Source organism: Microtus pennsylvanicus, chromosome 2, assembly GCF_037038515.1.
Source record: "Microtus pennsylvanicus isolate mMicPen1 chromosome 2, mMicPen1.hap1, whole genome shotgun sequence".
NCBI classification, from domain to species: Eukaryota; Metazoa; Chordata; class Mammalia; order Rodentia; family Cricetidae; genus Microtus; species Microtus pennsylvanicus.
Window position 1 is genome coordinate 104,774,499 of NC_134580.1, and position 288,358 is coordinate 105,062,856.

Genomic DNA, 288,358 nt, shown 5'->3' on the forward strand with positions numbered 1-288,358 from the left:
TTTTGTTTTCTAGAAGAGGTGTTTGTTTTGTTTTGTTTTGGAGGGTTTGGCAGTGGCCAAGCCATGTTCCCAGCACTGATATTTTGAAATGAATCTTTGTTTTAAGTGGTCCCAACAATCAGCTTAAACTTTTTAGTAAACTATGTTATAAACAAATGTGCTAATATCTGCAATTTGTTGCTTTATTTATAAAACAGAACAATTAAATTTCTCCAAGGCTCTCTGTATTGGTTACTTTCTTATTGTGATAAAACACCATAATGAAGACAGCTTCTAGAAAGAAGGGTTTATTTAGACTTAGGTGACAATCACAGTGGGGAAGCATAGCAGCAGGCAGGCCTGATTCCTGGAGCAGCAAATCTAGAGCTTCCATCTTAAACCACAAGCAGGAAGCAGAGAGCATGAACTGGCAATGTCACGTGGCTTGAAATGTCAAAACAACCCCAAGGATATACTTCCTCTAGCAAGGCCACACCTCCAACCTACCCAAACAGTTCCATCAACTGGGGACGAAGTATTCAAATATCTGAGCCTACGGGGGGGGGGGGACATTCTCATTCAAACCACCACACCTAGCATTTTCAAACTAGTAAGCACTGATTTAATCATGAAGTCATTATGATGGTTTGTTGCAAGAGGCCGTTTGTTGTTAGAGGAGGGAGCTTGTTGGTTCCCTGGCCACCCAGCTAGCCCCAAAATAATCACACAGAAACTGTATTAATTAAACTACTGCTTGGCCCATTAGCTCTAGCTTCTTATTGGCTAACTCTTACAAATGAATTTAACTTATTTTTATTAATCTATGTATTGTCACATGGCAGCAGCTTACTGGCAAAGTTTTGTCATGTCTGACTCTGGCGGTGGCTCCATGGCTTCTTCTGACTCTATCATTCTTCTCTCAACATTCAGTTTAGTTTTCCCTGCCTACTTCTGTTCCCAAGAACAGAAGGCCCAAGACAGTTCTTTTTATTAACCAATGGTATTCACACCATAGAGAGGGAAATCCCACATCACTTCCCTTTTCTGTTTAAATAAAAAAGGGAGGTTTTAACTTTAACCTAGTAAAATTACATATAACAAGACAGGTATCAAGTAAGAATTACAGTTACAATATTTATATCTATTTTTATCATAACTAAGGAAAACTATAATTTTAATTATAAATTCTTCAGCTCCATCAAAGATTCCAGAAGGATATACTATTACCTTAGTAAACGGGAAGTGCATTGTAAAGCAACTTCTAAAACTCTAGAATTGACAGAAACATCTTGTTGCCTGAACAGTCACCAAAAGTTCTTCTGTAACATTGGGGCATACATCTTCAGCCTACAGGCCCATAGTATCCAGCAGATTTTTTTCATGACACAGGAAATTTCAAAGACAGGTCTGCCTATATTGGCAGTTTGTCAGTCACTTTCTTCTGTATCCTGCAGAACGTCTAGCTGACTCTTTCATGTAGCAAGGAACCCTGAAGGATTGTCTCATTTAGGCAAGTTTAGCAGACATTTCTCTGTGGGCCCTGCATGTCCAGTTAAGCAGTCCAGGCAAGAGCAGTTTCTTGCCCAAACAGCTAGCAAACTCCATAAAGAGCCTCTTCAATGCCCATCTTCCTCTTGAAGTAATTGGTGCTGCCAGGAGCAGATGTTTCTCTGTCATGAAAAGTCCTAACTTCTTAAAACATGTTAAATGCCATATTCTGTAGTCTTTGAAAGAGTTGAGGAATGCCTATCCATCTGAAATACATCTCTATCCATCTAGAAAATCTAACTAACATGACTACAAGCTTGATAATTATCTATTAGCCTATATTTTTAATTATAAATTATATTTTAATAAACTGAACAATTACGATACCTTAATCAAGAGAAGAAATATACATATAACAAAATTGACCTTAAATTCGTTTCAATAAACCAAGATCCATACCAATGGGGGCTGGAGAGATGGCTCAGTGGTTAAGAGCACTGCCTGCTCTTCCAAAGGTCCTGAGTTCAGTTCCCAGCAACCACATGGTGGCTCACAACCATCTGTGGTGAGGTCTGGTGCCCTCTTCTGGCCTGCAGGCATACATGCAGACAGAATATTGTATACATAATAAATAAATAAATAAATATTTAAAAAAAAAAAAGATCCATACCAATGCAAAGTATCCATCTCTATAGCATATCCCCCTTTAAATGTAAACAAACATTTATAAACAATATTTGGGAATATGGGCATAGTTCTGTCCAAACTTCTTCCTGCTGCTTATTGGGTGAAGTATTTTCTTTTGGGGGTATTCACAGTAACCTTTCAGAGGGTCTTGGTCCATCAAACCATATTAGTCTGGAAGCAATCCACAGGTTCTCATCCTCTGTGGAAACAAAAGAAGAATCTCTTTTCCAAAGCAACATATCCTTATACTCAAATTTTGAATTCAAGATACCTTTGAAATATATGTGTCGGCTTAACTTAGCAGTCCCCAGAATCAAATGTCTCTCTGCAGTCAAAAAAATTAAAGATAACACAATAATATACATAATCCAGACTCTCTGTGAATTTTCCATCTTTATGTGGCTTGTTTTTACTTTATTACTTTTTCTACAAGTTTTAAAAAAAACATTTACTTCTTTTTATAACTCTCTGTACTCTTTTTCTTCTCTCTCCCAAGCCTATGTACATTTATCCAACACTGTGACCCATTTAAAGGTCTTTTCCATCTGAATTTGTCTTTATTGCATATCTGTAATTCTTTGCTGACCAGGACAGCTTCTTAAAATGCTAAGTACTTCTTAAAACCTTAAGCTGACCTATTACTAGGGTATATATGGTACTCGGTGCTTGCTCTGCACAATCTAACATGGTGGACATCCGTTCCCTGCCTCTGCAAGCCCTGCACATTGCCCCAGTTTCAGGCACACAGCAGGTCTATGTTGTCACTATGCAAGTTGTAGTACATTCCTCACAAATCCCATTTAAATGTTCCATTACCAAACCTCCAGAAAAAGTCAGAGTTAGCACTGGCAGCAAAGCCCAGAAAGCTGGCATGTCAAAATGGCGTGACTTTTTTCTTTTACTACCACTGAATCAGGAAAACCTCTCTTAAAGGAGCTACTGCATGCCACCACCAAAATGCTAGCTACCAAGAAGCCATGCTTAACTTTGCTCTCTTGTGTCTAGGTTTTTTTTCCAAGCTTTCTCAGGTTTTAGGTAGATTTGAGTCCACCACGTTAGCATGCCAATTTGTAGGAGGTCTTGCAACAATGGTTAATCTTGGGTATCAGCTTCATTGGCTTGGGAATCAACTGAGAGATGAGCTTGATAAGGGTATTTCCTGGAAACATTAATTAGGTTTGGGGGTGCTGGCTAATTTTATGTCAACTTGACACAAACCAGAGTCATCTGGGAGAACAGAACATCAACTGAGAAAAATCCTTAAAATCCAGCAGTAGGCAGGCTGTAGGCAGTATCTTAATTCATGATTGATGGGAGCAAGCCCAGCCCACTGTGGGTGGTGTTATCCCTGGCTGGTGGTTCAGGTGCTCTAAGAAAGTTGATTGATCAAGACATGGACTTGGGGGGCTGGAGAGATGGCACAGAGGTTAAGAGCACTGACTGCTCTTCCAAAGGTCCTGAGTTCAATTTTCAGCAGCCACATGGTGGCTCACAGCCATCTATAATGAGATCTGGTGCCCTCTTCTGGCAAGCATACATGGAAGGAATGTTGTATACATAATAATAATTTTAAAAAAAGATATGGACTTGATGGATCAAGACTCCATCGCCTTTGCATCAGCTCCTGCTTCTAGGTGCCTGACCTGACTGCTTTCTTAGTTTCTGGAGCTCCTGCCATGACTGCTTTCAATGAGGAGCTATTATATTGAAGTGTGATTAAAATTAACCCTTTCCTCTCCAGCTTGCTTTTGGTCTTTGTGTTCCATCACATCAATAGAACCTAACTAAAATGGGGCAAAACCCTCCACCATAATGGTGACAAGATTACATACATGATAAGCTATAAAATAAACAGTATATAAAATGCAGAAATGACTCGCAGTTTTTGTTGAGACCAAGACAAGTATTGCAATAAAGGGACAGTAAAACCTATCTTATCTAACATGTAAGACCATTCCCTACTGATTCCTTGGCAAGTGGGGAAAAACAGGAGGGGGCTTGCTAGGCTTTATAAACTGTCTCTTGTAAGCAGCCATGGTGACTGGCTACATCAGTGTGTCTACCATTCTAGGATGATGCCTGGCTTAGCAAGGCAACAAAATAATCTGCCTCACTTTCACTGCTATGAGCCTCCAGTGCTTATGTTATAAATCAGGAGCTTTGTTTCTCACAGTTATGTACATTTGATGTTTGGTCCTGGGGGGTTATGCTCCCCACACGGCTCAAGAGGGTCTCCAGCTGTTTCTGCAGAAACTCGAGTGTGTTAGAGATGAGGAGGAAAGAGCTCACGCTTGAGAATCTCACAGACTGCTTTCAAGCCTTGATTCTGTTACAACTCCACCCATGTTACTGAATAACTAACATCCTCCTTTTCTACAAAGCAGTTTACAAAGCGATGAAGAAATAAGTGAAGAGCTCTCCTGAGCAGCAGTACTTATTAGGAGAACCCTAATTACTAGTGTCTGGGAACAGGCGAAAAGCAGGTATTTTAGCTGCCTTCTTGGGCCTGTCTCAAGCACTCTAGCTTTGAAACATTGTGCTCTTGAGACGTGACAGTTTGACCTGATGAAAAGCCACAACTAGTATGCCGATGCTGTAGGGAGCCTATGGAAGGACCTTCCTATTAGCCCACACGAGATTTTATCTATAGCTTTTCAATGGTTGTCATCTGTTATGATTTGAGTGTATCTTCCCAGAGTTCCATGCTGGACCTTAGAACCCAGTGTGGCAATGTTGAGAAGTACTTTGAAGGGGCAGGGCTCCTTAAAAGGTGACGAGGTAAGAAGTACTGTCCACAGAAGGAAATTACGTAGTTCTTCCAGGACCCTGAGTAGTTCCTCAGAGAGACAGTGATTACAGATTGAGGCTACCCTCACCTGTGCCCCTTCCCATATGCAGCTGTTTGCCTTACTCTTGCTCTGCCCACATTACAGCTCAGGAAGGATCCCACTGGAGACCAAACATAGGTTTCTTGATTTGGGGCTTTCAGGCTCCAAAGCTGTAAAATAAATAAACATCTTTTCTTTATAAACTACTCAACTTCAGATATTTTGTTATCAGTAGAATGGATGAATACACTGACCAAAAATAATGTAAGGTATTTCTATAAACTGGGCATGTTGGAACATGCCTGTAATTCCCACATCTGGGAGGTGAGGGAAGAAAAATCAAAGAATTCAGGTCATTCTCTGTTTCACAGTTGGTTTGGGGGCTAGCCTAGGCTACTTGCACTCAGTAGATTATAAATATCTCTTTGTAAGATATTATGATAAACTAACTTTTCAAGGATTTAAATTATTTTATGCTTGTTTTTGAGACTAAGAATATATTAGGGAAGAAAGTCCCAGAAAATATGTTTGTTTATTACTAGTAATAAACAATTAGTAATAAATACTGGTAATAAATAATTGGGTTATAATGGTATCTTCAGTATGTTTTGAAAGCAGTGATTAACAGAGCACTAGTCTAGCAAAGCCCTGGATTTGACCCCCAGCACCACCACTGCAAAGTAAAATAAAAAAGACAAAAATTATAAAAAAGAGAAAGACAAAAATGAATACATGTTACAGACATGAGTGCATCGTTATTGATAACCCGAGTATCTCAACAGAAATAAGAAATGGGAAAAAAAGGTTTGGGAGGAGTGGGAAAAATCAATTTGGACATGCTGGTTCTGGGGAGCATTAAAAGCATAGTTTTTATACACTGGTAGAGATGAGAGAGAAATAAGATCACGGGCTGACTTTTTGGCCAGTTTGCTAAGAGCAAATGTGCAATAAACAACCGGGCCAGTTAAGTAGAAATGAGAAAGCTGGGGCACCAATGTGATTGTTCTTCATGGACTTCGGCAGTGAAGGAAGAATGCATGAGTTCGGTGGCTGAGGCTTTCCGGCGTCAAATGGATTGGAGAGATTTGCTTACAGGTTGGAATGGAAGCTGCCAAGCAGTAGAAGAGTAGAAGTAGTGGTAGAAGAGGAGAAGCTAAACCAGCAGGGAAAGCTCACGGTATCAAGTTATTGAGGTAGGAATGTCATTACAGACTTCCATTGTTGATGGGACCAAGCAGCCGACAAGAAGCAAACTAAGAGAGCAAAGATTTTCAATTTACAGCCTGGATCCATTACGGCAGGTAGAGTGTGGTTACAGTACCCTGTGGTGGATGGTCACATCAAGATCTCAGTCAGGAAACAGGTAGACAGGAAGTTGGGGGCAGCTATACTACTCCATACCCTGCCCCCCTAGGAACCCATTTCCTTCAGCAAGTCCCCCACTTCCCAAAGGTTCCACAACATACTAACCCACTGTCATCAGCCGAGGATCAGTTCAAACACGTGGGCCTATAGACAACATTTCACATCTAAACCACAAGAAGAGACTGCTTCTGTGATGGGAGATAAAGGATCTCACATCCTAATTTAGATCGTCTCAGGGTTTTCCTGCAAGTTATTATTTATAGGCACAGTGTCCTAGGCTGGCCTCCAGCTCACTAGGAACCCCCCGAGTGGTAGGATTACAGAGGTGAAGCACATATGTTTTGTGCAGTGCTCAGGATGAAGCCAGGGCTTTGTGCATGCCAGGCAGGCACTCTGCCAGCTGAGCTGTAGCCCTAGCCCTGCATTTTACTTTTTTATGGTCTCTTAGTTATTGAATCAAAAAGCTAATTTCTGAGAAGCTTGCTGCATGACCCTTTTTAGTTGGGAGGACTTCACTGAGGTAGAATTGTGTAATCACTCTCCCTGCTATTTTGGCTGTGGCAAGCTGCTTGTTTGACTCCTTCAGAATTCCTATCACAGATTACAATACTCCCCTTCTTAAAAAATTAAGTCAGGGAGGGGGAGAGGCGAGGCCAGCCCGTTCTACAGAGCAAGTTTCAGGACAACCCAGACCACAGAGAGAGACCCTGTCTCAACAAAAGGTAAGTTTCTAAGCTGGATAGAAACTGACTTTTACAACTTCTCACTCAGGCATTTTACAGCGTCACAAGTAAAACAATAAAGTCTTTAGAAAAAAAGTGTAAAGATATTTCTTCATGATTTGAAATAGGCAATGATTTCTTAAGTAGACAACACACACAAACATTAAGGGGGGAAAAGATATGTGATAATTGAAATTATTAAGTAACTAAATTTTTGTTCATGAATTTTTTCCAGTTCATCTAGAAACACCGTATTAGTCCCTTCTCTGTTGCTGGGAGAACTAAGTTGCAGCAGCAACTTAGGAAAGAAAAGTGGATCTTTGTTTTGTTTCGTTTTTGTTTTCTTGACCACAGTTCTGGAGAGACAGCGTTCATCATGAGGAGGAAGCCATGACAGCAGGAGCAGGAAGCAGCCCTGACAGTCAAGAAGCAGAGAGCACATTTCACCGCCCCCCACAGGAAGCAGAGAACAGGAAGTGGGACCAAGATGTAAAGGTCACCTTCACTGGCAGACTTCCTCCAGAAAGGTTCCATCTTCTGAAGGTTCCATCACTTCCCCAGACAGTGCCACCATCTGGGGGCCAAGTGTTCCAATACAAGAGCCTTTTTTGGGGGGGGGACGGGGGGGCGGGCACGGGGGACACAGCAGGGGGTAAACTCCTTACTCATAAATCACTCACCATTTAGAAGAAATAGTCTCTCTCTCTCTCTCTCTCTCTCTCTCTCTCTCTCTCTCTCTCACACACACACACACACACACACACACACATACACACACACACACAAAACAAAAACAAGTAAACCCCACCACCTTTAATACAGACCTCTGAGTGATAGATGGGGAAAGCCCTGATAAACTAACTTTTAAAGAGTAAAAGTATGCTTCATATCAAAGATTTATTTTGTTGTTGTTTGTTCGATCTGTTTTGAGACAGCGTCATATTATATAGCCCAGGCTGGGCTTGAACTTGTGGTCTTTATGCCTCAGGAGTGCAGCTTTTGGGAATAGAATCAATCACTATGTCTGGGTATTAGAAATTCTTGATTTTAAAAATAATACATTATGGTTCAAGATGGCGAAACAAGGACATATGTGGTAGGTCCTCTGGAGCAAAATTCCTGGTTTCCCTGGGTCTTCTGGGAGGAGCCATGACCAAATGTGCTGACAATACAGGGGCCAAAACCATCTCTGTGAAGGGAACCAAGGGATGACTGAACAGACTTCCTGCTGCTGATATGGACAACATGGTAATGGTCACAGTTAAGAAAGGCAAACCAGAACTAAGAAAAAAGGCCCAACCAGCAGTGGTAAATCAACAACAAAATTCATATTGAACAAAAGATGGGGTGTTTCTTTATTTTGAAGACGGTAAACAATAAAGGTGAGATGAAAGGTTCCACTATCACAAGTCCAGTTGCGAAGGAGTGTATAGACTTGTGGCCCAGGATTGCATCTAATGCAGTGCATGACTCTCCAATGCATTTGTAAAATATATCCATTAAAAAGTAAAAAAAAAAAACCATTATTTTCTCAGAGAATTACAATTTGGTTTTTTTTTGGGGGGGGGGTTCTTTTGGTTTTTCGAGACAGGGTTTCTCTGTGGTTTTGGAGCCTGTCCTGGAACTAGCTCTTGTAGACCAGGCTGGTCTTGAACTCACAGAGATCTGCCTGCCTCTGCCTCCGGAGTGCTGGGATTAAAGGCGTGCGCCACCACCGCCCGGCCTTGGGCAAATTTTTTAATTGGCAAAGGAAAGATGAGGATCACAAGGTTGTATTTCACTATTTTCTGACCTGAGTAAAAATTTTAATATGTATGATTACCCAGCAAGTTTTCTCATTAGCTTTAGCCTTCTATAGCTTTGTCATATGGCCTAGGAAAGGTCTTCATACCAGATACTATGCTGTAGAGGGCATGGTATATAGCATGCACGCACACACACACACACACACACACACACACACACACACACACCTCTTTTAAATGTGTGGTCACTCATCCTATAATCCTAACATTAGGGAAACGGAGGTAGGAGTTTGAAGCCTACTTGAGCTTCATAGTGAGTGCCAGGCAGCTTAGACAATATAGCATGTGTCTATTTGGCCTTAAAATCCTGGAGGTAAATACAAGTGTCTCACTGTGTAACTTAGGATGGCCTTGAACTCACAATTCTTCTGCCTCACCCTCTCAAGTGTTGAGGCACCAGCAAGCCTAGGGTAGAACATTCTTAACACAAGAGTGCTTCTGATGCTCGGCTTAAACAACCACTCCCATAGCTAAGTACATCCAGCTCCCAGGAAGTACTTCTGTCCCCACAACTCTTCATCTGTCTTGAAACAAAAAACCCGTTTCAATGACTCAAAGCAAAGATGCTTAAACTTTTCAAATAAGACTCTTATACTCTTAAAAACTGAGAGTCCACAATAGAAAGAAAACAGGCACAGGCTAGGACAAAACGTTTGTTAAAGGCTTGGGTATTAAAGAGCACTATCCAAAATATACAAAGAACTTTATGATTTTCTTTTTCTTTCTTTTTTTTAAATTTATTTATTATGTATACAACTTTCTGCCTCCACACGCCAGAGGAGGGCTCAAGATCTCTTTACAGATGGTTTGGAGCCACCATGTTGTTGCTGGAAATTGAACTCAGGACCTCCGGAAGAGCAGACAGTGCTCTTAACCTCTGAGCCATCTCTCCAGCCCTTCTTTTTCTTTCTTTCTTTCTTTCTTTCTTTCTTTCTTTCTTCCTTTCTTTTTTTTTTTTTTTTTTTGGTTTTTTGAGACAGGGTTTCTCTGTGACTTTGGAGACTAGCTCTTGTAAACCAGGCTGGCCTTGAACTCACAGAGATCCACCTGCCTCTGCCTCCCAAGTACTAGGATTAAAGGTGTTCACCACCATCGCCCGGCAAACTTTATGATTTTCAAAACCTGATTTTAAAAGTCAGCTAGGCCTAGTTGATGTAGACCTATAGTCCCAGCAACTCAGGAAACCCAGGCAGGAAGGTCACAAGTTCAAGGCCTGCCTGCCTGCCTGCCTGCCTGTCTGCCTGCCAGAGTTACAGAATGATCTCAGCACTGCCAGTGTCTCAGATTTAAAAAGGGGGGCGGGGGGCTGGAGAGATGGCTCAGAGGTTAAGAGCACTGGTTGTTCTTCCAGAAGTCCTGAGTTCAATTCCCAGCAACCACCTGGTGGCTCACAACCATCTGTAATGAAATCTGGTGTCCTCTTCTGGCCTGCAGGCACACATGCAGACAGGACACTGTAAACAAAATAAATAAATAAATCTTTTTTTAAAAAAAAGGCTAGCCGGGCAGTGGTGACACACACCTTTAATCCCAACACTCAGGAGACAGAGACAGGCAGAACTCTGAGAGTTCGAGACCCGCCTGATCTACAAGAGTTGATTCCAGGACAGGCTCCAAAGCTACAGAGAAACCCTGTCTCAGAAAAAAAAAAAAAAGGCCTAAGAAGAGGTCTACAGCTTAGCGGCAGAGAGGACTTGCCTTGCATGTACAAGGCTCTGGGTTCAATCCTCAGTACTGTAGTTAACCAAAGACCTCAACAGATACCTCATTCTGCTGATTAGAATTTTGTCAACTTGATACAAACTGAAGTCATATGAAAAGAGTGAGACTCAGTTGAGAAAATGCCTCCACTTGATTGGCAGCCTGTGGGACATTTTCTTGATTAATGATTGATGTGGGAAGGCCTGGTCCACTATAGACAGTGCCATCCCTGGGCAGAGGTGGTGGGTCATATAAGAACGCAAGCTGGAGATCAAGCCAATAAGCTGCATTCCAAGGCCCTTGCTTCAGTTCCTGTCTTGAGTTCCTGCCCTGATTTCCCTCTGTGACAGACTGTCATCAGAATGTGCAAGCCTCTCCTCCCCGGGTTGTTTTTGAGCAGTGTGTTCACATAGCAATAGAAAGTAAGCTAGGCCACCCTCTAAGGAAGACACACAACCAGCAAATGAATGTATAAAAAGATGTTCCACATCATATGTTGTGATGGCCGAACTTAGTTGTCGACTTGACTGAGTTGAGAGACTGTAAACTTGGTGGAAGTACACTTGTAGGTATGTCCCTGAGAATATTTCTTCCATAAATGTTTGATGTGTGGGTCCGTGAAGTGAGTAAGAAAGTCATCCTCAAGGGGAACAGCATGCCTGGCAGGCTGAGACTTGCCGAGGATGGACAGGAGAGACAGCTGTTCTCATGCTTGGCTCTGCTTGGGCAGGTTTGTGGTTTGTGGCTGCCCTTGCCCTTGGATGCCACATTCTTTAGCCTTTGAATGCAGACTTGTACTTTCCAGGGCTTCAGGTTTAGACTGGGACTTCATAATCCTTCCCTGTTGTTTTGAGTCATCTAACTTCTTGGACGGAGAAGCTACTGGTTCCAACTGGCAGACTGCCATAGTGTGACTATGCTTTCTCTGCTAGCCAGTCACTCTGAAACCCATTTCTACACACCACGGCTTCTATTCCTTTAGCCGTGGGTTCTGTTCCTGGAGCTAACATTCTAGCTTGTCCTGCCTTTAAAACCAGTACCATGAAGAAGACTCTGATGCATTTCCAAGTTTGGCTGCCATCTTGAGATACAGCTTTGGTGACCCTCTGTACCACAACCTCTTCATGCTGACCCAGAGGAAATCCTTCAGTGCTGCTCTCTTGTTCATCACAGCCGTAGCTGACCGTGTGAACTCCATATTCTCAATTCAGGATCGTACAGGGACGGCCTCAATAGAGTCACTGCTTAGCTCTAAAATGTCCTAGGAAAAGAAAGTGCGGGAATGTAGACATGTATTGATTGATTCCTTTTCCATCACTTGCTAAGTCTGTCTTGTTTAGCTGGAAGGGAACTTCCCTTTCCATCTTGACCCTGTGCACTGAAGAGCAGACAAGACAGATTTTACCTTAAACTCCGGGACTGAGTACCCAGTCCCCGCCCCATAATGAGATCTACTTGAGGGCCGCCTCCACTGCCCACATCTGAAAGGCCCAGCACTGAATCCTCTCCTCTCTGCATTCACATCTTCCTCTTCTGGTGTTCTTCCTAATGAATGGCCCCATCAGTAACTAAAGGCTCCAGTGGCTAATGCCACTAGGTATTTTCCCTCTACTTATATTTCACATACTCCCTCCCCACAAATTATCAAAGTCTTTGACCTTGTACAGTTCACTTTCTTCTACTGCCAACCTGACCCAAGACTGTAAATTACCCACCCCCATCAAGTGTACTTTCTGGCTCCCTGGCTTTCCCAACCTTTCTCTGTCTACCTTCAAGCTATTCTCTCCCATAGCAACAGATGTTATTTTTAGAAAAGAAAATTGGGTTTTTGTTTAAAACCCTTCACACGATTTCTCCTAGTTTTCACAATTAAAATAAAACCCTCTATAATATATAGTCTATAAGGCCCCTAATAATTTGGTCCCAGGCTATCTCACTAGACACCATTGGTTTCTATATGCTTCTCCTAATACTCTTTTTTCTTGTCTTGTGAACTTCAAATAAGATATTTATCTAGAAAGTTTTTTCTTCCCACCATCCATTGTTCTCCTACTTAACTTCCGTTAGACATCAAAAAATTAAGTAACAGATTCTAGTTAATATTTTAGATGATAGAGTATATGCCGAGAACTTCCTGTGTACTAGATATTCTAACCCTCACACCACCCTATGAAATAGATGCTCTCTCTTATTGTCATCTCTGCTTTACAAAACTGAAGTGCAAGAACATTTGGTCAGGATCACAAGACTGTTCCTAGCATCCCAGTAATTCAGAGAGGGTCAATTTCGAGATAGGCACAGGCCACCCTGTGGATCATCACCAAAGGGGAGTTCCAAGGGCTCTGAGCCTGAGAGAAACACAAGAAGAAGAGGAGAGAACTGTGCTCCAGAAAGGAAGTTTCACATCCAGTGGAATGGTCAGAGGTGGGTAGCCCTGCCGGAGACCCAACTGCCAATACTGAACGGAAGGCAAAGCCACCAGTGAAGGAGAAAGCGGATCTGCTGAGGGTGGAGCAGGTGGGTAGGGTCCTAGCATTAAGTGATTACCTTTCGGTGAGCTCTGCCACTGAGCAAACATGCCATATGCAACAGAGTTAGTGTAAGGTTTACGGGGGGGGGGGGGGAGCAGAAGAGTGAACGGATGAAGGGGTGATAGATACCTCCTTCCATCTATCAGGATCGCTGGCAGAATGTTGCAGAGGTCCGGTAAAATATCAGGTTAAAGAGTGCTTGGAAGTGGATTTTTGATAGGCTTATTCCCCATGAGTGAGGCAGAACAAGATCTAAGATGACTTTTTATGAAGCGAGGATCGTGAGAATGGTACCAGTCGCCCTGGAGAGTCAGCAAAGTGCGGGGTGGGGAGGGCGCATAGGGCAAAGCCCAAAGGACCCAAGCATCTGAGAACGGCACAGGCCACCCAGTGAGTCGTCAAGCAAAGGGTGGGGGCCGAGGGCTCTGAGCCCGAGAGAGAGCTGTGGTTGCCTGGTTCCAGGACTGAACATAAGTCAAAAGGTGAGAAATCACACTTGAGAGACAAGTCCTCACTCGTACGAGATAGCCAGTGCAGGTTTTGGATGACGGGACCCATTGAATGAAGGCTATTGTATGTGGACTGGGTCCCAGGATCCTGACATGCCACAAAACCGCCTGCAGGCAGGAGAGCCTTTCCTGGTCATGGAACCAATGTTGTAACTTAGAAAAAAGATAGCATGAGAAAGAAAGATGCCATGCAACAGACCTCTTGTGGAGGGGGGGTTTATTGGGGGGGGGAAATAAATGGAAAAGGGGGGAGGAGAGAGGGAAGACTGGCCTCTGGAGACAGGAGCAGCAGAAGAGAGAGGCAGAGAGAGAAGGGGAAGAGACAGAAGATAGGCAGAGAAGTGGGGAGAGAGAGAAAGAGAGAGAGAGAGAGAGAGAGAGAGAGAGAGAGAGAGAGAGAGATGGAGATGGGAGGTGGGCAGGGTCCTTTTAACAGGGAATGTAGAGAATGGGCACAGGAGGTGCTCTTAGAGGCTGCTGCTCAGGACATAGCCTATCAGAACCCCAAGAGCAGGCCAGTAGAGATGCCTGAACAGTAACAATAAGTACAAGGACCTGAGCCAATCCCAGCACCTACAGAAAACCCATTAGAAAGTACACAAGTATGTAGTAAGGAGGGGGCTAGTTTGTTCCCAGCCGCTTAGCCCCGAAATAATCACACAGAAGCTGTATTAATTAAATCATTGCTTGGCCCATTAGCTCTAGCTTCTTATTGGCTAACTCTTACATATGAATTTAACCCATTTTTATTAATTTGTATATCGCCACGTGGCTGTGGCTTACTGGCTAAAGTTCTGGTGTCTGTTTCTGGCAGGGCTACATGGCTTCTCTCTGACTCCGTCTCCTTTCTCCTAGCATTTAGTTTAGTTTTCCCCACCTAGCTCTGTTCCCCTATAGCTCTGCTATAGGCTCAAAGCAGTTCCTTTATTAACCAATGATATTCACAGCATACAGAGGGAAATCCTACATCAAAGGTATATATTCCACTCAGGGGAGGGCCCCTTAAAATCACTATTTAGCCATCCTAGCCAAAACAATGAGCTATGAGTTAGATGAAAGACCTTATCTCAAAACATAAGGTAGAAATTGAGTGCGGAAGACACCCGATATCAACCTCTGACCTACACACACACACACACCATGGACATGGGCTAAAAAAAAAATTCCTGCATTTGTGCTCTTTGGTATTACACTCTGCGGCCTCACCATTTCAGCTGCGCTACAAAGTATTTGATAAATAGATAGAAGAAACAGAGAAAGAAGAAAGAGTAAAGTTAAAAGGATTCTTGGACTGTATGTCTCAAATTCTTTTTTTTTTTTTTTTTGGTTTTTCGAGACAGGGTTTCTCTGCAGCTTTGGAGCCTGTCCTGGCACTAGCTCTTGTAGACCAGGCTGGCCTCGAACTCACAGAGATCTGCCTGCCTCTGCCTCCCGAGTGCTGGGATTAAAGGCGTGGGCCACCACCGCCCGGCTCAAATTCTGATCTTAATTTGAGGCTTCGTTGGCTCATAATTGGTCAAAGGTTTAACTTCTTCACTCTGACATCATTTGTACAGGAAAGCTGGTTCCTGATAAGCCTTTCAATCAGACAAAACAACGGGGCAAACAGAGGGCTTAGAGGGCTCAGAGGTTAGTAGCACTTATGGTTCTTGCAGAGAACCCACGGTCTGGTTCCCAGGACCTGCATGGTGGCTCACGATCAGTTACTCTACTTCCAGAATCCAACACCTTCTTCTGACCTCATACACATAAAACAAAACAAACAAATAAATCTTTTAAAAGCTTTAAAAAACAGACAATGCAGGAAGCACCAAGTATATGAGGTCAGTAGCAGTGCACATAAACCGTGAAGATGTGTTCATCGATGTGAGACTTCAGCTGAGCATCCGCATCACTTTGTGTCCCAACAACAGAGGCAAACTGGTAATAGAAGAGTCTGGTGAAAAACAATGGTTTAACAGGGTATAGGGGAGCATACACACAACACAGCACACTTGGGGAGGTCAGAAAATAATTTGTAGAAGTCTTTTCTCTACTATCACCACGTGGGTCCCAGGGATCAACCCAAGTCTTCAGGCTTAGCTGCAGGCACTTATATCAGCTAAGCCATCTGGCTGGTATGGGTGCAGCGACAATGTCTATGAAGATTCCTGGAAGGCCATTCACAAAGATCAGATAAGATAGCCTGACTTGCAGACTGGTATTAGCCAGTAGAATAGAATGAGACACAGAAATAATTCTGATAGACAATATAAATCCCTAAAGGTCTTTAAAGGGGAAATACCAGTCTTGGAAGTAAGGGTTGGTGCCCTAGTTGAGGGCTACAAGCGACAGCGTGATGGCAAGAAGATTGTTGAGAGGCGGGTTCTGTAGAGAGACACACAATTAAAAGGGAATAACTTTAGTTCCATCGTTGCTCCCAAGCTCAACTTTGGAATCACGAGTTTCTTAAAGACAACTCATGATTATTAGTTTTGAGACAGGGTCTCTCTACATAACCATGAATGGCATGAAACTAATTATGTAGACCAGGCTTGTTTCAAATTCACAGAGATCCGCCTGCTTCTGCTTCCAAGCTTAAGGGATTGAAGGCATGTGCCACCATGCCCTACTGACATTTCATGACTCTAAAAAATCTTTCCATCTGTTGTTACTCGGGTTTCAGCATAAAATGGTTTCAAAATTCCGAGGGTTACGAAACCTTGCTGGATCACTGTGAGATAATTGCACTGTTGGGAAATAATATTTGCTGAGTACTTCTTAAGTCAAACCTCGCCTTTGTAGAGTACTGGCTAGGAAGCTATAGTTGGGCCAATTGACTTATTTTCAGCAGAGCCTTCCAGTGTGATTCCTCCTTCCGCCCTTGCTGACCCCATATCCCCCAATTCCAGTCAAACACTCAGAATCCACTGGCAGAAGTGAGGCTACACAAAGCTGAGGAATAGGAGGGGGAGGTAGATTGATTTACACTCTGCAGTGAACAAACAAATTAAGTACACAATACTCAGGGGATATAGAGAAGATAACAACGAAAAGAAATGGGGATCAAAGGAGAGAGAGAGAATCTCTTTCAGAGATGAATGTAGTTCAATGGTAGATTGATTCCCTATCATGCATGAACCCTGGGTTTGATTACCCAGTGATACAAACACATAAAAATATAAATCCCAACTCAACATATTAAATATAAATTTTATTTATATATAAAATATATATGATAAATATAAAAGGTATAGCATATGCAAACTTCTATTTGGAAGGGGGAGAGATTTTTTTTAAATTGGGTTATGCAGTTATTAGAGCTGGCAAGTTCAGATCACATAGAACAAGCCAGAATGCTGAAAATTCAGGGGAGAGGTGACAGGGCTGGAGAGAAGGCTTGGCGGCAGTTAAGAGCACTTGCTGCTCTTGCAGAGAACTCAGGTTAACCGCGGGAATGAATCTCCAGCTAACGTGCAGTCTCGGAGTCCTGAAGGCTGGATCAGGTGAGCTCCCTGTCCAGGGCAGAAGCCTCGGGTACAAGGTTCTCTGTGAGCTTTCTCCAGGGTGTTTTGAGGGTGTTTTCCTTGTCAGTGCAGGAGTCAACTGGAGCTGAGCTCCAAAGTCTCCTTCCGGGCACTTTCCCCCAAAGACAGCAGGAGCATCAGAGCTGATCATGCAGTCAGAGTCGGGAGATGGGTTCAGAAGTCTTTCTCCTCTCCTGCCTCCTGCAGCAGTTCTGCTACCATCTGTGCTCTGAAGCACAAATTTTAGGGTGCCTCTTATGCCTAGTTGTCCCTGATGGGTTGAATATAGCTATGCAAACAAAGTGAAAAATTAGGCCCACTCAGGGAAGAGCCCTCAAACCAGTAGGGGTCAAGAGACTCCAAGTCCACGGAAAGTTAGTAAAAGTTTATAATCGAGTCCCTTTCTCTCTGCGGAGGGAGGAAAACTGAAAGTTTTTCTTTGTGTTTTGGTTGCTACAGCTGCCTTTGTAGGCCGCTTGCTCCTTCTCTGCTTCCTGACTTTCTTTTGGCTTTTCTTTGCATGTGTATATGAGCCTGTTGTGTAAGAGGCAACACACACACACATACACACACACACACCTACTTATCCCCAAAATAGACCGAAGTAATGATTGCCCAGTGAACAAAAGCTCCTGGAAAGACGAGGTTGATTGGCATGTCCACTTTATCTTTCAGCTCTATGACCTCAACTGGTGCAGACCCATGCAGATCCCGTGTGCGTGTGTGTTGACTCAGTCTCTATGAGTTCATACGTGCATATATCTTAGTGATTTAGAGGGCCTTGTTTTCTTAGTTGTCCTTCACCCACTCTGGATCTTATACTTTTCCCACCTCTTCCATGGGGTTCCCTGAGCCCTAAAGGTGGGGAGGGGGAGGTTGATGGAGAAATCCCATAAAGCACTGAGTGTTCCAAGGTCTCTCACTGTCTGCATGGTGTCTGGTGGTGGGTCTTAGTATTTGTTCCCACTGCTGTAGGAGGAAGCTTCTCTGATGATACCCAAGGAAGGCACTGATCTATGACTGTAACTGAATATTACTAGGAGTCATGTTATTGCTATTTCTTAAGAACAGTAAAAACAAACGAAAAAATCAGTAGCATTTAGTTTTACCCTAGGTCCCTATGCTATCTAGTCTCAAGTTCTTGGTCTCCCAAACAATGTTGGGTATAGATTCGATTTTGTGCAGTGGGCCCTAAGACAAACCTAGCATATCTCGCAGGCAGGACATGATTGCAGATCAAAGCGTTTGTGGCTGGGTTGGTGTTTAAATTTCTACCTTGATAGCATGCAGAGTAACTTCTTGTACCAAAGACACTGGCATGTAAGGGTGAAGGCTCTATGGAGGCACTAACTTGATTTCTCCATGTTATCTTCAGTTATGGTGTTTTATCACAACAATAGAAATTCTAACTAAGACAGACGTCTATACCAGGTTTGTGGGTTTACTGCAATAGTACCTGCACACACCCAACAAAGTTTTCAGGAGAACTTGTGAACAGACTTTGGAACTTTGAATCAGAGAAGCCATTGAGTGTTCAGAGCTTAATGAGCAATTGTGGAAACTAAGAAGATAATGCTGAGACCAGAGTAGATGACGGAGGCCTGGCTTTGGAAGTTTCAGAGGCAGTTTGAGATTCCGTTAATGACTCTATTAAGGCCATTTGATATTTCATATTAAGAATCTCTGGTTCTGGTTGGACGGGGTTGAATAATTTGCTGTCATTAGGAGGCCAGAACCACTAAAATAAAATCTTACCTATGCTCAAACAGCTGGGGCTGAAGTATACACTATGATTAAGAGACCAGCAGTATCAGCAAAGCAGATTCTTCTAGGAAATGCTTCCTCAGAGTCAGTACACAGATCTGGTCCTACGGGAACCAAGGCTGTACCCTGTGCTGGCAGGTGAATTTGGAATGTGTAAGAGTCTCCTAGGGAATACTGTTTTTTGTTTGTTTGTTTGTTTGTGTTGTTTTCTTTTTGAGACTGGGTTTCTCTGTAACTTTGGTGCCTGTCCTGGAACTAACTCTTGTAGACCAGGCTGTCCTCCAACTCACACAGATTCGGCTCCCTCTGCCTCCCGAGTGCACCACCACTGCCTGGCTGGTAGTACTGATTTTGAAGGCATAAAGGAGACATGGAGGGTACCTGAGGCCAGGAGAGGCCATTGGTGAAAGTGCAACTCAGTTCTGAAGGGGTCATAGACAGAAGTTGAGGCTCGACACTGTGTGGCAGTGTTTAGAATCCCTGAAGAGAAGCCAGAAGAGGCTACTGGTATAGGTGCAGTCCTGTTGCAATAGAAACCCCAGCATTTTAGAGATGCTAGTACCATGGAAGGACCACCAAGGTCAGCAGCAAGTGTGGTCAGGAAGAGGGCTGCCCTAAGCCTGTGAGGAAAGCTGTGCATACTGTGGCTAGTAGAGTCACTCAAACACATTGGAGCCCATAAGAGTGTCATAGCAGTAGAAAAATGACTAATACAAGTCATACAAGTGGGATTAAATTCTGGAGATATCATAGTAATATATATTACAAATCTTTTTTTTTTTTTTTGAGACAGGTTTTCTCTGTGTGGCACTGGCTGTCCTGGAACTTACTCTATAGACCAGGCTGGCCTCGAACTCAGAGATCTGCCTGCTGCCTCTGCCTTCTGAGTGTTGGGATTAAAGGAGTGCACCATTACTGACCACCTACAATTTTTCTTTTTTTTAAAGATTTATTTATTTATTTATTTATTTATTTATTATGTATACAACATTCTGCCTCCGTGTATGCCCACATGCCAGAAGAGGGCACCAGATCTCATTACAGATGGTTGTGAGCCACCATGTGGTTGCTGGGAATTGAACTTACGACCTCTGGAAGAGCAGCCAGTGCTTTTAACTACTGAGCCATCTCTCCAGCCCCGCTACAGTTTTTCTTAAGGAAGGATTGTATCCAAGCATACACATCATATACATGTATAAATATTAAATAAAATATTTAATTAAAATATCTTCTTTAGATGTTTCCTTAAAGTATCATTATAGGTAAAACTTAATACCCACCCAACTGTAAAAAACAGCATATCTCTTATCTGAAACGGTCAGGACAACAGGAACGTCTAGGCTTCAATTTTTATTTAAAATGTTTGCATATAGGGCTGGAGAGATGGCTCAGTGGTTAAGAGCATTGCCTGCTCTTCCAAAGGTCCTGAGTTCAATTCCCGGCAACCACATGGTGGCTCACAACCATCTGTAATGAGGTCTGGTGCCCTCTTCTGGCCTGCAGACATATACACAGACAGAATATTGTATGCATAATAAATAAATAAATATTTTTTTAAAAAATGTTTGCATATATAATTAAGTATCTTGGAGAGGAAATCCCAAGTCTAAATCTAAAGTTTGTATTGTATTCATATATAGATAACTTTTTTAGCTTTTTTGTTTTTATAGAACTATATATTTTTTCTCTGTTCCCCTCCCTGCCTCTCCCCTCCCCTTCTACCCTCTCCCATGACTCCCATACTCCCAATTTACTCAGGAGATCTTGTCTTTTTCTACTTCCCATGTAGATTAGATCCATGTAAGTCTCTCTTAGGGTCCTCATTGTTCTCTGGGATTGTGGTTTGTAGGCTGGTTTTCTTTGCTTTATGTTTAAAAACCACTATAGGTGAGTACATATAATAGTTGTCTTTCTGGGTTTGGGTTACCTCACTCAATCTGATGTTTTCTCTCTCCATCCATTTGGGAATTGGCTCTTGTAGACCACGCTGGCCTTGAGTATCACTTTTCCAGAGATCCCTCTCTTGTCAATCCCATCAGAGAGACTGCTGTTCTTCCTGACCCTTTAGTATTTTTATTCTTATAATTTAAGAAAGTTAAAATACATACATAGAATGAATATATGTATGCATTATGTCTCTCCCACTAGAACCCAAATCAACTCTTTATTGACCATGGACTTTACTTCCTGAATTTAAGATGATGAGTGGCACAAGAGAGATGGCTCAGTGGCTAAGAGCATTGCCTGCTCTTCCAAAGGTCCTGAGTTCAATTCCCAGCAACCACATGGTGGCTCACAACCATCTGTAATGAGATCTGGTGCCCTCTTCTGGCCTCTAGGAATGCATACAGGCAGAACACTGTATACTTAATAAATAAATAAATCTTTTAAAAAAAAAAAGAATGTGCATTCAGTAAATGCATAGTTTTCAAAATACTGTTTTGCCTTGCTTTTTTGAGATAGGGTTTCATGTAGCCCAAAATGACTTCAAACTTGCTGTGTAGCAGAGGCTGCTCTTGAACTCCTGATCTTCCTGCCTCTATTCCCTCCCTCCAAGTGTTAGAATTATAAGTGTGTCACTGATGTTTTTAACTAAGTCTCTATGGCTCTATGTTGTCGGGGTTTCTGTCCTACCCGGTTCCTGCAATTGTTATGTTCCAAAGAAATCACACAGAGGTCTACATTAGTTATAAACTGATTGGCCCATTAGCTCAGGCTTCTTATTAACTATTATAATATTAGCCCATTATTCTTGCCTATGTTAGCCACATGACTCAGTACCTTTTTCAGCGAGGCGGTCACATCTTGCTTGCTCTGTGGTTGCGCCAGAACTGCAGACCAAGCTTTCCTCTTCCCAGAATTCTCCTGTTCTCACTGACCCACCTCTGCTTCCTGTCTGGTTGTCCTGCCTATACTTTCTGCCTAGCTAAGGGCCAATCAGCATTATTAAAATATAATTGACAGAATACAGACCATTGTCCCACACCAGCTTTATTTTATCAACAAAGGCTCAGGAGCCAAATGCTAGAGTGAAAAATCTGATAACTCAGGGAGGCAGAGAAAGTATTCTGCTGCTTCCTTCTCTGCTGTCATCCCAGAAAGAGACTTTTTCCTGGTCACTTCAAACAAAACCTCTCTTCCACTCTCCCGCCCCTCCATCCTCCTGATTTCTTACTCTATGATGTTTTCTTGACAACTGGTTACTTGCTCTTGACCTATGGTTGATTTTATTTGATCCTGATCACAATATTCAAGCAGAAAACTCTTGGATTAAAGGTGTGTGCTAGGATTGAGCCACAACATAGCTAGAAGCAGGTTTTTTCAGTAAATAATGCAATCTTGGGGTTCACAGTGTGATCAAATGTCCTGCAACATGTCATCTTGATCAGCTACCAGTAAATGGATGTTTAATAAATGGTAAGTGAACCAGGTATTGAATTATGTGAGAACTGAAGCTATGATTCAATATGGGCCATGACTTTTGAATATGTATTGAAGGCGTAAGTCACAAACAATGCCACACCGGTTTGGAATTATGATTAATAGGGTGGTATTTATTTAAAGGGGAAAAAACTTACAGATCACTGTCAGCCCTCTGCGTAACCAGGAAGGAAGTCAAGTCACCGGCGGAGCAGGAAGTGAAGAGCGAGAGGAGAGGGAAGTGGCCGCTTTTTTAAAAGGAGAGAGACCACGCCCCAAGGGGCTGGTATCTCAGCGGCGATAGGCTGGAGGAGTGGGAGGACCTCCCGTAACACCTCCCCCTTTTGTTTAAATAAGAGAGTTCTAAACCTACTATGAAATTATATACAATAAGTACAAATATCCTATTCTAACTAGCTTAGGTCTTGTATAATAAATAAATTGGCCAAGTCATGAGAGAAAAGTAACTACATCTATATAGTCTTCAACCCCATCGAAGATCTGAGAAGGGAAATAATGTTACCTGGTTAATTAGGAAGTTCAGTAAAACAACTTCCAAAACATGCAACAAATCACAGAGACAACTAGCTACCTAGGCAATCACCCAAAGTCACATTAGCAGTGTTGAAGCAACCAACTTTGGCTAAGGCCTAACATAACTGACACACCATTTTCAAAGGCAAGCAACTTTTCAAAACTATCTTACCCTGTCTTGGCAGGATAAGACAGCCCTGTTTTATCCATTGATGCATGCTCTGTATCTTTGTCAGTGGTTGAGGTATGGGCATTTCTTTGCCCCAAGGCCAGTTCTGCCAAAAGGAAAGGCTCCAGGTGGAGTGTCTTTGGTGCTCAACATTCTCTCGGGAATAGAGTGGTGTTGCCAGGAGCAATTGTGTCTCACTACCACAAAACTCTGAGTTAGATTAAAGGCCATTTTCTACAGCTCTTTGAAGAAGTTGAAGACTATCTATACTGAGTATAATCTCTATATATCTAAAGAACCTGATTAGTCTAATTATAAATGACAAACTTAGATGACTATTAGTCTATATAATTCTCAATATCTATCTAACTTAAAGATTAAGACAATAAACAACTGTGAAACAAATGAGGACAATGACCTCCAAATATAAACAATGTACAAATATACATTGCAGTAGGTAAATATATATCAATACACAAACATTATATAAGTATCTTAATCAGAGGTAGAAATGTACACAGCAATATGGTAAATATATACAATACAATATATGTCAATACATAAAAATGTTTTAAACAAGGTAGAAACATGCATGCATACAATAGTCAATATAATTTAACTTTGTATCAATATACAAGAATCTATACCAATATATTTGTCTAAAAACAGTAACTCACAATTACAAATCTATTATTCCATCATCCCTCTTTTTTTTTTTTTTTTTTTTCAAAATGATCCCTGAGCTTATAAAATTCCTCCCCCAACCCTCAATCGTATACTAATTATAATCAACCCCTAAATGATGTCCCTAAACCCAAGGGCAAACTTTACTGGGAGAGGGGACGTCGTCCTCTAGAATTACTTCCAGCTGTCATGGGGGTGACGTTCTTTCTGGGGGATCCTGTGAAAGTAAAATGATGGTTAAATTTCAAGATCAAGTCTTTTAATATTGCCAATAGTCTCTGAGTATTTTGTGCAGGTCTGGCCAAAATGTTGTATAAGATGTGCACCATTTCAGCTAACCAAGTTGGAACTGTCTTGTGCAGCTGGTACCCAAAGCAGGTCTTGTTGTAGCGCTATCAGTATCATGACGTCATATCAACCAGGTGGAGTTGTTGTTATGGGGCCCCATCTTCTTCCTGGAAACTTCAAATGTCACTTCAGGAAAAACTCATTGTTCATTATGAAAAACTTAAGCATTAATCATATAGACATATATATATATTCAATGAAAGACATGATAGATATATTCAATGAAAAGTATGATAGATATGAAGAAAAGCAAAGATGTTTTCTAAACTCATATTTCTTTCTGTCCCACATCATGGCTCTTGACATGAGACAGAAACTCCAGAAACTCTGGGTTTTTCTCTTACTAACAGGCTTGGAATTGGAGAGGGACTGAGCCAGAGTCCAACTTCAAAACCAGCTTTATAAATTTAGAAATATGGTTTAATATTACTTACACAGCCCATTCAGTTTTCTTGATATTTCCTATCGGGCAGGTATTTTTCCATCTGTCAGTATCCAAACATCCAGGGTCCCTTGAATTTCTCAAAGATGAGTGTTTTCCTGTGGAGATAAGAACAGAACCCTGCCCCCATTCTATATGTTTTTCTTACCACCTGTATGAATATAATCATTGTGGATGAGTTGTCATTTCTCCTTTCCAAGAGGTTTCTCTTCTTCAAATCGAAACTTTATTAATTTTGATGGTATCCACAATTTTTCTTCTCCTGTGGAAACAAGAGCAAAACCCCTTCCCCAACGTAGCACATCTCCTGGCTTCCACTGAGAGGTCAGCACATCTTTGAAATAAATCGGTTGATTTAGTTCAGCAGACTTTTCCATTATCCAATGTCTCTCTGCTGCTGTCGTTCCTTTCTCATTAGCGTTAAGAAAATTCAAGGTTAATAAAGCATTATGTAATCTATTTCTGGGGGTATTTTCGGTCCCTTTCTGTTTGTTCAGCATATCCTTTATAGTACGATTTGATCTTTCTATAACTGCCTGACCTGTAGGATTATTTGGTATACCTGTAATGTGTTTTATATTATAATAATCAAAAAAGCGTTTCATTTTCTTAGATACATATGCTGGACCATTATCTGTCTTTATTTGCGCAGGTATACCCATGATGGCCATAACTTCCAATAAATGTGTGATTACTGAATCAGCCTTTTCTGAGCTCAGGGCAGTAGCCCATTGAAAACCTGAATACGTGTCTATGGTGTGGTGTACATATTTTAATTTACCAAATTCTATAAAGTGGAACACATCCATCTGCCAGATTTCATTTCTCTTAGTGCCCTTTGGGTTACTCCCTGCAGGCAACGGTGTTTGATTATAGAAAGAACAAGTAGGACATCTCTTTATAATGTCCTTAGCTTGTTGCCAAGTAATGGAAAATTCTTTCTTTAGGCCTTTACTATTGACATGATGCTTCTTATGAAATTCTGAGGCCTGCAACACACTTCCAATCAATAATTGATCAATCTCAGCGTTGCCTTGGGCTAGAGGACCAGGCAGACCTGTATGGGACCGGATGTGTGTTATGTACATCGGACAAAGCCTGTTCCTGATTATGTCTTGTACCTGGATAAACAATGAAGTCAACTCTGTGTCATCTGGTATAAATTCAGCGGTTTCAATATGCAAGATAACTCTTTCTGCATATTGTGAATCTGTAACTATATTAAGAGGTTCTTTAAAATCCCTTAGCACCATAAGAATGGCATATAATTCTGCCTTCTGGACAGAATTATAAGGGCTTTGTTCCACCTTACTCAATTCATCTGACTTGTAACCTGCTTTCCCTGATTTATTTGCATCAGTATAGAACGTACGGGCTCCAGTTATTGGAGCATCACGTACAATTCTAGGAAGAATCCAAGAAGTTCTTTTTATGAGGTTAAGTCTACCACTTTTGGGATAGTTGCTATTAATTTCTCCCAAAAAATTAGCACAAGCTCTTTGCCACGGTTCATTGTCTTCCCATAACTTTTTTATTTCTTCAGTAGTAAAAGGCACTATAATTTCTGCTGGGTCTATACCTGCTAGTTGACGAAGTCTCAGCTTACCTTTTATAATTAATTCAGAGACTTTTTCCACATAAGTTTTTAATTTTTTACTTGGTTTATTAGGTATAAATATCCACTCCAAAATAATATCTTCCCTCTGCATTAGAATCCCTGTAGGAGAAATTCTGGAAGGCAATATGACTAGGATGCAGCTAAGATTTGGGTTCACCCTATCCACATGTGCCTCCTGTAATTTTTCCTCAATCATTGTCAGTTCCTTTTCTGCTTCAGCTGTCAGTTCTCTTGGACTATTCAAATCTTTATCACCATCTAAGGTTTTGTTTAAATGAACTATTAGATCAGGTGTTATCCCAACAGCTGGTCGTAGACTGGAAATGTCTCCTAACAATCTTTGGAAGTCATTAAGAGTCTTTAAGCGGTCTCTCCTAATTTGTGCCTTTTGCGTTTTAATTTTCTCTAACCCTATTCTGTAACCTAGGTAATTAATAGAATTTCCTCTTTGAATCTTTTCAGGGGCAATTTGTAATCCCCACCTAGGCAAGACTTTCTTTACTTCTTCAAACATCCTTTCTAAAGTATCTTTATTTGAATCAGATAACAAGATGTCATCCATGTAATGATAAATAATGGACTTGGGGAATTGTTTACGAATTATTTCCAATGGCTTACTTACAAAATATTGGCACAGTGTAGGACTATTGAGCATACCCTGTGGGAGGACAGTCCATTGATATCTCCTATTGGGCTGAGAATTATTATAAGTAGGCACTGTGAAGGCAAATTTTTCTCTATCCTTTTCTTGTAACGGTATAGTGAAAAAACAATCTTTCAAATCAATAACTATAAGAGGCCATCCTTTTGGTAACAGAGAAGGCAAAGGAATTCCAGATTGTAGTGAGCCCATAGGTTGAATTACTTTGTTGACAGCTCTTAGATCTGTCACCATTCTCCATTTACCAGATTTCTTTTTTACAACAAACACAGGAGAATTCCAAGGGCTGGTTGATTCTTCAATGTGGTGAGCATCTAGTTGCTCCTGCACCAGCTGTTCCAATGCCTGTAGTTTATCTTCAGCTAGAGGCCACTGTTTGATCCATATTGGCTTCTCAGTTAGCCATTTTAAAGGTAGGGCTGTTGGTACCTCTAAAGGTTTGGTATTTGCTGTATGTTCTTGTACAGCCTGAATGGCTAGTGACCTTTTTCCATAATACCTCATCATATACTTCCCAGAATTATGAGTTCCTGGAACTACAGGAATGTTAATCTGGGTATTCCATTGCTGTAGCAGGTCACGGCCCCATAAATTTATGGCAATATTGGCTATATATGGCCTTAGTCTTCCTATTTGCCCTTCGGGCCCTATGCATTCAACCCATCTTGTGCTTTGTTTTACACGAGATAGGGTTCCAATTCCCAGGAACTGAACATCAACCTCTTGAAGAGGCCAATTCGGATGCCAAGATTCTGGGGTAATGATACTTACATCCGCACCTGTGTCTAATAAGCCTTCAATAAAAGTGCCATTTATACAGACTCTTAGCTTTGGTCTTTGATCATTAATAGAAGTCTGCCAAAATATACGTTTACTCTGTCCAACTGGGTTTTTTGACTCATCCTCCACATGGATTTCATCATTTAGACCAGTATTACTTTTTACAGCAGAAATTGGAGCTTTTAATTTTCTTGGTGAGGCACGTTCTCCACTGTGACTGGGAATGACTGGGCCACTGTTGGCTTGGGGGCCTGCGAGAGGCCCCTCAAGGAGTTTCCCGACGGTATCGGGTTGCCTTGTTTGTCTGTTGTTGACCTGCATTCATTGGACCAATGTCGGCCTTTACCGCATCTCCTACATATACCTGAAGGCCTAGGTCTCCTATCTTTGTCATTCCCAGAGGAGATAATATTCCTAGAAATTCTGTGCCTGCAATCCCTTTTCAGATGTCCTAATTTACCACAATTAAAACACCTGGCAGTTTGATGTCTCCTCATTGCTGTGGAAATCGCTTCTCCTACCCAAGATTCATCGTTATAGCTAAACGTCTCAACATTCATCGTATGCTGAATCCATTCATCCATAGGTGCTGATCTAGACTTTAAAGGCCCAATTATCTTTTTGCATTCTATGTTTGCATTCTCAAAAGCTAGAGATTCAAGAAGTATTCGTCTAGCTTCTGGGTCTGTTACCCCTATGTCCAGAGCCTTAATTAATCTTTGCAAAAAGTCAATAAAGGGTTCTCTCTGTCCCTGCCTAATTCTGGTATATGATTCAACCCTTTTTGCTGGATCTTGTATCCTATTCCAAGCATTTAAAGCTGCTTGGTGACATAGACACAGTACTTCATCATCATAAAGAGCTTGGACCTGTGGATCAGCATATTCTCCTGCACCAAGAATTTGGTCTTGGGAAACCTCAATACCTTTTGCTCTTCCTTGCTGTTCCATATGTTTGGATTCTTCTCTAAAATAAATTCCAAACATCAAGGAAGGTCCATTATCTAAAACTGCAGACACTAACTGATGGAAATCATGGGGGGTAGCTCTAGCATTAGAAGCCCAAGTCCTTATCATTTCCTTTACGTATGCAGAGTGCAAGCCAAAATTAACAATAGCTTGCTTAATTTCTTTTAGATCATTCATTGCTATTGGCGTCCATCTAGCTTCTCTGACTCCCTTTGAGCCTTTAGAAGTTGACGCTTTGTCAGAATTAAGTATAGGGTATGCTGCTAAAACCTTTGGTAAGCCAGTTCTAATAGCTGGTGTTGGCATTGTATCCTGTCCTTGTGCCTTATTACTCTGTTCACCAGCTCCAATCATTTCTTCAATCATTTCAAGTCTTTTTATTATTGTCTCTTTTGAATCCTTAATCTCCTGACCTGCATGAGTTTCTAGTAAAGATTGTATGGTTCTTAGGAGTGCCATGATCTTCCTAAATGATAGAATATGCAAAAGAATACTAAAACCTAGTAACCAGTAAATTAAGTTATCCCCATAGTCATATAAACCTTGCATGATATAACCCATTGTATTGGTAACCAGAACAGTAAAATTCGCGTTGGAAACGGGAACTGCCATATTACCTATTATCCAGCAGGTGGCGCTGTTGCCAAGTCTCGACGAAAACACGGTCCTGTTTCAGAGTCCGCCTAGTATTTGTTAAAAACTGGAAAATGTAAGTTGCTCAACAAAGTAAATGTAATTAAATCAATTCCAGAGATGGAACCAGAAACCAGAATCCAGGGGTAGAGAAGAGCAACCTGGAAGCCGCTTATGCCTCCACGTGACAGAGTCACCCTGAGGGGTTGCAGCTTTCAGCAACCGCGTGCTCTGGTTCGCGCCACTTAAGAGCTGTGCTTGCAAGGGGGATTTAAAAACGACTCAGAAAAGAGCAAACCAGGCGGGCAGAGACTACGTGGGCCTGTGGAGTTTAAATCCACAGGCAGCGGCTGAGGAAGCAAGGGCTCCCGCCAAGCTGAACAAGCGCCCGCCAAGCCGAACTTGCGGCCGCCAAGCCGAACTTCCGGCCGCCAAGCCGAACTCGCGGCTGCGAGCCGGGAGAGGTTCTAAAACCAAACGTTGGGCGCCAAATGAAGGCGTAAGTCACAAACAATGCCACACCGGTTTGGAATTATGATTAATAGGGTGGTATTTATTTAAAGGGGAAAAAACTTACAGATCACTGTCAGCCCTCTGCGTAACCAGGAAGGAAGTCAAGTCACCGGCGGAGCAGGAAGTGAAGAGCGAGAGGAGAGGGAAGTGGCCGCTTTTTTAAAAGGAGAGAGACCACGCCCCAAGGGGCTGGTATCTCAGCGGCGATAGGCTGGAGGAGTGGGAGGACCTCCCGTAACAATGTATCAACTCTAGGCACCACAGGTACTCCTGCCTGTTTTGTTAGAATATATATCTGAAAAAGAGCTATGTCTTACAGTACAATTGAATGAATGCAGTTTCATCCTGGTACTCCCTGCTAAGCTCTCTCATGGCACAAGTTCTGGAAAACTCAATGCTCATCCCAAGATTTTTATAAATTATCTGTAAACATTTTCTCCCTTTCTTCTTTTCCATACGGCTCAGATTGGGAATTATCTTGCCATTTCTTGGACCTGATGTTTTGCACCTATTGTCTCACAAGTTCTAACTTTTCCTCCATTTACACAAAAACTCATACAAATAATTTGTGCTTTAGCAAACCTGACTGAAATGTCCATGACGTAAGGAGAATTGTTTGCTGGAAGTGGAAGGTGATACAAGAAGAATTACATCAGTGCAACTCAAAGAACTGAAAGCGAGGGCTGGGGAGATGGTGCAACAGTTCAGAGCTCTTGCTGCTCTCCAGAGGAGTTCAGTTCCTAGCACCCATGTCGGGCTGAGGCAGCTCATAACTGCCTGTAACTCTAACTCTAGGCTAGGACACCCACCCTCTTTTGGCCCCCGAAGGCACCCATATGCATACATACATAAAAAAATTAAAAAAATAATGACTATAGGTAAATATTAAAAAATAGTACTTGTTAAAATCTTTCTGGAACCTCATCTTCAGAGATTTTTTTTTTTAAAAAAAATGATGTTTCTGGGGTAGGGGAAGCACATGGAGATCAGAGGACTTTTAGGATACCAGGTGGGTGGGTGTGCACGTGTGTGTGCATGCATGCATGTGCGCAAATGTGAATGCATGCATTGTGTGCATGTGTGAGTGTGTGCACGTGTATGTGAGCATGTGTATGCATGTGCGTGCATGCATGTGTGTGCGTGTTTTCCAGGGATCAAACTCAGATTGTCAAATTTGCCTGGTAAAGCTTTCACCCATCTTGTTGGGCCCAGAGAGATTTTTCACTGACTCACAATGTCTCTCTTCCTCTTTCAATTCCCATTACTGCCTCTTTCATTTCCCACTACTGCCTCTTTCAATTTGCAGAGCGCCCAAAGTCCTCTTCATGTTGTTAATACTCATTCTCAAATTCAGCTCTAGGTTTTTCTTTGCTTATTCAATTCCACAGATGCTCAGCAGAAAAAAATTTTTTTTCCCTAAAATCCATCCTCAAAAAACAATTTCTTCCTTAAGTATGAAAAACTATTTCTTTATTTTTATTTCATGCATATTTGGTGGTTTTGCCTGCATGTATGTTTATATGACGGTGTTGGATCCCCTGGAACTGGAGTTACAGACAGTTATGAGCTACCTGGGAATTGAACCCAGGTCCTCCAGAAGAGCTCTTAACCACTGAGTCATCTCCCCAGCCCTATGGGGCGGGGGAGGGAAACAACTATTAAGGCTTTATATTCACTAGTTGGGGGAAAGCAGATAGTATGTAATATAGGGTTGATTTTTTTTTTCTTTTTAAAGTATTCTTTGCGTGAATGCCCATGCCATTGGTGTGGGGGCACATACATTCACGCCAGTGTGGATATGGGCATGCCATACTGTACTCATGGAAGTCAGGGGCTACAACCTCAGGGAGCAGTTCCCACCTTCCACCTTGTTTAAGACAAGTCTCTTGTCAGTCAGTGTGTGCTAGGCTAACTGGCCCACTAGTTTCTGGGGGTCACCTGTCTCTAACTCATAACTTGCCAGAAGTGCAGAGATTACACATGGGTGCTATGGTGTCTGGCTTTAAATGAGTTCTGGGGATTTGAACTCAGTTCTTCAGGTTTGCATGGCCCACTGAGCCATCTCCCCAGACCTATTGATTTTTAAGTAGGAATACAAGAATATTATTTTTTTGCAGGTACCTAATTGTAATGGAAAGGAAAATTTGCATTTATCATAAAGGCTGTATGTGAAGCACCGTTCGGAGACTGGACACTTACTACACTTTATGATTAATAACTATCTATCTAGTAAGCGTCTTCACTTTATACACCGAGTAGACATGTGCTTCCACGTGAGCCATGCATCAAACAGTAAGACTGTCCCTAGGAATTTAATGACCAGGGCCAACAACTCCACCGTCACCAACTTTTATATATACAGATAATCAGAATAACTCACCCTTTCTCCACAAGAGTGCATAAGTAGACTCTCCAAAATGTCCAGAGCCCTGCTTTGTAAGACTGGGCCTTTAGCTGTGCGGTGGTGGCGCCCGCCTTTAATCCCAGCACTCGGGAGGCAGAGACGGGCGCATCTCTGTGAGTTCGAGGCCAGCCTGGTCTACAAGAGCTAGTTCCAGGACAGGAACCAAAACTACAGAGAAACCCTGTCTCGGAAAAAAAAAAAAAAAGGCTGGGCCTTTAGGAGATGATGACGGTGTCTAAGCAAAGTGTTTTCCGAATACGTCAGTTCTTTGGTTAACCAGAGACTTGGATTTGGAGAACGCTCATTTCCAACTTTTTGAGGTTATCAATTCCCTTCTCGTCTTTTTTTTTCCTAATTTCTGATCTGAGAAAAAAAGATACACAGTTGAGAGGCGCTAGAAAATCCTTGCTTATTCCGCGGGAAGGTCCTACACACTCAGTGACACAGATCGAACATGCTACAACACGGAAATAAGAAGCTTGAGAACCCCGGAAGCACCAGACGCGCGCGCTTCCGTCCCGCACAGGCGCAAACCGCCCCACGGACGCCTGCGCAGACGGCTCGGCGCGCGCCCTTCCGGAGCAGGCCATCCGCTGCCCCTCCCAGCGGGACAGTGGGAGGAGTTACGGGGGCTCACTGGAAGACCCGCCTCTGCCGTGACGTCTAGAGACGCGACGCGTCGCCACGCAAAGCAAATCGGGAAGAGGGGATGAGCTGCGCTGGCCTGCGTCCGAGAGCGGAGGCTCGTTCTCCCTCGGGTGGTGGGCGATGGGCGTCAGTCGAGGAGGCCGGCGTTAGCGGAGTGCGGGCGCTGCGGTGAGTGCGTCCTGGCTCCGGCCCCGGTTCTCGGGGGAGGCGTCCGCCTGCTGCTGGTCATCTGGGAGACGAGCCCTGTCCGCGGAGGGGTGGGACAACCCCAGACAACTGGCTGGTCCAGCAAGGGCCCGGACTCCCGGTGTCTGCGTTGCCCTCCTACGGTTGCCCGTCTCAGAGGGTGGCCTTGACCAGTTCTCCCTTCTCTTGGACACTCGACCCTACTTTGGTCTCCTTCCTTTTGCTTCCGTTTTTTGGTTTTGTGCCACCTACCATCCCAGGCCTTATTATAATCACTTGTCCAGCTTCCTCTAGTAACTGCCCTAGTCACGCATGTTTTTAGTGAAGTACAAGAAGTGAATTAAACAAACTCCTCACACCTAAGACGTATTCAAATAGGGAGTTTTCTTTTCCTAAAATGTTCCTTCTATTGTAGACTTGGGGCCCCGACAGGTTAATTTCAACTCGGGTGGACTGAGGGGATTGCCAGAACCGCAAATTGCAGTGATATTCATTAACTCACAAAGCTGCGGACCCGTTCCTAGCTTTAGTTCTTGCTTCCAGCTTACTCTGTGACCTTGACTAAGCCAGTCATTGAAGAAATATTTACTTGACTCACAGAGGTGTTGCAGAGTCTAAGAAGTTTAATATTTATTAACAGCTCTGGGTGTTCGGATCAGAACGTTGCCTATCTAACAGAAGGATGTAATTCTTGTTTGTTAGTTTTTGGGTTTCTTCTTGTTGTGGTTTGTTTGTGTTTCCCGAGGCAGGGTTTCTCTGTGTGGCACCACCATCGCTCAGCGCAATTATTTTTCCTTTAGACGGAGGCTTACTATTTGAACCAAACTGGTCTCACACTCACAGACACCCTCTTGCTCTGCCTGGAGAGTTGGATAAAAGCGTGCAGCAAGCACTACACCCAGCAGGGGTTTTCTTTTTTAATCTATAGACTATGCTTAGTTGGTTATATGTCATGCAGCATTAAAAATGACAGGGTGTGGGGTTGTTTGTTTGTAACAGCCCTGCCAGCCCTGGAAGTTGCTTTGTCGGCCAGGCTGACCTTGAACTCACAGAGGTAAACCTGCCTTTGCCTCCTTGTTAGGCTCCCTTTTGTTATTTTTCAAAGTTCTCCGACACTTAGCCTTGTGAGTAGGTTTTGCCGCATTTCAACTCTTCCTGTTTAAGACTCCCTGCTGAATGTCAGTCCTGTTGGATTTAGGTAGGTAGTTTCTCATCTATAGAGTATTGTGTCAATATGATGATATTGGCTGTAGTTATGCTTCTTTAATTATACTTAATTATAACTAATAATTAGAATATATCTTAATTATGCCATAACACTGTAGATACTTAAAATGTATCTTCCTGATCTTTCGACTATATTTTAAGCACATCTTTGAAGTTGAATTGCAGGGATCTTGCTGTAGTAATATAAACCTGTCAGTAATGAATAATTGCTCATAGACTTATATTTTTTGAGACAACAATGAATAAGAAATAACAAAAATATTTAAAGATGTCTTTTCATTAGCTAGTTGGTTTATTTACTTGTAGTTTATTAATCATTATGATCTTTTGTTTAATGGTAATATAAATAGGATAGAATCCAGGTAGCTTTGTAAATAAAACAGTTGTAAAATAAAGCCATTATATCAAACTTTAGTCAAAAATGCTTAGCATCCTAACTTTTTGAAGGGAAGATTATTTTCTCTCACAGTTTCAGATGCTCCTGCCCTAGGTTGGTTTTGTGTCTGAGATGTTTCGTGTCTGAGATGAAGCAGATCTCATGGTGGTAAGAGTATGTCATAGAAATTGTTCACCTCATGGCAGTCAAGAAGCAAAGAGGACTCTTGCATTTATTTTGTTATAAAAATAACCAGCTGAGTTTAGAGTTATCAGAATGCTTAACTTGTGCTGAACTTAAGGATTGTTCTTTCTTTTGGATAGTTTTTGGTGTTGATTGTGGCCGGAAATGATAACTGGAGTGCCTATACACAGCCTCTTTGTGTGACTTTCACTTCTTGCATCACGTGGGTTGGGGTCCATGACCATACACCGGAGAGGCAGGAAATGAAAGCTGTCAGTTTCTGAAAAGCCTGTACCAGGAAATTGGTACATTACTTTAAAAAATATTTTATTGGTTAGATCAATCAAAGATGATAGATCAGTCATCACATGATAGACTTATACATTTTTGTGTTTATATATGTTTGGTGCTAGAGCCCCCAGGGCATGGCATATGCATATCAAAGCCCTGCTGTGACCTGTTATACCTATAGCCTGACTCCTACCTTTTAAACAAAAAACTCTCAAAACTACTTTATAGGCACCTGATGTGTGTGCATCACTGCAAGCCCATATACAACACACAAAGCTGTATTTTGTATATATCAAATATTCTAAATACTTATTATAACCTGAATATATATAATCCCTCCTAGAAACTAGGGATATTTCCTTCTATCTCTCCTTACTTTTCCTTAGCATTCTAATACTTTTATTTAGATGCCTTAGAATTCTTCTTTTGCTTGTTTAGGATTATCCCTTTCTTCATTGCAGTGATGTCTGTTCTTTTCGTGAGTCTTTCTCTTCTTAGAATGCCCAGTTTGGGACCTTAAGTAAAATAATTAGCAATAGAAAAACAAGGTTTCAATTCCTTTATGATTTATTTTCTTGATTTTAATTATTAGTATATAATGTCAATGGGTTTTTATTGTGTGTGTTTATTTATATATAGTGTGAAAATATCTTACTGTGACCAAGGCTGGCCTCTAACTGCTAGGCTTAAGAGATCCTCCTGCTTTACGTAGCTGGAATTACAGATGCATGCCACTGTACCCAATGGCTGATGTCTGCATTTTAAAAGAGTATTATTTTTATATGTTTTAAAACACACTACATAAAAACAAGGAAAATATAATTATTATAAAATGCTTTTCCCAGGCTTAAATTTGGGGTGCTTGGACCCCAGGTTCAGACCCAATTTTGAAGTGTATGGAGTCTGTAGGGTCTGACTGGTGGAAGTTTGTTGCTGGAGGTAGCCTGCTGAAGGTTGTTCCAGCCCATGGTTCCCCCAGCGTTGTCTGCTTCTGGTCTTCCAGATTATAGGCACCTCCTCAGCATACTCCTGCTGCCAGTAACACTGTCGTCACTGTCCCTGCTCTGACAGGCTGTGAAATTCCTCCAAAATAGTGAGCCAAAATACCTTGTTACTTCAGGTATTTTGTCACAGAATAAAGTGATATATTGTAATCTCCCAAACTATAGGGGTTTTATAGAAAGGTGTATTTTTTTATTTGTATGGGTGTTTTGCTTGCTTGTATGTCTGCACCATGTGCATGCCTGGTACCTGGGAAGGCCAGAAGAGAGTTTGGGATTCCCTGGACCTTGAGTGAGCTGCCATGTAGTTTCTGGGACCTGAACCTGGGTTCTCAGCAAAAGCAGTGAGTGCTCTTAACTAGAGAGTCACCTTTCCAGCCCTGAAATTGGATTTTTTTTTGATGTGGGAGTGTCATATATCAATCTGTTGATTTCATTGGTTAAGTAATAAACAAACTGCTTGGGCTCATAGCTTAGAACATAGGTGGGTGGAGTAAACAGAACAGAATGCTGGGAGGAAGAGGAAGTGAGGTAAGACGCCTCAGACAGAGACGCCATGCTCCGCTCTCCTGGGCAGCCGCGATTCAGCTCTGACCCAGGATGGACGTAGGCTAGAATCTTCCCGGTAAGCGCACCTTGGGGTGCAACACAGATGATTAGAAATGCGCTAAATTAATATGTGAGAATTAGCCTAGAAGAGGCTAGATAGAAATGGGCCAAGCAGTGTTTAAATGAATACAGTTTGTGTGTTGTTATTTCGGGCATAAGCTAGCAGGCGGCCAGGGTGCTGGGGATGCAGCCCCGCCACTCTTATTACTACATTTTTTAATTAACATGATATTTCTGTTTAGGCACATTGTGTAGGTAATGTTCTCTTACTATATACCTAACGTGTTCAGAGCTGAGCTACTTATTGTCCTGGAAATTGGCAGTTCGCATCTGGGAGCATTTTCCTTACTAGAACACTGAGCAGTGTCCAGAGCATTTTGTTTAGCAGGGCTAGAGAAAGGAAGATGAATGTTATTAACATCTTGAAGGCTAGAGGTACTGCCAGGTGTGCTACGCGGTGTAGAGCAAGCTCCCACAAGAAAGTTCATTCTGGTCTGAAATGGGAGAATGCCAAGGCTGAAACGTGCTTTTCATGATCATGATGATCAGTTTTTAAATTACAGTATTTTTGTTTGTTTGTTTTCCCCCCACATTTTTGTTGTTGGTTTTGAGACAGATCTTTTTTTGTGAACCTGGGGTAGCTTTGAGCTCACCACCCTTCTAGCTTCAGCCTCCTGAGTAGGCATGTACCACAGTGCAACGGTCATAATGAATGCTTGTTATTGTTATTGTTATTTAGTTAATAACAATTAGTGTTCTTCGCTTTTCACAGAGGGAGAATGGGGTAATGTAAGCAAGTGAAAACACTCAGTTTTTACTATCATTGAATCACCAAAGCAGTGTGCCTAATTTGTTCTTCCCTGTAGTGGCTTTCTAATTGTTCTTTTTTGTAGGATATTTTCCTTATTCCTGTCTTTTTCACATGCATCTTTATATACCCATTTTGGCCATCCTGAGGTAATATTGACCCTACTTCTTGCTAAGTCAAATGTAAACTCTTCTGGGTGGCTTCACAGATCCTCCATTCTGTGACTATATTTCCTTAACTAACAGACTGTTAGCTAGCAACTATTAAGTGTTGACTGAAGATTATTAAAGTCGATATCAGGATATAACATACTATCAGTGGACTCATTTGATCCCAGAGATTATTGTTTAGTGATTCAATAGTTTGCCTTACTTTTCTTCATTGTTTTCCCATACTAAGTTCTCACTCTCTGTCTCTATGGTGCTTCCCTTCTGAAATGGTTCCTTTCTCACCTCAGCTGTCATCATTTCAGCCAAATTGTTATTTGGGCCAAAAAACTGTACTGAATGAGCAGTATGGTCAACAAGCACTGTAGGACTCAGACTAAGAAGTAAACTCCAAGAACTGGAACCATCAGAGACAGAAGGGAAGCTTAAGCTGGCCTCTGAAAGAGGATGGGGCCAACATTGAAAAAGACACTGTGGGGCTGGCTAAAGCTTCTTCTTTCTCTTTCTAGCTAAACTGGATTTCCCTTTCCTTGAGTCTTGCTAGTGACCAGAGTCATATCAATATACAGTGGAGCAATTGGTATTAGACTTTTGTGACTGATCCTGTTCTCTGTGTCCTGTAGAACAGTGCTCTTCAGAGTCTGAATCATTGATGGTTCCACCTTACCTTCAGTGATGAGACATGGCTGCAATATGTAGCCCTGCCTAGTGTCCGTGTTTCTCAGGATGTAAAACTTGCCTGAGAGTGGAAGTCTGATTACTATAGAAGTCAGTATGATTAATTGGTTTACCTTTGTCACAAGCTTATTTTGCTGTAGACCGGAGAGAAGTAGTTCCCCAACCGGTATTGGTCTTTGGACTGCATTTGAGTAGCACTTCTGTCATGTGAGCCATCAAGTTCTTGTTTTGTTTTGAGACATTGCTTTGCTCTCTAGCTTAGGCTGGCTTGAATCTCAGTTCTCCTGCCTCAGCTTCAGAGGTGCTGGGATTTCAGGGAAGCGCCACATCTGGCTACTTTGTTGACTTTAGTTTATAATCCTTTTTTGAAGTATAGCAGAGTTTTACTGGGTTATATGTTCAAGGCCAGCCTGGCCTTCATAGTAAGGCCTAGTCTCAAATACACACACACACACACACATACACATGTGCACATTCTCATTTGTTCAAAAACCATTGCTAATGACTTTAGTGACATCATTCCATGCTGTGTCTGATCATTTGGCAAGTCTTGTCATTGTCTTTGCAGTGTTCTTGTATATACTTCCTCTATTCCATTTCTGTTGCCCTAGTTCTAACCTTCATCCTCCTTTCTTAACTGTAGTTACAAATCATACAATAGACAACTAAGATTTTCTCTCTTCAGTCTGAAAGCCCATCTTTGCTCTTATTTGTTGGGACTACATAACTTTCTTCAGAGCCCTGCTGTGACTCTGTCATTACCTTTAGAGAAAAAGGTAAATACTTAGGTGCCTTTCATGACACTTTAGGATCGTTGTGGAGACTGTTTCGTGGTTCCGCATACACTCTCTCTGGCAGCTGATTCCTAGAGGGGTGCTTGTTTTCTTGACCTTGCCATCCTGCTGTTCCTCATCTCCGCCAAAGAGCATATATTCTTTCTCTTCTGATCACTTCTAATTCCCTTTAGTGATTGTTTTCCTCCTCAATGTATTTATTTGTAACACTATCTACTATTTTTGTTTCTACGGTTTACAGTTTTGTTTCCCATTAGTTTTCGAGCCTTCTGTGGAAATATCTGATTTTAATCCTTCAGCTTTTAAAAGCATGACATTTAAACTATAGGATATCTACGTGTGTTTAAATTTAACTTTAAAGTAGCTAGTGACTTACTGTTTTAAATTATCTATAATCTGGTATGATTTGCACATTCTTTTAAAGATCCAAGGTTTAGGGGCTAAAGAGATGGGTCAGTGGTTAAGCGTACTGACTGCTTTTCCAGATGACCCAGGTCCGATTCCTGGCACCCATTGACAGTTCATAGTATCTGTAATTCCAGTTCCAAGGGATCTGACACTTTCTGTGTTTGAACTAGTGTTTGTCCTTAGGGAGCCGATTTGACGCCTACAGTACAGAGCCTGCATTTGCGAGGTAAATCTACTGATTTACACTATACTAAAATAATGATATTGACTGTGAGAATGATGAAATCCTGGGGGTTCCCTGTCATACCCTTTACTTAATGGATGTTTTTAGTTGGTTTGACAGTGAGTTGTTACTGAATTGATACCTCAGTAGAAGGACACATTCAATGTCAGTTGACCCATTTGGAAGTGATGGTACGGACAGACACTATTTCTCACCATTATTATATCTTTATACACAGGATTCAAAATAGGTAAAATGTACAAAATGATTAAAGGCATCCCAAGTTATCAATTACTGTTTAGTTCAGCATGTCTTTATAACTGTAGGCAGCCTGTATAGATAGAAAAAAACTGAAAATGGCAAAAACATGGCTTGTAGAGAAAAATAATTTGGTGACTAAGAATGTAGTACTAACATAGAATTGGAAGGGATAAATCTAAAGAATTAGTGTGTTATACAGGAATGACTAGAATTAAAGAAAATTGGAGGCCGGGCGGTGGTGGCGCACGCCTTTAATCCCAGCACTCGGGAGGCAGAGGCAGGCGGATCTCTGTGAGTTCAAGACCAGCCTGGTCTACAAGAGCTAGTTCCAGGACAGGCTCCAAAGCTACAGAGAAACCCTGTCTCGAAAAACCAAAAAAAAAAAAAGAAAGAAAGAAAAAGAAAATTGGAGTGCTTTTGGAGTTTCATGTAAGTGAACTAAGACCATTCATATTCTCTCTCTCTCTCTCTCTCTCTCTCTCTCTCTCTCTCTCTCTCTCTCTTTCTCATTTTAAGGCAGGTTTCTCAGTGTAGCCTTGGCTGTCCTGGAACTCCTTCTGTAGACCAGACTGGCCTTGAACTCGCAGAGATTTGCTTTCTCTGCCTCCTGAATGCTGGAATTAAAGGTGCACCACCACCACCCAGCTAAAACCATTCTCTTAAATTGTAACTTAACCTTTAATTTTTTTTTAAGCCAGGCAGTGGTGGCAAATACCTTTAATCTCAGCACTCTAGAGGCAGAGGCAGGCAGATCTCAGGGTTTGAAGTCAGCCTAGTCTACAAAATGAGTTTCAGGACAGCCAGGGTTACACAGAGAAACCCTGTCTTGGAAAACAAACAAAACAAAGCAAAATTTTAAATTTTTATTTTATATGTATGGCTGTTTTTCCTGCTTGTATATCTACACAACACTTGGGTGTTGGATCTCTGGAATTGGAGTTACAGATGGTTGTGAGCCACCATGTTGGTGCTCGAATTGAACACTGGTCTTCTAGAAGAGCAGTCAGGGAGTACTTAGTTTCTGAGCCTTTTCTCTAGCTCCCTGTTATTCAGTCTTTTAGGATTAGGTGCTTGTTGATCTCCATTCATGTAATTAAATTGAATTGATAGAATCATTTAGAGAGCAGAGAGAGATGATGGGAAAAATTAATGTTGCAGTTAAATGTATTAATGTAGGCTTTAATTCAGATTGTAATTAGTTCTGCATTACAGAAAGCCATATATGAAGTTAATCAGGTCACCGACATTTTCATGTGGTGACACCTAGGATCTTTTTTCTTCTTGTTTTTTGTTTTGTTTTTGAGAGGGTTTCTATGTAGCTTTGGGGCCTATCCTGGAACTAGCTCTTAAAAACCAGGCTGGCCTTGAACTCACAGACATCTACCTGCTTCTGCCTCCCAAGTGGTGGGATTAAAGGTGGGTGCTGCCTGGCTACACTTAGGATCTTACCAAGACCTTTTACCTTGGGTGCTTTGATCTGCTCCATCTCTAGGTCTTGGTGAATATTCACACACACAATTTAATTGTATATACCTTGTCATTCTTTACACTTTCGATTTTTTACTCCATGTTTTTTCTTGTCACAGTTTGACACAGCATATCTGGAAACAAAGAATGTCACAAAATCAAAGACTCAGAGTAAACCGAAGTGTAAGACAGGTGTTTGGCAGGAGCAGAAATATGTTGTTTTTGTCCCCAGCTCCATATAAACCTGGCTCTGCCTAAAACTTTTCTTTTTATAAACTGATATCAAGAAGAAAAGAAATATTTCAAGTTGAAAATTCTACTTGTAATATGTATCAAATGTAGTTTTAACAGACAAAAATATAAAAGCTCTTACTATTCTGTTCTTTTTAATAGATATTTTGATACTGATAGCAAAATGGCACAATAATCCATTTAGTTAATGAATATTTGAAAATAAATCTTGCTTATACCATAGATTTTGTATGTTTGTGTGTGTTTATATATATTTTTATGTGTGTTTATTATGTGTATATATATATATTGCACTCTCAAAATAGATATTCAAGATAATTTAAAATGAGGAAGGATACAGTTAAGTAGTAGATATTTGTTTTTATTTGAATAGAGTCTCACAAATTGGTAATAAACTCATAATCTTACCTCAGCTCCCAATTGCTGGACCATGCCTGACACTCTAGTAATGTTTTGTTTGGTGCACGTGGGATGGGTGTAGGTGTGTGTTGCTAAGCAGTCCAGAGCCTTACATGTCAAGCAGTCACTTTGCTGCTGAGCAAATGTTAAAAGTTTCATTTTTTTTTAACACTTATCTTTTCTCTAATGAGGATAATGAGTGGAATTGTTTGCTTTGCTTTAGGAAAGAACTGCTTTTCATGAACTACACCATCCATTGTTGAAGTGGGAGAGCGAGCATCACTCATCATGCCTGCTGTAGCTTCCGTTCCTAAAGAACTCTACCTCAGTTCTTCACTGAAAGACCTCAATAAGAAGACAGAAGTTAAACCTGAGAAAACCAGCACCAAGAAGTGTGTGCATTTTGCAAGTTTGGTTAAAGCATTGATTTTACTTCATTTCCTTATTATTTAGATTTAATGAATAGCCAATTAAGATGATCACAAGAGTAAAACAGCTCCAGAGATGTTCTTAAATTTGTGTTAGCAGAATAAATGTTTGATTGCTCAAATGTAACTTCCTGGCCGGTATGTATACTAGACAATAAGTTTAAAAGAATATGAGAGTTCTCTTAAAGCCATTTTGCCACAAGCTATTTTCTTCCCATAAAATAGTCTAACTTTTAATTAAAGGTTGCCTTTACTCTTGTGTGGTCCACTTGTAAGTTAGAATGCTGGTATAGTCTTCCTCTGACTAAAAGAGGGGCTGTGACTACTTTTTTGTGTAGTTATCCTGGCTGTTTTTATGGCAGCTGATACAAACTAAAGTCATCTGAAAGGAGTGACCCTAACTGAAAAAAAAATGCCTGCATAAGATCAGGCTGTAGGAAGGCAAGCCCATAGGCCATTTTCTTAATTAGTGATTTTTGGGAGAGGCCCAGCCCACTGAGGTTGGGACACTCTTGAGCTGGTGGTCCAGGGTTCTTTAAGAACGCAGGTTGAGCAAGCCATGAGGAAGGATCAAGTCTGTAAGCAGCACTCTGTACTCCTTCACCAGCTCCTGCCCCAGTTCTCCACAGGTTTGACTGCCTGCTTGGCTTCCCTCCATGGACTGACTAGGGACATAAACCCTTTCCTCCCTGAATTGCTGTGGTCATAGTGTCTCATCACAATAATAGATAAGATAGAAACATTAGTATTCTGTAAGTTTTATTTTGTGCCAATGTGATACGGTCTTCAACTTACCGATTTATCTTATGTGATTTTATTTCCCTGGGTATGTGTGCCATCGAAGGCACAGGTAGAAAATGTGCCATTCCAAGAGAAGTTCCAAATTTTCATGGTCAAGGGGTCAACTGATTCTGATACTTGCTGGAAATATAAATCTGCTAAAAATAGGTTATCGTTAAAATTGTTGACTCTAGTAGTTAAGGAACAGAGAACAGCAAAAAACAAAAAAACCTTTTTGTTCAAATTTATTTTCTCCAGCAAAAGATTTAGAGATTACTAAGTAATTACATTATTATTTAGATGGAAATCAAGTTTTAAAAAGAAAGGTAGATCTAGCTGCCACATTCCCCAGACTTAGGAAATAGTTCCTTTTTTTTTTTTTTTTTGGTATTTCGAGACAGGGTTTCTCTGTGGCTTTGGAGCCTGTCCTGGAACTAGCTCTGTAGACCAGGCTGGTCTGGTCTCGAACTCACAGAGATCCGCCTGCCTCTGCCTCCCAAGTGCTGGGATTAAAGGCGTGCGCCACCATCACCTGACAAGAATAGTTCTTAAAGGGATTGGAGATAAACAGGACACATGATTCCAAATGAACCAATGAAGACAAAGCTAAAGAGACCTGTGTAAGCACAAAGGCATTTTATTTATTTATTTGCATCTTTCACATCATGCCTCCTGATCCCACCCATCTTCTGGCCTACCTCAAAATAAAACAAAATTTAAGAGAAAAAGGGAAAAATGGAAGAAGGGGAAACTCTCGTCATGGGAGCTGCACTGTGACACACTGACTCATACAGTAAACCCTTTTTCCATATATTTTCACATGTAGTCATTTATCAAAAAGAAACGTTGGTCTTATTCAAGGCCCCTGGTCTGTAGGCACAGGGGTATTTTAATGAGTCATTTTATCAAGGAAATAAATGGGAAGAAACAAAATATCAGTGCTGACAGTTGAGGGTAAAAACATAAATAAAAGTAAGGAGAGAAAACCTGAGAGTCCACCATTGTTTCTTAATATTACCAGTAACAGAATGGCTTTAAAAAAATACCTTTCAGGGGAGAAATGGGGAAAGATTGTCTTACTTCTTGAGGTAAATTGGTAAATGTGGTCTAACAAGGAAAGTAATTTTGTTTAACTCTTGTTACAAGCCACCTTTAAACTTTCTCAAAAACAAAGGGCAGGAACATCCTAAAGGTTAAAACCTAAGATGGCCAGTCATTCCTTTCTAGCTGTCTATGGTTTATATCTTAAGACTAGCCTAATCTCAAAGGGAAGGTATGAAAGGAGGTGTGTGAAGTAAACTGCCTAAATCATGACAGTTATCTTATGGTCACCTGCAGAGTTTATATAGACTTGTATTTTCCCTCCAGTAGCAAGTATTTTAAATTTTCTTTCAACTTTTAAGTTACGTCCACAGCGCTCAGAAGATCTTCAAGGCAGCAGAAGAATGCAGACTAGATCGTGATGAGGAAAGGGCCTATGTGCTTTATATGAAATATGTGGCAGTTTATAATCTTATCAAAAAAAGACCTGATTTCAAGCAACAGCAGGTACCTTTTTTGCATTCTTATTTATTATTTTTGTGTAATAGAACTATTGATTTTCTCTAAAAGTTTTAACCAACTATTCCTCCTCACCTCTCTCCTGGTACTGGCAATCCTGGGCTTGGTATTGCTAAGCAGAAGCTCTGTCTTCAACATGACAATGGATTTAGATCACATGATGCCTTGACAGTTCTAAACTCCCTTGTGGCTGGGAAAAGCAAAGCAAAAACATAGTCTCTTTGTAAGTGTGTGCATACATACACTTGGCTTGGATCAGCATGTGTATATAGCAGTATATAAGCTGATTGTTCACTTTTTGTTGTAATAAGTTATTGCTAGATCAGAGGGAAGGTTTGACTTTATTCATGCACTAAGTAAGGAAAGTGATACTGAGTGCAGTGACTCATGCCTATAGTCTCCTGTGAGCCCAAGAGTTCCAGGCCAGCGTGATCCTGTATCAGTAAATAAAATAGAGGGACTGGAGACATGGCTAAGTGGTTAAGAGTGCTGTTCAAAAGACCCAAGTTTGGTTTCCAGCACTCATTTCAGATGACTTACAATTGCTTCTGACTCTAGCTCCGGGGTGTCCAGTGCCCTATTCAGTCTTCCTTGGGCCCCTGCACACATGTGGCATACACTCACACAACATACACACAAATGAAAATGAAAATAAATAAGAATATGTTTTCTGTTGTGCTTTCAGGTCAAATATTTCATTATTTGTTATGTGCTAGCCTTTTTATTTGTCTGACTGGCATTGGGGCCGTATTAGATACGGTTTTAGAATTAAGAGCAAGACTTCAGTGTCTCTTCATGTTCGTGTTTTCTTTTTGGTTTTTAATCTGTTTAGCAGGTACTAATCTGTCACTTGGCTGAAGTCATGAGTAGAAAGGGTGGGCAGTCATGGTATAGACAGAAACTGACAACTGGGATTGGTGTGGAGAGAAAAGATGGTTGTATTTCAGTTGGCCTAGAAATAGGCTAAATAATATTCAGGTGGTGTTAAAAAACAGGAAGAATGCTGTATTTGTGCTCCCAACTTAGAAATGACCTTGTTACCACATAGAAAGCCCAGTGACCTGATTCAATTCCTTGGACCCACAGGGTAGAAGAGAACTGATTCTCACAGGTTGTTCTGCCTTCCATGTGAGCTCTGTGGGGTGGGGTGTTGCACACTCCCCACGCACACCCCAGATCTGGTACTTTGTAGAGTAAGTACTTGGAAGGCTTGAGGATTGTTAGCTTTGGTAGCCACTGTCTGCTGATTGGCCTAGTACTGGACTGATTTTATGTATGTTTGGCTTTTGCTTTATTTTTAGAACTTAGTAGTGCTTTTCCTCTGGCAAGATTGGAATTGCCTTTTTGACTATCTGCTTCTCCTCTCTGAATAGATTGGAAGTCATTTTGATTGACAGGAGCTCTTTCCATTTCCATGGTGTCGCTGAGTTTGTGAAGTCAGGTTAGGAAGCTACCTGCAAGGGTCAGCTAACCCAGGCTGTTCTTTGGAATATTACAGTTACTTGGCTCCTTGTTTGCTTGTTCTGTCTAGAGTACCTCATCTTTCCTGTCTTAGAACTGTTTTTGTTGTATTTCATTTATCCTAACCTTTCTCGTATACTCTTAAGTATGTGAGGTACTTAGATATTTTATAGTTTCAACTACTTAAATTGGGTAGGGACAGAATATGTAACTGAATTCCTTCAGAATTGGGTGTTTTCCCTCTTATTTTGTATTGCAAAGTGTTAAGTTGTAAGTAACAGTTGTTAATGTCAAAGAGAGGGCACAGTGATGTAACTGAAACCCACTCAAATCCTGATAATGATGTCAGGGTTGTCTGAGAAGGAAGAGAAGGAGTGAAATACTGGCATAGTAAATTCTCATGAAACTAGAGTTATATTTAAAAATCTGCAGTGAATTTAAAAATGAGCAGCCTTGTTGATAATCCTCTCAACTCAGAGATTCACCTGCTTTTGCCTCAGGAGTGCTGGGGTGTGAGGTGTACCCCATCACATCCCTACTGGCTAACCTTTTTAGATAAGGAATCTGGAAATTTTTAGATAGGAATAGGACAGTTGTACTGGTAAACCTGCGAATAATTTTTAGTCTAGTAGGAATCAGATGTTACCTCTCTATTGTGCCAATTGTCATGTTTTTGACAATATATGCTGCTGAGTCTCTAGGAAACCTCACTAATATTAAAGGACCGTTGCCTCATAGTTTGTAATAGACACGCCCAAACACAGCATGTTATTTTGGCATTTAAGATAAAGCAAACTCTCAGACTACCTTTCTAATTGAGTTCATGAAATTAAAACAAATGAAACCTTTTTTTTACTTTGTGTTTTACTTTTGTAATAAGTTTGCAATGATGACTGCATTATACTTTTTTAAAATTTATGTATTTATTTATTCATTAAAGATTTCTGCCTCCTCCCCGCCACCGCCTCCCATTTCCCTCCCCCTCCCCCAATCAAGTCTCCCTCCCTCATCAGCCCGAAGAGCAATCAGGGTTCCCTGCCCTGTGGAAAGTCCAAGGACCCCCCACCTCCTTCCAGGTCTAGTTAGGTGAGCATCCAAACTGCCTAGGCTCCCACAAAGCCAGTACGTGCAGTAGGATCAAAAACCCATTGCCATTGTTCTTGAGTTCTCAGTAGTCCTCATTGTCCGCTATGTTCAGCAAGTCCGGTTTTATCCCAGGCTTTTTCAGACCCAGGCCAGCTGGCCTTGGTGAGTTCCCAATAGAACATCCCCATTGTCTCAGTGTGTGGGTGCACCCCTCGCGGTCCTGAGTTCCTTGCTTGTGCTCTCTCTCCTTCTGCTCCTGATTTGGACCTTGGGATTTCTGTCCGGTGCTCCAATGTGGGTCTCTGTCTCTGTCTCCTTTCATCGCCTGATGAAGGTTAATATCCAGGAGGATGCCTATATGTTTTTCTTTGGGTTCACCTTCTTATTTAGCTTCTCTAGGATCACGAATTATAGGCACAGTGTCCTTTAATTATGGCTAGAAACCAAATATGAGTGAGTACATCCCATGTTCCTCTTTTTTGAGTCTGGCTTACCTTACTCAGGATAGTTTTTTCTGTTTCCGTCCATTTGCATGCAAAGTTCTGCATTATACTTTTTTTTGTTTTGTTTTGTGTTTTGTTTTTCGAGACAGGGTTTCTCTGTGGTTTTGGAGCCTGTCCTGAAACTAGCTCTTGTAGACCAGGCTGGTCTTGAACTCACAGAGATCCGCCTGCCTCTGCCTCTTGAGTGCTGGGATTAAAGGCGTGCGCCACCACCGCCCGGTTCTGCATTATACTTTTAAAAACATATTGCGCTTGTAGTTCAGGTGGTTCAGTTTTGAATAAACTACATTTTTATTGGTATTATTTGGTAAAGGGCTTTTCTGACATAGTTAGGCAATAGAAACAATCAAAATATGATTTCTTTTGGTTTAAACAGATGCATAGATAGTGATAACTGTTACAATGGATTTTCTTTGCCATCGCCACTCTTGACCATTTCATTGTCGAAGATGAATCCTTTATCTTCACGGTCTTTCTCACTGCCTCTCTCTCTCTCTCTCTCTCTCTCTCTCTCTCTCTCTCTCTCTCTCTCTCTCATGTTTTTATTATTATTACTGTTGGTGGTGAACTCTGCTAATAGGTTCCATTTACACAGTCTCAGTGGTATGTAGTGAATTAGATCCAAAAAGCCTTGGGTGGAAAATTTCACTGACCACAATGAGTAACCTTTTGAAGTAGTTATTTAAAAGAAAAAACAAACTTCAATTCTGCTTGTTAGTAACTTCCATATCCACCCCCCCTTTTTTTAGTTAAATTATACCATTATTTTTTGTTACTTGATTTTAGAAATTTATGATTTCCTCAAGTATAAAACTTGTTTTGGGTGCCAAGTAGCCAAAAGTGCCTTCGTTTAATATAAGTAAACAGGCCTCTCATAGAGGAACACCCCCATAATTCTATCTCTTTGGAGTCAAGGATGAGGATCTTAAATATTTTTTTTTTTGCGAGTTTAGGTATAGGGTTTATTTAGGGGGTTATGGAGGGGAAAGGGAAGGGGAGAAGGGGAAAGGGGGGAGGAGAGATAGAGGCAGAAACTACCTCTCCAGAAGAAGGGCAGACAGTCAGAGAGAGAGGAGGGGGAGAGAGAGAGGAAGGGAGAGGGAGGATGAGGATCTTAAATTCTAAGCCAGCCTGGAATACAAACTGAGCCCTGTCCTGGCAAATCTTAATAAATAAATCCCACCCTTTACATCTTTGCATAATCTGCTTTATTCCTTTGAGACTGGAGGAAAAGAACTTAGTGTAATATGTATTTGTAAGAAGAAAATCTGCTTTGCTCTCAAAAACTCTCCTTAGCATTTATGTATAAGCAATAGGAATAGTGTTTACACTGAACGGCTTCTTATGAATACGTTCAATGTATTGCATAGTGGGTTTTTACATACTGATAGACAGCAATACTTTTGAGACATTTGGGCAGTAAGTTGTGCACATAAATGGTTGGAAGTTTAAAACAAATATTTCTGCTTTCATGTAACCTTCCTTTTCTATAGGCACCATGATTTTAGTGTTTTACATTGCACCGCTGCTGTAGCAGTGCTCCATACTAACTGTGGAATGTTTTTATACTTCTAGGATTACTATCATTCAATACTCGGACCTGCAAACATCAAAAAAGCTGTTGAAGAAGCTGAAAGACTCTCTGAGAGCCTCAAACTGAGGTACTGACATTACTATAAAATCTGCAAAAAATGCAAATTAGAAGATAATACTGTGTAGGTTTGTTTTTTATATCTAACCAAACCTGTACTACCCCACTTCTGGAAACAAGTTATTTTAACCAAAATACCAAACAAAATCATTTGCTATATTGCCCATATTGATATGGTATTATTAATATTCTTCACGAAGATTTTAGGTTTTTAATATAGCACTGATGTTTTCTTTTTTTATTTTATTTTAATTTCTTTTTTTTCCGTTTATTTATTTATTAAAGATTTCTGTCTCTTCCCCGCCACCTCCTCCCATTTCCCTCAGCACTGATGTTTTACATTAAAAGTCATGTCCATATTTTCATGTGTTATGGTATTTGTAATTTTTTTGACAAAATAAGATGATGAGAGTTTTGATTTTTCATATACTACATGAGATCTTAGAAAATGCTATTGGATATAATCGTACAGAAATGAAGTGTTTACTCTTAGTTTTAATCTCCTCATAGTTGTAAAAGTTACATATGCTTAAAAGCAATCTAATTCCAGTACTTACCATGATTGTCTTACCAGTTTGTAAAAATTAGGACTATAGAGATGGCTGAGCAGTTAAGAGCACTTGCTGCTCTTTTAGAGAACTTGAGTTTGGGTCCCTGTGCCCACAATCTGATTGCTTGCAACCACCTGTAAGCTCCAGGGAATCTGATGTCCTTCTTGGCCTGCACAGGTACTTGCATGCATGTGACAGACATGCATATACAGAAATTAAAAGTATATGTATTTTTACATTACAAAGTGAAATCAGTCTGCTAGCCTGGAGAGAGGACCGAACAGATGAGTTCTTGTTGCACAGTCATGAGGACCTGCGTTGGGATTCCAGCATCCAATAACAAGATTTCTTCTTTTGATTTTATGTGTGTCTTATCTGCGTTTGTGTGCCTGTACATGCAATGCTTGCAAAGGCCAGAAGAGGGCATCAGGTTCCCTGAAACTGGGGTTAAAGTTTTTATAAGCTGCCTGCCATGTGGGTGCTGGGAACAGAACCTGGATCATAAGTAAGAGCCGCGAGTCATCTCTCCAGCCCCACTTTGATTCCTGTATATGTGCACTCACTCATGCTGGTACACTCTCTTGCGCGCGCTCTCTCTCTCTCTCTCTCTCTCTCTCTCTCTCTCTCTCTCTCTCTCTCTCTCTCTCATACAATAAATCCAAATAGCTTTTACAAAGAAAAAATGCTTTACTTTTTGTCATTCCTTAAATTTAACTTTTTGCGCTTATGAACAGCATGCTACTGTAATACAGATCCTAGTAAAAATAAATTTCTACACATATGTAGAGCTTAAAGTGTTGATGACTAACCTGATATCTCAGTGATACGATAGAGGCGGAAAGAACAGTGAAATTGGCATTGTATAAAGTGACAGAAGCCACTAAAGCCTAGGTGCTAGAAAAGGCCAGGTTATGAGGCAAACAACACACAAGAAGACAAGACTATATCAGACTGACACATTTTTCCACGAGTGTAAGTTGTTTTCAGTGAGTGGGTGGTTTTGTTGTTTCTGAGTTAGAGTTTCTCTTTGTAACCTACATTATCCACAAATTTATGATTCTCCTGCCTGAGGCTCATGAGTGCAAGGACAACAAGCATGTGTCACCACTATGCACAGCTGAAAATACTCTGGTTTTGTTGTTGTTTGTTTTGTTTTGTTCTTCAAAACAGGGTTTCTCTGTGTAACAGTCCTGACTATCCTTGCTTTATAGACCAGGCTGACCTCTGCCTCACTGCTGGGATTAAAGGGGTGCATCACCACTGCCCGGCTGAAAATCTCTTCTTAAAGGAACGCTTGAAGAATATATTTGTTGTTTGAGCCTGGGAATCAGGCACAGGGTCTCACACACGCCGTGCTAGCCCTCTACCACCCTCAGACCCTGAAACATACATGTTTTAAAAGACAATAAAAAAATAATTGAGCCCAGGTAGTTGAAATACAAAGGAATATTTATTTGCTTTTTATATCTTATTGCTTTGTAGTAAAAAGAGGAAAAATCTTTTGGTTGCTGAATTTGTCAGAAGGCAAATATGTGGTGATTCACATACATGCTATCCAGGTGAAAGATCTTTCTTGTTGTTGTTTTGTTTTTTGAGACAGGCTTTCTCTATGTAGCCTTGGCTGTCCTGGAACTCCCTCTGTAGACCAGGCTGGCTTTAAGCTCAGAGATCTGCCTGTGTCTGCCTCCTGAGCACTGGGATGAAGGTGTGTGCCACCACTGTTGGCGATCTCTTTTTTCCATCACTTTTCCTTGAGGAACTAACTCTCCACCAATTCATTGATAAGAGTAGTTTTTTTTTTTTTACAGGGTAATAGAATGGGCTGTTCAATTTAATAAGGTTCTTGGTATGGAATTTCCTCTAGGGCCTTCTAATTGTAAGGTTCTTCAGTGTGTTCAGTTTTCTTGTGATGTAGGTTACTTCCCAACTAACAGAAGAGACCCTTTCAGTTTGTCTTCTGCTGCCCCATGTTTGGTTTCTTTCATTGATGCTTATTAGCGTACGATACATTTGTCCTTACTGATTCTCCAGTCAAGTCAGTTCTTCCCCCTTTGAGAGTCTGAAATCTCTTCAATGTTAGGATTTCCCTCTTGTCAGACTAGCAGTCTGAGAAAGAGCAGTTCTGGGTTTTTGTGGGGTTTTTTTAATATGTAATTTATTTTTATTTTGTTTTGTTGGTGTTTTGCCTGCATATATGTCTCCGGGAGGGTGTCAGAAGCCCTGGAACTGGAGTTACAGACAAGTGTGAGCTGCTGTATAGGTACTGGCAATCGAATATGGATCCTTTGGAAGAGCAGCCAGTGCTGTTAACCACTGAGCCATCTCTCTAAACCCCAGCTGGCTAGAGTTTGGAATTTGGGGAAGAATCTTTACTTTAAGGTGAAAGTTTTGGACTCCTCAGCGTCCACTTTCTGCTAAATTATGCCCAGTCATTGGTATTGTGGATATATCAATCCACTGCTGGGGCAGACCAAGTTCCTAACTCCATAAAACACTAGAAAACACCCAATTAGTGCCTAGAAAACAAGTTACCTTGTGTTAGGTGTGACTTGTCAAACATATGTGTTCACCTATTCATGTTATGGGTGATCTTAGAATCCCAGCAAAATTCAGGCAGATTAAAGGAATCAGAGGTCAGTACCAGATGGAGCGCAAGCCTTGATCTCACTTCAGGTTACTCAAAGTAGAAACAGCATGAGATCTTTGTAAGTGTATTTACAGAGATCCATTGTAGTTTTGGAACAAATGGCAGATATGGTAAGGTGCAGATGACAGAAACAGCAGGAAAGTGAACCTTGAAATTTCTTCATCTCTACCTTCAAATGAAATTCTGCCTGGTGGTCTTTTTTGTTCTGTTTTATATTGGCAGTGCTGGGGAAATAACTTAGGGCTTAGTGCATACTAGGCAAGCACTCTACCACTGAGGTACTTACTAGCCCTTGAACTGTATTTCTTAGGGCAGACAGTTCCCATACTGTTAAGGTATAGCTTGCTACTAGAGAAGAGATCTGTAGCCTGAGTACATGTGCAGAGCCAGACTTCCTGGGTTCTTCTACTTACTCTTGTGTGCTACTAGGCAAGCTACTTTGTCTTCCTCTGCTTTATCTTTCATCTTTTTTTCTTCATCTTTAATTGGGATAAGAATAACTACCTGTGCTGGTTACTGTTAACTGTCAATTTACAGACTCTAGAATTACCTGGGATATAGCCTCCGAGCACATCTGTGGGAGAATCTTAATTGCATTGAGGTTAGAAGACTCACTGTCCACTCTAGGACAGGCGGAGCCGTTCCATGGCTGGGATCCTGACTGCATAAGTGGAAAAGCAGCTTGCATCATCTCTCTGCTTCTCATTGTGGATGCAGTGTGATCAGCTGCTTCAGGCTCCTGCCACTCTGACCTTCTTACTGATGGAGCTGTGAGCTAGAGTCATTAAAAACACTTTCCTAAGTCTCTTTAGTTCAGAGTATTTGAGCACAGCAACAAAAAAAGAAACCAAGTTTCTTAATGTAGTAAGCAAATGTAAGACTTGTTCTGTTAGACTGGTGCCTGGAGTAGGTTCTGTGAAAGTGTTCTCTGTTGCTGTTATTAACAGTAGAAGCCGTCTTGGTCTGTGATGCCTTCCTTGATGGTCTTCTAATGGTTTGTGTTGAAGGGACTGGGTAGAACAGTTGCAATTTCAAGTCTTTTTTTTCTATTTTATGGAGGTAGAAGTAGATACTGGCACATGAAATTAGAACAGTCTGAGGTTGACTTTCCACTGAAGCAGTATATAGTGATGCTTGCTCTTCTTTCAGCAAGTTCTCAGCAATATGGTTGAGAAATAATGGGAATGAATAGACCAGTAAGCATGGTTCTGCCAGAGACTTGAGAATGCACTTATTTTTGTAGACGTTTGCTTGTTGTTAAAGACAGAGGTCTCTAGCCCTAGCTGGCCTGGAATTCGCTATACAAATCAGGCTGCCCTGGTACTCTGTCGATGGAAATATCTGTCCTGCCTGGTCCCACAGCCATTCAGTCCCAAATAAACACACAGAGGCTTATATTAATTTTTTTCTTTTTTTTTCTTCTTTTGGTTTTTCGAGACAGGGTTTCTCTGTGGTTTTGGAGCCTGTCCTGGAACTGGTTCTTGTAGACCAGGCTGGTCTCGAACTCACAGAGATCTGCCTGCCTCTGCCTCCCGAGTGCTGGGATTAAAGGTGTGCGCCACCACCGCCCGGCGAGGCTTATATTAATTATAAGCTGTTTGGCCTATTGTTCAGTCTTATTGATAACTACCTCGTACAACTTAATTAGCCCATAATTCTTATCTGTGTTTAGCCATGTGGCTTGGTACCTTTTCTCAGCAAGGGATTTTCATCTTGCTTCCTCTGCTTCTGTCTGACGACTGCAGAGAGACTGCATCTCTGTGTTTCCTCTTCCCAGAATTCTCCTAATCTGGTTTCCCCTCCTATACTTCCTGCCTGGCTACTGGCCAATCAGCATTTTATTAAACCAATTTTAGCAACAAATCTATACAGTGTTCAAGAGCATCATCCCACAGCAGGACTCTACAGCATTCTCTCTCTGCTTCCTAAGTGCTAAGGTAAGAGGCATGCTTCACTATGTCAGCTAACATACTGAGTTTTATAAATCTGAGAGTGTATTGTTCTTCCAATTCACAAGCTATGTCATCTATTTTAACTATTTTTTAAATTGTCCTTTGACTTTTTAGAAGTATGGTACTTAATTTTCAAAGATGAAATTTTCTGAGTATCTTACTGTTTTCTGTTTCAATTTCATCCTTGCTAGAGATATTTGGTCCTTAAACAACCTGTGTTTGAGGCTCTACATGCAGTCTTATTTGGCCAGTGTGCAGTGTATACTTGGAAAAAAAGTGCAATGACTGCTGTGTACAATGTTCTCTGTGTGTGATTTTTCCATTTTTCATTACTACAACAAACTACCTGAAACCGGCTATTAAAAAGAGAGGTTTATTTGAGGCTAAAGGTAAAACTCTGATCACCTCCCAAAAGCCCTCCCTCTAAACATCAGAGTCACAGGAATTTTCTTCCATGTTAACCTCACAGTGGAAATACAATTTCAGCAGGAGTGTGATAGAGTAGGGAAGGTGGGGATTGGTGTCAGAGGGTGTCAGACTTTGACATGGACCTTACTGACCTTACTCAAACCTTAGTACTGTTTGTCATTTAGGTCTCTGCTTTGTTGAATGCTGTTCAGCTCTTAGTGGTTCTCTGCCCCACCCCATTCCCTTAAGGATTTTGGGCCTTGTGCTAGGTAACTGCTCTAACATGGAGATAAAGCCCAACACATACACACTTAGACATAGTCATTTGTTATGTTGTTTCCTTTTATTTGGCTTTGAATTTGTAGCCCTCCTGCCTCAGCCCCTCAGATAGCTCAGGGTACAGACCTGCATTTACAGATCTGGCTTAGCTGAGCCTTTTGTTAGTGCAGGTGGGGGTGGTTTTGTTTTGTTTCATGGTGCTTATTTTGGCAGAAGTTGGATTGTAACACTTATTATGACAGGGTGCTAAAAATCTCTAAAATATTTATTTTTCCCTGTAATTCTTTGAGCTTTTGTATATTTTGAAGTTGTGTTTTTAGGCATTTATACGTTTATGGTTATCATAAATTCTTGGTAGTTAGTCTCTGTCCTTTGAGACCAACCTTGCCCCTCTCCTTCATTACTTTTAGCCCACCTAGTATAATGAGATCCTACTTTTTCATTCATCCTGACAATCTCAGTACGTTTCCTCTGTTCATGCCTAGTCTAATTGTAGCACATGCTTTAGGGAAGTAGAAGAGGAAAGCACCCCTTCTCTACCTGCCTTTCCTTTCCTTTAGCTTCTGGTGCTCTCCATTGCTTCAAGGTGCACATTTCTGCCTTCCTGTGCTCTGAGAACTTGTCTAGCTTTTCCGGTAGTCCCATCTGTTAGGAACAAGTTCTTCACTCTCCTTATCTAGACATACTTTTATTTTTACTCCTGATTTTCATTTACTTGTTTGTTTTGGCTGTAAACATGTGTCTTTATGCTACAGCTTATGTATGGAGTGGCCCGAGGACAGCTTGTGGGAGTCATTCTTCATCCATCATGTGGAGACCAGGGATCAGACTCAGTTATCAAGACTTTCCAGCAAGCTCTTTTATCAGCCGATCCATCTTGCTGGCCCTTGTCTTTAGTCTTAAAGAATGCTTTCTGAAGATTCCAAGTTGTACTTGTATTTGTTTTTTGTCTTTTGTCCTCTTTGGTAGCTCTTGCTAGCCTGGAACATTATGTAGACCAGGCTGGCCTCAAATTCACAGAGATCCACCTGCCTCTGCCCCTGGAGTGCTAGGATTAAAGGCCTCCGTGCCCAGCTTCTGATTGCCTCTATTGCTTCTGATGTGGAAACTCACAGCAGTCAGTCCTGTTATTAATTTATTGATGCTGTGCATTCTCTTTTTCTGGCTTGAGAGTTTTCTCTCCAGTCTCAGTCTGATTATGATGTGACTACTATTGTTTTTCTTTGTATTTTTTCCATTTGGGCTTCACTGAGCTTTGAGTGTCTATAAATCTATGTCTTTTATCAAATTTGGGAGTTAGGGCTACTGTTTCTTCAAATATTTTTTATTCTGTTTCATTCTCTTGCTGGCACTATGGCTATACATGTGTGAGGGCTTTGGTTTTGTCCAGGAAATCCATCTGAGGTTGTGTTCATTACCTTCTAAACCATTTTCTCGTTCTCTCTTCTTATATTGGAAAATTTCTATTCTTTAGGTACTGACTGTCATTTCCAATTTCAGGTAAGTTTCTTAGATACATTTTAATCCCAGAATTTCTGATTGGCTGTTTAGTCACTACAAACCATTTTTCATTTTTTTATTGTTGGGCAGAGTTGGATAGCTACTTTTGGTTACTCTGTTCTGAATCTGTTGTTGGTTTATCTCCTTCAATTTGTATCAATTGCTCTCTCTTTTTGGATAGCATGTTGAGTAACTTTGGATATGGTTGGCTATGCAGGCTCTCAGCCTTTGTTTTATTCCTTTGAAGAGTGTTGGAGTATTTTGTTTTGGGAGGGTGCTGGAGTTGGATTTTATAAACTGCCTGTCCTGCAGGACGTGTCTTTCCAGCTCTTCTCTTTTAGAGTTAGCTGGTTTCTCAGTGTGTGCTATCCTTACTTATTGTGGGTGTTGGCTAGAGACATGGACAACTTTATGCAAAGAGACTGGAACTTTGACTTTCCATATTTAGGATTCCATTAGGAGTTTTAGCTGTTTCCAATATATGAAGTCTTGACGTTAAGGATGAAACCATCAAAATCAGAGATCTTGACAGATGCTCTTCCCCTTCCCAGTTCAGCACCCTTCCTGTTCCTTGTCTCTGTGACTGTCCAGGGCTGTATCTGTCTATGAGGATAGGTAGAATAAGCATGTAACAGAATAATAAAGTCAGTTGACTTATTCTTTACTAGCCGACCAGAGTCCATTATTACCCCTTTCTCCCTCCATTCTGTATTCTTCTCTCTCCCTTCCCCTTACCCCCATCTCTGTCTCCTTCTCCCTCCATCCTCTTAAATTCAGACCCAGCAGGCATCACTATGATCACTAATGACAGGGTAAGCAAGTTTACAGGTCCTTGTTAGCAAATATTCCCAAAAGTACTGCTTCTAATTCTGTGGAGAGTAGTTCCAAATACCTTGTATTTCTGCAAATTGTGGTCACCATAGCTGGATTAACTTCTAGCAAATTAGACATTTTGGTGAAGTCATCCTTTTTAAGACAATGATAGCAACTTTGATAGTAACTCTCCACTTGGTGTGGATTATATCATTTCTGAACACTTAACATTTTCATCTATATCATCACAGTTGTGATATTGGGATAATTTCTCTTGCAGAGAGAATCAAAAGTTTTGTGTTTTGAAAAGAAAATTGTAGCAGATTTGATAATTAAAAATTTGTAATTAGTGTAAAAGCAAAAGAAACATTAATAAAGAGAGCATAACATTCATTTTCAAGGCTTTTGCATAGTTTGACATAAGCATGCAGCCAGCCCTGAGAGCAGATGTGTGTAGTTTGTATGGGAACTGTAGCAGAATGCAGTTTCAGGTGGAAGGATAAGTTAAAAGCCACAAAGTAGCTGGGTAGTGGTGGCGCACGCCTTTAATCCCAGCACTCAGGAAGCAGAAGCAGGCAGATCTCTGTGAGTTCGAGGCCAGCCTGGTCTACAGAGCAAGTTCCAGGTCAGGCACCAAAGCTGCACAGAGAAACCCTGTCTCAAAAAAACAAAAACAAAAAAAGCCATACAGTATGCCCAAGTCAGGATGCTAAGTGTATGAAACATGAGCTCCCTTAACTATACTGTCATGTCAATAAAAGAATTCTTCTTTCGATTAGATATGAAGAGGCTGAAGTTCGGAAGAAACTCGAAGAAAAGGACAGACGGGAAGAAGAGCAGCTGCAACAGCAGAAAAGGCAGGAAGCAGGAAGAGAAGACAGTGGTGCAGCAGCCAAACGCTCTTTGGAGAATGTATCGGATTCCAAAAACAAAACCCAAAGGGTATTTCAAGTTTATTGTGTAAATCTGGTTCTGTTTGCCAGGTGACCTGCATTTAAGGAGTTGAGGAGCCATTGTAAAATTCTTTGAAGCAACAGGGATAACATTTCATGTGATTAATCAGAAACTGAGTGTGTCCCAGCAGCAGTTAGTTCTGGGTTTCCTGTTCTGGCCATCGTTAGAGCAGTGCCTGTAAACTAACAAGGGGGACGAGAGGCAGCCTTGATTAGGATCTGGTCCATCTGCGTTCTGGGCTCTGCTGAGCTTGCCTAACAACTCTCGGACTCAGTTTCCTTCAAACAGGATCCTGAGGTATCTTTTATCTCATAATGAAATCTACATTAAGAGAAGGCCTTGGGCTAAGTGTGGGCCAGGCATGGTTGAGGCACACCTTTAATCCCAGAATTTGGGAGGCAGAGGCCGGAGGATCTCTTGAGTCTGAAGCCAGCCTGGTCTACAGAGAGAGTTCCGAGATAGCCAGGGCTACACAGAGAAACCATATCCTGAAAAACCAAAAATAAATAAACTAAAAGAAGAGAGAAGGACTTGGTTTGATGCTTTCTTTGGTCCCAAACAATTTTTGTTTGTGTCTGGAGTCTTATTCACTTCCTTCCTTCATTCCTTTCCCTATTCATTTTCCCTGTGCCTATCTGTCACTTTCTGCATTTCATTTAGTATTCTCAGCGATCGACAACCCTCCTTACCAAAAGCCACCAGCAGCTTAGTCTCTGCCAGCTGTCCCTGTGCCTCTTTACTCTCAGAAATTACTCTTTGTAAAGCATAAATCTCTTCTGAATTGTTGGAATCCTCGGAAGCCTGCTGCTTTGCTTCCTCTGACCTCTTGTGCATTTTGTAGACATTTGTAGCAACCCTGTCCCTTGTGTGTTGGTTACTGTTGCCATTTGGAAGATGCTTCACTGGGCTGGGCACTCTGGAAAGGTGAAGAAATGTTCATGATGTGTGACAAAGCCACAACTTAGGAGATATTTGTCAACAGGTCAAGTGACTGCCATCACCAGATAACAGGACTTGAAAGATTGTATGAAGGGAACTTTTTCCTTTTGTTGACTTTGCAAAAGTGAGTAGTCACTTTTCTTTTTCAGTTGTGACCAGGTCTCTTGAAGCCCAGGCTAGCACAGATTCACTATGTAAGCAAGGCAGCCTTGAATTCCAGTTCCTCCTACCTCCACCTCCCTATTTCTAGGGTTAAAGGCCTTTGTAATCATACCCAGTTAACGGGATGCAGGGGCAAGCAAATGGCCAGCTGAGCCACAACTCCAGCTACATCTCTGTTCTTTTCACTTTAACCTTTGCCCTGCTTGCTGTACCTGTCTCCTACACCTCTTCTTTTGCTTGAGTGTTTGAGAACAGTCTCCAGCTGCTTTGCTACTTGACTGCTATCTATCCATCTCACATACTGCAGTTCTGTATCCCACCCAGAATATAACAGTAACTCCTCAGTGTTTCCTGGTACTTGGTCTATATCAGACTTTCCTACCTGTCTTAGCATAATTGATTTTCAAGTTGATTTGTTGAATCATGACGCTAAACAAGGAACTGTCTTTTCCTTGTTCTATGTCTTAAGGTTCTAAAATAATCCCTACTTGAGATTCTCCTCCTTTGACTTTTCATACTCTGCACTTGGCTGGATTGAGACAGCGAACCACATTTTGTGTTGTTCCCCTGGCCTGTAGGTTTTCATTGTTTCCGGCATTGTCAGGAGAGGTGCAGTTTTGTTTCATGATAAGAATTCTCTGCAGATGGTGCCTTGTGTTTCATATTGTGTCACAGTAAGAGGCAGGTGATATACATAACTTGTGCAAATGTGCGCTTACAGGTGTGCTGCTAACTTGACCCATAGGTCCAGATGGGTCCTCAGTTTTCCCATCTGTAAAATGAACTCCCTTCCTATAGGGTCACCTCAAGTTGCTTTGGTTAGAAAATGTAAACTAAGTGGTATGTTGTATTACTTAATTTCCCTTTAATTTTATAGTGGAAAGCGCCGACTAGAATAGCTAGAATTGCTGTTTCATTTCAGAAGCTCTTTCTAATTAAGTACTACTTTTAAATTAGATGTGATACCTCCTTAAGGAATACTGAGAACTCAAGAACAATCACAGTGGGTTTTTGATCCTACTGCACGTACTGGCTTTGGGGGAGCCTAGGCAGTTTGGATGCTCACCTTACAAGACCTGGATAGAGGTGGGCGGTCCTTGGGCTTCCCACAGGTCAGGGAACCCTGATTGCTCTTCGAGCAGATGAGGGAGGGGGACTTGATCGGGGGAGGGGGAGGGAAATGGGAGGCGGTTGCGGGGAGGAGGCAGAAATCCTTAATAAATAAATAAATTAAAAAGAAAGAAAGAAAGAAAGAAAGAAAGAAAGAAAGAAAGAAAATTTGAGAATGAACAGTGATTCTGATACGCTGCTTTAGCGGCTGCCTAGTAAAAGAACACAGCAAAACCATTGTGTGTCTGAATTCTTGAGGGTGGAGGGCATCACTTTGAGGCAAGTGCTCTACTACTGAGCTCTATTCCTGTTTACCTGCATTTTTATAAAGTGTCATTACTTGGTACACTGTAATTCTTAGTTTTCTATTGTAGCCTTTTTTTCCTATGAAACTGAAACTCTTTTCCTCTGAACTAGATGAATGGTGAGAAGAGTGAAAAGGGTGGAACTGCAGAGAAAGGTATGTGAGACAGGGTGTCCTTTCAAGTTCTTGTCAGTTTCCTCAGTTTGGTGCATGAGGGTCTCAGCACATGTGTGCTTTCCTGTACTCTACAAATGCATTGGAATGCTGTAAGATCTGTATTGATTTACTGGGGGAGGGTGTTCTATGGTTCTTTTAGCCTGGCATGATAAGCAGCTGTTTACTTATCTTCTTTTCTAGATGCAGTAGTTAAACTAATAGTGTTTGACAGGATGGACTCTCGGGAACTGCTCCTCAGTATCTTGATATACGATACTTACCACTCTACCCCAGGTTACCCATCTGGAAAGTGGGGTTGCATTTTCTTTTCCTGTTGCTATGATAAAATACTCTTAACAAACTGGGTGGTGGTGCATACCTTTAATCCCAGCACACTGGAGTGGATCTCTTTGAGTTTGAGGCCAGCCTGGTCTTCAGAATGAGTTACAGGACAGCCAGGGCCACACAGAGAAACCCTGTCTCAAAAATGAAATACCTTAACAAAAGCAACTTATGAGAAGAAGGTTTAGTTGTGGCTCAGTTCCAGGACACAGTCCACCACAGCGGGAAAGTCATGGTGTTGGGAGCTGAGCTATCTAGTCAGGAAGCAGAGGGAGATGACTGCTAGCCCTCACCCAAACAGGACCTCAGGCATGGAACTGTGCCCCCCATGGTTAATATTAACTGTCAAAGGTGTTGATAAGAGGTTCATAGTTAATTTCAGCTAATACATGTTGAACTTTCAGAATCCACAGTAAATTTAAGGGTTATTAGCTGTTATTATTTGTGACTCTACAGTTGTAATAATTCTTTAACAAGTGCCTTCACCTCCTGGGGGAAAAAATCTGAACCTGTAATTTGTATGTATCCCTAGGTGGTCTTGATGATCTCATGATAAATATCTGACCTAGCAACAGGAGTTAGGAAGTTGACTTCATCTACTAGAGAAATTTTCTGCTCTTTCAGAAAGGATTAAAATTAAACAGTTATATGTAACACAAAACACTTATGTACTGAGCATATTATCATATAGTGATCTCAAAAGTAAACTAAGTAGTACAGGTGTGATAGCTCATGGTGCTTAGCTGTTATCCTTCTGGGTGACTTGTGTTCTCTGCTTGTTTAGTCTGCTTATTATCAAATTGATCTTGATGGGTTGAGAGGAAGGAAGGAGGTTTTAGCAGCTGTTCATAAGATTACCTGTGTTTCTCACAACTGCAGAAACAGCCCTCTGTATCTAAAGTTGCTTGTGATGTTTTTTTAAATTATTTATTTATTATGTATATGGTGTTCTGTCCGCTGTATGCCTGCAGGCCAGAAGAGGGCACCAGATCTCATTACAGATGGTTGTGAGCCACCATGCGGTTGCTGGGAGTTGAGCTCAGAACCTGTGTAAGAGCAGCCAGTGCTCTTATCTTAACTGCTGAGCCATCTCTCCAGCCCCAGCTTATGATGGTTTTTGATCTTTCACTTCAAGTGATGGTCGATGGTAGGCACAATGGAACCAAACCCAGAGCTGAGCACAGCTAGGCAGACACTATTCCATCAAGCTATGTGTCCAGCCTGTGTATAAACAAGACATGGATTTGTCTCTTAGTAAATGTTAACACAAATTATTCTTAGTGTTCTTGTGAAAGAGAAAACATGGTACGACAGGATGACAAGTCAGATGCTAAGTATACTTTGCTTTTCAAAGTTTGCTAACATGCCAGCACATGGAACTGGGTGTTTCTTGTTGTTTACTACTTGTCTCTCAATTCCAAGGAGCAATCACAGCAAAGGAGCTGTATACAATGATGATGGATAAAAGCATCAGCTTGATTATAATGGATGCTCGAAAAATACAGGATTATCAGCTTTCCTCTATCTCAGATTCTCTCAGTGTTCCTGAAGAAGCTATCAGTCCAGGGTAGGTCACTATGTGTTTGGATAAAAATGGAGGAGGAGTGGACCTGGGGGAGAGGGAACATGTTGTTCGGCTGCGAGTAGAGGAGGAAGGGGATGTAGTATATGAGAGAGCAATAAATTTTAAAAAATACAGCTGGGTGGTAGTGGTGCACACCTTAAATCCCAGCACTTGGGAGGCAAAAGTAGGCTGATATCTGAGTTCAAGGCTAAACTGTTCTACAGAGTGAGTTCCTGGATAGCCAGGCTACACAGAGAAACCTTGTCTCAAAAAACAAAAATAAAAGAGAGAGTCAGGGTCCTGCTGTGCTAACAGGATGGCCTTGAATTTGTGACCCTTCCTTTTGGCCTCCCTAGTGTGTAAATGACTGTGCTTTGACAGTCATCTCCATTACTGTGCGTAGTGCACTGTGTTCATTCTCATCGCTCCTTGTGTCCCTTTGTGTGACTACAGTATAATTTACTTACCCGTGTTATTTCTAGACTTGCCCTTTATGTATTGGATTTGATAGTGCTTTTTCCATTTATACAGGGACATATGAATTTATTAAAATAAACAATATAATTAAAATTTTTGATTATTAAGTTATATTTTAAATTAAATTATAGAACAAATTATGAAGATAATACATGACAAACTTAGGAAACACTTGTTGATTCTGTTATTCCCTAATTTGTGTTCACTAGAATGCCAATCCTAAAAGGAATTTGTAAACAAATAAATGCCCCTTAAAAACCTCTCATTCCATTTGTTTCCATTCTTTTAGACCGTACGTTTTGATCTGTCTCTGTAAGGACAGCTAGGAGATGGTATTCTATATTAGCTCCTCTTCACTTCCCAGTAGATAAAGTAACCAGTGTTATTACTTAGGAAGAGGTTTGTTTTGTTTAATTCTTAGTCCACCATTTTGATTTATTTGCGGATAAAGGTTTCACCACTCAGCTTGCTAGTATTATCAGTTAAATACTGAAATGCCTGCTAAATGCTGAATGGTTTCTAAGCACCGGCACCTTTTACCAAAGGAATGGGTCTGTTATTCTGTCATTCAGCAAATATTTATTGAGAGGTACGCTGGGTTACTAGGCTTCTCAGTGATGAGACTTAATCAGTGAACAGATAGAAGTTGTTGTCTTTGTAAAGCTTTAATTAAATAAGCAGTTAAGATAAGAAAAACAATAAAAATTAAAAATATAATGTTCTTTGTGTTAATAAGTAAGGTGTGCTAGGTGGGTATATATTGGGATGTGTGGGTGTGTCTGTCTGTCTTGGAGTAGACCCTAAAATTTAGTTCCAGGAAGACTCAGAGAAAAGTTCTTACTTAACAGGTGTTAAATATGTAGGGGAAATGGTGGTGCACATTCTGAGGTCAGGCATGGGGAGCAAACAGAGAATACAGCAACAATAGAAACCCCTAGGCAGGATCACTGAATGAGTCAAGAATCAAAGGTCAGTGACTGGTGTGGATGAGCAGAGGGGCAAGCAGTTAAAGAAGAGAAGGGAGCAGTAAGAGGATTGGGGTCTGTGTCACGGGCCATGTTAAGGATGTGTGTGAGCTTCCATATGAGCAAAGGGGTAGCAGAACACTCTCCTGGGTAGTTGAGAACATGCTGATGGAAGGATGTGAGCGTAACCTGAGCTGTGAAGGTGGCAGTAATGTCTCCTGGTGTACTGCTGTGAGGATTCAATAAGGTCCAAAGCATACAGAGCAGTACCTGACACTGTCAGCGTGTGTGTGCTTGCTAACTAAATTAAATCTTGCTGTTTAGCTATTATATGTATAGGAAGAAGTGAGCGTAAATATGAGTAATGTTGCTAAGGTGATTTGGCGAAGGAAGTTGTCTGGATGATTTCCTGTTTCAGTTTTGTGCCCCCTCTCCATTTTTTTAAAAAGCGGTCAGAATTAAGTCTGTTTCTTTCCCTCCCTAATAACTACTAAAAAGCACTAGCGTGCAGTAACGAAGGGGTGGAGTAAAGTTTGTACTGGTGTGGCAGAGTACAAGGCTCATTTCTCCCCTTTGCCTCAGTACAAATGTTCATTCATTTTAGAGTCACTGCCAGTTGGATTGAAGCAAACCTCTCAGATGATTCTAAAGACACTTGGAAAAAGAGGGGGAGTGTGGACTATGTGGTACTGCTCGACTGGTTTAGTTCAGCAAAAGATTTGCAGCTTGGAACCACACTGCGGAGTCTGAAGGACGCACTTTTCAAGGTTGGCAGCTCCCCTTGCTACTCTGACAAGCTCTGTCTGATTGTTGGGTAATTGTGGAGATTGGTTTTGACTGGCTCTGCTAGACTTTTAAACCAACTGTTCACCTAGGAAGTTGTATTCAGTAACCACCTTAGAGGTGAACATTTAATATTGAAAGTCATAAGGTGTTCTTGAACCAAGACTCAGCTACTCCAAGTTTGGAAATTTTATTAAGGGGTTTGGGATGTGTGCTTATCCTTGGTGTTCCAGCATTGGGGGGTATCTGTACATACACACACACACACACACACAGTAGTAATCATTATAAATGATACAACTGTTATTGACATTCATGTAAAAGAAAAAGCTGCAAATTAAGAGTTTCATCATCTTATAAAATGCATTTTGAAAAGTGTGTATGTACGTGGAGACTAGGAACTAACTCCAGAATGTTAGGGAGTGTCTCTGGGTGGTCAGGTTTTACGTAGTTTTGTCTTGGATTTGTTTTATTACTTTCCTTCTAATATCACAGATTGTTTCTTGGTTCTTAAAACTTGTGTTGATTTATACCTAATACTTCATTTAAAGTTGGAGTTTGAATTTAATTATTCTTTGTTTTCATTTTGCAGTAGTTCTACATTTTGTTTGTTTGGGTTGTGATTTTTGCTGTCGAGACTGCTACCATCTTACAAATATTCTGTCTTTATTCTGTAGTGGGAAAGTAAAACTGTCCTGCGCCACGAGCCTCTGGTGTTGGAGGGGGGCTATGAAAACTGGCTCCTTTGCTATCCGCAGTATACAACAAATGCTAAGGTCACTCCACCCCCTCGAAGCAAAACTGAAGAGGTGTCTGTCTCATGTATGTATGTGAAAATTTTAAAACTGCTTCAGTACAGAATAAAACATTTATATGTTCAGGGTAACCTTGTTTGTATATGCCTTTGTCCTGTTAATACTAGTTTGTTTTCAGGCAAAATAGTACAGACTAGGGATTCATGTTTTAAGACTGTGGTGATTGCCATTCATTCACATTTAGCTATCACAAAGAACATGTATAACATAAATATTGTGTTTGAGTTTGCTGTTCTTAAAAACGATGCATTTTTCTTTTGGGGATTTTAGTGGATTTTACTTATCCCTCACTGGAAGAACCAGTTCCTCCCAAACTTCCTGCCCAGATGTCTCCTTTACCTATAGAAGTAGATGAAAATGCAGAATTGGTAACTGGTCAAGATGAAAAACCAAGACCACAGAACTTGTCAGCTCTCGCCGGACCCAGTGCCACTCCCAAAGCCGAAGCTTCACCCATAATTCAGCCCGTGCCTGCTGCAAAGACTATCCCACAGGTATGCTCTTCTTTTTCTTTCAGCTAACTTTACTATTTTTTGTTTTGATACCATATTGACACATAACATACAGGGTTTTATCTGTGACCTGTGACCCCCTGGGAAACATCAGAAGGATCTGTACATCTTGTCACCTTTCTTTTTCCTAAAAGTTTTTATAATCCATCCCTGTGGCCATGGCTTTATTAGATCACTTACAAGATTTCTGATCAGCTGGTGGCCATTTCCTACACCCTGTAGCAAAGACTTGCTTTCAGAAGTGAGCTGAAGAGCTCAGCTGGTTACACTGGAGTGATCTGACCAGCACAGCTATCCTGACGAAGCTAGCAAATGATCAGTCCCTCTTACAGATGGTCTGGAGTCCACACATAGCCCACACACCACACAGAGTTTATGTCCTCTCTGCATTCCTTCTGATAGCTGCTGTGCAGCACTGTTGGGAGAGTAATGCTGAGGAGAGTTCCCCTACATGCTTAGGCAGGAACACATTTTTCAAACAAAACATTTCCGCGTGGAACCCATCACTTTGGCGTGTGAACCTGTCATTATGAAGGATATTTTGCCTGCTTTTGCATATGAGAAATGTGAGTTGTCAGTATTTTGGTTTTAAAGCATCATTTTAGTTCCATTTCATTGCAATTTGAAATGTTAACAATAGTTATTTAAGGGGGCAGGAGAGATGGCTCAGTGGTTAAGAACATTGCCTGCTCTTCCAAAGGTCCTGAGTTCAATTCCCGGCAACCACATGGTGGCTCACAACCATGTGTAATGAGGTCTGGTGCCCTCTTCTGGCCTGTAGACATACACACAGACAGAATATTGTATACATAATAAATAAATAAATGTTTAAAAAATAGTTATTTAAATATAAATAACAAATAAGTTATTAAAGATGGTGGGCTTTAATCCCAGCACTCGGAAGGCAGAGGCAGGCGGATCTCTGTGTGTTCAAGGCCAGCCTGGTCTACAGAGCTATTTCCAGGACAACTAGAATCTCCTGAAGGTTGTTAGAGCGGTGTTAGAGCAGCCAAAGCAGGTCTTAACACCTACATTCCAGGAATAGGGCTGCGGAGAGCTCAGTCGGTAAAGCACCTGCTGTGCAGCGTGAGAGCCGAGTCCGGAGCCCAGTGCCCACAACAGAGCCACGTGCAACATCACACACCTGGAATCCCACCCTGATCGGTGAGCTCCAGGTTCAGTGAAAGGCCCATCTCAGAAAGTAAAGATGGAGGACCAACAAGATGGCTCAGCAGCTAAAGATGACTGAGTTTGATCCCTGGGACCCATGTAGTAGAAGGAGAGAACCAACTCCCACAGATTATCCTCTGACACCCCCCTCAAAAATTAAATAAATAATTACATAAAATTAATAATAGCATTGGAGGGGCTGGAGAGATGGCTCAGCAGTTAAGAGCATTGCCTGCTCTTCCAAAGGTCCTGAGTTCAATTCCCAGCAACCACATGGTGGCTCACAACCATCTGAAATGAGATCTGATGCCCTCTTCTGGCCTGCAGGCAAATACACAAACAGAATATTATATACATAATAAATAAATATTTAAAAAAATAATAATAATAGCATTGAAAAAATAGTAAGGTGAAAAAGAGGGCTAGTGAGACCTAGTGCTGTGAGTTCAGCCTCTGGATCTTACAAGATGACATAGGAGACCTAACCTCTCAGAGTTGTCTTGACCACACTTGACTCTGCACTCACATGCACACACACTAAACAAAATGTTTTCATATTAAAGAATGGAAAGTAGGCCAGGCAGTGGTGGTGCACACATTTATTCCCAGCACTTGGCAGGCAGATCTTTGTGTGTTTGAGGCCAACCTGGTCTACAAAGTGAATTCCAGGACATTTGCACAGAGAAACCCTGTCTCAAAAACAAAACAAACAAAAAGAATGAAAAGTAGACAGGCCATGGTAAAATGTTTATTTTATTTATTCATTTTGTGCTTGAGTGTATGTGTGTACACTACAGCCCAAGTACAATGAGTAACACTGTAAAGTAGGGTTTTATTAAACAAGAGATACGTGTGTTGACAGAGGTTTCTGTCCCTCCTGTCCTGCAGCCGTTCAGTCCCAAAGAAACACATAGAGAACTACATTAAGTATAAACTGGTTAGCCTATTAGTTCAGTTTTCTTATTAACTAACTTTTACATCTTAACTCATAATTCTTGTCTGTGTTAGCCACGTGGCTTGATACCTTTCATCAGTGAGGCATTCTCATCTTGCTTCCTCTGCATCTGGATCACGGGTGTAGCCTGAGCCTTTCCTCATCCCAGGATTCTACTGTTCTGGTCACCCCTCCTATACTTCCTGCCTGGCTACTGGCCAATCAGTGTTTTATTAAACCAATACAAGTGACAAATCTTGCAAAGTACAAGACCACTGTTCCACAGCAAACATGGTCAGATTTCTTTGAAAAAGATTACTTGGGCGGGTGACTGGCTGGGCAGGTGAAGGCACTGGCCACATAAACCTGAACTTGAGTTTGATCCCTGGAAAGGGTTCCATAAAGGTGGGAGGAAAGAGCCAACTCCACAGAATTGTCCTTTAACTGTCACACGTATGCTGGGCATATGCGATGTGCCCACATATCACACTATATGCACACATAATTTGTGAAATGATTACTCTCATCACAGTGTAGGGAAGTAACTAGAAATGGAGGGAAACAGGCGAGCAGGCAGTGGGAGGCTGTGCTGGAGTTCTGGGGAGAGAATGATCTTGGTATAGGCTTCTGGGTAGTCACAGAGATGGGTATACAGCTGTGTGCAATTTCACCAGGCAGCAGAAAACTGTGGGAAGAACATGGCCTAAAACTATTAGCTGACTGCTTTTACAGCTGTTTGGAGAGTGAAGGGAAGCTCCATGTTTGTGGGCATCACACATTTATTTTTGGCCATGTTGTGTGTGAGGTATTATTGGCTACTTATGTGGAGATGGGCAGGGGTAGTTGGCTGTGTAGGAATGGAGCGCCAATCTCCTCTGTCAGGGCTAGGTACTATAGTTGAGCTTTAAGACATATGTAACTCTTCTGAGCCAGAATGCTCATTGTAAACTAAAACTGAAATAACACTCTTATATTTGCTGAGGTAGGAGAGTTGTGGGTTTGAAGCCAACTTGACCTATGTGCAAGACCTTGCCTCAAAACCAAGACACAAAAAGCACGCTTTGTTCTGTTTTCGTTTCTCTAAGGTTGATCGTACGAAAAAACCAGCAGTGAAATTGCCTGAAGATCATAGAATAAAATCTGAGAATACAGATCAGAGTGGAAGAGTTCTTCCTGATCGTTCCACCAAACCAGTATTTCCTCCTCCGACTGCCATGTTAACAGATGAAGAAAAAGCCCGTATTCATAAAGAAACCGCCCTTCTCATGGAGAAAAACAAGCAGGAGAGGGAACTTTGGGAAAGGCAGCAGAAGGAGCAGAAAGAGAAGCTGAGGGGGGAGGAACAAGAGCGCAAAGCTGGAAAGACACAGGACTTGGAAGAACATGACATTAGTGAGACCCAACCCAAAGCCAAGGACGAGCTGGAGAAGAGAGACAGCAAACAGACCAAGCTGGAAGAAAAAGAGCCCTCAGCAGACAGGGGCCAGGAAGCCACAGGGACGAAAAGACAAAGTAAAAGTGAACACGAGGCTTCTGATGCCAAGATGTCTGTGGAAGGTAAAAGGTGTCCCACATCAGGAGTGCAGAAGAGGCCACCAGATGTGTCCCCTGCATCCGTGTCAGGAGAGCTGAGTGCAAGCAAGGTAGGTAAAACCGAAGGTAAATGTGTTTACGATGGGGTACAGTGGCCTTCCACAGACAGGGCAGGCATACTGCTCTAGAGGGTGAGAGATTGTCCTGAGCCATTGGTATTTGCGTCCCTGCACTCTTTTGAGACCTGTGGTGATGTACATTAAGTGACTGGTTGGCAATAGGATTTTTTTTATTGGTAAAATGCCGTACCTAGTTTCTGCTAGATTTAGCTATATTCGTTTCTGTGTTGGTGTATCAAAAGTACTAGGATGAAATACAATCTCATGACAGAGAAGGTGCCAAAAGTTAAGTTTTAGTTTTTGTCTACTTAGAATGTGTAGTCAGCCGGGCGGTGGTGTCGTAGCTTCTGGAACTCTCTGTAGACCATAACTCACAGAAATCCACCTGCCTCAAAAAAAGAAAAAAAAATCCTCCTGCCTCTGCCACCGAGTGCTGGTATTAAAGGCGTGCACCACCACCGCTCAGCTCAGATGAGGAACTCAAGGAAGTCTTACAAACAAAAATGTCTCTAAAGTTAGAAGCAGTCAATATGGAGGTTGTTACTTCAGTGTATTGACATGTATGTACTTATATATAACGCTTCATTATTTTTGTAAAATGGATATAAAAGAAGCTATATTAGGAGGGAAGATGGTTTAGAATAGGCCATGAGGTAATCATCTGGTAGGTTTCCTTATTTGGCTCCACTGCTCTTTCTCCCCACTACCACGGAGAGCCACCTCCCCACCCTGTAATGCACTCACCACCAGGCTCATGTGCACACTCAGTGCAACCATTGCAAAGTAACAACTCTGTCGGAGTTGTCGGAGTTGGTGTGTGGCAGAAGAGTCACAGCTCTCGGTGCACTGGTGTCCTGAAGAGGCTTCTCCAGCCTCTCAGTGTAGTGTGGATTAATTACCTGTCCTCTTCTCCTCCTCGCCAGCAGCTGGAGTCACGGTCACTGCTTCCCGATGACCTCTCTGCTTCCTTTGGAAAACTAGAAATGTTACTTCAGTTTTCCTTTGATTTCACACTCCTGTAACCCTTGGCATAGTAGACTTTGAGAAATACAAAACTGCCTTCTTCTTGACTCTGCCTTTAAAAATATGAAAGGCATTCAAGACTGTTTGTTTGTTTTTTTGGGGATTTTTTTTTATTCTTCAGTGTAAGTTTGTGAATGGAAACTTTTAATTGGAAAGTCAGATTATTGTTTTTCAAACTAGGCTCAACGAGAACCTTTGACAAGAGCACGAAGTGAAGAAATGGGGAGAATTGTTCCAGGGCTGCCTTCCGGCTGGGCCAAGGTAAAGTCAGAGTTCTAAACCGAAATACAAGTTACTTTGTTTTAAAAAGTACTATGCTCTAGTTGTCAACTCTGCTCTGTTATAGAGAACATGAGCTCTTCCCCTGTCTGCTGCAAGGAGACATCTCTTAATACACATCCTCAGGTGCTGGCCGTCACATACGAGCACCTGACAGTAGAATTTTGAAATATAGTATTCCATAAAAGCAAGCCTAAATTTCTTTGGAAGTTTACAAAGTGATTGCTGTTCTTATTCAAATTAGTTTAGGGACTAAAGTAATTGATCGAGTTTGTGCTTAGAAAATTAAAGGCCCCAGCTTTAATCCTTAGCACAAACACATTTTAATCTAAAAGTAAATGTTGCAGTGGGGGTGGCGCTCTAATGACTTCGGTACTTATCTGATTTTTTAATTATTATTATTTTCATTTTTCTTTTCCAAGTTTCTTGATCCAATCACTGGAACCTTCCGTTACTATCATTCACCCACCAACACGGTTCACATGTACCCACCTGAAATGGCCCCTTCATCTGCTCCGCCTTCCACCCCTCCTACACACAAAGTCAAGCCCCAGACCCCAGCTGAGCGGGACAGGGAGCCATCCAAACTGAAGCGCTCCTACTCCTCCCCGGACATCACTCAGGCCCTGCAGGAGGAGGAAAAGAGGAGGCCAGCTGTGACCCCAGCAGTCAACCGGGAAAACAAGTAAGTTCTCCCAGTTCTAGAACTAGACAATGCTATCTCCATGTCACCGTCTAAGAGTTACAGTCTCAGGGCTCTTGTTATGATGGAACAAGAAATAAGAAACAATGAGATGTCCTCAGCTTTCCCCCAATGCTAACTTAATTCGTAAGAATGAATTTTATATTGATGCAGACATGAAAGTGTCACATACATTGTTACAGCGCTTTCTCAGCATCATGCCCCAGGCCTCCTCTCATCTTTCATAGGTCACAATTTCTAATTTTACTAAAATTAATTTCTAATTTTACTAAAGAAAAGTGTGTGTGAGAGAGAAAGAGAGAGATTTCAGCTCTCTCATCTACCATGTGGATCCTGAGGATTGAACTCAGGTCATCAGGCTTGGTAGCAAGTGTCTTTACCACTGTGCTGTCTCACCACTCAAGAATGGGCAGTGTTACAGTACTCAATTTCCAGCCTTCGTTTCTCTCAACCAGTCATGGAAGAGTTCAGTCTTCTATCTGTAAAAATGCAGGTACCATAATGCCTCCTTTCCTCTGTCTCATTTTTCCTTTCCTGTTCTCATCTCTGCTCACAGGGTGACCAGCCGGTTTAAGTTTCTCAAAGTAGCACATCATTTACTTGTGTTTCTCTCGTCACTTTGGGAATGGTGAAAATGCAACTGGCCCTCAATATCCTTGGTTTTTGGGCTGGGGTATAGCTCAGTACAGAATGCTTGCTTAACATACCCAAATCCTGGGTTTGTTCCCAAACCAGCCATGGGGAGGTACACCTATAAGAACAACACTCAGGAAATGGAGACAGGAGGGGTAGAAGTTCAAGGTCATCCTCAGCCATATAACAAGTTTGAGGCCACCCTGGGCTATGTGAGACCCTGCCTCAAACAACAAAAGCAAGAACATGTTGAGTAGTTTCTACATCTAAGGGCTTAACCAATAAGGGATCAAAAATAATTGGGGGTGGGGGCTATAGAAGAACTGAACACAAATAGATGTTTATCTTTATCATTTTTAACACAGCTTAACAGCTGTTTACATTGTATCAGGTGTGATGAACAATCAGAAGTGGTTTAAAGGAGACAGGAAGGTGTGCACAGGTCAGTGCAGACACCATAGCGTTTCACTCAGGCATGGACTAGCCTTGCATACTGTTACTTTAGGGGTCTTGGATACTGGTTTGATGTATGTATAAGTAAGTGACTTGGGGTTTTTCATGTATTATATATTATTTGTTAATTACTAAGAATTTTCTATTTATTTTCTGACACATCCCAAGGAAATAGTTAATCAGTTTTCTGAGACTTCATTTTGCCAGAAAGAGACCTATTTGAAAGAGCTTTTGGAATTAATACAATTCAGATGTGTTAGAAATCTTTACATCATAATGTTATTAAAGTTCATTAATTTGGCAATAGTTGAAGCTATCTATATATAGTTCATGTGTTTTTTTTTTTTTAAAAAAATACAGGAACAGAGAAAGATCATGTAGGGAAAATTGGGATAGTTTGCGTGTTTTTCCATATTCCCCTCATGGGTAGGGAACACGTGTGGGGATCAGCCAGACAAGGGACCGTCCTCTAGTCAGGTTCCCTTCACTACAGCGCTCTGGACACATGCGCAGGACCCAGGGAGCATCTCCAGCCCAGCAGATGCCTCTTTCGGTCCAGAATGGCTTTAATTTTTAATTAAGTATGGCCGTCCATGTGTGACTTAGTGGCTGGAGGCATAGTTAGGTACCCAGAAGATCTTTGCCTCATTTGAGGACTGTTTTATGATTAGCATATACTTTCATCTTATGTATGATTTTATTTAGACAAGTGTAAATATCTGCTTCTTTATTTTTTTAAATATTTATTTTTTATGTGTGGGGTGTTTTGTGACATGTATGTCTGTGTACCGTGTATATGCCCAGTATCCTTGGAGACCGGAAGAGGGCATTAGGTCTCCCAAACTAGGAGTTACAGGTGATTGTGATCCACCATGTGGGTGCTGGGAATCAAACCAGATCTACTGGCAGAGCAGCAGTGCTCATAACCACACTGCGCTATCTCTCCAGCCCCCTCTTTAGTTCTTTTTTTTTTTTTAAATATTTATTTATTTATTATGTATACAATATTCTGTCTGTGTGTATATCTGCAGGCCAGAAGAGGGCACCAGACCTCATTACAGATGGTTGTGAGCCACCATGTGGTTGCCGGGAATTCCCCTCTTTAGTTCTTAAATGTATCATATCTACTACAGTGAAAATGCTGTGCAGATATGAAATACAATATTGAGAAAAGGTTTGCACACACTTAATTCAAGTACTTTCCTACTCTCCTCATCCCAAACTCCCAGTCTCCTCTGCTTCCTCTGCCTCCAGCAATCCTTTCGTAGCTCATGTGTTCTGTTGCTCTCCCCAACCTCATTTTCTTAAAGTTTCTTTTTTCTTGTTTAGTGGGTTTCTACTACCTTTATTGCCACTTAAATATACTATTTAATGTTTAGCAGCTGTGATCTATATATGAGAGAACATACTACATATTTGTCCTTCTATAATTAATATATAATTTATAAGTACAGAAGATTTTATTGTATTTAGTTCTCTCATGTTCTAGTTAAGAGTATTTCATAATGCTAACCTCTCAGGGCTAGTTGGAGAAGTCTGAAAGAGCTTTCCCCCATTGGAAAGTAACTCAGGACTAGCTAGAGGACCTCTCTCAAGTCACTCTAGATCCAGGAACTCTCACAAGAGAAGTTGTGGGCATGTATTTCATGGGAGGATCCTGGAACATAGAGTTAGCCTCATGCTAAATGTCTCAGAGAACACAGCAGGTTAGCGTGTGGACTCCAGCCGAGATGCTCTGTATAAGGCATCTTGTTCTTTCTTCCTTAGGCCTAAGGCTGAGATCTCAAGACTTTCTGCTTCTCAGATTCGGAATCTCAATCCTGTTTTTGGAGGATCTGGACCAGCTCTTACTGGACTTCGTAATTTGGGAAACACTTGTTACATGAACTCAATACTGCAGTGCCTGTGTAATGCTCCACATTTGGCTGATTATTTCAACCGGAACTGCTACCAGGATGATATCAACAGGTAAAGGAACATCTCGCTGCTGCAGTACACTGTTGAAAAGGGAATCCAACCGTAATTTCTATCTGCCGTACTCTGTTTTGTACTGCTATAACAAAGAACCCAAGACTAGGTAATCTTTTTTCTTTTTAAGAAAAGAATTTTAATTTTAAAATTTTATTTGTGTATCTGAATGAATATGCACAAACTAGGGCACACATGTCAGAGGACAACTTTCAGGAATCGATTCCCTCTAGTGTAGGTTCCAGGATCAAGTCACGTCAGCTCACATGGTGGGAACCTTTACCTCCTGGGCTTACTTACTCACAGGTCCAGAGAGAGAATCCAAGATGAGCATTGTGCTGTTCCAGTGTAGTAGGAGATGGAAGGGCCCTTTTTCAGCAAACCCAATCCCAATCACTATGTCATGTTCTTGCCTGTCACCTCTCAGAGCCCTATTTTTTTTTCTTTTTAACTGTATATTTATGCATGTGTCTTTAGGAGTATGTGCACATGCAAGTGTAGGTATCTGAGGAGTCCAGAAGAGAACGCCAGATCCCCTGGGACTAGAGTCACGGGTAATTGTGAGCCACCGTCTGGCTCCTAGGAATCAAACCTGGTTTTCTGCATGAGCAACAATTCCTCTTAACACTCTCTAGTCCCGCAAGGGCCTTTTCCAGTCTATGTGCAATACGAAATTTTGAAAGGACGTACTCAGACTGTAGCACTTGCCACTCAGCTGCAGAGGAGTTGTTAGTAAAAGAAAATTCTCTTTAACTGCAAGAATGCTGGGTAGTTATCTCAGGTCTGGTCATAAAGGACAAACAAGATGGCAGACACTGTCAGGGTTACAGCTTCCATCTTTGACTGCAGCCTGTTGATGAGTGTGAGGAGCAGGGCTTGCAGCCAGGATAAGGAAACGATTTGGAGGACCACAGCAAAGTCAGGTTCAGACGTGTTTGATCCAGGCCTGCAGGTGAGTGATTCCTTTGTGTGTTATGCGTGTAATTTTGTGCTGATATCAATAACCCACTATAACTTAAAACCTTTTCCTTTATTTATCTTTGGTGACTTTATTTGCACAGGTCAAATTTGCTGGGGCACAAGGGTGAAGTGGCAGAAGAATTTGGTATCATCATGAAAGCGCTGTGGACAGGACAGTACAGATACATCAGTCCCAAAGACTTCAAAGTCACCATCGGGAAGATTAACGACCAGTTTGCAGGATCCAGCCAGCAAGATTCCCAGGAACTGCTGCTGTTCCTCATGGATGGCCTCCATGAGGATCTAAATAAGGTAAGGATTGGCTGTCTGCAGCTCCACTTGCTTCCGTCCTCGTAGCAGCTCAAATCCCCGTTCACCAGCGGTCCTTCCTAGACAGCGACCATACTGAGCATGTCTGCTGAGTTCCCCAGAAAAAGCTGAATGTTTGCATTTACAGAATGAGGCATGCTGGGACTGGAACCCTGGTCTCAACATAAAACTTATTTTTATTTTCTATATATGTGTTTCCTGAACTAAATTTTTTGCAATACTTTTTGAATAATTATTTTTTAATGTTTTTTTTCTCATGGAGTATAATTTTCTACTTGTGGCTGCATGCCATGTGTTTTGGATTCTTAGATTAGGATTGTGCAATCTGGATTTGGAAAGTAGTGTGTGGTCATTTACTCAAGTACCAATAGGAAGTACTGAACAATTTACAGGTGGTAAAGTAGCTGTTGGAGGTGTTCTTGTCACCCTCACGCTTATGAAAGCAAAGTCCTGGTTTTATTAACTGTAGTCTGAACATCTTTGTTCTTTATATATTAGTACATATTTATGTGTTGTGTGTGTTATACTCTGATGTTCTAAGACTTACCTTCCAAAATAAGAATTGCTCCATGTCAGCAAGTGGTGCGGGTAAATAGCTTTCATTACGCAGTATCTTGACATAAGGACCGCCTCCATCTGTACACAGCTGCTCTTAGCACCAAGTGTCACCTGTTTCTTCAGAAAAGCCTTTAAGGTCATAGTTCTCAACTAACACGAGTATAAAAATTCAAGCTATTGTGATGCTCACACCTAAGTCCAGCACTCAGGAGACTGAGGGAGAAAGATGGTTACTTCAGGGACAGCCTGGGCTACATAGATTGTCTCAAGGGGTCAGGTGTAGGTAAATTCATGAGCCTCTAACAGTGAAATTGCGCCTGTTGAATTTTAACCCTAATGCCTAGTTACGTGAAACATCATCTTTCAGTTCAATGCTTTGGGCCTAGCAAGATGGCTCAGCCTTGTGTAAGAGTGCTGGCAAAGCCAAGTCTGGTGGCCTCAGTTTGCTCCTCAAACAAAAGTAAAGGAGGCAAAAGAGACCCAGCTTCACAGAACTGACTACCTCATGCACCTCGACACATGCACCCTCAATAGTAACAGTGAAATCTTAAAAAATGGCATTGACTTAAAACGCTATCAGCTTATATTATGTATAAATACATGGACATATTTCAAGCATTTCTGTGCCCCCTTACTCTCTCTTGCCCGCCTCCAACTCTGGCTAATTGCCTTCCTCTCTTCATACCTTTTTTCCCCTATAACTCAGTGAGTTTCATTAGTAGTACAGAAGGCTGCGCGAGGTTTGTTTACTAGAACATGTGTACCTTATCAGTGGTATGTCACTGAAGGAAATATCTCTCCTTCCTTCATCAGTCAGTCATTATAAATCCTTAGGGGAGTCGTGGGACACATGAGCACCTTTCCCTTCCATGGTACTGGCCTACTCTTGCTCAGATCTATCTGTGCAGTCACAGCCGCTGTTGGTTTAAGTGTCATGAACACTTCTCTCCTCTTCCTTCTGCTGTTCCTCCGTGAACCTCTTCCGTGGTGATGCGTGTGTTCCACTTATGGCTGGGCACATGGCAGTTGCTCATTCTCCACTGACCCTGCAAGATAGCGTCTGCTCTTGGAGCAGAACTCAGCCTTCAGCATTGACAGAAGTAGAAGTTCAGACCTCCTACATACTTCAAATAAAAATATATCCAGAAGTTGTAATAAAGGCCAGGCGTGGTGGCACACATCTTTAATCCTAATACTTGGGAGGCAGAGGCAGGCGGATCTCTGAGTTCAAGCCAGTTTGGTCTACATAACAGAATTCTAGGACAGCTAGAGCAGCATCGTGAGACCATGTCTCCAAACAACAGACAAGAAGTTCAAGGCACACCCTTTCAGGAAAGTGGGATTTGGTTGGTAGAATTAATTGTTTTGAGACCAGAACTTCTCAGTGTGGCTAAATGTGTAAAATGTTATTTAGTGTTATTTCTTGAGTTTCATACTAAACCATCAACACCAAACTCTTAGGTACTAAGAGAAATGAGTTGTTCTCGTTCCTAGGCTGACAATCGGAAGAGGCATAAGGAAGAGAACAATGATCACCTCGATGACTTTAAAGCGGCAGAACACGCTTGGCAGAAACACAAGCAGCTCAACGAGTCCATTATTGTCGCACTCTTTCAGGGTCAGTTCAAATCCACAGTGCAGTGCCTCACCTGCCACAAAAAGTCTCGGACATTTGAGGCTTTCATGTATTTGTCATTGCCACTAGCATCCACAAGTAAATGCACATTACAGGTAAGTGTAAGATGAAGAGAGCATGTGTTGATGCAAATGTTACTTGTGTGTGCATAGAAGTTTGCCTCATCCTGACAGGAAAATAGGTGAGCTACATCCTAGCCCTCGGAATTTTTATTATTACCTTACTATTTTATGTGATGGGTCTTTTGCTGGTATATGTCTGTACACCAACTAAATGCAATGCCCACAGAGGCCAGAGTGGACATTAGATTCCATGAAGTAGGAGGGTGTGAACTGCCATGTGGGTGTTGGGAATTGAACCCAGGTCCTCAGCAAGAGCAAGTTCTCTTAACTGCTGAACCATTTCTCCAGCCTATAGCCATTAACTTTTTGAAATGGGACTGGCCTTGAACTTGAGCTATTCTTTCTTTGATTCTACAGTGCTGGGGGGAGAAGGGGTATAGGCAGGTCACCAGGTGCAGCCAGAAGTTTGTTGACAATATTGAATGCAGAGCCTTGTGCATGCTGGAGAGTACTTCATCAGTCAGCCAATCCCCCATCCGGAAAAGTATGTATTTTTCAGGAGTTTTGAAAGCTAACTTAGGAAGTTGCATTTGACATTAACTTAGATCTACTTTTTCTGTGTACTTTACCTGGTGATCAGACGTATTGTTTCTACATGACAGCAGTGTAACTAATAGAATGGCTTGTATTGATACCTCCAATCTTCACTTCCTCCAGTAAGTCCACCATGATCCACCAGACGCAGGATAAAGGTCCTTGTGTGTGCTGTGCTGACCCCTCCTTATCACAGACACTTGCTCCACCTTATCGAGGTGTCCTTGTGTCTGCAGCACTCTTACTGCAGAGGGTCTCCTGGCACTCTATGAGGAAGGGAATCACTGAGTATTCACATGTGATTTTTTTTTTTTCCACTAGGACTGCCTTAGATTATTTTCCAAAGAAGAAAAACTCACAGATAACAACAGATTCTACTGCAGCCATTGCCGAGCTCGGCGGGACTCTCTAAAGAAGATAGAGATCTGGAAATTGCCGCCTGTGCTTTTGGTACACCTGAAACGGTAAAGCCTCTGCATATGCACTAGCAGTTGATGGAGGAGCTCTAATGTCTGTAATTTGCACGTCCTGTATTGTCTTTCAGGGAAACCTAATGACATATTGGCATACATGACAGCAGAGTGACAGTACCTGTCATTTTATGTCATTCCATGCGATTCTGTTAATGGAACTAAATTATTGCATTTCAGATAAGATTTTAAGTCACATCAAGTGAAATGTTACATAGTGTAATTCCAAAACAGATTAGCAGATAAAAATTAACATTCAGGTGCTGGAGAGATGGTTCAGTGGTGAAGAGCACTGACTGCTCTTCCAGAGGATCCATGTTAAATTCTCAGCACTCACATGGCAGCTCACTACTGCCTGTAACTCCAGTTCCAGGGGATCTAACGCCTTCTTCTGGCATCTGTGAGCACCAGACACACACACAGTGAACAGACATAAATGCAGGCAAATCATCCATACACATAAAATGATAAAATATTTTTTTAATTAACATCCAAATTATAGCCGGGCAGTGGTGGCGCACGCCTTTAATCCCAGCACTCAGGAGGCAGAGGCAGACGGATCTGTGAGTTCGAGGACAGCCTGGTCTACAAGAGCTAGTTCCAGGACAGGCTCCAAAAACTTCAGAGAAACCCTGTCTCGAAAATCAAAAAAAAAAAAAATCCAAAATATAAACTATAACAACTTAAATATATGTAACATGGTAGTACAGACCTGTAATTTTAGCTTTTGGGAAATGGAAACAGAATGACCAAGAGTTCAAAGCCAGCCTGGACTTTCTGAGACCTTGTATCAAAAAAAAAAAAAAAAAATGTGGGCTGGGCAGTGATGGCGCACACCTTTAATCCCAGCACTCGGAGACAGAAGCAGGCAGAGCTCTGTGGGTTCAAGGCCAGCCTGGTCTACAAGAGCTAGATCCAGGACAGGCTCCATAGCTACACAGAAACCCTGCCTTGAAAAACCAAAATAGATATATATTAGGGGCTGGACAGATGGCTCATAGGTTCTGCTCTTCCAAAGGTCCTGAGTTCAATTCCCAGCAACCACATGGTGCCTCACAACCATCTGTAATGAGGTCTGGTGCCCTCTTCTGGCCTGCAGGCATACACACAGACAGAATATTGTATACATAATAAATATTTTAAAAAAAAAATGTAAAATCATGCTGTAAAAAAAAAGCCCACAGCATTGTATGTGCAAAAAGAACTCCCACAATGAACTGCTTCTCAACAACTCAGTGTCTTCATCGGTCTTTCCATTACTAAACAGAGGCCATGTATTGTGTGTACAGGCAGACACTTGTCATGCCACACACGCAGAGGACAGCTTTGTGGAATCCTGTCTCTCCTTCCACCCTTACATGGATTCTGGGCATCGAGCCCAGATTGTTGCGAGGTTTACATGGCAAGCACTTCACCACTGAGCATCTTGCTGGCCCTAAGACGGCACAGCTGATGTGAGAGTTAAGAGCTTGCCTTGAAATCCATGCTAAATTGTGAAAACTGGCGCTTGTCTTTGCTGTCGGTCTGACTCGTGTGATGGTTGTTCTGCAGATTTTCCTATGATGGCAGGTGGAAGCAGAAGCTGCAAACATCCGTGGACTTCCCGCTAGAAAACCTTGACTTGTCCCAGTATGTTATTGGTCCAAAGAACAGTTTGAAGAAATATAACTTGTTTTCTGTTTCAGTAAGTATCACATTGAACTAAAAATGTTTTTAAAACAAACTAAGCAACAGGAGGCTCCAGCACTCTTTCCTCATAGGAGAGTGATAACAGCCAAGCTTTGGAAATAACTGACTTGTGCTAAGTAATGATTCAGTTTCTGTTTGTCTTCTTGATACAGAACCACTATGGCGGGCTGGATGGAGGCCACTACACAGCCTATTGTAAAAATGCAGCAAGGCAGCGCTGGTTTAAGTTTGATGATCATGAAGTTTCCGATATCTCCGTGTCTTCTGTGAAGTCGGCAGCAGCTTATATCCTCTTTTATACTTCATTGGGACCACGCGTAACTGATGTAGCCACATAAAGAGGTGTAGGTTATGGTGTATTGTTTTTAAATCGCAGAGGTTCATCTAATGCTTACAAAGATAACAGAGCGCTGAGACTGGCTATGTAGAGGAATTCCAGAATCCTGGGGGCTGCATTACTAGCACCATATAATCAGGTCAATGCTGTTTATCAAAAGCAAAAACAAACAACTGACGTTTAACAAGTATCACAGTAAGCATCCCTATGTATCATTTATTTCAAAACAACTTTTTTAGTCTGCCCCAAAGTTAAAAATAATCCATTAGCCAGATGTTTATTATTCTATTGTATAAACCATTGTAACCCTCGATTTCCTATTCACTGCTATAGCCTTTACTCATTTCTAGTCCCAGCTCAGTCCACTATGAGTACTCTAGGATGACCTAACGCAGATAGGAATGTATGTGTACATATTTATTGCACTCTTGCACATCAGATTGCTGTACATAGTTTAACTTGCCCTTCTCTGAAAGCCTGGGAAAGAGAGATTTTTTTGTTCTTTTGGCCTTTTCTAGGTAGCTGCAGTGCTTTCGTGGGAAAACGACAGGGCAAAACTATTTTTCTGTTGGCTTTGGGCTGTATTTGTGCACTAAATCTTTATTCTAAAAAAAAGGAAACTTTAATTTTTTAAAAATTCATTTACATCTACATTAAAATCTTAATGAAAAAAGAAAACACTTGAAACCTTGTAAGTGTTCTTTCTCCCCCACATCCAGGTTGGTTTTTTTTTTTTTTTTTTTTGTTTTGTTTTTTTTTTGAGGCAGAATCTCACTATGTAGCTCTGGCTGTCAGGAACTCACCAGCTGGCCTCAAACTCAGAGGTCCACCTACCTCTTACGTGTTTTTACACAGACCTTATTACCTTAGTTATTATATAGAGTTAGGACTAATTCCACGCTAGCCACATGTAAAATAATCCCCAGACTTCTGTCTTTTCTGAAGAGTTATGAGTGAGCTGCTGTAGTAAGAAGCAAACTCATTATCTCTTATGTCTCACTCACTCACTCACACACACCTTGCTGAGGCCATTTAGTGTTGCTCACATGTTTAGAGCTCACCACTTGAGATTGGGTTGAGTGCCAGGGTTCTCATCCATTCTTAGCTCTCAGTTGCCTATAGCTCTTCATCTAGGGATAGGCCCTTGTGAGATTATCCCCATCTGTGCTGCCATGTCACTGTGCAAGTCTCATTGTTGAGATTTTGTGGGTGCCGCTTCTTTGCCGTATGCAGCAGACGCTATCTCAGAGCAGTTGCCCCTGAGCTGAGATGTAGTGGCCGTGCTGTAGATAACCTTTTGGGGCGAGTGCCACTTGGTCAGTTGTTGTCTGCATTTTGAATTTTGATTAGTAATGACCCTCTGTGATAGTCTCCATCTGCTGTAAAAGCTTCTTTGATGAGGGGTTGCGAGCTACACTACCTGTGGATCGATACTTAGAATGAAGTTGAGAGTTACACTGGCAGTAGGAGACTCTCCTCCAGGGCCCATCACCTCACCAGTCATGGGTAGCTGACTCAGTTTATCAGGCATGGATCCTTCCCTTTAGACCACTCAGACCAATTACATGACAGCTGCTGGTTATCCCCAAGATATCGGCGCCACTATTGCACCTACTGGGATGCTTGCCTCGCTGGCCATGTGCTTTATAGGTGTCATAGCTGACTCTGACTATTGGTTGCTTTCCTCCCTTGGCAGCGCACATAGCATGTTGGGATACTGTGGGAGCTAGTCCTCAAGTACAGGCTTCCAGGTCAGTTCCAGCTCGGTTCCTTCAAGTCCTGTGTGTAAAGTATGTGCTGTCCTCAGCAACAGGGTCTTAACCTTCAAGATCTAGAAGGCAACCAAGGGCAGTACAATAGTCCATATTGGTTTGGGAATTCTTCTTCTTTTTTATATTTATTTGTTTATTTGGATTTTCGAGACAGGGTTTCTCTAGCTTTTGGTGCCTATCCTGGAACTAGTTCTTGTAGACCAGGCTGGCTGTTTTGGGAATTCTTTTAAACAAAGATTCTAAAAGTGTTTTGGGAAGTGATTATTTAGCTTAGGTTAGAGCATGGGTTTCAAGTTGTAAGATTTATTTTTATTTTCTGTGTATTGGTGTTTTGCCTGTGTGTATGTAGATGTGTATCTTATGGGCGTAAGAACTAAACCCAGCTCCTCTGCTAGCAGGGAGGACTCATAACAACTGGGCCATCTCCAGCCCTGCAGGTCATAACATCTGGGCCATCTCCAGCCCTGTAGGTCATATTTGCACCTAACTTTTCCCATGTGTTAAAAATCAATCTTGGGACCTCATACATGCTGAGGAAACAGCCTACCACTGAACTGTACACTCACATGTGCGAATATGTGTGTTAGGCTGGATAGATGGCTCGGTGCAGACCCCAGTTCAATCCCCAGGACCCGTATGGTGGAAAAGAAAGTGAACTCCACAAGTTAGGCTCTGACTTCCACGTGCACACAGATACAAAATAAGTATAAGAGTTTTTGGAAAATAATTTGGTACTTATGAAATATATTGTGATAGGAACCCGCCGCATGAGACATTGACCTTTGGAACCTACAGTTCTTAGGCTCCCGTGATGGCTGTGCATGGCTTCCATGCCACCCTTAGTGAGCAAGGACTGTGTCTTCTTAGGCTCACTTGGCTTATAGAGGCCATCTGTGAGACTTACAGACCTCAGCGATGTAAGCAGGTTGTAAGGATTTAATGACAAAACACATTGCACTGCAGTTCCTGGTGGCTGGTTTGCAGTGATCAGGGCGCTGTCCTAGCTCCTGCGCTTCTGTATTGGCATAGAAAAGGGCTGGCAGCTATAGAACAGAAGATAGGCTGTAGCTGTTTGAACTGAAGTGTCTGGGATCTCACTGACTCGGGTGTCATCAAAGCTATACCAGGCCTGAGTTACTGAGTTCTTGCAGAAGGCAGTGTAGTGTCCACCATCCAGATCGCCAAAGTGGTTCTAGGAAAGAAAGGGTGTAAGACATGGTTTCTACATGCAAATACTCTGACAGTATTGTAATAAAATCACAAGGTCAAAAAACTTTAAATTGTCTCTTGAACTGAGGAAATAGTTTTGTCAAGTCTTACCTAATGTCTGACTTTGAAATGCTTATATATTGTACTCATTGACTCCTTAATAGAATCATAAAGGAAGTTGGACAGTATATATAAGATTTATAAATTTTTAATTTATATATAAAATTTTAAATTATTTTAAAATAATTTATGTGACCAGGCAATGATGGTGCATAGCTTTAATCCCAGCACTCAGGAGACAGAGGCACGAGGATCTCTGAGCTCAAGGTCAGCTCGGTCTACAGAGTGAGTTCCAGGACAGGCTCCAAAGCTACACAGAGGAAACCCTATCTCAAAAAAACAACGGTAATTTCTGTGTGTGGTTAGCCTGCATATCTGCATGTGCACCACATAATGCCCATGTTCATGGGGACCTGAAGAGAGCATTGGATCCCTGGAACTGGAGGCACAGATGCTTGTGAGCCTCCATGTGTATGCTGGGAACTGAACCCTGGCTTCAGGGTCTCAATGCTGCAACAGTAAAACTGAGTAGCTGGCAAGAAAAAAAGAAACTATGACTATCAAGGCCTAAAATATATCTTAGCTGGCTTTTTTACAAAGTTTACTGACCCCTCATATAAAGGAAAGAAAATAACATCGTGATAACTTTAGAAATGCTTCCACCTTGCGAGCCCTAACCCTGCATCTGTGAACAGCAGGGAGGAAGACTTAGGGAGTCCTAAGGCTCATACCTGTAATCCTCAAATCCTGTAAAACCATTCATTCGATAGCACGAGGCATGCTGACTGAATTATCAGCGCAGGAGGCCGAGGCCCTTGGAGGATTGAGGCAGGACTGCCACAAGTTCAAAGCTTGGAGCCTGGAGTGAGATCCTGCCTCAAAAAGAAACCGTCTAGCTTTTTTATTTTAATTTGTGTGTTTCCCTGAGCACCACGTATGCTGGTGCATGCAGAGGTCAGAGGAGGGTTTGGGTCCCTTGGAACTGGAGTCACAGATAGTTGTGAGCCATCGTGTGGGTGCTGGGAAATAGACCGAGGTTCTCTGCAAGAGCAACCAGTGCTCTTAACCACTGAGCCATCTCTCCAGCCCCTTTCAGCCTTTAGGAGGTAGATACCCATTTATGTCTCCTTAATCCCCATCTTGTCTCTTCATGTCATAAAATGGAGGAAGCAGATTGAAGAGCAGAGTGAGGTGGGTGTGGTAACCTGAGCACTTGAACTGTGAAGCCACATAGGAGCCCTGGGGAGCACAGAAGCTGGACAAGGACAGACTGAGGCTCTTGCCATCGAGCCTGATGACCTGAGCTGAGTTTCTGGAACCCGTGTGGTGGGAGGAGGACTGATCCTGCAGGCTGACCTCTGACCTCCACACATGCCATGTAATCTTTCAAACATAAACCATTAACACTAGGCATGGTGGCAGAAATACCAGCACAGGAGGCTGAAGCAGGAGATCTTGAGTTGGAAGCCAGACTGAGCTAAGGGGGAAAACTGCCTGAAAAAGAAAACTAAAAACACCGACACAAAGCATATGATGGATGCTCAACGTCATAGGTCATTACAGAAATGCTACTTAAAACCTCAGGCTACCAGGTGCGGGGGACATCTTGTAATCTCAGTACTTGGGTGTGGTTCAAGACTTGCCTGGGCTACAAGAGCCTCTGTTTATATATAAATAAATAAACAAACAAACACACACTTTGGTTTTGGTTAAATATTTTAAGAGCTGGGTAATATCAAGCAAAGAGAATGTGTGCCCTGGAACATGGCGTATTGATTAATAGAACAAATGACACTGTCACTGGAAATCAGGAAGCCTCGTCAAGGGTTAAGTAGACAGTTCCATATGTTCAGCAATTCCCTCCTAGGTATAGCCCCAAGAGAAATCAAACTGTCCACACAAAACCCTCTGTGGGACATTAATGGTGACGGCCATAAAGTAGAGCCTACCAAGGACCTCTCAATGAAAGAATGGACTGTGGTTGTTTACATAGTACAGTGATATTTGGCAACAGAAAAGAAACGAGTACATGCTACAACACACGGAAACCCTTAAAAACATGCTGAGAAACAACACTCATGTCTTTAATCCACTGTTGAGCAGGTCTACAGAGTGAGTTCCAGACTGACAGAGCTACATATCAGAATTCTGTCTCAGAAACAAAACTCAACATAAGGCAGTTTATGGTTCCGTCCGTGTGCTGTGCCTAAGATGGCACAGCAATAGAAACAAGAAGTCCTTGGGTGGGTGCCAGGCTGGTGGGGATCCGTTTAGACATACTAAACTGTTGTAGAATGTGATTGTGGTGCTAACGGGCAGCTATGTAAGTATACACCAGAACCGCTGAGCTCTGCACACCTACGTGGAGTTTCCAGTTATCCACGGAAGTATTTTTAAGTCGGAAAGACAAAAAAAAGTTATTTACAGCCAGCCAAAAACTGAATGAATTTGTTGAATACAGACACACCACACAATACACACACACACACACACACACACACACACACACACACTATGGTTTGGAGCAGTGCTACCCATAGATCACAGATGCAGACTTTGTCTCCAAAGTGTAAGGTGGTAGAACCTTTAGAGATGGGAACTTCTGAGAGGGCTTAGGTCAGTGAGCGTGTGTCTCATCTCCAGATGTGAGTCACTGTCCTGACGTGCCTCTGCTGAGACACGCTAGGCAAACAGTGAGTAGTCACAACGCGCTAAGGATAGGTTTCTCCCAGATTTAAACCCAGAGATGCACACATGCCAGGCAAGCAGTCTGCCACTAGAGCCTCAGACCTGTGACAGTAAGAACACACAGACGGAAGACCTGTTTTCACACACACAAAACCTCACTAGGGCACGATTAGTAGACACCCGAAGTCCCAGCACCCAGGAAGCAAGTTCAAGGCTATCCATTGTGAAAGCGCAAGGACCAACTCAAGTTCAAGTGCTGTCCCACCATACAACAGCTAGAACAGCCCAACAGAAAGCTTCCAAGCACAACAGAGGCTTAAGGCGGCCATACTTCCCGCTGCTGCTGCTGAGCTGTGAACTGGAGCAATTTTGGAATGCCACCGTCTGAGTTCCTAATGCTGGCTTATGCATACCCAGCCACCAGTGCCCCACTCCCAGAAATAGCCCCCGAAGGCCCGAGTACATCTGTACCACAGCAATACTCATGGGCTAGAGCACTGCAGACAGCAGAAGAGGCTATGGTGACTTCACACAGTGGACCCTATCCAGTGGGCACAATGAACTGTGCGTAGCAGTGTGGATGCCTTTCAGAACTGTGAGCAGAAGGACCAGATCCTAGTGAGGACATACTGCAGAATGCATTTGCATAAAGCACAAAAGCAGTCTTGTTTCTGCACCCGAGGAGGGAGAAGGACAATTACACACAAATGGTAATGTCTGAGCCCTGTTTCCTGTTTCTGCTTTTTCAAAACAGGGTTTCTCTGTGTGTGTAGCCCTGACTGTCCTGGAACGCAGTCTGTAGACCCAGAGATCCACCTGCCCCTGCTGGGATTAAAGGCATGCGCCATTACTGCCCAGAATGGACCCTGTTCCCACCTGTGCCATTACTGCCCAGAATGGACCCTGTTCTTAGTGCACGGATGTGCTCACTGGACAGCTCGCCCAAATGTCCTTTAAAAACAGTATTTTGGAGACAGGCCCACCCTAGCCTCAAGCTTAAATAGGTGAAAGTAACCTTGACCTTCTTTGTCCTGCCTCTACCTCCTGAGTGCTTAGATTATAGGTGTGCACCCCCAGTGGCCGTTTATGGTTTGGTGCTGTAGATTGAAACCAAGGCTTTGTGGATCCTGGCAGGCGCTCTATCAATAGCCACATTTCCCAGCAGCACCCCCCTCCACCCCCAGAAAAACAGGATTTTCTACAAGGAGGTTTAAGAAATGCCAACACTCCCTTATACTGCCACAAAGAGCCAAACAGCAGAAAAAGAACTGCATTGTGAAGTGAGGTACTAAGAGCGCTGGCCATGAGCAGGAGAGCAAACAGCACAGCGGCATAAACTCTATCTACTCTGGCTACCCCAGCTCTATAGCAGGGTGGGGATGACAGAGACTGCCCACTCTCGGCAGTGTGGCAAAATGGCTGTCACCCTTGCCTCCACGGTGTTGGGCTATGCACCCATATGTATTATGGTGAACCCAGCTAGTGGAAAGTCTGGTAGCCCACACACAGGCTTGCAGCTAACTAGGTAACTGATCTGATGGGTGTCTTCATAAGTCTGACTTTGGAAACCAGTTCCCATCCTCTTGACCATTTGTCAGGATGGCGTGGCCAGGAGCCATCTGGATAAGGGACCTGCTGACTCAGTGCAGTATACTATAGAAACCTCTGCATTGTCCATCTCCAGGGCCCCATAGACATCCCACTCCCCTGCATGGCTCAGTAGATAGCTGCATCACAAACCAAACAGCCCAGCTGTCCGACCCCAGCTCAGCCTCATTGAGTGGCCAACCCAGGTGGTATGCCATGGTAGGGAGTAGAGAACCCTCTCAAGCATTGGAGAACCAGAGGAGCCTTCCCACAGAGGCCAGGCGCATGGGAACTGGATGATTCTCACAGTACTGCATCCCTCTGGCCACGCCTCTCCCGCAGTGCTGCATATGAGTATCTGCCACGCCACACAGGAGCAGAGAGGCGGGATTACCTTCCAGCAGAAGCAGCACCAAGTTTAGGACCCGAAGGTGCCTTTGAGTCTTATCTAGAGATAGCAAGTCATATTGTCAAGGTTTCTGAGCAGTAGACTCACCAGATGCCACATACCGACACCAGATGCAAAAACCAGTTGTGACTTAATGACCCGAAATTCAACCAGTAGACCTGAGAACTGCACATCTTCAAATCCAGGCAGAGAAGACAGAGAGGAATGAATGCTGATAATAGAAGGCTCCAGAACCAAGGGACACTTCTCCAGACAGCACTTAGGCATAGCAACGAGCCTGGGAATGAGCCTACCTCAACATCTGGCCAATTCCAACAGACTGGAATTAGGATATGCTTCTGTTAGCAGTGAGACGGATAGTGGTGGCGATTTCAGAATAGTCTGTGTCTGTGAACGGTCTGCAGAATCAGCAGGATAGAGCTGCATGGCCCTGTTTATCAGTCAGCGCCAAATGAAAGGTGAATGGGAAGGTATGTATGAATGTATGTGAAAATTATATAACCACAGAGCCACAGTAACAGAAACAGACACACAGGTCAATAGAACAGAACCGAAGAGCCAAGAGTGAGTCCATGCTACCACAGCCACCTAATCTGTGTTTAAGATTAATATATTACCTACATGCATGTCTGCACTGTGTGCATTCCTGGTGCCCATGGGAGCCAGAAGAGGGAGCTGGAGCCCTCTGGAACTGGAGTTAGTTACCCATGGTTGTGAGCTGCCATGTGGGTCCCTCTAGAAGAGCAGCAAGCACTAACCACTGAGCCACCTACTTTTTGACAAAGATGCCAAAAACTCCTGCAGAAAAGACAGTATCTTCAACAGATGCCTCGGGGAAACAGGCAGCTACATGGAGAATGAAAGTAGATCCGTTCCCCACATACAAAAATTAACCCCAGACAGATTAAACCCATTAACATAAAACCCGAAAATTAAAACTCCTGTTGACAAAGGTGAGCGTATGAGCAAGACATGAGTATGGGCAAGGCCCTCCTAACAGGGCTTAGCAATTAGGAAATAAGGCAAGTGGGACCTCATGAAACTAAATATAGCGCAGACGTGGCTTTACCCGAGGTGCTCGTCAACTGATGACAGATAATGAAAAGGTCCTTATACACGGTGAGCCAGGCGGTGGTGGCGCACGCCTTTGATCCCAGCACTCGGGAGGAGGCAGAGGCAGGCAGATCTCTGTGAGTTCAAGACCAGCCTGGTCTACAAGAGCTAGTTCCAGGACAGACTCCAAAGCTACAGAGAAACCCTGTCTCAAAAAACAAACAAACAAAAAACCATATACATGATGAAATTCTTTTTTTTTAATATTTATTTATACAATATTTTGTCTGTGTGTATGCCTGAAGGCCAGAAGAGGGCGCCAGATCTCATTACAAATGGTTGTGAGACACCATGTGGTTACTGGGAATTGAACTCAGGACCTCTGGAAGAGCAGGCAGTGCTCTTAACCGCTGAGCCATCTCTCCAGCCCCATATGATGAAATTCTATTCAGTAAAATGAAATTAGGAATCCTGCAAGGAAGTTGATGGAACTGGAAAATACTAAGTCAAGTGAGCTAAGCCAGGCCCAGAAAGACAAATACTGCATATGCAGATCCTCAGTTCAATTTTCAGATGTCTGTGTTGTCCGTTCTAGTGGGCTCCCCTGTTGCAGCGGTGAAACACAAACCAGAAGGGGAGAAGTGAGTCTGGCTCGTAGGTTCTAACCTCAGCCCAACACCGAGGGAAGCCGGAGCAGGAACCTGGAGCAGGAACTGAAGCAGAGGCCATGGAGAAGCGCTGCTTACTGCCTTGCTCCTCCATGACCTGCTCAGTTTGCTTTTTTCATGACACCCAAGACCACCTTCCCAGAGGTGACACTGCCCACAGTGGGCTGGGCACCCACGTCAGGAGGAGGAGACAGCAGATCCCTGAGTCATGTTGGTCAGCTAATCTGGCTGACCAGTGAGAGACCTTGTTTCAGAAGCAAGGTAGAGGGGCTAGGAAGATGGTTCAGTGGTTAAGAGCACCTTAACCAAAATCAATTCCCCGCACCATCACTGGGCAGCTCACATCTGCCTATAACTCCAATTCCAACACCCTCTTCTGGCCTCCAGAGACATCTGCAATTGTGTGTGTGCTTGTGCGTGCAAACCCACACACAATGGAAATTTTAAAACTGTCAAAGAAATAACTGACATCCACCTCTGACCTCCACACACAAATGCACACATGTGCACATGTGACCTATACCTCCCTCCACGGACACACCTCAAAGTGTCACACCATTGTTCTAGGCAATAACTTTTTAAAATGTGATCCCAAAAACACGGGCAGCAAACTTACTAGATGATGGAGTTGTGCAGTAAAGACAACTAGAGAGTGGAGGGAAGACCCATAGCGTGCGAGAAAATATTTGCAATCCGTTTATCTGATAAGGATTAGTATCCAAAATATGTAAGAAAACTCGCGCAAGAAACAGCAAGGATGCAGGGCTTCCACAGAGACTCACACAGTGCCTGGTCCACGGAGGAGTGACAGATAACAGTAAAGACAAATGAGCAACCTGGAGTAGAACCTAGGTGAGGGGCTGGAGAGAGGCTCAGCGGGTAAGACCCAGTGCTCTCCCAGAGAGACCAAGCTCACAGTCACCTTTACCCCTATCTCCAGGAGATACATTGCCCCCTTCTTGCCTCTGTGGTCACTGTACACATAGGGTGTACACACACACACACACACAAAACAAAAATAATAAATATAAATCTTTAAAAACAAAACAGCCTTGTAAATTCCCACATTCAGCCAGGCGCGGTGGCACACACCTGCTACCTCAGCATTTGAGGAAGTGAAGGCAAGTCCCCAGGAGGGAATTCAAGACCAGCCTGGGTTTTATGGGACCTTGTCTGAAAAATAAACAGGGTTTCCAGAAATGACACTATAAATACAATTATTAAAATGATCAATACCTTGGATGTACCAGTTCTTAAAAAAAATAAGTAAATGGAGAGAGACAGAGACAGAGAGAAGAGAGAGACAGAGAGAGAGGAGAATGAAGTCCACCTCTTCCAGGGCTCACCCAGAACCTTCCCCTCTAGTCTGGATGAATGGCTCAGGCAGGGAGTGCACACCACACAGCAGCCTGCTGGAGTGTGTGCTGCAGGGCAGGAGACTGGGTGAGGCCTGGAAGCCGCGTTTCTAACAGGCCCTGATGCTCTGGCTTTCATGTGTTCAGTGGCTACCATAGCCAGGTTCCAGCCACCTTTCCTAGCACCACGTGCTGCAGTTTGAGAGATGCTTGCTTAGCTCTTACTGCACCAGCAATGTGCCACAAGCTCTATGTGCTCATCTCTTCCTGAGCCGACTTCCAGTGCCTCAGCTAATAAGTCTGAAAATAATAGGAACTTTTTAGATACGTGGGGTGATTTTCACAGAAGCGTGCATCTTTTCTGAACGCACATATTTTTTAAATATAAGCTCCACTTTTTTTTTTTTTTGGTGAAGATTTTCCTGAATCCTAGGGTTGGAGAGATGACTAGCAGTTAATAGCACTGGTTACTCTGGCTGCTCTTCCAAAGGACCTGGGTTCAATCCCCGCACTCACATAGCAGCTCACAACTGTCTGTAACTCCTGTTCCAGGGGATCTGACACCCTCACACAGACAAACATGGAGGCAAAACACCAATGCACATAAAAAAAAATAAAGATTGTCCTGAATCAGAAAGGGATACACGAGAAGTTAAAAAACTAAGATCTTGGGACACAGCACCTTTGAAACTCATGTTAATTAGAATCTCCATCTGATGGGAGAGAGGAAGAAGTCACTGTGAATGCCGGAGTGTAGGGAGGCAGTTGTGTGGAGAAGGGTAAATGGTACAAAGGAGACAGACGGCCTCCGGGGGAATAAGGGAGCACTGTGCAAGTCTGAGGGTGGTTCTGAACCAGGGAACGCAGAAGACTAGACATAATGCCCTCCCCTCTTTTTATTTTTATTTTTTTAATATTTTTGAGACAAGGTCTCACTATGTAGCCCTCACTATCCTGGAACATACTATGTAGACCAGGCTAACCTTGAACTCAGACATCCGTCTGCCTCTGCCTCCCAAATGCTGGTGGCGTATGACACCAGCCGGCTTCATTTTTAATACACTGCTGAGCAATAAGGTGAACTGGCAGGTTCAGTTTCAGCTCATCAGAGGGTCCTGTGGCAGGACTGAGCTCTGGAAAGACCCCCACCCTCAGACACAACAGCTTACACCGTGACCCAGGAGCCCAGAGAATGATTCTCTGCTCAGGTTGGTTCCTCAGGAAGATTCTGGACAGTGGTGTGGCTAGGACTCTGTACCAATCACAGCTGACTTAGAGCCAAAGGGAGCGCTGGGACGGGCTTCAGCCAGACATGGAGTCCTGGGACTGTTAAGTGCCTAGTGTGTGGGTGCTGGCTGTGAAGTGCTTCCCGATTACACAAGACAAGCTAGTAACACAGGCCTGGCCTCTCTAGGGGTGCATGTGGCCAAGACGCCTAGCCGCAGAGGCCGCCAAATGGAGGAGGGAGGAGGCAGAGGATAGGATGTTCTGTTCCCGTTAAACTCACCACCACTGCGCAGAGGTTGTACTTGGGATGTTTCCGGAAAATTGGACAGATATAAGGAGTGAGGTCCAAGTTGGTGAGCGGGTAAAGGATTTCTGTTCTCAGCTTCCTCTTCACTGTACCCTGGATGTCAAACCTGCAACAATAACAAACGCATGAAATTCAAAATACGTTTGCGAGCCACTTGTGAACGAGGTCCACAGGCCTCGACACATTCCACATACAGTTAGGGTAATTTTGAGATGATTATCTGGTATATAAATTGCTTCCTTTTTGAAATAAATTTATTTAGAAATGCCAGACCCTTCGGCCTCACCAAAGTGAGTCAGCGAGAGACTATACATCTCAGTAAGCCCTGCCTGGTGGGGAGAGAGCAAGGCAAGCACCTTCCTGGGGGGGGGGGTAGTGTATGCCTGGGGGGGGAATAGGGTGGGGGAGAGGGGGGATAGTGTCTGCCTGAGGGGAGAGGGTCTGCCTGGGGGGGGATAGGGTTTGCCTGGGGGGGATAGGGTCTGCCTGGGGGGGGATAGGGTCTGCCTGGGGGAGGGATAGTGTCCGCCTGGGGGGGTAGGGTCTGCCTGGGGGGGGTAGGGTCTGCCTGGGGGGTAGGGTCTGCCTGGGGGGGATAGGGTCTGCCTGGGGGGGTAGGGTCTGCCTGGGGGGATAGGGTCTGCCTGGGGGGGATAGGGTCTGCCTGGGGGGGGAATAGGGTCTGCCTGGGGGGGGGATAGCACAAAAGCTGTCACCTAGGTGAGGTATGAGTCAAGCCACCTCTCCTCTCCTCCCCCATCTTTCTCTGTCTCCCTCTTCTCTATCTCCCCCTCTCTCTCCTCTCCCCAGAGTCTCACTATGTAGTCTTGGCTGCCCTGGAACTGTATAGTCCAGGCTGGCCTCAAATTCCAGAGCGCTGGGATTAAAGGCGCAGGCCACCACACCCGGCATTATCTTAGTGTTGGCGCTGTTAGCTGGCGCAGTTTCCAAGCTGAGATCCAAAGCTAAATGTAATGTTTTAGAAAGAAATTCTGTTCAATTCTTTCACAGTAGAAGTCACCAAATCTAAGGGCGTACCAGAATCATCCAGAACCTTTAAAAACAATATTCACTCAGAAAATGTGCTGATTTAGATATGAAGCAGGGGGATTACTAGATGAGATGGGTCATCCTTAGGCCATAAAGCAGGAATGCTTATTCCTGAAAACTAAGGGAACGCCCTGTGTGGTGTTTTGTATGAAAATGACCCCCTTAGACCCATAGGGAGTGGCACTGTTAGGAGCTGTGGTCTTGTTGGAGGAAGTGTGTCACTGGGGGTGGGCTTTGAGGTTTCAGCAGCTGAAGCCAGGCCCAGTGTCACTCTGTCTGTCTGCTGCTTGAGGATGTAGAACCCTCAGCTACCTCTCCAGCACCATGCTTCCTGCCATGATGACCATGGACTAAACCTCTGACCTGTAAGCCAGCCCCAATTAAATGTTTTCCTTAATAAGAGTTGCTGTGGTCATGGTGTCTCTTGGTCGGTAGTGGTGGCACACACCTTTAATCCCAGCACTCAAGAGGCAGAGGCAGGCAAATCTCAATGAGTTCAAGGCCAGCCTGGTCTACAAAGCGAGTTCCAGGATACCCAGGACTGTTAAACAGAGAAACCCTGTCTTGAAACAACAGCAAGAGTTGCTGTGGGCATGGTGTCTCTTCACAGTAATAAAGCCCTAAGATACCCTATGGCCTGGTCTCCTAGGCAGGGATCACACCCGGAAATATAAAGAGTTTTATAGACTGGGTGTTCATGCTACACAATGGTGCAACTCTATTCACGTCTGCCCAGACTGAAAGCAAGGCCAATGGCCACCAGCTGGCTAATGGAGAAATAACTGTACCTCTATCTACAGAAGGGATGAAAACACAGCAATGGCAGGGACCTGCCACATCTACACCCAGGCCACCTCAGAGGCATCGTATCAAGAGAAAGGAGCCAAACTCAAAAGGCTAAAAGCAGCGTGATGCAGGGCATTCTAAGAAAGGCAAATCTGTAGGGACAGACGACAGATTAGTGACCCGTGGGGAGGGCTGTGGGGATGGGTCAGGGGTAAAGGTACTTGCCATGCAAGCATAGGGAGCTGGGTTTAGATGCCCGGCACCCATTTCACTGCTAGGTAGCATGTGGGCCACCTGTAACCCAGCTCAGGCTGGCTAACTGGACTATCCAAATTGGTGAGCTTGGGTTCGAGCCAGAGCCACTGCCTTGATACCTGACAGTGCCTGAAGAAGGCAAAAGACATCACCTTTGGCCTACATCCTTGCACACACAGCACCCCACACACAGGCATCCACACGTTTTCCTTTAATTCCCTGGGCTCATGGCAAAGGGAGAGAACGGTGGTAAAGAACTATTAGGGAATTTTCTGGAGTGACAGGTGGTGTTGATACATTGGTTGCAACAGATATCATTGTATGCATTTGTACAATTTCATAGACAAAATACATTTTATATATGTAAGTATATCTTTTTTATACATTTTTTATTGATCTTTATTGAGCTCTACATTTTTCTCTGCTCCCCTCCCTGCCTCTCCCCTCTTCTCTTCAATCCTCCCCCAAGGTCCCCATGCTCCCAATTTACTCAGGAGATCTTGCCTTTTTTCTACTTTCTACTTCCCATGTAGATTAGATCTATGTAAGTCTTTCTTAGTGTCCTCATTGTTGTCTAAGTTCTCTGGGATTGTGGTTTGTAGGCTGGCTCTCTTTGCTTTATGTTTAAAAACCACCTATGGGACTGGAGAGATGGCTCAGTGGTTAAGAGCACTGCCTGTTCTTCCAAAGGTCCTGAGTTCAATTCCCAGCAACCGCATGGTGGCTCACAACCATCTGTAATGAGGTCTGGTGCCCTCTTCTAGCCTGCAGGCACACATGCAGACAGAATACTGAGAATACTGTATACATAAAAAAAAAAGAACATGGCTTGAAGGGACTGTGTGCCAAAGTACACCTGTGGAGGTCAGAAGGCAACTTACGGGAACTGGTTCTCACCTCCTTCCACCACATGGGTCCTAAAGGTCAAACTTAGGTCATCAGGTGAATACCCATTGAGCTATCTCTCTGGCCTTCAACTTATTTACTTACTTTTAAAAATGATTTATTACTTATTTTTATTTTATGTGCATTGGTATTTTGTCCGCATGTATGCATGTATGAAGGTACTGAATCCCCTGGAGCAGACACTCATGAACTGCCACATGGGTGCTGGGAACTGAACCCCTATCCTCTGGAAGAGCAGCCAGTGCTCTTAACCATTGGGCCATCTCTTCAGCCCCTCAACTTTATTTCTAAGACATATATTCTACTAACATATGACCATAGCATGAGTGAGGGAGTTACATGCTATCTCAACATTAGTAATTGATGGGGGAGGACCCAGGCGCCATGTGGGTGGTGTCACTTCTGGACTGCTGGCCCTGGGCGCTACAAGAAAGCAGGCTGGGCAAGCCATGAGGAGCAAGCCAGTAAGCAGCGCCCCTCCATGGCGTCTGCTTCAGTCACTGCCTCCAGCTTCCTGCCCTGTTTAAGTTCATTATCAAAAAACAAGAGCCAGTGGTGGTGGCACACGCCTTTAATCCCAGCACTCAGGAGGCAAGTGGATCTCTGAATCTGAAGCCAGACTGGTCTACAGAGTGAGTTCTAGGGTGCCAGGACTACACAGAGAAACCCTGTCTTGACAAACAAAACAAAAAGATGGAAAATTACAAGTATCGGTGAGACAGAGAACTGTGAGTCCTAGGGTTTATCCTGTGAGAACATAAATGGATGCAGCCAGGATGGAGAAGACAGGCTGTTCTCAGAGGACCTCATGCTCAGGAACAGAAAGGTAGTGTTAACTGTAGCTATTCCTAGTCACTTAAAGGTAAAAACAACCCAACTATCCCTCATTAGATGAATAAATACAAAGGGAAAAGGCACACACACTAGACTGTTATTAAACCACAAGAGTATCGGCTACAACATGAATAAACCTTAGAAAATGTTCTGATAGCTGGACCAGGTATAGTGGTTACAGCCAGTAGTCTTAGAACGCTAAGTGGAGACAAGAAGATAGTCCAAGCCCAGTTCCAGCTACGTGAGCTCCTTCTTCAAATAACAAGATTTATGCTAAGTGAAGCCCACCAGACAAAAAGAACAGTGTGTCTTGTTTTTTGTTATTATTTATTTGCTTTTGTTTTCCTGGAACACACTCTTGTAGACCAGGCCGGCCTTGAACTCGCAGAGATCCGCCTGCCTCTGCTTCCCAAGTGCTGGGATCAAAGGCGTGCACCACCACTATCCAACATCACTGTTTTGGTTAAAGTTACTATTGCTATGATAAAACACTATGATCAAAGAAACTCGGGGAGGAAAGGGTTTACTTGGCTTATACTTCCAAATTACAGTTCATCAATGAAGATAATCAGGGCAGGACCCCAAACAAGCAGGGCAGGAACCTGGAGGCAGGAGCTGATGACACAGAGACCATAGAGGGGTGCTGCTTACTGACTTGCTCCTCATGGCTGGCTCAGCCTGCTTTCTTACAAAACCCAGGACCACCAACCAAGAAGTGACACCACCCATAATGGGCTGGGTCCTTCCCCATCAACCACTGCTTAAGAAAATGCCCTATAGGCTCACCTACAGCCTGATCTTCTGGAGGTATTTTCTCAATTGAGGTTCCCTCCTCTCAGATGACTCTAGCTTGTGGCAAGTTGATATAAAAACTAACAGGCACAAACGATCCCTTGTCAACTTGACACACAAACACATTACTTATCAAATATAACCTTTCCTTCCTTGTGGTTCCCAATGTCTCATAATCAATATTACAATATAAAACACATTACAGACTTCCCACCCTGACCCCTTCAATCCTTGGGTTTCAATTGCTACTAAGGCTGCGCCTTCACCAATTGCCTCTCCTGGTCTCTTGCAGCCCCAACCTCAGCTGTTCTCCATGAGCCCTTCATGGCTTCAAACCCAGTGCCACCTGGGTGACTCTTACACATGGCCAAGTTCAGATGTAAGCCCAAGGTACAACCGTGGCCTCCTATGGAACACAGTCTCTGCATGCTGACTCTGGGGAACCCCTTCTCCGTCTCACTCCCAGCGACGCTGGTCTCTGAGGGCTGGTACCGTCTCACTCCCAGCGACGCTGGTCTCTGAGGGCTGGTACCGTCTCACTCCCAGCGACGCTGGTCTCTGACGGCTGGTACCGTCTCACTCCCAGCGACGCTGGTCTCTGACGGCTGGTACCGTCTCACTCCCAGCGACGCTGGTCTCTGACGGCTGGTACCGTCTCACTCCCAGCGACGCTGGTCTCTGACGGCTGGTACCGTCTCACTCCCAGCGACGCTGGTCTCTGATGGTTGGTACCGTCTCACTCCCAGCGACGCTGGTCTCTGATGGTTGGTACCGTCTCACTCCCAGCCGACCGCCATCATTTGTCACAGAGGTTTCACTTCTGTGGTCCTGGATCTTGTTAATCACAGCTGGTGTTTTCAGTCCCAGCTGGCCATAACCAGAGTTAATTCAACACAACAACTATGCAACAGCCCTGACAGTCTTTAAGTAGCTCTCAAACGTCCCTCTTCACAAGCCAGGCCTCCATAGACTCCTGTGCTCTCTCAACATTCTCATCTTCCAAGCTCCTACAGAACAGCCCACTGGGCCCTCAACACTCATTGGCTTTTCTAGTCCAAAGTTCCAAAGTCCTTCCACAGTCCTCCGCAATACAACATGATCCAGTCTGCCAGAGCAGTACCCCATTGTCCTGGTTCCAAGTTCTATCTTTGAGTTACCACTGCTCTGATGAACATCACAGACAAAGCAACCTGGGGAAGAAAGGGTTTGTTTGGCTCACCCTTCTGTATTTCAGTTCATCATCAAAGGAAGTCAGGGCAGGAACCTGGAGGCAGGAGCTGTTGCAGAGGCCACAGAGGAGTGCTCCTTACTAGCTTGCTCTTCATGGCTTGCTCAGCCTGCTTCCTCACAGAACCCAAGACCACGTCCCTAGAAACAGCACCACCCACAATGGGCTGGGCCAATCACTGATAAAGAAAATGCCCTACAGGCTGGAGGCATTTTCTCAATTGAGGTTCATTATTCTCAGGTGACTCTAGCTCAAGTCAAGGTGAAGCAAAACTAGCTGGCCCAGCTACTCTAGTGAAAAGAATAGGAATAAATCTACAGAGACAGGAAATACATTACAGAAGTAGGAACAAGGGAGAGGGAGAACATGAAGACGTTGCTTAATGGGTTTGGGCTTCTGTTTAGGTTTTGAAAAGTTCTGGAAATTGTGACAATTGACATTTAACATTGTCAAGGTAATTAATTCACTTGATCAAAATGATAGATTTTATGTTGCATATATTCTAATAAAAGAAATTACATATTAAATTGGAATCCAACCCAGTCTATGAACTGGACTCTATTTCTTACTTGCCTGACACTGAGGACTAAGCCCCTACTTTGCCACTGGTTTTAGAACAATTAAATAGATAAACTATTAGTGTGTGAATCACATCTCAGGAAAATTGTTACACACCATCCACCTACAAGATGTCAAAATCCACATACCTTTTTAGGTGAAAAACAATTATTTTTGGTGCCTTGGAAATTGTGGCCCTCACAGCTGTTTCTTGCTTGCTTTCACAAAAGGAGCAATGGATTTGATTGTTCCAGGTCAAGGTGTCTTGTTGGAAAAAACACTGGAGACAGTCCTGTTGGGAGAGACAGAGAGCATTTGCTGACCTGCCATCCCCGCTGACCTTAGAAGAAAGCAGGGTTGTAGTTGCTGATTATTTACAGCACACTGGAGGTTGAGGCAGGAGGATCGTGAGTTTGAGACCAGCCTTGCAATACAAGAAGACTCTATCTCTCAAACAAACACACAAACAAAACCATAAAATGTTGAAAGAACTGTGTACCTGTGCTTCTGGGAATTTTCCTAATGAACAGACCCAGAAGTCATGCCCATCACCAGAGCCCTCTAAAATCTACCTAGCAACCTTTTTTGTTTTCAGAGTTGGGGCTGATGGCTCACACCACTAATCCAGATGCAAGAGGAGCTCTTCAAGTCAAGGCTAGCTTGCTCTGCATACCAAGTTCCAGGCCAGCCAGAACTACACAATGAGACCCTGTCTCAATAATAATAAATAAAAATCTGCCTAGCAACTAGTGATGCTTCTCACTGACTGTGCTGCTGAGATGGGTTAGGTTCTTTTCCCACTAATAAATAATCTATGAATTATCACTTTAACTTTTCTGGTTTATTGCAGAATAATACAGACTTTGAAAAGCCTAGTAACAAATCAGACAGCTGTTTTCTACTCTAAATCTGCTGACACAATGTGGGGGTCTGAAATCAATCGTATCTCATGGTTTGGGGTGACAATTCACAGCAGATGAATTAGAGCACGCACCCGAGGAGATGAGGTCTCTAGCCAGGCCCTGCTTCTGCAAGTTCTTGACTTAAGAGGAGGAGGCGGGGGGGGGGGGGGGAGACACGGACACAGACTGTTTTCATTAGAACTGCCAGTGCTTCCCCCAAGAATCTGAAAGTCTTTCCAGTAATCTTGAAGCCTTTTGATCAAACGGGAAACAAAATAAAAAGTAACAGGTTCTGCTTTCCTGCTGTGGACAGGAAAACTGTCGCCAGCAGATGTTTTCACAATCTCAGAAGAAAACTTTGTGTAAACTCCTGCAAAGAAAGAGTTCCCTGATTCCTGATTGTTCCTAGACAGCCACTTCTTCCTACTCTGTACCCACATCACAGCCACTTCTTCCTCCTCTGTACCCACATCACTCCACCTCCCCACTTACAGATGAATTCTGAGCACCATGGTAAAGAAAATCAGAGCGGCAAACCAAGCCACGACTTCTCTCTCTCCTCCCGCCACAGCCCACAGCTTCCATCCAAAGTCTAAAAGAGTCCGAGGGGCTGGGGAGATGGCTAAATGATTAAGATCCATTGAGGCCCTTGAGAGCTTGATAAAACCGGACTCTCTGAACATGGTGGACAATGAAGGCTGATGAGAAGCCAAGGACAGTGGCACTAGGTTTCAATCCTACTGCATGAACTGGCTTTGTGGGAGCCTAGCCTGTTTGGATGCTCACCTTCCTTGACCTGGATGGAGTGGGGAGGACCTTGGACTTCCCACAGGGCAGGGAATCCGGACTGCTCTTCAGACTCCAGAGGGAGGGGAAATGGAGTAGGGGGAGGGGGAGAGGAGTGGGGGAGGAATGGAAGGAGTGGGAGGGAAATGGGAGGCAGAACGTTTTTTCAACAACAAATAAATAAATAAATAAATAATCCACTGAGGATCCAGGCTCGACACCCATGTGGTGGCTCACAGCTGTTTGTAACTACAGTTGCAGGGAATCTGAAGCCCTCTTCTGGCCTTCTCAAGCACCAAGCATGCACACGGTTGCACATAAATGTATGCAGGCAAACATGCATACACTACATAATAAAAAGAAATCTTTTTTAAAAAAGAGTCTATTATAGCTAGTCCTAGCCTTGAACTATGGCATGTGGAGGTGTGGGCAAGTCAGAAGAGCTTCATAAGAAATCACAATCTCCATCTCAAGAGACAGAATAAACCTCACCCATACGTATAAGTGAGGCTTTGTCTTGAATACATTTAGAAATACAACTAAATTCACAGTAACTATTAACTATAGGTTGCTTTTCGAAATATTAATAATATTGTTGTTCATTCATGGACTTCCTTTATTTATATCTTTTTTAATTAATTTGTTTATTATATATACACTTTCCAGGATACAGTGTCAGATCTCATTACAGATGGCTGTGAGCCACCATGTGGTTGCTGGGAATTGAACTCAGGACCTCTGGAAGAGCAGCCAGTGCTCTTAACCTCTGAGCCATCTCTCCAGCCCCCTTTATTTATATCTTTAAGGCATATGACAGCCATCTCCTGCTAAAATTGTAGGGATAACAGCCATGACTATAACTGCAGTTTCTGAGAGATTCAGGCAGGGTTACTTGAGCCCAGTGTCCCAGGCTAGCCTGCGTGACACAGCAAGAAAACCCTGTCTCAAAAATAAGAAAATGGGGGCTGGAGAAATGGCTCAGAGGTCCTGAGTTCAATTCCTAGCAACCACATGGTCGCTCACAACCATCTGTAACGAGATCTGGTACCCTCCTCTGGCGTGTGGGCACACATGAAGGCAGAATATTGTATACATAATAGAGAAATAAATCTTAAAAAAAAAATAAGTAAATGACCTGAAGGGAGCATTCATATTCAGATGGGATGGGGAGGGAGAGGACGGTGAAAACTTCATTCTTGTTGGTGCAGGTCTCACACTTTAAACACGTGATTCTGTAGTTGAGTTGTCCTTCAAACAGCCGGGTGATGATTGACGTCTCGCTGGCCACCACCTTCCTGCAGGATCTGGGAGCAGATCTCTTCTCGTATGCCCTTCTGCCGCAGTGCTGGGTAAAGCGACAGATTCCTCTTGGTCATCTAGTGCTTATAAAGCCAGGTAACACAGAATGGCTGTTCTTCCTATTAGAATGATACATTTTGACCAGAAAAGAGTTCTTTTTGATCCAGCCAGAACACTAAGGCCTTGGCAGCATCTGCCACCTGTGACAACTGATAACTCAGCTATTTCCCTCTCCAGATGAAACTGAAGAGTGACAATCATTGTCCCAACAGGAGAAAAGATACTCCAAGGAGAGTATCTTTTTTTTTGCGTCCTTCCTCTGCCTAACAGAATACTAATACTGAAAACAATGGTCCTTGGGATATTGGGTTGCTGTTCTCAGGGCTGAATGAAGCCTGGTGTGGGTGGGGGAGGAGCTGAGCTCCCGAGAAGAGATTAAACACAATTGCAACAATTTGTCATACTATCTTGTAAGAAAGATAGGCTGCGAAACAGTGATGGCTCAGTGAGGGCAGGACTCCCCTTGACCAGTCTCCTATTAGTTGTGCATACTTCAAATCACCTATTTAAACCTAAACCTCATGTCAGTACCCCAAAGTTGACTTGGGGATCACAACCTCTGTTTCTCTTCCCAGTCTAGCCACTCTGGGTCTTTCCAGTGTTTCTGTCTCTAATTGTCTTTACAAGAAGGTGGGGGTTACAGAGAAACCCTGTCTGGAAAAAAAACAAAACAAAAATGAAGAAAGTGAGGGCTAAACCTCTGTAGACCAGGCTAGACAGAAATCTGCCTGTCTCTGCCTCCCGAGTGCTGGGATTAAAGGCGTGCGCCACTGTTGCCCGGCACAAGGTTTTCACCCTTTAAAAGCATTGGTAACAATTTGGCAAGGTAGGTGGGCACTTGCAAGCAAGTTGGCCCCAGAGAAAGGCAAGATTCAACAGGCCCATACAGCTCTAGAACCCTTTCCCGAGGGGACTTTGGATCTTGGGTTTCAGCCAGCATGAGCTGCTTTGGAATTGAATTTAGCAACGAGAAATGTGTGTTTCGACCCTTTGCCTGGGCTTTGCCTTCTTGTTGGCATAGAGGCTTTTTGAAGTGCTTGATTTCATTTGGGCTATTATCCCTTGAATGTCTGAGCAAATCTGGAGTACTGTTGGGTCATTGGCCATTGCCATATACCAAGGAAGGCCGGAACGTGAGTATTTCAGATCTCTTCCGTAACACCTGCATTTGGAAAGGGGGCTGAGGCAGGAAGACTGTGAGTCATATACCTGCCTGACACAGTAAGACTCTGTATCATAAAAAAAGAAATATTGCCGGGCGGTGGTGGCGCACGCCTTTAATCCCAGCACTCGGGAGGCAGAGGCAGGCGGATCTCTGTGAGTTCGAGACCAGCCTGGTCTACAAGAGCTAGTTCCAGGATAGGCTCCAAAACCACAGAGAAGGGCTGGAGAGATGGCTCAGTGGTTAAGAGCATTGCCTGCTCTTCCAAAGGTCCTGAGTTCAATTCCCAGCAACCACATGGTGGCTCACAACCATCTGTAATGAGGTCTGGTGCCCTCTTCTGGCCTGCAGACATACACACAGACAGAACATTGTATATATAATAAATAAATAAATATAAAAAAAAAACACAGAGAAACCCTGTCTCGAAAAACCAAAAAAAAAATAAAAAATAAAAAATAAAAAAGAAATATTAAAAGAAAAATTATTTTAGGAGCCGAGAGATGGCTCAGTGGTTAAGAGCACTGAGTTCTCTCCCAAAGGACCGGGATTCAATTCCCAGCACTCACATGGTGGCTCTTAACTGTCTGTAACTCCACTTCCAGGACCTCTGTTGCCCTTTTCTGGCCTCCATGGGACCCTGGCAAGCAAGTAGCACACAGACATACATGTGCATAAAATAAAAATTAAAAAAAAATTGAAGTTAAAAAAGCAAACTAATCAATAAACAACAAATATCCTAACCTGGACATTTTCCAAAGAACCCCCAGCACCCAGAGCCCTATCCTACACACACACACACACACACACACACACACGCACGCACGCACGCACGCACGCACGCACGCACGCACGCACGCACGTGCGAAGCAGATGTTTCCGATAAAGAAGCACACCTAGCTCAAAGCGGTTGGTTGGTTCTTACCTTTTTCAAAGCTTCATGAAGTTCATTGAAGACGTAAATCAGGAACTCCTGTGCATCTTGCTGTGTCTTTTTCAGAAAAACTGGGTAAAGGCTGCCAAGAGCCGACAGAAATATCTCTGGTGAGACACAGTCTGAGTCCCCAAGCCACATATCTGTCATCAGGTAGGCAAAGGCGGTGGTGACCTCGCTGCAATCCCTGGGAAGAAGAGAGGGCGAAAGGCAACTAGTCCCCGCTGATTCATGAAGAGCGAAGCCAGTCGTGGGGGATCGGGACCACGCCACCGACAGTTCTGCCTGCTGCCCGCCCCCTCTGCTCACCCTTGATGGGTTACCCAGGGACCTACAGTGCCTGGGCTGACACAGCCCTTCCATCACCCCGCCTGGGGAACTGGGGAAGCTGGGGGCGGGGCAGAGCTCAATGAAGAGCGCCTCTTACTTCTGAAGAGCTGTGACGTACTTTCCCGAGAGGAAGTACTCCACCAGCGGGGATATGCTGCAGAGGCATTGCAAGATGGCGTTCATGTAGCAGGTGTTGCCCAGGTTCCGCAGTCCTGTCACGCCCTGCAAGTGTGGCTGGCTCTCAGACTCCGGAAGGCAGGCATGGTCTGGACACTCTGAACTGCGTGGGCCACACACATGGAAGGAAAGTGTTTTCAGGGAAGAGAGTTAAGCGCAAGTGACAGCAAGGCCCTCACCACTTAGGAAATAAAGGGGTTCTTTTGTGGCTGGCAGGCAAGGTCTTGTAACCTAGGCAATCTCTGAACTGACAGTCTCTTGCTTCACATCCCAATCTGCGGTTAACCTGCCACCAGCTTGGCAAGGGGTGGTGGTACTTGTTTTATTATGAGATAGGGTCTCCCTATGTAGCTCTGGCTGGCCCAGTACCGGCTTTGAAGACCAGGCTGACCTGAACTCACAGAGATCCCTGTGTTTAATGCCTCTGCTGGGATTAAAGATGTGCGTCACCATATCGAGAACATGATACATACACATAGTAAGAACATATATATTCACGTTAAGAACATAAATGTGTATATATGCAAACACGCATATATACATACATAGGGGAAAGGAGAGAGAAAAAACTAGACTCACATCCTTACTATGCTAATGACTAGTTATTATATATTTATCATCTGGGTTTTTTTTTTTTTTGGTTTGTTTTTTCAAGACAAGGTTTCTCTGGTTCTGGCTGTCCTGGAACTCGCCCTATAGACCAGGTTGGCTTTGAACTCACAGAGCTCCACCTGCCTCTGCCTCTTGAGTGCTGGGATTAAAGGCATGCGCCACCACCCTGCAGTTGTGATCTGGGTTTTTGGGCCTGCTCATTTATAAAATAGAAACGATGAGTGTGGTCGTGTGCCTAACGTGAGGCTCTGGGTTCGGTACGTTCTCCTCTTCTCCCAGCAGCCCAGGAATGCTCTACCTCCATTGTGGGTCAGGTGTGTGCCGTGCTGGGTGCTTAGCCTAGATTACATAGTAAATGGTAGCTTTGAAAGGAATACAGTGTGGGCTGAAGAGATGCTCAGCAGTTAAGAGCACTTGCTGTTCTTTCAGAGGACCCAGGCTCACTTCCCACTGGCGTGGCAGCTGACAACTATCTGTAGTTCTAGTTGCAGGGGATCTAATGCCCTCTTCTGGCCTCCAAGGGCACTGCTTTGGTGCACTTACATGCCGGCAGAACATTCATACACATAAAATAAAAACAAATCTTTAAAAAAAGTACAATGACTTACTTAGGATGGCTTAATGGTAAGGGGTGGGATTGGAGCATCTGCCTGGCACGCAGAAGAGACGTGACCTCCTTTCCCTTTTATTATTTGCTCTATCTCAGGAGGGCCACTCAACACCTTTGTCCTTTACAACAATCTAAAGTTGGTGTCCCATGATACAGGGGCCTCTCTCAGGACCTCTGCTCACAGTTACACCTGTCTGAAAAGTGCTCACTGGTACATGGAGGTCCTTTTCACTTTTGCTCACTGAGGTCACAGAGGCCCTGGACTGACCGCTCAGGAAGGACATCTATGTTACCTTTGGGGGTCCTTCATGAGTCAAATCTGGCAGAGCCCTCCCAAATACAAGGCGTGCCCCGACTCCTGGGGGTAAGGCTCTGCCCCCCATTCTGAAGGTTATCTAAAAAGGCACAGTACATAGAGGCTCACAGGACATGGTAGATAACGAAGTCATCTGCTGGGAATGGCCGGTGAGAAGTCATTTTAGCGGGAGCACATTGGATTTTCACTTCTACTCAGGAGCTAAATTTGATCCTTTTAACTTCATTTCTCCAAGAGTGTTTCCTTGGCTACTGTTTGTTTTGTTTTTAAACAGTTTAAATGCTCTTCCCCCTTGTGGTTGCTGTAGACTGATTACAGCTGGCTCAGACCTGTTCCAACTTGGTCCTTACCTTTCATCACAATTGTTTCCCATCACTCCAAGGTTCCAGCGTGTTGTCAAGGGATACGAGTATTTGTTTGAGATGTGTCCACGTCACTGCTCTTCCTCCATTGCTGTTTCTCCTGGGTACATGTATGTTACACACAAGCACACACAGAGATGATTGTCCCTTGGATTAGAGGACACTATGGCAACCCTGCTCCCATGATCCCGAGCAGAACATCTCACCCTATGGAGGAAGGCTGGTTTTCTGATTCCCATGCACACTGCAGTGGGGTTACCAGGAGACAGTGGGACATGGTCATATTACCTGTAGCACACAGCTTATTATGAGATTTACAAGCTGTGACCTCAGGGGCACACAAGATTCTCTGAGCTCAGACTGGGGAAGAGGCAGCGCCCTTCCTCTAACTAGAGAAAGCATGTGACTGTGGCCTGGGAAAGTACCTGTGCTGGGGCCCTTGCTGTTGCTGGCCTGTTCTTCACTGAGCAGATCTACGGAGGCAGCCGAGCAACAGCAGAAAGCAGGTCGTAGGACCAACTGCTTGGCTTCTCTATTTATCCCAGGCAGGCCAAAGTAAGGATACCATCAAAGTCCATCTTGGTGAACCAATGAGTGTAAAGCTCATGGGGTCACTAACAGCAAATATGGATGAGGGGAGTGGGGGCACATGATCCCCCCCCCAAATATGAGTGACAGTTTATGGACGCTGGACTCCAGGAGCACACACGGCCTACAGGGATCCAACAGGCTGGAGAGAGACCTTGTTAGGTCTTTTAATTACAAGCCACACATCACACCACACACACACTACCAAACCACACCCCAGTCTCCCCCGCACAAAGGCTAAGAAATATGCATTTATTATATCCATAATGATGCCCTCCGTGTGTACGTGGGTTGAGAATCAGAAGTCACATCAATAATCCCAACTCTAAACCTTTCCAGATTTATTTTAGGTTTTTTTCCCCTTATATCACTGACGCCACCGTGTAAGACTCACGTATCTTCCCACTTCTAGCACGTGACACTACTGGGCACAGCCCCAGAGCCCACCCTCACTTCATACAGCTCACACCAAGTTACAAGAAGAGAGAGCTGGCTCTTAATTTTTCCTTCTCCCTGGTGGTTTGTTTTAATCTGCCCCTCTTTTTTTTTTTTCAAGACAGGGTTTCTCTGTGGTTTTTGGAGCCTGTCCTGGAACTAGCTCTGTAGACCAGGCTGGTCTCGAACTCACAGAGATCCGCCTGTCTCTGCCTCCCGAGTGCTGGGATTAAAGGCCTGCGCCACCACCGCCCGGCTTTAATCTGCCCCTCTTAATCTTTTTTTTTTCTAGTTACCTGAAAGTTGTGCAGTACTTTCAAAATCCACTTCCATGTATTTTAGCTGGTCTGACAATACGAAGGGTAGCCTATGACCTTTTAATATAATTATGACTAAAATTGAGTAGCAAAAGTGACTATATTATTTTTCAGTTCTGGGTGATAAAGATTTATGTGAGCATTTCTATTACTCTACCTAACATCTGGTGAGGCTGGGAGGCAAGGAGTTCTTTGTGATGTCACAAAGGAAACAGTTGTCTTTGGTTCCACAAATATTGATAAAACCTTGTAAAAACCCTAGTTTATAATCCAGTGGGCTGACTACTCCTGTCTGTGAGAATGCTCCTGCATAGGAAACATCCTTGATGCCGCAACTTTGGTTTTTCCTGATCTATCAGGAATTAAAGCACCAGGCACTTTCCCAACTGTCCCTCTGGTGCAGTTAAAAAGCACCTGTAAACAGGAGCTGGTCACAACTCCAACTTCATGCAATCCTTTATTTACATTGTGGTTTTGACAGCCCTTTTCTAAAATATCACAGGGAAATTTATAAAAGAGATCAGACGCATGATTTTGGAGGTAAGTGGGTCACTTCACCCCTATGAATATGAAATGTGTTTCACAAATATTGATAAAACCTTGTAAAAACCCGTTTATAATCCAGTGGGCTAACTACTCCTTGCTCTGTCAGCCCACTCATCCCAATCTCTCTGGGGTGCTAAATTTGTACTTAAACTGTCTGTGTCAGAGCTGAATTATTTAAATAAAAAAACAAGGACCAAGGAGAAATGATCTTTGGTAAGAGACCAAAGTATGAAATTTAGGAGAGTGAGGTTTACCCATACTTAAAAGTAATTTTCAGTGTGGTAAGATTTGGAGATCAGAAGAACCTTTCTCCTCCCAGTTAGATGTGATTCAGGGACTTGGGTTCCAGCTACTCAACAGCCAGCAAAAGTTAACTCAAGACTGTGGCTCTTGAGTTCTCTCACAATGATGATTAAACATGCAAGGTGAAAGCAATCTTTCTTGGGAGAAGTCAAAGGAAAGTGAGACACCAGGGAAGAAGTTCCCAAGAGTTGATTGGGTGTCTAGGGCATTTTTGTAAGATTAGAGCAGAAACTGGACAAAGACTGGGAATCCTAGCCAGGCTGGCAGCACACAGCTTTAATTCTAATACTTGGGAGGTAGAGGCACGTGGATTTCTGAGTTCAAGGCCAGCCTGGTCTGCAGAGCAAGGGACAGCTACAGATACATAGAGAAACCCTGTCTAAAACCCAGAATCCTATTGTGATTGGTTGTTTCTCTGCACATATCTGGGCCAATCAGAGGTTTACACACTCTTGTGCACATTCTTCTGGCCCACTCAGGAGAGAGTGGTCACACTTTGAAGCCCCTCTGTTCATCTCTGATTTGCTTTGAGCTTGGCTAGTTTGTTGTCTTCCTGGCAGTGCTGCCAGCTCTTCCAATCCTGCAGGTGTTGCTGATCCAACCAGGGTGGGTCTGTAAGTGCTCACCAGCTCTCGGCTCTCATGTATTTCAGCAGAGTGGGGAGTGATTCCTATGGTATTACCACGACACTGCCGCAGTCCTTTTTGATTGTCCCGCACTAGCTCCTTGTCTATGGGTGTCCTCGGGAGGTTTCTTGTTAGAAGCTGCTCTCTAAGTTGTCTGTTACAGTTAGCCACATAAAAAATTCAAAAGCAATGTGCCTTGTCTATGTCTTCCAGGGTTTCATGGGGCTGGCCAGCCAACTTGCAAATATCAACTTTATTTCCAGATGTAGAGTAAAAGGGGGCAAAGAAAAAAAAATGTCCTGACCCTGACTTGACCCCCTAAGTCCCACCAATCCCTGAGCTTGCCCCAGAATCAAGCTACAAAACTCCAATCCCGAGCCACCCTGGAACGCTTTCTTCCTCCCCCGACCAAGAAATCCTACATAAGGTCTGCACCGTGAAGTTTGCTGCTGTTCCTTACCCGAGGCAGCCATCCTCATGGATTCTTCCTTCCCAATGAATCTCGAGTGAGGTCTGTTGGGCAGTGCTACATTTTCGTGGGAGCCTAGCTTTTTGCCAGAGCAGATAAGAGCAGAACTGTAACACTTCTGTGGGGAAACTTTTCCCTAGCAGAGCTGTAATCTCACTAGACCTGAGCAGAGCTGTAACACTTCGCTGGCATTTAAGATGTTCTAATAATATAATAATTATGGCAATGAGATGTCTGCTCCTGGCAGCACCAATCTACTTTAGAGAAGATGATAGGTATCAAAGAAACTCCATATGGAGTTTGCTTTTTTTGTGGCAAAAGTAAGCCACTGGGTAAGAAAGTGTCCTTGCCTTGACTGCTGACTGTATGCTGTCGAAATTGGACAAGCAGGACACAAAAGAAAGCAACTGCTGAACTTTGCCATGACAAGGCAGGTTCCTACTTCACAAAAATGTCTGTCAGATATTCTAGGTCTGCAGGCTTTAGATGGATGCCCCAATGTTACAGAGGAACCTTGGCTACTGTCCAGGCAGTCAGCTGTCTGCCATTTCTTAGATCTGGAATTTGCTTGCTCTGTACTTGCTGTTTACTCAGGTATATACTTCTTGGGTCTCTGATGGAGTCGAAGACTAGTTAGTTATAGTTTTCCTTGTTACCAAGTTCAAAAAAAGAAACTTACAAAAGAGGTGTAAAGTGTATAAAGTTGAGAGACATAATAGTTTTGTGTTGGTAATACAAGTTAGGATAAAAGAAAAATTAGGCACAAAACTTGGGACTCACCAAGACAGGATAGAAAATGGAGCATTTTCTCTGAATTTGTGAATGTACTTCTTACTTGATAATTATTCTTATTGTATAAAATTTTACTATGTTAGAGTTAAAACCTTTCTTTTATTTTTTCCCCGTTTTTCGAGACAAGGTTTCTCTATATCTTTGGGCCTGCCCAAGCCTGTCCTGGAACTAGCTCTTGTAAGACCAGACTGGCCTCGAACTCAGAGAGATCTGCCTCCGCCTCCGGAGTGCTGGGATTAAAGGTATGCACCACCACCGTCAGGCTAAAAAATTCTTCTAAAGGAGAGGATTGACCCCTGAAGCTGTCCTCTGACCACACATAATCCGTGTCAGGAAACAAGGGCACACCCTAACAACCAACAATGAAAAAACACACATTTCAGAATGAGTAGACTCATGAAACATCTGTAAACAAGAATAAATTTAATTTCTTTTAAAGATTTAATGGTATACAAAACGTATATGGTATAGTATCTTTAAGTAATACACTTTTTCTCTCCACATCAACATTAAACACTATTAAACAGCTTATCTCTGCTTGCCTTGTCTGTATCTATGAGATACACTATTGAATACAAATAAGCTTTACACTGCTCCCTTCCAAATAAAAATTAAAATTAGTACCTAGGAAATGAAAAGAAAGAGAAAGCATAAAACTTGAGTCAAATGATAAGTTTTTCTTGTTGAATATGCAAAAATATCTGGGCAATTAAGTTACATTTTATTGGCATAAAGTTGCACTGTGATCTCCTTATATTGTATAAGGATACTCCAACAACTGATTTCTTAAATAAGTACCAAAAACAGAATTCACATTGACACATTCCTACACAATTTTAAATGTGAGAGCTCACACAGCACTCTGATTGGATACACTAAGTCAGTAAGTCTTTGGAGATGTATGCAACTACAGGTTATTTTAACTGTGACCTTCCTCACAGGAAACACCTGCTCAACAGTGAGTTAGTTCTCATTTACCATGGCTTTCTTTTTACTTAACATTGATAAAATAATGTAAAAGACCCTTTTGCACAATTCAGGTTTTGTTTAACAAGAAACTGGCTGTATCCATAAACAGAATCTAAAGTTGATTCTTAAATAAAATCCCTCTTAGGAAAAGGTCTTCATGAGGCCCCGGATTTGATGCTCAATACTAAAGGAAAGTAGGGATGGACACAGGGAGGGAGGAAGACATGGTTTTTAGTGCAGGCTTTTAAAGATGCCTGTGAAGCTGGGATAGTAAGGAGTCGTTTTTCCCGTGGCCAAAGATCTAGTAGAAAGCTAGCATCATTATCATGCAGCACACCAAACTGAGGAAGACTCTGCCACTTAACCAAAAAGCTGTGTGATTCAGTTTCTTTAGCTGAATGTCTGTAACTGAGCAGCCAATAAAATTCAAAGACACTTGACTTTGGTTAATGATACTGCACCAAGTGACAGGGAATCACTACCCTTCACAGAGCAAAGTTTCCGATTCCCCACTGTAAGAGCCCTTCACAAGTTGGAAGCATTAACTTCTACCACTGCTAACGTCTCAGCTATCATTTGTATCGAGGTGCTTTTCAATGAGAACACTAACCTCTAGACTATGTGTGGGGCCAGCAAGCTCAATTTGCACACACATTTTTGTGTCATCAATTCCCTCCTGAAGGAAAAACGACAGTCACACTTTTGTGAAGTGTAGGCAAAAAATCAGAATTATAACATCAGACGAACAGAATTTGTTGCTTCTGATTCTTTGGTGGAATTTCCAGACTGAAGATTCAGATCTGCTGACTCTTCCTGAGGAAATATAATCTTATCAGGCGTATAGTCGTTCCTCTTCAGATCTACAGTCACAATCCCAGAAGGGGAAGTCAGTATGTTTATAAATAAAAAATTAACAACATTTTCTACATTATTTTTCCTCCAAACATGTCAGAACTATTTCCTTAAATCTTAAACTTAATAGTCATACATTTTTATACAATTATTACATGAGGATCACAAATCAGTAAACTGTGGAAGTATGACACTATAGCAACGAACCCAGTACAAGGTGCCTGCTTTCGTTATCACTGAAGTGTGACAATACGGTGCAGTAATGAACACAGCACAAGGTGCCTGCTTTTGTTATCACAGAAGTGTGACAATACGGTACAGTAATGAACACAGTACAATACAGTACAGTAATGAACCCAGCACAAGGTGCCTGCTTTCGTTATCACAGAAGTGTGACAATACAGTACAGTAATGAACACAGCACAAGGTGCCTGCTTTCGTTATCATCACTGAAGTGTGACAATACAGTACAGTAATGAACACAGTACACAAGGCCTTGCTTTTGTGAAGCTTACGAGGTCAAAGTCTTATACCAGAAAACCTCCCATGCTCATGGACTATTAGGGAAAGATTATGAAAATGGCTATCCTACCAAAACCTATCTACAGATTCAATGGAATCTCCATCAAAATTCAATGATCAATTTGAAATTGATCATGGAGTTCAGCTTAAGACCTGATGCCCTGAATCAGATACAGGACAGACCTGGGAATAGGCTTCAATTCATTGGCACAGCACAGGACTTTCTAAACAGGACCCAAAACAGGATTTCATGAAACCAAAAAGTTTCTGTACAGCAGATAAACCACCATCATTTGAGTGAAGAGGAAGGCTACAGAATGGGAATTATCTTTTTAATAGTTGACATCTGACAGAGGGTTGGTATCTTAAATACATACACACAAAAATTAAATACCAAGACACATACAATGCACTGTAGAAGAAGAGATAAGACTTTAAGAGCCAGAGGAGGTGGATGGACACAAGAAAACGGTATCTTTCAGACACAAAAGGGTAGCTGCATGTAAGAACTCACAGGTTTTAACAGCATGCACAAGCCTCATGCAGACCAATGTCAACGGGGGGGGGGGGAGGGCAGAGGTAGACATCAAGTTCTACCCAGTCAAGGAACTATCTGAGAGAGAGACGCCAATTTTCTTTTAAAAAGAAAATGCTGTTCCTGGGATGCTCAGTTGGAAGAATACTTGTCACATAAGCATGAGGACCTGAGCTCTAATCTTAAAACCCACATAAAGAAAAAAGTAAGTCAGATGTAGCTAGGTGGGAAGCAGAGGCAGGCGGATCTCTATTTCAGAGCAAGCCTGGTCTACACAGCAAGTTCTAGGACAGCCAAGGCCACAAGTGAGAACCTGACTCAGATAGATAGATAGATAGATAGATAGATAGATAGATAGATAGATAGATAGATAGATAGATAGATAGATAGATAGATAGATAGATATAGATAGATATAGATAGATAGATGGAATATCCAGGAATATATGGGCACGAATGGACTTAGTGGGTTAAAGAAAAAGAGGACACAGAGGCAAGAAGGGAGGGGGTGAGTGGCAGGTGGTGGTGAGTATGATCAAAAGCCACGGTGTGGAACTCTCACAGAACAATTAACCCCTCACTTTTGGGAGAGGGTTTATGTAGTCTTTGTTAACCTGAAATTCTCTGTGTAGCCCAGGCTGGCCTTGATCTTGGAGATCCACCAGGCTCTTTCCCAAATGGTGGGATTCAAGGTGTGCATAACTATGCCCACCAAAAAAACATTCTTAAGAAACAGAAATTTTCACAATCTAATCAAAGTGCAGACTCTTTTAAAAAATTAAAACTCTTTTATCTCTCTTAAATTTTATTTTTAAGGAAAATAAAATTTATTTTCTCCCTTCCTCTAAACCCTGCTTACTTCTGTATGTGTACAAGTGTTTTGCTTGCATGTACGTAGGTGCATTACATGTGTGTCTGGTGCCCTGCCCTTGGAGACCAGAAGAGGGAGCCAAATAGCTATAAGCTTCTATGTGTCAGTGTTGAGAACTGAATCTGGGCTTTCTCTCTGCAAGACTCAAAGTCTTACTGCTGACAACCTCTTTAACCCCACTTAACATTGTTTTAATATTAGAAAACCAAATGCTTTCAGGAACAAGATAAAATATACTGACCTTGCTATTCCTATCTTAGCACTGCACTAGAAAGTCTAGGTAGTGTAAAATGTCAAAGGTAAAAATAAGATACACAGTATAGAAAAGAAGTAATGAAATTATCTTAATTATCTATACAGATAATCTTGAAAGTGTGAATCAAGAAAAAATTTGCTATTTTTCTATCACAACCTAGAATTACTATTTTTGGCATTCTTCAGATGTAATAAATACGTTAAATAGACTAATGTGTATTTATGAAGGAACTGCCACAGGAATTCCAGACCAAATCTTTAAACCCATGGCTTTACTGTTATAGTAACAACTCTGATAACAATTTATATAGCACATGGACTAAAAACACATAAGCCAGGCATGGTGACAACTGTATAATTTACAATACCCCACAGGTTAAGGCAGCCGAATCTTGAGTTCAAAGCTAACTTGGGTTACATAACAACAGAAATGAAATGAATATTTTTACCTGGAAGTTTAAGCTTTCGACAGCAAGAATTACAGTGATGTTTGGCTCGGAAGTTTTTTATTGCATCTTCTCCTAGATTGGCAGGGCCAAAAACCATGTCACAGGATCTGCAGAATTGGTAGGTAAAAAAGGGAGCTTATTCAAGTGGACACATGGAGTTTAAAAACAACAAATTACACCTCAATGGAACGGTTAAATCTTATTACCTCTTCTCTTCAGCTTTTATCACGGACGGGTCAGTCAAGTTCTCACCCACACCTTTAAATGTATACATAAAAAGGACAACATATATTATGCAATCTATATAAACACTTATGTTTACATAATAAAAAGGTCTAGAGAGATTTTATAGCATTGTTCTTACATTACATTGTTAAATTATTCAAAGAAGCACTTTTCCCTCTTGCTATTTCATAACTTGATATTTCAGCACTCCACCATATTGGAGATATGCTCAAAATTATATCTCAGAGTGGGTGAGGCTGGCATGGATGCTGATATTTGACATATTTGATTACACACTGTAAATAAATGTCATTGTCATTGGTTTAATAAAGAAGCTAAATGGCCAATGGCTAAGCAGGAGGTATAACTGTCTAGGGACTTCTGGACAGAGAGAGCTCTGGGAAGAAAAGCAGAGTACCCAGTCAGACTTGGAGGCAGGATAGACAAAATGGAGATGAGGTAAGGAGTACAAAGAAGAACACAGTTACACACAAAAGTTCCTGGTGGTTCCCAGCAGCTGAATCAATGTATGCAGGTCTATATATGCTGCGGTCACCAGCACTAGTAAAGTGTGCTTTTCTATTTGAAGGCTTTTAAAAAGTCCTACAGAATATTTGTTCTGCCTTTTGGTCATTTATTTATTATTCTTTACCTTCAGTCTTCCCCAGAGGAATTAAAAGTTGGTTGAATCCCTTTTTAATAATCACAAATACTTAAACCCATTACAGTGAAACCTGATTAAAACGGTCCAGTTTTACAAATGGAGAATTCAGAATTAAAACATGATACCAGGGCTCAGCTGGCAGAGTGCCTGCCCAGCATACACAAATCTCTGGGGTCAAGTCCAGCATTGCATAAACTGTGAAGGTGGCACACATCTGTGTTCAAGGTCACCCTTCAACACACTGAAGTGGAGGTCAGCCTGGGATAAATAAGACCCTAGTTCACAAAAGTAAGTAACAAAATAAAAGAACAAAAAAAGCAAAGCAAAGCAAAACAAACACCAATAGCATATTTCTATTTTACAAAAGAGTTTTGAAAAACATTTAGTTTGTGTAAAGATGCATCTGCTATGCTGGATGTACAGAGTTCAGATAGGAACTTTCCGTCAGTTCTCTGTCTCCACTATGGAGATTCATTGGTCAGGTTGGCAGTTCAATAATCTCCTGGGACCCCAAATACTGCTACTTTTTACTCAATGGATTGGAAAAGACCACCAATAGTGGATAGATGGGCACTCATGTGTAAGGCCAAAAAGGAAGTCAGGACCTACAGCCCTTTTTGAAAGTAAACTGGTAGTGCTTTATTGAAATAAAATTGCACTAATCTCTAAAATAAGCCAATTTAGGAGCCCACCGACAGATGAGAGCAGCAACAGCTCTGTAGCAGCAAAAGTTAAAACTGGAGAGTTCCAGGCTAGTAAAAGGCACACAGTGAGATTCTGTCTCAAGGAAAATAAATATAAGCCGGGCAGTGGTGGTGCACGCCTTTAATCCCAGTACTCGGGAGGCAGAGGCAGGTGGATCTCTGTGAGTTCGAGGCCAGCCTGGTCTACAAGAGCTAGTTCCGCCAGCACCAAAAACTCAAAAACTACAGAGAAACCCTGTCTCGAAAAACCAAAAAAAAAAAAAAAAAAAAAAAGAAAGAAAGAAAGAAAAAGAAAAAGAAAAGGAAAATAAATATAGATGCAATTTTTAAAAGAAAGATGGCATTAGTATAGTGCTTGCCTAGCATATTTTGAAAAATCGCATGTGAGGGGGAGGAGAAAAAGGGTTGAAAGAGTCTGGAACACTTGTAGAAGTTTCAGCATTCTACCATTAGGTGTGCTTGTGTGCTCCTTTAAGTCCTAGCACTCAGGAAGAAAAGGAAGGCCGGTAGGCAGATCTCTTGAGTTTATGTTTGTAGTTTGGGTTCCAGGTCAGCCAAGGAAACAAATCAAAGATACACTGTTAAGTCTGTCAAAACCAGAAAGACAGATAGAAAAACAAACAGACAACCAGGGCAGGGTGCTGTGGGATAATGCTTTTATATACTGTAAAGATCTGTCTCTCGTATTGGCTTAATACAACACTGACTGGCTAGTAACCAGGCAGGAAGTATAAGCAGGGCAACCAGAATAGAATTCTGGGAAGAGAGGCAGAGACAGTCACCAGCCAGATGCAGAGGAAGCAAGAGGAAGCCTTACTTAGAAAAAGCACCAAGCCACGTGGCTAGACATAGACAAAAATTATGGATTAATTTAAGCTGTAAGAGCTAGCTAACAATAAGACCGAGCTAATAGGCCAAACAGTTTATAATTAGCATAAGCCTCTGTGTATTTATTTGGGACAGAATGGCTGTGGGACCAGGCAGGACAAAAACTTCTGTCTACAGCAGGGGAAAGAGTTTGAGCTTTTTCTCTTGGCAAAAGTAGCTGCCATGCAAGAAGCCAAATACCTAAAACCACCCTACTATAGGAAAGCCCATGTTAGTCACATGGACAGAGAGTGAAATCAGGTAGTGAACAGAGAGCTAAGAAATTTAATTCCAATTAAACTATTATTTTTTTTAAAGATTTATTTATTATGTATTCGGTGTTCTGCTTGCATGTATCCCCGCAGGTCAGAAAAGGGCACCAGATCTCATTACATATGGTTGTGAATACATGTGGTTGCTGAGAATTGAACTCAGGACCTTTGGAAGAACCGGCAAAGCTCTTTACCAATGAGCCATCTCTCCAGCCCCCAATTAAACCATTATTATTAAGTTTTTTGATACAGGGTTTTTCTGTCTAATAGTCCTCCTAGCTGCTCTGGAACTCGGGTCTATTGACCAGGCTGGCCTTGAACTCAGAGATTCCACTGCCTCTGCCTCCTAAGTGCTGGAATTAAAGGCATGTGCCATCACCACCACCCAGCAAAAAAAATTATTCATGCCTATGAATTACTAAAGGCCAGACACCTAAGAGTATAGTAACAGAGTTCACACGAACATGTATCACCCTAGCAATTATTAAGGTAACCAGGCTGGGTGTGGTAACACATCCCTTTAGTCCCAGCACTCAGACAGGAAAATCACAAATACTACAAATACTAGGCCAGCTTGGGATGCAATGCAAAATTCTACCTTAATAAAAGGAAAGATAACCAGATTCCATTATTTAAAATCCCAAATGACCATGCTGCTATGACTGTGACTTATTTTATACTTTCTATCAGCCCGAGATTTTAAATTAGCAGATTTCTATATGTGCAATATACGAACAGGTAAGGACCTACCACACAATTTCACCTGAGTAATTCAATTAATAATAAATTTACCTTGTAAGTCAAGTACCAGTAACTCCCCTCTGGTATATTCATAGGTCCAGTGGCTAAAGGCAAGCATGATCTCTTCCAGAGTGTTCGTTGGAATAATTTCATCACCATTATTATTATTGTATTTTCTAAATTCTCCAGTCATGCATTCTTCTACAGCAAACCACTGCCCTGCTGAATGGCAGTATAGCAGGAAAACCTCAAGGAACCTTATAGAAAGAATAGATATCACCAGGGGGTTGTTAGTAAGATTCTAATTGATATGCAATATATATAGAATACACACACACACACACTCAACATCAACAATGAGTGCCAAAAAAGACTGCTACCTAGATACCACAAGCCTCACCAAACGTAAAGCTTTACCTTGGAGAGTACGGTATGGACTTGGGTTTCATCTGATTAAAGGCAAACGTGAGCTTCTGCGCTGCTCTTTGTTGCTGTATTTCCTACAGAAGGGGAGAAATCCCTTGATCAGTATTTAACCAAGATTTCATTTGGTTTATTCACACTTTAAAAGTTAAAATATGAAACTCAGATCGAAGTTCACATATACTTACTCTGAGACAGAGATGTAGAACTGTATCTTCTTTATAAATACTTGACCATGTGTTAACCACCTCAGGAAGAAAAGACTTAATGATATAAAGATGTCCTGATTTCAGGATATCGTGCTCTGACCAGGTACATTGTACTTTGACTGCTCTTCGTAAACCTCCTCCCATTTCCTCTTTACTTAAAAACTCTATTTTGGCACAGAGGCCTAGTTGAGACCAAGAAGACATGCTGTTATTCAGTATACTGGGAGAACTCTCCTCCAGACGATACACCGTGACAGGCTCACCTGTAACACAAATGAACACAGTTTAAGATCAAAGTATAACTTAAAAAAAAAACAAAGTAGAATAAATATTTGTAAATATCTATGGTTAACATCAAGCAAGGAACAGAACATAAAAAGTTGCAGTTTTATAAAAAGTGATAAATAACAGGAAACAAAAACAAAAATACACTTTCTTGAGAGGGGATGTAGCTCACTGGATAAAAACATTTGTTGGGCAAACATGAGGGAGGCCCTGAGTCCAAACCCCCAGAACCCATGTACTATTTAGAACTCTGGGCTTTGTGAGCTGCCAGTCTAGTTCCAGATACGGTGAGAGACCCTTTCTTACAGAAATACTACTACTAATGATGATAATGATAATAATAATAATAAGGCAAAGAGTGATAGAGCATTAGGTTCCAACGTTCTCCTCTGGTCTTTGTGTGCACACACCAGCATATTTTGAACTCATATTCACAGTTAAGCATGTTTTAAATTATATTTTAAAGACAAACTGTGTGGTGGAGTATGTGTACACATGAGTAAGTGGGTACCAGAAGGTAACTTTATTATGAAGCTATTGTTCCTCAGCAGCCATCTACTTTGTTTTTTGGAGCAGGATCCCTCATTGGCCTGGAGTTCAGGCTATGCTGGCCAGTGTCCCAAAATGACAGCGCTGCAGGCACGCCTGGCTTCTTCACAGTTCTGGGGAATGAACTCATCGTCTTACTGACTAAATCATCGTCCTGAGCTCTAGAGATAATTTTTAGAAAGCAAATAAAACTTTACAGTTCTAGACAGGAGGTTAGAGCAATCTGTCTCACACACGCTATGATGTCTATTTTCTTACACTTCTGCTGCCTGACAATGGATCAAGGTTTCTGAAACAGAACACAGAATGGTTTCTAATGTCTGTTCCACCCCCCACCTCACTTCAGTATACTCTACCCTTCTAGTCTGAATTAGAACACAGAATGGATTCTAATGCTACCTATTTCAATATACCGCGTCCTTCTAGTAGCAAAGAAGGTACGTGAAGCTGGTATTTCTTCACAGGAATCCTCATTTTGTCCTGACCCTTGTTCTAAGTTGTGACTAGAGACCAGTGAGGGTTGCTTCTTATTTATGTTTTGGGATTTACCTCGTGGAGGTACAGGCACGAAGGGAATACTCTGTGACAACCTCATCAGGTTATTTCTTTCCACAGCTGCATTGAAATAGAGAGAAATAATGAAAACTCAAAAGATTCAAACATCAGTAAATTTTGTTTTCATTATCACTGACCTGAATAATAGTAATTTGTATCCATAACGGGCTTAAATGGCGAAGCAAGACCTAAAATTGTAAACAAATCAGACTGTTTAAAAAGCACTTGTGCAGCATAAATTTATGCTCAGACATTCTCAAAAAAATAATCTTAAATTTCTTTCATAATCTCTCCTAACAAGGGGGAAAAAAGAAAGGTAAAAAAAAAAAACTATCAAATATCACATGTCCTTAATTCATTGTGGCAAAACAGTGGCCACTGTGCTCCAAACACCTGGAAAGAAGCATACACAAGATGCTCCACTCTCCAGCTCTTGACGTAAACCGTACTTTCACACCTGCCACTCAAAAAGGAAAACTGTTCTGTTTCTTGCTGTTTGGGTTGGGGACAATAACTATCTAACCATGTTAGGTGAGCTGATGTGAGACGTGAGCTTCTGGGACACGAAGACACTACAGATCAGCTTCTCCACGTCTACATTTTATGTATTCACTTACTTTGAGGATTTGACTTTTAACCATAGGAAGAAGATATGGGAGAAAACAGATCTGTGATGTGCTAAGTTTTAAGAATATAAATGAGAAGGAATCTACTATCTCACAGGAAATAAAAGCCAACAGTTCTAACACTGTGGTAATATAAAAAGATACAGTATATACAGACACCTATACACAAACACTTGTATCTAAGGACTACAAGGCAAGGTAATTAATGCTGCCTAGGTAATAAGGGCAGAAGCTACCTCACCTGGGGAAAAAAATAGCACTCTGCATGGCAGTGGATTTTTAGGGATACATTTACAAGACTATCTGAAGTGCTAATGTTCATGCTACATTTGAGAAACCCCAGGCAGTTTAATATAGAATGACTAGTTAAGAATAAAATTAGATAGGCTGTGGAGTTTTCTGAACATCACCCACCGACACTCAGTCCACAATATCTAGTTCCACAGGTCTGTGGCATTACAGATGACTCTACAGTGATTGAATATGCAACCAAGATTGCAAATTAATGAGCAAGAGCATAAGCATACCTGAAGGAGGTGAAGCTACAGAAGCAGGCAATATCAAATTGTGAAGAGCCTAATATGTCATGCAAAGAAAGGACACTGCATTTTACTGAATGACAATGGGAAAAATGTAAAGCAGAGGAGTGGCTAGATCAAATCTTTCAGGAGAATTATTTTGGTGGTAGAAGATAGACTAGCACTAAAACTACAGGCAGGAAGCCAGCCTGGAATAACTGATCTGAAAACCTATCTGGCAGGCAGTAACTACTGAATATGAACATATGCATAAGCTATGACCCAGCAATTCCACCCATAACTAAATGGAAAGCAAATTTATGTTTACCAAACAACATGAACAAGAATGCTCAGAGCAACAGAAAGCATAATGGTTACACACTGGAAGCTACTGAAATGCCCAAATAGAATGGATAAATTCAATATATTCTAATAAGAAAATACTATGAAATACTAATAATCCACAAACTACACTAATAAAATAGTACTAATGAATCTTATAACAATTACATCTCTATGATTCCATTTTTACTATACTAATAAGTAAGCCACCGTGTTAGTTAGGATGGAGGCCAGAGCAAGAGCCTGGCATGTTAGCATTATTCTGGTTTTCGGGTACTGGTTAAGTGGGAAGCAGTTGTGACAGAAAAGTGGCCATCATAATTTACGGGGTGGGTCATGTGTTTGTAAACATTTATATAAAAGATGAGGGAAGAGTTTTCCAACCACCTTAGCTTTTTAAAACTTGAAGTCTAAAGTGTCTGGCCTATGATAATGTGGTAAATGCTTTAATTACGACCTTTAATTTTTCATATTTAATCTACTACACAGACTCACCATTTAATGTTCCTCCTTCAGATGGCCTAAAGAAATATAAAAATAATATAAGCTGTGAAAAAACCTTTGTTTTGATTATCATTTAACTTGTGATTTTATAAGGTTATCATAGTTATTTAATGAAATATAATTAAAGGAATACAGATGTTCAGATATATATGTCTGAATACTTGCTATTTCCATACTCCATATACAGACATGTACATATTTACCTGTGTACATGTTACCAACAACTTGTATCTCAACTTTATGGCTACATAAATATTATTTTAGTGTTCAACTGATGTCTACTAGATCTTAATAGAGTAATATTTTTATTTTATGGCTCAGTATTTGTGGAGACATTTCCAGTACTGTGACAATACCAGGAAATGATTTTCTATGATTCTAGAAGTACTCCAGCAGACTGTTATGAAAAGGACTGAGGCATCATTTTACAAGATTCAATATCCAATGTCCAATCTATTTATTTATAACAAGTCTTGATTCCAAGTGGGATTTCTTTGAATCCCAAAGATTCCTATGCAGATAAGATATTTACAATGAAAAGGAGAGTGGGATATGACCAGGATGGATGCTAGGCTGAGTTCTCCCACCACACAGCTCCGAGTCTCACTTGGGACCTGAAGTTCAAGACCCAAAAGGACCCTGGAAACATGGCCTCTTCCCAATTCCCATATTCTAACTGGTTCCAAAGGTTATCTTAATTTTAGTAAGGTAAAGATTTTCTTGTAAGGAATATTTTAATCCAGCTTTATCCCCTCTTCTGTTAAGTACTTGACTCAATCCACAGCACCAAAAAAGAAAAAAAAAGTTCTGTGCTTATCTTCTAAGGCTTTGGTTATAAAGACACAGTCCCAGAAGGGGATTGAATGTAGCCAAGTCTTAACCTATTAATGTCAACACAGTTTACTTTCCTCTGTGTTCACACCTACTTCAGATCTACAAGGGGAGACACTAAAATATGGATTGCTTGAAAATGGCCATTCTTCCTCAGTAGTACTTATCTGGGTGTACTGACAAATGGGTATCAGTCATCCAGGGGCAAATTACCTATCAGATTGCTTTTTGTTTACTCTTCTGGCTCTGGGTTTGTCACATTCATTAGATAATTTTTCAGTACCCATGCTTTCTAAAGCATATCATGTATTACTGCGCTAATCATCACAGTACACACACACACACACGTTTGAGTACAATGATTGACAAGTATCCTATTAACCAAGTGCTAACTAAAGTCTCCAGATTTCAACAAATTTATTCAAGAGCAAGTTGAAATAATAGAATCAAATTATATAACTATATAGGAAGATTATAATAAAAATCCTCCAATTTCCTGTCTGTGAAGATGGGAAATGCTGCAACAGATATCTTAAATGGAGTATAAAACAGGTTAAGACAGAGAAGAACAAATATAGTATTCATTATGAACTCATATATTTTTCAGGCCATTAAGACTTACTTACATTTCTCTGTTTGATGGTCTATCTCGTAACCAATCCTTTAGTCAAAAACAAACACAAAAACTTAATTGAAATATAGAAGCAGTTTTCTAGAATCAATGTTAACTAATATATTTCTTAATATTCTTTAAAAATGATGGCCCGAGAGCTTAATATGAAGTCCTTGTTTCATACAACTTATAACCACAAAGGGAAATAAGTAATTCAGGAAGGTTATTTTTCACAGAGCTGTGTTTGTGTCTCTCTGTGCACCCATGTGGGTATCCTCCTTTATCCCATGCTTGGTTTTACATGCGCGCTGGTATCTTTGTTTCTGATGGCAATCTTATTTTCCGAGCATGCCTCTGATTCTAAAAATAATCTATGCTTCTTACCAAAAAACATCAAGTATAAGCAGAATTAAAATCACACCAACTAAATACGAATAAAATGACAGAAACACAAGTATTAAGACACAGCAGCCATTTTGCACACCACACCCATTCACATGGTTTCTATTCAGCAAACTTAGTTGTTATGGTCTAGATATTTAACTTCCCTCACTGAGATTAATATTTTCTGAATTTGAGTTTTTATATATTTCATCAATTTAGAAAATTCCAATTCATTCACATTTCTTCAAATTCTACTTTCTCATGGCCAATTAGATGTAGTTGCATTCTGGCCTTAGTAATTCTCTCTTTATAGAGTTCCTCACCTGTTACCCAAAAGAAACATTTGGTCTTTAATCTTGACAAAATATTAGTGTGTAGTCAGGTTGGTCTGGAATTTGCTATGTAGCAAGTCTGGCCTTAAATATGCCCCCCCTGTTCTCTGTCCCCAGGTACTAGGGTTATTATGCCTGTATTATTTTCCCCTCTTTTTCTGGTTTTGTGCGACGGGGTCTCATGGTGCGTCCCTGGTTGATCTGGAACTTATTTTGTAGACCAGGCTGGCCCTGACCTTCCAGACCTGCCTATGCTAGGATTAAAGATGTGTCGCCATGTCTGGTGAGTATTTTCTTCCTTTCTACATATTTTTCAAGTTGCTAATATTTTTTAATAGTATCTTTTTCTTGGCTAATGTTTTATTATTATAATCCATTATTCTTTTTTTAATTGTTAGTCTAATAAAATCTCTATAGTTAGGAAATCATCTTAACAGATGATTCTACAATAGATATTCTACAATTTAGATTCAATATAAACTCCTAGAGAGCAGTATTTGTCACAGTGAAATTTTACAAATTCCTTTTCCTAATGAAACAACTACTTTGTTTTGATTTTGAGACAAGGTCATACTATGTAGTTCAGGCTGGCCTCAAACTTGAGATCATCTGCCTCAATCTGTGGATTATTGAGGTTACAGCTCTGGGATTGTAGATGTGTACCAAAAATACTGTCCTTAATAACTTGTGGGTTTTTATTTTTCCTAGTTTTGCAAGACAGGGTTTCTCTGTATAGCAATCCTGGCTGTCCTAGAACTAGCTCTTGTAGACCAGGCTGGCCCTGAATTCAGAGATCCTCCTGCTGCTTCCAAGTGCTGGATTAAAGGAGTGCACCCAGACTTAATAACTTGATTTTTAACAACAGAACCAACTGTAAGTTACTCTCTATGGATTATAACTGTGTGAGCATCTATTTCTAGATACTCATTTGCCTTCACCCAAGCTAGCAGTCTTAGTTGTCATCTGGTTTTAGAAGATTTTACAAAAACCAAACAACACCAAAGATGGTTGGGAATGAATTCATTTAACTATCTTCAATTCAAACAGGAGGCCTTCCTTTTCTTCTGTGTAAAATTTCTGAGTGTTCTGCATGGAGGAGACTGAGGTCTGTTTTCTAAGGAAAACTGTTTTTAAAGCTTGATATAATTACCCATAAAACACTTATCACAACTTTTAAATGTTCATTAGTAAGTGCATGTTCCTGTCAATATGCTACTTAATTGAAATATACAAACCGGTAACAAAGCAGCTTTGGAATCTACTTCTGGAGATTCTTCTGTAGATGTTCTTCTACTATTGCTTTCTGTTACAAGAAATTAAAAAGACATAGTTGAGCAATTACACCTTTTTTCCCTTCCTTCCTTCCTTCCTTCCTTCCTTCCTTCCTTCCTTCCTTCCTTCCTTCCTTCCTTCCTTTTTAAAATTACAAGACAAGGTTTCTCTGTGTAGCCTTGGCTTTTCTAAACTCTGTAATCCAGATTGGTCTCAAACTTATAAAGTTCATAAAGTACACTGGCTTCTGCCTCCCAAGTGCTGGAATTAAAAGTGTATGCCACCATTGTCCAGCTAAACAACTGAACTTTTAAGTATTCATAAAAAAGGAAAGTATTAATAAAACAAAGTGTTTCTGAGAGTGTAACCTTCAAAAGCTGGTTTCTTATCTCCAACAAAGCCAAACCCAAGAGTTATAAGAGGCCTATAAATCCGCAAGCTATAAAACTTATTAAAAGAAAATTTTTTAATTTATTGTGAAAACCCAGTAAGAAGCAAAATGTATTTTAAACACAAGCCCTCTCCTATTTTCAAGCCATCCCTACCGACATCCAGGTTACTATTCTCTCGTGCATCTTTCTCAATAGTGTTTTGGTCAGTGTATGTATGTGTCATATAGCCCCTGGCACTTCACAAAAACAGCAGCATAACACTTACTCTGAGGGTGCCTTTTTTTCTTTAAACGTTTAGAACCCATAATAAGATCCTATCCCATAAAACCAAAAATAAAGTAATAGTTGAAAAAAAGGTAAAAAAAAGTTGAAACATATTACAAAATGCATAGCCAAACTTTCTTTAAAAACCTGAAAATAACAGGATATATGCTATTCTGAGAAATTTAGCTAAGTATCAAAGAATTTAGGATGCTGATTTAAATAAACTCATGGCATGATTATATTGGTGGGAAAGGGTGAAGACATGTGTATGTGTTCAATCTGGAAATGGTGGGAAAAGTTTAGTCTCCACTTAGTTAAGAAAGCTAAGAGCTAGGTACAGTAGCGTGTATAATCTCAGCTCTTGAGAGGTAGAGACAGGTGAATTGCTGTGTGTTTGGGGCTATCCTGCCCTAGATCTATATAGTGAGTTCTAAGACAGCCAGGGCCACATAGAGAGACCCTGCCACTAAATAAATAAACAAATAAATAGCAAGCAAATTAAGAGATATGACCTAAAAATGAAATAAGCAGATAGAGCAATATAATTGTGTTACTTTTAGAAACAATACACATGTTATCTTAAAAGTACTGACAGTTCCACCTTTTCCTTGATAATCACTTCTATTGTTTCTTTTATGGGCCTTATTTCCAGGACTATCATATAAAACACAAACAGCTATAATTTCTATCTTAGTTCTCAATATGACATGGAATATGAGACTTGTGGTAAGTTTTTACAGATAACTTTTATTGTAATTAAAGAACTCCATTCTTACATTACTATGTAAGTTTTATTCATGAGCAGATGGCTCAACTTTATCAAATGCCTTTTCTGTAGCTGTTGACATGATTTTTAGGTTTGAATTTGCTATCACTCACTATAGTAATTATGTATGATGTTGCCAAGCCAACCTGAACTCCTACAGTAATATATACTGCTGAACTCAGTGTACTGAAACAGATTAAAAGAAGTGATTGTGAGGGAACAAGGAAGCACTGATTTTAAAAGGAAAATGTCCCAACTAATCAGCCTTTCAATTATAGGCATTTATATAAAAACAAAGCCAGGTATGGTGGTATGCACTTAGAGTACCAGTAACTAGGGATACTGAGGTAGGAGGACTACTTTAAGTTGGAAACAGCCTGGGCTACAGTGAAGACTGATCTCAAAAACAAGGCATGATGACACATCTGTAATCCCTGCAATAGGAGGCTGAGGTAGAAGAAGCAGGAATTCAAGGACACCCTGAGCTACACAGGGAGTTTGAGGGAGTTTTGATTTCCTGTCTCAAACAAACAAACAAGAAAAAATACTTAATATGGAAATATCACCATGATACAAGAAATGAAAAATTAGTAGTACAAAAGAACAATATGCTATCTATTGTATACATTATAGAAAATAGGAAAACATATATTGTTATAAAGGATTGCATAAGCATAAAGACTAGCAGACACACCCAACCTCTGATACTGTGATACAATGTAATCATTTACTAAGTTCATGCAGGGAAGGAGGAGAGGAGTAGGGGAAAGGGAAAGTGGATTGAGGGCACAGGATGGTAGAGATGGGGAAAGGACAGAGACGGAATCCAGGCAAGGAAAGAGATATCTTGATTGAAGGAGTCATTATGCGGCTAGCAAGAAACCTAGCACTGGAGAAATTTCCAGAAACCCACAGGATGACTCCAGCTAAGACCCTAAGCAATTGTAGAGAGGGTGTCCGAACTGGCCTCGCCCTGTAGTCAGAGTAATGACTTTCTTAAATAAAAGTCATCACAGAATCTTCATCAAGCAAATGATGGAAGCAGATTCAGAGAACCACAGTGGAGCACTGGGCAGAGTCCAGTCCAAGAGAGGGAGAAGCGATAATATAAGCAAAGAGGTCAAGACCACGATGGGGACACCCACTGAAATAGTTTACCTGAACTAATGGGAGCTCACTGGAACCATCATAGGGCAAATATGGGTGACAGTTGTATGGCTGGGGCAGACTATGAGGTCACAGGCAGTGAGACCAGGATTTATCCCTACTGCTTATACTGGCTTTCTGGAATTCATTATCTTTGGAGGCTCAGCCTAGGGGAGGGCCTTGTCCTGCCTCAAAGCAATGTGCTAGATTTTGTTGACTTCTCATGGGAAACCTTACCCTCTCTGAGGAATGGACGTGGGTGAGAGGGGGGTGGGTGGGTGAGGTAGAGGGGGAGGAGATAGAGGGAGCAGGAAAGGAGAGGGAGTGGGAATTGGGATTGGTATGTAAAATGAGAAAAGTTTTTTCAAAAACTGATTTTAAAAAATTACATAATTAAGATTAATAAAATCAAAATGCTTATGCTTTACTAAGTCACTATTTTGTGTTGGCCTAAATTTGTAGCTATCCATGAGTGAATATGACCTTCAGGCCACAAAATGGATATATTAGCTAAATGCAGACAAAAATAATAGTGGTTCCTCCATGTATGGTTGGAATAAGAAGTAGTAATTTTTCAAACTGTATTTTAATATCAACAGAATTTAACCAAGTTGAACTACGAAAATAAATTTGTTGAAAAACTGATGCTATCTGTAAATGTTAAAATTAGATGTAAAAGATCTTTGAATTTCATCTTTTCTTTTCTGACTAAATAATCATATATATATATATATATATATATATATATATATATATATATATCTCATATTCATATGTGTTTGTGTGTGTGAGAGAGAAAAATGTAAGAATTACATTACTTATTTCCAAGGTCACACTAACTATTGTTGACCAGGATTTTCATCTTTTGGCTCACATACAATTTATTACTAAGGTACTTGGTAAATATATACTTAAAGCCGGGCGGTGGTGGTGCACGCCTTTAATCCCAGAACTCGGGAGGCAGAGGCAGGCGGATCTCTGTGAGTTCGAGACCAGCCTGGGCTACAAGAGTTAGTTCCAGGACAGGCTCCAAAGCTACAGAGAAACCCTGTCTTGAAAAACCAATATATGTGTGTGTGTGTGTGTGTGTGTGTGTGTGTGTGTGTGTGTGTGTGTGTGTGTATGTATGTATATGTGTATATATGTATATGTATATATATATACTTAAAGCTTAGTATGTTTGCTAAAAGAATTCATCAAAACACTCACCTTGTTCTGCATGAAGAGATGCAGAAGTCTTATGACACTCACTATATCCAGCAGCACCCACATGTTTCAAAGTGTTTTCAGAAGGAGTATCGTTCTGTATAGATTATATAGATATGTGAGTGTACACATAAGCATAAATATATATGCACATAAATTTTTAAAAACAATTGGCCTTCAAGTCATTGTCCTGCATAGAAATTCTTTTGATCTAACTCAATATGCTTTATTCTACTCAAGCATTAAAAGGTATATAACACAGATCTGGTTACATGAATGTGAATCTCAAAAACGATCTGAAAACTACCTACTCATCTGAATGAATCCTTTTAATACTAATACACATTCTCAAGATGTTTGGAAAAATATAGAAAACTGTGGGAACACTGAAAACAAAACCATTATTACTTTATAAAGGAAAAAGTATTGCCACATGGCTTGATACATACTGCTTTGTAGGAGCTATGTGTCAAACCTTAATTTCTCTTTGAATTTGTTCTGACACATGGGTACAATATTTCAGTGTCTCTGAAGCTTTCATTTTGTTTGTAATATTCATATATTAAAGGCTTGCTGCCTTTCTGGCCTAATAATTATTTTTCATTTTTATTAAAATTTTCTATGATTAGACTTTCTATATTTAGCTCTAAGATTCATCCACATTTATAAAAATCATGATGATATAGTCTTTTCAAATTTTTACCCAATTCTCCAATTTTTATTAACAAAGCACTTCCTTTATTAACTTCAAATTCAGCCCTCCTACTAAATTGTTTTGTTCAAGGTCTACTTCAACAACAATGATATTTAATGAAATAGTTTTGTTTTAACTATTCTAGCTACAAAATATTTTAGTATCTAATAGTTACTTCACTTTGACTTTCTTCTTTCCAAACAAACTAATGAATCCCATTAAACAATTAGAGAGAGGCATCACACCACTTTCTTTTTCAAGTTTTATTTTTATGAATGTCTGTCTGTGTGCATGTCATATACACATGCTGCACACAAAGGCCAGAAAAAAAAAAAAAACATGGGATCTCCTTGAGCTGACTGATGTAGGTTCCAGGACCCAAATTCATATCCTTTGGGAGAGCAGCAAGTGCTCCTAACCAATGAGTAATCTCTCTAGCCCCACACTGTTTACTTTATCAACTCTAAGAATATTACACAACCTTTAAAGTATTTCTGAACCTTGGTCACCAAAACATTACTGCTGCAAATTATTACCTCAAAAAAACTAAGCATCTCTGGCTTTGATGTTGCACACTCTTCACAATATACAATATACTGGAAATATGAAAATATGATAAAAATATGCTAATTTAAAATAATTTCCAATAACAGCTTTCCTAAGACTTAAGAATATCCAGAGTACTTCATTTACCTAAAAAAATCCACTTCATTATCATGTATGATGTGCCAGCTAAAATGCCTCCAACCCACTTATCTAGCTTTCTTCTTCAAAATTATCATATGTAATGAAAATATTCAGAACTTTACAAGTATGCCAACAGAACTAAAATGAATAGAAAATATTGTGCAAAGAAGCTAAATGTAATAGCACATGCCTACAATCCCATTCTTGGAAACAAGAGGCAAGGCAGATAAGGATTTAGATTTAGACTGTCTCAGAAATCCCACTAAGATGTAAAACGGAGTGAGGAGGGACTGTGGATAAAGAACAGTGTCAGGACTGGAACACTAAACTTATGAGCACCTCCTTTAAAGGCTATGTGGATGCTAAGCTCATCTTCTGACTCCCACACACTAATGAGATGTTACTGGGTATTTAGGCAACTATGAATACCCTACGATCATGTTTTATATATCAACCTGCTGTTCTTTTGAAGGAAGAAAATCATACAACTATTTTCATACTTTAAGGCAAACAGAAGATAAATATAGAATCATCACTCTCAATATGCATATATTCACCAATTAAATTATGAGTTGACAGCACCTACCCACTAGATACTTACTATGTGCATCAAATTTTAGTACAATGCACCTGAGCCTGCCTTTTACATATGCCTGACAGCAATGACACCGTTAACTCTGGATCACATGAGTGATGACTCAGAGGGCATGTTAGTTATCATATCTCTGTATCTTTAGGAACAAATCCTGTTTCCTGTATTTGTTATTTGACCATTTCTAAAATGTAAGTTCGTTAAGGGACAGAACAGTTCAAACACTTCAAATAACTCATGGTGTTGTTCTTGAGGTGATGAGTAGCTATGGGCAATTTATGAAAGCAAAAGAAATAAAAACTACTTTTCAGTCAAGAAATACATCTTTTTGTTTTTTGCCATTTGTTCCATTCATTCATTAGATGTCATTGGAATTTATTTAATACTCTATCTATGTACATCATATATAGTCTTTTAACTTCTAGATTTCGAGTTCTTTGAAAGGAACGATCGTGTTCTAATAAACTTTGGGTCCTTGAAGAAAAGTTAAGCTCAGTAATAACTCCATAGAAAATGAACAGGGAAACGCCCCTTTTAAAAAACTGTTAAGCATTTTAGTTAACAAAAATGCAAGCTAATTTGAACTTTTTCATGTTTCTCTTTGAAGCCTAACACTTTCAGGTATCTGGGGTAATCATTTAATGATAACAGTTTCAGGTATCTGATAGTTTCAAGTGGATGATAATTATACTAATGACAATCTCTGTTAACCTACTTTTTACTAAAAAGTTTAGTTCTATTTAGAGGAAATGATCAAAAAAGTGAAATTACATTTAATTGTGCTGACATTTAAAAGTGTCACTTACGGATAACAGTTCTTTTATTCTGTTTGATGTTTCTTTAAACCTCTGTAAATCCATACTATCTCTGTGTCCTTAACAGGGGAAAAGGAAAAAAGGTTACAATGAAACTTTTTCTTCCCTATTAGATGGAAGTAAAATCTTAGAAACAAATGATTTATATTAATCTTTTAAGTAGTTTTCAGGCTCTGTAAACTTTCCTTTAGCTCTTTTTATATGTCATACTGAAAATACCTACCAGGAAGATGTCCAACAGCAAACAATCTCCTATTGAGAACCCCACAAACAATCTAAGTCAACCTTAGAATTAGAAGGGGACATTTTACTCTTACTAATGAAATACAAAATAGACTGAGCCAGGCTTAGTGGCAAACATCTGTATGGCAAACATCTGCACAAGGGGGGTAGAGGAAGGAGCAACAAGATATTCAAACAAATTTAAGGGAAACTTAGACTTGGTAAGATTGGGATAGATTTAATGCAGGAAATGTTATTTAATTAACCACATAAACTAATAATAAATACCAGTAATCTGATACCTAGATAACATGCCAGGTTGGCCTTAATATGGATATTCTACATAGTCTTATTAACAGATTCTCTAAATAATAATAACAGTGTCCATGACTAGGTAAATTTGTAGGTTGGGAAAAGCTAGAAAAATAGTTAAAGACTAGAACAGAAAGTTAATGGACAAAGTCAGACAAGAAAGGCAAAAGGCCTCAGGTAGACCTTGTAATAGTATGAATATCACTCTAAGAGAGCAAAGTATTACAAAAAAAACTTCTTTAAATATTTTAATACACTATCAGAAGACAATTAGAACACTATATTCTCCCATATCACAGAGTTCAGCTAGTCCTGTGATATTTTCTCTCTTCAGCTGTTTATTCTCCTCTATATGGCATGCTGTTAATATTCAAATATGATAGGTCTATATTACCACTTAACACATTTATGCTTTCAGGTAATTGTCCAACTCCTCACATTCACACTTTATTTTACTACAGTCTAGCCCTCCATCCCTTTCCTGATCAAGTAATTTTCACAAATGTTATTAACATGATTACTGTCAAAAGAGTATTTTTTCCCCATAACTTTACTTATGCTATCACTATTATGTAAAAGACTTTTCTTTTGCAACAATCTTTTCTGGTGCAATAGTGGAATGAATGCTGTAGAACGAACTACTTTCTAATGGATCTCAGGCTTGTTCCACAACAGATCCATGCCTGACATTATAAACTCACGTCTGTTACTTTGCTAATTGTTCTAAATATCTGTGTGCACCCATAGACCTGGGAGGCTCTCAACCATGGTCAGAGAAGCTTTTTTTAGGAGTGGGCGGCAGCCCATAATTGTTGAAGGAGCTGAGAACAAATGACTGTGAGTGCTAACCCTTAAACCCACTACTAGCCAATGCTCAGGGAAGTGTGTGGGAAAAAAAGGTGGAAAGAATTTAAAAGGTAGCTCCTTTGTGCTGGTTCTTTAATGCACAAGATATCCAATAAAAGTGAGAAAGGGGGCTAGAGAGATGGCTCAGCAATTAAGAACACTTGTTAGTCTTTTTTTTTTTTTGGCTCCCCGTCGGGGAATCGAACCCCGGTCTCCCGCGCACTTGTTAGTCTTGAAGAGATCCAGGTTCAGTTCCCAACACCCACATAGTGGCTTACAACCATCCATAACTCCACTTTCAAGGGAATTGATATCCTCTTCTGACCACTGTGGACAACAGGTACACTCATGGTACACAGACATTTGCAGGTAAAAACTCATACACATAAAGAAAAATCATCTATCTAGAAATATTCTCATCTTTACATATGTGATTGAGTAGACCACAAATACAGACTTGTATTTGATTGGTTGGGTAACAAAAGTTGCTTTTAGGTGAACCATTTATTTTTCTGGTTTTATTAAAGTTTTTAATATGATTATAATGGCTACCGTATCACTGTTAAGTAATGAATGTATGTGCTGTCCCTCTAATCCTAACGTCATTACTTGTAGTATACAGTCACGTTCAACACTGTCTTGGTTGTATATGAAATTACCCACTGGTCCTATTCATACTGGTGTCATAACCTCCCTTATACCGTTCTACTTTTACCCTAGAATCTACCACTCACAAATCACTCACACCCTAACAATTGACAAATCCAACTGAATATGCATTAAATTCAAATGACAGTTCCCAAATAAGTATATAATTAATGGCAACCTGTCTTATAGTACATTTTTATTAATTAGCTAATTACTTTTCTAAGGTAGTGTTTCTGACATCAAAAGCAACACTAATGTGCAGCAATAGTTTGCCAAACTTACCCACGAATGCTCCAAATTCTATGTTATCTCCTTCTGCAGCTTTATAGAAAACAGGTTCTGGATCTTTGGTTGCAGATTCCAAGTGACTTTTGCAACTTGGCTGAGATGGAGTACTCACAGAAAATTTGGTTGGTGGGGATGACATATGTGGTGAACTATTAGGTGAACTGCCTAATTTCTGATTTTTATTAAATATTTTTAAGATTTCTACCCCATGTCGCCTCTGTCTTAATTCTGGGGGAGAAACAGCACTTGGGAATAAGGCACCACAGGAGGAACCAGCCTCTGGAATGTTGAATTCTTTTTTCTGGGGTATCACAGGCAAATCTTGACCAAATATGTTATACTGGGGGTCTTTTTCATCTTTCATAAAAATGTTAGAAAGAAAAGGATTATTACTTTCACGATCACCTTGAGGAAGAGAGGAACTCAGTGTATTTACAATGCTATGCTTCTTCCACATAGGCCTTACAGGAACGTCATCAATAAGATTCTGGGTCAAGTGTTTGGAAATACTCAATTCCCGAGTGATCTCATTGTGAACTTTGCTAGCTTCTGAAGCTTTCTGGGCTGTAAGTGTTTTTAATGTATCTACTGTCAGGGCTGAGAGATCTTGCAAATGGCCAATTTGAGAATCTAAAGACTGTAATGATCTTTTTATGTAGTTGACACGATCTCCAACTTCTTTAATCTGAATGCACATCTGCTCCACTCTGCAGGGGGACAAAAGGGCATTTCAAATGTTAAAAATAATGTAGATGGGACAGGGAGATGGCTCATTAAAGACCGAAGTTTGAGCTCTGTAATCTGGTCAGGAGAAAACGTTGTCCTCTAACGTCTTCACTAAAGCCACAGCAAACATGCCCTCCACATGTCATGCATACACAGGGGCATGCAAAAATATATATATATATATTTTTTTTTTACTTGAGACAGGGTTTCTCTTTGTAGTCCTGACTGTCTTGGAACTCACTCTGTAGACCAGGCTGGCTTCAAACTCACAGAGATCTGCCTACCTCTGCCTCCCTAGGGTTGGGATTAAAAGTGCGCACCACCATTCCTGGCTTAAAACATATATATATATGTATACAATATTCTGTCTGTGTGTATGCCTGTTGGCCAGAAGAGGGCACTAGACCCCATTACAGATGGTTGTGAGCCACCATGTGGTTGCTGGGAATTGAACTCAGGACCTTTGGTAGAGCAGGCAATGCTCTTAACCTCTGAGCCATCTCTCCAGCCCCCAAAACACAAAGTTTTACAAACAAATTTTGTTCCATAGGCTACCTGAGTTCACTCCTTCAAAATGTATATAAAACTTTATATACAAAAGATTACCATCAGTGTCATACACAAATACCACATGCTTCTAATGTGAAACAAAAACATTGTAAAGAAACAAAAGCCTTAAAATAGTTATGAAAACATTACTTTTATCTCTTGAAAAGTTAAAATACCAACTCTTCTCTCCTTGTAACTACAGTCAAAAAACAAGAGCGCTGAGGACCAGACTAAGAGGTATAATCATTTCCTAGTAAGTGTGGGCATGAGCTTGACCCCTAGCATCACTAAAGAGCAAAGTAAGGGGCTAGACAGGTGGCTCAGTGGTTAAGAGCACTTGCTGGTCTTCCAGAGAAGTTGGGATTTGAATCCCATCACCCTCACAGTGGCTCATAACTATCTGGAACCCCAGTTCCAGGAGATCAATTCCTTCTTCTGACCTCCACATGAACACAAATGCACACGTGAACACACACAAACACACACACACGTATATAAAACACTCATACACATAAAATAAAAGCTTGTAACAAGAGATCTATTGGGTTACATGTAGTAAATGTAAAGAACTAACCTGATTTCTCAATGCTTGTAATATAAAGTTTTTTACCTGATAAACTAAACTGAACAGAGAACATATATCAGCTAACAGGATTCATTTTAACATACAGTCAGTAATAATTAAAGAGATTATCTACCTGTCAAAAGTGACACGGATTCTCTCTTCACTCCCAGAATGGAATTTATCATCCTTTTCATCAAAATACATTTCAACACACTGCTCTTCAAAGTCATGGAGTTTCTTCTGATCTTCTTCTGTTAAGAAAAGTTCTAAGGAGAAGACCAGAAAAAAATTAGAACACAATGAACGCTACCCACCAGATTTCAGCTCGTGTCTTTCTCCTTCTACTTATTCATTGTTTTTGTTTATTTGATAGACAACTATTTATTTAACAGACTGGGTCTCTCTATGTAGTCCTGGAACTCACACACATCCCCTTGCCTCTGCTTTTCAAATGCTGAGATTAAAGGCATGCAAACCATGCCCAAGTTTTAGATATTTTGTCTCTTTTTACTTTCTTCTTTAATACTATGTCGTTCCTATTTCTTGCTTAGTTCTCTGATCATGTGTCTTGTAGGAGAAATTTAAGAATTTTATGAGAAAGAAAACCACAAAAAATTTAAATATAACTGACTTGTTGATTTTCCGCAGGTTGTATGAAGATGTACTAATTTGGAAGAACAGGTTTCAAGAACAGGTAAAATGACATAGGTTATCATTTTTAACAAGAACTGAGGGGCCATTCCCCAAAAGAAGTTAAATATCAAATTGACTTTTATGATCATATTGTTTTGCTATTGTTTAAATGATCAACAGTTTGTTCTAAGGCCAAATATGATTTACAATGGCCCAGAAACAGAGATTTAGATTACCCAAATTCCATGTTAAAACATGGAAGCAGTTTTATGAAGTTTTCATAGTAACAAAAAAGAAAAAGTCATAAATCAAGGCATTTTTGAAATAGATAGAAAAGACATCTCAGCTATGATGTGAATTTATCTGAAGACACTTAAGCTTTTGATTGGTAGAAAGTTAAGGTGTTGCTAAAGTTAACATATTTTAAAATTTGTTTGTTTTTCTCTCAAGATAGGGTTTCTCTGTGTAACAGCCCTGGCTATTGGAACTTTCTCCGAAGATCAGAATAGTCTCGAACTCACAGAGATCTGTTTGTTTCTGCCTCCCTAGTGCCTGGATTAAAGGTATGTGCCACCAAAACCCAGCTGAAAAAAACCTTTTTGTTCTTTGTATCTGATATAACATTTATGTGTGACATATTATACTTGAAATAAGAATAATCAAGGGTACTATTTGGGCTTGGTGGTTGTGGCACACGCCTTTAATCTCAGCACTCAGGAGGCAGGGACAGGCTAGCCTCGTCCAAAGTTCCAAAACAGCCTCCAAAATACACCCTATCTCAAAGAAAAAAAAAATACTATTTGGCCTAATAAAGAGAAAATAGCAGATGAGGAAAGTAGGCGCCCTAATCAACCAAAATATCTCCAACCCATGTCATCACACTCTTTACCCAGACTCAGGTGTTTTCCTGCTGTGTCTAGTTATTTGCACTTTATCAAACATTTGATGTTTGAAAGCACTTGTAATAATTTAGTAACTTTTAATTTTAGTTGTCTTCTGGCCAGTTTGATTTCACAGCTATCACTTTATGTGCTCACTCTAATTCTTAAAAAGACTGGTCTTTAATATTCAAATTATCATAGTTCTTATTTGCAGATACTCAAACTGTACCTAAAATTGCTTTGAGACAAATTTAGAATTTTCACAATAACTAATCTAATAGCTTATCTCTAAAATCAATATTTAGCATTCAAGTATAATATTGAGAAGCAAAAAAAAAAAAACCATTTTCCTTAATTTATTTTACTTACTTGGTCCATCAGAAGTCTTATCTTTCTTTCTTCTTTTACATACACAGCAAAACAGGGAAACTATATGGCTGAGAATGATAAGTGGAGGAGGCAGAACTGGTTTCTCATGATAAGCCATAATAAAATGATAACGCTGATACTTCCATACAATATTGGAAATTGCCTTCACTTGTAAATATACATTACTAGAATGAACAAAAATAAAGCAGTTATATTCTGAAATATTAATACTAAATATTTCACCTCAATTCTGTACTACATACTTTAGTATACTTTCATTCAAAAAATGAGAAACCCTGTCTCGAAAAACCAAAAAAAAAAAATGTAAACAAAAAACTATATATAACATAAAGGTTGATATTGTTGAGGACCTTAATAATAACCTTAGAAAAATGGGCAGGAAGGAAATGGCTTGAGGCTTTTACAAAACTATATGTAATGGATAAAACAGTCTTTAACCTTAGCACTTGGGAGAGAGAAGCAGACAGATAACTGTGAGTTTGAGGCCAGCCTGGTTTACATAGCTAGGGACACAGCCTTATTTTGATTTAAAGTCAAACAGCCCTAGAAGTACATATCCTCAACAGTTCTGAACATTTAGAAAGGAAAAAAAAAATTCAAAAAAACGTTTAGCGGGCTGGAGAGATGGCTCAGTGGTTAAGAGCACTGCCTGCTCTTCCAAAGGTCCTGAGTTCAATTCCCGGCAACCACATGGTGGCTCATAACCATCTGTAATGATGTCTGGTACCCTCTTCTGGCCTGCAGTCATATACACAGACAGAATATTGTATGAATAATAAATAGATATTTTTTTTAAAAGAAAAAACGTTTAGCAGCAAAAAAATGATAATCTAATGGAGCAGTTTAATATACTGGCATGAAATATGGTCTAGATCATGGAGAATGACATAGTCATTAAAAACTGCCAGGCATGGTGATGCAGAGGGAGGTGGATCTACACGCAGGGCAACCTGGTCTACAAAGATAGCTCTAGGACAGCCAGAACTGTCTCAAGAAATACGTGCACATTTACATACACACACAGAGTAAGATTATTTTGAGAACCACAATTTATATATTCTCAAAAATGTTATATGAAGCCGGGCGGTGGTGGCGCCTTTAATCCAGCACTGGGGAGGCAGAGGCAGGCGGATCTCTGTGAATTCAAGGCCAACCTGGTCTACGAGAGCTAGTTCCAGGACAGGAACCAAAAAGCTACGGAGAAACCCTGTCTAGAAAATAAAAAAAAAAAATGTTATATGAATATAACCTAAATATCAAGTATAATTACTGTTAAGTTCTGTGTTTTTCTGCAATTCTCTAGCAACCCAAGAAAAATCTGAGATAAAGATCAAAAATTTTAAAACATTTTTTTCCTATGTGTGTCATGTGCACAGGTCTCCTCACCATGTAGGTCCTGGGGACTTGTTAATAAGTACCTTTATCAGCTCATCTCACCAGTCTTTTGACCCTTTCTTTAAAAGTAAGGTAGAGATTGGGACTGGAGAGATGGTTCAGAGGTTAAGAGCACTGGATGTTCTTACAGGGGGGGGTGTCTTGAATTCAATTCCCAGCAACCACATGATGGCTCACAACCATCTATAATGAGATCTGGTACCTTCTTATGGAATATATGAAAACATACAGGCAGAACTGTATACATAATAAATAAATCTTTTAAAAAATGGGGAGGGGCTAGAGAGACAACTAAGCCATTAACTAAACTGGCTATTTTTTCAGAGTTTGGTTCCCAAGGTCCACATGGAAGCTCACAACAGTTTGTTAACTGCTTGAATGTAGTATAGACATACATGCAAGCAAAAACATACCTAAACACAGAAAATAAAAATTAAATTTAAACTAGAGAATGATCAACAAACACACCCAATATCTACCTCCACCCTCCATATCATACACATCCTTATGCACATATGCATGTGAAGGAGTACAGATATAAAACACAAATACACACACGGATTTTATGTTGAAAATAATAAAACCTAACATTTAGAATTCCTCTGATTTGAAAAATCAAGTCTTATTTTTCCAAAATATTTTAATACTTTAAGTCTCAATAAAACTTAGATTTTAAAACTCAGTATCTCATTCAAAATGAGAACTTTGTATCAAATAAATAAAGTAAATAAAATTCTTACTTGAAAAATGCGATAAGAAGATTAACCATAATGATATACTGTACAAAGAGGTAGACTGCCTGAAGAAATGGAGTCAGCCATGTGCCAGGACCACAGATTTCCTTGACAGTAGAATCGTTTGCACACACTTTGGGAAGAGAGAAAAGAATTTTAAACATAATAGTTCGGTGTTCCAGGTTCTTTGTCTCAATAGAAAAATTTGAGCATCTGCAAATCTGCTTAAGAGTTAAAAGACAAGGACCTTTGACAGGCCACACTGGAGCCTGCTGTAATTTACAAGGACTCCAACACTGAGGGCTGTGGGGCTTCGGTTCTGCCATACTACTGAACTATACATAAAAGCAAGGGTTAGTGCATGTTCATCTATCTGAAGACAGATTTAGACTGAGGGTAAACATAGATAAAACCCCTGGATACAGTGAAATATAGCTTTTATATAAGAAAAATATCTGAACTTAAAAAGAATAAGACGGATTCACAGTAAACTAAGTGAGTCAGAACCACCCAACGTAGGTGTTGTACTGAACTCGGATCCTCACTTTTAATCATTTAGCTATCTCTCCAGACCCCAAATCTAGTAATTTTATATTTAAAATGCATTTTAGTACTCTTTGGAGACATAATGAAGTCTATAACTTAGTTTACACATTTTGTTTTTTCTGCGGTTAATGCATTGTGCAGGACATTTAAGTTTGACTGGAAAGCATACAATAATTTAGAATGTAAGTCTAACTTTACAAGATAACCAAAAAAACATTAAATTCTTACCATCAATTTCATATGCATACACTTCACCAAAAATCATCCAGTATGGATGAAAAACTATATCTTTAGCAAGAGACCAAGACGGTTCTTCATGAGGATAAAGTATTGCCTTTCTGGGAACACCAAAACTAAGTAATACAAGAGCCATTATCACTACAATGTAGAACATATTGGCGACCTGTTTTAAAAAAAAGGGGGGGGGGAAGGGGATACTATTAAGACACAAGAGAATTTAAGTCCTGTAACAAATTTTCATCCTAAAAGGTATTTCTAATGTTGTAATTGATAGTAGAATATTTGAGCTTCCATTTATTGCTGATAATAGCATTCAGAAAAATGTTATCACTACATAAACCTTATGAAGGAGATTGTATTTAAAAATGATTAGTGATGCTAAGCAAATACAGGCGTCTTTGACTCTATAATAAACTAACAGTAGTTCAAAATATAGCCTATCTAATAAAGACATAAAAAACTATAGTTACATGGGCAAATTTGGAGGCTTAATTTCAGTAAATGCAACTCTTAAGGCTTGTCAACTAACAATGAAATGAAGACTTTCCCCCACTTTGCCTCATACATCTGTATTTTGCTCACATCATAGAACCTGGGACTAGAGACATATACCACAATGCAAATCTTCAATATAAAGAAATGTAAAGACCCTTGTGAGTACAGCACAGATAAGAAAGAGGTCAAGAACATGCAAGATAAAGTTTAAAGGGGAAGAATGGAGATACAACCTTTGGAGGAAGCAAGACAAAAGCTAACAGGATTATTATTATTTCTTATAGCTCAATATGATCTCAAAATTAAAGAAAAATGACAGGAGCAAAAAAGTAGAAAAGGAGGAAGGGACAGGAATGTAAAGAAGAGAGTGAAGTGAGGAAGAGAAAGAAGAGAAGAAAGAAGGGAAGAAGAAAAGGTTAGTGTCAACGAGACACCCTATCACAGGGAATAAGATGAAGGGTAACAGAAAACAACCAATGTCATCTTCTGTCCACCACATATATATATAAACACCCTCAGACACACCAGACACACCCACATACATCACAATCACACTCCACATTAACACACACATTGATGAATATCCTTAAGGAATGGGAGATTAAGAGTATGAGGCAAACAAACCTAACTAACAGATATTTGTGGGTCCAGGTAAAGCTATATTAAAATATTTTTATAATTTTAAAGAAACAATTCATGCATTTCAGCAGATATTTCAACTTACCATTTTTCCAATCATCATTACATAAGGTCCCGCCTGTTGATTTACGGCTAGAAAATCTAGCAAACGCACATACCAAAATATTATATTAAGACAGTAAATTAATCTTCCAGCCACAAAAACATGATTATCATATGCATTCATAAAATTCCATTTTGCTCCAAATCTTAGTCCAAATCCAATGAAGAAAGAAATTATGGCAATTGTGTCACTGACATTGAAGTAGTCACTAAACCACACTTTGATCTTCTGGCTGATTTTCCCAGCTTCAGACATAAAGACCTAAAGGTTTAACAAGAAAAAAAGGTGACTCAAATCCTTTCAATTAAAACATATATAGAATCCAACTATAACACCACAGAAGAATTTTAGCTATATTTTAGTTTCAAGGTATCTGGGATCTTGTATCTGAAGATGTATCTAATAATAAAATAAAAGGTTAATAGATGAAAGATTCCTTTTGGAGGCAGGCATGGTGACAAAACCATTTAATCCCAAAACATATAAGGCAGAGACAGGCAGAACTATATAGTGAGAGCCTGTCACAAAACCCAAAACCACACAAACAGAAACAACTTCTTATAAATTACTTGCTCAGCAAGTTGATGTAAGTAGGAAGTTGGGATGAGAAATGCTTTTCAAATGTTTTATTTCAAATCAAAACAGTATTTGCCTATACTGGCAACACATTCCAAAACTGCCTTATTTGCAGAAGGTAAATAATTCAATGATTGAAGTAGTTGTAAATATCTAACTTATTAAAAATCTACTACCCAAGTAATTAAAAGCATTACCTTTTGAGTAATATATTCAAAGCTACAAAATAAGTGTTTCCCAATAGTAATGCCTGCTTTTGCTTTCCTCAAGCAATTTCCCTTCCCACAAAAGGCAGATACAATTAGTGCCATTCTCACAAATACATGCAAAAATGCTATGAATTCCTTACCATTAAACAAATTAATTTCAGCCATGATGACAATAGATTTCAAAAATACATGGACTGCCATGATTAGGTATTTTAATAAGCTTCTGTAGTAGCAAATAGGAGGGAAATACTATGCCTAATTACTTATACAAAACTATTTACAAGTATACAGCAACTAGTTTAAATAGAAAATACTCAGGCAGGCACATAGTACATATTCATACACGCAAACAAAACACAACACAAAAGAGTCTTTTAGGCTGGAGAGATGGCTCTGTGAAGAACACTGGTTACTCTTCCAGAGGACCTAGGTTTGATTGTCAGCACCTACATGGCAGCTCATAACTCATCTAGGAGATCTGATGCCCTTTGCTGGCTTCAGTTGGCACCAAACACACAGATACACACACAAGCACAGCTAAAACATTCATAAACATAAAATGAAATAAATACCCGGGTGGTGGCAGCACCTGACTTTAATCCCAGCACTTGGGAGACAAAGGATGGCAGAACTCTGTGAGTTTGAGTCCAGCCTGGTCTAAAGAGAGTTCCAGGACAGGCTCCAAAGTTACACAGAGAAGCCCAGTCTCAAAAAACAAAAACAAACCTAAATAAACTAAATGTTTATTTTATTTTTGAAACAGGGTTTCGAGCAGCCCAGACAGGTCCTCAGATTCACTGTATAGCAGAAGATGATCCTGAACTCCTAAAGCACTGAGCCTGCCTCTCAGTGCTGGGATTATAGATGTATACTCCCCATCCCCTAAGATTTTTTTTGTTTTTGTTTAAGGAAAGAAAAAATTTTTTCCCTTCTCAAAATTATGATGTTATAAAATTTCCAATTTTAAAGTAGAAAAGTAAGAGACACAAATAAATCCTACTGGTGACTGGGACTAACACAGGGCACTCTAGGGGGTATACAGCCTTAGTGCTAAATGGAAACCGACCTTTAATTTACCTGACTACCACCATGCACATTCATTACTTCTGAAGAATGTCAGCGATCATGTGAAACTTGAGGAAGTAAGATAAAAATAAAATCTATGTTTTGATTTTGAGAAAAATTATTATATTTGTTAATTGTAGCAAAGTGAACATAAGTTACTAATAACCAATTTGTTTTGTTTTCCTGAGAGAGGGTTTCTCTGTGTAGCCCTGGCTGTCCTGGAACTTGCTCTGTAGGCCAGACTAGCCTTGAATTCAGAGATCCGTCTGCCTCTGCCTTCAGAGTGCTGGGATTAAAGGTGTGTGCCAACACTGCTCTGCTTAAGCATTTTTTAAAGATCATGGTTTTCAGAATGGCAAAATAACAAGCTCTAGACTTCCACGTATCACTGAAATTACAAGAACATACCCATAAGCACAACAAAATTAAAGAATCCTGCATGCATGTATAACATACAGTTACTGGAAAGAAAAACTAGACATACCTCACGGACTTTCTCAATAGCATAGGTAAAAATATAAGCGATAACAATCCATTCTTGAACTGAAGGTAACTGTTCCATTTGTACAAGAACTACAAATGTATAAAGCATCAGAAATCCTAAGTATGCCAACTAATAAAAAAGAAATAAAAGTTATATGAATAAAATTAATTACAAAACAAAACATTATGGACATATTTCTGTATACACAAAATCTAATTAGAGTTATGGTAGACTAGGGAACTATAAAGGCAAATATTCATGTGGCAACATGGGCTGGCTGTTTTAAGCAGCCACTAAAATGAATGCAAATATTAGCAATCCTCATTAATTCAGTGGGACAGAATTAGGGGATCAGATAATAGAGGTTTGCATTATCTGCATCTAGAAGGAACAAGAAATCTTCATAAAAAGAAATGTAATAAATTAATCTCAGGGTAATAAAGCATGAGTATGAGTGAAAAAGCAATTAACTATAAAATATTCGTCATAACACAAAACCATTTGTCAACTTTGGCAACTGTCTAGTACTGATGAAAGTGAACAAACACCATTACTTTGTTTTCCTGGGAGGGGAGGTATGGGTGGCACATGTCACCATAAACAAGCATCAGAAATTTCTAAGTGCAGCACTTGTGAGGTAGAGGCAAGAGGATCAAGAACTCAAGGCCAGCCTTGCTTACGTATCCAGTTCAAGATCAGTTTGACTACATGAAGCTCTGTTTCAAATAAACCAAAATTATCTTCTCAGACAAATGTGTTCTTCCCTAGAAGATGCCCCCAACAAGACATCCCACTAGATGTTCTAGAGAACCAACAATGAGTAAAAACTACATTTCAACATATAGATCCATACTTTTATGAACTTATGCTTTTGTCACTAAATTTTCCCCACAGATTAAGAGAAGGGCCAATGCAGAACAACAGAGCACATGACTATAGCAATGGTCATTGTAAATAAAGTCTGGATTGCTCTCTTCCTTCCTTCCACTTTAAAGTAGCAGACTTATTTATGAACATTTCTGAATGCTATCTGTACAACCACAAAACACAAATTACAAATTTATCATTTTCAGTTGACCTTTTAGCACTATTTTTGTTTATTATGATTGTGTTAGATGCGCGCGCGTGAGAGAGAGAGAGAGAGAGAGAGAGAGAGAGAGAGAGAGAGAGAGAGAGAGAGCACACATGTGGAAATTAGAAGACAACACTGTAGATTTGGTTCTGTCCTACCTTTACAGTCATGTTGCCAGCTGTCAGCATTACTTTAGATTTTCCCTATCTCTACCAAGTACTGGGGGTTGAATGTAGGATCCCACACATGTTAAGCATATACCCCTACTATTGGGCTATATTCACAACTTTAATATTAATAGAAATTTGTATTTGTTACCTTCTGTTTGCCTTTTGAAGACTGTACTGAAATTCTCTATGTAGAGCAGGCTGGCCTTGAATTCCCAGGGATCCACCTGCTGGGATTAAAGGCATGTGCCACCACAACTGGCTTATATTTGTTACCTTTTAGAAAGGCATATGCTTATTACATTATTTAATAAAATTAGAACTAAAATTTGTTAGTGCTTATTATTCTAAACATCAGTAGCTTAGATGAAGTATGCCAATGTAATGCTCTTTTAATAAGGAATGCATTTTCAATGATCTAAATTATACGAAAATTAATATGGATTCCAGATTTAAAATTCTCTAAGAAGCATCTTTTGTGGTGCATGCCTTTAATTGCAGCACTTGGGAGACAGGCGGATATATCTGAGTTCGAGGCCAGACCTGGTCTAAAGAATAAGTTCCAGGACAGTCAGAGCTACACAAAGAAAACCTATCTCGGAAACAAAAAACAAAAAAACCCCACAAAAACAACAACAACAAAAAACTATGCTTTTCAGAACTAAAAAACAAAAAAATAAACCCATTAAGCCAAACCATGAACATAACAATTCAAAAACATACCGTGTTAAACCAGAACTTTACAATTGGTGCATGATAAAAGGCATAAAACTTTCGTGTGATTGGAAGCTTTTTTGATTTAATATGCATCTCCATTTCATTCTTTCCTTCACTGCTGTCCAAAATCCTTACTTCTTTAAATACTTCCTAAAATTAAAAATATATATTTGGTATCTATTTACTCATAACAAACATAAATATACCTGCTCTGTGGTCCTCCATCCTTACCATAGGTATCTCTTCTGTTATGTTGTGAAAATTATTTTCACTGTCCTCCATAGTCATCTGATGAGCATCTTGAGATTGTGGGATATGGGACATTTCAGCCTTGGTTTTATACTCTAGCATTAATATAGCAGGTGGAACTAAAATGCTTAATATGACCTAGAATTTTGAGACATAAAAGTTTCCATTTTAAAACCTTTGAGAAGAAAACAGTAAGTTACACATGAATTATCTTTTGAGTGCTGCCAATTTTACCACAAAACTGTAGGAAAAATTAAAAATTCATTTTTCTTTACATACTGTATCATCTTAGTACTATGGTAGTGTCAGCATAGGTTGAATAATCAGTACAGAACGGTCCTTTAAATAAAATCATAATTTGCTAAAAAATATTTTTATTTAGAGAAAACTTAAAACATTATGAAGGTGCTGTTGTTATTTTACCTGAGACCTCTCCTATAGCATGAAGACTCATTATTCAGTCATAAAACAAAGTTTATTTCTAAAACTTTACATATCACTCTTACACAATATTCTGCCTTCTAATTTTTTACTATATTAAAAGATGTATGAGGAAATAAAAAGGAAGTTTAAAGTAGTACTTCTCATAAAGACAAAACTGAAAGGACTAACCATTTTACCCAAATTCTTATCCTTAGGTCCTGTATACATTGATATGCTGCACTAATCTATTTTATACTCTAGGAGACATGCATTCAATACACCTTAATAATACATGAAGTTTGCAGATGATAGATCTGGAATTCTACAAATTAATAATCACTCATTTCCGCAAGTTCTAATTGTCTATTATACTAGAAAATAATTTTACTATATGTGTAGGCTAATTTGTATATAGTATGTATCTCATTATATACTTTAAATCAAAATCTAGTTATTTTTAAAATACCTTATACCAGGAATTTTTTCTCATATTGAGCCGTCCCATCCACATATCAGATAACAACATCTGTGTACAGGTGTGAGCTACAAAAGGTCTGAGTCTTGATGAAACTGCTAATTTAAGGCAGGTTGAATTACTCCAGTTTTTCAGTTCATAAGTGAGTAATTTCATAGCCATGGTTTCATCTTGCCTGAAGGATTGTTCCAGTAATTCAACTGCTAGTTGGCCAAAATCACTACAGAACAAAACAAAATAAAGAATAACAACAAAAACACTAAAGTATACTCAGGTAAAGAAACTGTAAGGTTGTTTTGTTTTTGCTGAGAATCAAACATGTAAGAGGCTGGGTAGTGGTGGCGCACGCCTTTAATCCCAGCACTCAGGAGGCAGAGGCAAGTAGCTCTCTGTGAGTTCGAGGTCAGCCTGGTCTATAAGAGCTAGTGCCAGAACAGGGTGCAAAGCTACAGAGAAACCCTGTCTCGATAAACAAACAAACAAACAGCATGTTAGAAACTCTACTACCAGCTGAGCGTTGGTGGCACAAGCCTTAATTCCAGCATTTGGGATTTAGGAGCCGGCAGATCTCAGTGAGTTCAAGGCCAGCCTGATCTACAGAGCAGAGTTCCGGGACAGTTTCCAAAACTACACAGAGAAACCTTGTCTCAAACAACAACAAAAACAACAACAAAAAAATTCTACTACCCTCTCCAAAAGAATAAATAAAATATAATTTAAAAATTAAGAGCTGGAGAAATGGCTCAGCAGTTAAGAGCACTCGTAGTTCTTCCAGAGGACCTGGGTATATATACAATTCCCAGCACCCAAATGGAGAATCACATTTGTCTGTAACTCTGTCCCATGGGATATGACATCCCCCTTCAGGACTCCTTGGGCATTAGGCACACAAGACAAACATGGAAGTAAAATACCCAAACACATAAACTAAAAAATTATTTTAAAGAAACTATACTACTGAGTTTATCTACACACCCAGTCTAAAAAGTACACTTTTAACCAACTACTCTTAAATTATCCTAGAACTTCACTGTTTTAATTTAATTTCTTTTAAGTTAATTTTTACGGGTATGTGTGTGCCTGAGTATATGTACATACATCACAAGTGTGCAATGCGCAGAGTCCACAAAAGTCAGAAGAAGGCATCAGAGCCTCTGGAACTGGAGTTACAGGAAGTTGTGAGTCACCATGTGGGTGTTGGATATTGAACTGGAAGAGTAGCCAGTTCTCTTAACTGCTGAGCCAAATCGCCAGCTCCACATTCCTTATTTTCCATTCCAAACAGAATTCTTAACATAATTACTATTAGGTATACTTATTTAACTCTCCCATTTCTTTCTTGCTTTCTGAAATGTTTAACATATCAAACAGCAAGCGTCTTTCAAATTTTTAAAATTACATAATGCACCTAAAATATCAGTCTTGCTTATACCAATAAACTCAATACCCTCCTCAACCCTACACACATCTCTGTTAAAGACAGCACCAGAGCATGCAGGCAAACACTTTCATGTCACTCACTTGGAATACTGCTTCAGTTCCTCTGAAGTATCATCTACCAGGTCACTCTGCTTTGCTTCATATGCCATTGAACGATAGATCTTACAGGCAACTAATGCTTTAGCCATTGATTCTTCACCATGCTGCCATAGAAAGCGGGCCATGACCTGCCTCTTCATAAGGCAAGCCCAGATTAATAACTCATTAAGAGGATAAGGAAAGCGCTTGGTTTCTGGATCATCAATATCTACAATTTCATCTTTGGTTCTTTTCTTCTTCCCTTCTTCCATAGTTGCATCCATCTTCAAGGGAAATAAACACTGTAAGACTCACAATAAGGCCATATGAGGGCTGGGATTTAAGTCTACAGAACACAGACTATCTACTAGGCAAAGAGGCTTAAATCTGACCTCCAGGATCTTAAACCAGTAGTGACAGTAATAACAAGACCATATGACAACCACAACCATCCTTTTTTTTTTTTTTTTTTTTTTTTTTTTTTGGTGAGACAGAATTTCTTTGTGTAGCCTTGACTATCATGGAACTTGTTCTGTAGACCACACTGGCCTAAAACTCACAAAGATCCACCTGCTCTGCCTCCCCGAGTGCTAGGATACCAGTGCATGGCTGAAAGAAACTTTTAAATAAACAGCCTGTAAAAAATAATGTAAAATTCATTAACTTTATTTTTATTATAATTCATGATTCATTTTTATAAAAACGTCAATTCAACAAAAAGGCTGAGACACGGTCATAATATCTGATAAAATCTAAATTTAATAAAATTTTATTGTATATACTAGAATAAAAATTAAAGTCACTTAATTTTTAAGTCTGGTTATTATCATAGCTAAAACTGGACAAACAATACAATTACTAATTCATAATAATTTTATTCATGGAAAAAATAAGTCACCTGTATAAAAGTTCCAAACCAAAAGATAATTCTTACTAAATCAAAGTTTTACCTAGTAATACAAATTAGCAAAAAGCAAAATTTAGGAAGGATAATATTTACACCTTTAATATGCGGAACAAATCTTTTGGGGGAGGCAGAGGGCTTAAGACAGGGCTTCTCTATGTATCCCTGGCTATTCTGGAACTTGCTCTATAGACAAAATGGCCTTAAACTCAGAGATCCACCTGTCTCTGCCTCCAAAGTGCTACTATAAAAGGCTTGTGCCATCACTGCCTGCCCAAACCTATTTTTGTTAAAGAATAAATCAACATACCTTTGGTCTGTAGGGTTGGGCTGTTTTAATGAAATGATTGTGTCTCATTTTTTCCTTTTTATCAGCTCTATTCCCAAAAGTTTCATGACTCTTTCGCAACTGAGGAGTGCTGCTAGAGGTATTTCGACCTGACCTCTGAAAATGAGAGTATTTTAAAAAGCTGACACATTATAAAAAAAAATTCCAGAATAAATTATAAACATTTGTAAATGTTTGTCTACATATAAAAATAGTTGGTTTAGGATTCTAACTACCATTTTCTCTCCCTTTCTCTTTTGAAAAAAATCTATCTATGTAGCCTTGAACTTTTGGCTCTTGCTTCTGGACACAAAGGATGGACACTCATCCAGCCTCTGGTTATAGTTGTCTCTTCTTTCAGTGATAGCACTGTCTCTAACGTTGTCAAGCCTAGCTCAGCCACCCAAGGAACTGATACTACAAATATGTACATGCTACCAACCACCTTAAAAAAATATTTTAATTACTTTTAGTCTGATCCTCATGCTTTGTTTTATGACAGTTTAAGTAGCCCTGGCTGGCCTGGAACTCTTTGTAGACCAGGTTGACACTGAACTCACAGAAGTCTTCCTGCTTCTGCTGCATGAATGCTAGGATTACAAGTGTGCACTGCCACATCAGCTGAAAACTCACATTCAACGTCAACTGTCACTGTCAGTATTCTAATGAAACGAACACTGTCCTTTATATGATGAGAGGCACCTAATTTAGGGACTGACTTATACAAACTAGGCAAACATTCTACCTTGGAACTACTTTCATCCCCTTAAAATCTTTAGTTGTTGTTGTTTTTGTTCTTGTTTGTTTTATTTTGAGACAGGGTTTCACCAGCATACTGGCTAAGCTGTAACTTACTATATATAAACCAGGCTGGCCTGAAACTCACAGCTATCCTCTTGTACCGGCCTCTCAAATGCTAGAATTACAGGTATGCCCCATCAAACTCAGCTCTTATAACCAATTCTTTTGTGTTGTTGTTTTGTTTGTTTTTCGAGATCTGCCTGCTTCTGCCTCATAAGTGTCGAGATTAAAGGTGTGTGCTACTACCGACTGGCTTCTATAACTAATTCTTAACATTTAACCACTAAAACTATACATACCCGGTTATTCCCTCCAAGACTATTATATATTAATCGAAAACGTTTTCTTGTGTATGTGCATCTGTAGGTTCCTCCCATGAGATATTCAATCACAAGTCCAATATCAATTAGAGTGATCTTGTATCCTGGAGGAAGATTACCCTAGAAACAAAATATTAAATGGACAGGATAATATTATTCAATGTTGACTTGCCAGACATGGGAATATGCATAATTTGCTAAATTGAGAACTATTATTTGCTATAAGAAATTGGGTTGCTCTTTACAGAAGAAATAATGAATATTTCTGTTTTCTCATAAAAGATGACGAGGTTCTAACATTTCTGAGGTCTCAGGTATGACTTAAATCACTCCAATTTAACCCAGAAAGACAGCTCAGTTTTACACCCCCCCCCCCACATTCCATACACAGATAAATATAAATATAGCACATATCACAATTTATTACATAAATTAAAAAAAACATAGAATTGACATTTTGTGTTTATTAAGTTTATTTTATTGCTAGGTGTGGTGGTGAACACCTTTAATCCCAGCACTCGGGAAGCCAAAGTAGGCAGAACTCTGAGTTCGAGGCCAGCTTGGTCTTCAAGAAATAGTTCCAGGATAGCCAGGGCCACTGAGAAACCTTTTTGCCTCAAAAAAACAAAACAAAACAACAACAAAAACAAAACAAAACAACCAAAAAAAAAAAAAACAACCATGGCTGGAGAGATGGCTCAGCAGTTAGGAGCACTGGCTACTCTTCCAGAGGTCCCGAGTTAAATTCCCAGCAACCACATGGTGACTCACAACCACCCATAGTGAGGTCTGATGCCCTCTTCTGGCCTTCAGAGATACATGCAGGCAGAACACTGTGTATATAATAAATAAAGAAATCTTTTTAAAAAAATGTATTGTGTTCCATCTGACAAAAGCTTAGGAAATTGGGACAAATATCACAAGCTTTCTTTTTCTTGGTATAGATATAGTAAGTTCTTTACTATAAACTTTTTAATTTATGTATGTATGGGTATTTTGCCCACATGCATGTCTGTGAACCTTGTCTACCTAGTGCCCAGGAACTGGAGTTACAGACTGTTGTCAGGCACCATGTGGGTGCTGGGGAACAGAATTTGCTATCTCTCCATTGCTATTCCAGCTGAGCCATCTCTGCAGCTCTAAGTTCTTTACTTTTATGACAAAGATGGTTCTTATTTTATCTAGTACATTTTAAAAATGCACTTAGGTATTTTGAGGGCAAAAATAAAGTGCAAATGACTGAAAGGTCAAGTTTTCCTATAACAAAGACAGTTTCTTACCTGTTTGACATCTCGACTTGTCTACCTAGTGCCCAGGAACTGGAGTTACAGACTGTTGTCAGGCACCATGTGGGTGCTGGGGAACAGAATTTGCTATCTCTCCATTGCTATTCCAGCTGAGCCATCTCTGCAGCTCTAAGTTCTTTACTTTTATGACAAAGATGGTTCTTATTTTATCTAGTACATTTTAAAAATGCACTTAGGTATTTTGAGGGCAAAAATAAAGTGCAAATGACTGAAAGGTCAAGTTTTCCTATAACAAAGACAGTTTCTTACCTGTTTGACATCTCGAATGAGGTGGAACAACATCGGATTAGTTGGACCTTGTTTCTTTAGGGAAAAAAAAAACTATTAGCTTTGGTCTAAATTAAACAATCTCCCTTTTTGTTACTTATAGTACTTACAAAGACCCTCTTGAACAAATGCTAAAGACTTCCTTGCTAATGGAATCAATTTTTGTTTTACTGTTTTATATTTGGTTTATATTTCAGTAAGAAACTTCATATAACAATGAGTAACCCTATTAATTTTTTCATCAATTAAGAAGAGACAGGACACAAATAAAGTTCAGTGTAATTATATTAGATAGTATTAGTGGATAAAACTATAACCCTATTCAAAAGAAATGTATAACCCATGGAGGAAGATATAATCCTTCACTAGTCTAGTAGGTTTCTTGGAAACAGTGGAATATGTGAGCTGCTTTATGCACAGAATAAAATTTTAATAAATGAAGACTAGATAGAAAAAAGCAGGTGAACATATCAAGAAATCAGTGCTTTTCTAAATAGTTTGTGTGTTTGGAAAATGGTAGGTAATACCCTCAACACCCACACTATCTGAGGTTGAGGTACCAAATAAAAAGATGAAGTGAGAAGATAGGTAGGGTAAAACTTCAGCTACCATCTAGCATAGTGACACAGGCCTTCAATCCCAGCACTCTAAGGCAGAAGCACTCCAACTTTTATGAGTTCTAGGTCTAAACTGAGCCTGGTCTAAACTGAGAGTTGCAGGTAGGTCATGTCAACATAGTGAGAACCTGTCTCCTAACTTTAAAATCGCCAGTGTCTATTTCTGAAAACAATCAAGCTATACGGTGTAGACACTAAAGAGTCATCAAAAAATTCTAAACTACAGAAAGACATAGCAGAGTATATTATAAAAACTAAAGAATTTGATCAAGGTAAGAGATTAAAGAGATAGAGATAAGAAAATTAAAATGCAGTGAAGTCAATTAGAGATGGCCAAAGAATAAAAAAGTAGTAGAAATTGACGAATTTTCTAAAAGTTATAAAACTTGGCTTTGCTTAGTATTCCTCACAGCAAAGTTCAATTAAATTTGCATTGGATCCACAGAAAATCACAAAGTATTTGCCCTATCTGAAATTATGAATTATGAAATATGAATTTTAAAAAAGATTAAGTTCGCCAGGCGGTGGTGACGAATGCCTTTAATCCCAGCACTTGGGAGGCATAGGCAGGTGGATCTCTGTAAGTTTGAGGCCAGCCTGGTCTACAAGAGCTAGTTCCAGGACAGGCTCCAAAGCCACAGAGAAACCCTGTCTCATAAAACAAAACAAAATTAAATAAAATAAGATTAAGTTTTTACAAGAAAAATGGGGAAAATACACCAAACGAAAGATACCAAAAGGTCAACAACCATAAATTTAAGAAATAAGAAAGGAAAAATATTGTGTATGTTTTCCAATAAACAAAAGAGTAAAAAACCAAAGTAACACATCATCCTCTAAATAAGAAGTCTATCCTATACTTTTAAAAGGTAAGAAAGAAAAGAAATGATGGGTTATTATTATATCAACACTCTTCCCATATGGCTAAGTCAATAGAGAAGGGCTTCTAAAACTGGAGAGTGGCTTCAGACTGTCATATAAGAATCAATACTAAGAGTGACTGTTTTCTCCACCCATAACAACTAAAACACTGAAAACTACCAATAGGAGTATATATTTTTTTAGATAAAATGACATTTTAAAGACAATAAAACAATGAACAAAGAATTTTGTCAGACTTACAGTGTTATAAAGTTCTTCCAATCTGGGGATGGTAAGGAATTTATGCATGCTCACTCCATTTTCAATGAGAAGTTTTACAAATGAAACTCTATCCATTACAAGAGCATCAAGCATAGCTTGTTCTAAGGATCCAACCTAAAATATAAAAATATATTTTATATGTTCCAACTATTGACTCCTTAAATACAAATTCTCATGATTTATACCTACATTTTCTCAAATAGTGTGAAAACAAATTGAGAAACATGCAGAACAGTAACCTAAGATTTTTAGAGAATGGATAAAAAGATCTACATTTCACAGGATTCCCTAAATAACATTACATAAATGCTCTATCTGTAAGACAGCAAATGTTGTGTGGGGGTGGGAGAAAGAAGCAACACAGTCCATCACCAATTAAACTGAGAAAACAGAGCCAGGAAATGCTCAGGGTAAAGCACTGCTTACTGTCTCCAGTTAGAGCACTCGAGTTAGACAAGTGTGTTATCCACTCCATTTTACACAGTGCTGGATGCAAGCTAGGCTGGGCGTCCTACAAACTAGACAAGTACTCTATCTGCTACACTATATCCCAGCTCTACTTTAATACTTAATCACTGCATATTTAAAAAGAACTTCGTAGCAAAAATTAATTTGGAAATCACTGTTTTACACTGCTATTTTATATATTTTGATTCTTGCTGGGCAATGGTGGAGCACGTCTTTAATCCCAGCACTTGGGAGGCAGAGGCAGGTGGATCTCTGTGAGTTCAAGGACAAGGTCTGTGTAGTGAATTCCCTTTCTCGGGTGGGGGAAAAACTTAAATGTATTTTGATTCCGTCCCCAAACATTTTCCATACAACTAGGCAGTTTCCCTCTAGTATCTTATATCACTTCCCAATTCATTTTCTGTTTTCCTTACTTAAAGGACGGTATGGTCTCTAATGTATTTTTTTTAATGATCACCCCCCCCCCTTTTGGTTTTTTGAGACAAGGTTTCTCTGTATAGCCTTGGCTGTCCTGGAACTCATTCTGCAGACCTGGCCAGCCTCAAACTCAGAGATTCACCTGCTAAGAGCTGGGATTAAAGGTGTGTGCCACTATTGCCTGGCCTCTAATGTTCTTTACTTGGTAATCACACATACCTGCTATATATGATAAAATCTCAAGACAGAAACTGCTTCTTTAAAAAAAATTTTTCACTACTCAGTTTTGTGACAAGGAAAATATTTTGATGTTATACTAAAAAAATAAGGTCAAATTCACAAGAATGCAAATTTTTCTAAATTAACAGCTTATAATTTATCATAGATGTTATTCCTATTTTAAGTAGGATTATTTTCTGTCACTACATGTAATTGTTACGTTATTAATTTACATTCTAATCTTACTCTATTCTCCTTTTGATCCTCTGTTCTATTCTACACATTATATTTACTCTTTAATTAGCCAGACACTTTACAGGCATTGCATATATTGGGGAGGGGAACATAAAAAATACATTTGCCATCAAAAAATGTATTTCCTAAGAGTAGAAAAATAAATCATGAATGCAGAGTAAAGGGAGGGACTGCTTAGGAACCATACTAAAACTAAGGCAGGTCACAGTGAGTTCTGTACACAGAGCAAGAGTTCCAAGACTTTTTAAGTCTTTTAGAATTTGTATATATTATTAAAATACCTTAGATATTATTTAAAAAACAAAGTTATTAAGAGAATATACCTCACTAATATTTCCATTTGGGGCAGAAAGGTAAAATCTGAGTATAAATCACAATCCCAATAAATACTTACAGTCACTCCTTTCTGCAGTGGGGACTAGTTCCAGGACCTTCTTCTGATACCAACTTCACAGAAGCTCAACTTTTAACAAAATGATGTACACTGTCTATGGTAACACAAATATCCTATCTCTAGATTACTCAAGATACTGAGTTTAATAGAGCAAATGTTAACACTATATTGATTATGGAATAAGAAAGGATATTTCTGTAGCTAACTACATAGCACTCACTTTGTGGTTGGGGGAATCCATGGATACAAAACCTGTAGCTACTAAGTGTCCACTGTAGCTAATTTAATTATATTATGTATTTGAATTATCTACCTACCAGCCACTGCTGTCCATAAACAAACACATGATTTTTGGCAATATCAACTCTGTCCCATGCCAGTGTAAGGATAAGCTGGTCAAATGCAGATGCATTAGTACCTAATTGAATAAAGAAAACAGTTAGTGAGCATATGTCCATCAATTTGCAAGCATTTACAAACTCTCCTTAGAGCCCTTTAATTTACACAGCTGGCATCAACCAGCATGGAGCATTTGTATTTTCAAGCATAAAAACTACATCACTTCATTAGTTGAAAAAGGAAAAATCAGAATGTAGGCACTGAGAAACCAAAAGATTATTTGTTTCTATCACAGACACAGTATTTCAACGATTCTGAAAAATGTTTTGTTTTTATAAAGAAGATTTATTTATTATGTATACACTGTTCTGCCCAGATGTATGCCTGCATGCCAGAAGAGGGCACCAGATCGCATTATAGATGGTTGTGAGCTACCATAAAGTTGCTGGGAATTGAACTCAGGACTTCTGGAAGAGAAGTCAATATTCTTAACCGTTGAGCCATCTCTCCAGCTCTGAAAAATGTTTAACGTACTTTTCTGCACATGAAATTATAGCCATATACTTTAAATTATTAAGACAGGAATACACTTTAAAAAAGGGGGATTATTGAGTGGGATCTGAGAGAGCTCAGTGGATAAAGGTACCTACTCCCAAGCTTGTCAACTAGAGTTCTATCTCCTGGCTCCACAGGGTAGAAGAAGAAACCCAACTCAAGTTGTTCTCCAATCTCTACACATGCATCATAGCATGTTCAAATGTATATGGGTGTATAAACACACATAAATCGTGCATTTTTTTAAAGATTGAATAAATAGAATCAGTGATGCTGTGAGATAATGCTCTTGTATACTGTTTATGAAAAACACTGATTGGCCAGCAGCCAGGCAGGAAGTACAGGCAGGGAGACCAGACTAGGAGAATTTTGGGAAGTAAAGCAGAAAGTCAGTCACCAGCCAGATGCAGAACGTAAGAATGCCTTACTGAGAAAAACCAAGCAACATGGCTAAACATAAACAAGAATTATGGGTTAATTTAAGTTAATTATGGGTTAATTTAAGTTGTAAGAGCTAGTTAATAATAAGCATGAACCAACAAGCCAAACAGTTTATAATTAATATAAGCCTCTATGTGTTTCTTTGGGACTGAACAGCTTTGAGACTGGGCAGGACAGACACTTCTGTTTACACAGGAATAAGAAGATGGCAGAGTGAATAAAATATTTGCTCTGTGAATATGAGGACCTGAGTTTCAATTTCCAGCACTTTTGGAAAAAAAAAAAAGATTGCCGCGCACTGCGCCCCCATGTTGCGCTCTGTGAGCTAGAACTCAGTTCGCGAGCTTCGGGCAAGGGACTGGAGGTTGAGAATACAGACGCAGAGACAGACCGACATGCAGACCTTTTAACACTGAAACCAAAAGCCCCCTTTTATTAACACCATGTAGATTTAAATACACTGTTGACTGGCAGTCAACGGCCAACAGGTGATAATCCCATCCTCTGATCCTCTAACTAGGCACAGCTTCTAGTAACTTCACCTAGAAGATTCTAGCAGGGTAGAGCCAGGACTCAATCCCAACACCCAGCTGATGGCAGAAATGCAACCCTATGGCTTGGATGGGGAGGAGAGACAGGCAGATCTCTGGAGCAAGCTTGCCAACAAGTCTCACAGGATCAGTGAACTCCAAGTTCAGAAGCGCCTTAATCTGGACACATACACATTTAAACACACACAGAGAAATGGGGTCACAGACATTACACACACAGAGTGACATGGTATGTAGCATTTGTAAAATCAGTATTGGGAGGCTACATCAGGAGGACTGTCATGAGATTAAAGCCAGGTAAATCTACAGAGCAAGTCTGACTAAAAAAATGAAAGTTTAATAGCTTTCCTTAACAGAATACATAATTTTACTTTATATGTATTAATCTTTTAAGCATGATTACTTAAAAAATTCCAGTACATAGATATTTAGCGTACTGTAAAATTCTTCAAGTATATTTTAGTGAACATGTGATTATTTAAATAGAACAGTTCTCTAGGTTAATTTTCTGGACATAACAATATCACTTTAAGTCTGGTGGTGGTAGCACATGCCTTTAATCCCAGCACTCAGGAGGCAAAGGCAGGTGGATCTTTGTGAGTTTGAGGCCAGCCTGGTCTACAGAGCAAATTCCAGGAAAGCTAAGGCAGTTACAGAGAAACAATGTCTTGAAAAACAAAAAGCAAAAAGAATATCCATTTAAAGATTTTGATATATTCAGGAAGCATGTACCATTTACAAAGATCTGTATTTCTCTATAAGGAAGAGGAGGGAGTGGCATTTATTTAAAATTCATTTGTACTTTATTGTTATTATTATTATTATTAGTTTTTTGAGACAAGGTTTCTGTGTAGCCCTGGCTATCCTGGAACTCAGTCTGTAGCCCAGGCTGGCTTTGAACTCAGAGATTTGCTGCCCTCTGCTTCCCCAGTGCTAGGATTAAAGGCGTACATCACCACTATCCAGCAAAGATAAGATAATTTACTATTTTTAATAAATAAAATTTATTTTCTAGGGCTGACTATCCGGTACTGAAAAACCAATTGTGGGACTTCTTCATGGCGAAGACTTATCTCTCAGCAGTGGTTAATTGCCCGTTGTTATTATTCACCTAGGGGTGGGGACCTTGTGAGAATCTCCCATCTACTTTACACGTCTTGGTGTTATCATTGTTTAGATCTTGCTGAGATTTCATGTGGCAACCCTGTCACAGCTAGAAAATACAACATCATAGCAGACTTCCTAGTCTTCTGGCTCTTACAGTCTTCTTTCAAAATGTTCCTTAAGTGTACATTTGTGTACATGTAAATGCAGCACTGGAATTGGGCACTACACTAAAAATTGTTCTTCACGTTTTAGGCAGCTGTGGTTTTTTTTTTGTAAAGGTCCTTAACTTATGTAAAAACAAGCTGCTCTGATGAGGAATGAGAGCTACATTTATCAGACTAGGTTAGCACACAGAAGCCTTATTTTTATATAATAATATTAGAATATAATTCTATTAACCATGTCTTTGGACTCTTCCTCAAACTTTAATACTCATTTTCCCCATAAGATATTCATTTTTCTCAGCTGGGCAGTGGTGGTGCACGCCTTTAATTCCATTGCTTCGGAGGCAGATGGTGGTAGATCTCTGTGAGTTTGAGGCCAGCCTGGTCTACAAAGTGAATTCCATGGCAGCCAGGACTGTTACACAGAGAAAATCCATCTCGAAAAAGAAAAATCAAAAAGATATTCATCTTTTTCTTTAGTTTATAGCCTTTAAATTATTATATGTATTACTTGTGTGTGGGTGGGTCTGGGTGTGAACGTGTCACAGCAATAATGTGCAATCCAGAGGACAACTTTCATGAATTAATTCTCTCCTTCCACTATGGAATTCCAGGACTGAACTTATGTTGTCTGGCTCATGTGACAAGTACTTTGATCCACTCAGTCATCTCAATAGTTCAATATAGCCATCTTTCAAATTCCTCCACTTTAACATTGACTCCTTAGTTTCTTCCTTTGTAAGACGAAGAAAAGGTAAATGGGCTATGTAGGCTATTGTTTCAACATGAAAGCTCTTAGCTACTGTTCCACATGTAGGCTAGCACACAGACTACATATGGCAAACAGAACAGATAGCTATCTTACATTATCTTATGTTGTGATATTTATGTTATCTCTTTTTTACTTACTATATTTATGGTTTCTGGGTTTCTTAATATTTACACATCTCTTGATCCCAAAATGATATATACTTAATTATATAATTTTTAAATTATTTAAAAAAATACTGGCAATTTTCTGTGGTCTAATATTGCGAACATCCTTATGGATAACAAAACAGTGCCCCTTTGCTCCTGTCAAATATGTTGTTTTCAGGTACTCAGGACACTATTTTCATTTCTATTTTTGAAAATATTTTTTCACTGTACATTTTATCAGTGGATATCTCTGGTAAAATTCTGGGAGAAAAACAAAGTACATATATATCAATCTCTTAGTCCTAGAAGACAACACTAGTTTTCAAATTTTCTTCAAAAGAAAATAGCATATTCCACACCTTGTTTGAGATGGAACATTCACTTCCTTAGAGTCTGCCCTTTCAGAGGCACTGGCTAACAATGAGCCCCTCTGAGGCCCAGCTATCTCTGCCTCCAGCACTGGGGTTACAAGTGCACAGTACCACTCCTGGCCTTTTAGACAGGTGCCAGTACGGCAAACATTTTACCCACATTCACACCTGCCACGTTATTTTTTTTTAATTAAAAAACTGCTTTTACTTATGTGTTTGATCATGGTTATTCTACCTCCTCAACATCATGGTCTCTCCCCCATCAAGCATGTACGCATGCATAAACTCAAACACATAAAACCAGGCCCAAAATGAAAATCAAAACAAAAAGCCAGTAATACAAAATTTAAAAAGACCAAAATAAAACAAAAGTCCCCTCTATAAAAATAAACCATGGATTCCAGGACTGGTCCCATGCCCAGAAATAACTGGCCAATATAAAACCTGTCACAAGCTTGAGTAGTTAGTAGAGTCTGGATGCATAAAGTTAAAAAAAATAAAATTCTACAAGAGAGAAAACTACAAATCTATAAAACTAATCTTTTGTCAAACTAAAAATTAACATCTTTCATTAAAAAAACTATTGAAAAACCCACTTCTTAACCTTTAGTTAAATGAAAAGTCCTACCTTATATAAATAAGACATAAATTAAATATAATTTTATAAGAGTTTAGAATCTTACCATTTTAGTCAATCATGGTGGCTCAGACCTTAATCCCAGAACTTGGGAAGCAGAGGCAGGAGGATCTAGGTAAGTTCCAGGACAGCCAGGACTTTGGAGATAGATCGATCCTGTCTCAAAAAACAAAACAAAAATAAAACCAAAACAAAATTTAAAAAAACTTTACCTTTTAGCAGTGCAGTAAGTATTGCAACATCTATATCTTGATGTTCCTCTGATCCAATGTGGAAAACAGTAATCTATTTAAAAAAAACATTAATATTATGCATTTTTAAAACCAAAGTATTATAAAACAAAAATGATTTCAAATAATACAAAGAAAAATATTTATATAGAGATTTGTATAGAAACAGGTATCTACAGGACTGGCAAGATGGCTAAGTGGGTAAATGTGCTTGCCATGTGACAATTTGAATGAGGATGCTTCCAGTAGGCTCACGTTTGAATGGTTGGTAGAACTGTTAAGGAAGAATCAGGAGATGTGGCCTAATAGGAGGAGGTATGTCACTGGGAGTGAGCTTTGAGGTTTCAAAAGCCTACACTATTCCCAGTTAGCTCCCCTGCCTTGTGGCTATTGTTTCATGGAAGTAACATGAAAACTCTCAGCTACTGCTCCAGCTCCATGTCTGCCTGTTGCCATGTTCCCTGCCATGATGATCATGAACTCACCCTGTGAAACTTTAAGACCTCATTAAATGCTCTTTTATTAAGTTGCCTAGGTCACAGTGTCTCTACACAGCAACAAAAAAATAATTAGGACACCATATAAAACTGACAATGAAGTTCAGTCTCAGGAAGGCATGTAAAGGTAGAAGGAAAGAAGTGACTCCACAAAGTTGTCCTCTGACCTCCATGTATGCCCACAAAATCATACACACCTATATAATCATTTTTATACAGAAATAAATTTTTGAAGTCATGTACATATTTCTGTAACTACACAGATGTCTAAATGTAGACAAGTGATCTAACATTTTAATCCTAATTTAAGCTTAGTTTAACCCAAAACAAAACAGAAAATTAAATTAAGAGTATCACTAACCAAATATCAATGCATTTTCAAGAGTAGTTTGTTTCATATCACATTCACTTCTTTTTAACCTATCTTGTATCTGTCAGCTAACTAAACAGTTTGTGGGTAGAGGATAGAAATCACTATCAGAACAAATCATGTTGCTCTTTCTACAGAGTGAGCACTTATTCGAAAGATTAACGTATTCCTTTTTCTTTTAAGGAAAGTTCTTACAATGCAGTCCTAGTTGTACTAGAACTCACAGGCCTCCTGCCTTAACCTCCAGGTATGTACCACTATGCCTTGCAACACATGCATTTTTGGGTGAGGCATGTAGTGAAATATAAAACCATTTAGGACACTTTTACTTAGGTACTTTTTAGAAAGAAAAAATGATTTATACACAAATACAAAGTTTTCAACCAGTTTCATTTCATGGAGAATCAAGTCTGCAATGAAAGAAAATACAAATTAACACACTCAATCAGAGCCAAAAGGTCAAGAAGAGACAACAAATCTATGTTTCTTTTTTTTCCCCCCCGAGACAGGGTTTTGCTGTAGTTTTAGAGCCTGTCCTGGGACTAGCTCTTGTAGACCAGGTTGACCTCGAACTCACAGAGATTCACCTGCCTCTGCCTCCCAAGTGCTAGGATTAAAGGTGTGCGCCACCACCACCCAGCTCTATGTTCCTATCTACTTATAGAACGTTAAAATTTTGTCTCTGAAAATACACGTCTATGTTTACATGTATGAGACTAAGCAGCACCTATGTTGCGGGAGGTCCTTCCGCTCCTCCAGCCTATAGCCGCTGAGATACCAGCCCACTGGGGTGTGGTCTCTCTCCCTTTAAAAAAGCAGCTACTTCCCTTCTCGCTCTCTTCGCTTCCTGCTCTGTTTCTGGCGACTAATTGCGCAAAGGGCTGTTGGCTGGGACAGTTATCTGTAAGTTTTTTCCCCTTTAAATAAATACCACCCTATTAATCATAATTCCAAACTGGTGTGGCATTGTTTGTGACTTACGCCTTCACCTGGTGCCCAATGTGGGGCCCGAACCCACGACCCTGAGATTAAGAGTCTCATGCTCTACCGACTGAGCTGCTGGGAGGAAGAGGAAGTGAGCTCAGAGGCCATGCTCCCCTCTCCCGGGCACAAGCGATGAAGCTCCGACCCAGGATGGACATAGGCTAGAATCTTCCTGATAAGCGCACCTAGGGGTGCTACACACATTATTAGAAATGAGCTAGTCTAGGTGTGAGAGTTAGCCAAGAAGAGGCTAGATATAATGGGCCAAGCAGTGTTTAAAAGAATACAGTTTGTGTGTTGTTATTTCTGGTGTAAAGCTAGCCATGCAGGAGCCGGGCGGGACGAAAAGCAGGCCCACAGCTCCCACAACACACCTAGATTTAGTAGTCTTCCACAGATAAAAGCCTTAAAATATTTTCCCAAGTATTTTATTAGAGAAGCCACTAGCAACTATAGTTCTTCTTTTTCATGTATATGTGTGTGATTTGCACACAGCATCCACATAAAGGCAAAAGGCAATCTGCAAGAGTTGGTTCTCTCCTTAAACCAAGTAGATTACAGGGATCAAATTCAGGTCATCAGGTTTGGTGGCAAGCACCTATAGCCACTGAGCCATGCTGCTTGTTCCTCTGCAGTCTTCTTAAATATTAAGCACAGTCAGTTGAGATGCAGTTATAAAAATTCCTTTGAAAGAATGATTACAATGTCTCACCACTATATGAATATTAGGTTTTCTATACCATCACTCAGCTGAAGAGCAATAAGAAAATAACAGAACAACTTAAAACACAAACTAAAACCTAAAGAATTGTATGAATTAGAACGTGTGTTAAAAGAAAAGATTTATTCTGCTGAAAACTACTCACAAGCTCCTTTTTTTTCATGCACTCCATCAATGTTTGAAACAAATGAACTGCTTCACTCTGGCCAAAGTTAAAGGTTTTTTTGATAGTTGATATAACATCAGGTTCCGCTGCATCGGGAAGATTCCTGGTAGAAGAAGAAAAACAACTTACTTCACTCATTTCATCTTCTCTGTAGGATCAAACGAAGTACAGGTAGACCCATGCAAGGCTTCTGAAGGTTCTGTAGTAATATTAATAGTAACTTCCTGAGACACCCATTATTAAATCTATGGCACAAGAAAAGGAATGGAGTATTTTCACTTTGAATAATTTTGTGAATGTTTTAAACAAAGTATGTGGTGTAGTAATAGTACTCAGATTTTACAAGGTATCATAAGGAATGTTCTATATTATGGCTTATAAAACAATTTACCAAGGAGTCTTCAACATGGACACATTTACCCAGCTCAAAGTATCAAAATGCAGGAGTTCATGATCAAAGTCTCCAATTGCCTAGTTTCATGTCACTTTTTTTCAGGAATCCATCAACCAGTGTGAGGTTCTGTGGAATATTCCTTTACACTGTGTGATAATATGCTGTTGTGAGTGGTTTAATAAAGAAGCTGACTGGCCAATAGCTGGACAGAATAAGGTTAAGCTAAGCTGGAGAACCAGACTAAGAACACAGGAAAGAAAAAGGGCAGAGTCAGGAGTCACAAGCTAGAAATGGAAGGGAAACAGAAGGTACAAGATGAAAGAGTGGCAACGCCATGTGGCAGAATGTAGATTAATATAATATAAATGGGTAAATTTAAGTTGTAAGAGTTTGCTAATAACAAGCCTGAGCTAGTGGCCAAGCATTTATAATCAATAAGTAAAACTGTGGTTATATTGAGAGCAGTTGCCACACAGGTTCCATCTTTACTCAGCTATAACCATTCTACTGTCTAAATATACCAAAAATTATTTGTTTAGGCTTTTTCTGGTAGATGTTCTACAATGTCCTTATCTTGTATAAGATATTTTACATAAAATTTTATATAAGTGTTTACCTGTAGTAGCCATTACATGAAATTAAACTATCAGGTCAAAGGTATGTCTCTGAAGCAATAATTATTTTCTAAAAATGACTACACTTTAGTTCATTCCAATAGCGTATGACACAAGCTACTGCTCTAGGTCTGAAGAAAGTATTGTATTAAAACTGAGATTTTCATGTTCATTTAATAGACAACGGTGTTCATGTGGGGACCCACAGTTGTGAGCCTGTTCCACCTTGACTGGAAGTCAGTGAGTTTGAGCTTATTTTTGCTCTCTCAAAATTGTTGATAACAGATATGGTTATAAACAAAATTCTGATTAATATTTTGGGTATAGAGGTGGATCTGTTTCACCTGGACCAAAGGTTGGAGAATTCAAGTCTATTCCTTATATCATGTTAATGAAGTCTACTGCATCCTACCTCCCCACATTGGAGGGAGTGTGTGGAAAATAGACAAGGCGAATTCAGTATTCGCTGAATTGTCCTCCGGTACTATCCTATGTCTCTGTGTTTCTTTCCTATGTCTGTTCTTCCTACACGTTTTTAATCCACACTCCCTACCCTGGACCATACAAACCTGTCATAAGTCACCTCCAAAATGTGGCTTACAGCAAGTTTAGAACTGCACAACCTACCAGCCTCTAATTTATTGTGAAGTCTGCTACACGCTACACTCACCCTCCTTCTTCTGTCTGCTTATGGATATATGCCAGTAAATCTGCAGCTCTGCCTGTCCCTTCACACACAACAACTGGAACAGGGGGACTTTCCTGAAGATACTCCAGTACTGTAAGGATGACATTTGGCCCACCTTCAAATATCAAAGCCACTACAGGAACACCTTGCCCAATTCCTAAAAAAGGATAAAAGTTTAATTAGTAAATCTGACAAAATTCAGTAATTTAATATTACTTATTTTAAATAAAAATTAAAAATAAGAAAATTTCCTATGAGACAGTTGGCTTTACTTTAAACACTGGATGTTAGTAACAGCCAGTCTCAAATAATGGAGCACTAAACAATCACTAACATCTGCTCTGGGTGATAAAATCAGGAAATTCAATAAATGATTTAGTGCCAACCAGAATCTGTATATTTATTCAAAACAAACTTTTGTGTATTTATTAATTGAGCTCTTGGCAATATATGTATAAGGATTAATTTATGCCTTAGTTTGCCTAGTTTCTCTGCTTTTATTATTTTTCAAAGTCTTGCCATGTAACCCAGGCAGCATTAGAATATAAGATTCTCCTGTCTCAGCCTCCTGAGAACTGTGATTACAAGCAAGAGCCACCATGGGGTGCTTATTTTATATTTTAATACTATATTGGTTGAATTTCTAACATATACCAACTTACATTTTTAATAAATGAAATTTTTTTAAAAAATTAGTAAAAAATACTCATTTTTATTTTTACAGCAACCTAAAATGTGGTGATAAAAGACAAATATTTCTAAGCACAGGTTTTTAAATCATCACTAGTTCTCAGGGTATAAGTCAGCTCAATGAGCAAAGCATCTGACAATATGAGTTCAACTGCCAAGTCCCACAGCAGACCTTGAGAACCAGTTACCAGGAGCTATTCTGCGACCTCCAATCATCCCACACACAGACACGGGTGGGGGGCGGTAATAAAATAAAAATAATCTGAATGTTGGTCTATGTACCATGTATGTGTCTGGTGTCCTTCAAGGTCAGAAGAGGGCATTGTATCCCCTGGAACTGTTGTTACAGACAGTTGTAGGCCACCATGTAGGTGCTGGGAACCAAACTCAGGTCCTCTCCAACAGCAACAAGTGCTCTCAACTGCTGAGCTATTTCTCTAGCTCTAAGGATATTTTTTAAATTAACAGTTCACACAAACATTATGACACTACTATGTGTGCGCTTCTGTAATTTTGTATTTCTGTTATCACTTTGTCAGAGTTCATCTTCTTTTTTACTAGGGTTACAGAACTTCTTCTACTTGTAATAAAATATAGAAGCTAAAGGAGAAAGTTCACTCACAGTTGGAAAGGAAAATCTGTTCCAAGAATATCAACTTTTAGGATTCATTTGCCAACAGCAATACAGACTCACTTTAGAAACTTTAGGCAAAGCTCATTCTTACTTAACTGGTATTGCTTCTATATCTTTTTTTTTTCTTATTCTTTTTTTCTCATGACAGGGTTTCTCTATGTGTAGCCCTGGCTGGCCTTAAATTCACAAAGATCCAAAGTTACATATTAGCACTACCACACATTAAGACTGTTAGTAAGTACTTTGAGCTTCAGTTGATTATAAGAGCAACAAAGCCAAAAATAAATAAATAAATAAATACATTTTCTTTTTGTAGGTCTTAGTATTTTGTTTAAGACCAGCGATTTTTGGATGCTTTGTAGGTGCATTTGCTATGTAAACAAAGGTGTATTTACTTCACAGAACATGCTACCTTTTAAGTATGCTGCTGGCTACTAACACAATTTTGAATAATTAAACAGTAACAAATGGGCGAATTCTTACTAGCATGAATTCTTTGCTGATTAATGGTTTTTTCAAGTTCTCTTCTCAGTCTGACTTCTGCCCCATACTTTCCAACAGTGCCATCATCCACCAATATGAAATGGGAGTGGAGATTATTCAGAACATTCAGTTTGCTCAGGGGATTCAATAGAGTTTGGTAAGGAGCAACCACCTAAACAAGAGCAAAACAAGAGACAGTGGAAGGAAGCTGAATGTAATATAGTATAAGTTAAATTCTGAAGTGACCCACAGGTAAAAGATAAGATTCTATTTTCATTTAGACATAAAGAAAAAGCATACACTTTCAAGAATTTGAAGATAACAGATTAAACCACATAATTACTCCTTTTTGCAAAATTGAGTTTTTTACTACCTCATGCAAATGGAGCAATAAGGAAGTATATATACAGTGTTAATAAATTATAAGGTTATTAAGTGAGTAAAGTACAATACACAGAAGACAATAAGAAAGCAGTAAAATATGACAGTGCTATTTTCCAAAACATACATACAACCCTTTCAAGCTGACATTGAAAATTTAATAGTTATCTCCATAATTAGTTTTTGTTGTTGTTTTGTTTTTTGAGACAGGATTTCACTATATTGCTTTGGCTTGTCTGGCACTTGCTAACGCAGATCAAGCTAGCTTCTAACTCAAGACCGGCCTGCCTCTGCCACCACTGCTGCATGATGGCATTAAGGCCTGTGCCACCGTACACAGTCAATTTTATCTTAATAGTCTCATGATGAATATCTACAAACTCGCATTTTCAACCTATTCAAATAAAGCACCATCATTTGATTCCTACTCTTAATGACAAAATTAATCCTTAATGTTATAATCAGCAGGCTGATCGAGTCTGAGGTGACCCTGGTCTACAGAGCAAGTTCTAGCACAACCATGGCTCTCAAAAAACAAACAAACAAATCAATTACAAACACTAATATGATGTGGAAGACATGTTAATATTCTACATAAAAGACAGAAAACAAAAAGTACCAACAATATTATAAGCATTTATATTGATAAATGTATTTTCAAAAAAACCAGAAAGGGGTGCTGGAAATTTTGTTTTAAACTTAATGTGAAAGTATAATATAGTCTACAAGCTGAAATTTAAGACATGCAAACCCATTCTTACATCTCTCCCAACAAGATCGTTTCTGTTTTCTATCACTCCCCATGGAGCTATTCCAATAGTGCAAATCTTTCGAGATGATCTGGAAGCATGCTCTTTGAGGGCATCACCAACATGTTTTGCTACACCTGTTCATACAAAATTTATTCACCATTAGAAAAAAAAACAACCTGAATTTACTTTATAATATTACAATTCATGATTTTTCTTTAAATAAAAGATTCTAAGGCTGCAAGATCCAAAGTCAAGCTAACAAAAAATTTAAGATAACCAAATAGATTAAGAAAACAAAACCCCACAATATCATATCAAGACCAAAACACGTGTAAATCAAATCCTATCACAATGGTAGGTAGGCCTAGTACTAAAACACTGATATATCTTTTAGTTTGCTTCTTTTAACATATTAGATCTCATCTTTCATATAAAACATAGAAAGTAACATCCACTGCCTTCCTTGCTTACAGTCTATTTTCAAAAAAACATTCAAGTAACTTTGTTCTTACCAATCAGCACCTTAAAACCTTCCCTTCTTATTCAAAAGAAAAAGCCACAATGTTTGTAATGGCTTGTAAGACCTTAAAAAGCATCTGTCTATTACTGGTAGTAACCACACTTCCATATCACCATGCTTTCCCATCTCCCAAGAACTTCTGACCAACACTGCTTGCTTACTTTCCCTTATGTCACATAGGAACCGCCTCATTCTTGCAATACACCAATGATTTTCTCTTCTCTACATGCTCTGTCCCAAGTTCCTTTGTTTCCTAACATCTTTCTTGAAATATTAAGCTATCAATAAAAATCTGCTTACTCTTATCAACTTGACTGAACTGAAAAGTGAAGAGACAGTCAGGTCTCCATATGTCTACATAGAACTGATCATAAAATACACTAATCATACCTAAATTATCCTCTTATTGTTTACATAACCCCCACTATAATACTGAAAGTATCTATTTTAAAAAACAATATATACCTTATAGCTCAAAGAATGCCTTACAGTAAGGTTCAATAATTATCAATAATGAATGAATGAGATGCTTAAGATGATTTAAATAAATAATTATGCTTAGCTTTAATCATTAATATTAACCCATCCTCCTTATAATCAAAATTAAAACATTATATAAAACACCAAAAATAAAGAAAAAAGATCTTGGATAAAGGGGACTAACAGATGAAAAATTAATTTTTGAAGGCTACCTTTTCACAACTTTATTCTTATATGTATATATGTCTACCTGCATGCATGTATGTGAGTCACAACCATCCCTAGTGAATGAGCCAAAAGATGTCTGATGCCCAGGAACTGGACAATTGTGAGATACCACGTTGAGTACTGGAAACAAAACTCATCCTCTGCGAGAGCAGCCAGGGTTCTTACCTGCAGAGCCATCTCTTTCATCCCCAAAGGATATGCCTTTACTACTACCAAAGGAGCAGACTATCATTCTTCTACCAGTGTATTGGGAGTCAGAAATTAACACTTTGCTTTACAGAAGGGTCTGCAGATATTTTTGTAAAGGAAAAGCAATAAGCATTCTGGCTGTGCAGAGTATTTACTTACCAGTCTTTGTTACAATTACTCAAGTTTGATATTGAGCACAAAAAAAGATATAGACAAATGAACGTGGTTATGTTCAAATCAAACTTTATTCATAATAACAAGGATTAATTAACCTGGATTTGACACACAGGTTAACTTTGCCAACTTTTACTCTAAAGTATATATTTTAATGGCCTGAATGACAACCAAGCAGATTAAGTTATTTTTATCAATGATACTACCACGAATTACAGATTAAGAATCAAATCTATTTATAATTTATTATTTCAAATGCCCAACTGATATGAGAGACTGATAAATATGTTTAATAAAACTGTTCATATTACCTGTGTTTACTCCTCCAGTTAAAATCCAAGCTCCGGTTGTAACTGCAGCTTTAATAAGACCCTTTCCAAGCAACTGCTTGATTCTTGGATGAAGCTCAAATTTCTGCATGCCTCCATGTACAGAAATAACAAGTTTGGGTAACTCCATTTGCCATTCTTTAAGCAGAAGTTGCAGAATGATTTCAGGTTTGGTATCATATGACAGTCTCACATACTAAAACAAACAAAGGGTCAAAATAACTATGTTCACAGATTTAATAATGCAATATTATCTGATATTCAAAAAATTTACTAGCCTGGAGGTGGTGGTGTATGCCTTTAATCCCAGCAATTGAGAGGCATATGCACATAGATCTCTGTGAGTTTGAGGCCAGGCTGGTCTACAGAGTTGTTGTGGGATATTTGTACATTGTGAAGATATATTGCTGTGGTTGGTGTAATAAAAAGCTGAATGGCAGGAGGTATAGGCCAGATTTGGGGGAAAAGAAAAAAGGAGGAGGAATCTAGGCATGCAGGAGAAGCTAGGAGACATGAAAAGGAAACAGGAAGAACAATATGGAAGACAGGTAACAACATGTGATATAAATAAGTTAATTTAAGTCATAGAGCTAACTAAGACAAGTCTAAGTTAAAGGCTAAGCTTTCATAATTAATAAGTCTCTGTGTCATTTTGGGAGCTGGCTGGCAGAACAGAGAAAGACTTGTTACATACGGTGCCCACCTTCTAGGCAAGTATTTCCATGTAGGGCCTGAGAAATCTAAACAAACAAACAAGTGAGCAAGTAAAACAAAACAAACATGGCTTCCTAGAAACCAGTGCTAGCGGCTTACACAGGGGGGCTGCTGTACAGTGAGCACTTGAACAGCACTAAGCAGAAACAGCAAGGGCTCAGCAAATTCCCAGAACTGAAGCAGGTAAATGCTGCCCCCAGCTGGTGCTGCAGGCTGATTCTGCAGGAGTAAGGCTTTGCTCCCACAGACCCAAGCAGGATGGAGCCAGCCACCAACAAAGCCACACAGTGGGTTTAAGGCTTGGCTCACGTGGTCAGAGAAGGCTACAGGTGGCGCAGTAAAGCAGTCCAGACCAAGAAAACCGCTAAACAGGTACAGTAAAAAATGGGTATAGACAGTCACAGAAAAAAAATATTTTAAAAATAATAAAGTCTTTAGAGAAAGAGTAAAGCAATATATTAAAAAAAATAAGCCATGTAAACACGGGAAATGCACAGGGCATCTGGATCCTGTATGGTGCTTTCTTGACTTTAAATTCTTTGAATGCTGATAAGAAAACAATAGCTGCTAAGAGACACTGGATTATGAAAGGAATTGCTAAATTAAACCAACCTATATATTTTAAGAATGTCTTATCTTCAAATGAAAGTCAAAAAGTATGTTGCATTGGGAAGAGGTCATGCCTTTGTTTCCACAGGAAACAAAAAGTTATGGTTCTCTTAAAAAATTAATGAAGATCAGATTTGAATGGGGAAGACCTGAAAACCTTGGCAACAAATAAGGAAAAAAAGACTGCAGGACAGGTGATGTATATGTTGATCCCTCGACATGGGAACATCTCTGAGACTGGATGCAATATGATAAATCTAACTGGTTACAGAGTCCTCATAACTTATTATATGCCATATTTTCATATGGTATGGATAGAGGTTTGCCTATACAGTCCAAGCAGACATACAGTTGATGGATGACTTTTACCTGCTCAAACATAAAAAAAAAATCTTTAACTGACTTATGCACACTGCACATTCCATGGTTAGTGCAGATATGTGTATGTATGTATGTATGTATGTGTGTGTGTATATATATATATATATACATACATATAATCTTTTAAAAGTTTATGTGCTTTCAGAAAAAAAGAAAGGACCAGACAACAATAAGAAGTGATCCAGCCTCTCAGAATGCCTCTGCCGGTTTCTTCAAAATTCTGCATCCAAAACAACTTCTAAATTGCTAGCTCAGATGGCCCAGCCTAACAGACTATCCAGTCAAGACTTCAGATAAGCTCTATACTTTCCCATCAGAAACAAAACAAAAAATAATTCACCTAGCTCTCCCAGGCTTTGATCATTATCCCAATTTTCTCAGGGTCCCCTAGAGATACCATCACCCCCAGACAACAGGAAGCTATCTAGAACACCAGACACCCACATTCCCAAGAGGTGGAATAGTGGTCATTTGTTGGGTTTTGAATGTTTGTCATTGTTTAGGGGGGTTGGTTCTAACCAACCATTATTGACAGTGACCAGGAAAAAAGCTAAGCAAAGCAGATCAGATTGAGGGATCTCTTTCTGAGGGGAAAAGAGTTTTGTACATAGAAACACTGGGATAAAAGGGTGAGTTGTTGAGTCTACTTTTGAACAACCACTAGTCTCAAAAATTTTACACTGATATGGATTTTTGTATATTCATACAAATTTGAGGTTATTTTTGTTATACACTGTATCTGTTTCTGCTCTTGTTTAAGGTATTGGACCTATGCAGCTCATTTAAAAATGTAATATCAAGCTTTAGTCCTTTAAAGTTATTTAGAATATAAGGACAGGTTATTAGTTAGTCATCTATAATAATCAAACTGATATCAGTATCTTTTCAAGGTCAAACATATTTTAAATAGATGGTGTTCAAACACTTCACGATCTACAGAATATGACACTAAAATATTTTAATAACTTCAAGTTTTTCATGACAGTAAGACATGTCACCTCCTGGCAACACCATTTACTTCAAAGAAATAGGCATTGAAGAAACTCCATATGGAATTTGCTTTCATTTGTGGCAATGTTAGCCATCGGCCAAAGAAACTGCCCTTGCCTCTACTGCTGACAGTATCCTGTTCAAACTGGAAAAACAGGATGCAAAAGAAAACGACTGCTGAACTTTGCCAAGACAAGGTAAGACAGTTCTTCAAAAATTCTTCAAAATTCCTTCTTCACAAAAAAAAAAAGCCTGTCAAAATTTTTAGACACATAGGACAAGGATGGTTATGCCCCAATGTTGCAGAGGAACCTTTGGTGACTGTCCAGGCAGTCAACTGTTTCTGTCATTTCCATAGTTTTAGAAGTTGCTTGTTCTGTACTTCCTGTTTACTTGGGTAATATTGTATCCTTTTTGAGTCTTTGTTGGGTTGAAGACCAGATATAGTTACAATCTCTCTTGTTACCAAATTCAGAAAAGAAACTTATATAAGAGATGTAAAGTTTATAAGATTGAGAAACATAAGCGCTTAACTTGTTTAAAAAGATTTTTTTAGGGTGATAATACAAGTTATGATAGACAGTGGTTTGGGGCTAAAACTTCAGACCTCTTAAGTTAGATAGATATACAGTACTTTCTCCAAATTTGCCAAATACAAATGGATTAGACATTGTGAATGTAATTCTTAACCTGATAATTGTTCTTATCATATAGTTTTATTAGAGTTAAAACCTTTCCTTTTTAAACAAGTGGGGGAAATGTGGCATATTTGTACACTGTGAAGATATACTGCTGTGACTAATGTGATAAAAATCTGAACAGACAATAGCTAGGTTGAAGGTATAGGCCAGATTACTGGAGAAAGAAAGTAAGGAGGAATGTAGGCACGCAGAAGTCAGGAGATACAGAGAGGAAACACGAGGTGCAAGATAAAAGAGGTTAACTCAACTTGACAAAACATAGATTAATATAAATGGGTTAATTTAAGCTATAATAGCTAGTTGAGACAAGCCTAAGCTAAAGGTCAAGCTTTCATAATGTCTCTGTGTCATTATTCGCGAGTTGGCTGGTGGGACAGAGTTCCAGGTTAGCCAGGGCTATATGGAGAAACCCTGCCTCGAAAAACAAAAAAATCACCAACAAAAAATACACATAAATTAGATAGTATTTACACTCCTAAAAACATAAAATAGCAAACAGCTTTTAAATCTGGAAAAATTCTTGTGATATTTAGTACTAGTACTGTAACTTATACAAATTAAGATTCAAATGTCAATTTACCTACTTATACTCAATTATCAATTAACCTATCCAAAGCATTTGTTGTCCTGTTTAACTATGAGTACAAAAAGAAAAGGAAGCATTAAGACAAATAACGTGTTTTAGGAATCAGTCTGCTACGAAAGCAGTAAGAACTTATGAGATTAAATTAGGAAAATTTGGAGATGAATATGTACTGCTCTTCCTAAGCCAGGGAGGAGGAACAATGCAAAGTTTATAAAATGTCAATGTAAATAACAATTACATTACAGAATTTTAAAATACACAGAATTTAAATTCCTGCCAACAAATGCACATAAGCCACAAGAGAAACAGTGCAGTTACAGATGTTCTGAACATTTTTACATTGGAGAGTGGTTAAAGGGAGAGCAAGTTAAACTGTGTTTATTACAAGATTATACTAAAGAACACTAGAATAATGTATAAGTAAAGGAAGCCACTAATTAAAAAACTTAAAAACAATATAAGACAAAGGGATAAAGAAAAAAGGGAGACAAACAGCTAATACTAAGATGGTTACATTTAAAATCAAATACAAAGATTTAATTTTAAAAGACTATATATACTACACTTTGGGGGATTTGGTTTTGTTTAGCAGACAGGCTTTTTCTATACTACCTAGACTGATCCCAACAGTAGATTCACATGATCCTAATACTTTGGCTTCTCAAGAAAATGAGTCTTTTACCTTAAGAAAAGTTTAAAAGGCAAAAAAAAAAAAAAAAAAAAAAGAGGTTTAGCCCTCCTTTCAGAAAACAAAGATTCTGTCAATAAAATAAATACTTTTGATAATGATAAATTATTTGATCTGCAAAAATACAGTAATTCTGTACTTATGTCAACCCTTATAATAAAGAACTTATATGCACTGCACCTTACTTTCTGTTTTGGCACTACACATATTACAAGATAAATGAAATATAAAATAATCAATTGGCATACCTTAGCTCTGTAGGAATGAGAACCCCCTTGAAAATTGATGACTCCATAAGCATCTGTTGGGCTCTGTTCCGTGTGCTTTTCTACAGACCATTCTTCTACTGCCTGATTAAAATGTTCACCCAATTTCACATCTGAGTATTTCATGGCAAGACTTGCAGTAAAGCAAGCATGTTGCTTGACCAAACGACCACAGAAACACCTAAAGGTAAAAAGCAAAAGCATATTAAGATAAAGAGCCTGTTCACTGGTAGTGGTGGCACACACCTTTAATCCCAACACTCTTCTAGACAGAAGCAGGCAGATCTGTGAATTCAAGGCCAGTCTGGTCTACAAAGTGAGTTCCAGGAATGTCAGGGCTACATAGAGAAACCCTGTCTCAAAAGGGAGAGGGGGGCACTAAATAAAATTAAACGAGTAAAAACAGAAGATAGATAGATAGATAGAGATAGAGATAGAGATAGAGATAGAGATAGAGAGAGAGAGAGAGAGAGAGAGAGAGAGAGAGAGAGAGAGAGAGAAATAACTTCCCAGGCATGAAGCAACACATGGTGGCTTACAAATACTTAGAGAACATGAAAAGATGACCATAAGCTTGAGGTTTACTGGGAATAATTAAAAAAAAAAATCCTATCTTAAATAAAACAAAAGAAATAGCAACAGGGCTGAAAAAAGTGTTTGTCCTAGGCATGCAATGAAGTAAAAAAGTAGTAGATCAATGGGAAAAAATAGGCTGAATGGTAGTGGCAGAACCTTTCATCACAGCACTTAGAGGCAGAGGAAGAGGCAGGCAGATTTCTGAATTCAGTTCCAGGACAGCCAAGGCTACACAGAGAAACCCTGTCTCAAAAAAAAGGGGGGGGACGACAACACTAAATAAAATAAAAAATGACAGATGATATAAAAGAAGTATTAGAAATAAGCACCAAATATTAAGACTATGCCCCAGAGAGGTGAGGAAAATACAGACACAATGAAGGAGAACTAGAAGACGTTTTAAAAGTTAGAATAATATAAAATAGCTCAAAATATATAATTTAAACTTCCAAAAGGAAGAAATGGGGACTAAAATTTAAAACACGCTGAAGTAAAAAAAAAAATCCAAATTTGAAAATTCTTGACTCTACATCTTTAGTTCAACAAAAAATATAGACCAGCCAGGAATAAACAAAACCTTACTAGGGCCAGGAGTGGGGGTGCACACACCTTTGATACCAGCAGTTAAAAGAATTAGAGGCAGGTGAATCTCTGTGAGTTCGAAAGCATCCAGGACTACACAGACGTCATCTCAAATATAGACAGATAGGTAGGTAGGTATAGACAGACAGACAGACAGACAAATAGATATAGGTAGACAGGTCATGCTAGGGCATTGCTGAAAATGGTAAAGAGAAAAAAACCCTAAAACAAGCTAGAATATAACCTAATTAAAAAAAACATAGTCACATGAATATAAATTAAAAATGATACATTCTGCCCAGGTGTGGTGGCACATACCTGTAACCCCAACACTTGGGAAGTGGAAGCAAGAGGAGTAGGAACAAGACCAGCCTCAGTCAAGAAGTTTAAAGCCAGTGTGGGCTGTGTGAGATTCTATTTTCAAAAACATGCAGAAAGAATGATGGTTGTAAAGGAAGAGGAAGAAGAAAATCTAGTATGTTAATTTCATGTGTATGAGTATATATCTGAATATTTATGTGCATCACATTCAAGTAATTCCAACAAAGGTTAGAAGCAGACACTGGATCCCCTGGAACTAGAGCTACAGATGGTTGGGAGCAGCCATGTGGGTGCTGGGAATCAAACTTGGATCCTCTGGAAGAACAGCTAATGTTCTTAACAAACAAGCCATATCTCCAGTTCGCTACCTACCTCTTCTAAAAGAAATCAAATTTTCTAATGGAAAATCAGAAGTAAAAGACATACCATATACTATACTTAAATGAATTGGTCCCTATTTATTTCTCTCCAATTGTTTTTGTTTTAAGACAGGGAATTACTGTATAGCCCTGGCTGGCTGGGAACTCACTACATGAGCTCAGAGATCTGCCTGCCTATCTCCTGAATGCTGGCAGCCCAGCCTACCAACCACAACTTGTATCTTACACTGTTGTTTCCTGATAGAACCACAGTATCTTTAACTGTCAGATCTTCCTACAGCCTCTTTTGCTTTTCATAATCCCCTGTCCCTCAACTCTCTGGTCAACTAAGACTCTCACAAACCTGATGTAGTACCTTTAAATTTGAAGCACCATTGTCAAATGTTTGAACAAAATGTCCTTAAGTATACTATCACGTAAATTTAATACCGCTGTATTATACCTAGCGTTTTTTATACCTAGGTGTTCTCATATATCATATTTTTCAAAATTTCTGCAATTCATACTAAACTTACCTGACAAGCTGCTGACAGATCTGACATCCTGGAAGACATCTATAAAATGCAGAAAGGTAAGTTATTACTTCATAAAAATATTTATCTTAAAATTAACTATTTAAATTCATATAAGTATGAAACAAAGGAAAACCATAATATATCATTTCAGTAGATAACATAGATCATGCATACATTGGTTTATACATTCAACTAACCCTTTATATTTAAATAGATTTTTTTTTTGTTTTGTTTTGAGACAGGGTTTCTGTGATGCTTGGGAGCCTGTCCTGGAACTAGCTCTGTAGACCAGGCTGGCCTCAAACTTACAGAGATCTTCCTTTCTCTAACTCCCACGTTCTGGGATTAAAGGTGTGCACCACCACCACCTGGCTTTAATAGATTTATATTTTAAGTACCATTAATTCTGAAATAAAACTAAGCAACTACAACAGAGTAAAAAGACAAATTTAACTATATAAAATCATGTTTACATGCAACTAATAAGATCTAAACATGAACTTTAAAAAAAGAATTTCCCCATTATATAAAGAGCTTTCTCAAATCAATTTGTAAAAAAAAAAAAAAACCACAAAAATGGAAAATTATGAAGAGCTCACAGAAAAACATAAAGATTAAATTAGGAAAGACTTAAAAATATTTGAATAGCTTCATGAACATATAGAGCATTTATATTAAGGTGAACTATATTTTATGAACTGTATTTTTATGAAAGACAATTTTATACTTGTCAAAATAAAATAAAAAATACCAACTCCTCACACTCTGTGTCAAGTTCTAGAAGTTTGGATTAGAACTGGGGATGTAGCTCAGTGGTAGAACACCTGCCTAACAGGCATAAAACACTGGATTCAACTCCCTAGCACTGATAACCAAAATATATTTCAAAATATATTTTGAAAATATATGCTAAAGTCAGCCTAAAATATCTGAAGTATATGTAAAAAATCAAAATTATAAGATAATACATTATAGCATTTTTAACATCAAAGAGAAAAAGAGAATATAACTAAACTGTTCATCAATAAGGAACTACCATACTAACACAAATGATCCAGACATAGAACTCAAAAATGCAACAAATGAGGATAAAATAAGCTGGGAATATAGCTTAGTGGTAGAGACTTGCCTAGAACATGCAAGGCTGAGTTCTAGCCCCAGTACCACTTAAAAAGTACAGGGGTAAAGTTTAAGTCAGGTGAGATGGTGCGTGTGAAAGGCAGCAGGATGGCTGTAGTTCTGGATCAGTCTAGTCTACAGAGCCAAGTCTCAGGCCAGTGAGGGCTACACAGTAAGATCCTGTCTCAAAAGAAAACAAAGAGAAAGAATGAAGTGATGATCTCCAAGATAAGTAGCACACAACAGATAAAACAGTATGTACTTAAACGTGCAAAGACTATTTCTAGGAGCTTTCAGATGAATGCTAGCGATGAGAACTCACCGCTGACTGCTTTTTAACCAGGTCTCTCTGGAAGGAATGTCAAGGAATGGACAGTACCAGAATATTATGGCCAAAGAATAGTAGTGGGAAGACTTTCATTTTTTATTTGATAACAGTTTGTGGTTTTTTTAATGTCTGGTGATTATATTATTTCTACTGCAGAGTAAAACTAACAAAATCATAACAAACTTATCAACAATACAATCTATTATTGTATTGCTTCTTTTTTTGTATTGAATTGCTTTTTTGGGGGGGGGGGTACAGGGTCTCACTATACAGCTTTGTCTGGCATAAAACTGACTATACATAGAAAAGGTTGGCCTTGAACTCAGAAATCCAAATGCCTCTGCCTGCCAAGCATTAAAAAGTGTGCACCACCACACCCTGCCAAATCCATTGGTTTTTGTTGTTGGCGGTAATGTTTTGGGAGGGTCTTGGTAGCATTTGTTTTGCTTTGTTTTTACAGAATTTCTCTGTATAACTTAGCTGTCCTGGAACTCGATTTTGCCTGGAATTCGATTTGCCTAGAATCGTGGAGATCCATCTGCCTATGCCTCCCAAAGTGCTAGGATTAAAGGCATATGCCGTCCTTGACTCCAAATCCATAATTTTTAATAAACCAAAAAAATCATACTTTTCTGAAAGAAAAATGGTATCTGAGAACTAGCATGGTAAATTAGGATCCTAAATATAAACCCCAGTGTTAGGAACTACTCATGGTGTTTCCCTGTGATATAACAACAGAACTCACCTTTAGTAAACTATAAGATATTAGGGGGAAAAAATCACAGAATCTAATTATTTTAAGGGATATTAAGGTTATATAATGATTGGGAGAGTTAAAGATTTCTGCAGGGTCTGGAAATTTGCCTCAGTCAGTAAAATGCTTGCCACACAAGCATAAAGACCTGCATCTAGATTCCCAGCACTCACATTTAGGAAAGAGAAAGGAGGTGGGGGAGAAGAGACACAACAGTGCATGTCTGAAACCCCAGAGCTGGAGGGCTCCCTAGAGCTTGCAAACCATCCAGCCTGGCCACTGGGTTTCAAAGAGTAAGATGGATGGCTGCCGCATGAATGCACACATTCCACACAACACCCATACACACAAGTACTCACACACACACAAACACAACTAAAGAAAAACCTTTTTCAGGAATTTACTAAAATCTGGAGAACATTTTAAAAAATACTTTTCCAAGACTAAATTCAAATTTATAACATATACTATTTTGGCCAACTAAAAATCAAGAGGCAGGTAAGGCAAGTAAGGCAGGTAGGAACTGACAGTTTCAGCAATCCTGGCAACCAGAGAACTAAACTGTTATCACCTGAGTTCAGTAGTTCAAAAACTAACCTGCGCAACACAACAAGGCCCAGTCCTAAAACAAAAGAAAAATGGGCTGGAGAGATAGCTCAGCAGTTAAGAGTACTTGCTGCTCTTAAAGGATCCAGTTCTGTTCCCAGCAAACACATGGACACTCACAACCACTTGTAACTCTAGATCCAGGGAATCAGTACTGGCTTCCAGCCTCCACGGGTATCATGCATGCAAAGGAAGGACTTAAATGTGTGCAAGCAAAACACCCATTCAAATAGGCACATTGAAAAACAAAAACAAACAAAAAAACCAACCAAACAAACAAAAAACCTCGAAAGAAAGAAAGGAGGGAGAGAGGGAGGGGAGGGGAGGGACACTAAGAGGCAGAGGCGGGCCAGTCTGGTCTACAGATCTAGTTTCAGGACAGCCAGGACTACAGAGAAACCATCTTGAAAAAACAAAGAGAAAAAGAATAGCATACCTCAAAAAAAAAAAAAAGTATTTTCCACTTATCACCATTTCTTGAAGATAACAGAATGCACTATCTTAGACAATATTCAATCAAGAACCTACTTGTATTTGCTACCGGTCATAATTAACACACTTACAAATCATTTAGCACTACATAAACTAACAGTGGAGTCCTTAAACACTAAAAACAACAACAAAAATTATTACTGACAAAAATCTTTCCTGTGTGTTGCTCTGGATCAAGCCCAGAGCTTCACTGCTAATCTTTTTAGCAATTTTTGAAAGAGTCATATGCCCAACTAGGTATAGTGAGTGACCTGTGCCTGTAATCCCAGCACTTTGAAGGACTGCCTTGAGCGTGAAGACAGGCAGGGCTACACACTGGGGAGGAAAGAAGAGACTGACCAAATGAAAGAAAAAAAAGAAAAGAAAGAAAGAAAAAAATAATCACATACTCAATAGAAGTGAAAGTTACAGAGCAAGTTTATTCGACAGAGAACAGGGTTTGACAGAAGGAAGGGGTGAGAAAATCCAAAGGTCTTTTAAATCAGCAGATCTCAACATGTGGGCTATGATCCCTTTGGAGGTTGCGTATCAGATATCCTACAGATCAGATATTTATGATTCATAAAAAAAATTAGTTATGAAGTAGCAACAAAATAATTTTATGGTTGGGGTCACCACAACATTAGAAACTATATTAAAGGGTCACAGCGTTAGGAAAGTTGAGAACCACTTGCCATGTTTCTTCCCTTGTAAAGTTAGGAAATAACCTTTGATTTGTATTTTTAATTTATTTCTTACTAAGTTTACACTTCAAAAAAACCAAAAAAAAATCTTAAGAATATATTTTTCCCTCTTTTTGTCTCTCTCGAAGAGATAACTTCTCCTTTCCCCTCCTTCCCCCCATTTCTCTCTCTTTCTGCTCTTCATCCTTCTCCCCTTCCCCCTTCCCCTCCATAGCCCACTAAATAAATACCCACTTTCTCTGTCATTTTCCTAGTGTGTGTGCATGGCAAAGGATAACTTCAGTGGTCAGCTCTCTCCTCCACTGTGGGTCATGGGTATTGAACTGAACCCTGCTCATCAGGGTTGTACAGAAAGTCTTTTTACCTACTGGCACATATCTCATTGGCCCAAGAATGTTTTTTTTTCTTTTATTTTTAATTTTATTTGTAATTACAGATGTGTGTAACTGTGGGGGGGGGTATCTATGCATGAATGACAGCACAGTTCAGAGTGTCAGATCCCCTGGAGTTGGAGTTACAAGCAGTTGCTAGCAGTCTGATACAGATGTTGGAAACTGAACTTGGGTCCTCTATGAGAGCGTCAGCACTCTTAACTGATGAGCTATCTCTCTAGTCATATTGAGATTACTTCTTAGATGTTTCACAAGATCAACTTTTTCCTTATTTATAATGTCTTAACTATCAAATTCCCTTCCTCTCAAAGCCATTTGAAAGACAAAAAAAAGGCAATTGAATACCTATATTCTCTGATGACAGTTTTTCTAGTAAATATTATACTATATACATAGACAGGAACATGTGAGAGGCCTTAGGTTTAATCTCCAAGCAAGAAGGCAGGAGAAGTGTCCACGGGGCTCATATTCTTCAGCATCAACCGTAAGTACATATTAATATGCCCACTAAACAAATTCTGAAGTAACTTTATGTTTTCAGGATGGGGTGGTAGTGGTAAGAACTTTATTGTAGTTTCTATTGTGCTTAGACAGTTAGGGTTCCAAGACAGGCAAACAGTTCGAGGAAAGAAATTCCAGAGCACTAGTAACTTGCTCAGTCTCCTTTTCCATTCTCAAAAGAAAAATTAACAGTGACCTTATATTATTTTGTTTACTATAAGCAAATAACAATAAATTTACATCTAAATTTCTAGAAAATTCTAGAAGAAACCAATGCATGCTTACCTGTGAGGGTCTTTGGAGCTTGGTATAATATACACACACTCCCTCTTGGTCAAAGTGCTCTCTATCCAGGATTTCTGGGACTAAAACAGAGAGTTCAAGGATGGTTTACAAGTTTACAGCCTGCTAATCTAAGGAAATAAATTCACAATAGATGCACAAAAATGTGTGTGGTATTTAATCTTGTTTTAATCCACTAAATAGGCGCTATATATGATTATCGGTGCTGGCACACCTAAATAAATCATTAAAATAATTCCACTGAAGTAAACATGATTTGACAGTGCTGTGCCAGAGGAAACAAAGCAAGTGTGAGACTCATACAGTAAGCCTCAAGAGGGACTAATGTCATCCTAAGCCATTTAAAAGAGCCAAAAGTGACAGCCACATTTAACTTAGAGGAAAACAAAAGCCCAGCCTAAGCTATCAGGTATTTCTAGAAAGGTTAAGGGCACATAATAGCTAATGGTACTGCGATATAAAAAGATAACAAGCAAAATTCTAGTCAAAGGAAAAAAAATCAACAGAAATAAAGCAGGTTATCTATGATCCACCCAGAAAGTAGTTAGTTATCTCATCTGATCTTGGAAGCTAAACAGGGTAGGGCTCATAAGTTTCTGGATGGGAAATACAGTAAGTTATTAAATGATTATAAACATTTAATCTACCAAATTTGTGTGTCCATCTTATGTAAGATCAACCACAAAGATTTTTTTTAAATATTTATTACGTATACAATATTCTGTCTGTGTTTTATGCCTTCAGGCCAGAAGAGGGCACCAGACCCCATTACAGATGGTTGTGAGCCACCATGTGGTTGCTGGGAATTGAACTCAGGACCTTTGGAAGAGCAGGCAGTACTCTTAACCTCTGAGCCATCTCTCCAGCCCCCCACATCAAAGATTTTTAAAAAAGCAAAAATTCAATGAGAATTAAACAATTCTAGATCACATACATTTAATACATTTCTTTCTAATCAGGAAAGGTATTCTTTAAAGTTTTAACACAATTAACAAGTTCAACTTGATGAACGCATGCCTATTTCTGCATCCCACATAGAAAAGACCCACTTTCTTCAAGCACACACAGTTTTACAAAAAATGATAGTATATTTATCTACAAACATTGAATCAGCAAATATTCAGACAATGTATACTTATAGAACCTACAAGATGATTGCACTGTAATTAACAAAGCACAGACAAAATTAGCCTTCAATAGTTAAAATATTTAAGAATCAAAATAAATGTCACAAGCATCTAAAGTTCTCAGATTTGAATGATGTGTCTATCTGTTCTAGTTTGTTTTCTTGTTGTGGTGATAAAACAACTCGAGGAGGAAAAGGTTTGTTTCATTTTAAATTCCAACTAACAGTTCATCATTGAGGGAAGTCAAGGCAAAGACTGAAGCAGAGATCATGGAGAAATGAGATTGACAGCTACCTTTCTTAAACAGTGTAGGCCCACCTGCCTAAGAACAGCACCAAATACAGTGGGCTGGGCCTTCCTGCATCAAATAACAATTAAGAATGTGCCCTGCCAGATGGATCTCTGACCTAGACACCATTCCAGCCTGGTCTACAGAGTTCCAGGACAGCTGGTGCGACACAGAGATACCCTCCTCGTCCACCCCCAAAAAAGAACATGCCTCACATATAGACCCACAGGCCAATCTGAAGGAATTTTTTGTTTGTTTTTGGTTTTGTTTTGTGTGGGTTTTTTCGTTTGTTTGTTTTTGTTTTTTGAGACAGGGGTTTCTCTGTAGCTTTGGAGTCTGTCCTGGACCTCTCTCTGTAGACCATGATGGCCTTGAACTCAGAGATTCACCTGTTTCCAAGTGCTGGGTGGGATTAAAGAGGTGTGACCCCATGTCCAACCTTCCTTCCTAATCTTTTAAAACAGTTTTTTTTAAACAAACATTAGGTAATTCACAAATTTCCATTTCTGAATTCCATCCCAACACTGGAAAAAAAAATTGCAGGCCAGGTGCGGTAATGAACACCCAGCACTTGGGAGTGAGTTCAAGGGCAGCCTGGTCTGCACAGACACATCTCAAAAACAAACAAAAAAAATGTATTTCAATCCAAATCTTCCACTATATTCTTACATCACATATCAACTGCCTGGCATTCAGCTCTTTTGATACCTAAAATGTACCTCAAACTTTCACACAAACACTCATTCTTCGTGAAGTTTTGCCTATCTCAGCAAATGCCAAAGTAATTCTCTCAATACTATAGTGACTGAAATATAGATCCTTAGCCATCAAGCCCAGAAGTCAAGCAAAGTTATAAAAAGAAATCTATACCTAAAATGCTTCTGTGAGATGGCCTGTAGGCAAGCCTGTGGGTACATTTTCTTGATTAATGATTGATATAGGAAAGCCAACACACTGGGGGCAGTGCCATCTTTGGGCAGCAGGCTGATCAAGTCATAGGATCAAGCCAGTAAGTATAAATAAGCTACTAAGTTCCTCCATGACATCTGCCTCAATTCCTCCCTGCAAACTCCTGCTCGGACTTGAATGGTGGGGTGTGACCTGAGAGCTATAAGCTGAAATAAACTCTTTCCTCCTCAATTTGCTTTGGTCATGGTGTTTTTTTCACAACAGAAAAGAATCCCTAATATAAAAATTGGTCCTTAAATTATAGGACATTACTGTAATAGACCTGACCATGTTGGGGGATGACTGCTGAAGGACATTAAAACTTTGAGCTGGAAAACCCAAAGTGTTCAGAGCTTAAAGAGCTGCTGTAGGAACTCAGAAGATAATGCTGAGATCAGAGCAGACAGCAGAGGCCTAATTTTTGTAGTTTCAGAGGAAAGTTTGAGTCCCTTAAAGACTATTTGGGAACCAATCCATATTTGAATTAAGAATCTGTGGTTCTGGTCAGCTGGTGCAGAAGAATTAGCTTTCATTAACAAGAGATCAGAACCACAGAAGTGAAATCTTGGCTTTGCTGGGACAATCCATACTGGTCAGCTAGGGTTGAAGAATCAGCTGTGATTAAGAAAAGAACAGCTCCTTTTTGTGGCACCTCCTAGGTAGTCAGCCATGTCAAGATGAAGCTTAATATCCCTTTCCCAGACCATCAGCTGCCAGAAGTTCATTGAAGTGGGTGATGAACACAGATTTTATATTTTCTATGAGAAGCACATGGCCACAGAGGTTAATTGTGGTAGGAATCAGTGGTGGGAACAACAAGCTTTTCCCATGAAGCAAGGTGTCTTGAACCACAGAAGAGGGCACCTGCTGTTAAGTAAGGAAGGGGCATTTTTACTTACAGAGCAAGAATTGAAGAGAGGAAGTGCAAATCTGTTCTGGGATGCATTGTGGACATCAATCTGAACATTCTCTACCATTAAGAAGCGGGGATTTAAAGAAAGAGGAAGCGAGAGAAAGAAAGGGCAAATATGTGTGTTTTCCTGGACTTGACAGATACTACCGACCTCAATGGTTAACATATACTACTGTACTTAAGGGTTGGGGCCCAAAAGAGCTTATGGAATCTGAAAGCTTTTTAATCTCTTTAAAGATGGTGTGTACCAATATGATGTCAGATAGGCCTTGAACAAAAAATATAAAGAGCCCAGGACCAAAACATCCAAAATTGAAATCTTGCTACCCTACATATCCTGCAACACAAATGCCAATGTATTAGCTCTGAAGAAACAACAAAAGAAGAAAAGCAAAGAGGAGGTTTCAGAATATGCTGAACTTTGGACAAAAGAATGAAGAAATATGACCAATATGCCAAGAGACAGATGTGGACTGTCTGAAAGTTTCTACTTCTAAATCTGAGTCCAGTCAAAAATAAGTCTTTCAAAGTAACAAATATTCCAGGAGTGGTGGCACATGCCTTTAAATCCAGTACTCAGGAAGTAGAGGCAGGTGGATCTTTGAGTTCAAGTCAGCCTGGTCTACAAAGTGAGTTCCAAGAGAGTCAGGACTACACAGAGAAACCCTGTCTCCAAAAAAAAGAGTAACAAATAAATGATCAGAACTTGAAAAAAATGAGGAGGATAAGGAGAACAGCATCACTAAGGCAAAACACTTCTAGGAAGTGTTTCCTCAGGATCAGTACACTGTAGTCCAGATGGGAACCAAGGCTGTACCGCATGCTGGCAGCCATGGTCACATATAAGAGTGATACTCGGTTCTAAAGGCATGAAACAGTCAATGAGACCAGCTGGGGCCTGACACTGTGCGAGAGCAGGAGAGGCCAGAGCTGAAGATGCAGCCTCAGTTGCTGTAGAAGGTCCAGGAATGAAGAGGCCAAGTTGAGGCTTGGTACCATGTGTGACAGGGTCAGAGTCCCTAAAGAGAGCCCAGGAAAGGCTACTGGTTAAGGTGCAGACCAACTAGAGCGGAGACTCCAGAATTTGAGACATGGGACAATCACCAAGGATAGCAATAGCTATGAAATGGAGCTGGTCTGAGCCTGAGACATGCTATGTATGAAGAGACAGACAGAGGTGGAACTACCTGTGCCCTTTAAGACCCAGAAGATCGTGAGTCCCAGATGTCTGACACTTAGCTTTACATCAATGGACTTTGGTTTTGCTTTAATCTGAATATAACTGTGCCCTGGTTCTTCCCTGTTGGAATAAGAAAGTATTTAACTTGTTTTCAGATTTTACAGGAACCTACAGTTAGGGAACCTAGCTATTTTAGAGACTTTGAACTTTTGGGGGGGGGGGTGCTGTTTTTTTTTTTCAAGACAGGGTTTCTTTGTGTAACCCTGGCTGTCTTGAACTTCCTTTGTAGAGCAGGCTGGCCTTGAACTCAGAGAATTGCCTGCCTCTACTACCACAACCGGGCACAAGTGACTTTGAACTTTTAAAGTGTTTTAAAGATTATTGGACTTTTAAAAGTTGGAATGTTTTAATTATTATGTTAATATGAGATCTTGAGAATAAGAAAGTGAGTTGTGGTTTAATAGTAATGTAGTAGCACTGTCAAGTTGACAAGGGGTCAGTCAGTTGTCCTGATCATTCTGTCAACCTGACACATGCTAGAGTTATATCTGGGAAGATGAACTTCTGAAAATCTGAGACTTTTTTTTTTTTTTTGACTAATGATTGACGTTGGAGGGCACAGTTCACTGTGGGCAAAGTTACCCCTGGGAAGCTGGTCCTGAGTTGTATAAAGCAGGCAGAGCAGTCATGAGGAGCCAGCCAATAGGCAGCACTGCCCCAAAGTCTCTGCTTTAGCTCTTGCCTCTACGTTTCTGCCTTAAGTTCCTGCTCTGACTTCCCTCCATGATGGAGCACAAGATGAAATATACCCTTTACTCTGCAAGTTGTTTTGGTCATAGTGTTTTATAACAGCAATAGAAACCCTAACTAAAACTTTTTAAAAATGATTTATTCATTTTTATGTGCACTGGTGTCTTGTCTGTGTGATGGTGTCAAATCCCTTGGAACTAGAGTTACAGACAGTTATGAGCTGCAATATGGGTACTGAGAATTGAACCTGAGTCCTGTGGGGGAACAGCCAGGGCTCTTAACTGCTGAGTCATCTCTCCAGCCTATGACTAAGAAGGCCGTGGTCTATGCTTCTGGAACTATAAACCCAAATACACCCCTTCCTTATATTGCAATAGACAAATATCCACTACATCCACCAAGAAATTTCTTGGACTCAACTAAAGAAAAAGACTTCAAAAAGTCACAGATGGTGCTGGAGAGATGGTTCAGTGGTTAAGAGCCTTGGCTGCTCTTCCAGAGGTCCCAAGTTTAATACCCAGCACTCGCATTGTGGTTCACAACCACCCACAAGGCCGGTTCTAGTGAGTCTGATGCCCTTTTCTGGCATCAACCATCATTACTTACATATGATACAGGGCATACATGCAGGCAAAACACCCATGCACATAAAATGATAAAAATCAAATAATTTTAAAAAAGACCATAGATTATCAACAAGTCAATATCAACTGTTCCTCTCTGATGACAGTTCTTAGATCAACCATAGAGCAGATAGATCCTAATCCTGCTTTTTGCTCTAGGAGGGAGAGAAAAAAACTTATTTCTTTAATGATGTATAACTAACTAGTAAGAACTGAATGTTTCCAGGATAGCCAGAACTGCTACACAAAGAAACTCTGTCTCAAAACATGAAAAACCAAACAAAAAAGAACTGTAGGCATTATCTAGATGTAGTGGCACTACCTGTGATCCCAGCAGTTAGAACATGGAGGCAGGAGGATTGGGGTTTTGAGGTCTAACTAACTAGACTACAAGCCAGACCCAATTCAAACAAAACAGTAAGAAAAGTAGTGTAACTTCAGGGTATGTAATTTGATGTTTCTAAATATACTGTGAAGTGATTGTAATTAAACTAATATATCTATTACCCAAATATACTCTCAGCAGATTTCAAGTATATAAAATATTATTCATCACATCAATTAGGTTTTCAGATTGTATTCCTTTTATGACAATAAGTTTAAACACTTTAAATGTATCCCCTGATTCTCTCCCAATGTTATAGGTGTAGATCTGGGTCTTTTAAAGATTCCCGCCTAAATATTTAGGTTCTTATGTTCCACAGCAAAGAATTGGACATGGGACACATGATTAGAAATAGGTATAGAGACAATGTCAGAAAGGGAAAGCACTCCTGAGGATGGGAGTGGGCTGGTGATCTGAGGGGAAAATCTCAACAGAGCATATAGCCCTTTATATAACACCTCTCCCACCTACCCACAGTAGCACCGTTCTTCCATGTTGTATGAAGGCCGGGTGGTAAAGGCTTCCAATCTGACACTCTACCACCCTACTCGCCACTGTTCTCTACTTGTTTCTGACTTTTTAGATTCCATATGCTTTTAGTCAATAAAAACCCTAACTACAATACATACACTTACAAATATTATTTAACTTTTTTGTTGGTTTGTTTTTTGAGACAGTGTTTCTCTGTAGCTTTGGAGCCTGTCCTGGAACTCCTTCTGTAGACCAGCTGGCCTCAAACTCACAGAGATCCACCTGTCTCTGCCTCCCAAGTACTGGGATTAAAGGTGTGTGTTATCACCACTCGGATTAACTTTTTGATATATTAATTTTAGTTACCTTAAGACAAAATTTAGTTTAAAAAAAAGTCCAATAAGCACCCTCAAAACTGCTAGCTAGACAGTGAATTAACAGCATTGCTTATAGCTGATCAGCTACTGAAACTCAGTAATTTTTCTGACACAGGCAGTAAAAATCCCAAAGGACAGGTGGTCAGCTATTAATTAAAGGTTCTGTTTGCTAATCTAGCATCATAATTTCAGTCTTAGGTCCTGCCAAGTAGCCGGAAGGAGAATATGGGTAGAGGAGAGTTTGGTGAAAACATAAAATGTGACTCTTTTGGCCCATGTTGGCTGAAGCCACACACAGGGTCTGAGACTGAACACAGAAGCTTTAAGATGAGTTGGTAAATGAATGAGGCAGGCCCCACAAGAGCTGGAATCAGTGAGTCCGGAATGCAGCACTGGGGTGGGCATCAGGAACTAAGGGGTTTCTTCTTGGCTTTCAGGTAGTTTAGCCAGGTTTAAAATGTCACAGTTCTAGTAGACACATTCCAACAGAGTTGCTCAAAGTAAATCCAAGCAGGCCCTGAATGATAATATGGGGGGGAAGGTGAGAAAGGTGTAACATATATATATATATATATATATATATATATATATGTATATGTATATGTATGTATATGTATATGTATGTATATATATATATGTATATATATATGCACACTTTAAGTATATTAAAAACCACAAGGAAGCTAGAGCAGTGGTTCTCAACCTTCCTAATGCGACAATCCTTTAATTCTTCCTATAGTTCTTCATATTGTGGTGACCCAACTATAAAATTATTTTCATTGCTACTGATGTAATTTTGCTACTGTTATGAACTGTAATGTAACTATTTTTGAAGATAAAGGTTAGCTAAAGAGGTTGAAACACACAGGTTGAGAACCACTGGCTCACTAGGTAATAGCGCATACTGTATGCATTAGTTCCTTCCCTGCTGTGGTGATGATAAAACACCATGAACAGGACACCTTACAGGAGAGGTTAAGAGTCCATCATGGTGGGAAAGCAGGAGGAACAGGAGGCTAAGAGCTCACATCATCTACCATAAAAAAGAAACAATAAATAACTGGAAGTAAGATAAACTTTTTCATCTCAAAGCTACCACTAATGGTATACTTTCTTCAGCAAGACTGTACCACCTAAACCTCCTCAAACAGCAGCACAACTGGGAACCAGGTGTTCAAACGCCTAAAACTACAGAAACATTGTATCATTCAAAGCAGACACTTAGAGGTAGATTCTCTAAAAGTGACTTTTGTCCTAACAAAGCAAAAGATACACCAAATACATAGCCAGTAAGTGTTTAGATATATAACAAAAATTAAACTGAAAAGGGGATATGTAAAGAAGTAGTGGGGCATTATCTATTAGAAAGCCTTGTTAACACTAAACAAATGATATTAACACATGATCTACCCCTCAGTATTTTCATAGTTCTTTATTGATACATACATTTTTCTCAGGCCTTAATACAGAATTTACTTTTTTTAAAAAAAGATTTATTTATTTATTATGTATACAACATTCTGCCTCCATGTATGCCCGCACACCAGAGGAGGGCGCCAGATCTCATTACAGATGGTTGTGAGCCACTATGTGGTTGCTGGGAATTGAACTCAGGACCTCTGGAAGAGCAGCCAGTGCTCTTAACCACTGAACCATCTCTCCGGCCCCCAGAATTTACTCTTAGGTTAGTAGATAGATAACTTTTCCAAACTACTAAGAATCCCCTCACATAGTTAAAGTCTGTATTTGTCAAAGTAGAATAAGTAAAACTGAGCTGCATGTAACCTGTCTATATGTAAGGAGCTTACCCATAAAGTAAATCCTACTAGTTTTCATGTTAGTGGAAGAAAATATGGTATAATAAACAAATACATCTGCTAGATTGTTGTGGCCCACACCTTTAATCCCAGCACTAAGGAGGCAGAGGTAGCTGGATCTCTGTGAGTTCGAGGCCAGCCTGGTTTACATAGCGAGTTCCAAGACAACCAGAGTTACACAAGAGAAACCCTGTCTCTGGTGGTGCACGCCTTTAATACCAGCACTCAGGAGGCAGTGGCAGGCGGATCTCTGTAGTTTGAGGCCAGCCTGGTCTACAAGAACTAGTTCCTGGACAGGCTCCAAAGCTACAGAGAAACCCTGTCTCAAAACCCCCACCCCCGAGAGAGAGAGAGAGAGAGAGAGAGAGAGAGAGAGAGAGAGAAACCCTGTCTCGAAAAACAAACAAACAAAAATAGCAGTGATTTTACTTTTTAAAAACAAAGATTTCTGTCTTTATTATGCATATTACCATGTGCTTGTCAATACATGCCAAAAGAAGGTGTCAGAGCCCTTGGAGTTGCAGTACAGCTGGTAGTGAGCTGCCCAGTGTAGGTGCTAGGAACCAAACTGTGATACTCTGGAAGAGAGCAAGTGCTCTTCAACTACTGAGACATCTCTCCAGCTTCCAATCTTACTTTAAAGCAAAACAAAAAACTTACCCTTAACACCTTTCATCTGAAAGCTCACAGGTATACATCTCCTCAATAGTAAGCTCCATTCCCAGGCTGATCAATTCCTATTCCACCATTTAGTAACTTGGAAATTTTAATTGTGCTTCTCTTCATATTTAATTAATAGAGAAATAAGTATTTACTTCATAGTTTTCTTGAGTGATTAATATGTAACTGGCTTGTGTAAAACATTCAGAACAATAGCTAACATCTACTAGCTAATCACATTAAATTTTGTTTCAAGCCTATTATATTCTTACAATATCCTGTGTCTGTTATAGTAAATTATATTCTTAAAGATTACAAAAACTTGATTCACGCCGGGCAGTGGTGGCACACGCCTTTATCCCCAGCACTCGGGAGGCAGAGGCAGGCGGATCTCTGTGAGTTTGAGGCCACCCTGGTCTACAAGAGCTAGTTCCAGGACAGGCTCCAAAGCTACAGAGAAATCCTGTCTTGAAAAAAACAAAACAAAACAACAACAAACTTAATACACACATTAAAAGGTAAGGTGGGACTCAGCAATTAAGAGCACTGCCTGTTCTTCTAAAGGTCCCGAGTCCCAGCAACCACAAGGTAGCTCACAACTATCTGTAATGAGATCTGGTGCCCTCTTCTGGCCTGCAGGCCTGCAGGCATGTATGCAGGCAGAACACAGTATACTTAAATCTTAAAAAAAAAAGGGGGGGGTGCTAGAGACATGGCTCAGAAATTAAGAGCACTTGTTGAGTTCAATTCCCAGCAACCATATGGTGGCTCACAATTATCCATGATGAGATCTGGTGCTCTCTTCTGGCATGCAGGCATAACGCTATAATCATAATAAATAAATTTAGTATTTAAAAAGGTAAGGTGAAGCGCTCGCTCAAATATAAAAAAGGGCTTCTCCAGTCTCCTCATAGTAGCAGCTTCTTAAATACCTTTTCATCTATCACTTCTGGCACACTACCAAACTGTCAGAAGAAAGTGGGTACCACACCTGTTAAATCTCACTTTGTGCATACTTTTTACAATAAGTAAATTTTGTCAAGGTTGCTAAAACTGTTGATGTGGCTTGTCTTAGGAGTCTTTTTTCTTCCCAAGAGTAAAGGAAAAGATTGAGGTTTCCAGTACTCTGGAATATGGATAGTTAAGTATTAGATTAGTATGTTTAAATAATGGGAGGAGAGACAAGAAAGTGCTAACAGACTCTAATCCTAACGTAGCTCCTGACATCAAATAGAGAAAAATGATCATCTACCTTTAGAAGCTAATGAGAGCAGCCTATGACATTAAACTAGGTGGAGCAGTACACAACTATAGTTACAGTTATTCAGGAGGCGGAGACACAAGAATCCCTTTGGCCCAGGAGGTGGAAACCAGCCTGGGCATAATAGCCTGAACCATTCTTTAAAAAGTGAGAAAAATAATTTTAATTTGATAAAGTAAGAGCCAAGTCTACCAAAGTTGAAGAACTGCTCCCCTTCAGACAGAAAGACTCAAGAGGTTCTAAAAATTCTTAATCTTCAGGGAAGTGGGCATTCTAACCAAAAACACATTATACAGATAACCATTTTCTAAATATAAATGGAACTGAACCAGAGAATCAACAAATCTCTAAAAGTACTAATGCACTTCAAATTAGAATGGTGGTGCACGCCTTTAATCCCAGCACTCGGGAGGCAGAGGCAGGCGGATCTCTGTGAGTTCGAGACCAGCCTGGTCTACAAAACCTAGTTCCAGGACAGGCTCCAAAACCACAGAGAAACCCTGTCTCGAAAAACAAAAAAACAAAAAAAAAAAAAACTTTAAAATAAACTGAAAAGTTCAATTCTCCAATTCATTGTAATGTTAACCACCCAATTCAATAGAAGTTAGGACTTAAGCAGTAGGAAAAAAGATTAAGACTCAATTTAGCCGGGTGGTGGTGGCCACACCTTTAATCCCAGCACTCAGAAGGCAGAAGCAGATTGAGTGCCAGGATGGCAGGGGGTTAAACAGAGAAATTCTGTCCCGAAAAACAAAAACAAAATCAAACAAACAAATGACTCTTAATTTCAAATTTTAAAGTGAGATTCCTCAAGTTTATCCATGTCCTAACAATATTAAGTTCACACTATCTGACATACATGGTGAATTACTTACAAAGTAATTTTGGGGCGATTTCATCAATTAATGAAAGAATTTTTTTTTAAATACAGAGTCAGTGTGTTCAAATTTATGCTGGTTACCATCTAAACTGAAAAGCTAGTTATATCACTGAATAGTCAGTAAGTATCTAACAGCTTGCAAGACACTTTGATTCAACTCACCCTCCAGTAGAAGCCTTTAAATCAAAGCCACTTAAGTACTTAAAACGAAATGATTTAGCGGAGGTAGTGGGATTTGAAGTTTCCTTTCAGGAAATAGGAAAAGTCAGGGATGGTGACAGACAACTGTAATCTCAGCGCTGAGGAGATCGAGGCAGCTTCGGGGTTTGAGGCCACCCTGGACTACAAGCGACCCCGTCTCAAGAAAAAAAATTAAAAAAAAAAATCGTCTTCACTGACATCTTACGAAAGAAGGTGGAAAACGCATTATTTATTCAAAGTTTAACACACAATACTTTATAAGTAAATGCCTGATTTAAGTTTGGTAAGCCCGGCGTGGTGGCGCACGTCTTTAATCGCAGCACACGAGCGGCAGAAGGAAACGGATCTCTGAGTTTAAGGCCAGCCTGGTCTACATAGTGAGTTCCAGGACGGCCAGGGCTACACAGCGATACCTTGTCTCAGAAAGGAAGAAAGGAAGAAAGCTAAACCTGTCAGGCTTCGCCAAAGGGAGACCAGTTTGCACAAAGCCTATATCAAGTGAAACTACTGACCAGGAATGCCTGCCCTGCTCAGGTCCTAGATCTAAATGGCTTTCTTTGTAAGAAATCTCCAAATCCGGTGCCCGGCCTTAGCGACAACAAAAGCTCTCCCCACCGCTGCACCGCAGCGACTCCCTCCCGTCTGCACCTCGCAACAAACTGTCTGGGACAGCAGACGAGGGAGTTCGACGCAGACCTGGCACCCACTGTCTCAGCCTTCCCCGTCCCTTCCCTCTCGCTAAAGGAAAACCCGAGCCACATTACCGTCTACACCATCAAAATCCCTCCCGTTCGGCTACGAAAGAAAAAGAAGAAAAAAATAGAGAAATGTACCTGTAGAGCGTTTGCGCACAGCCAACAAGTCCCAGCTCGGAACCCGCTCCCTTCCCCTTTCCGTTACCACGCCAGCCCTCCCTCCTTTTCCGTGTCAACCCGGCGGCTCCTCCGCTGGCGACGGCGCCCCGGAGGCCCGCAGAGCTCCCCGGGGCGCCGCGCGTGCTCCCGCGAGGCCCGCCTGCCCGCCCGCCGGCCCGCGCCAGGCCCGGCTCCGTACCATTCTCCTTACGGGGCGGACTCCGGAAGGGCAGCGGCTCCTCCTCCACCTCCGCGGCCTGCAGCCATCTATCGGAAAGCGTCTCCGGAGGCGGTGGCACGGGCCACCGAACAAGGACAGCCCCGGGAAACCTTCTCAGAACTAACTCAGCTCCGGCGCTAGCAGCAGAAGTCGAGTCTTTCATAATTGTGCGACCAGCTCCGCCGGGTGACTGGCCACAGGGACGCGCCCGCGCCCGCCTCCGCCGGAGACGGGCCGAGGCAGCCACGTGACGGGCGCGTCGACTGCGTCGCGCGGAGGGCGCGTCACGTGAAGGGCGCGCTGACTGCGGCCCACGCCGAAGCCCCGCCCAGCCTCCGGGAAGGGCCTCGCTGCCGCTTTCCCGGTGCCGCCGGCTTGGGCTTCCCTTGCCCCGGCCTGTGCGAGAACGTGGTCCGCTTTAAGACACGGTTCGGCAGGCGCAGCTCCCACGGCGGCACCGCACGCCTGTAGCTTTTGCGCTCTAAGTTGCTTACTTGTGATCGCTTTCCGCACGCTCCTCTTTCCCATCAAGGGTGCAATCTGTTTATTATTTTTATCTGTTATTAGTGGCTTATTTTATTATTTTAAGTGCATGTGTGACTTGCCTGAATGTATGTCTTGTGTACCATGTGTGTGCAATGCCCTCAGATCCCCTGATCTGCAATTCCAGACAGTTAGTGGTTTTTGAGTCTCTTGTATCCCAGGCTTCTGGCCCCAAGTGACCTTGAACTCTGGATTTTGCTTTTTCTCCCCAGTGCTGGGGTTACAGGCGTTTGCCATCCTGAAATAGTTTTTTTAAGGCTAGGAGTAACGGTACATGCCTGTAGTTCCCAGCATTCAGAACGCTAAGGCAAAAGGATTCCAGTAAATTCCAAGCTGGTCAGACACCGTCTTAAAAACACGAAACCAAACCTGCTTTTGACACGTCTTCTTTCCGCTCTGACAGATTTAAAGGCTCCTCGTCTTAAGGCTCCGTTCTGCCTCGATCTTCTCTCTTTAATTTTTTTACATTAAAAACACGATGTGATGATGCATGCTTTTAATCCCAGCACTCTGAAGGCAGAGGCAGATGAATCGCTATAGATTGAAGGTCAGCCTGGTGTACACAGCAAGTTCCAGGCCAACCAGGGATACATACTCCCCACCCCATTTTGCAGGAGTAGGAGGAAAATGTTTTAATTGCAGACCATGGTGGCACATGCCTCTAATCCTAGCAGTTGGGATGTTGAGGAAGGCACATTTCTGCTTTCAAGGCCCACCTGGTCTACATATCAAGCTCCAGGCCAACCAGAACTACATAATGAGGACCTGTCTAAAAAGAAAAAAAGAAAAGAAAAACTTCTAATATATATGTTATAATAGATTTCCAGTCCAGATTTCAGGGGGTCTTCACTAATTTATGCAATCATTCAATAAATAAATAATCTTTGTGATTTCAGCTGGATCTTTACATTTTGTGCCTGTAGTGGCTTTATAGTCTAGGAGATAGGACAAACAAGAAAATCAAAATATAGTGAAGTGGAAGCACTTAATTTCTTGGGAACGCGGGGTCTTTTTGTCGCTGCAGCAAATGTTTCCTTTCCTGCATGATGTAGAAATAAAATGGTAAGTAAGTTCAGAATTCTGGTAAACTGAAAACCTTCAAGTGGGAAATGGTGAGCAGGAATACTCTTTGGTGGAACTAACCAAAACATTTGAAATATTCAGACATCAGACAGCCTGGAAGTTTATCCATGCTCACCAGAAGGCATTCTGAAGAATAATGTATTAAATAAAAATATTTATTGAGTGCCTAAGATTGTGTCAGGCAGAGCTGGGTGCGGTGGCATGGAAGGCAAAGGTACTTTGTAGGCAGAGGCAGGCGGATCTCCAGGGCCAGCCTGTGGATGTGAGGCACAGTTGTATTCGATGTCAGTGATTGTTATAGTTAAGGTTTCTGTTGCTGTGATGAAACGCCATGACCAAAGCAACTTGGGGAGGAAAGAGTTTTTGAAGCACAGCTCCATAGAACAGTACATCGTCCAAAGCAGTGTGGGCAGGAACCTGGAGGCACGGGTCGATGCAGAGGCCTTGGAAGGGTGCTGCTTACTGGCTTGTTCCACATGGCTTACTCAGCCTGCCTTCTTATAGAACCTAGGAACACCAGCCCAGAATGGTACTACCCACAATGGGCTGTCCCTCCCCCATCAATCACCAATAAAGAAAATGCCTTACAGGCTTACATAGAGCCTGATCTTTTGGAGACATTTTCTTTCCTTCTTTTCTTCATTTCTCCCATTTTCTTTCTTTTTCTTCCTTTCTTTTTTATATTATTTTTAATTTGACATAATTTCTTCATTGATTCTTTGGGAATTTCACATCATGTACCCTCATTCTGCTAACGTCTCAGTTCTCCCATATCCTCCCCTCCCCCTGTAGTGCCACTCAAACAAAAACATTTTTTAAAAATCAAACCAAAGCAAGCAAGCAAACAAAAATAAGAAGTAAAGACAAGAAGAAAGTCTTTACTCGTCCATCTTCCCTCCAACACCTCTTCACTGTCCCAGCAGCACTGGGAGCTGAGGTGTATCACACAGTCTACTTTATTTGCAAATATTTCTTGCAATGAGTCATCGGTCTGGTTCAAGGCCTCTGGGTTCCAGTACCCCATCCTCTCTGGATCCTCACTGGAACTCCTCTCTGATATCCCAAGGCTTTCCCAAGTTGTGGAGATTCTACAGGTGTCTTTCCACAGGACAAGTCCTTCACAAACTCCAGTAGGTCCAGGATGGGGGAGAAGTTAGGGTGGGTCAACCCAAGGCCCAGCTGTGGGCCTGGATGGTAGCTAAGCTGGTCAGTCCAAGCCACTGGGGCAGCCCCCCTCGGGTGAGGGGCGGAGCCAGCTCCCTACACCCATGGAGATGGTTTCATAATTGAGTTCCCTCCTCTCAGGTAACTTTAGTTTGTCATGTTAACATGTAACTATCCAGCACAGTGAGTAACAAGACTGATGAGCTGATGCTTCAGAAAATGTTAGTAAACAGTCCTTTCTCCAACACCTCTTTCCCTTAGCTCTTCCATTTTGGTCAATGGCATGTATGTTTCTCATCCTCACTGCATCCCATTCTCCTCCAATTATTTACAACAGTTCGATTCAGGGTTGGAGAGGTGATTCGGTGGTAGAGTACTGGCTGCTCTTTCAGAGGATGCAGGTTCAATTTCCAGCACCCCCATGGCAGTTTATAGCCACCTGTAACTCCAGTCCCAAAGGATTCCACTTCTTCTGGGCTCTGTGTGCACCAGGTACACTGTGGTACACAGACAAAACACCCATACACATAAGGTAAAATAATAATTAAAAAAATTAATAAAGCGTTTAATTCAAGAAAGTTTTTGTAAGTTGACAAAATGGTTTGGTGGGTAAAGGTGCTTGCTGCAGAAGCCTAGAGATCTGGGTTCCTTCCTGGATGGAGTGTTAAGGTGGAAAGAGAACACACACGTACACACACAAACACACTAAGAACACACACACACACACACTTCCTGGACAGAGTGTTAAGGTGGAAAGAACACACACACACACACACACACACAAAGAATTTTAAAGATGAGCCATCTCTCCAGCCCACTCCTTATCGTCTTGTACTACAATCATAATCATAATAACATGTTTAGAGGTGGTTCCTTGGGAGGTCTTTAGGTCATGGCAGGGCACTGACTTTCAGATACCTGGCATGGGTCATTCTGAGAGTGAGTAGTGCATAAGGATAGTACCAAGTGAAATATAAGATGAACGAACCCATGCTGACACCATGTTAACTAGCCTTGATAATGCCCTCAGTGTTTTTACCCTATGGTTGACAATCTCACATTGACCTCATGTTCTCAATGGGGTGTTGTAGAACTATCAGTGTGTGACTTCTGAGGCTTGACCACAAAGAATGCTTTGGCTTCCATCTTGATCGCTTAGATCACTCATTCAGAGAGAACTAGCTGCCAAGCTGCCCTTCAGAGAGGACACCTGACAAGAACGAAGGCCTCCTGCCAGTAGCCTGTGCCTACTTGCCAGCCATGTAGGTAAGCCATTGTGGAAGGCTTCAGCCCCCTCATTAACTCCAAAGGCCTCTGAGAGGAAATCAGCTAAGCCATTCCCAACATTCTTACCCTTGGGAACTATGAAAACTACTGTTTACTGTTCTTATACGCCTCTAAATTTTGGGATAATTTATGTAGCAATATCTAACTGATAAAATTACGGTATGACCAAATCATTATTTCATGGTAGAATCTAATCACAACTGGGAGATGTTGGGAAATCATCAAAGCACTTGAATTACAATTGAGTCTTGTGAAAATATACAGAAAAAGGGCATTCCCAGACAAGAGAATACGTAGAAAGGCCTAACCAACCCACACTGACACTTTTAAGTGGTTAGAGGCCTGGGATTCTCATAACAAGTCTGAAAGCATTGCCCAGAATGAATGGAATAAGGATTGCACTTTAAGTCACTCCTATACTGGAAATTCTTCAGTGGCTCTTGTAGCTCTCATAAACAAGTTTGAGTTGGGCATAGTGATGCACACCTTTAATCCCACAACTTGTGTACCGCTTTTTTTTTTTTGATTTTCGAGACAGGGTTTCTCCGTAGCTTTTTGGTTCCTGTCCTGGAACTAGCTCCTGTAGGCCAGGCTGGCCTTGAACTCACAGAGATCCGCCTGCCTCTGCCTCCCGAGTGCTGGGATTAAAGGCGGGCGCCACCACCGCCTGGCTTAATCCCCCAATTTGTAAGGCCTCTAGAGGCAAGAGGATCGCTGGGAGTCCAAGGCTAGCCAGGGCTACAATAGGGAGATCCTGCTTCAATAATACATACATGCAAACATACACACACATGTATACATAAGAAATGTCCAGATACTTTAAAATCTTTCTATTTCAGCCTTGCCTCGACATACTCCCAAGCACTCTTCTATGAAGAGTCCATTTATTAGTATAATTTATAAGGTTCTTATTTTGAGAATTGGTAGCCCTCCCCTCAACACACATGCAGCCTTTTCGGGAATGTTCGTTCCCATTGCATGTTATGTATTTTCTATTAAACAACGTATCTTTTAAAAAGAGATTTTTGTTTTTAATAATGTGTCTGTGTGCATGTGAGTGCAATTGTCTGTAGAAGCTATGGACATTGGATCCCCACAGAGCTGTAGTTGAGGCAGTATGAACGCCCACCACAGGTGTTCTGGCTGCTGCCTGCCCTCTGGAAGAGCAGTATGCACTCTTAGCTGCGAGCCCTTTCTCCAGCCCACCGTTTTTTTCTGTGCCCTAATTACCAACTTCTTTGACAGTTGCCCACTAAACATTCAACTGCATGAGGATCATAACCTTAGCCATCTTCACCAGTGTGTCCCAACCCAACACTTACTGACATAAAGACGTTTGTTTAAAAACAAACCTTAAGGGCTGGTTGATTCTCCAATGAGCCAGAACTCAGTTCTCAGCAACCATATCAGTGGCTCACAGTTGTCTGGAACTCCAGCTCCAGGGGACCCAACATCATTTCTGTCCTCTGAGGGCACATACACATATGCAGACACAGACAGATGAATACACATATCCGTAAAAATAAACACCTTCATAATATGTAATTTAATATGTGACTCTGTCCTCCAATTCTGGCACGTAGAGCATCATGTCAAATTGAGACAAGATGCTGGTCCTCAAATAGTTGAGGGTAACATGAGGGAAAGCAAGCATGTAAATCTGTGTTCTCCAGTGCAAAGCAAATTCACCAGCTTTTACAAATGGGTGTATCAACCCATGTGTTGTTCTTCCACAGAAACTACACACGGATTTGATATGTACATACACATGGAACTATAACAATAATAAAATTTAGTTTCCCAAATTTCAGTCATTAGCTCCATGGTTTCTTCTTTATTTCTATAATTTAAGTTTGCAAATAAATATATACAATACATAGTGCTACACTTTAAAAGTTTTTAAAGTATTGTTTAGTTTCTGTTTTTGTTTTTTTGGATTTTTTTTGTTTTGTTTCTTTTGTTTTTTTTTAAGATAGGGTTTCTCTTTGTAATAGCCCTGGCTATCCTGAAACTCTCTTTGTAGACCAGGCTGGCCTCAAACTCACAGAGATCCACCTTCCTCTGCCTCCCAAGTACTGGGATTAAAAGTGCGTCACCACCACCACCCGGCTTGCTTATAAACTTTTGGAAGTATACTTTGTCGGTTGAATTCATAAATAGCCACAGTATGGATTTATGGCCATTGCAAAACAATCATTTCTTATTTACATTTGCAATGCTAGGGATGCGACCCAGAGCCTCACACTTTCCAGGCAAAGACTTGACTGTGCCACACCCAAGGCTATTGGGCGACAATATTCCCAGGGAAACGTGAACAAACATCTATTCATCCCAGCTGAGGAACTAATGACAGACTAAAGTAAGGATACCACTGAAGTCCAGCTTGGTGAGCCAGTGCGTTTAACGGGAGTTACTTACAGCCGTGGAATGGCCTCAAAGATAGCCTCATCGAAAAGTCATCTCAGCTAGGCGGTGGTGGCACACATCTTTAATCTCAGCACTTGGGAGGCAGAGGCAGGCAGATCTCTGTGAGTCTGAGGCCAGCCTGGTCCAAAGAACAAGTTCCAGTATAGCCAGTGGTATCACACAGAGAAACCCTGTCTCAAACAAAACAAAACAACAACAACAACAACAAACAAAAAGCCATCCTAGCATAGGTGATGGCTCGCAAAAGCTGGAAACCTGAGCACTAAACACTTGCGGGCAGCTCGACAAGTGGGAGGAGACTCTCTCCTTCAGATCGCTTGGGTGGTCTGAGCCTTTTCTGTGTACTCGGCTTGTCTAAGAGTGTTTCTCAGCAGCCTTTGCAGGGTGCATATGCTTGGAGAGGGAGGGACCTGGTGTATCTACTCAGCCTCAGGGACTTCATGAAGCCTTTCAGCTGTTTCACCTTAGGCTAGAATGCCCTATGGTTTTATCTCATTTTTAGCATCCTGTGTCTAAATGAGCTTTCCTCCATGAGAGAAGGTCTTAATCTCAGGAAAGTGGTACACAAATAGACCCCACAGCAATCAATTGTAAACATTATACAGTTTCATCAGGGGAAAGGCATGGAGTTGAGGGTCAGGAGGACACTCAGCCACTGGAAATTCAAACCTTTCTGAGGGAGAGGCTGGGTGCCAGACATCTTAGGGAGAGGCTGTGCTCGTCTCGGTGGCCACGTGGCACCAGCAAGCCCCTTCAATGCACCCACACCTGCAGCTGGCGCACAATGGCCTCACCCATACTGACTGAAGCCACCCAGGGCCTGTCCTGCCCTCTTGCGCTTGCAACCTGACTGCTGATCCTGTGGAAGAGAACAGTTGTGAATTTGGCTCGGTGTGCTCTTGGTGACTTTTAAGTTGTGAGCCGATGCACACTAAGGCCACACCTCTAGATTTGTTTAAATGCCACCTGCAGTTGGCCCTCCCCAAACAAGGACATATTTAATGGAGTCTCGCTTGCACTGAAACAGAATGGTATTCATGGTTTGGCTAAGAAACTGGCTCCGGCCCATGGGCTAATCTGTACAGGGCCGGATTTTATGAAGCATTCGAAGCAACGTGCTGAGGGAGAACAGCTAACTCTAGAGTACGTTGCTGTATTTGGCTGCTTCTGCCAGTGCTGAATTCTTTTCTGAAGTTGCCGTGATGTCTGTGGGAGCTGATGAAGGTCAAAGCCAAACCTTTGCAGAACATGCTAACGACTGGCTGTATAGGAAAGGAGGTCTAAACACATCCTACCAGGGCGTTGCCCCTCTGTAGATGACACAGATATCATACTCCAGGGTGAAGGGCACCAGCTTTGAACCTGCTGTTGCACCACTGTGCTTCCTAAGTCTCGAGGAGAAAGCACAAAGGCAGAGCAGCTGGCTGTGACATTTGTGGCAGAGTACAGACTGGAGTCCCCTGTGCGACTGCTTCGTCCTCTGGGGAATCCACGGTCTGTGCTGAAAACAGAAAAACAGTAGTGCTGCTCAGTTCCTCCTCAGGCTGGACTTGGAGGTGTCTAGGAGGGAGCACCACCTGCCTGGAGCACCACCTGCCTGGAGCACCACCACCTGCCTCGAGTACCACCACTGCTACTCGGCCCGCAGCTCCTCCTCCACCTGAGATGCCAGGGCGTCCGAAGAAGCTGACATCTACTACATCTATAATCTGCTGGAGCACGTGAAGGGACCTGACCCGCAGACCCAAAGCTGCGGGATCTCCACAGCACAGGGCAACAACAGGACATCCAGGAAGAGCCCCAGTGAGAGCCCAGCATTGATGGTGTAGTAGAAACCAGAGGCCTCGAGCCAGACCAGTGGCTCTTTGCAACAAGTGCTTGCAAGTAAAGATATCTGGACAAAGGGGCTTATTTCATGACCAATTGTGTCACACTGCAGCTTCCGTGGTGAGATTTTTAATTTTTCCCCTTTTTTTCTACTGAACTTTGTTTTATTGGGGGGGGAGTGCAGGGGTGGAGGGCAGATGCAAAGGGACAGGTAAGTGAATGGGATCAAGATACATGAAATAAATAAGGCACATGGAATAAATAAAAAGAAAATAAATGACTTAAAATGCTGACATTAAGTACTTTAAATCAATTAGAACACCAAATGGAAAGGCAGTATATGAAACGTCCAGTTACTGAAACATTTCTCTACTATTTAAAGTTAGATAGGCAAGAATGTTTGCAGTCAGTACAGAAGCTTTTCAAAAACATAAGGTGACTAAACCAGTTTCAACAGGTTTTGCTCTGCTTTGGATAGATGATTAGTGGACTTTTAAAAGATATTATTTCAAAAGCATTACCCTTAGTCATAAGCAGAAAACTTATTAAATGCCAGCTATAAACACTTGGAATGTTTTGAATTAATCTTTACTACCAGTACCTTGGTTCTGTTGATACAAAAGCGCCGCTCTTACCTCAATGGGGATAGGAGATAGTTTATTCTGGAGTCCAATATGAGTGACTATGGCCCAAGAATACAGATTTAGATTACCTAAATTCCATGGTCCAACATGGAATCAGTTTCATAAAGTTTTTATAGTAACAGAAACAAAGTTATAAATGAAAATACTTTTCAAACACATCACTGGGCATTATGTGGATGAGTTCTAGTACTGGGGGAGGGAGGAGAAAACCTTGCTATAGGCTTTAGATGTATCTAAGAGCATCCTTGGCCCTTTGATTGGTGGAAGTCGGGTTTTATTGAGTTACTGCATTCCAAAAGGTTTTTATCTGCCAGTCACAGGATGTTGGGTTTGACTTCGTTAGTCACAGGTCATTTTGTCCAACCAGAGGTGGGTGAGAAATGGCACTTAGGAGTTCGCGACAGCCTGAGATGGATGCAATTAGGCTCTGGACCTGCACCTCCCGCCTTCTCCACATCCATGGAGTTTTAATGGCTCAGCCTTTGCAGACAGCTGCTCTCCAAGCTTCCCACTCACAGCAGTCTAGCAAACTATATGTATTCAGTAACTGGTTCCCGAATGACTTAAGGAGATGCAAACAGGGCCTCTTCAACCATGTCAATATGCAAATTAGCTACAACTAGACATTTTATAAACATTTGTTATTTATGAGTGTGTTTATACGTACTTATGGAGGAGGCTATGGATAAACCCAGGACTTTAGGAATGTCACACAAGTGTTCTACCATGAACTACACTTCAGGTTCCTCGGCTTCTTCTTTTTAAAATTATTAGTGCATGTGTGTGCGCGCGTGTGTGCGCGCATGTGTGCGTGTGTGTACAGCACTGGAGAGTTGAGTTCTTTCTGTCTGTACACGGGTTCCAGAATTGAAGCTCGTGTTGTTAGCTCGACAGCGCCATTGCCCACTTAGCTAACTCCCCGGCCGTCCTTCCAATTGCTTTTAAAGGGAGAAACTTGCTTTTCTCTGTGCATTTCATACTGTTGTACGTGTGATGGGGGATCTCTTCTGGTTCAGTGTTGAAGGCAGCCTGCAGGGACTCACATGTGCCGAACATGTTCTCCTCCACCAGTTACTCCCTTGGCCTTCTCCCTAAACTTTTGAAAGTCTTCCTTCAGAGACAAGATTTAGACAAAAATCTAAAACAAATTACCACACCTGGATGTGGTGGCACACGCCTTCAATCCCAGCACCCTGGAAGCAAAGGCAGGCAGAACTCGTTGAATTCCAGGCTAGCCAGGGCCACGCAGTGAAGCCCTGCCTCAATAAACAAACCAATAAAATTACCAGTAGCCATACAGAGAAATTTCCCTTCAAATTTAGGAAAGCCTCTATGTTAATTATAGAGACAAAAAGATAGAAGGTCAAAAATAACAACATTCCCCATTCTCCAGTAGCTGAACCCTAACTGCTGGAAGCCTGACTTAGTGAGTGACTTGAGATGCCTTATGTAAACAGTTCCAGCCTAATGGTCCCTAGGGGCTACATCCCATATGGCCAGTCTCAGGACACTTGGTGTTTACCACCTCAAGATAAACTGTTCAAGAGACATCACACAAAGGGCCCAGAAGGCAAGACCAGGTCCCTACTCTTACGGGCTCTCTCAGAACCCCATTTTATCTCAGAAGGGGTCTTTCTACTCCCCCAAGTCCCACCTGTCATTTGCTCTGCAGTATTTCTGCCCACACCTTCTATTCCTTATTAAAACATTTGTATCAATTCTGCTCTGTAAATGCATTTATCCCTGGGCTTTGGTCTTGCCATTCTCGCCACACTGATAGTAGACTATTATTATTGTTGTTGTTGTTGTTATTATTATTATTGGTTTTTCAAGACAGGGTTTCTCTGTGTAGCTTTGGAGCCTGTCCTGGAACTCACTCTGTGACCAGGCTGGCCTTGAACTCACGAAGATCCACCTGCCTCTGCCTCCTGAGTGCTGGGACTAAAGGTGTGCGCCACCACCACTGGCCATTTGTATAAAATTTTAATCTATATTTAAAATACCTAAATTTCAGTCTGAGGTAAAACTTAAATATGAGGGATGTACAATCATGAGTGATTTTGAGACATTAGTAATCATGAAATTGTGCTATTGATTTTTAATTTTCACTGTCTGTTTTTAATATTAATTGGTAGTTCTAACAGTAAATTGTTATTTATGCACATCAACACACCAACGTTTTTGAGAAAACTCAGGAGCTAAGACATAGAAAAAGACAAGTCTGTTTAAACTTGATTATCTGGCTTTACACTTAATGTTGTTTGGTCTGGATATTATTCTGGATTGTTTTATTTTTATTTTAATATTATTTTTTATACTATTATTTTGGTCTTTTGAGACAGGGTTTCTCTGTGTAGCCTTGACTGTCCTGGAACTCGCTCTGCAGACCAGGCTGGCCTCAAACTCACAGAGATCTGCCTGTCTATGCCTCTAAGTGCTGAGATTAAAAACATGAGCTATTACCACCCAGCCGGGATAGTTTTAAAACAAAGTTTTGAGGGTCTGGGGGGTGGGTAGCACACACCTTTAATCACAGCATTCAGGAGGCAAAGGCTTATTTATCTCTGATTTTGAGACCTGTGTCTTAGTTATTTTTATATCGCTATGAAGAAAAACCATGACCAAGGCAGCGTACAGAAGGAAGCATTTAACTGGGGGTTTTCATGGCACAGAGCATGGTAGTAGGCAGTCAGGCAGAGTGGAACAGTGCTGAGAGCTCACATGGAGCAGAGACACTAGGAATGAACTAGGCTTTAGAAACCTCAAAGCCCACCCCAGTGATAACATCTCCAACAAGGCTGCGTGTCCTAATTCATCCGTTTCACCAATGGGTAGCCAGCATTCAAACCTCCCGGCCTATGGGGACCATTCTCATTCAGACCAGCACACTAGAGCTCATGCTTTTCTGAGGCATTCTACTTTTTGGGTTCTGGAGTAAACATCGTTACTTTTGATCAATTGGCTTTAGTGTTGAGAAGCAAATCAACCGTCTTGTATATGCCAAGCACTCTTTCGCTAGGCTACACCCACAGCCCCTACTTTCAATTTAATTTGATCTGGGTCATTTGGGACAATCAAAAAGATGAAACCTTAAGACTCTAGACTTCATGGAATCATGAAAGTGGAAATGACCTTTATGTATATAGACAAATTTTATATAAAAAAATTCATTCTGCTCCAATTTCTAGTACAACAAAATGCATTTCAAACTAATGTAATTCTTTTATAAATTAATTGCTTAAATCTAAACATTAAACAAACTCCCAGTTGATTATTTCTCCCTTAACTCACACCACATATATTTAACGGCTTTCTGCCATGTACCTTTCAACCTTCTGTAGTAAACCAGTTCTTAGTATGACTATTTTCTAATACAGTGCTGAGGGTCGAAATGCAGAGCCTAGCACTGTACAAACTGATTACACCCCTAGACTAATATGAGTACCTTAATTAAGAGAACAATAATGGACTTTTATAATTTGTACTTTGAATACTTAACAGAAGCCATAAAATAGAAAATGCAAAAGGCCACAAGGATCCAGGCAGAGGGGCAAAATTCTTCTTCCTATGTTTTAAGCATCTCTTTTTCTCTCTGAAGAACTCTGTATCTTTCCAGATAGTTGGACCAGTGGGATGAGGTTCCTCCCTATCAGGGCATGCATGGAAGAAATGCATTTTCTCATCATTTCAAGACTATAGACACACATGAAGGCAAATCTCAATCAAAGACAGTACAGGATGTAACTCAGCGAACCTGCCTAGTTATAAGGACCTCGGTCCCGGTATTTGATCTCTAGCACTCAAAAAAAAAAAGAAAGAAAGAAAACAGTACAACGGCAACAAGGAGAAACACCTGGAATGCTCCTAAGAGGGATGTTACTTATGGTTTTTAAGAATTCTTGTTGTCTGTGCATATATAATGTAAGTATGGGCACGCAGGCACCACACTGCATGTATGGAGGCTGAGGACTTTCACTGTGGAGTCAAGGGATCACTCTTAGTCACGGAGCCATCTTTCTGATCTGACATGGTGCTTTCTTTTAATATTTGTTATTTTTATTTATGTATAGGTGGGATGTGTGTGTGCCTGTGCTGAGTTTATGAGCACCACAAGTGTACAGGTGCCCATGGAGGACAGAGGGTGTTGGATTTCCCCAGCCCTGGAGTTACAGGCAGTGGTGAGCATCCTAATGTTGGTGCTGGGGTCCTCTGCAAGAGCAGTAAGTGCTCTTAACTTCTGAGCCATCCCTTCAATGCTAAGGTGCGATATTTTCTAAAAACATCAAATCAAACCAACCAACCAAATGAACAAAAATGCCTACTGTTGCCCAACATGGTGGCATACACCTATAATCTCAGTACTTGGGAGGTGAACGTAGTAAGATCCAAGTTCAAAATCAGCCCCAGCCCCAGAGCAAATTCAGGTCAGACTGGGCTATAGAATAGGGCACTCAGAGCAAACAATAACAATAAAAAGATCCTGTGGGGTGGGGTAGTGTAAGCCTGTTTCTCAGTAGTCCAGAGGTTGAGGCTGGAGGATCTAGAGTTACAAACCAGCAAGCTCCCGTCTCAAAAGGAATCTACACATACTTTAATTTTTTAAAGATATTTGCTAAGTGTTGTTCGGTATTAAATAATTTTCAATTAAGATTCATCTATGAAATCTGGGCTTCAAAGATAAACTGTCAACCTGAATAACTGCAAAATTTCATATTGTTCCCTTTTGGGAGTATACATAATACATGGACATGATTTAGTGTGCTTGTGGTTCATTTTCGATGATTTCTTTTGCCATACAAAATAAAACAAATTCAGCCTTTTATTTTAAAATAGAGTTTATTGAACAATGCAGTAAATTCAATACACTAAGAGTTGTTTTTCTTATCAGAATTGGCACATGATGAAGAGAACTTTACTTACTGCGAAATTAACACTCCAAAAATGTAAGTTTAGATCATGTTCCGTAAGAAAGTAAAGTCTAGTAGTGTTGTTATAAAAATACCAATTTACACTAACTTACATAGAAAAGTAGTAGAAAAAGAATCCCATATACAAATCAACTACCTAAGAAGTAAAAATCCAATTATGTATTCTTAAAAGGTAGATGGGGAACCAGACAAAAGTTACTGGGAAGCTGCAGGCTAACCAGATATACTTCAGGTATTTCTAAAAATGAGTATTTCAAAGGAAGAGCACAGCTGTTTATAATGTTTTAATCCCTAGTCAAAACCACTGTGTGGCCAATTGATCACGTACCACAACCTCGAGTTGTGTCAACCTGTTTGTCTTATTCATGGAAAACAACAAAAGCTTCTTCAAGCATTGTGTGTACCAGCCAGGAAGACAATTCCAGTTCTGAAAGTTTACAGACTGGAATCAACTCAAAGTTCTGCAGGATTGGCTTAAAAGATTAGATATGTTTTCATCAAATGCACATATCATTTCCACTTCTACCTAGAGCACAAACTGAGGAGCTGGAAAAGCTTCTCAGTGGTCCAGTACTTGCTCAGAGTGTGCAAAGCCCTGGACTAGAGCTCCACAACTGAGCACGTTTTAAGAATGTGGACACTGTCTGGATGGTGGTGGCGCACACCTTTAATTCCAGCACTCGGAGGGCAGAGGCAGGCGGATCTCTGTGAGTTCAGGGTCAGCCTGGTCTACAGAGCACAATCCAGGACAGGGTCCAAAGCTACACAGAGAAACTCTGTCTCGAAAAACAAAACAAAACAAAGTGGACACTGAAAGAGCAAAGAAAACTAGAAAGATCATTAGTATTTAGTAAAAATATTACGTTCTGCCAGAACCTGCCTGTGCATGTAACTAAAACACATGAATGCCAGCACCATATGGGACAAAGGATATTAAACTGCATACTACTATAAAGAAGTTGCTAATGAAAAGTAAAACTTAAAAGCTAGAAGAAAATAAAATTTAAAATCATTTAAGATCAATGATTTCTATTTGCTAAACCACAAGTGTGGAACTTTCCAGCGAGTATTGTATTTTGCAATAAGTGGTAATAAATACCATATACTTTATTTTTAAAATGTGTTCAAGGGAAAAAAATCCAACTTCTTTACCTCTTAAAAGCTATTGGTGTTAGGTAAGCAAGAGAGAAGTCAAATTTTCATCTCTGATATCTATTCATTTTTAGTTCCAAGACCCAGTATTTATGTATTTTATTTTCTCTAAGGAGCTATTTCCATCTATGTTGCTAAGAGGGTTGTTTAAGAACATATGAAATTGGCAGGAAGGAAAGAGACTCTAGGAAATTGTTTTTGTTATTTATAGCTACTTAGTAAGTTGTTTCATTGGCAGTGCAGAGGTAGGCACTTGGACCATGGTAGGCAAGTACTCCAACACTGAGCTACACTTCAGTCTATGAGTGAGACTTTAATTACAACAATATGAGGGTTGGCTAAAATACACTTTGTCTCAAATAAGTCAAAAAATCAGATTTGCAGATTTGTGTTAAGTGGTCTTCTGGAGCAATGGTTTAAATTAAGAAATTAAGTATTAGTTACAAATTAATGAGACCAAATTATTTTGAGGAATCGTTATTTCAACATAGTTTTTAAAAGACTAATTTTCTTTAACTCTTCATAAAATGTAACTGGTGCTTCTGAATATCACAGACTTGAATGAGGATGCAGATGTTAGTAAAACAGCTGTATTTTGGCAAGCATTTTATTGACAACATATGAGAAAGTACAGTTGAAATTGTAAAATGGCACCTGTCTCTCACCAGATAGCTGATTTAACAGAAGACCCCACACTGTACTGAGTAGAAAGGAGGGGCTGTCGGCACAGCGTCCCTGCCATTGCTCAGCAAGAGTTAACAAGTAAACAAAAGCATCTAATGGAACTTTCGTTCAAATATCAAAGGTCTACCCCATTTTTCAATGTACTAGTTTTTACCTTTGAATAAGCTGAACTGGCCTCAACATGAAAGACTGGATTTGTTCACACAGCAAGTGCATTCTTGACACAGAAATGCAAAATCCTGAGCTTCTGCAGCGGCTTGTCACTTGGTACTTTCTTAGAGAAAATTAAAATAACCTGAAAGATTACTTCACACCTAATTTCTAGAAAAACACCTGAGATTTTGCAAAGGATGAGAAGAAAATTATTTTGTTCTCAAGTTGTAAGTTAGCAGAGTGATAACTGCTCTAACCACTCATTCTGGAGGAGAGAAAACTGATGAACTGAAGTACGTTTGTTCTCCTAACAGTACACAGCCCTCCAAGGTCAGGGGTGCTCACTTCTGGGGAAAGGACTGGAAACCAGAGAGCGATGATGAAGGGGAGACCGGCAGGGCAGTCGAGGAAAACAATAAGTTAGATGCATAGTATCTAGTCAGATAAGAAAAAAATTTAGAAGATAAAACCTTACCTAACCAATGGAATTACATTTCAAAGATCAGAAAAACCAAAGTAAAACTTAGAGTAAGTATAGACGTTTGATCTGTATCTTCCTTCAAGTAAATGGTGTACTGATATAAACTAGATTCAATTTTTGTATCCTCCTAATGACTATTTCTATATATTATGTTTCTTTCTATCTGAAAAACAAACAGTCTAATATAATACATATGCAGCCTGAAGTAATTAAGGTCCTCAAGTTTTAAAAAAGGGTGACAAGTTTTTAAAAACTTAAAAAACTATAAGGCTGGAGAGATGGCTCAGCACTTAAGAGCACTGACCGCTCTTCCAGAGGACCTGGGTTCAAGTCCCAGCACCCACATGGCAGCAGCTTACAGCCATCTGTAACTCCAGTATCAAGGGATCCAACACCCTTTTCTGGTCTCCACAGGCACCAGGCACAAACGTGGTGCCCAGACATACATGTATACAGGCAAAATACCCATACACATAAGTAAAAATAAAGGTAAGGAAAAAATTTAAACTTGAACTACAAAGGGATGTGTTTCTATGTATCCCCTTGTGCATCTTTAAAACCTCTACATGATATAAAGACCAATTTTCATCGCTGAACTGCCTTCTTGCACAGCCGCAAGCAGTTATTCCTGTAGAGGGGATAAGATCTGCATAAATCTTAAACAAAACATTTATTCAAGAAACTTGATTTGAGTCGAGCAGTGGCGCACACCTTTAATCCCAGCACTTGGGAGGCAGAGGCATGTGGATCTATGTGAGTTTAATGCCAGCCTGGTAAGGACAGGCTCCAAAGCTACACAGGGAAACCCTGTCTTGAAAAGAAAAAAAGAAAAGAAAGAAACTTGATTTGACACTTATAAATGAACTATCCTTGGATTTTGGAGAAATATTTTAGAAAAGTACAAGGGAGGGTCAAAGTGTCTTTTTTTTTAGAAAAATATAATGTATATAATACATTAGAAACTACACAAACCCTATGTTTTTCATTGATTGTGAAGGCACAACTTTAACATAATTAAAAGGAAATGCATTTTCGCTATGTATAATGAATTTTACCAGCTCATAAAAATATATGGATTGGCAAACATCACTGCAAATGTTTCCAATTTTCAGTTCAAATTTTGATTTCAAACTTTCTGGGCATGGTGTTTCCCAGTTATAGTCCTCAAATATTTGGGAGACTGAGGCAGGAGGACAATGAGTTCCAGTACTGACTCTGTCTCCAACAGCAAAAAAGAAAGAAGGGGGGGATGGAGCGGGGTGGGCAAATTCTATTTGTAAAACAATCAATAGCTCATCCTTGTAGGTCCACGTTATTACTGCTGCACAGCCTGCTCACCCGTGGTCCCTGGGCTCTCTTCATTTGTTGAATAGTCCAGGTGCTCCATCACCTAGGAATAAAGAAAAGATATCAGAAAATGCAAATGTTAAACTTCCCTTCCACTCTTCATTAATTTGGCAAAAGTATTCTGTTTTGTGTGATGTTTGTGTGTGTGTGTTTGCATGTATACGTCTGGGTAAACAGGCATGTGTACGCGCACGCGTGTGACTGACCAGAGAGTTCCAGGGGTCTGTCTATCTCCACAACCCGTACCCACTGATCTTAGCTTTCTTTTCTTTTTCTTACTTTTATTTTTTTTGAGATAGTCTCACTTAAGTAGTCCTAGGTAGCCTGAAACTAACAGAGATCCACATGCCTTTGCCGCCAGAGCGCTGGGATTAAGAGGCAAGTGCCACCAAGCCTGAGCCCTTCCACGTGGCTTTTTAAAAAAATTTTTTTTAATTATGTAACTTTGCAGCCTGTCCTGGCTCTTGTAGACCATTGCCTGGCCCACGTGGTTTTTTAAATGAGTTCTGGGCACCTGAATTCACACGTCATGCCTACTCAGGAAGCACTTTACAACTGAGCTATCTCCCCACCCATGCCCTTTTCCCTTTTATTGAAAATAATTATTTTCCCATACAATATATCATGATTGCAGTTTCTCCTCCCAGTTCCTCCCCCTTCCCCTCCCCTCTGGATCTAACTGAGCTAAATCCCCAGTCATCCCATGCCCCCCTTTTATTTTAATCCCAGCACTCAGGATGTAGGTCAATCTTTGTGAGTTCGAAGCCAGCCTGATCAAAACAGTAAATTGCAGGACAGCCAGAGTTACATAGAGAGACCTTATCTCAAAACCCAAAAAGAGTAATCTTGGGGCAAGAGAGAGATGGCTCAGAGATGAAGAGCACTCTTAGTCTGGTCAGCACCCACTTTGGTGAAATAAGAACTGCATGTAATTCTGGCCCCAGGAGGATCACTTGCCTCTGGACACCATACGTGTACTAATGTGTATATGCCCACATAATTAAAAATAATAAAAGTAAACCTTAAAACACAAGTGACCTTATGGACCTTATGGACCACTGTTTAGGTCAACATCATGTTTAACTTCTCAGAAGGATGAATTATAAGACTTGCGGCCCGTATGAATATTGCATTTTCGGGATCTTCCATTTGTCTCTATTTCCCAGTGTGAAATGCAAACTGCCCTTTGTAGCAGCAGGAATTCCACTTCAAAAGAAGATGGAGGCAGTGTGCACTTGTAAGTGCAAAGTTAAAAAACGGTTCCAGAAGTTAGTGTGAAAATCCCTGCTGGCTCTGCAACCTTGCAACCTTGTTAAGATAATGTAAGAATAACATAGAAAGCTGCTCCTTATTCCAGCACTTAAGAGGCAGAGGAAGTCAGATCTCTATATGAATTTCAGACCACTCTAGTCTACAGCAAGTTCTAGGCACGCCAACGTTACACAGCAAATCTCGAGACATACAGGCACACACACACACACACACACACACACACACACACACACACTCATACCCCTCGCAAAACAAGCAAACAAAATCAACAAAACCCCACCACCACCCAAGCAAGTAAAAGAATGATACATGAACGTTTGGAAGTATTACACAACAAAAACTCCTCCTAATAAAAATGCAAACAAGAGCACTTAAAACACCTGAAAACAAAGCCGGGCGGTGGTGGCGCACGCCTTTAATCCCAGCACTCGGGAGGCAGAGGCAGGCGGATCTCTGTGAGTTCGAGACCAGCCTGGTCTACAAGAGCTAGTTCCAGGACAGGCTCCAAAACCACAGAGAAACCCTGTCTTGAAAAACCAAAAAAACAACAACAACAACAACAAAAAAAAACAACCACCTGAAAACAAACCAAACTGGATTCACTAAAGAATGCTTTAAAGGCATTACAAGTGAGTATTTTACTTTAATTCTATGCATATTCTATAAGAAAATTAAAATATTTGGAAATGCAAGAAAAAGGAAGTGTTAAATATTTCAAAACTTTTAAAACCATTATTTAGATAAAATTACTTGAAAATAGAAAATGTGATCTTTTTGTAAAAATTGTCAAAGACATTTAGACCAATTAATGACTAGATTTCAGTATCATTATATATGTTTTCCTTCTTCATTATTGAGAATCAGAAAATGGAAAGGCCAGCAATATAAATGTTCTATTGTTTTTAAAGATTCTAAATAATTTACTTTTTTTTTTTTGAAGAAGGAGGGATTGCTCCACATGGGATTTCTGGACTTGCCAAACAAGAGTGCCTCTAAGCTGAGGCTTTCAGCAGACAGGCACCTTCACCAATAGGAACACTTCCAGTAAAGCTCACCTGTCAGCAACCGCAGTTATCAAAGGCCAGAGTCACTTACTCAGCCCTTTATCTGTCAAGATAACACCTAGATTAAGGCAGTTTCATGTTTGTAACACATCTAGGAGAAAAAAAATTCAAAGGATGGGGATCTAAAGGGAGTGCTTAGCATATGGAAGCTCTAAGTTCCTTTTACAGCATCCCAAAAAGACACAATAAACTTCAATGAGTTTTAAAAAAGATAAAAGCCAATCAAGATAGGTAACACTAAGTATCCCATAACATGAGATATAAGGTGAAGTGGTGGAATAGTTCATTTTAATCACATTTACAATTATAGACATACACCTAGATACATTTATGTATGTGAATATGGCCAGAGCAGTGGGAGACCTGGAGCAGCCGTGAGAAAGGACTGTAGGGGTGGGGAAGACACAAAGCTTCTCTTCTCTGTGATCTGTGTACCTGGCAACCATCCTAAGGGTAAGAGCTATGTACCCAGCATTATAACAGGCTTCTGTTTTCCTAATTCTTAGGTATCACTCTGGGCTCTATAATTCCAGCCCTAAATATAGATATATTAATTAACCAGTCATGGTGTACACGGCTGTGATCCTGGCATGCAGGAAGTTGAGGCAGGAGGAGTCTGGGTTTCAGGAAGCCTAGACTACACAGTGAGACAAACCCCCCCCCCCACCTTTTCAAAAACAAAGCTCAATAAACAACAACAAAACAATTTAAAAGTCTACTAATTGAAAAGTTACCATTTCTGCTTCCTATTCTTTAAGATTTCAGTAACAACAATAAAGAAATAAACAGAACAAACGTGAAGATCAAGTACTTAGAAACTCAACAAATCAACATAGCCAATAAAATTAACTGGCAAAAATCAATATTTCACATTTGTAAATAGGCGATCTGTTTGAAAAAAATTGTCCTTTGAAATTGGGCCAGCAAAACTGGCATTTTCAAAGCTCTACTTGTTTAGAACTGCTCTCTGAAAACGGCTTAATACATTAACCTGAGTAACTGGAGCTCCTGCTCTCAAGCGGTCACTCTAAGTAGCTTTGCAGCCCGACTCGTGACTTACAGCTTGTGACTTCTAAAAATAATTACAAGTATTACAAGTGCGAGTGACATTCGCAGACACACTGTTCACCGGACCTCAAGCCGGGAGCAGCAGAGTAAACAGCTTGTGGGGAGCTACGCACGGCTCTCGCTGCACTTGATTTACTATGAGAAAGACGAAGTACCACCCCGCAGTCTTTACACTCTGCTTTATCTTTCTCTCTAAGGAAAAAAATCATCTGTTCACTCTACATTTGTTAGAACTATGGCTTCAAATAAAGTCAGACGAACGAAACTGAATACTGGAACTCTAGAAGTATCCAGAAAAATGTCATAAAAGAAACTGAACTAGCCCCTGACGCTATATAAAAGAATTTGTAACTGATTTTTTTCCAAATTCATATTATTTTAATGAAACTGTAGAAAAAAATCTTACTTCATTTGATGAAAAGTTTACAAAAGAGGGAGAAAGATTCCAAGCTAAGTACTACAGCACTTAGGTGTTGTCTGCATTTTATGCTACCAGGGCCTTTAAAAATAGGATATGATGCCAGGTGGTGGTGGCGGCGCACGCCTTTAATCCCAGCACTCGGGAGGCAGAGGCAGGCAGATCTCTATGAGTTCGAAGCCAGTCTGGTCTACAAGAGTTAGTTCCAAGTCAGGCTCCAAAACTACAGAGAAACCCTGTCTCGAAAAAAAAATCTAAATAAATAAATAAACAAACTGATGTGGTTACACATACAGCACCTGCTTGGCACGTGTGAGGCCCAGGCAGTCCCTGTGTGCTGCTTATACCATCCCCTGAACAAGTCTCCAGTGGAAAGTTCTACCCCCTTCCCTTAATTTAACTATAAATTAAGATTCCCTTATATGAGCTGGGCAGTGGTGGTGGTGGCACACGCCTTTAAACCCAGCACTCGGGAGGCAGAGGCAGGAGGATCTCTGTGAGTTCAAGGCCAGCTTGGTCAAAAACAAAAACAAGATTTCCTTACCTGAAATACTTGGGCCTGAAAGTGTTTCAGATTTTGAAAATGTTTGGCATATTTGCCTATCCATAAAGAGATGTTTTGTGGAGAGGATACAAACATGAGTTAAAATACATGATGGGGATCAAGGGCATGACAACAGGAACAGCTGAGAGCTCGCATCTTTTTTTTTTTTTTGCTTGTGGTTTTTGAAGATAGGGTTTCTCTGTAGTTTTAGAGTCTGTCCCGAAACTAACTCTTGTAGACCAGGCTGGACTCAAACTCACAGAGATCCGCCTGCCTCTGCCTCCCGAGTGCTGGGATTAAAGGTGTGCGCCATCCCCCTCCCCCGGCTGAGAGCTCACATGTTGAGCCACAGTAGGAGACAGAGGGGAGCTAACTGGGAGGGGAGCAGCACCTCTCAAAGCCTGCCCCTAGTGTCACACCTCCAACAAAGCCACACCTCCTAATCCTTCCTAAACAGTTCTATGGGTCAGGGATTACACACTCAAGCATCACTCCTATGGAGGCCGTTCTCATTCAAACCACCACACCTCTGAATCTCAGAGTTTAGAAAATTTTGGATTTTCGACTAGGCATGTCTCACCTTGTACCCAACAAACAGCATATCTTTAATCCCAGCACGCAGGAGGCTGAGGCAGGCGGATCTCTGTGAGTCCCAGACTAGTCTGGTCTACAAACCAAGTTACAGGACAGCCACAGCTACACAGAGAAACACCATCTTGGAATCTCAGAAAACAGAGAGAGAGAGAGAGAGAGAGAGAGAGAGAAAGAAAGAAATGTGGATGGTCCCAAGTAGAACATATGGCTATGACAAACACAAATACGTCCTCTGGTGGAATTCCACCAGGAATATCCTAAAACCATCCCCTTTCAATAAACATAATAGAAAGAGAAAATAAAATGCTAAAAGAAGCCAGAGAAACACAAAAAGAGTAGATCTCCAGAGAGATGCAGCATTTGTGCTTTTATGTATACAGCAATTCTAAAATAACCAACTATTTCACTATGAGATAGCACACATAGCTGGAAGCTACAGACAACCTGTTCAAGGTAGCTGTCCCTCCTTGATGGAGGAAGGTCATTGGTTAAATAAAGAAACTGCCTTGGCCCTGATAGGTTAAAATTTAGATAGGCGGAGTAAACAGAACAGAATGCTGGGAGGAAGAGGAAGTGAGCTCAGACGTGATGCAGCTCTGCTCTCTGAGGCAGACGTGATGAAACTCTGACCCAGGATGGACGTAGGCTAGAATCTTCCTGTTAAGCGCACCTTGGGGTGCTACACACATTATTAGAAATGGGCTAGTCCTGGTGCGAGAGTTAGCCGAGAAGAGGCTAGATATAATGGGCCAAGTAGTGTTTAAAAGAATACCATTTGTGTGTTGTTATTTCGGGTAAAGCTAGCTGGTGGCGGGAGCTGGGTGGAACACAGCCCACAGCTCCCACAACACCTCCTGAAACAGCAGGAGAGAGCTAGGGTAGCTTAAAAAGGGCCTTCCACTTTGATTTGAAACACTTGTTTTTCTTTCTAAAAATATCTTTATTTCTTTTTATTTTGTGTGTATGAGTGTTTTTCCTGTATGTATGTTTAAGGGTTGGATCCTCTGGAACTGGAGTTAAGGAGATTGGGAGACACATGTGGGTACTGGGATCAACACTCAGTCCTCTGCAAGACCAGCCAGTGTTCCCAACCATTAAGCCATCTCTCTAGCTCCTGTATATTTTTAAAGATGTATTTTATCTTTTTTGGTTTTGTTTTTTGAGACAGGGTTTATCTGTAGCTTTGGAGCCTGTCCTGGAACTAGCTCTTATAGACCAGGCTGGCCTCAACCTCACAGAGATCCGCCTGCCTCTGCCTCCCAAGTCCTGGGAATAAAGGCGTGCACCACCGCCGCCTGGCTAGATGTATTTTGTCTTTAATAATGTATTTGTGTGTGGATATGTGCACATGAGCAGGAACCTTCTGAGGTATGTAGGAGCCCCCAGAACCAGAGTTACTGACAGCCGTGAGATTCTTAGATGTTAGTGCTGGGAACTGAAGTGTGGTCCTTCAGAAGATCAGTACGTGCTCTGAACTATCTCTCCAGCCCCGAGACAGGGTTTCTCTGTAGCTTTTGGAGCCTGTCCTGGAACTAGCTATGGTAGTAGACCAGGCTGGCCTCGAACTCCCAGAGATCCGCCTACCTCTGCCTCCCGAGTGCTGGGATTAAAAACATGCGCCACCACTGCCCGGCCTCCAGCCCCACTACTGTATTTCTTGTTTGAAAAATACAAAAACGAGGGCTGGAGAGATGGCTCAGTGGTTAAGAATACCTGCTGCTCTTCTAGAAGACCCTGAGTTTGGTTCCAAGTATGAACCTGTAACTCCTCCTTCAAGGAATCTTCTAGCCTCTACAGGCACATCTCCACTGAGCATAAATACATCTGTAAAACTTTTTAAATAAAAATACAAATACAAGCTGAAGCATGGTAGCAGACTCTTATAATCCCAGCATGTGGGACAGTAAGGCAGGAGGACTTCTGAGAGCCCAAGGGCAGCAGGCACTACACTGGAGTTAACACAGCTCAGACCTCTGAGTAGGCCCTGTTTTAAAAGACTCAAAACCTAAACCCAAACCAACCAACAAACATATATTACTTAATAATTAAATCAGGCAGAAAGAAGCCGGACGGTGGTGGCACATGCCTTTAATCCCAGCACTCGGGAGGCAGAGGCAGGCGGATCTCTGTGAGTTCGAGACCAGCCTGGTCTACAAGAGCTAGTTCCAGGACAGGCTCCAAAACCACAGAGAAACCCTGTCTTGAAACCCCCCCCCCCCAAAAAAAAAACCAGGCAGAAAGAAATTACTGAAGAAAAAACAGAGAGCCTATAGATAGACTTTCAGACCATTAACTGCCAATGACATTAACTTATGTTACCTCGCAGAACAAGAAGGCCAGATGTGTGCTGATGAATATCTTTTCATATCAATTTACCATTTCCCAGAAAATCCCTTAGGAAATGTCTGGGTAAAAATAATAAAGAATAACCGGGCAGTGGTGGCGCACGCCTTTAATCCCAGCACTCGGGAGGCAGAGGTAGGCGGATCTCTGGGAGTTCGAGGCCAGCCTGGTCTACAAGAGCTAGTTCCGGGAAGAGCACCAAAGCTACAGAGAAACCCTATTTCGAAAAAACAAAAAAACAAAAACAAAACAAAAATAATAATAATAAAGAATAGCAGCAAACATATTTTTTTTTTGTTTTTTTGAGACAGAGTTTCTCTGTGTAGCCCTGGCTGTCCTGGAACTTACTCTGTAGACCAGGCTGGCCTCCAACTCAGAGATGCACCTACCTCTCCCTCCCAACTGTGGGGATTAAAGGCATGTGCCATCATCACCACCCAGCGAATATTAATATACAGCCAGTAAAAGATTTTTTACAAGAAATTATAAATGAAATACATAAAAATAATGAGAAAGGGAAGCCAGGACCTGCTGACAGGATCACCTAGCTGTCCAGCCATGCCTCTACAGAAGACAGAAGGATGTTCACTACCCTCGTGAGGTGGTATGAAAAAGAATGACCCCCAAAGACTCATGTGTTTGAATGCTTGGCCCATAGGGAGTGGCACTATTAGGAGGTGTGGCCTTGTTGGACAAACTGTGGCCTTGTTGGAGGAAGGGTGCCACTGTGGGGCAGGCCTTGAAGTCTCCTATGCTCAAGCCATGCCCAATGTGGCAAACAGTTTCCTGCTGCCTGTGGATCAAGAGGTAGAACTCTCAGCTCCATCGCCAGCACCATGTCTGCCTGCATGCTGTTATGTTTCTCGCCATGACGATAATGGACTAAACCTTTGAAGCTGTAATCCAGCCATAAATGAAATGTTTCCTTTATAAGAGTTGCCATGTTCATGGTGTCTCTCACGGCAATAGAACCCTAACTAAAGAAGGGTCCTTCGTCCATACTCAACACTAGAGTTTCCCTAAGCTCCATTCAGGTCTCAGAATGTGCCAGCTTTCTTCCCCTTGGAACTTCTGAAGACATGGTTCCTTTAAGATGAACATACAGCCCAATTTTAAGTGAGATTTAACAGTTTTTAGAAGCCCTTCTCCAAATCACTCATTAACTTGTCCTGTCCTTGGCCTTAGATGTCCCATCCCTAGGTACCAGGACCCTTTGCTATTATCAACGCATTCATCACACTTTATTGCTGGCGACTCTGTCTGCATTTCTCAGGAAGTTTCACAAGGCAACAAGAGGAGGCCTGCTGCTAACTTGCTCATCCTGTAAAGTCAGTATTTGAAATCATCCTTAGCCCAGAGAATCGTTCAATACACAGTCATTAAATGCATAAATATAAAACTATTAAGAAGGGTAAAAAGCCATTTTGAGGATAAGACATTCAAAAGTTAGTAGTAGTTTAGGACACACTTTAGTCTTATTGATTAAAACAGGGTCCCTAACTTGCTATGTGTTTGAGGTTGGCCTTGAATTCCTCAATCTCCAGTCTCCATCTCCCAAGGGTTAAGATTACAGGTGTGGACCACCATATATGACTCAATACTCTTTTATTTAAAACACACACACACACACACACGGGAGCTCTAGGTTTGATCTCCAGCATTAGGGAAAAATTGATGTAGGTCATCTTCATGGAAAAATTATCAGCTATTTTACTAGTTTAATGAAGGACTTGTGACCATAAATACCTTTTGTATACATTAATACAGGCAAAGCCAACAGCACTGATAAACAGGCAAGGTAGGTATTATTATTTTCTTATATAAATCTCAAAAAGAAATCCAATATGTACCAGAAAGAACCCTAAACCAGCACCTTTTCCAGTTATAGAAGCCTGTAATATAATGTTGGCCATCTCTTCTTAAACACTACGGGAGATGCCATGAGCCACCTGAACTGCTTCTCTGGTACGAGCATTTGCAGCCCCTTGCTCCCAGTGCCGCTCTGCTCATGTGACTACTGACACACAGCCGTGAGGGCAGATGGAGGGAACAGTTCACTCCACTGGAATGAATCAGGAATAACTGCTTTACAAAGTGCCTCTGGGAAGGAAGGGCCAGTGCCACGGCCTAACTGAGTAGGGGAGGGCTTCTCAACTCTCCAATTTCAGTGCAAACCAACTTGTCTGGATTTCCAAGAACATTTAGGAAAGAAAAAGAAAGGAAGGAAAAGGGGGATTGCTTCTATTAAAAAAAATAACTCAAACAACAGACTCTGAAATTATGATTTTCCTTGTTATAGGAATTTTGAAGAAGGAAACATCTTGATCCATTAAAATCTGACATGAGTACCCAACTGATGTGGAAAAGAACACATATTTTCATTTCAAGACCTTAGGTCTCTTACTATCAACTTTACTGTCAGTTTCAAAATTCAGCATTTATTTGACATAGTTGAGTCTCGCATGGCGTTTATGGTATCTGAACACATGGTGCAGCGCTCTGCCTTCCCAATGTCCTGCCACGGTAACATGACAGGGCTGCGTCATCCACTTGCAGTGGGCACCAAGAACCCGTGCCACAGCAGGCAGATGCCCAGGGACAGGAAGAGCTCGGGGCATCCTGGGGTTACATAAATTTCTGACACAGAAAGATTTGCTATAAATGGGCGACAGCATAGCGGCCAGTGGGTTATAAAGTGTAAGCACATACCTGATAGTTGCTACCTTTCCAGAACTTTTTCATCTCCTTACGACTCCAAGCAACGACTGAGGCAGTAATAAGTGTACAAGGTACTAAATAGAGGAGAGCAGGCTGCCCCTTCTTCATCAGCACAAGGACAACAAACGTAATTATCATGCCAACGGCATAGGCTGTGGGAAACAGAAGCAAGGTCAGTTTTACATGCTTCTAGGAGTGGCTTCTTCCTTCCCCATTAAAATACTAGTTTTCAAATATTTCTGACGATATCTTTAAACAAGGCCCATTTTTCATTACGTATTTGTATCTGTGTCTGCGTGTGGATTTGCGATAGTGAGTGCAGGCTCCTGCAGGCTCCTGCGGCTAGAGGGGCTGCAGGCACTAGCATTGGTGGTAGAGGCAGATGAGCCTCCTGCCAGGGGTGCTGGGTCTTTACAGTTGCCTGCCATGCCAGCTCCAAGTGGGTCTGATGTCTCTGGCCTCTTGGGGCACTGCACTCGCCAGAGGCACACATATACATATAATTAGAAAGAAACCAAATCTTACAGACGGCAGACTTCCTTAACAAGTACATACCAAACATTATTTAGATATTCCCCACTGATCCGGGGTGTCATATGAATGCATGCTCTCAGACTGCTGAAGCTGCAAACACCTTTACAGGCAATGTAGTCTGGCTACATAATGTAAACCTGAGATGATGGAAGAAGATCAGGGAGGTTGAGTGAGCAGCCCACAGTCACACAGCAGAACTGACAAATACTCCTATCACAGCTTTTGATGAGCATTCTTGACTCCATCATGTTGACCAGTATGTGCACCATGTGCATGCATGGTGCCCGCAGAGGTCAGAAACAGGAATCAGATACCCAGGGTACAAGGTTACAAACAACTGTGAGACACCAAGTAGAAGCTGGGATTTGAACCTGGGTCCTCTGCAAGAACGACATGTCCTCTTAACTGCTATGTTGACTCTTCAGTCCTCCATTTCACTGTTTAAGATCATAAAGTAACTGGACTGTCCTTACAGGTTATTTGAATGGGCTTTGGTTTACATACAACTGCTAAAGCAAGTGCTCTATTAACTTTTACTAGATTTGCTGTTTAATTTATTTCCGTATTTTTAAGTGGTACTTAGCCACGTGGTGGTGGCACACACCTTTAATCCCAGCACTAGGGAAGCAAAAGCAGACAGATCTCTGAGTTTGAGGCCTGGCTGGTCAGCAGAGTGAGTTCCAGGAAAGCCAGGGCTATACAGAGAAACCCTGTCTCAGAAAAAAAGGGGGGGGGGAGTGGTACTTATTGAAAGGGAAAGTATCAACTCAGGACCCCCAAGGCCAAGTCTTCAGCACAAAGGAGATTTATTTGCCCCAGAGGGACAAAGGACTGCCTCTGGATAGAGAGAGTAGACAGATGTGGCAAATGGTGGTTTATAAAGGTAAATGGGGAAACCCTGTGTTAGGATGAGGTGTTTAATTTTGATTGGACATGTTGATTAGGTGAGCCAAAGGGGGCTTTTGATTGCTGCAATTCATACTTTGATAGGTGGACCTTGATAGTCAGCTTCAGGAGGAGGAAGTGGGCAAAATAAGGGAACAGATCATGGGGGCTAACTTTAGGAATGTAATATAACCGTTTGTGGTTGTTTTGTGTTGTTTTGTTTTTTAAGCAGGAATGGGAGGAAGGGCAAGGCCTGCCAGAGCCATGCTCACCAGCTCACCATGCTCAAGTTGGCCAGAATCTCTTCACTTAGCTCCCCACCACAATTTAGCTTTGAAGACCAAAGCTCATATTGTTAGTAACTACTTTTGGAGGCATATTTCTGTGTGAGCCTTTAACATTTACTATTTAATTACTTATCTGTATTTATGTATTTATTTACTGAATCAGGGTCTCACATATTCAAGAATGGCCTCAGACTGCTGTAGCTGAGGATGATCCTTAATTCCTGGTCCTCCTGCCTCTATCAGCCAAATGTTGACATTACAGGTAGCCGTCACACTGGTGTATGAGGAGCTGGGGGCCAAGCCTAAGGAACTCCGCATGTTGTAGTAACTCCACCAACTGAGTTACTCCCACAGCCTGACATCTGCTTTCATAATTTAATATTTAAATACTATTTTATAGCTTTATGCTTAGGGTTATGCACATGATCTATAACACTTCATGTAAAAGTCATAAAAAGAGGACTATAGACTATTACTTTTAACCCTTTAGCTTTTTCTCCATACAATATAATGCAACACAATAAAAAGAAACGAATTTTACCAATTGTGGATGAAATATAGTATATAGAAGAAGAACCAGTCTGAACATCGAATCTTCTACAATATGCAATCAAAAGGCCTAAAAGAAAATCCATATTATTTTCTTAAAACAGTAATGACACTACAAATTTAACTGTTATAATGGAAAACAATACCAGTTGTATTTCACTCTTTTTTTTGGACTATGAGAGTATTAAAATATCTTAAATCATGAACCAACTTTCATATGTTGATTTTAAAAAAGTTGGTACCATACTTTAGACAATTCCCTTAAGCCATTCAACAGTATTTGAAAAACATGACCTTTATTAGCTGCTCAACATTCCATATTAGAAAGAAAATATTTTTATGTTTCATTAATATACACATATTGAAAGACAATGAAATTACATGAAATCTTCCACTCAGCAAAGGAAGCAATCAACAGAACGAGAAAACAACCTGTGAAATGGGAACATCTACAAACACAGCTGATAGGGCTAATATCTAACACAGCAAGGATCCCAAACAAGCCAACAGTAAGAAAAACCAACCCAATGGGAAAATGGGAAAAGGACTACATCAGCATTTCTTGGATTTGCCTAGTAGGCCTGAGGCCCTAAACAAATAACAAAAAATGAAAAGCTGGCTATGCATGGTGGCATAAGCTTGTAATTATGCCATGACTTAGGAGACAGAGTCAGGAGGATCACGAGATTGAGTCCAGCTTGGGGCTACACAGCAAAGACTTGTCTTAAACATACAACTCTATGACGTGACTCAGCAATACCACTACTGGGCAAAAACCCAAAGGAAGTGAAATTAGTATGGTAAAAAGACATGTTCAATATTCAGAACAGCCAAGACGTGAAGTCAATGTCAGTGATTACAAATGAATGGATAAAGAAAATGTAGTACATATACAAAATCAAGTATTACTTCTCCTTGAAAAAGGAAATTGGGCTGCAGGGATGGCTCGGTGGACAAGACTGGCTATCGCACTGTCCTGAGTGTGGATTCCCGCACCAACATGTGACAGCATGCTTGCCACCTAGTACCAGGGGAAGGAGACAGGTGAATCCCTGCCTCTCAAAGACTGCCCAGGCTAGCCGAATCAGTGAGCTTCACGTCCAGTGAGAAATGCTATCTCAAAAATTAAGATTGAGTTGGAGAAATGGCTCAGCTGTTATGAGCACTGGCTGTTCTTCTAGGGTACCTAGGGTTCAGCATCCACGTTGTGGCTCACAGCCATCTGTAACTCCAGTTCTAGGGAATCTGATACTCTCTCCTGACCTCCACAGGCAATGCACACACATGGTACAGACTCACATGCAGGCAAAACACCCATAGGCACAATAAATAAATTACAAACTTTAAAGAGCCAAGTATAGGGGTGCACAAACTTTAATCACTCAGGAGGCAGAGGCAGGAAACACTCTGTGAGTTCAAGGCCAGCCTGGTCTACAGAGTGAGTTTCCCAACAGCTAGGGCTGTGTAGAGACCCCCTGTCTCAAGGAAGGAAGGAAGGAAGGAGGGAGGGAGGGAGGGAGGGAGGGAGGGAGGGAGGGAGGGAGGGAGGGAAGAAAGGAAGGAAGAAGGTGGAGAGTGAGGGACATCAATCTCTGGCTTCCACACACCAAGTGTGTGTGCACACACACACACACACGGGTTGGGGGGAGAGAAGGCAGAAGAGAAGAGCAGAAATGAGAGAGAATATGGAAATCCTGCCCATTTGTGGTAAAAGCACTGTGATAAATCTGGAGACACTCCATTAAAAGCAACAATAGCCAGCCATAGACAAACAAATACTGCCGGGCAGTGTGATGCACCCTTTATCCCAGTACTCGGGAGGCAGAGGCAGGCCATCTCCAACAGGCTCCAAAGCTACCGGGAGAAACCCTGTCTCAAAAAACAAAACAAATCAACAAGAGTTGTGGATGGTTCTCAGTGGCTCAGTAGCAGAGCTCTGGCCTAGAACGTGTGAGATGCTGGGTTCAATTCCCAGGATGGAAAAAGAAAAAAAAGACAAACAAGTACTGTATTATCTCACTTGTAAGTAAAACTTCAAAGAGCTGAACTCATGGAAGTAGAATAAAATAGTGGGAGTGAGGAATGTTTGAGGAAGGAAATACTGACCAAAGGATACAAAGTTCACTCAGATGGAAGTAAATTCCAGAGACTCATCAAACAGCTCATTGATGGTAGTTAATAGCAGAATATTATCTGGAGACCTGCTGAGTGCATCTCAAGTGTTCTCATGACAGACAAAGTGAGGTATTGCACGTCAATCAGATTGTCATTCAACACTGTACACACATTTAGAAAATGTGTTATATGTAATAAAATAGATAATTTTATTTTTCAATTTTTAAAAAATGAATAAATACACATGGGTTTAAAATATATTGGAAATACATAAAAGAGATAATTTTAGAAGATATTTATAAGAATGATTTAAGGGGTTTTTGTTTGTTTTGTTTTTTCTTTTTCAAGACAGAGTTTCTCTGTGTAGCCCTGGCTGTCCAGGAACTTGGTCTGTAGACCAGGCTGGCATTAAACTCACAGAGATCTAACTGTCTCTGCCTCCTATCAGTGTGTGCCACCACAACCAGCATCTTAAGTTTTTTTTTAATTTAAATTTTATTTATTTATTACATATATAGTGTTCTTCCAGCATGCCAGAAGATAACACCAGATCTTATTGTACATGGTTGTGAGCCACCATGTGGTTGCTAGGAATTGAACTCAGGACCCCTGGAAGAGCAGTCAGTGCTCTTAACCTCTGAGCCATCTCTCCAGCCCAGCATCTTAACTTTTAATGCAAGTAATTTTATTTAAAAACTATTTCTTTCATGAGTTTGAATGCTTTTCCTGCATGTCTGTGTGAGCACCGTGTGTGCCTGCTGCCTATCAGAGGAAGGTATTCTAACCCCTGGAACTGGAGTCACAGAGCTGTGAGTAACCTTGTGGGTCCTGGGACTGAACCTGGGTCCTCTGCAAGAACAAGACCCTTAACTGCTGATGCCCAGCTCCAGTACTAAGAATTTTAAAAAGCAATGAAATAGCCAGGTGGTCGTGGCACATGCCTTTAATCCCAGCACTTGAGAGGCAGAGGCAGGTGGATCTCTGTGAGTTCGAGACCAGCCTGGTCTACAAGAGCTAGTTCCAGGACAGGCTCCCAAACTACAGAGAAACCCTATCTAGAAAAACAAACAAACAAACAAACAAACAAACCAAAATATAAGCTCTCATTTGTACATGCAAATAAGCAGGAACAGCTCAATACCCATTTTTTAGAAGAAACTTGTTGAGCATCACCAAAGAAGATATCTCATAATGTACATATTAACTAAGTATTTTTAGCTGTCCACCTCCAGTGTCTGTTTAGGTGAGGGCACTTTATAGCTCCCCCACATCTAGCCTAGATCCCACATCTTGTGTCCTTCCTGGCCTAGTCAGCCACTCCTGCTTACGCTTCTCTCTACCTCTAGGTTTTCAACAGGTCCCTGTCTGCCCCCAATCTGCAGGCTACTGTGATCCATTTCCTAATCAATTATCTTTAACTATAAAGCTATGCAAGCTAGGGTTCTGGTGTTCCTTTCTGTCAATGGTACCTTGCTGATATCGCTAAAGCACTTCTTAAACTTTGGAAAGCAACTGTGTTATTATATCCAGCTTTTGAAGAGGATCACAAAATACGCTCTACAGGAAAAGGTTAAATGGATCCTTGCTGTTTCAAGATACTTTTCAGCTAGCAGACATTTCACTTTGGCTGTTTTGAGCGGTGATTTCTCTTTTACCCTACAAAAGGCATTTTCTTTTACCTTTGTCATTGATCCCAGTTCAAATGACAGTCAAAAAATGCAGAGACTTGTAACTTTTAGCAGACGCTGTGAATACGATCCTTAAAACCATAAGTATAGTTTTGCTAAAATTATTATATTCACTTACCTGGTACAATAATATCTCCAAAACCCAATATTGAAACGGGCATGAAGCATACACTCATTACTGAGTAGCAAATCAGCTTTGGCACCCTGATAAGTACTGGCAACTGTAAGAAAAAAAAGCAGAGAGGAAGGAGGAGGGCAGGGAGGCAGAAGGAGAGGGAATGAGAGAGGGAGAGAGAAAGAATGAGCCAATAAATCTCTTCCCAATCTCTCTTAGGAAGGGAAAGACTGAGTAGTAGTCGTTTTAATGTTTTTTAAACTGATTATTTAAAAAGAAACTTGGAATAAGAGGACATAAACATATAAACATACACATACATAATACATATATGCATTCTGTACAAAAAACTTAAAAGAATTAAGACATGTAGTTTTAGGAAATTAAATCCAACACATGGAGGATGAACAGTATTAATGCACTCCACCCACAGCTAACCCTTTAATTTTTCTTTTCTTTTTACCAAGAATAGGACTCAGACCTTGATATGTTTCTTGCTTTGTTTTGGTCAATCTAAATTTTTCCCACCCAAAGAGTTTCCTCTCCAAGGGTATGATTTTAAAGTCCAATGAACTTATCTGAAAACAATCCTTACTTTCTCATGGGGAGCTGAGGGTTGAGCAGTGGCTTCCACAAAGTTTCCATCATTCTAGGATGAAACCCAAGTCAATAGGTATTTAATAATTTAGAATAACTAAGAAAAGGGCTATATTTGTGAGAAATAAGTTTTATAGGATGTTAGCATGCACCATGACCAATGAGTTACAGTAGGAAGGCAAAATTATGCAACAGACAGGCAGACACTGTGTGGACACTGTGTCCACACCATCCCCACCTTTTCAGCATTCTCGAAAGGCCCAGCCGCAAGTTCCACCATGATGCTTTCACCATTCTAAAGGGAGGAAGGTAAGAGATGGTTTTAGACATCTAAAGAAAACAACCTTCCACAATGAAGTATGATTGGCAGCCCATGGCACACAGTCTACAGCCAGCTGAACACAGGCTATCAACTGCTTCCTTCTCAGCCTCTAGAGACAGCACAAACTGCAGTCATCTGAAACGAAACCCAGCTAGCACACCACTCTACTAGAGTTCAGTAATTATCAGACTGGCATGTATATCAAACACAGATTATTCAAGTGTATCTGGAGATCTGAATTATACTAGCTGACATCCAATATGGTAATAGATTATGAACTTTAAGTATTTTCATTTTTTTTAACTATATATACTATGGTTCTTAGTCATTTTCAACATCAAAAAAAAGAGATACTAAAATCATGTAAATTTAGCTTTCTACCAAATATAAGTAACCTTATTTGAAAAAATATGCATTTGACCTTCTGGGTATTTACCACAACAAAACTATGAAGCCAAATTTGAAAATACCCAACCTTATAGAATATGAGAGCCCGATTCCCATTCAATCCTGCCTCCTTCTTTTGTTCCAATCATAGCATTTTCCTGAGTGGTAGCTGAGATCCTGTGTCTGCCGAAGTCTTTTCTGCGGGCTAGACAAGGTGTTCACTACCAAGTTTTCTCCTGTAGCCCAGTCTGCTTAAAGATAAAACTTTGAGATAGCAGGCTAAAAATGCACAGAGCACTCTTTTTGCTGTTGTTTTGAGGTAGCTAAGGATGACCCTGAACACGTGATCCTCCTGCCTCTGAGACCTCCCAAGCTCAGGGGTACAGGCATGCACCAGTGCACTCAGCTGGAGGAATCTACTTTTATGTTTCATACAAAACAAAACATATCAGCAGACTAGGGAGAAGATGCATAAAGCTGAATATTAAGGAAAGACAAAAATCAGGAATGAACATCTGATACACATTTTTCGTTACCTAATAAGAAAAAGCTTATGATCGTAAGGAGAACATAGGTGTCCAACTGAGAAGGTATTAAATGAACATTTACAAAAATGAGTTCCAAAGAGAACCTCCAGCTGTTTCTACTACAACAGATTGCTAGAAACTACAGGCCTACAATGACAAACAAAAAAGATTTTTAAAAAATGTCCTAATTGTAACAGTTTACCCTGTTCCTTTAAGAGACAAGTCCAACCCACACCCACCCCCCTCTGCCTAGGCAAGCAGATCTTCCTATCTTCCTTCCACTTCCAGCCTGAGCTCCTCCCTTTCTGTCTCTCCCAAGAAGTAGCTTCTGCTTCTTTTCCTTTTCCCCACTTCTCCCCTTCCGCATTCTTCCCCCCTGTTTCTCTTTCCCTCTCCTTCTCTCCTCTCCCTTCCCCCTCCCCTCCTCTCTCTCTCTCTCTCTCTCTCTCTCTCTCTCTCTCTCTCTCTCTCTGCCTCTATCTCTGCTCTTCTCACCTTCCCTTTCCCTCCCATAACCCACTAAATAAATACCCACTTTCTCTGCATGGCATGCCTAATAGGTCTCTGTCTCTCACCTACGTGGCTCCCTGCCTGGGACCTGCTCGCCCTCATGGCCTGTCATTCCTGCCACTTGGGAACGGCACTGTTTTACTATAACACTAATCATACACGGAAGACTAAAAGACTTTTATCCTTAGCCTGAACCTTTAAATTTTAATCTGACATTGAAGGGAGGGATACCAGGTTTAAGATAAAGAAAAAAAAAAGTACTTTAAAACCCCAGTTATATAAACCCAGTGTATAGCTGCACTTCCAGTACATGCTATAGACTAACTGTGGACCTACAGAAATGCTTTGTGAAAATGGTCCACCACTTGTTCGTTTGTTTGTTTGTTTTTTGAAACAGGGTTTTTCTACTTAGCCTTGGCTGTCCTGGAACTCACTCTGGAGACCAGACTTGCCTTGAACTCATAAAGATCTGCTTGCCTCTGCTTCCAGGGTGCTGGGATCAAAGGTGTACACTAGAATCAACGTGTAGTAATATGAGCGGCGGCGGGGCTGCGTCCCCCAACACCCCAGCCGCCGGCTCGGCTAGCTTATGCCCCAAAATAATTACACAGACACTGTATTCATTTAAACACTGCTCTGGCCCATTTCTAATCATCTGTGTAGCGCCCCTAGGTGCGCTTACCGGGAAGATTCTAGCCTAAGTCCATCCTGGGTCGGAGCTGGGGCATGGTGTGCGTCTTCCCTGGAGCAGGTAGCATGGCGTCTCTCCGAAGGCGTCTGCTCCGGAGAGGAGAGCTGTCGAGTCTGAGCTCACTTCCTCTTCCTCCCAGCGTTTTGTTCTGTTTACTCCTCCCACCTATCTCCTAACCAATGAGCCAAGCAGTTTCTTTATTGCTTAACCAATGAAATCAACAGATTGATATGACACTCCCACATCATCAACGTTTCACTTTGATTGAAAGATCTCTGATGGTGTACTCTAGAAGACTGGTTTGTACCAAATAAATTAAGACTAGCTTGAACAGCTTTGTTTTGGCCTCAGGAGCTCATGAAGTAGCCCTGGCTGTCCTGGAACTTGATTTGTAAACTAGGCTGGTTTGCAACTGTGGCAATCCTCCTGCTTCTGCTCCCTGAATACTAGAATTATATAGAATTATAGCATGTTCTGTCTTACCTGGTTTGAAAACATGCTTTTTTAAAGTGCCTAGTTTTAGTTACAACTCACACTACTAAGTTAATGCTCTCTCTCTGTCTCTGTCTCTGTCTCTGTCTCTCTCTGTCTGTCTCTCTCTCTCTGTCTCTCTCTGTCTCTCTCTCTCTCTGTCTCTCTCTCTCTGGCACTGATGCTCAGTAACACTTGAAACAGCTCACCTTAAGGCATGGGGAACTGTTTGCAAAATAGTCTGGGAAGGAATACTTTTGGGATAGTTTTAAATTTTTATTTTCTAAGTGAAATTCTGGCAGTAAATGTCAGAAGTGAATATTTTTTTGCAGTGGTTTCATAGTTGATAGTGCCTAAAGAAAGGGTTAAAGCCCATTGGAGGGGGATAGAGCTGTAGTTTAGTGGTGGAGCGCTTGCCTGAAACACACAGGTCCTAGGTTCTATCCTGGGTATAGCACTAACAATAACAAACCCAATGGGAAGTTACATGGTAAGGTACAAAATAAAATGGTGGAGAAGCAGGAGAACTAACTCATTAATAATATGTTCATGATAGGAAGAAGGTTAAGGTAGAGAAAGTGACAACTCACTCAACAGCTTTCCTCACGTTAAGGAGCTGATGGTGAGTAAAGGGGGAATGATGACCTAGGAGCTTCTGGCAATAGAACCAGGGGACAGACAAAATGGACAGGAATGCAAAGTGAGATTGGGGCCCTGGGTTGAACTTCTACTGAGGTCAGCCTCACCCTGGCCTCAATGAGCAGTCTGGAGACAGGCGACCTTTCTGGTACAGAAAGATCAAGTTGGGCCAGGCAGCAGTACATGTCTTTAACCCCAGTACTGAAGACGTAAAGGCAGACAGATCTCTGATTTCAAGCCCAGTCTAGTCTACAGAGCAAGTTCTGGGACAGCCAGGACTACTCAGAGAATCCTTGTCCCAAAAAGTCAAAACGAAATAACAAAAAACAAACAAAAAAAGATCTGTCACTGAAGCCAAAAGAACTCTAATGTGGAAAGCCTGCATGGCTTCTCACTCAGCAGGCTGGGACCCGGAAGCACCAGGGGCATCTGCAAGGCACAGGATGGGTTGCCAGCCAGGTTAGACAGTTCACTCCTGGACGGCAGAGTAGGTGTGCTGTTCCTTTAGTTCTCAGAAATGAAGGCAGCGACGACACTCCCTCTCCCCCTTCCTCTCTAAACTGTCCACAGTAGATAGAGACACGAAAATTTTACTTTTAAAAGGAAAGAAAAATTAGATATTCTCACTTTATACCAACCAGAAGTTCTTTATTCTCTCTAACAAGCAATTGAAAACTTGAAATGCCCTCCACTGAAAGACCAATTTCAAAGGCAATTAAATTAAATTAAATTGAATTAAATTAAATTAAATTGAAATTCACTATGAGGCACACAATCTGCAACACCAACAACGTCTGAAAAGAGTTACAGCTCTCTTCTCGAGGCTGGCGAGATGGCTCAAGGTTGGGAGCACCCACTGCTCCTGCAGAGGACCTGGGTTCCTACACCCACACAGGTGGCTTGCGGAAACCTGGAATTACAGTTCTGGGGAAAAAATGCTCTCTGCTGAGCTCCATGAGCACCGGGCAAGCACGGGGTGCACACGTATAGAGGCACAAAGACACATAAAATAAGTAAACTCTCAAAAAACGAGAGGAGCTGTGTGTGGCAGTGAGGGTTACAGAGACAAATGCCTTTAATCTAGAGGCAGGCAGATCTCGAGTGTTCAAGGCCAGCCTGCTGTACAGAGAGAGTTCTCTACTGGCCAGGGCTATACTGAAGAGACCTTGTCTCAAGGCAAACAAATGGATTTTAAAGAATTTCATCTTTTGCGATGTTTCCTCATGAACTGAAAATGCACAGGCGGTCCTACCTTTGTGATGAACGGTGTTATGAAGACAAAGAACACATCGTAGACCAGGAGAAGGCCTAGCAGTATCACACAGGACTGTCAGGAAAAAGGAATTAAAAGATCAAACTTCCCACATCTAAACTATCACATCAAATTACTTTGCAGAAGCCAGGCACTGGTGGCACACGCCTTTAACCCCAGCACTTGGGAGGCAGAGGCAGGCAGATCTCTGTGAGTTCGAGGCCAGCCTGGTCTACAAGACCTAGTTCCAGGACAGGAACCAAAAAGCTACGGAGAAACCCTGTCTCGAAAAATCAAAAAAAAAATTACTTTGCACAAACAAGTAAGCATGAGAATATATATTTGAACACTATTTTAAAGGGCATTTTATTGTTATTGCTAGGCATATTTTATTTAATAAAACATCATTTAAAAATCCTTACTTCCTGTGACCCATTTGCTTAAAAACATCATTGAATTAAAGAAAGTTCTTCCCCAATATTTAGTCTTATGAAGTTTTATTAAGAGTATGAGTGATGAAAAACACCCAGCTAGCAACTTAGTAGCTGTCCTTGTTTTAGGGTTAGACGTTGAGCACAGACAGGCAGGATAGACTCTCTGAAGACAGGGAATGGTCTGCAGCTCATTTGGATGGAAGTTATACATACCCATACAACATTTCAACAGCGCAATTAAAATGAGCATGCTAATTATGCAATTATGCTAAATATGCAAATTACACCTCAATCATATTGTTTTTAAAAACATTATTATTACAGCTATAAAAGTAATATATTTTACCTTGAAATTGGGTAACTTCATTGTTTTAATTAAATTGAGACAGAAAGCAATTCCTAAGATATCCTGTAAAATCCAAGCCCATCTATAATAAAAGAGAGAGAGAAAGAGAAAGATTCACCTATTGTTCCATTCCATTACTTTTAGATGAACGTTACATAAACAGATCATTGTGGTTATGGCATTCAATGGCTAGGAACTATCTCCTCATAGCCTCCCTGTTTAGCAAGTTACTGTCCTGGCAGAATAATGACTCAAGGCTGCCTCAGAAGAATGTGCGTCAGATGCGAGTACATATTCACCTTAATCTCTGCAGCTTTGCGTGTCTCCTACAAAGATAGCTGCCAACAAAATCCCCATGTTTATATTCAGACCAGCTGAGCACAAAGTGAAAGCTATACAATTTACTTGTTGAAATTAATATGCATAACTAACAACCAGTGATAAAATTAATAACTTTGATAATTATAAAAAGATTTCCAGGTCATCAATAGTTTTATTAATAAGCCATTGAACATATGTTATATAATTTCCTCAGGTTTTCCTTCCTGCCAAGGATTGACACTGGGTTGGCAAGATGGCTGGGCAGGTAAGGGTACCTGTTATCAAGCCTGATGACCTGAGACTCTTGAGACCCACAGGGTAGAAGGAGAGAAGTGACCCAAGTTGTCCTCTGATTGCCATACTTATGCTGTGGCATGTACACACAGGTGAGAGACACACATGCGCATGCACATACACACACACACACGCTAAATGTATGTAATGATTTTTTTTTATAGAGAGACACTCATACCTGTTGCTCCCAGTAAATGGACAGATACCTTACATTGCCCCTTCTTTCTACTATGAAAGGCAAAATATTCTATATATTCTTTTACATTTTGCTTTTATCATGGTTAGTTTTTATCAATTTGACATCAGAATCATTTGGGAAGAGAATCTCAAAGAGGAATTGTCTGGGTTGTTGTGGTGTTTTGAAAGAAAATGACCCCCAAAGGGAGAGCCACAAATAATAAAACGCTGATTAGTCAGTAGCCAGGCAGAAAGTAGAGGCGGGGCAATGAGAATTCTGAGAAGAGGGAAATTTGATTCTGCAGTCATGACCCAGACACAGAGGAAGCAAGATGTGACTGCCTCGATGAATAAGGTACTGAGCCATGTGGCTAACAGACAAAAACAATGGGCTATAAGAGTTAATAAGAAGCCTGAGCTAATAGGCCAATCAGTTTATAACTAATGTAGACCTCTGTGTGATTCTTTGGGACTTAACGGCTGCAGAAAACGGGCAGGTGGTATTGGCACATGCCTTTAATCCCAAAATTTGGGAGGCAGAGGCAGAGGCAGAGGCAGAGAGATCCCTGAGTTCGAAACCAGCCTGGTCAACAGAGTGAGCTCTAGGACAGCCAGGGCTACAAAGCAAAAGAACAAGACAAAACTACTTTGTTTTAAAATATGTTCTGGAATAAAAACAAACAAAAATTCCACAATAACCATAACGAATAAGAGTCAGGAATCCTTAAATTCACAATAAAGTAGAGTCATCGTACCTGTCCTCATTTCTAAACACAGCCCACACAACAGCGACTGAGATGCACAGTCCAGAGAGGAAAACCAGGCTTACTTTAATGCTTTTGCCACAACAGGAAATCCTAAAAATAAATAAAAATAGTTGATTTGTGCTGTAGACAAAATACAATGATCACTTGATACAAAACATGACAGACTAACACGAAATGATTGAAATATTACTCTAGATGTCATAATTTTACGTAAAACTAATGAGGCATAATAGCCAGTTTAACAAAAACCCTTTATGGTAATGGAAATGTTCTCTATGTTTTCCAGTATTGATGGCACTCTACTTCAATATGTCTCAGGAACTCCATTTAAAGATCCCAAACACATTATTGACTTTAAATAGCCATAAATTTGGTGTATACTGAATATACAGCCTTAAAGCAGCACCTCACTTTCCCTGTATTAAGTTCAAACACTAATTAAAACAATCTCCAAGAGATACGTACGTGCACTGTCCGCATGGCATCCTATGAAGCAATGCAGCAAGACAGTTGTACAGACTCATTGCTGATGCTATGCAGAAAATTGCTATCATAACATAAACTAGAAAAGAAAGAGACAGTTATTAATCATTTAGTGCCTTTCTCTATACCATATTTTTGATATAGTACTATAATGTTATCTATAGTATTGCTAAACTAAAAATATCTATAGTGCTTTAAAGTTTTAAAGTGGGCCACATTAACATGTGATTTTAGTTGTATTATACACTGCTAGGAAAGTATTAACTGGCTAAATATGGTTCTACATTTTCTAATTTTCAATAATTCAAACTGACATGTTTGTTACAGGTTTCTGTGAAGTGAATTACAGATATTTATAAGTACTTAAAGATAAAAACAGAAGGATGATGAACTTTTGTGCATATGTTTGTGTTTGTACGTATGTAGGTGCATACATATATTTGGATATGGGTAGAGGCCAGAAAACAACCACCGTTCTATTCCTCTGATGTCTGTTTTTCTTCTGTTTGTTTTATTTTTGAAACAGGCTGAGTCACTGGCCTGGAAGTTTGCCAAGTAAACTACTCTGACTGGCCAGCAAGGTCCAGGGATCAACCTGCTTCTATCTACCCAGTGCTTGAATTCCACCTCTATGCCTCCAAGGAGGGTTTTCCTACGTGGATCAAACTCTGGTCTCATTTGCACAGTAAGCACTTTACCAACCAAGTTATTCCTCCAGACCTTTTTGTTTTGAGTCTCAAGTAGTTCAAACTGGCCTTGAATTTGCTATTTAGACAAAAATGACCTTGAAAACCTTGAATATCTGAGTCTGTGGTGGTGGCCCACGTCTTTAATACCAGAAGGATTAGGAAGGCAGAGGCTTCTCTGTGAGTTCAAGGTCAGCCTGGTCAATAAGAGCTAGTTCCAGGACGTGCTCCAAAGCTACAGAGAAACCCCAACTTGAAACTCTCTCCCCATCTCCCGCCAAAAAAAAAAAAAGAAAGAAAACCTTGAACTCCTGATCCTCCTGTCTCTACCTTTTAAGTGTTGAGGTTACAGGTGTACACCATCATACCCAGCCTAATGACACCTGGGACTGAACCCAGGTCTTTGCATATATAACTCTACAGTGATATCCCAAACTGGATTAAGAAATACATTCTTTTTGGGAACACTGCCTAGCCTGAAACTTGTTAGACACAAATATACAGGCTTGAATTTGTAGAGATCTGTCTGCCTGTGCCTCCCTAGTGCTAGGATTAAAGGCGTGTGCCACTGGGCCTGGCTCTGAATTAATAAATTATTAATATAATATTTTAGGAATGTGATTTAGGAATGAGAACAAATATCTGCCTTAGATATCAGTCATGTTATCCATGTTTTCCTATGGAGAATTTATCTATAACAACTTGACCTGTGTTAAAACCAAATCCAGCCAGGCATAGTAACCACCAGTTGAAGATTAGCCTGGGCTGTGTAGAAAGTACTGGTCTAGCCTGCACTACACAGCAAGATGCCTCAAGGGAAACACACACACACATACCCCCAAACACTCAAATCCATTCAAAGAAACTTTGTTGCAATAGAACACCTAGGTAGTAAAATTTGACGAGCAGTCTCTATTACCCAGATGTATCTGAAAATTATCTAAAGATATTTCACCTCGCCCGGCGGTGGTGGCGCACGCCTTTAATCCCAGCACTCGGGAGGCAGAGGCAGGCAGATTTCTGTGAGTTCGAGACCAGCCTGGTCTACAAGAGCTAGTTCCAGGACAGGCTCCAAAACAGCAGAGAAACCCTGTCTCAAAAAACCAAAAAAAAAAAAAGATATTTCACCTCTGTGTTGTTACAAAGGAGGTAGGATTATTATACCTTACAATATTCTTTTTCCAAATTTTCTAGAAAATATTGCAATAGAAATACAAGCTGTACCTCAATGTTCATGGTCTATTTGACCACCTCCGAGGTGGGGGTGAGAAACAGAGACTGGTCTCAGCACAGTAAATTTGGGGAGTCCTGGTTCTGAGTGAAGCCTGATAAGCCACCCTGAGTCCTCTGATGCTCATATCTAACACGCTGAGTTTATTCAAAGTACGCTGGGTTGTTGTCAGGGTGAGATAAGCGAACGTATATAAAGTATGTGCACTGCACATGTCCTGTGTGGTCATGTATGAGGAACAGGAAGGCAGACCCTTCATGGACTGTCAATTGGGTTTTGGTATATCTTCTGCCAAGCTGCCCAACCCAGGTTTTAAGAGCCTGGTAGGTAGCATATTCCCTGAGGCCTTATGGGAGCTTTATTGTTTTGTCTACAGGGTACTGTCACTTAGAAAACGATCCCACGGGAAGAGCTTTATCATCATAACACAGTTCCAGTTAGCTTAGTTTTAAATGTAAGAAGTTTACTGAAAAGCATACTCAGGATGTACACCCGCTTCTTTTTTAGTTGATTTTCCTTTTTTTTTTTTAAAGATTCTTCTTTTTTTTTTTTTTTAAGATTTGTTTATTTATTATGTACACAGTGTTCAGCCTCCATGTATGCCTTCAGGCCAGAAGAGGGCACCAGATCTCATTACAGATGGTTGTGAGCCACCGCCACCATGTGGTTGCTGGGAATTGAACTCAGGACCTCCGGAAGAGCAGTCAGTGCTCTTAACCTCTGAGCCATCTCTCCAGCCCTTTATTTGATTTTTCGAGACAGGGTTTCTCTGTAGCTTTGGAGCCTATCCTGGAACTAACTCTGTCGACCAGGCGTGCGCCACCACCGCCCGGCGACACGGGCCAATCTTAATGTGGCGCTATGTCCTGGGATAATTAGGAGGGTGAATGATTTTCTTCTTACATAAAAATTTTACCTGTAAACAGGGTAAATGTAATACATTCAAGAAAATTTTTCACTAGAAATAAAAATATTCTTTAAGGTAGCTAGATATCGTCTTTTAAAGTGATTTTTATTTTAATTATGTGTATATATGTGTGCCTGGGTGTGGGTATGTACAAGTATGGACAAGTGCCCAAGGAGCCCTTAGAGCTACAGTGAGAACTGGTTGTGAGCTACTTGACGTGGTGCTTGGAACCAAACTTAATTCCTTCACAAGAGTTCATGCTCTTTGCCGGGCGGTGGTGGCGCACGCCTTTAATCCCAGCACTAGGGAGGCAGAGGCAGGCTGATCTCTGTGAGTTCGAGACCAGCCTGGTCTACAAGAGCTAGTTCCAGGACAGGCTCCAAAACCACAGAGAAACCCTGTCTCGAAAAACCAAAAAAAAAAAAAAAACAAGAGTTCATGCTCTTAACAGCAGAACCATCTCTCCAGCCCCAATTTTTAGTATTTTGAGGTAGGATCTTATGCATGATTCTATGGCCAATATTGGCCTAGAAATTACTATGTATCCCAGGCTAGCCCCACGCCTATGTCACTCATCCTTCCTTAGCCTCTTGAGGATATATGTATATATATATAATATATATATATATATATACACACATTAGTGCATGTGTATGTGTGGTTATTTTTCTATTTAAATTTTAAAATATCCCAGTAACTGAAACCTGATATTTTTTGCACATTAAGCAAATTACTTACTTGTTTTTCAGATGAATTTTTTTTAATTTAATGTAATTTTCAGATGAATGTTTTCTTTTTTTTTTTTTTTTTTGGTTTTTCGAGACAGGGTTTCTCTGTGGCTTTGGAGCCTGTCCTGGAACTAGCTCTGTAGACCAGGCTGGTCTCGAACTCACAGAGATCCGCCTGCCTCTGCCTCCCAAGTGCTGGGATTAAAGGCGTGCGCCGCCATCGCCCGGCTTCAGATGAATGTTTTAAAGGGAAAGTTGAATCTAGCAACGTAAATGGGGGGAGATATATGTCCAAAACAGCACACACAGTCAAGTGGTGGTGGCCCATACCTTTAATCCCAGAGGCAGAGGCAGAGGCAGGCGGATCTCTGTGGGTTCAAGGCCAGCCTGGTCTACAGAGTGAGTTCCAGGACAGCCAGGGCTACACAGAGAAACCCAGCAGCTTCTTGTATTTCTGGTGAGCCTAGCCGCTCATGGCTGAGCCCTAAGACCCAGTGTCTTACCAAGCCACCTGTAGAAGAAATAGAGCAAGACGATCATCACACAGCAGATGACCACAAACAGGACAACTGTGAGGGGGCTGAACGTCAAATACTCTTCCTTCTTTCTCCACATCTCTTTATCTTCCGCATCTGTCACCGCCTTCATGTTCTCCCTGCATAAACACACACAGAAACATCAGCAAGTCCTTACCACTTATTTTTGTAAAAATCCCTCTCTAACACCAATTTTAAGTTTAATTACAAAAGTAATGCACTTTTTAAAAAAAAAAGTACCAAAAAGAAATATTTAATTTAGGAACTAAAATAGCCTATATTCCTACTCTCCAGATATAATCTGTCATTACACAACTTTGAAATAAGATTTTTTAATTAAAAAAAAAACCTGTTAGAACATACTACATTTATTATATAAATAAATTAATGTTTGTGGATGTTCGTACAACCAAGTTTGGAGAGATATTTATGTTGACATAATGTGTTTTAAGATATAAATTTATAAACAATATTACCTACCTACATACAGTAAAGTCTTTCTAAATAAGTTTTTCTCAAGTATAAACACTAAATTCTCCTATGAGCAAACTCAGCATGTACTACATGTCTGTCCTGTGCTCATTAATGCACTAAGAATAACTGTTAAATTACCAGCTCCAGTCCTGTCCTGCCTTTGTTATTACCCATGGGTTCTCCTAAGTAATTACCTCTCTAATGAAAGGCAGGGACAGGTGTCAAAGAGAGCAGCAGGTGGCTTTGGAGAGTAGACAGCTTACTGTCTTACCTGTCACATCACTGGGCCTTCCTGGTGATAGAGAGCCTACCCCGTGTTCCCAGCCCCTGCCCCAGTTCAGCTCCCTGTTGTGCATCTTCTGGCCCTGATCATTAAGTCTGGGCTCCCTGCAGACTTTAAGCTGAATAAAACTTTATGTCTAAACATTTTGACATTTGCAACTGTTAACCAGCACACTGCTTTCCCATCAGGAGATTACAGATGACGTCATGATCATGTGTGGGACATGTGGCCTCTGCACCAACCCTTCCCTAGAACTCCAGACCAGGATGTAGGGACACTAACAGAAGTTTTAACAATGTGGTACCTAAGTGGGGAAAGGTGCCAGCCTTTGGTATCTGTCATTGAAAATAAATAAAAACATTTATAGCAGTAGACATGTAAGCCATAATGATCCACATATTCAATATTCATAGCCACATGTTGAAGAGCCTAAGGCACTCCCCCTTCTGAAACAGTCTTACTATGTAGCACAAGCTGCACTAAACTTAATATGTAACCCAGGGTACTTTCAAACTCAGGATCCTCCTGACTCAGACTCCCGAGCAGTAGGGTCACAGGTGTGTACCACCACACCTGACATAAAGCACTTCATTTGGGGGGGGGGTACACTGGGGCAGGGGCAGATGTAGCCAAGGATGGCCTCCACCTCTCAAGTGCTGTGATTACGCTTTCCTGGAAGGGAACCAACTACTCGATTTCTACGTTAAATACTACCAGCAGTTGTATTCCTTTGGGAGAGCAGCGGTTCAAACAACTAGGCAAAAGCTCCATCACTGGGCTATGCTCCAGCTCATGCTGTGAGATGGCACTCTGTGTGTGTGTTTGCTGCTGTGTGTGCCTGTGCAAGTTCACACCTGCCACAAGACACGTGTGGATGTCGGAAGACATCCAGGGGTCAGTCCTCGAACCTCGTCGTCGTCCCTCTTTGAGACGGGTGTAACTGGCCTTCAAGATTCCACAGATTCCCATCTTGCTGCAGGAACACTTGGCTTCCAGACGCACACAACTGGGCCCAGCTTGCTGTGAGTTCTCGGGTTTTGAACCCAGGTCCTCACACTTGTGCAGTGAACACTTTACCCACTGCTGTTCCTCAGCAGCCTCCACAGAGTATTTGATGGGAGTTAAGTGTTTCTCTATGAACAAATAACTCAGGTGCCTACAACCTTCTATTAGTTAAAAAAAAAAAAGATAGAAAAAGAAAAGGCAATCCTACAATCTGTCTTAATGGCTCTATATACTGAGATAAAAACATAAACGTTCTTGCTATTAAGATGATCATGAAGCATTATTTAAAACTATTTATCAGAAAGTCATAAAGAGTTTAATTAAACTTACAATTCAATGACTCCACTCCAGTATCCTCCTAATGCCACAGTGAACACAGCAATTGCAAAAATAACCACCATAGTATAGTCAAAGTTAGGCCAGGATGGAGAATACATCTGCACGGTAACGTTATCTCCCAGAGTCTGAAGGGCAAAGCGACAGTTAACACAGGGATGAGCCTGCCACAGCACAGCAGCAACATCTACACTTCATCAGAGAGCTGGGAAGACGGGACAGCTAGAGGCTTACTCAGCCCTTCAAGGCTCTCGCTAGCAAGTGGAGAATGCCTAATAATCAAAATTAAGCATAGTGATTAAATGTAAACAATCGTACCATTTATAAACATCTAATTTGCAATTACCAACGTACCTGTTTCATATCTTTAAAGTCTCTTTGGCTTATCACTGCAATTAGTATTGTCATATTTTGAAATTCAGAACTGTTCCTTGAGGAAGGAAGCTAAAAGAAAAGATATGAAACTTGATTAACTACTAATACATTTACAGAATAAGAATATATACTATATTTACACTAAGCACCAATATTATATTGAATTATAAAAACAAAGCTTCATTATTCCTTCTTAATAATATATAAGTTCTAAAAACAAGATCTTTTTAACATGAACTTAAATAGATATACTATACACGACATCATATGGTATAGACATTGTATAAACATACAATATACATATATATATATTTATATGTTTCTCAACTCTTAAGACTTCAAGTCATCTCAACTCTAAAAATACAGCCAAAACTACAAAATTTCCTAATTAGAATGTTTTATTAATAAATCTAGAACGTTTGTTAATAAAAATAATCTAGAAGATGATTAAAAATTCACCCTCTGGAACACACACAGCATTAACTCAGTTCCTGGGAGACTTGGTGTTAGAGGCACAATAGAAATTCCTCCTTTTCAACAACCTTCCTCAAAACCCAGTAATACCACTTTTGGGTATATATCCAAAGGATACTCAATCGTGCAACAAGGACATGTGCTCAACTATGTTCATAGCAGCTTTGTTTGTCATAGCCAGAACCTGGAAACAACCTAAATGCCCCTCAACCAAAGAATGGATAAGGAAAATGTGGTACATTTACACAATGGAGTACTACACAGCAGAAAAAAAAATAACAACAGCTTGAATTTTGCAGGAAAATGGATGGAGCTAGAAAACATTATTTTGAGTGAGGTAACCCAGACACAGAAAGACAATTATCACATGTACTCACTCATAGGTGGTTTTTAAACACAAAGCAAAGAAAGCCAGCCTACCAACCACAATCCCAGAGAACTTAGACAACAATGAGGACACTAAGAGAGACTTACATAGATCCAATCTACATGGGAAGTAGAAAGTAGAAAAAAACAAGATCTCCTGAGTAAATTGGGAACAGGGGGGCCTTGGGGGAGGGCTAGAGGGGAGAGGCAGGGAGGGGAGCAGAGAAAAATGTAGAGCTCAATAAATATCAATTAAAAAATGTATATAAAAAAGAAATTCCTCCATTTAGCGCTTACCAGAATACTGCTGTTAGCGATCAGCAATGCTTCAGCACCACCTTTCTGGGCAATTTGGGCTTTTTCAAGGATGTGGCAGGATCCCCACTGTACCACCACTGCTTTGTTCTTTATGCCATCAGGAGGAATATCAGAAGGGTGGCACAGTGGCGTGCCAGTCAGATTCATCAAGCTAAGAGAAGTCTGAAAAGAAGAAATGTTTTTAATAAGACAGATACCTCATTTCACCCAAGAGCATTCAGTGATGAAACACCGAGGCCGGTTTAGTACAATCTCACTGAGTTACACGCTAAAATACAGTTATTACTCATATTCAATATTTTATTACGAATAATTATCACGTTATTTACTTACTGCATTTTCTAGGGAACTTGGAAGCCTTGTCCATTTGGGGTTATAATGCATGCAATAGTCCTTGGAAAGTGAAGACGAGCCATCTGCAGCCGCGTGCAGGATGGCTTCCTGAGCAGCTGTCTAAGATACAAACAACAACTTTCAGGATGGTCATAGTTAGGCTTGCTGGCAGTAACAGATTTCGATAAGACTATTTATAAGCATGTCTGAGCACATTTCCTCACGAGGGTGAGACTCGTGATGACTTTATTTACTCCTGTGTAAGCAGCTCGGGAATAATGAAACCATACACACTTGTCCGGAGCTCACTCTTTGAGGACGATGGCTCACTTTCTTACAAGATTAACTATGACCCTAAAACTATGTTTTAAGGGCCACATGGGGGGTGCTATGACATAATAATGCCAGCCTGCCCTCTCAGCCTGGCACTTTCTTCACCGCTCTTTTATGAGTTGTGACTTCATAGTTCACACTCACGCAGAAGAATGGACTCAAAACCTCTTAGCTTGTCCCACCCTTGGTGTTTGCCTAGTACCTTTCCCTGGGGTTAAAGAGATGCAGGAGTACTTTTAAGTATTGACCTTGAATTTAAAATCATTTTCACTCTAGTCTTCGAGAGCTTTCAACTGCCTATCCAGATACACCAATACGGAGTTTAAGAGAAAAACTGCCTGCCGGGTGATGATGGTGGATGCCTTTAATCCCAACACTCAGGAGGCAGAGGCAAGTGGAATTCTGTGAGTTCAAAGACACCCTGGTCTACAGAGCTAGTTCCAGGACAGCCAAGGCTACACAAAGAAACCCTGTCTCAAAAAACAAAACAAAACAAAACAAAACAAAAAAGGAGGAGGAGGAAGACGAAGAAGGGAAGTTGGCAGCGGTGGCCCATGTGAGGCAGAGGCAGGCAGATTTTTCTGAGTTCCAGAGCAGCCTGGTCTACACAGTGAGTGCTAGGGAGGCCAGACCTACATACAAAGATGCTGTCTCAAAACAAACAATCAAAACTAAATAAATAAACAACATAAAAGAGAGCTAGAAGAGCTGGCAAGATAGCTCAGTGGGTAACCGCACTTATCACCAAAGATGACCGTCTGAATTGGATCCCAGGACCCACGAAGGGGCGGGGGGGGGGAGAGAAATGAGTCCCATGAGTTGGTCCTTGAGCATGACACATATGCCCTGGCACACCCACCCCCAAATAAATAAATAACTTTTAAAAAATAGCTAGAATACTTCATCTTGTCTTACTTCCCATTGCCTAGAAAGATAGGGAAAAGGGACAAAGTGATGGAAAAGGATAATAAAGAAAAAGTGAGGGGCGGGAGACATGCAGAGACATCCTCAAATGTTTAGTATACTGCTTCTGTCACCCACCTCCTTCAACAGAGGTTCTTCCCATCTTATCTGTGAGCAAGTTTGTCTCCAAATCCAAAGGAAGAAGAGGTCCAGGGAATGAGTCAGCAGGTGAAACATTAGCAGCCAAGTCTAATGACCTGAGCCCCACATGGTGCCAAGTTAATGCTTGACTTCTACCATGGGTTGGGGCACAGGAATGCATGTGTATTCAGATACACAAAAGCGTACCCAAAATAAACAAAACATACAAGCCTTTGTAGCAAAGCACACATCCAGTTGGTTTCTTAAGACAGGATTTCTCTGGATAGCCGTGGCTGTCCTGGAATTCTCTGTGTAGACCAGCCTAGCCTGGAACGTAGAGAAATCTGTCTGCCTCTGCCTCTCATGGGCCACCACTGCCTGGCTTTCCTCCCCCTCCTCCTTCCCCCACCCCTTTTATGTTTGTTTGTTTAGTTTTCTTTTGGAGACTAGTTTTCTTTTGTTTAGGTTTCTTTGTGTAACCTTGTTTGTCCTGGAATTAGCTCTGTAGACCAGGCTGGCCTTGAACTCATAGAGTTCCATCTGCCTCTGCCTCCCAAGTACTGGGAATAAAGGCAGGTGCCACCACTGCCCGGCTTCATTCTTCTTTTTAAGGTGACTTCTCGGGCATTTTGTCAAGGGACAGAAAGCTGGTACCACGAAGGAAGATTGTTGCTTATGACTATAGCTAATAGTACAGCTCAAAAGCCATTGAAATCAGTATGCAGAAGTCTGGAGGTTTGGAGGAGCAAACTAGAGAAAGCTTATGATGCTGTCAAAAGAGCTTAACGAGGCCATTCTGGGCAGAGAGCAGGAGAGCAGAATGCTGAGAACAATGCAGACAAAGGCAGGCTCGTGAACAGGCGGATGGTGACTCTATCTGGAATAGGCTAAAAACAATGCATCGTCCATTCTGGCATTTGTCCATCCTCTGACTCTCTGGGAAGCTGAGTTTAAAGGACTAACCCAAAAGAGGTCATGTCTAGGTAACAAAGCATTCAAACTCTATCACACAGGTATTATTAGATGCTTTTAGTTAGGACTTATGATGAGAATCAGGAACAAAACCACTACAAAATTTGCAATTTGTCCAGAAAAGGGACATGCTTAAAGTTGTGACCACGGAAACATATCACCCATCCACCCCCAACCATTAATAAAGAAATACCGTATTCCTCAGAAGGCTAGGTGAAGCTCAGTTTGTAGAGTACTTGGCTACCGTCATATGAAGCCTTGGGTTTGAACTTGGTGGTCCATGCCTATAATCCCTGCACTCAGGACAATCAGAAGTTCAGGGTCATTCTTAGGTAGCTCAAAGCAAGCCTAGGCTACACAAGACCTTATTTAAAAAAAAAAAAAGGCCTAGTACTTCACACAAGAGCGTATTTACAGTTTGCTAAACATGTCACCCATTACTCCATGTATCCATGCCATTAGATCTTCCAAGTTCTTGTCTAATAACCACAGTGTGGGTTTGTCGATTCTTTTTCTTTGTTTTGTTTTTTCAAGACAGGGTTCCTCTGTGTAGCCTTGGCAGTCCTAGAACTTACTGTTCAGACCAGGCTGGCCTCAAACTCACAGAGACCAGCTTCTGACACAGAGTGTTGGGCCAGGCATGTGCCACCACTGCCCAACAATGTGGTTTATCAAGAGTTGATGTATTGCTGTGCTAAATATTAATTTATCTTGAGGACGAATTAGTGGAACTATAAGTATGTAAACATCATTTTTTTCTTAATAATCTTAAGAGGTTCAATGAAATGAGTGCTAAGTTTAATACATAAATTATAAGTTCAGGGCATTTACATCCCCTCTGAGTTGTTCTTTGGGAACTAAATGTCGCTTGTCTGATTATTCAGACCTTAAAGACACAAAGTAATGCTTCTGTGTTGCTGTTTCTCCCCTCAAAATACTTTTTGTATGATTTCTTTCCTGTATGATCCTAATGCTGTCCAGCAAAGTTCCCAGAACACGAAAGGCTACTACTTTTTTTTTTGTTTAATAACAGTTTTGAGCTTAGATTTTCTCGCTGACCCTTTAAAGCCCAGAGTTATAAAACACAGTCTTTCAGAGAAGTTACAGTTCCTCGGGGTAATGACTGCACACAGTGTCTACACAACTGCCCAAACAACACTGATAAATATTCCCAACCTGAAGCTCCAGAGGAGAAAGCAAATGGAAACAAAGTCTGATTTCCTGAAAGCTAGCTTCTGGGTCACCCATTAGAACTCAAATTTCTTGATGCTAAATTTTAAAATATTACTTCTGCAACTATGGGTATGCATGCACATATTTTTTTCTTAACCAGACTTCTACCCCTTTAGACTTCAAACCAAAAACCTCCAAGGGCCACTTTCATACTTGGTTTTTAAGGGGATTTTAAAGTGTGCCTATAAGAAAACAAAAGCACAAAACAAATCCCCACAGTATAATGACATGCACCTTACAGAGAAAGAACTTTATGGGAATGGAATGAAAGCATGCAGATATTCATATAGTTATAGATAGAAATATATGTAAACACAGTTAACTAAAGAGCACTCCAGAACGCTAACAACTGGAACCCAGTCCATCCTGCCCCCCCCCTTTTTTTTCCTGGGCAAAATGCTGCAGTAATAAGGGTTACACAATAAAACAGAAGTTAAATTTTTTAATTAAAAAGAAAATGTGCCTGAACGCCAAAAAACTATAGACAGCGCTTCAGGACCTAGGTGAAAGAAGCCCTCCACCCCACGGGATTACTCCCGGGTAAGTATTTCGCAGGGTTCTAGGCACAACCAGGTGAGAATGCTAGAACCCGCGGGTGAGCACTGTAAAAGGGCCGGAAGGGGGGGGGGGAGGGAGGAGAGGGGGAGGGGCAGGGGAGGAGGGAGGAGAAGGGAAAGGGAGGAAGGGGAGGGAAGAGCGGAGGGGAGGGGAGGGGAGTGCGGCTCTCACCAGTCCCAGCAGGCAGCTCCAGAGCAGAGCGGCCGCGGGAGCGTGCCGCAAGTGCAGCAGCAGCCCCATCCCGCGGGCGGGCAGCTGGGCGCTGGCGGCGCTGGCGGTACCCGGACCTCTGGGCTGCAGCCCCGACTTCCTCTTCCGGCCCCGCCCGCGGAGCGCTGGGCTGGGACTCTGGGCTGTCGGTCGGCTCCGGGCGCTGCTCCTCGGAACAGCCCTCTTAACTGCGTAAATCCCCTGTTCCCGTCCGGTTCCTTCTAACTGCGGCCGCCGCCCATTCCGCGCTTCTGCGGCTTCGGGTTTCAGTTTCCCTTCAGGCCTCTGCCACGTAGCCTCGGAGCCACCTTCGCAAAGCTGTAAACCAGACAAGGCCCCTCTCCACGCTTGAAGCACAAATCAAAACTCTTCCTCCGCAGCAAAGTTTATGTCATCTCACCCCTGGCTTCTCTGTTCCTAGCCTCTCTATTCTCCTACGCGTTACGACCCTCGAGCTGGGCGTTCGCTTGTCAGTTTACACGTCTCTTCCGTCGAGTTTTCTATTCTCTATTCACTTTCATACTATGATTTATTTGTTCTCTTCATGGCTTTGTTTTTGTTTTGCTTTATTGACACGGGCTAGCTCTACCTATCCTTAGCTACTGTCCAAGACCAGGCTGGCCTAGGACTCAGAGATCTGCCTGCTTCTGCCTCTCAAGCACCGAGATTAAAAGTATAAGCCACCATACCTGACTCATTTTATACTCATTTATCTATGTATTAAACATGCTGCTATCCAATTAATGACAGGGAACTGTCCCTCTTTGCTTTGTTGACCACTTTGTCCTTACACATAAAATATCCAGTGTATATTAGGTCGTCAAATACTTGTTGAATAACCAAACCTGAATAGGGCAGTGTTCCTGCTACCCTAAGGGAGGGACGTAGCAAGGGATACAGACGTGTGAGCAAACACTGTCAAGACAAACAGAGACCTTTCACCCAGTGCTATATAAGGATCAAAGGGAGGTAAAAATAGGGCGCCAGAGAAAAACAGCAGCCTGAGCTGACTGTAGCCGACTATTAATTTCTATGCAAGTTCATTTCAGATAGGCAAAGGAAACCACTTCCAGGAAGGAAGCATCAGTCTCAAGGCCAAGGGAGGTACTGGCGAAACTCGAACTAAGCTGAAATTAGGAGTGGTGAAAGGTGAAACGTGAGAAGAGGCAGAGGCTGAACATAAGTGAGCTGGACAGCTTGGAACTTGAGACTATCCTCTGGATGGTGCGGATTCACGAAAATTAAATAGAACAACGCCACAACACACGGTTTCTGTTTGGGGAGCTCTCTAGGGCTGGTGGGGTCACAAATAGACTGAAACTGGGCCACAAGTGGAAGTCAAGGGACAGACAAGTACAGAGACAACCCAGGCAGAGCCGTGGGAATGCTTGCTCTGAGAGAGTGTGGCAGAGAAGAAATGGGGGGAAAGAGATGGGTCAGAAAGAGTTGTTGCAGATTTGCAAAGTTGAAAAGGAGGGAGGAGTGGCTTCCCAGAATCCTCTGCTGGGCCCTTTACTGGGATGGATTCCAAAGGAGAGGAAGAGTGGACATGCCTTTGAAACGTTGCGGAACACTGAATTGCGAATATATGTAGGTTGGTAGGAATGGTAGGGGCAGTGAAATGATATCCTGACTGAACTCACTTTCCTCCTGGCCAGGGAGCCAGAGTTCCTCTGAGTAAAATGGCTACTATGAACCACATGACTTCATCTCCGAATATTCTGGAGTATTTATTCTTGTGCTCCTTTGCTTAGTGAGTCTCTAAAGTGATTCCCAGAGCTATCTGAAGAGCTCTGGTTTTTATGCCAACATTCTTAACCCCCTTGTTGGAAAATTTGTGCTTGCCTGTGGTATAACCTAGTTCCTTGTGCAATCTCAATTTCTCTGTGTAGCTTTTCTTTACATTAAAATTTTCCTTATTATTATTGTGTATATGGATGATGTGTGTACATAGTTAGAAGACACCTGGAGTCCGTTCTTTCTGTCTGGTAGGTTGGGAGCGGAGGCCCCAGTCCCTGGCATCTATCTCAGCCCCCAGGCCTGGTCTGGACTTCAAATCCCAGCAGGCCAGGTCCTGACCCCTCCCTTGAGTTAGGACCACTCCCCAGGGTACTTAAGTGATCACCCCCCTAAAAGAGGAACACGTGGTCTCCCTTTCCCCCTCCTGAGTGAATGTGTATAGTTGACATAAGCAACAGCCATGTCACAGATCCAAGGGAATTGCTAGGTTTTACCTAGGTCGGAGCACAGATGTTGACAGGATGTTTAAGAAATACCAAGCCCAGCTCCCTCCTGGGGGTGGTGACTGCAGTCTGAACCTGCTTCCCTACCGAGACTGGGTAACCTGCCTTCTCCTTCAGCTGTATATAATTAACACACTGAGTTTCTAGCTGCTGGCTCACCTCCATCCAAGCACACCGCCCCCTCAAACCCAGATTTTTCTCTGTCTCTGTCTGTAGGTCAGCCGGTCTACATTCCATGTTGCCCTGGTCCAGTCAATCCCATGCTGTGCAGTTAGCAGCAGTGTGGGTGTTTTATCCGCATGTATGTGTGTGCATCACACGCATGACAGATGCACATAAAAATAAGAAGAGGTTGTTGAATCCACTGAGATTCAGGAGTTACAAATGAGCCGCCATGTTTACGGTGAACCATCAGGTGGATACTGGAGTCAAACTGGGATCTTCTGGAAGAGCAGCCAGCGTACTTCATCACTGATCCATCTCTTCAGGCCCCTACTCCTATTTTTTTAGATGAGAACACTGAATGGGAGAATTACCTATATGAAATCTCCCAGCAAGACATGCAGAAGGAATTTAAATAGAGTCATTTCTAGTCCCATGGATGTTACTATAGATCCTCAATGAATGTTTAGCAAATTAGAAGTTTTGGCTAATAATTAGGTGTTTTTTGAACTTGACCAAAGTTTCTCTGAAGTATCTTCTAAAGTATAGGTAGTGTAATCTTCTGTGAAATGAATAGCTAACAGGCAGATTTCTGTGTCCTAGCAGCTGCTCCCAAATAACATGGAGACATATTATTAATTATAAATGCTCAGCCAATAGCTTAAGGTTATTACTAACTAGCTCTTACAACTTTAATTAACCATATTTCTATCTATATTCTACCATGTGGTTCAGTACCTTATCTCAGAATGGCAAGTTCATCTCCTCCTTCTCTGGACTCCCTGACTCTGCCCTTCTTCCCAGCATTCTCTCTGTCCCAAAAATCCTGCCTAGCTATTGGCCAGTCAGCTCTTTAATAATAATGAGAGCAACACCTTCACAGTGTACAGAAGGATTATTCCACAGCAATAGCTAGATTGGGTTTCAAACAAAATTAGTTTGGATAACTTTTTCTTGTGTTTTACTCACCCTCCAGATTAGGATATACTTCTAAAGGCAAGAGCTGGGATGAAGGCATAGCTTACTGGTGGAGGGGTATTGGTATAACATGCACAAACCCTGTATTTGATCCCCAGCAGCACAGGCAAACACACACACACACATCTCTTTGTTGGTAACAAGAAGAAAGCTTCAATTTTCCGATTCAATATTAAGATGATTTTTCAGTCATTGTGGCTTTTTTTTTTTCCTTTTGAGACAGGGTTTCTCTGTGTAACAATCCTGGCTGTCCTGGAACTCACTGAGATCTGCCTGCCTCTGCCTCTCAAGTGCTGGGATTAAAGGCAGTGCTACCACCTCCCAGCCAGTGTGACATTTTTATTGTTGTTTTAGACAGCTTTCAAAACGAGGTTTAAACTGTCAAGTAAGTCCTAATAATAGCTTGATTTCTCACCTTCTGGGACAATTTTTACACTTGAAATAATTATAACCTGGTCGATGCATAAGACAATGCTATAGAGATTTTCATATAGAGACCTGTTTTATGTATGTCAGGGGTTTGTCTCTATGTCTGTATGCACACTACATATATTCTAGTGCCTACAAAAGTCATAGGAGGGCATCAGACCTATAGGATGAAATTAGATAGGGTTGTAAGCTGCCATGTGGGTGATGGGAGCCAAACCTGGGTCCTCTTCAATACCGCAGGTCCTTTTAACTGCTGAGCCTCACTCCAGCTCTTAAATTTTAGAATAGAGATTCTATAGAGATAATCTATTGCAAGCTCGAGTTCTGTTGATTTTATCATTAAGACATAACCTGGCCAGGTGATGATGATGTATGCCTTTAATCCCTCGGGAGGCGGAGGTAGGCAGATCTCTGAGTTCAAGAAGTTCCAGGATATCCAGGGATAAACAGAGAAACCCTGTCTCAAAAAACAAATAACAAACAACAACAACAACAAAGATATAACCAGAAACCAGGTGGTGTGACTCATGCCTTTAATCCCAGCACTCAGAGGGCCCAGTTTGAAGTCATCCTGGTCTCCAGAGAGAGTTCTAGGACAGCCAGGGCTATGCAGAGAAACCCTGTTTTGGAAAAAAGAGACATAAGCAGAGGTGTTACTGTCATCATGGGTCAGTGAGACTCCAAGGTGCATTGCTTGACTTTAGACAATGCAAAAAGGAAAACCTGAAACTTCTCAGGCAGACAGAGCCCAAATCTCTCTCTGACTCCAGATAAGTTAACATGGTTTTCTGGGTGGACACTGCAGTACTTCCTATTGGCATGCTAAGGACTACTCCAAGCTTTTAGAACAATATTTTTTGTTAGTTAGTTAGTTAGTTAGTTAGTTAGGTTGGTCTTTCAAGACAGGGTTTCTCTATAGCTTTGGAGTCTGTCCTGGAACTCACTCTGTAGACCAGGCTGGCCTCAAACTCACAGAGATCCACCTGCCTCTGCCTCCCGAGTATTGGGACTAAAGGCATGTGCCACCGCCACTTGGCTTGATAGGAACTTTCAGATTAACAAGCTATCACTCAAAGCAAGTAAATGCAGTCAAGCGCCTTTTAGTGAGCAAAGATACTTTTAGGTGTAATTGTTGCTGAACAAAGATACTTTTAGGTGTAATTGCTACAGTCATTTACCACCTCATGACATTTCTGCTCAACTTTCCTAACACTCGAAGTGTTGCTTGCAGGCCCAGTTTTGACTACTGAGTTCACATAAAGCTCCCATTAATGGAAAGTGAATGAGACATGTCTTGGGTGCTCTTTTCACTAAGATCTGTAAGAACACAAGTTCATTAAAATAAATTAACATATTTTGTGTTTGAGTCAAGGTCTTGTTATATAGCTCGGCCTAGAATTCACTATGTAGCCCCAGTCTGGAACTAGCAATCCTCCTGCTCCAGCCTCCCAAGATTTGAGATGAATTAAGCTAAATCAGTATTATCAACTGTCTAATTTGGCAGGAATACGACCTTCATAAGATAGTGTGTAGGCTGACCCCTTCCTGGACTTCTTTGTTGAAATTATAAAGCATACAATTGGATTTCCTCATTAGCAAGCCTTGGTATTACTAGCCATGCCCTCCCTTTTCTCATTAACTTACGTCTGCCCTTCTGTGTCAGGTATACATGCCAGAGATCATGTGATAGGGCTATAAGTTACAGCTGCCCTAGTCTGGGCATCCGTGAGTGACAGGGTCAGTGAGTACAGCAGGTCATTTTCAGCCACTTGGATCAGCTAAGACGGAAACATCAATTGAAATTAAAAAAAAAATTTTTTTTTGGCGGTGACTCACTTCATGAGATGTAGACTTAAGGTTTACAATGGGTAGTTCCAAACCCATGATCACGCAGACCGTGGGTAAACTCAGTGGGTCACAGTACAAAACCTAGGAAAAGCATATATGAGGGAAAGGCCCTTGTAGGGAAAAGGGAAAGTTAACAGCCATGGGAGGGAGATAAGAGACAGTGGGGCCTGAGAGCAATCAGAATGCACTTCATCTATAAAATTTATGGAGAAAACAAATTTAATTCATTAAAGATGTGAAAAATATATCAATAATGAAAGAGTGAATCTCAAGAGGTAGGGAGGGTGAGAGTTTATCTGATAATCAGCAGTATTCTTTACATATTTAAAGAAAGGAGAATATGCATAGTCTAAATTTTTTTCTTTTACGTATTACAAGTTTTGACGAGTGCTGCTTGCTCTCCCCACATTACAATTGTGAAACTCATCCATATTGCCATACAGGGAAGTAGACTGACACCTTTAACTATTCCATTTGATGAATCTACTCCAGTTTGTTGTCTGTCTTTATTTTGGCCAATACCAAAATAAAAAGCACATTTTTTTAAAATTGTTACTGTTCAGGGTGTTACTATGTAGCTCTGGCTGACCTAGAACTAGGGATGTAGGCCAGACCGACTTCAACTGCCTGCCTCTCCCTCCTAAGTACTGAGGGTAAAGGTGTGTGTCACTGTGCCCAACCCCAAAAGCACTTACATCAAATTACCAAGTTTTATTGTCAAACCAGCATCTGACCCCTAAACTTAACATTGTTCTGGTCTTTCTTCCTGGAACACCTTGTTTCCATTACCTATTTCTTTTTATTATTTTAATTTCATTTTTTTGAGAATTTATGAACACAATATGTATTTATATAATTTTCCCTTCAGAATCCTCCCTCAAATTTCTTCTGTACATCCCCTTACTCTCTTATTCCCATCCTCTTTAATTATTATTAACATATATAATAATACCATGTCCCTTTAGTATTGCTCAAGCGTATATGTGTTTGTCTGACCACCCGGGATTGGATAGCCTATCAAGGGGCTCGTCCTTGGCAAAGACTGATTTTCCCTCTCTCAGTACCCATTAGTTGCCTGTAGTACTTCATCTTGGGGTGGGATCCCATGCTATCTCCCCCATTTACGTTGGCCTGTCACCTGGTGATCCCTGAGCAGCTCTTATTTTGGCAACTGTACTGTTGGGATTTCAGTGGTGCTGCTTCCTTGTCTCATATAGAAGCCGATTCTTACCTCACGGCAGATATCCCGTGTCTCTGGCTTTACAGTCTTTCCACCCCTTCCTCTGTGATGTTTTCTGGGGTGAATGTTTAGTAGTTGTATTGTCGATGGATCGATTCAGGTGAGCACCTCACTGTCTGTTGTCCTCTGCATCTTGACAAGTTGGGAGTCTCTATAATGGTCCCTGTCTGCTGCAATAGAAATGTCCTTGATGAAGGCCTGAAACAACACTTCCCTGTGGGCATAAGGATAAGTATTCAGAAGGCAGTTAGAAGTCATTCTGGTTTAGGGAAGTGTCGACTGTAGGTTCTTCTCTAGGGTTTTTGAGTTCAACAGTTATGGGTAGTTGACTAGGTTTGCAGTACTAGGAATCCATCCCTCCTGCTGAGAAGGTATTAAGTCCGCTTAGACAGCTGTTGGTTACCTCTAGCGTGTAAGTGCCACTACGGCACCTTTCCGGATATCATGCCATACCGTAGTTGTCGGCTTTGCAGCTGGTTAGGACTAGTGATGGCTTTTTCTCTCCTGGCAGCTAGCTTAGTTCCTTCTGAGACTATGACAGCCAGTCCTCAGGGAAGTGACTTTGAGACCAGATGTGACTCAATTTTTCCAGGACCTGTGCCTGAAGTGGGTGATGTCTGCAGCTACAGGGACTTACCTTCGGTCTCTGGGCAGGGCCAAGGGCAATAGCAATAGCTCACACTCTTCTGGAAGTCTCCTAAGCTCCTCTGACCAACAACTCAAAATGAGGTTTCCGGACACTGTGGTTTTTGTTGGCTAGTCTATGACTTTTGGTACTACCTATTTTTTTTCTTTTTTCCTTTTTTGTTTGCTTTTTAAGACAGTCTCTTACTGAGTACCTCTGGGTGGCTCTAACTCCGTGTGTAGATCTACTCACAGAGATCTGTTTGCCCTACCTCTGATTGCTAGGATTAAAGGTGTACACCACTATTCCTGTAACCATCACCCATTTCTTAGTGTGGGTCATTCTCACTGCTCATTTGTACGCTCAGACAGCAGCGCCTCCTCCAGGAAGCACTCCTGCTCCGCCTCTGTGTTCTCAGGAGACTGCAGGGGAAGCTGTGTCTCCCTCATGGTCTGTACTAGTCTCAGCACTTAGGACAGAACAGGGATAGTTTTGTCTTAATGTTGCATTTTTACACACCCTACTATATATTCTGCTATTTTACAGTGATTTTTCTATGTGTCAGACTAGAGCATTGCTACTATTGTGAAGCCAGATTAAAGACAAGTCTTTACTAGTGCAGTAATTGTAGTTTAGTGTTAAGCACTTTCCAGGCATGTGGGAGGCTCTGAGCCTCATCATCATCATCATCATCACAAAAGAGTCAAACAACACACAGACATGCACACACAGACATACATACACATGTAGACACACACAGACAAATACACACACACAGACGTACACTCACATGGGGGCCAGGGTGAGGGAGGGAAAGAAGGGTATTTGGTTTTTTCCTACCTAAATTTCTTTACTTTTATCTGAATGATAGGTTGATTTCTTTCTTTTCTAGGACCCATGGATGCTTCTCTGGTTTAGAGGAGAGAGGGAGAAGGGTGATCAGAAGGTGTGGGTGGGTTGGGATGGTACTATATTGATGATAAGAATTACTCAGGATCTTAGCGGGGGGGGGGGAGTAAGTATTTTACCACCCACAGTTCGCATCCTCTGTGGTCTAGCCTGTGCAATTCCTAACATGAGGAAAGGGGGGAAACAGAGCTAATCAAACCACACAAAGGACTGTCTCACTTGCTCCCTCCGGGATCAATGTCCCGGTGGGTAATCAGCCCAATAAAAGGGTCTAGTTCATTCCTAGAAAATGATGTGGTTAGAAAACAGTACAGGAATGTACTGAAAAGTCACAGTATCGGGGCACTCTTGGGCTCCATTTCCTTGTTCATTACTGATTGACTCAGAGTCTGTAAAGCTGAGACCAGGACAGCAAAGGATATGAACATTCTTAACCTCGTAGCTCATTTCCCCACTGCTCTACTTCACAACAAAATATCATCACTAAACATTTAGGGCCTAAGGTTGGGGGCAACTTTTTAAAAAATCCAGAAAGATCTTTTTACTGTACTGAGTGAGAAAGAAGAGAGTTGAAGGAACTAGGGTCTTAGAGCTTATGGATGACGGCAGGAAGAGATGGGAAGCTAGCCCATAAAGGGCCTGGAAGGGACCTGTGAATGCTAAGAGCAATTACTGTTATTTCACAGCTCTGTATTCTCAGCTACTCAGGAGGAAGAGCAGAGCATTGCCAAATTCAAGGCCTGCCTGGACTATAGAGTGAGTTCAGGGTCAGACTGGGCAAGACCCTGTCTCAAATTTTTTTTTTGTTTTGTTTTGTTTTGTTTTGTTTTTTCGAGACAGGGTTTCTTTGTGGCTTTAGAACCTGTTCTGGAACTAGCTCTGTAGACCAGGCAGGTCTCGAACTCAGAGAGATCCGCCTGCCTCTGCCTCCCGAGTGCTGGGATTAAAGGCGTGTGCCACCATTACCCGACCCTGTCTCAAAATTTAAATTGAAACATTTAAAAGGAATTGGGAGGCAGCTCAGGGATTAGGCTTGCCTAGTATATGAGGGGACCTAGATTCGATCCTGAGTAACACACACACTTACACTCACATACATATACACATTCTCTCTCTCTCTCTCTCTCTCTCTCTCTCTCTCTCTCTCTCTCTCTCTCTCTCTCTCACACACACACACACACACACACACACCAAATGTTACCAGATTTCTCATTGAATCGAAAAGTGACTTCTGATTGCTTTGCCTCTTTTATTTCAGCTTTTATATTGCATTGTCCAATCCAAGTAGTCTTTGAAGTTAAACTAATTGAAGTTAAATTAAATTTTAAAACTTGATTTTTCTGCCGCAGTGGTCAAATTCCAAATGTCCAATAGCCCTCTTGGAGAAGAGCTACAGACGCCAAGCCCTTACGGCCCTGCCAGAGGTTCTGCTGAACAGAGTGCCTTGCTGGGGCTGACAGTATGGCAGGCTCTTCGTGGAAGGTTTGTTTGCCCAGTAGAGTTCTGGGCGAGGACATCTTGTGCAGGACTCCTGGAGCCATCTGATTTCGGCTCAGATTGTAAGGTTCTATTTTGTACCGTATGTTTGAAAGCAGCTGGACACAAACCTGCAATCTTCTCCAGGTGCAGCCTGCGGTTCATTTAGCGGTCTTCATAAAATGTGAGTGGACACAGGCGGTTGCCTTGCTCGTATACGCTGTTATGAAAAACAGGGACGGGAAGGATGGAAGTTATTGGTTAAACAAAAGTGGACCACATTATGGAATAATTGCTCACTTATTTATTTTGCGGTCGTTTTAATACATCTCACTTTAAACCTGAGATATATTTGCACAGAATAAAATTGCTTTAAAAAAATAAAGAAAGAAAGGCTTGTTGCCAGCATGCTTGTCTGAAAAAGAAATAGTCTGTGTGTAAGAACACTCGCCCCCTTGGCACCCTCAAGACAGAGGAAAATGGTGCTGTTAACATCTCAAGTAAGCTACAACATGCAACATGCTCTTTCTTCCTTCCTTCCTCTCTCCCTCCCTTCCTTCCTTCCTTCCTTCCTTCCTTCCTTCCTTCCTTCCTACTTTCCTTCCTTCCTTCCTTCCTTCCTTTTTTTTTCTGAGACAGGGTTTTGTAGTTTTGGATCCTGGAACTAGCTCTTGTAGACCAGGCTGGCCTTGAACTCACAGAGATCCGCCTGCCCCTGCCTCCCAAGTGCTTGGATTAAAGACATGTGCCACCATCTCCTGGCTAACATGCTGTTTCTAAAATGGAAAGTATATCTTACCATATACTTTTCAATTCATACTTCCTTAACTTTTTTCTGCCTGGTGATCTATTACTATTATATAGAACCTGCTATTCCTTGTAAACCTGTTTTAGTGACTATATGGTGTCTTTGTACATAATTGCCTCATAAGAAGGGTATAAAAGAGAAAGTAGGAAGTACCTTTGAATGCATTGGCACAGGAGACCGCTTCCTAAATATAATCCCAGTAGCATAGACACGGAGAGCAACAATCAATAAATGGGACCTTCTGAAACTGAGAAGCTTCTATAAAGCAAAGGACATGGTCAACAAGACAAAACAGCAGCCTAGAAAATGGGAAAAATATCTTTACCAACCCCATATCTTACAAAGGTCTGATAGCCAAAATATACAAAGCACTAAAGAAATTAGACATCAAAAGACCAAATAATGAAATTAAAATAGGAGTACAAATCTAAACAGAGAACTCTCAACAGAGGAATTTCAAATGATCAAAAGACAGTAAAGGAAATGGTCAACATCCTTAGCCATCAGAGAAATGAAAATCAAAACAACTCTGAGATACCATTTTACACATGTAAGAATGGCCAAGATCAAAAACTCTGATAACAGCTTATGTTGGAGAGGATGTGGAGTAAGGGGAACACTCCTCCATTGCTGGTGTCAGTGCAAAATTATACAACCTCTTTGGAAATCAGTATGGCCACTTCTTAAAAAATTGGGAATCAGTCTACCTCAAGACCAATCAATTCCATTTGGGGGCATATACCCAAAGGATATATACTCACACCACATGGACATTTGTTCAACTATGTTCCTAGCAGCATTATTCATATTAGCCAGAACTTGTAACAACCTAGACGTCCCTCAGCTGAAGAATGGTTAAAGAAAATGTGGTACATTTACGCAATGTAATACTACTCAGCGGTAAAGAACAAAGACATCTTGAAATTTACAGGCAGATGAGCAGAACTAGAAAAAGCCATCCTGAGTGAGATAACTCAGACCCAGAAAGACACATATAATATACACTCACTCATAAGTAGATATTAGACATAAAGCAAAGGACAACCAGCCTACAGGGCACAACCCCAGAGAACCTAGGTGGCAAAGAGGACCCTAAGAGATATACATGGGTCCGCCTAGGAAGGGGGAAAAAGATAATATCTCCTGTGTAAATTGGGAACACTGGGGACGGGGGGAGGATGGGGAGGGAAGGAAAATGAGGAAAAACTGTATAGCACATTTCTACCAAAACATTAAAATGAGAAGGATTAATAAAAAAAATTATTCAGCCATGGAAGCCCCTCTGGATCCTTCGAGCATCTCACATGTTTCTCGGGTACCCAGCCTCCCCTGTTGAAGCTCACATTCCAGACTCTTGAGTCTTGTTTTGTGGACTGGGCTCCATTATCTGCAGCATGGTATCACAATTATTTCTGCATGATTGGATGCTTTGTAGGGTTAACTATGGGTTTTTCATCCAACTCTTCCTTTGTGTTCCCTGGTACCATGGTGAGTGGGGTGTGAACTAAATCCCAGTAGTCTAACCAGACTCCTCCATTAGGTTCTGTAAAGGGCAAGAAAATCAGGAGCTAAGTGGTGTTACAGAAATAGTTGTACTGGCTGGGCGATGGTGGCGCACGCCTTTAATCCCAGCACTCGGGAGGCAGAGGCAGGCGGATCTCTGTGAGTTCGAGACCAGCCTGGTCTACAGAGCTAGTTCCAGGACAGGCTCCAAAGCCACAGGGAAACCCTGTCTCGAAAAACCAAAATAATAATAATAATAAAGAAATAGTTGTACTGTCTGCAGGCAAGGGTGACCTTGAACACTTGATCCTCTTCTGCCTCCAGAGTTCTGGGGTTGCAGGCATGCAACAACATGCCTGGCATCTTTGCTTGCTTATTTGGAGGAGGATGATTTGGGAGCAGCCAACAGCTTCATTTTGGTATTCTACTCAAAACGAAATTTGGGGAATGGTTTGGACATGTTACTTTTATTTTATTTTTTATTTTATTTATTTATTCATTCTTTTTTTTTGGTTTTTCGAGACAGGGTTTCTCTGTGGTTTTGGAGCCTGTCCTGGAACTAGCTCTTGTAGACCAGGCTGGTCTCGAACTCAGAGATATCCGCCTGCCTCTGCCTCCCGAGTGCTGGGATTAAAGGCGTGCGCCACCACCGCCCGGCTTACTTTTATTTTTTGTTTAATTAAAATATAATTATATCATTTTCCCCTCCTTCCTTTCCCTCCAAACATACCTCCCCTCTCAAATTCATGACCTTATTTTCTTTTATTATTATTGTGACAAGTATATTTTAATAAATTTAAGTGAAACCTACTGCGACTGTTTAGTGTTGCTTATATGTAAAGGCTTTTAGGGCTAGCCCCTGTATTGAATGATCATTTGGAGGATAATACTTGGAGAAGATTACTTATCCCTCTCTCAAGAGTCATTAATTGCCTGCAAACTCTGCTGAGGGAGAGAGGGCCTGATTTTTGTCCCGGCCACCTGGCTAGTTTACACCAAAAATAATCACACAGAAACTGTATTCATTTAAACACTGCCTGACCCATTATTTCTATCCTCTTATTGGCTAACTCTCACATCTTGATTTAACCCATTTCTAATAATCTGTGCTAACCATGAGGTCATGGCTTACTGGGAAAGATTCAACATGTCTGATTCTGGCAGCTCCATGGTGGTTCTCTCTGGCTCTGCTTTCTTCCTCCCAGAATTCAGTTCTGTCTCCCCGCCTACCTAAGTTTTGCCCTATCACCAGGCCCAAAGCAGTTTCTTTATTAACCAATGAAAGCAACACAAAAACAGAAGGCCCTCCTACACCACAGCTCTCCATCTGGGACCCCATGAGATTTCCCCCATCTTCTTTAGCATGTCACCTTGTGTTGTCATTGTTCAGGTCTTGTTGAAGCAGTCATATTGTTGAAATTTCATGGATGCACCTCCCCTGTCATGTGTAGAAAATTCTTATCTCACAGCAGACATCCTGGGTCTCTGACTCTTAGTCTTTCCACCCTCTTTTCCTCAGTGTTCCCTGGTCCTTAGGTATGGGGGTTGTGTTGTAAATGTATCAACTGGGAAGAATATAAGAGTCTCCATATATTGCAGAAAGAAGTTTTTCTGATAAGGGAGAGAGCTAGATCTTATCTGTGGATATAAGGGTAAGTATTTAGATGAAGTTAAGAGTTATATTGGTCTAGGAAAATGTCAGTGGTACATTCTCCTCCAAGGCATAAAATCTTATTAGCCATAGATGGTTGGCTAGCTTTACAGTACCAAGCATGATTTCCCTCCTGTTAACAGACATTAAGTACAATCAGACAGCTGTTGGTTGCTGCTAAGACAGAACTGCCACTATTGTATCTTCAGTATATATTGCCATGCTGGTCACTGTTTTGGTACATAGGCTTCACAGCTGGGTAAGACTTTCCACCCTTGGCAACTTGTCCACTTTTAGTGCTATGAGATCTCGTCTTCAGGGAGGAGGCTTCCAGGTCATATCCAGGTAGGATCCTGCAAGTTGTGTGTCCAAACTGTTTGGTTTCTTCACCAATAGAGATGTATTTTCAACTTCTGGCAGGCAACCAAGGAAAAGAGAAGACTCAAAAAGTCTTCTCTGTTAAAGTACAGATGAATGATGTCATGGGGACTGAGTCAGTCTTGTTGGGACAACGTGAAGAGCAAAGCCGAGATTGCATCAGCTGAGATCTTTTTAGTGTGCCTGGAATAATGCCAGAGACACTCCTTGTTTATACCAGCTGTTCTTGGGTAGTTATCAACACTTCTCTTGCTCTCAAAGTGTCTGGCTGATAAATTAGAGAGTCTCCATATTTTATAGGCCCTTCTCTGTTCATAGCTTAGATAATAGATGCAAAGTAGATTCTTCTCAAAACAGCCTTCGGGAGTTATGCTCCCTAATCATCTCCATGTTTTTTCTCACCTTTTGAAAATTTCAATTTCCACTTGGAAACCACCAGGATTAGTTAAATAATATACTAAATTTTGGTTCTTGGATGAAACTCAAAGGAGTTATTTTCCCTGGGCCACTCCTTATGGATTTAGGAATCCTGCTTTTTAAGTGTTCCCTCTTTCTATTTGTCTAGAAAATAACTTCTTTTTTTTTGGCTTATTTCTTCATTCTAGCACATTGCTTGGACAGCTCTCATGGTCTACACTACAGTGCCTGCTCACCATCCTTGTCTGTGGCCATAACTAGAGCTTGTTTTGCTTTACCCTTGAGGCCCAGATCTTCTGGCAGATAAGGCTTGAGTACCTGGCACCTCCAAGCTCATTCCCAGTTAGTCTAGCCCAGAGGCAAACCAGAACACCAATATCTCACAAAAGGCAACACCTGTATGCATATAAATGGCATCTAAAGAGGAAGAAGCCATAAAAACAGTCATGACCTTCTTTCATAGCTTGATTGGTGCTATAAAAAGCACATAATTTGGAAGCTTGCAACAGGGTGGTGGTGGGATGGTAAGGCTGGGGGCAGGGGGAGCTGTTTTGTTTTTGACCTGCTCTGAGTTCCCTCTTGTTTCTGGGAAGAGTATGTGTTCCTTTGGATTTCTCTCGGGTAGTGGGTAGCTGTGTTAGTGAACCCCTCACTTGCTGCTATCCTCCATAAGTATGTGAGCTGAGCATCTCCTACTGGCCTTTGTAAAGAGCCATAGCAGAAGGATTTGCTATGCATTGTGAATTATGGAAATTTCAAATTCAAGCTAACCTAAGAATTTCATAACTTTGTTTCTATTAGCCAACTCAAGATGTTTATAAATTAACCCATTTAAAAAAGGTTAAAAACTAGCATAAGGGTTAATATCAAAACAGTAATTGTCCTACTATGCAAATATTCTCTTACATTTTTGGGTGCATTCTCTTTTTTTTTCTCCATTTGAAATAGCTATTTACAAGTCAGTGATCTGGTGTTTCTGTTTACAGTGTTGTCACCTTGCAGGCTACTGCCCATATTAAGGGTTCTTTCTAAAACACTCACACACACCCATACATACACACACTCACTCACACACACTCATACACACACATACACACTTACACACACACACATACACACACTCATACACACACACAACAGATGTTGTATATATCAAAAAGTCTACACTGATGAAGAAAATATCTACAACAGTAAGTAACAGTTTTTTGGTTTGTTTGTTTTTTGTTTTGTTTCGAGACAGGGTTTCTCTGTAGCTTTAGAGCCTGTCCTGGAACTAGCTCTTGTAGACCAGGTTAGCCTCGAACTCACAGAGATCCACTTGCCTCTGCTTCCTGAGTGCTGAGATGAGAGGATCTATATAGAAAAACCCTGTCTCAAAACAAAACAAACGGTCTAAGCTAGGGCTGAGCATTCATAATTAGTAATAAATCTCAATATCATGATTTGAGGCCTGGCAGTTCAAGAAAACCTGCTACAACTAATGCCCAAGACTTTGGGAGACATTCACCAATCAAACCACCATATAAAGAACCACTTTTCTTCAACAATGTGGTCATTATAGTGTGCTGTAGACCAGTGAATGGCCCCATACCTGGTGTGGGAAGTCCTTCTGTATATGTGTTACTTTTATTGGTTAATGAATAAAGAAGCTGCCTTGGCCTATAACAGGGCAGAGTAGAGCTGGGTGGGGAAAACTAAACTGAATACTGGGAGAAAGAAAGAGGAGTCGAGAGATGCCATGTAACCACCAGAGGGGGAAAATGTGAGTTACCAGCTGGAACCTTGCCAGTAGGCCCAAGCCTTGTGGTAAAATATAAAATAATGGAAATAGGTTAATTCTAGATGTAAGAGCTAGCTAGAAATATGCTTAAGTGATTGGCCAAACAGTGATTTAATTAATACAGTTTCTGTTTGGTTATTTCAAGTCTGGGCAGTCAAGAACAAACAAGCAGCCTCCTACTACACATACCCATGTGCATATAGTCACCATTATTAATTAACTGGATCCAGAGAGCTATCTATAACAATGCTAAAAAGAAGACATGAAGTGGGAGGTGAGCTGGGGAGCGGGGTCCTGGATGTGGCTGTGTAACAGGAGCAAGCGAGCTGCTTGTCGTCCCAGCCGCTCCGCTAGCTTACACCTGAAATAATCACACAGAAATTGTATTCATTTAAACACTGCTTGGCCATTAGCTCTAGCCCCCTATTGGCTAACTCTCACATTTTGATTTAACCCATTTCTAATAATCTGTGTTCACCACAAGGCTGTGGCTTACCAAGAATGATTTAGCGTGTCTGACCTGGCAGCTCTCTCCTTCTGCCCTTCTTCCCAGCATTCAGTTCTGTCTACTCTGCCTACCTAAGTGCTGCCCTATCAAAAGGCCAAGGCAGTTTCTTTATTCAACCAATGAAAGCAACACATAGAGAGAAGAACCTCCTACACCATGGCTAAGGCTAGAGAGAGGTAATGGAAGATGGATGAGATAAAAATATATTGAAGGATGAGTATGGTGACCCCCTCTTCTGGCCTCTGTGAGTGTACACATGTGCACATATGCATATACACCACATACATACATATACCCCATGTTAACATATATATATACACACACATACTAAATGAATAAAACAAAAGAATGGCTGTCTGCTAAAGCAGAATCCTTGGAACTAGACAATACTAATGTGGATTTTTTTGTTGTTTTTGTTTTTTGAGACAGGGTTTCATTATGTAGCCCCGCCTGTCCTGGAACTCACTCTGTAGACCAGGCTGGCATTGAACTCACAGAGATCTGCCTGTCTCTGCGAGTTCTGGGATTAAAGGCGTGCGCCACCATCGCCAGCTTCCTAGCTGGTGTAGAACAGGTTATAAGAGAGTGTTTAGACTGATCACAGTCTGAATAGTCTGCTGAGATAATTTCAAGCCACCTCAGCTACTGTTAACACATGGAAATAAGATAGGTTTGAGCACAGACTGGTTTGAATCCTAGCTGTTTATCCACTCTGCCAGACACTGTGTACTGCCTGTCAACCAACTTTGGCATTTTCTACCCTCTTCTCCTCCCTTCGTGTACCCCATCTCTTCCTTCGTGGTTCCGTCAGCTGGCAGTGTGTCCAGTCTCAGAGGAGGAATCACATTTGTAAACACATCGGTATGTGAGGGCTTGGAGCACAGTGCACATCTTGTGGCCCAAGAAACAGCCCAAGATCACAGAGTAAGCTTCTTGGGATGCACATCAGAAAGATGAGAAGCATCCTGGTCCTGGAGGAAATTGTGGAGCTGCTGAATCAATCCTGGAACCACCTACTTTCTAGCCTATCATTAGGTAAGCAGTCAGTACTCCTGTGGCTTCTCAACTATGGTGTGCAGACAGGCACGGACACCATGTTTGGTAGCTTATCATGCAGAGCCTTTCTCCCTCTTCTGCCTGGTGAGTTAGAATCTGTGCATCCAAGATTCCAAGTCTTTTGGTTTCTTTTTTTTTTCAATTAATTTTTTAGAAGTTTTAGTATTAGCCTGTCTCTGTGAGTTTTCATTGCTTGAAATTGGATCCACCCTAATTGGTACTGTTGTTGGTCAGGCTCCTGGCATACAAGCCTCTGTTTTCCACTCTGAAAAAAAAGTTTCAATGTTTAAATACATCCATAAAACGTATACACACAATGCCTGGCATGTGTCAAACACTCAGTGTCAACTCTCTTCCCGGGGCTGTGCAGAATCCTCAGTCTGATTCTATTTTCTGACTTGCCTAAACTCGGTAAGTTAGTTTGATTGTTTGAGACAGGGTCTTTCTCCATAGCCCTGATTGTCCTGGAACTCACTCTATACACCAGGCTGACTTCAAAATCACAGAAATCCTCCTGCCTCTACCTCTTGAGTGCTGGAATTAGAAGTGAGCGCCAACATGCCCAACTGAAGAAAAAAATTAGAACTTGATTACAGAGACATGTCACACTAGGGAATGTGGGCTCTTAGAAACCTTGCACACTGAATTCATCAAAACTCAAAACTACGGCATTTGAAGTCTTTATTTAGCACAATAGAACACTGTGTGCACACACTCCAAAGGCAGTAGTACATACAGCTATACCTCATAAAATATAAAGCCTGAAAATCGTTGACTTACTTACTTGGAAAAGCAAAATAATTCTCTTTTTTGTTTTTGTTTTTTGAGACAGACAGGGTTTTTCTGTGTAACAGCCCTCGCTGTCCTGGAACTTGCTCTGTAGACCAGGCTGGCCTCAAACCCACAGAAATCTGCCTGTCTCTGCCTCCCTGGGGCTGAGTTTAAAGGCGTGCACTACCACTGCCAGGCTGCAAAGCAAATTCTTAAATCCTAGGAACTTTAGGCACTATCAAGCTAAACACTATAGTATCAGGACTAATCTGTGCACACAGAAATGGAATTTGTGGCTGGACGGTGGTGGTGCACACCTTTAATCCCAGCACTCGGGAGGCAGAGGCAGGCAGATCTCTGTGAGTTCGACGCCAGCCTGGTCTAGAAGAGCTAGTTCCAGGACAGGAACCAAAAAGCTACAGAGAAACCCCGTCTCAAAAAAATCAAAAGAGAGAGAGAGAGAGAGAGAGAGAGAGAGAGAGAGAGAGAGAGAAATGGAACTTGTGAAGAAGTGCCAGTTACTAGACACCTCAAGGCCATAAAATACTACGGTGCCGTAGTCTTCTTGGGGGTTAACACTGAGCAAGCCCCAGGTTGGGTCCATGTCAGGAGGAAGTGTGAACAGTGCAAGAGCCCAATGATCAGCACACACCCACGGTCCTGCTCCTTCTAAGACCTTATGGATTAGAGATAAAGACTGAAGTATCCTCTCTTTTTCTCTCCTTTCCCCTCTCCTCCTTTTCTCTCCCCTTCCCTTCTTTCTCCTCCCCGCCTCTTTCCTCCTCTTTTCCTTCCCTTGCATTGTCTTCCTATCTCTTCTGATTGAGTTTTGCTTTGTACCTCAGGTAGGCCTTGAGCTCATGATCCTCCGGGATTACCGGCATGCATCACGGTGCCTGACAATAATTAATTCTTATTCCTATAGTCCAATATGCATTTGTTGTGAAGGACTCTCCAGTGAATCAAGCAATTTGGGGCATTTAGTTGTGTTGCCCTTGCAAAACATCATCCCAACTGGGCTCGTTGATGGTTTATATCCCTACCTCCACTTCCCCCCACTGCACCCCACCCTTCACCCCTGATATAGAGGGATAAATCATGGCATGAGATTCTTCCTGGGCATCTAGTGGCTGCCTACCACCCAGCAACACTATATATGGCCTAGGGGAAGGGCTAGAGTTTATAGAGGCTGGGAAAGACTGGTGTTGGGGAGTTCCATCTGCAAGGCTGTAGGGAACCCTCGTATACTGTGGGGTAAGGCTTTTCAGCTGCTATCAGTTGGCAGAGAAGTAAATAATGCTATCATCGAGGTTTTGTAAGGAAGCCCTGTAAATTCATTGATCTCCCAGGATGAAGTTAGGCAGAATGATGCCTTGGCTTGTCACTGGGATCTTAGGAGATGAGGTAGATATTGTTTAGTCTATCCTTGGGAAGAAATGTTAGCAAATATTTTTGGTTGATAATGAAATGGGCTTTACTGTGCATCATCAGTCAAGGACCCAATAGCCAAGTGTCTTCTGTCTGATGGTTCTAGTATCATATAAATATGATTTTATTTTGATGGCTATATAAAATTCCAATATGTTTGAGCACTACATTTTCTTTATCCATTCATCTGCTGATGGACTTCCAGGCTGGTTCTAGGCTATTGTGTGAAACACAACATTAAAGATGGACATGCCCTGAGAGAGGACCTTAAGTGTTTTGTGGCTAGGCCTGGAGATAGTTATGTCATTTATTCTTTTGTCTCTTTGGTGGGAACTAGTCAAGAGGCCCTTCCCATATGAAGAACAACTAATATTTCCCTTAGATATTCTAAAGAAGAAGATTCAAAGGTCAGACTGGAGAGATGGCTCAGCTGTTAAAGGCTAGACTTTCACAACCAAAATGTAAGCGAATACAGAGGTCAGCACATCCATGAGAAGAGAGACAGCAGAAAGAATGGTTTCATAGCCACGATTTTAAGAGTTTCACTTTTTACAATATAGTTAATTATAGGGAAAGACAAGCTATAACCAAAGACTCATTCGTTGATTTATTCATTGCTTCATTCAATAAATAAAAGGTCTACGCCAAGCAGTACACACCTTTAATCCCAGCACTTGGGTGGCAGAGAGAGAGGCAGATCTCAGTGAGCTCAAGGCCAGCCTGGTCTACAAAGTGAGTTCCAGGACAGCCAGGGCTGTTACACAGAGAAACCCTGTCTCAAAAAAACAAAAAAAAAGTGCAAAAGAAAAAGAAAAAAGGTCTTGAATTGCTGAGTAATGAATTTTGTTTGATAAACTGTGGCATTATGATTTATTAGAATTTATATTTGTATATTTGGTATTCATGCTGTCTCCTAGTGTAACACTCTTAAAACTTTTGGAATATCCCAGGCTGTGAGTGTCTTTTGTGGTTAGTGGCCTGGCTTGTAGACTTCTGAATAGCATCAGGATGGTACTGGAGTGAGAGTCAAAGCTATGTCTTAAGTTTTAGTTAGTGGTGGTTTGGGAAGAAGGCTGTAGGTAGGATCATTGAGGTTTTTTTTTTCCTGTGTGATATGCACTTTGTCAAGCAATGTATACATTTATATGACTCTGCACAAGAGAGACCTTGGCAGCAGGTGGGTCCAAGCCATGGCAGATGAGAGGCCACAGCAGGTGAGGGACACACGCCATGCAGACAGAGCTTAAGTGGGGAGTTTTATTGAAATGAAGAGAGTGGGGTAGGGGAAGGGAGAGAAAAAAAAGGAAGAGAGAGAGATGCAGACAGAGAAAGAAAAAGAGGAAGAAGGGTAAACGCAGGGTTGATGCACTCAAGAGACCTCAAGGGATGGGGCCAGGTTGACCTGGATGCTAACACGTACATTGTTGATTCATCTCACAACCACCCAAGGAACTTATTTTCCCCACTTTATAGATTAGGAAGCAAAGTGGTCAAACATATCTATTTGAGGGGAGAGCATAAGCTGAGTGGCAGTGGGCTCCTTCATACTTGTGAAAAGTTTTTGTGCCAAGATAAGCCTCTCCACCAACACTGTAATGGTCTGTCCTGTCCCTTTAAGAGACAAGCCCCGCCCACTCCCTCCCCCATCCACCACTGAGGCAGGTGGATCTTCCTTCTCTTTCCAGTCTGAGCCCTTACCATCACTCTCCCAAAGAAGTAGCTGCTGCCGTGGCTCCTCTCCTCCCCCCCCTTCTCTTTCTCTCTCTGCTCTGCTCTTCCCTCATCTCTCCTTCCCTTACCCCTCCTTAACCCACTAAATAAACACTCACTTCCTCTGCATGGTGTGCCTTCCCATCTTGGTCTTTCACCCACCATGGGGCTCTGTGCCTAGGACCTGCCGGCCCTCAAGGGCCTCCCTGCCTGGGACCCAGCTGCCTTCATGGCCTGCTGTGGTCTTGTCACCCACTGCCCGCTGCCTGCCACCACTAGGGAACCTGCAGCATGGCCTCATGGTCCGCTGCCCTGTGCCTCCACTCAGGAACCTGCAAAGTTTCTGCTGCTACACCCCTCAGGGAACCTACAGCATTTTATTTAAACAGAACAGTCACAATAATACAAATCAGACCAAATCAAACCAAATCAGAAAAAGGCCAGGTTTAATGGATACCAGTGCCCCTGGTTGAACTTCCAGTCCCCCAGAAAGGAAATAGGGGAAGAAGACCAGAAAACCACATGTTTGTTTTCTGGGGGAGTCTGGACTGAGGTAACTCCCAGGGAAGGAGCTTGGGATGGAAATTCTACACAAACATTCCAGACGGTTTGGGTATTTGGATACCAGGGGCTGGGGTGATGCTTACACCCAAACACTTTGCTTCCAATTTGTGGATGTCCATGTGACCAGATGCCTCATGCTCTGCCATTTTGATTTCTCTGTCATGATAGACTGTTCCCTTGAACAGATAACCCCTTTGCCTTCAGTTGCTGTCATGGGTATTGCTATGAAGAACCACCATGTAGCCTTTTTAGTGGTTTGGTTAGTTTGTTTGTTTTGAGGAATGTGGAAAACTTTAGAACTTGGAACTAGAAAAGAAGCTGAATGCTGTAAGCCAAGTTGAAGCAGGATCATGGAAGACAGTAGTGCTAGGAGGAACGTGGAAGGCGGAAGAACGTGGAAGATCAGAAATATGTATACATAGTATAACAAAATTGACCTTAAATTTGTATCAATAGACCAAGGTCCATACCAATGCAAAGTATTCATCTCTATATTATATCTTCTTTGTATTTATTTTTTTAGAAATTGGCTTTGACCATTAATCATTTATAAACAACCCTTTTAAAATGAAAATAAACATTTATAAATAATCATTTTGGGAATTTGGCCATAGTTTTCTCCAAACTGCTTCCTGCTATTTGTTAGGTGAAATATTTTTAGGGTTCACATAGACCTTTTGAGAGGTCTTGTTCCATTAAACCACATTAGCCTGAAAGAATCCACAGGTTCTCATCTTCTGTGGAAACAAAAACAAAATCTCTTTTCCAAAGTAATATGTCCTTAGACTCAAATTTTGAAGTCAAGATACCTTTAAAAATGTATATGCCGGTTTAGCTTAGCAGCCCCAGAATCAAATGTCTCTCTGCAATCAAAAAATTCAAAGAAAACACAACGATATACATAATTCAGATTGTGTGTATTTTCCATCTTTTTGTGGCTTTGAATCTATTACTTTTTAATATTTATTTTATTATCTTTCCCTATTTAATCTATGACTGTCTGTACTCCTTCTCCTCTCTTTCCTAAGCCCATGTACATTTATCTAATACTGTGACCCATCTAGAGGTCTTTTTTGTCTGAATATTTCTTTATTGCATAATGTAATCCTTTTCTGACAGGAGTTGTTGTAGGGAGAATGGGTCCTTTTGTTTTGTCCTGCCCGGCTAGCTTATACCCGAAATACTCACACAGAAATTATATTAATTAAATCACTGGCTGGCCCATTATCTTTATTTAGTCTCTTATTGGCTAACTCTCACATATTAGTTTAACCCATCTCTATTAATGTGTATCGCCACTTGAGTGGCTTACTGACATGAGTCTAACCAGCATCTATTTTGGGTAGGAGAACCATGGCATCTGCCACACTCTCCTTCTTCCCAGCATTCAGTTCAGTCTACTCCACCTATCTAAGTTCTGCCCTATCGAAAGGCCAAGGAGTTTCTTTATTCAACCAATAAAAACAATACAGAAGGACCTCCTACACCAAGGAGTGTTTTTTAAAATGCTAAGCAGTGTGGCTAGGACTAATTGGCTCCGCCCTGTCCAGCGTAGCAGAAATATGTTCACTGCCAGCTATGCGAGCCACGAACCTGTAATTCTTACTTAATAACTTTTATTATATGTAATTTTACTATGCTAGAGTTAAAATCTTCCTTTTTAATTAGACAGAAAAGGGAAGCTGATGTGTGATATCCTTCTGTATATGTATTGCTTTTATTGGTTGACAAATAAAATTGTTTCAGGCAATGGCTTAGCAGAGTAAAGCCAGGCAGGAAATCCAAACCGAGATATATAGAGAAAGTAGGTGGAGTCAGAGAGATGCCATATAGATGCTGAAGAAGAAGAATGTCAGAAACTTACTGGTAGCCCACAGCCTCATGGTGATACACAGATTAATAGGAATAGGTTAGTTTAAAATGTAAGAGCTAGCTAGGAATACACCTAAGCTATTGGCCAAAAAATTTTGTAATGAATATAGTTTCTGTGTGATTATTTGGGTCTGGGCAGCCAGGAAACAAGAAAGCAGTCTTCATTTATAAAATCCAGGTTTAATGAAAAGAGCAAAGCATTCCTGGAGGGCAGGAGAGGAATCACACAACAAATATGGCAGCCAGATCTTAAGTAGCCAATAGCATACTCTTGAGCAGCCCTGGGGAGGTGCTAAATCTTGCCAAGGTTTCTGAGGGGAGGGGTTGCTGTTTGGTGGGCTTTCTGAGAGAGCAGGGTCTGAGAGAGAGAGAGAGAGAGAGAGAGAGAGAGAGAGAGAGAGAGAGAGAGAGAGAGAGAGAGAATGAGAGAGGTGGAGCTTCCACCTAATCACCCCACCCTAGACTCTTTGGGTATATAGGTGCCAGGGGCTCAGGTGGAACTTTCCCTGGAACACTCCAACCATAAAATTATTTCCTTTGCCACTTCTTAACTGTAATTTGGCTACTGTTATGAATTGTAACTTAAATATCATGTTTTCCTATGGTCTTAAGTGACCACTGTGGAAGGGTCATTTGACCACCTCAGTGGAGTCACGACCCACAGGTTGAGAATCACTGCTAAAATATAACCATAGAATCATTTAGGACCAAGATTAGAGATCAGAGTACTCAAAACATTTCCTGTATCTTTGGCCTCCATTGAGGATGAGGCTGCCAAAAGGTATAGTTACATCTCTGGCATTTAGCTGAGAGAGAAACTGGTTACTTTCGGTGGGGGCTCTTTTTTACCATAAACTGCCTAGGCAATGTTAATCCCTTGTTTTATCATCTCTCCACCCGCCAAAGTGGTAACCCTAATGATGTCACAGAATTGGGTCAATGACCAATTTGCCATTTTTCTGGCTGAATGGGGGTGTTGGGTGTGGCAGTTGTGGTATTTCTCTGGTTAGCCTGTCTAAAAGACCGGAAGAGTGTACCTGTGGGTTAGTTTGTGAGGAAACAAAGTCAGCCATGCAGGGTGGGGTCTGGCTTTCACTGGGGGTGAGGAGGGGACCTGTGGCCTATAGGCTGTTTTCCCCCCAGAAATCAGTTATGAGAGGGAGTGGGGTCTGGATTCTGGATCTGCTCTTACCAGGATTCAGCTGAGAGAGGGAATGCTGTATAAGTTGTCACCACAGCTTTTCAAAAGAAGGGACTAGATTGCTAGGAATCAGGCTTCCACCTCTTGTCTCTCTAGTTTGGACATGGAGTTATCACACTGGGTGTCTTTTTATCATTATGGTGAGAATATAATGTGTTTAAGGGCATCTGTAGTGTCAACATGGCATTCAGACAAGATCCAATGGTCTAGAAAAAAAACCCACCCACACCGCCACACACATACAGCAACTGGTAGTAGTATGGGGAAATTAGATGGTCAGTAGCTGGGAACACATGGTTATCAGCATTCAGGCTTTAATTTTTGTGAGCAAGCTACATATCTGAGAGAGCAAGAGGCTATCAGTAATGTCAGGGTTCAGTCTGATAACATAACCTTGTGTATAACTACCCACAGTATGGAGAGAGGCTGGCTCAGGATCCAGAAGCAGCTCTGGGACTTTTGGGCAGGTAATTTCAGGGTCTTATTTATATGGAATAGGAGCTAGTAAAGTGGGCTGTAGGTCCCAAGGTAGATATTTCAAAGAGCACAGCACATGAAGGACCACAGCAGGGAAGATCTGAGTGGAATCCAAGGTGTTAGTTTCTCCTGTGTCTGCAGACAGACCATAAGTGAAAGGCTCCTCTATTTCTGGGCAAATATCAAGCCATGGAATCCACACACCAAAAAACGGGATTTTAGCAGTCAACCCTTTGTGTGTCTTCTTTTTTTTTTTAAAGATTTATCTATTTTTATTTTTATGTGTATAAATATTTTCCTGGAAGCATGTTTGTGTAAAATGTGCATTCTTGATGCCCATGGAAGGCAAACAGTGTGTTTGATCTTTTGGAGCAGAAGTTATAGACAGTTGTGAGCTGCCATGTAGGTTCTGGAAATTGAACTCCTGGTCTTCCATAACAGCAATAAGTGCTTTTAACCACTAAATCATCCCTCAAGCCCCACCCTCTGTCTAACTATGAAGTCAGTTATCACTAGTAGAAACACAGGTCTAACAACTGTGTGGGAGTGGCTACCTATTCTTGTGCCCAATCTCTCTCCTCTCTCACTCCATTGTTTTTATCTTTTAGCATTGGCATGCTGCGGAACAACCTTTAAACACTGTAAATATGCATTACTTTTATTGGTTAATAAAGAGCTGATTGGCTAATAGCTGGACAGGAGGAGGTTAGGCAGGAAAATCAGACTAAGGACACTGGGAAGAGGAAGGATGGAGTCAGAGGAGCTACAAGTAGACACAAAGAGAAACGCGATGAACGTGCCCTGTTGAAAAAAATTACTGCCACGTGGCAGAGGGTAGATAAGAAATAAGGGTTAATTTAAAATGTTAGAGCTAATTAGTGTTGGGCAGTGGTGGTGCATGCCTGTAATCCGAGCACTCAGGAGGTAGAGGCAGGTGGATCTCTGTGAGTTCAAGGCCAGCCTGGTCTACAAAGCAAGTTCTAGGACAGCCAGAGCTGTTACACAGAGAAACCTGTCTCAAAAAAAGAGCTACTTAATAATATAATAAGCCTGGGATATCATCTGAGCATTTATAATTAATATTAAGCCTCTTTGTGGCTATTTGGGAGTGGCTATAGAGACACAGAGAAACTCCACTTACCTTGGAGATCAAATCTACAACCTTACTTATGCTAAACTTGATTTCTGCAACTGAGCTGCAACTTTTTATTTTGGCCCATTAAGCCATTAACAAGTTTCCAAAGCACATCTGACTACTTTACTTGAGTGAATAGGTGAGGCAAAAGTATTTACTGTCATCCCAGCATGGTGCATACACACAGGACCCACATCTTAAACATATTTGCCATTTCTTTACAATAGTCTTATTGAGAAAATAAAATTAAAAGACTAAGCAACTTGTTTGAAGTCACAGAACATGAGAAGATGGTGGGGAATTCATTCCCAAGCTGTCTCGAACCAGAGCTTGGGTCCTTTTCATTACCATCTACCACACCTACGAACATTAAAGAAATTAAAAATCAAATTTGTGAAACCAGTAGCCAAAGTTATATTGTGTAACTGTGCTATTAGTTATGTTTTTGGTATTCTGATAATTTCAAGGGATGTAGTGAGAAATCACAGCCTGTTAGAAGATGTTGCTATTTTTTTTTTAATTACAACACTGGCCAACAGCTCAGGCATATTCCTAGTTAGCGCTTATATCTTAAATTAACCATTTTTTTTTCTTTTTGGTTTTTCAAGACAGGGTTTCTCTGTAGCTTTATAACCTGTCCTGGAGCTAGCTCTTGTAGACCAGGCTGGCCTCGAACTCACAGAGATCCACCTGCCTCTGCCTCCCGAGTGCTGGGATTAAAGGTGTGCACCCCCACTGCCTGGATAAATTAGCAATATCTATTAATCTATGTATTGCCATGAGGCTGTGGCTTATAGGTAAGGTTCTGGCGTCTTTCTTCTTCAGCAGTTACATGGCATCTCTTTGACTCCGTCTACTCTCTATATGTATTTCTGTTTGGAATTTCTGCCTAGCTTTAAATCTGCTAAGGCTTTGGCCAAAACAACTTTATTTATCAACCAATAAAAGCAACACATATACAGAAGGACATCCTACATCATCTCCACTTTTCTGTCTAATTAATAAGGAAGGTTTTAACTTTAACATGTAAAATTACACATATAAAACAGTTATCAAGCAAGAATTATAGTTACAATGTTTATCCCATTTACATTTGGCAAATGAAGAAAATTCTCTATCATCTATTCTATCTTTGTGAGTTTAAAGCTTTATGTCTAATTTATTTTTTTATCATAATTAAGGAAACTATAACTATCTGTCTTCAACTCTTCAAAGACCCCAGAAGGATATAATATTACCTAAGCAAACAGGAAAAGCATTGTAAGCTGTCAGGGACCATGACAAAAATACCTCTCACCGGGGTAAAGTTGTGGGGATTAAAAATACAGTAAAGAATATGAAGATGCTAATGAAAATAATAAAATGGAGAAACATAGGATAGTATCAACAGGAAAATTTTCAGTAGGTACTAAAAATTCTCCCACATTTAATTTCCAACTGTTTAAAATACCCCTGATCCCAACAGGTAGATGTAAGACAAAAGACTGCATTAACATGATAAAAGAAAATGAACATACCTATTGAAGGTCTCAGGCTACATTTATAGTTAAACATTCTGTTGCTAGAACAAAACAAGTCGCTCTTACACCCTAGACCAAAACACTCTGTAGGCAAACCACTCCCTGGGTAGAATCCCAAGTTATCTCCATGAAGGGAATGGAAACTTAGACTCTTGTTTGAGGTAGGAACAGATCTGCTTCTTTATTACTGGAGTACAAGGTCTGGCACTTGGCCACACCTGTAGACAATAACCTTCAAAGAGCAAAACTCTCAGATCAACATCTAGGTGGGGCCTTTGTTTGAAGTAGAAGCACAATAACCTTGTAAGTTCCAACTCTGACATTTGGTCAATGTGGAAAAAGGCTCGTAATTCTGGACCTCCACAGTAAGCAACTTCCAAAGTTCAAGAATTGACAGAGACATCTTGCCTGGACAGTCACCCAAAGTTCTTCTGTAATGTTGGTGCATCCATCTTCAACCTATAAGCCCATAATATCTGGCAGACTTTTTGATGAAGCAGGAAATTTGAAGATCTGTTCTTCCTCGTACTGCAAAGTTCATCAGTCACTTTCTTCTGTGTCCTTCAGAACATCTGGCAGTTTCATCTGTGAAGCAGGAAACCTAAAGCACTATTCATCTTTTGGCAAGTTCAGCAGCCATTTTTCTGTGGGGCCTGTATGTCCAATTCATACAGCATACCATCAAGTAGTCCAGGCAAGAGCAGTTTCTTACCCAAATGGCTAGCCTTGTCACATGGAAGGCAAATTCCATAATGAGTTTCTTTGATGCCCATTAACCTCTCTGAAGTAATTGGTGCTGACAGAACAGACATGTCTCACTGTTGAGAAAAGTTTAAGTTCTTAAAACATTTTAAATGCCATATTCTGTAGGTCTTTGAGAGATTAGAAGAATAACTATGTGAAATCTATGTCTGTACATCTAGAAAACCCAACATGACTGTAGTTTGACTATCATAGATGACTGTCTATTAACCCATAATTTTTAATTATACATTACATTTTTAAATGAGCTATAGAAGCATAATACAATATAACAATAGTAGAAATATACATGTAACATAATTGACCTAAAATTTGTATCAATAAACCAAAGTCCATACCAATGTAAAGTGTTCATTTCTGTATCATATCCCCCTTTTTTTTCTTTAGAAAGGCCTTAACTGTGACCATTAACCATTTATAATCAATCCCCTTTAAATGAAAACAAACATTTATAAACAATATTTGGGAATTTGGACATAGTTTTTTAGACTACTTCCTGCTGATTGGGGACACTGTTTTTCAGGTCTTTCATGGAGTATCCTGTGTTGTTGGTCCATCTCAGCCAGCAATCCTGAAGCTGTCATGTATGTGGGATCACCTGGCCCATGACTTCAGGAGGTCTTGTTTGATCAAATCATATTATTCAATAAAGAATCCACAGCTTTCTGTCCTCTGTAAAGTTTTGGCATCTTTCTCCTTCAGCAGCTACATGGCATCCAAGATGTTACTATTTTGTAATCCTATATCAAACAGTCATGCCATTGACTTGATGGTTTCAATCACTTTATCCATAAGATGATTCAACTTGGTTATGTTTTGTTTGGGTTCCATAAAGTCAATGAGGTGCCCCCCCCAAAAAAAACACAAACTGGTTGGTGGTGACACATACCTTTAATCTCAGCACTCGGGAAGACATAAGACAGAAACCCTGTCTTGAAAAACCAAACGCAGACACAACAGAATTAGAAAAATATCACTGCTAGATAAATTAGACCCAACAGCAAAATGTTGGTTGGTTCTTCTTGTGTGGGTATTCTCTGTTTGTTTTTTCTGTGTTTTTGTGCCCCCTCCCCGAGACCTGGTTTCTGTGTAGTTTTGGAGCCTGTCTTGGAACTAGCTCTCATAGACCAGGTTGGCCTTGAACTCACAGAAATCCACCTGTCTCTGCCTCCCAAGTGCTGGAATTAAAGATGTGTGCCACCACTGCCAGGCCTCTTGTTTGTTTTTATTTTACTGTTCCTGTCATCCTACTCAAAGAAGAACAAGCATATCTTCCTGAGGGAGTCAGCAGGAGTTCATAACCTATATTTGCTTAAGGTTTAATGTTTCTCATGGTGAATTTCATAGACCTAGGATGAATTCACAAGGTTTACTATACTGTAAAATTTTAAATTGTGGAACACAAAACATTCCTCCTATTTTAATGCTAAAATCCAAACACTATTAAGGCCAGATCTTAATTCTTACACTAGGAGCTTGAAGAAGAGAATAAGAAGGACATAAGTCAATGAAATATAGTTTCCAAAGGAAGTCTGGCCTCATCCTGATGCTGTGGGAGTTATGCCTCAAGGCTTATCTAGCCTAGGGCCAAAAAAGCTGGGCTTGTATCACTTGCTGGGTCAGAGGGATGGTTCTGGATACAGTTCAGGGTTTCAGGGAATACTGTGATGGTAGTTTCATTGGAAGCTGAAAACAGAACTGAGAGAAAAGGTTCCAAAAGTGAGCGAAACTCGGTCAGAACTGCCACAGTGCTGTCTTTCTACCCTGTACTGGGATTCTTACTGTGAACCTAGTTCTGATCAGAAACACAAGGTCCAGAAGCTACCAATGGGTGTGCAGGATGTGGGTGTGCAGGACGACCAGTGGGTGTTCAGGGTGGCCTGTGGGTGTGCAGGGTGGCCTGTGGGTGTTCAGGGTGGCCTGTGGGTGTGCAGGGAGACTCTCAAGGATTTAAAAACTTAGACTAGCTGGAGGAATTTCCAAATCCCAAAGGGGTCTGGCTGTCAAGAATAGGCTCATGCCCCCCTACATAGTTTAAAAACACATTTAGACAATTTAAACATATGTCGTGACACCAGCTCTGTAGGGAGGGCAAGCATTGATCAAATTAAGGAGGTTTTTTTTTTTTATCATAAGCAACTTACCCTCTGAGATTCACACGTGTGAAACATTTGCTCAACTCCAGAAAGTATGTAATTAGACTATCTGATTCTGAGAAAAGAAATGGTATCCTTTGGTTACACTTGTTTAGAAACTTACAGTGTGGGTAATGGATCAAGTCAGATCAAACCCATGCATGGCAGTCATTAAAAAGAAAAACATCTAAGAGATAGATGTCTCTGTGACAGAAGACAAACACATTAAGGCTGAACACTGGGGACAGATCACACAACAGTGTGGCAAGCAAGGCTGACACAGAATGCATTGGGGAGGGTTTTTTGGTTATGTAGTATTTTTCAGTGTATAGTTCAATGTCTTATATTTCCTAGACTCAGGGTAAAACCCGGTGAATAATGTTTCGTTGACTCTTCCACAAAATGACATTTGTGCCATTCTTTTATATCTCATTGAGTAAAAAAAAAATAAAATAAAATACTTGGCTCAATGATAGAGTATCTGCTTGACTTTCCCAAGGCCCAGGTTCATTCTCCAGCTCACCAACAAAACTGCCTGCCAAACAGTGCAAAGTCATCAATTGGAAGACAGTAAAAAAAAATCCGTGTAAAAGGTTCCTTTTAGAGTCGATAAAAATGGAAACGAGGAAGATTCCCTTGGCTTTTAGATTACAGAGAGGAGATGACCACTTCTCCCTTACCACAGGACTCCAGGTTAGTCTCCGTGCTTCCTAAGAAGAGAGGAAAATGGCCTGATAACCAGAAGGCCATTGGTTTCTCTCAGCTGCTTCCAACGCAAACAAGAACGAAAACGCAACACAAGGCTGGTAGTAGCATTTGAAACAGTGGCTAATACCATTTGCTCAGTGTGGAGCGGGCTCCGTGGGTTGTTTCTCACCCATTACCTAATTTAATCCTTTCTTAATCCATTGAGTAAAGGTTTCATTTTTACTGATGAGTAAACTAAAATTTAAAGAGAGTAAGCGATTTGCCTGAGGTCACACAGCTGCTGAGTAAGGAAATGAGGCTGGGACGCAGATGCAGCTTTCTCCCAAGCTCATGTTCGTAATAATTGTACCAGTAAGAGATTTGATAAGACCTGGTGTGTTTTGCAGAGAGAGAGAGAGAGAGAGAGAGAGAGAGAGACAGAGACAGAGACAGAGACAGAGAGACAGAGAGACAGAGAGACAGAGACAGAGAGAGAGACAGAGAGACAGGGACAGAGAGACAGAGACAGAGAGAGAGAGACAGAGAGAGAGAGAAAGAGAGAGACAGAGAGAGAGACAGAGAGAGAGAGACAGAGAGAGAGAGACAGAGAGAGAGACAGAGAGAGAGAGACAGAGAGAGAGAGACAGAGAGAGAGAGAGAGAGAGACAGAGAGAGAGAGAGAGAGAGAGAGAGAGAGAGAGAGAGAGATCAAGACACTCCATTTTGATCAGCATTTATCAGCGACATTTCTTTTCAAGGCAGGGTTCAGAAAGCTAAATATTGTCATATAGACTGCAGAGGAGACCAAGTGACCTGTCTGAAGTTATGCCTGTCTTCCCGATTGCATAACCACCCTTTATACAGTCTGCGAATTATACTGCTGGATAATGGACTTTAAATTGCATGTTTAAGTAGACTAAGAAGTCTATAGTTAGTGGGTTATATTTAAGAAACCACAGACTAGATAAGGCGCACAATTAAAGAATTCGTTTCTTCCAAACCCCCCATTTGTGTTCGGATGTTCAGTTGCCATCTTCTGTGTGCAGGCAGGAGTTCTGATCCAGCAGCAATGAAGTCTGGCCCAGAAGTCTGCAGACTCTGGGCTATTTACCAGAAGCCATTACTTAACTCACATTTGACACAACTGTTTACGTTCACAGACAATTTTGGGTTACCTGAATTTAGACAAGATTGAATAATCCCTTGAGCAATATGAGGTAAGAGGCAGAATTCTATGTTAGAAATGTCAGCATACTGGCATCTTAGTTTGGTTGCCTTATGAACTGAACCATCAAGCCTCCTGTTGATGCTCTCAGAAAATGTCCAACTGGAGCTGCTAAATAGTGGAGTGTCTGTTGGGGTGCCCAAGGCCCCCAGTTTAATTCCTAGCACCACAATACACAAACAAATAAGGATGCCAAAGAACTTTTGTTTTATTTTGTTTTGTTTTTGAAACAGGGTCTCACTACACAGTCCAAGCAGATCCATAACTTGCTTTGTAGACCAGGCTGGCCCCAAACTCATAAGTAATTCAATACTTAGTCATCTGTTTCTTTGCTTATAGGCAATCTCTAACAATGTAGCACAGGCTTGCCCCCAGCTCCTCTTGCTTCAGCTCCCCATGTGCCGGGATTACAGATGGGCCACCATGTCCAGCTGTCTTTAGCTCTTTTTTTTTTTTAAGAAACTACCATATAGCTTTCCTTGATTCACACTTTTAACTTTATTTCCTTCATCTCTCTTCTCACCCCCTACACACACACACATACACATACATACACACACACACACACACACGCACACACACACACACGCGCGCACACAGTGTTGGGAATTGAGCCCTGGGCAAACACTGTATGGTGGAGGTATACCCCTTATTTGTTGTTAGTGCTTTCAAAAATGTATTATTCGCAATATGAAATTACTTTTTTTCCTTTAGATTTTGTCTAGTTAATAGTCAGTGAGCACCTTGGGCATTTAATGTATACCGTGGAGAATTATAATTACTCTGGAAGAGGTTCACAGCTAAACTAGAATATTCAAACTAAAACAGAACAGTACCAGATGGCCCTCCCTTGTCACCCTTATACTCAGGAGACAGAGGCAGGAAGATAAATACAAGTTCCAGGTCAGGCCCAGCTGCATGGGGGCTCTAGGCTGACCATGGCCACATAGGAAACCTAATCTCAAAACAACCAAATAAACTAAAATTTATAAATTAAATCTTAGTAGCAAAAATATTAAAACTGAGAACAAATGTGATTACTGGGCAGTGTGTATGTATCAGGTATGGTTGGTCTATGTTTCAGAGGCACAGTGAGTTTGTCACAGAAGGGATGGGGAGTGGGGAGTGGTTCTAAGTAATTCGTCACTAGGTGAACCTGGACTGTTTGGGCGAATGGGA

At 40.9% G+C, this 288,358-nt stretch overlaps 4 protein-coding genes across 11 annotated transcripts; 1 reads left to right on the forward strand and 3 right to left on the reverse strand.

Annotated features, from left to right (window-relative positions):
* Nucleotides 1-32,724: 32,724 nt before the first annotated feature.
* Usp8 (ubiquitin specific peptidase 8) lies at nt 32,725-82,877 on the forward strand. The gene is made up of 19 exons (XM_075962062.1): nt 32,725-32,875; nt 42,261-42,429; nt 44,649-44,793; nt 49,431-49,516; nt 58,436-58,598; nt 61,239-61,281; nt 63,046-63,190; nt 65,234-65,396; nt 66,090-66,234; nt 66,498-66,721; nt 69,929-70,486; nt 71,699-71,779; nt 72,220-72,482; nt 75,354-75,554; nt 76,616-76,826; nt 78,897-79,133; nt 80,016-80,158; nt 81,716-81,848; nt 82,006-82,877. Exons 2-19 carry the CDS (start codon nt 42,326-42,328, stop codon nt 82,189-82,191), a joined length of 3,231 nt encoding a protein of 1,076 aa, XP_075818177.1. The 5' UTR covers nt 32,725-32,875; nt 42,261-42,325; the 3' UTR covers nt 82,192-82,877.
* An 82-nt stretch (nt 82,878-82,959) lies between these two features.
* Usp50 (ubiquitin specific peptidase 50) lies at nt 82,960-106,615 on the reverse strand. Of its 3 annotated transcripts, XM_075962066.1 has the most exons (6): nt 106,387-106,451; nt 106,069-106,264; nt 103,758-103,967; nt 101,084-101,226; nt 94,499-94,631; nt 82,960-85,154 (listed from the first exon to the last, which is right to left on the reverse strand). In XM_075962066.1, the coding sequence occupies exons 2-6, from the start codon at nt 106,225-106,227 to the stop codon at nt 84,963-84,965; spliced, it is 837 nt and encodes a 278-aa protein (XP_075818181.1). In that variant the 5' UTR covers nt 106,228-106,264; nt 106,387-106,451; the 3' UTR covers nt 82,960-84,962. The 3 variants fall into 3 exon arrangements, with proteins under 3 accessions (XP_075818181.1, XP_075818179.1, XP_075818180.1); XM_075962064.1 differs by having other exon boundaries at nt 83,013-85,154; nt 106,069-106,615; XM_075962065.1 differs by lacking the exon at nt 103,758-103,967 and having other exon boundaries at nt 83,013-85,154; nt 106,069-106,443.
* A 6,353-nt stretch (nt 106,616-112,968) lies between these two features.
* Trpm7 (transient receptor potential cation channel subfamily M member 7) lies at nt 112,969-199,391 on the reverse strand. 5 transcript variants are annotated; one of them, XR_012909702.1, is made up of 40 exons: nt 199,127-199,391; nt 186,174-186,253; nt 181,014-181,052; nt 178,622-178,820; nt 173,687-173,900; nt 171,794-171,918; nt 170,652-170,823; nt 168,827-169,001; nt 167,128-167,251; nt 164,393-164,465; nt 159,415-159,515; nt 157,324-157,458; nt 155,567-155,620; nt 153,990-154,130; nt 152,872-153,006; nt 151,661-151,941; nt 150,131-150,359; nt 149,224-149,379; nt 148,999-149,142; nt 147,037-147,165; nt 144,685-144,963; nt 143,454-143,628; nt 142,686-142,812; nt 140,530-140,714; nt 138,780-138,912; nt 136,801-137,513; nt 134,482-134,549; nt 131,706-131,799; nt 127,892-127,959; nt 125,954-125,988; nt 124,488-124,513; nt 123,660-123,708; nt 122,644-122,694; nt 122,501-122,566; nt 121,097-121,380; nt 120,903-120,985; nt 120,537-120,742; nt 117,219-117,270; nt 117,013-117,119; nt 112,969-114,389 (listed from the first exon to the last, which is right to left on the reverse strand). XR_012909702.1 is itself a non-coding variant. In XM_075962067.1 (39 exons), exons 1-39 carry the CDS (start codon nt 199,127-199,129, stop codon nt 114,259-114,261), a joined length of 5,592 nt encoding a protein of 1,863 aa, XP_075818182.1. In that variant the 5' UTR covers nt 199,130-199,391; the 3' UTR covers nt 112,969-114,258. The 5 variants fall into 5 exon arrangements, 4 of the variants coding, with proteins under 4 accessions (XP_075818182.1, XP_075818183.1, XP_075818185.1 ...); XM_075962067.1 differs by lacking the exon at nt 123,660-123,708; XM_075962068.1 differs by lacking the exons at nt 123,660-123,708; nt 181,014-181,052; nt 186,174-186,253; nt 199,127-199,391 and having other exon boundaries at nt 173,687-173,842; nt 178,622-178,692.
* A 16,387-nt stretch (nt 199,392-215,778) lies between these two features.
* Nucleotides 215,779-253,826, reverse strand: Sppl2a (signal peptide peptidase like 2A). Of its 2 annotated transcripts, XM_075962073.1 has the most exons (16): nt 253,643-253,826; nt 249,332-249,451; nt 248,978-249,160; nt 247,820-247,909; nt 247,460-247,593; nt 245,335-245,486; nt 241,262-241,358; nt 240,785-240,886; nt 239,238-239,319; nt 238,458-238,532; nt 233,897-233,953; nt 233,657-233,710; nt 233,065-233,167; nt 229,136-229,213; nt 226,880-227,040; nt 215,779-216,910 (listed from the first exon to the last, which is right to left on the reverse strand). In XM_075962073.1, exons 1-16 carry the CDS (start codon nt 253,709-253,711, stop codon nt 216,836-216,838), a joined length of 1,632 nt encoding a protein of 543 aa, XP_075818188.1. In that variant the 5' UTR covers nt 253,712-253,826; the 3' UTR covers nt 215,779-216,835. The 2 variants fall into 2 exon arrangements, with proteins under 2 accessions (XP_075818188.1, XP_075818186.1); XM_075962071.1 differs by lacking the exon at nt 233,657-233,710 and having other exon boundaries at nt 253,643-253,798.
* Between the last annotated feature and the right edge of the window lie 34,532 nt (nt 253,827-288,358).

Coding starts and splice junctions, on each gene's coding strand:
- Usp8 (XM_075962062.1), top strand. CDS start 42,326: ATGCCTGCTGTAGCTTCCGTTCCTAAAGAACTCTACCTCAGTTCTTCA. Junction 49,517..58,435: donor TCTGAGAGCCTCAAACTGAG/GTACTGACATTA, acceptor TCTTTCGATTAG/ATATGAAGAGGCTGAAGTTC. Junction 70,487..71,698: donor GAGAGCTGAGTGCAAGCAAG/GTAGGTAAAACC, acceptor TTTTCAAACTAG/GCTCAACGAGAACCTTTGAC.
- Usp50 (XM_075962064.1), bottom strand. CDS start 106,440: ATGGAAGGGCTGTGTCAGCCCAGGCACTGTAGGTCCCTGGGTAACCCA. Junction 103,968..106,068: donor TTCATGAAGCTTTGAAAAAG/GTAAGAACCAAC, acceptor CGCTTTACCCAG/CACTGCGGCAGAAGGGCATA. Junction 85,155..94,498: donor ACAACCTCTGCGCAGTGGTG/GTGAGTTTAACG, acceptor TTTCTTTCCTAG/AACCACTTTGGCGATCTGGA.
- Trpm7 (XM_075962067.1), bottom strand. Junction 147,166..148,998: donor TAAAGTTCTGGTTTAACACG/GTATGTTTTTGA, acceptor CTTTTTTATTAG/TTGGCATACTTAGGATTTCT. Junction 138,913..140,529: donor TAAGACTTCTGATGGACCAA/GTAAGTAAAATA, acceptor TCTTCTCCTTAG/AACTTTTCTTAACAGAAGAA.
- Sppl2a (XM_075962073.1), bottom strand. CDS start 253,711: ATGGGGCTGCTGCTGCACTTGCGGCACGCTCCCGCGGCCGCTCTGCTC. Junction 245,487..247,459: donor TGGAGTGGAGTCATTGAATT/GTAAGTTTAATT, acceptor GTGTTTATGCAG/GGAGAACATGAAGGCGGTGA. Junction 239,320..240,784: donor GTGTTTAGAAATGAGGACAG/GTACGATGACTC, acceptor CTTTTATTATAG/ATGGGCTTGGATTTTACAGG.